Source organism: Ranitomeya imitator, chromosome 2 (assembly GCF_032444005.1).
Source record: "Ranitomeya imitator isolate aRanImi1 chromosome 2, aRanImi1.pri, whole genome shotgun sequence".
In the NCBI taxonomy this organism is placed as follows: Eukaryota; Metazoa; Chordata; class Amphibia; order Anura; family Dendrobatidae; genus Ranitomeya; species Ranitomeya imitator.
Genome location: NC_091283.1, coordinates 222,394,058 through 222,670,098, shown reverse-complemented (window position 1 = coordinate 222,670,098; position 276,041 = coordinate 222,394,058). Strand labels below are relative to the sequence as shown.

Sequence of the window (276,041 nt, the reverse complement as noted above, 5' to 3'; positions counted from 1 at the left end):
GCCATATTATCTGGGGGACGGAGAGAGAGGAAGAACAGATACGACAGTTGTGAGGACTATCCCGTGGTGCTCAGCAGGGAATGACTACAACACACAGGCGCTAGTTGGTAGGCACTGATTTCCACCTGTAAAGGGAACTTTGGATGTGTCTTCAGACCGGCCAGTCTCAGCCAGCCCTGTTAGCAGTGCTCTGGATTGCGGACCCCGAAGCCTTCAGTAAAAAGGTAAAAAGACTGCAACCCTGCGTCCTCGTTATTCCTCGCACCTTGCACCACGCACCATCACCTTTCATTGGACGCCCCTTAGCAGGCTCACGGACCGGGTCTAGCCACCGTGACAACCCCGGACCGAGTACCCCGCAGCCCTGCGTCTGGGGGCGCTCCAACTTGGCGTCACAAACAGAATGTACTTAAGCAAGAAGAATCAGGTTATGTGTGCCTTGGAACTGTGATTGAACTGTAACATAGTAACATAGTAACATAGTAACATAGTTAATAAGGCCGAAAAAAGACATTTGTCCATCCAGTTCAGCCTATATTCCATCATAATAAATCCCCAGATCTACGTCCTTCTACAGAACCTAATAATTGTATGATACAATATTGTTCTGCTCCAGGAAGACATCCAGGCCTCTCTTGAACCCCTCGACTGAGTTCGCCATCACCACCTCCTCAGGCAAGCAATTCCAGATTCTCACTGCCCTAACAGTAAAGAATCCTCTTCTATGTTGGTGGAAAAACCTTCTCTCCTCCAGACGCAAAGAATGCCCCCTTGTGCCCGTCACCTTCCTTGGTATAAACAGATCCTCAGCGAGATATTTGTATTGTCCCCTTATATACTTATACATGGTTATTAGATCGCCCCTCAGTCGTCTTTTTTCTAGACTAAATAATCCTAATTTCGCTAATCTATCTGGGTATTGTAGTTCTCCCATCCCCTTTATTAATTTTGTTGCCCTCCTTTGTACTCTCTCTAGTTCCATTATATCCTTCCTGAGCACCGGTGCCCAAAACTGGACACAGTACTCCATGTGCGGTCTAACTAGGGATTTGTACAGAGGCAGTATAATGCTCTCATCATGTGTATCCAGACCTCTTTTAATGCACCCCATGATCCTGTTTGCCTTGGCAGCTGCTGCCTGGCACTGGCTGCTCCAGGTAAGTTTATCATTAACTAGGATCCCCAAGTCCTTCTCCCTGTCAGATTTACCCAGTGGTTTCCCGTTCAGTGTGTAATGGTGATATTGATTCCCTCTTCCCATGTGTATAACCTTACATTTATCATTGTTAAACCTCATCTGCCACCTTTCAGCCCAAGTTTCCAACTTATCCAGATCCATCTGTAGCAGAATACTATCTTCTCTTGTATTAACTGCTTTACATAGTTTTGTATCATCTGCAAATATCGATATTTTACTGTGTAAACCTTCTACCAGATCATTAATGAATATGTTGAAGAGAACAGGTCCCAATACTGACCCCTGCGGTACCCCACTGGTCACAGCGACCCAGTTAGAGACTATACCATTTATAACCACCCTCTGCTTTCTATCACTAAGCCAGTTACTAACCCATTTACACACATTTTCCCCCAGACCAAGCATTCTCATTTTGTGTACCAACCTCTTGTGCGGCACGGTATCAAACGCTTTGGAAAAATCGAGATATACCACGTCCAATGACTCACCGTGGTCCAGTCTATAGCTTACCTCTTCATAAAAACTGATTAGATTGGTTTGACAGGAGCGATTTCTCATAAACCCATGCTGATATGGAGTTAAACAGTTATTCTCATTGAGATAATCCAGAATAACATCCCTCAGAAACCCTTCAAATATTTTACCAACAATAGAGGTTAGACTTACTGGCCTATAATTTCCAGGTTCACTTTTAGAGCCCTTTTTGAATATTGGCACCACATTTGCTATGCGCCAGTCCTGCGGAACAGACCCTGTCGCTATAGAGTCACTAAAAATAAGAACTGTGACTTATTGCAGAGACTGTGTATCGCTATTTGCCGCCAAAAATCCGCCATTGCCGCGCCATGTGGAGCGCGAGGGGAGGAGCCATAGCTTCATGAGTGGAGCCGGCTGGAAAAGAGCGCAGAGCGGGAAGACGTGGTGAGGTGCCGATCCCAGAAGAAGAACCCCGACCATGGCGCCGATCCCGGAAGAAGAACCCCGACCCCGGCAGGTTAGCAAGGGGGGAAGAACGGCCATGTCGGATCCCGGAGGAGCGGAGGCGGCGGCAGGGGCGGACTGGGCCGGGTGGCAGGAATGCATCTGCCCCCCGGGCCGGTGCCTGAGCAGGTGCACAGGGCCGCTGGAGGATCGGCAGCGATTTTAATACATAGCGCGCCGCGTCCCTCCAGCCGGCCCTTTAGTCAGGTCCTGTGCGCGCGCGTTGCCTGCACTGAAGTGCCGCGGCGGCCCGCACTAGTGTGCGAGCACGGCCGCGGTCCTAGTTCCTGCGCGTGCTCGCTGGCCATGTCAGAGCGGGCAAGCAGGAGAGAGGAGACCATGCGCGGCTGCGCGCACATATTTGAAAAAGCCGGCGCGCATAGCCTGACTGTGTCTGACGCTGGCCGGCCTGCACCAGCGTCAGACAGACTGCTCACCAATGCCTGGGATGATCCTTCCTCTCCACTTCACTGCCAACGCTGGCCAGGACCCGTCACCCGACCCACCTCAGCTCTTCATCCTCCCGACCTCCCCCCATCTCAGGGACCTGGGTGAGTCCCAAGATGATTTTTTAATGTATATACAGCAGTATTGCCTATATAATGTGTATAGACTGCTATATATACATTATATAGGTGATACTGCTGTATATGATCACTATACCACTATGATGCATGTATAGCAGTCTATATCTTAATAGGTGACACTGCTACTGATGCGTATATACCTTATATAGGTGACACTGCGGTGTGTGTATGTATGTATATATATATATATATACACACATATATGTACATGTATACACAGCAGTATCACCTATATAAGGTATATACACATCAGTAGCAGTGTCACCTATATAGGATATAGACTGCTATACATACATTATATTGTGGTATAGTGATTATATACAGCAGTATCGCCTATATAATGTATATATATAGCAGTCTATACACATTATATAGGCAATACTGCTACTGATGTGCATATAGGTGATACTTCTGTGTATATATGTCGTTATGTAGGTGATACTGGTGTGTGTGTGTGTGTGTGTGTATGTATATATACACACACACACGTACATATATACACAGCAGTAACACCTATATATAACATATATACACATCAGAAGCAGTATTGCCTATATAATGAATGTAGACTGCCGTATATATGATATATAGGTGATACTATCATTATATACAGCACTATCGCCTATATAACGTGTATCCAACATTTGCAGTATCACCTGTATAATGTACCGACTAATGTATATGCGTTATATAGGCGACACTGCTGTGTATAGTCGCACTATCTATCTGTGTCTAATCTATAGATTCAAGCAAAAAACAGGCAGCACTCCATTATATCTTTGTCAACTGTGCAGAGTTTAATTAGACCCACATGTCTTTACCACGACGTTTCGGCTCCAAATGAGCCTTTCTCAAGCCTTGAGATATAATGGAGTGCTGCCTGTTTTTTGCTTGAATCTATGGACTAAGGAGAGCCGGTGGACGGGCTGCCTGGAGGCTTTGCACCCAGAAGATAGGTAAAGCGTTGTGCTGTTCCGTTTTTTCTACTACTGTGTCTAATCTATATATATATATATATAATTGCCTAAGGGGTACTTCCGTCTTTCTGTCGGCAATTTCCGTAACGAAATCCCGCGTCGCTGATTGGTCTCGCCAGCTGCCTGTCATGGCTGCCGCGACCAATCAACGATGGGCACAGTCCGATTAGTCCCTCCCCTACACCCCTGCAGTCACAGTGCCCACCGCCCGCTCCATACTCGCCGCAGTCAGTGTCCCCGGCGCCCGCTCCATACTCCCCGCAATCAGTGTGCCCGGCGCCCGCTCCATACTCCCCGCAGTCCGTGTGCCCGGCGCCCGCTCCATACTCCCCGCAGTCAGTGACCGCTCCATAATCCCTTCCAGTCATCGCTCACACAGGGTTAATGCCAGCGGTAACAGACCGCGTTATGGCGCGGTTAGCGCACTCCGTTACCGCCGCTATTAACCCTTTGTGACCAAGTTTTTACTATTGATTCTGCCTATGCAACATCAATAGTAAAAAAGATGTAATGTTAAAAAAACAAAAACCTGCTATTCTCACCTTCTGTCGTCGGACGATGCGCTCCAGCCGGCCGCCATCTTCCGTTCCCAAAGATGCATTGCGTACTTACCCATAAGACTTAGCGGTCTCACGAGACCGCTAAGTCATCTGGGTAATTTTGCAATGCATCCTGGGAACAGAAGATGGCGGCCGCATCACACAGCTTCGCTCGATCCCAGGGGTGAGTATATAACTTTTTTATTTTAATTAATTTTTTTTTAACAGGGATATGGTGCACACACTGCTAAATACTGCGTGGGCAGTGTTATATACCTACCTGTCTGGGCAATATACTACGTGGCTGGGCAATATACTACGTGACTGGGCAATATACTACGTGGCTGTGCAATATACTACGTGACTGGGTAATATACTACGTGGCTGGGCAATATACTACGTGGCTGGGCAATATACTACGTGACTGGGCAATATACTACGTGGCTGGGCAATATACTACGTGGCTGGGCAAAATACTACGTGGCTGGGCAATATACTACGTGACTGGGCAATATACTACGTGACTGGGCAATATACTATGTGGACATGCATATTCTAGAATACCCGATGCGTTAGAATCGGGCCACCATCTAATATGTATTGTATATACAGTAGTTTCAATGTGATATATGTTCAGCAGTCGCAGTGTCTCCTATGTGATGTATGCATCATAATATAGTATAATGCTGTCTTAATTACCATATATTGTAGAGATGTTTATATAGTATGGCGCTATGCATATAGTGTGGAATTCACACTATATACACTGCTGCCACATCTCTACACTATATAATATATGCACCGCTCTATATTCCTTAACACGGTATATAATATGCCTCTCTGTATATAATAGATTGTAGTATACCATATATACTCGTGTATAAGCCGAGTTTTTCAGCATATTTTTTTGTGCTGAAAACACTCCCCTCGGCTTAAGGTACCTTCACACATAACAATTTCGTTAACGATATCGTTGCTTTTTGTGACGTAGCAACGATATCGTTAATGAAATCGTTATGCGTGACAGCGACCAACGATCAGGCCCCTGCTGGGAGATCGTTGGTCGCTGGGAATGGACCTTTTTTTTTTTGGTCCCTGATCACCCACTGTCATCGCTGAATCGGCGTGTGTGACGCTGATCCAGCGATGTGTTCACTGGTAACCAGGGTAAATATCGGGTTACTAAGCGCAGGGCCGCGCTTAGTAACCCGATATTTACCCTGGTTACCATTGTAAAAGTTAAAAAAAAAAAAAACATTACATACTCACATGTCACGTCCCTCAGCGTCAGCTTTCCTCACTGACTGTGTCAGCGCCGGCCGGCCGTAAAGCAGAGCACAGCGGTGATGTCACCGCTCTGCTTTACGGCAATGGCAGTGAATATTCATTTCTCTTAGAGCGTTGACAGCCACAGCCGCCGGCTTCCAGCACACATCATACTTACCTTCCCTGCGCTCCCTCGCTGCATCTCGTTTTGGCGCTAGCAGCTCTTCAGGGCGACCGATCACGTGTCTTCTGCTCATTAAGGTAATGAGTATTCACCCCTCTCCACTCCCATAGGTGTGGGTAAATATTCATTACCCTAATGAGCGGGGGACACGTGATCGCCCGACCACAGGAGCTGCTGGCACCGGAACGAGATGCTGCGAGGGCATGCAGTGAAGGTAAGCAGGATGTTTTGTTTTTTTTGTTTTTTGTTTGGAACCATGCATACATGAACAGGGATAAGAAGCCATGCACACAGACACGGGGATAAGGAGCCATGCAGACAAGGACGGGGATGAGGAACCATGCATACAGGGACAGGGGAGCCATGCATACAAGGACGGGGATGTGGGGACAATGCATACCTGGCTTATACTCGACTCAATACGTTTTCACAGTTTTTTGTGGCAAAATTAGGTGCCTCGGCATATACTTGGGTTGACTTATACTCAAGTATATACAGTATATTGTGGAGCTGTGTATACTTCTAATGTCCTGCATAAATGGTGTAATTCTCAGTATCTTTTCTATTGTATGTGTGTATCTGTCTATCTAGCACAACGATTAATTATGAGAAAAGTAGCGTACTCTTTATTGGCCCATGTGGCAACGTTTTGGATCCATAACTGAACATTTCTCTGATATGGAAGTGAAATGTTGCCACATTGACTAATAAAGAGTATTAAAAAAAAAAATCGGTTCCATTTTCTTCCACAAAAGTGGTACAATCTTCTTCTCTCTTGCTGTCCGTGTGCAGTCGTGTTTTTTTTTTTTTTTTTTCTCAGCAGATGTTGCAGTCTGATACACGGCGAGTCAGACCATTGAGGAGATGGAGAAATTAATTTCTCCGTCTCCTCCACACCTGTGCTGCGAGAGCATTGGAGCACGGACACTCTGATCACGCTCACAGCAGAGCAAGAGCCGAGTATCATTGACATATCACATCTGATGCCATATGCTAGTGTTATTCCACCCTAATGAGCACCTGTATTAAGCCCACGTTCACACGGTCAGTATTTGTTCAGTGTTTTCATCAGTATTTGTAAGCCAAAACCAGGAGTGGGACAATCCAGAGGAAATGTATAGTAGAAACATATGCACCACTTCTGTATTTATCACCCACTCCTGGTTTTGGCTACAAATACTGAGGTCAAATACTGAATGTGGCCTTATTCTGTATCTATACACTGCACAGTACCACTCCTCATTATAGAGTGGGGCTGTGTGTCTGTCACTATACAGTGGGGCTGTGTGTGTCATTAATTATACAGTGGGGCTGTGTGTGTGTGTGTGTGTCATGATACAGTAGCGTTGTGCGTGTCATTATACAGTGGGGCTGTGCCTGTCATTATATAGTGGGAATGTGTGTGTCTAAATATATATATATATATATATATATATATATATATATATATATGTGTATGTATATATATATATATATATATATATATATATATATATAATATCTCTATCTATCACATGCTTGCGGTCACCAGACCACCTGTTCGCGGCGATGGCACCAGAGAATCCTCACAGCGCACAGTGCACACGATATGAGGATTCACACATAGTGACTGTAGACATGTAGCTTAAGATCCGACAACCCCTTTAAGGATGGGCCGCTACTCATGGGCCACTGCTTGTGCTTGCCCCCCAGGCTAAAATTTGCCAGTCAGCCCCTGGGCGGCGGCCACAGCTGCAGACTCGGGAGCACTTCCAGATTCCGAAGTAGACGCAGCCACGGGTCTGGTATCACCGCCAGATGCCGCGGGGCTTGCCGCTCCCATCAACCAGCCGGATACTGCCGCAGCTACAACAGCCATAATGCCCTTCTCTGTGCAGTACCTACCAGGAGCCGCCTGGCTCCCACGATACTCTGGAGAATCCCATTAGTTAACTGACTTTAACCCTAGAACGCATATTGGGGGCCTTTTAGGCCCCCATGCTTACATTTTTGCTATTATCTGCAAAATTACTTTAGTTAGAATTTTGAAACTCCAGGTATTCCTCAAGTATGTCGTTGTTGATAATATCCAGTTGTTCATATAATTTTTTTCATAGGCATTATGGTGTAACAATGCTTGTTTGGTGAAAACTACATCTGTACGAATTGGGGGCCTTTTAGGCCCCCGCTATTTTTATCATGTTCTCAGTAGTGTTTGTTGTTGTGAATTCCGCTCTTGGGCTCCCTCCGGTGGTTGTAAGTGGCACTTTTATGAGTTCTGCTCTTGGGCTCCCTCTTGTGGTTTCTAGTGGTATGGCTGCTCCTTGGAGTTAGCTGTCATCAGCTGCCTCCACTTATCGTCTGCTATTTAAGTCTGGCTCTTTCTTCAGCCTGTGCCACTTGTCAATGTTTCCTGGCTGGATTCACATCTCTGCTTGGATTCTCCTGGTTTCCTGACCAGTTCTGCAAAGATAAGTTCTGGCTTTGCTCATTTCAGTCCACATTTTGTGGACTTATTGTTCTGTGCATTCTATATTTGTCCAGCTTGTCAGTATGGATTTTTTCTGTTAGCTGGAAGCTCTGGGAAGCAGATTTACCCTCCACACCTTTAGTCAGGTGTGGAGATTTTGTAAACTCTGTGTGGATTGTTTTGTAGTTTTTATACTGACCGCACAGTATCCTTTCCTGTCCTATCTATCAAGCTAGACTGGCCTCCTATGCTAAAATCTGATTTCATTCCTGCGTATGTTATTTTCCCCTCCTCTCACCATCAATATTTGTGGGGGGCTATCTTTCCTTTGGGGATTTTCTCTGAGGCAAGATAGGTTTCCTGTTTCCATCTTTAGGGGAAGTTAGATCTTAGGCTGTGCCGAGGGGTCTAGGGAGCGTCAGGTACCCCCACGGCTATTTTTAGTTGCGCTGCTAGGTTCAGGGTTTGCGGTCAGTACAGATACCACCTCCTTCAGAGCTTGTCTCATGTTGTTCCTAAACCACCAGATCATAACAGTACAAGTGGCCAAAAATGAATTAAATGTATCTCAAAAGAAGGAAAAGAAAGTTCTGAACCATTTTTTTTTCCGTGCTTTGGTTTGTCTTTTTTTTTCCTCTTGATATCTGGGTGGTTCAGGATATATGTTTTGGCATGGATGTTCAGGGTTTGTTTTCTCGTGTGGATCAACTTGCTGCAAGAGTACAGAGTATCCAGGACTATGTTGTCCAGACTCCGGCTTTAGAGCCCAGAATTCCTACTCCTGATTTGTTTTTTGGGGACAGATCCAAGTTTTGGAACTTTAAAAATAACTGCAAATTGTTTTTTGCTTTGAAACCCCGTTCTTCTGGTGATCCCATTCAGCAGGTGAAAATCATCATATCCTTGCTGCGTGGTGACCCTCAAGACTGGGCTTTTTCTCTTGAAACAGGGGATCCGGCATTATTGAATGTAGATGCATTTTTTCAAGCGCTCGGATTATTGTATGACAAACCTAATTCTGTGGATCATGCAGAAAATACCCTGTTGGCCTTGTGTCAAGGTCAGGAAGCGGCAGAGTTATACTGCCAGAAATTTAGAAAATGGTCTGTGCTCACTAAATGGAATGAAGAGGCTCTGGCTGCTATTTTCAGAAAAGGTCTTTCTGAAGCCCTTAAAGATGTTATGGTGGGCTTTCCTACGCCTGCCGGTTTGAGCGAATCTATGTCTCTAGCCATTCAGATTGATCGGCGTCTGCGCGAGCGCAAAGCTGTGCACCATATGGCAGTATCCTCTGAGCATAGTCCTGAACCTATGCAATGTGATAGGATTTTGACTAGAACAGAACGGCAGGAATTCAAACGTCAGAATAGGCTGTGTTTTTACTGTGGTGATTCGGCTCATGTTATCTCTGATTGCCCTAAGCGTACTAAGAGAGTCACTAGGTCTGTTACCATTAGTACTATACAGCCTAAATTTCTCTTATCTGTGACCCTGATTTGCTCATTGTCGTCCTTTTCTGTCATGGCATTTGTGGATTCAGGCGCTGCCCTGAACTTAATGGACTTAGAATTCGCCAGGCGCTGTGGTTTTTCCTTGCAGCCTTTGCAGAGCCCTATTCCTTTGAGGGGCATTGATGCTACACCCTTGGCCAAGGATAAACCTTAGTACTGGACACAGATGACTGTGTACATGGCTCCTGCACATCAGGAAGATTGCCGTTTTCTGGTGTTGCATAACCTGCATGATGTTGTTGTGCTGGGATTTCCATTGTTACAGGAACATAATCCGGTGCTGGATTGGAAAACTATGTCGGTGACTAGTTGGGGTTGTCGAGGAGTACATAGTGACATTCCTTTGATGTCAATTTCCTCTTCCCCCTCTTCTGAGGTCCCTGAGTTTATGTCGGATTTCCAGGATGTATTTGATGAGCCCAAGTCAAGTTCCCTTCCTCCACATAGGGACTGTGATTGTGCTATTAACTTGATTCCTGTTTGTAAGTTCCCTAAGGGCCAACTTTTCAATCTGTCTGTGCCAGAGCATGCCGCCATGCGGAGCTATGTTAAGGAATCTTTGGAGAAAGGGCATATTCGGCCCTCTTCGTCACCATTGGGAGCGGGTTTCTTTTTTGTTGCTAAGAAGGATGGCTCCTTGAGACCCTGTATTGATTATCGTCTTCTTAATAAGATCACGGTCAAATTCCAATACCCCTTGCCTTTGCTTACTGATTTGTTTGCTCAGATTAAGGGGGCTAGTTGGTTTACTAAGATTGACCTCCGAGGGGCATATAATCTTGTTCGTATTAAACAGGGTGACGAATGGAAAACTGCATTTAATACGCCCGAAGGCCATTTTGAATACCTTGTGATGCCATTTGGGCTCTCTAATGCTCCATCTGTGTTTCAGTCTTTCATGCATGATATTTTCCGCAATTATCTTGATAAATTCATGGTCGTATATTTGGATGATATTTTGATTTTTTCCGATGATTGGGAGTCTCATGTGAAGCAGGTCAGGATGGTGTTCCAGATCCTTCGTGATAATGCTTTATTTGTGAAGGGGTCTAAGTGCCTATTCGGAGTTCAGAAGGTCTCTTTTTTGGGTTTTATTTTTTCTCCCTCGTCTATAGAAATGGATCCTGTTAAGGTCCAAGTTATTCATGACTGGATCCAACCCACATCTGTGAAGGGTCTTCAAAAATTTTTGGGTTTTGCTAATTTCTATCGCCGTTTCATTGCCAACTTTTCCAGTGTGGTTAAGCCCCTTACTGATTTGACGAAGAAAGGCGCTGATGTGACGAATTGGTCCTCTGAGGCTGTTGAGGCCTTTCAGGAGCTTAAACGCCGATTTACTTCTGCCCCTGTGTTGCGTCAACCGGATGTTTCTCTTCCTTTTCAGGTTGAGGTCGACGCTTCTGAGATTGGGGCAGGGGCCGTTTTGTCTCAGAGGGAGTCTGATGGTTCTTTGATGAAACCGTGTGCTTTTTTTTCCAGAAAGTTTTCGCCTGCGGAACGCAATTATGATGTCGGCATCGGGAGTTGTTGGCTATGAAGTGGGCGTTTGAGGAGTGGCGACATTGGCTTGAGGGAGCTAAACACCGTGTTGTGGTCCTGACCGATCATAAGAATCTGATTTACCTCGAGTCGGCCAAGCGGCTGAATCCTAGACAGGCTCGATGGTCCCTGTTTTTCTTAAGGAGGGGGTGATTCTTTCTGCTATCTCCCCTGATTTGCGGCGGGTGCTTCACGAATTTCAGGCTGATAGGCCTGACTGCTGTCCAGTGGGGAAGCTGTTTGTTCCTGATAGATGGACAAGTAAGGTAATTTCTGAGGTTCATTGTTCAGTGTTGGCTGGATATCCTGGGATTTTTGGTACCAGAGATTTGGTTGCTAGGTCCTTTTGGTGGCCTTCCTTGTCGCGCGATGTGCGTGCTTTTGTGCAGTCCTGTGGGACTTGCGCCCGGGCCAAGCCTTGCTGTTCCCGCGCTAGTGGGTTGCTTTTGCCTTTGCCGGTCCCTGAGAGGCCCTGGATGCATATTTCCATGGATTTTATTTCGGATCTTCCTGTTTACCAGAAGATGTCTGTTATCTGGGTTGTTTGTGACCGGTTCTCGAAAATGGTCCATCTGGTACCTTTGCCTAAGTTGCCTTCCTCCTCAGATCTGGTTCCATTATTTTTTCAGCATGTGGTTCGTTTGCATGGCATTCCGGAGAATATTGTGTCTGACAGAGGTTCTCAGTTTGTCTCTATGTTTTGGCGGGCCTTTTGTGCTAGGATGGGCATTGACTTGTCTTTTTCTTCGGCGTTTCATCCTCAGACTAATGGCCAAACTGAGCGAACTAATCAGACCTTGGAGACCTATTTGAGATGCTTTGTGTCTGCTGATCAGGATGATTGGGTGTCTTTCTTTCCGTTGGCCGAGTTTGCCCTTAATAATCGGGCTAGTTCGGCTACTTTGGTTTCACCTTTCTTTTGTAATTTTGGTTTTCATCCTCGTTTTTCTTCTCGGCAGGTTGAGCCTTCTGATTGTCCTGGTGTTGATTCTGTGGTGAACAGGCTGCAGCAGATTTGGACTCATGTGGTGGACAATTTGACGTTGTCTCAGGAAAGGGCTCAACGTTTTGCCAACCGCCGTCGGTGTGTTGGTCCCCGGCTTCGTGTGGGGGATTTGGTTTGGTTGTCTTCTCGTCATGTTCCTATGAAGGTTTCTTCTCCTAAGTTTAAGCCTCAGTTTATTGGTCCTTATAAAATTTCTGAAATTATTAATCCGGTGTCTTTTCGTTTGGCTCTTCCTGCTTCTTTTGCCATTCATAATGTTTTCCATAGATCTTTGTTGCGGAGATATGTGGTGCCCGTTGTTCCCTCGGTTGACCCTCCTGCTCCGGTGTTGGTTGAGGGAGAGTTGGAATATGAGCTTGAGAAGATTTTGGATTCTCATTTTTCGAGGCGGAGGCTTCAGTATCTTGTCAAGTGGAAGGGTTATGGCCAGGAGGATAATTCTTGGGTTGTTGCCTCTGATGTCCATGCCACCGATTTGGTTCGTGCTTTTCACTTGGCTCGTCCTGATCGGCCTGGGGGCTCTGGTGAGGGTTCGGTGACCCCTCCTCGAGGGGGGGGGTACTGTTGTGAATTCCGCTCTTGGGCTCCCTCCGGTGGTTGTAAGTGGCACTTTTGTGAGTTCTGCTCTTGGGCTCCCTCTTGTGGTTTCTTGTGGTATGGCTGCTCCTTGGAGTTAGCTGTCATCAGCTGCCTCCACTTATCATCTCTTCTGCTCTGCTATTTAAGTCTGGCTCTATCTTCAGCCAGTGCCACTTGTAAATGGTTCCTGGTTGGATTCACATCTCTTTGGAGTTCCCTGTTATCCTGACCAGTTCAGCTAAGCTAAATTTTTGCTTGCCCTTTTCTGTCCATAGATTGTAGACTTATCCACTCTGTGCTTTCTATGTTTGTCCAGCTTATCAGTGTGAATTAATTCTGTCTTGCTGGAAGCTCTGGGAGGCAGATTTGCCCTCCACACCTTTAGTCAGGTGTGGAGATTTTTTGTAAACTCTGCGTGGATTTTTGTAGTGTTTTATACTGACCGCACAGTATTCCATCCTGTCCTATCTATTTAGTTAGACTGGCCTCCTGTGCTCATCCTGGTTTCATTCTGTGTATGTCTTTTCCCTCTCCACTCACAGTCATTATTTGTGGGGGGCTAATCTATCCTTTGGGGATTTTCTCTGAGGCAAGATAGCTTTCCTGCTTCTATCTTTAGGGGTAGTTAGCTCTTAGGCTGTGACGAGATGCCTAGGGAGAGTTAGGAGCATTCCACGGCTACTTCTAGTGTTGTGTTGAGCTTAGGGACTGCGGTCAGTACAGTTACCACTTCCTTCAGAGCTCGTTCCATGTTGCTCCTAGACCACCGAATCATAACAGAATGTATAATAACAAACAATTTGCAAACTGTAAGACGGTGGGAGTTATTTATTTATGCACATGTACTTGTCCATTGAACAACATCGGCAAGACCAAGAGACAGTTTAAAGTGCGTATTGGTGAGCATCTCGGCTATATACGCTATAAGAGAGACACACCGCTGGCGCGTTATGTGAACATGCATCATGGGGGAGATTTGGGGTCCATTACATTCAGGACAATCGAAGTAGTGGAACTATCAGTTCGTCAAGGAGATTGGGATAAAAAAATCTTGCAGAGAGAGACAAGGTGGATATTTTGGATGGACACTGTCCACCCGAAAGGACTTAATGAGCAGTTGACCTTCTCAAGCTTCATCTAGTAATTATGGTGAGAATATCTCCCATGCAAGGAAACAATGTAGCCAGATATATATTCATAGTGTGTTACTAATTCCAGTCGGTAGAATTACCCCTGGATTTCCACATCCGTTTAACTAGTGGGAGACTATTATATGGTTTACTGGCTATTATGCTGTTATAAATGTCTATGACTTAATGTTTACATCTGAAAAGCTTCCACTACGCTATATTTTATTTATATCCTCTCTCGACTCCAAACTGTGCTCTAATAGTGGATTGACATGTGTTTAGGCACATTGTGGTCCGTGTTGGTGGTATCTTTGCTGATTTGAGGCGCCCGATGACTATTTGAGCAGCATGTGGAGTGTATACACTGAGGATGTGAGAAGGCTTGCGCGCCTGCGCAGTAGAGAAGCAGGCGCGATGAGCAAGGAAGGCATCAGACTCCTGTGAGCAGATGGATAGTTCTGCGGCTGCGCAGGTCGCAGATCCATTGTGGAGCGCATATGTGTTCCACACAGTGCGCCTGACATCATCAGTGAGGGCAGCGTCTGTTCCGGACACAGCACAGCACGTGCATGATGGAGTCCGGCATGAAAGGACACCTGAATCTAATGAAGGTGGGTGGAGACTCTAGTATCCCACTGTATAAGAGAGTGGACATTGAAGCGTTTAGCACAGACTTTGCCAGACAGGACTATGATGTCTGTCTATAGCTCTCTGGCCTATTAAGGACAAATAATCTTACGGTCCCCTGAGGAACTCCCTTAGATGAGAGTACGGGGGAAAAACGCGTCGGGCCAGTATGAGCCGATGTATTTACATGGCTGCCTGAAGGGAATGCCTAGGAGTAATATGAGCTAAGTGATTTTTATGAGCTATGGTTTTGATATTATATGTTATGTATCCAGCACATTAAGCACTTTACTAAGGTATATTCTCCTGATAAACTGTGGAGCTGTGAATATATATTCAATTGATCTATACAACTTATTAAGGTAACTTGGATTCATTGCAGTCATATTTACAGTTACCTGTACTTGTAAATATATATTCAGCTTATCTATGTAATTCATTAAGGTAGCTTAGTGTTAGTACAGCCATATGTACATCTACCTGTACTTCTAAATACGGCAGCCTGGAGCTAGTGCAGCGAACAACAGGTTCACAATATCTGTATGAGGCAGCTTCGAAATTGGCTAGCTCCCGGTTGGATGGTCATATCTAGTTATACTCTACAGTTTAAACCATAGATATTTCAGTCTCCAAGTGACTACTGGTGGACAGAATAGTGGTAGCCACGTTTGAGGAACATATAGAGGAGTGCTTATGGTATTGATTATGGATCTATTTTGATCCATATATATGTTTTTGTCTGTGATCATTAGATTATTAGGGATCACCCAGGGACAGAAGGGACAGCCGCCGTGGAGCGGGGGCGCCACATCGCATATGTAGGGTGCCAACCTCCGCTGTCAGGAAGGATATCAGCTTCCAGGGCCTATTAGGGCTAGGAGAGGCATAGTGTATCCAGCAAGATCCTTTTCTCTCTTTTTTCAAATTTTTGATTGTTTCATTTTTGATAGTTTTTTATTATTTTTTTTGGCATTTTGTTCATTTTTTCTATATTTGTTTTTTTGGTATCATAATAATGCTTCTGTAGATGGTACTTCATATATAGGCTGTATCACATACAGTGGGGCAAAAAAGTATTTAGTCAGTCAGCAATAGTGCAAGTTCCACCACTTAAAAAGATGAGAGGCGTCTGTAATTTACATCATAGGTAGACCTCAACTATGGGAGACAAACTGAGAAAAAAAAATCCAGAAAATCACATTGTCTGTTTTTTTAACAATTTATTTGCATATTATGGTGGAAAATAAGTATTTGGTCAGAAACAAACAATCAAGATTTCTGGCTCTCACAGACCTGTAACTTCTTCTTTAAGAGTCTCCTCTTTCCTCCACTCATTACCTGTAGTAATGGCACCTGTTTAAACTTGTTATCAGTATAAAAAGACACCTGTGCACACCCTCAAACAGTCTGACTCAAAACTCCACTATGGTGAAGACCAAAGAGCTGTCAAAGGACACCAGAAACAAAATTGTAGCCCTGCACCAGGCTGGGAAGACTGAATCTGCAATAGCCAACCAGCTTGGAGTGAAGAATACAACAGTGGGAGCAATAATTAGAAAATGGAAGACATACAAGACCACTGATAATCTCCCTCGATCTGGGGCTCCACGCAAAATCCCACCCCGTGGGGTCAGAATGATCACAAGAACGGTGAGCAAAAATCCCAGAACCACGCGGGGGGACCTAATGAATGAACTGCAGAGAGCTGGGAACAATGTAACAAGGCCTACCATAAGTAACACACTACGCCACCATGGACTCAGATCCTGCAGTGCCAGACGTGTCCCACTGCTTAAGCCAGTACATGTCCGGGCCCGTCTGAAGTTTGCTAGAGAGCATTTGGATGATCCAGAGGAGTTTTGGGAGAATGTCCTATGGTCTGATGAAACCAAACTGGAACTGTTTGGTAGAAACACAACTTGTCGTGTTTGGAGGAAAAAGAATACTGAGTTGCATCCATCAAACACCATACCTACTGTAAAGCATGGTGGTGGAAACATCATGCTTTGGGGCTGTTTCTCTGCCAAGGGGCCCGGACGACTGATCCGGGTACATGAAAGAATGAATGGGGCCATGTATCGTGAGATTTTGAGTGCAAACCTCCTTCCATCAGCAAGGGCATTGAAGATGAAGCATGGCTGGGTCTTTCAACATGACAATGATCCAAAGCACACCGCCAGGGCAACGAAGGAGTGGCTTCGTAAGAAGCATTTCAAGGTCCTGGAGTGGCCTAGCCAGTCTCCAGATCTCAACCCTATAGAAAACCTTTGGAGGGAGTTGAAAGTCCGTGTTGCCAAGCGAAAAGCCAAAAACATCACTGCTCTAGAGGAGATCTGCATGGAGGAATGGGCCAACATACCAACAACAGTGTGTGGCAACCTTGTGAAGACTTACAGAAAACGTTTGACCTCTGTCATTGCCAACAAAGGATATATTACAAAGTATTGAGATGAAATTTTGTTTCTGACCAAATACTTATTTTCCACCATAATATGCAAATAAATTGTTAAAAAAACAGACAATGTGATTTTCTGGATTTTTTTTTCTCAGTTTGTCTCCCATAGTTGATGTCTACCTATGATGTAAATTACAGACGCCTCTCATCTTTTTAAGTGGTGGAACTTGCACTATTGCTGACTGACTAAATACTTTTTTGCCCCACTGTATCTCTGGTAGTTGGGTTCCTATAGGGATGTGTTTTATCTGACTTTGTGGATTTTTGGTACTATACGGGATTATTAAATAAAGATTTATGATTTTAGGGGTAGGTTTTTTGGTTCTTTTGGTCGGTTCTGGCACTGTGTCTGGCAGTATGGGGGTACTGTATCTGGCAGTATTATGGCCCACTGTGGCAGCATTATGGGGGCACTGTGTCTGGCAGTATGTGTTACCAAAAAAAAAACCATTGTCCTTACCGCAAGGTGATGAGCAGCCTTTCCTCAGCAGAGATGGCTCTTCACATGACTGTGTCCACGTAATTTAGATCAGGAGACAGAAGAGCGAGAAGGCGATCGAAAGCTTCTATCGTTAGCCTGCAGAACTGGACACTTTTCTCCTGATAACTGTAACAAAAAAAAAATAGGTTTATCGTACGGGTGAAAATTTGACATCTTATCATAGGATACCACCAAACAAAAAAACCATGCACACAGATGACAGTATAGCTTTTTTCCCTAATATATCTTGCCTCCCGAAATCATGGTAAAGGAGATGGAAGTGGCCCTTGTCTGCCCGCTCCTGAACAATCGAATGCACCCACATTCTTTTCAGTGTTCTCCTCCTCCGAGAGCACTCCTATGGGAGAATATAGTCTTTAGTACAAAATACATCCAAATATTAACCCCTTACCGGCATCGGACGTACTATACCGTCCGATGCCGGCTCCCCTGCTTTGATGCAGGGCTCCGCGGTGAGCCCGCATCAAAGCCGGGACATGTCAGCTGTTTTGAACAGCTGACATGTGCCCGTAATAGGCGCGGGCAGAATCGCGATCTGCCCGCACCTATTAACTAGTTAAATGCCGCTGTCAAACGCTGACAGCAGCATTTAGCTACCGCTTCCGGCTGGGCGGACGGAAATGACGTCATCGCCGACCCCATCACATGATCGGGGGTCGGCGATGCTTGTATATTGTAACCATAGAGGTCCCAGAGACCTCTATGGTTACTGATGACCGGTGGCTGTGAGCGCCACCCTGTGGTCGGCGCTCACAGCACACCTCCATTTCTGCTACATAGCAGCGATCAGCAGATCGCTGCTATGTAGCAGAGCCGATCGCGTTGTGCCTGCTTCTAGCCTCCCATGGAGGCTATTGAAGCATGGCAAAAGTTAAAAAAAAAAGTTAAAAAAAATGTGAAAAAAATAAAAAAAACATAAAAGTTTAAATCACCCCCCTTTCGCCCCAATCAAAATAAATCAATAAAAAAAATATCAAATCTACGCATATTTGGTATGGCCGCGCTCAGAATCGCCCGATCTATCAACTAAAAAAAAGTATTAACCTGAGCGCTAAACAGCATAGCGGGAAAAAAATTCGAAACGCCAGAATTACGTTTTATTGGTCGCCGCGACATTGCATTCAAATGCAATAACGGGCGATCAAAAGAACGTATCTGCGCAAAAATGGTATAATTAAAAACGTCATCTCGGCACGCAAAACATAAGCCCTCAACCGACCCCAGATCACGAAAAATGGAGACGCTACGAGCATCGGAAAATGGCGCAATTTTTTTTTTTTTTTTTTAGCAAAGTTTGGAATTTTTTTTCACCACTTAGATAAAAAATAACCTAGTCATGTTAGGTGTCTATGAACTCGTACTGACCTGGAGAATCATAATGGCAGGTCATTTTTAGCATTTAGTGAACCTAGCAAAAAAGCCAAACAAAAAAACAATGTGGGATTGCACTTTTTTTTGCAATTTCACCGCACTTGGAATTTTTTTCCCGTTTTCTAGTACACGACATGCTAAAACCAATGATGTCGTTCAAAAGTACAACTTGTCCCGCAAAAAATAAGCCCTCACATGGCCAAATTGACGGAAAAATAAAAAAGTTATGGCTCTGGGAAGGAGGGGAACAAAAAACGAACACGGAAAAACGAAAAATCCCCCGGTCATGAAGGGGTTAAGCACATAAAAAATCTAATGACCTTATGTTACATGCTCGCTGTGGTGGTGCAGCAGGATCAGAAGCATAAGCATCAAAATCTACGTTTTTTCTGGGCTGAGACGCCGCTGAGGCTGTACTTGTGGCATGTTGAATACAATAAGAAAACAAAATGGAAACGAGGGGTTGGACTAGGAAATGACCTCATAGGAGCCTCTTTTTTTTTTTTGCAACCCAACTTTATTTGTGCTCAAAAACGATTAAAAAACGCTAAAAAAAAACCTTAGCAAAAACAATAAAAAACACATGAAAAAAGCGTCAATAACGCGTAAAAACCGCATCATATCTGCATGCATTTTACCTAGGAAGGGTGTGCGGTTTTGATCAGGAAAAATCTGTTTGTATTCTGCAACGTGTGCACATCGCCTGAGGTTATTATTGGGTGTCTGAGGAGAAATCAATAGTGATGAGCGAGTGTACTCATTGCTCGGGTATTCCCGAGCACGCTCGGGTGGTCTATGAGTATTTGTAACTGCTCGGAGATTTCGTTTTTGTCGTGGCAGCTGCATGATTTGCGGCTGCTAGACAGCTTGATTACATGTGGGGATTCCCTAGCAACCAGGCAACCTCCACATGTACTCAGGCTGGCTAGCAGCCGTAAATCATGCAGCTGAGTCAACAAAAACTCAATCTCCGAGCAGGTACAAATACTCGGAGACCACCCGAGCGTCCTCGGGAAAACCCGAGCAATGAGTATACTCGCTCCTCACTAGCTATTTTTGGTTGTTAGAGGGCCTCATGCAGACATCCCGGCAATTACACACCTAGGCTGCTATCAATAAGGTTATTAATGGTTGTCTGAGCGCTATGTGCAGAAATCCCAGCACTTACACACCTTTGCTGATAGCAATGAGGTTATTATTGGTTGTCTGAGGAAGGTTATGCTGCTGAATGCACTTGGGAAATCATTAAAATTCATGAGATTTGGTTTCCATTTTTTTCATTATTTGCAAATCAGTAATATGTCTATCAATCTTATGATTCCCATAGTGCCACAAATTTTCCTTCTTGGTCTTGCGATTTCAATATTGAGGCATTTAGGCGCACAGCATTAAGTTAAACTAGAAAGTGCAAATATGTGCCAAACGTATCGCAGTGGCTGATGATTGATGATAAATTTTACTCATAGAAAAAAAGGAATTTGAGTCCAAAATAGTATAAAAATATAAACAACTTTTATTTGTACAATATATGAATCCATAAACTGATCTATCAGATACACTGAAGTTTATAACATGCTCAGCAAGGGAACACAACTGTGACCAGACCTGTGTGTCCTACCACATACTGCTATACATATAAAATAAAGTGCTATGTGCTAAAATATAAATACCATGGGATACAGAAACCCCTTAGGACCTGGTAATCACAGTGTCTCATATCATTTGTCCATTGTCATAAAAATAGTGAGCCCAAAGCTTGGTTCCTTACCCATGTAGCAGATGCAGGGGGATCACACAGTACAGCCCCAACGCGCGTTTCGCATCGGCTTCATCAGGGGACGGTACTGTGATGTGTATGGGGTGATCTTATAGGGTCCATAATTACCCTTAATGATCCACAGACTGTAGCGCATGTGCGCCGCTGACCGCGCCAGGAGCTGCATCGCATCTGGCGTCCACCATGACGAAGAGCTCACAGGGACGTCGCGCTGACGTCACTGGAGCGCATACGTCATTTCCGGGTCCTGTCCACAATGCCCCGGAACGCAGGCCACAGCAGACATCCGCACTGTGGCTCTATGGAGTAAGTTATTCCTATGTTGTGGGGAAGCACCGTATTGCAGCTAAAGCGATTACTATCTACCTAATTCTAGGCACTACATATGAGTGCCAAATCAGAGAAAGTGCCAAGTGCCAAAAAAAGGGCTAGTGATGATAATAAGACTTATATATACAGTATGTATATACATATAAAAAGCTGATTAAAAGCTCCATATTTAGAGCAAATATTACATAAATCAATAACAATCAATCAATAAATAAATAATCAAACAAGTGACATCACCACCCAGCTATATAATTGATCAGCAAAAAACAAATTGATACCATTTCACATACCAAATAGAAGAAAATACGTGATATAAAATATAAAAATAAGAATAGATTTATATTCATTGAAGTGCCACTGCTTATGGGCTTCAACACATGTTCTTTATGAAGGTACATCCTGGATTAATCATCCTGGGCCATATAACGTAGAGCCTCCCCTAGATATCACACCACTGTGTTATTTCGAAAAGACTTGTTGGCATCATCGCACGTAACATGCAAACATTACAAAATTAAAACAAAAGACATATAATTAGAATTAAAAACACACACTAAACAAAATATTGGAGACATTTCTTTACAAAAAGGAACTGAAACTGACTTGTTCATTTAGGCCTGCTGGAGTGGTAGTATTCAGTATAGTGATCCAGCGGCATTACCTCTGTGCCAATTTCCGTTTTAAATCCCCCCTCTAATACCTGCACTAATTCTATCAATGCCCCAGATCCTTAAATCTTTTGGGTTACAATTATGATATGCCCTGAAATGTTTGGGAATAGGTTTAAGATTAGCCTCATCTTCCACGTCACGTGATACCATTATATCCCTTACGTGTTCCCGTGTACGAACACGCAACTCACGGGATGTTAGACCAACATATATCAAATTGCATAGGCAAATTGCGTAATAAACCACGAAAGTCGTACTGCAACTGATATATTTTCTGATTTGAAATTCATTCGTGCCGCACAAGAGGTTGGTACACAAAATGAGAATGCTTGGTCTGGGGGAAAATGTGTGTAAATGGGTTAGTAACTGGCTTAGTGATAGAAAGCAGAGGGTGGTTATAAATGGTATAGTCTCTAACTGGGTCGCTGTGACCAGTGGGGTACCGCAGGGGTCGGTATTGGGACCTGTTCTCTTCAACATATTCATTAATGATCTGGTAGAAGGTTTACACAGTAAAATATCGATATTTGCAGATGATACAAAACTATGTAAAGCAGTTAATACAAGAGAAGATAGTGTTCTGCTACAGATGGATCTGGATAAGTTGGAAAGTTGGGCTGAAAGGTGGCAGATGAGGTTTAACAATGATAAATGTAAGGTTATACACATGGGAAGAAGGAATCAATATCACCATTACACACTGAACGGAAAACCACTGGGTAAATCTGACAGGGAGAAGGACTTGGGGATCTGTTATGATAAGGTAATTCAGTACCACAATGGACATAGAGGTCAGAGCATATACAGTGACCTGACAAAAACCCAAAAACATAGAACGAGCTCTGAGACGTGGGAACTCTGTTGACCGCAATCCCTAATCCTCTCCAATCACACTAGAGGCAGCCGTGGATTGCGCCTAACGCTCCCTATGCAACTCGGCACAGCCTGAGAAACTAGCTAGCCTGAAGATAGAAAATAAGCCTACCTTGCCTCAGAGAAATACCCCAAAGGAAAAGGCAGCCCCCACATATAATGACTGTGAGTTAAGATGAAAAGACAAACGTAGAGATGAAATAGATTTAGCAAAGTGAGGCCCGACTTTCTGAACAGAGCGAGGATAGGAAAGGTAACTTTGCGGTCAACACAAAACCCTACAAAAACCACGCAAAGGGGGCAAAAAGACCCTCCGTACCGAACTAACGGCACGGAGGTACACCCTCTGCATCCCAGAGCTTCCAGCAAGCAAGAAAAAACAAATAGACAAGCTGGACAGAAAAAAAAAGCAAACAAAATAGCAAAGCGGAACTTAGCTATGCAGAGCAGCAGGCCACAGGAACGATCCAGGAGGAAACAGGTCCAATACTAGAACATTGACTGGAGGCCAGGATGAAAGCACTAGGTGGAGTTAAATAGAGCAGCACCTAACGACTTCACCACATCACCTGAGGAAGGAAACTCAGAAGCCGCAGTACCACTTTCCTCCACCAACGGAAGCTCACAGAGAGAATCAGCCGAAGTACCACTTGTGACCACAGGAGGGAGCTCTGCCACAGAATTCACAACAGTACCCCCCCCTTGAGGAGGGGTCAGCGAACCCTCACCAGAGCCCCCAGGACGACCAGGATGAGCCATATGAAAGGCACGAACAAGATCGGGAGCATGGACATCAGAGGCAAAGACCCAGGAATTATCTTCCTGAGCATAACCCTTCCACTTAACCAGATACTGGAGTTTCCATCTTGAAACACGAGAATCCAAAATCTTCTCCACAATATACTCCAACTCCCCCTCCAGCAAAACCGGGGCAGGAGGATCAACAGATGGAACCATAGGTGCCACGTATCTCCGCAACAATGACCTATGGAATACGTTATGTATGGAAAAAGAATCTGGAAGGGTCAGACGAAAAGACACAGGATTAAGAACCTCAGAAATCCTATACAGACCAATGAAACGAGGTTTAAACTTAGGAGAGGAAACCTTCATAGGAATATGACGAGAAGATAACCAAACCAAATCCCCAACACGAAGTCGGGGACCCACACAGCGTCTGCGATTAGCGAAACGTTGAGCCTTCTACTGGGACAAGGTCAAATTGTCCACTACATGAGTCCAAATCTGCTGCAACCTGTCCACCACAGTATCCACACCAGGACAGTCCGAAGACTCAACCTGCCCTGAAGAGAAACGAGGATGGAACCCAGAGTTGCAGAAAAACGACGAAACCAAGGTAGCCGAGCTGGCCCGATTATTAAGGGCGAACTCAGCCAAAGGCAAAAAGGACACCCAGTCATCCTGATCAGCAGAAACAAAGCATCTCAGATATGTTTCCAAGGTCTGATTGGTTCGTTCGGTCTGGCCATTAGTCTGAGGATGGAAAGCCGAGGAAAAAGACAAGTCAATGCCCATCCTACCACAAAAGGCTCGCCAAAACCTCGAAACAAACTGGGAACCTCTGTCAGAAATAATATTCTCTGGAATGCCATGTAAACGAACCACATGCTGGAAGAACAATGGCACCAAATCAGAGGAGGAAGGTAATTTAGACAAGGGTACCAAATAGACCATCTTAGAGAAGCGATCACAGACCACCCAAATGACTAACATCTTTTGAGAGACGGGAAGATCTGAAATAAAATCCATAGAGATATGTGTCCAAGGCCTCTTCAGGACCGCCAAGGGCAAAAGCAACCCACTGGCACGAGAACAGCAGGGCTTAGCCCGAGCACAAATCCCACAGGACTGCACAAAAGTACGCACATCCCGCGACAGAGATGGCCACCAAAAGGATCTAGCCACTAACTCTCTGGTACCAAAGATTCCAGGATGACCAGCCAACACCGAACAATGAACCTCAGAGATAACTTTATTCGTCCACCTATCAGGGACAAACAGTTTCTCCGCTGGGCAACGATCAGGTTTATTAGCCTGAAATTTTTGCAGCACCCGCCGCAAATCAGGGGAGATGGCAGACACAATTACTCCCTCTTTGAGGATACCCTCCGGCTCAGATAAACCCGGAGAGTCGGGCACAAAACTCCTAGACAGAGCATCCGCCTTCACATTTTTAGAGCCCGGAAGGTACAAAATCACAAAGTCAAAACGGGCAAAAAACAGCGACCAACGAGCCTGTCTAGGATTCAACCGCTTGGCAGACTCGAGATAAGTCAAGTTCTTATGATCAGTCAAGACCACCACGCGATGCTTAGCTCCTTCAAGCCAATGACGCCACTCCTCGAATGCCCACTTCATGGCCAACAACTCTCGATTGCCCACATCATAATTTCGCTCAGCAGGCGAAAACTTCCTGGAAAAGAAGGCGCATGGTTTCATCACCGAGCAATCAGAGCTTCTCTGCGACAAAACAGCCCCTGCTCCAATCTCAGAAGCATCAACCTCGACCTGGAACGGAAGCGAAACATCTGGTTGACACAACACAGGGGCAGAACAAAAACGACGCTTCAACTCCTGAAAAGCTTCCACAGCAGCAGAAGACCAATTGACCACATCAGCACCCTTCTTGGTCAAATCGGTCAATGGTTTGGCAATGCTAGAAAAATTACAGATGAAGCGACGATAAAAATTAGCAAAGCCCAGGAACTTTTGCAGACTTTTCAGAGATGTCGGCTGAGTCCAATCATGGATGGCTTGGACCTTAACAGGGTCCATCTCGATAGTAGAAGGGGAAAAGATGAACCCCAAAAATGAAACCTTCTGAACACCAAAGAGACACTTTGATCCCTTCACAAACAAAGAATTAGCACGCAGGACCTGAAACACCGTTCTGACCTGCTTCACATGAGACTCCCAATCATCCGAGAAGATCAAAATGTCATCCAAGTACACAATCAGGAATTTATCCAGGTACTCTCGGAAGATGTCATGCATAAAGGACTGAAACACTGATGGAGCATTGGCAAGTCCGATTGGCATTACTAGATACTCAAAATGGCCCTCGGGCGTATTAAATGCAGTTTTCCATTCATCGCCTCGCTTAATACGCACAAGATTATACGCACCACGAAGATCTATCTTGGTGAACCAACTAGCCCCCTTAATCCGAGCAAACAAATCAGATAACAACGGCAAGGGGTACTGAAATTTAACCGTGATCTTATTTAGAAGGCGGTAATCTATACAAGGTCTCAGTGAACCATCCTTCTTGGCTACAAAAAAGAACCCTGCTCCTAATGGCGACGATGACGGGCGAATATGCCCCTTCTCCAGGGACTCCTTCACATAACTCCGCATAGCGGCGTGCTCAGGACCAGATAAATTAAACAGTCGACCTTTTGGGAATTTACTACCAGGAATCAAATCGATAGCACAATCACAATCCCTATGCGAAGGTAGGGTATCGGACTTGGGCTCATCAAATACATCCCGGCAATCAGACAAGAGCTCTGGAACCTCAGAAGGGGTGGATGACGAAATAGTCAGAAATGGGACATCACCATGTACCCCCTGACAACCCCAGCTGGACACAGACATGGATTTCCAATCTAATACTGGATTATGGACTTGTAGCCATGGCAACCCCAACACGACCACATCATGTAGATTATGCAACACCAGAAAGCGAATAACCTCCTGATGTGCAGGAGCCATGCACATGGTCAGCTGGGTCCAGTACTGAGGCTTATTCTTGGCCAAAGGCGTAGCATCAATTCCTCTCAATGGAATAGGACACTGCAAGGGCTCCAAGAAAAACCCACAACGCCTAGCATACTCCAAGTCCATCAAATTCAGGGCAGCGCCTGAATCCACAAATGCCATGACAGAATACGATGACAAAGAGCAGATCAAGGTAACGAACAGAAGAAATTTTGACTGTACCGTACCAATGGTGGCAGACCTAGCGAACCGCTTAGTGCGCTTAGGACAATCAGAGATAGCATGAGTGGAATCACCACAGTAGAAACACAGCCCATTCAGACGTCTGTGTTCTTGCCGTTCAACTCTGGTCAAAGTCCTATCGCACTGCATAGGCTCAGGTTTAAGCTCAGGTAATACCGCCAAATGGTGCACAGATTTACGCTCACGCAAGCGTCGACCGATCTGAATGGCCAAAGACATAGACTCATTCAGACCAGCAGGCATAGGAAATCCCACCATGACATCCTTAAGGGCTTCAGAGAGACCTTTTCTGAAAATAGCTGCGAGCGCACCTTCATTCCATTGAGTGAGTACGGACCACTTTCTAAATTTCTGACAATATACCTCTATCTCATCCTGACCCTGACACAGAGCCAGCAAATTTTTCTCTGCCTGATCCACTGAATTAGGCTCATCGTACAGCAATCCGAGCGCCAGGAAAAACGCATCAATATTACTTAATGCAGGATCTCCTGGCGCAAGGGAAAATGCCCAGTCTTGAGGGTCGCCACGCAAAAAAGAAATAATAATTCTCACTTGTTGAACTGGGTCACCAGAGGAGCGAGGTTTCAAGGCCAGAAACAGTTTGCAATTATTTTTGAAATTCACAAACTTGGCTCTATCACCATAAAACAAATCAGGAATAGGAATTCTTGGTTCTAACATAGGCTTCTGAACCACCAAATCTTGAATCTTTTGTACATTTATAACGAGATTATCCATTGAAGAGCACAGACCCTGAATGTCCATGTCCACACCTGTGTCCTGAACCATCCAAATGTCTAGGGGAAAAAAAAGGCAAAACACAGTGCAGAGAAAAAAAATGGTCTCAGAACTTCTTTTTTCCCTCTATTGAGAATCATTAGTACTTTGGGCCTCCAGTACTGTTATGATAAGGTAATTCAGTACCACAATGGACATAGAGGTCAGAGCATATACAGTGACCTGACAAAAACCCAAAAACATAGAACGAGCTCTGAGACGTGGGAACTCTGCTGACCGCAATCCCTAATCCTCTCCAATCACAATAGAGGCAGCCGTGGATTGCGCCTAACGCTCCCTATGCAACTCGGCACAGCCTGAGAAACTAGCTAGCCTGAAGATAGAAAATAAGCCTACCTTGCCTCAGAGAAATACCCCAAAGGAAAAGGCAGCCCCCACATATAATGACTGTGAGTTAAGATGAAAAGACAAACGTAGAGATGAAATAGATTTAGCAAAGTGAGGCCCGACTTTCTGAACAGAGCGAGGATAGGAAAGGTAACTTTGCGGTCAACACAAAACCCTACAAAAACCACGCAAAGGGGGCAAAAAGACCCTCCGTACCGAACTAACGGCACGGAGGTACACCCTCTGCGTCCCAGAGCTTCCAGCAAGCAAGAAAAAACAAATAGACAAGCTGGACAGAAAAAAAAAGCAAACAAAATAGCAAAGCGGAACTTAGCTATGCAGAGCAGCAGGCCACAGGAATGATCCAGGAGGAAACAGGTCCAATTCTAGAACATTGACTGGAGGCCAGGATCAAAGCACTAGGGGGAGTTAAATAGAGCAGCACCTAACGACTTCACCACATCACCTGAGGAAGGAAACTCAGAAGCCGCAGTACCACTTTCCTCCACCAACGGAAGCTCACAGAGAGAATCAGCCGAAGTACCACTTGTGACCACAGGAGGGAGCTCTGCCACAGAATTCACAACAGGGATCCTAGTTAATGATAAACTTACCTGGAGCAGCCAGTGCCAGGCAGCAGCTGCCAAGGCAAACAGGATTATGGGGTGCATTAAAAGAGGTCTGGATACACATGATGAGAGCATTATACTGCCTCTGTACAAATCCCTAGTTAGACCGCACATGGAGTACTGTGTCCAGTTTTGGGCACCGGTGCTCAGGAAGGATATAATGGAACTAGAGAGAGTACAAATTAGGGCAACAAAATTAATAAAGGGGATGGGAGAACTACAATACCCAGATAGATTAGCAAAATTAGGATTATTTAGTCTAGAAAAAAGACGACTGAGGGGCGATCTAATAACCATTTATAAGTATATAAGGGGACAATACAAATATCTCGCTGAGGATCTGTTTATACCAAAGAAGGTGACGGGCACAAGGGGGCATTCTTTGCGTCTGGAGGAGAGAAGGTTTTTCCACCAACATAGAAGAGGAATCTTTACAGTTAGGGCAGTGAGAATCTGGAATTGCTTGCCTGAGGAGGTGGTGATGGCAATCTCAGTCGAGGGGTTCAAGAGAGGCCTGGATGTCTTCCTGGAGCAGAACAATATTGTATCATACAATTATTAGGTTCTGTAGAAGGACGTAGATCTGTGGATTTATTATGATGGAATATAGGCTGAACTGGATGGACAAATGTCTTTTTTCGGCCTTACTAACTATGTTACTATGTTACTATGTTACTATGTATTTTTTCCATCCGATGACGTGAAAGATGTGGCCCTAACCAGATTTTTCATGCCAGGCAATCACCACATGGATAAAATCCATTTTTCTGCCTTCCAGCATTAAATGGATCTGGGACTTTGGCTATGTAATGATTATGTACCAGCATATCTCGGATGTTATTACTTCTTCGTGCTGTCATCAGCGGCCAATCTGGAAGGCACCTCTGTAGGATAGAGTCTGTTTTCAAAATCGGCCAATGTTTCTTTAAAATATCCCTCATCACTTCCCATCTATGATTGAAGGTGGAGATGAATCTTACTTGATTATCCCCCATTTTACTCTTCTTCTTACTAGCTCCCAACAGCTAATTCCTATTGGTCCTTTTGGCCCTTGCATATCCTCTTTTCATAGAACGCCTACTGTAGCCACATTGGCTAAAGCGTTCACTTAAATCCCTGGCTTGCTCCTCAAACATTTGATCTGAAGTGCATATTCTGTGTGCTCGAAGATCCCAAGATCCACAAGGATCCAGCCTCTCCTCCGGGGCGTCCTATTGTCTCTGGCATGGGAGGGCTATGTGATGCAATATGTAAATTCATTGAACATTACTTAAGACCACAGGTCGAAACGTTGCCCTCCTATGTCAGGGACACTACTCACGTCCTGAGGAGAGTTGATGGCCTTGTCGTGTACACTAGCATCCGGCTTACGGATAGGTTGAGAGCAACAACCTAGAATCCAGTAATTTGGAGGCTGATACAAGGGAACTGGTATTGGAGTTATTGGATTTTGTCCTTACGCATAACTTTTTTGTTTTTAAAGATCGTTTTTTTCTTCAGAGACAGGGCACCGCAATGGGGGCGGCCTGTGCGCCCTCTTAAGCAAATTGTTTTTAGGATTTTGGGAAAGGAGTATCTTGCCTGATGGTGCACAGGCCTCGCCCCAAATTTTAGGATGGTACAGATATATCGATGACGTCCTGTTCGTCTGGCAGGGCTCTGTCTCTAAATTACAGCATTTTATGGTAGGACTCAATCATAATGACTCCAATATCAGATCAACATACATGTATCATCAAAAAGAAGTCTCCTGCTGGATATTACATTTTATCAAAATATAACAAAGCCTAGGTTAGGCAGCTTTCAAAGAATGATCCATCAGAAAAGAGAAAAAAGCTAGTGGCTTAAAAATTCAACATTTTATTAAGGTTAGATTAAAATGAGTTTTTGATAAAAAAAATAACGACAAAAAATATATAGTAAAACCATGGAGATAACATATGCAAAAAATAGAATGGACCACACCAATATGGGAAGATGCCAAGGTTTACCAAGATGAATATAGCTACAAATGATGAGTGGAATAAAGTAAAAAGGAGGTATACATATATATGAAATAAATACTCATGTCAGAAAGGGTGAACAAACCCCTTTTGTGGTCTTAGTGATCTGTAAAGTGCATGAAGCCTCTGAATCATTCAACCAATGGTTAATAAACAATAGGAGCAGTAAATGTTATATCACAGATAATAGATAAAGTGTAAGTGCCAAGGTACAGAGAGCCGTTTAAAGGCTATTAATGAGAAGAAAAAATGCCATATGTAGCTATCAATCTACCCGCTAGCTTTCCTTTAAGGACTCTAGAGGATTTCTTCATATGTGCATGGACCTGAGTCTCACCCTTTTATTTTATTTTCCATATATATATATATATATATATATATATATATATATATATATATATATATATATATATATATATATATATATATATATATATATATATTTCTTAATGTATAAAAAATGTCTTTATATGTCTGTAAATTTTTAAATTTTATATATTATTATGACTACTATATGTAAAGTTTATGCTGATGCTGATGTAATTCACATATGTCACTCTCCATCACTTCTCCCTTTTTTCCTTTTTTAATCTTTTTCTAGTTACATTGATGCAACTGTATCGTACAATCTCTCCATTTCTCTTTTCTCTCTTTTTTTCTAATATCAACCCTTTTTTATACTATGAACCTCACGGGTGTCAAATTGCATTCCTCAAGGGCCGCAAACAGGTCATGTTTTCAGGATTTCCTTGTATTGCACAGGTGATAATTTAATCACCTACACACATAATGATTAAAGCACCTTGTTCAATGCTAAGGAAATCCTGAAAACATGACCTGTTTGCGGCCCTTGAGGAATGCAGTTTGACACCCCTGATGAACCTTATGTTTGCCTTATATTTTCTTTGTATTATGGTTCAATATCATGTACAAATTTTTTTGTGGACCCTCACTGCATAATCTTGTAATCGCTTATTCACATTTTTATATGTAGAGTCCACCTTATGCCCTTGCATATATTTATACACACACATGTAGCATTTACCTTATCCCTTCGCACATATTCCAATATCTTCCCTTTTTATTTTTCCCCTTTTTCCTTTCACCGCCACTTACATTTAGCACATTCCACTTCCTTTTTTACACTACCCGCATCATGCTGCACACTTCTTTTATACATTACCTATCCTTCCTTTCCAGCGGTGTGCGCTCCATCCGGATGTTCTGCACGAGCGTTGCTGGGGCAACGCGTCTTCATATGTCTGGTTCGGCCTCCCCATCCTGACGCGTCGGGCGGGGAGGAGTATCAGAATCACATGACGCCAAGACCCAGTGATGTCAGGCCGACTTTTTCCGGCGGAAGCGCCGCACAAAGCCGCTGCCACCAATGCCGGGCATACATGATATATTAGCTCCCCAGACCCTAACACATGCAGCAGCACCCCTCGATAAAGCTGTATGCGAAACGTGCGTCGGGGTTCCTGGTCCACACCTCACAGGTAATATGCCTATGCTACTAGCATTATACCTCTAATCCTGGTTATCTTTAGCTACACTTGGCATTTTTTCTTCTCATTAATAGCCTTTATATGGCTCTCTTTACCTTTTTCACTTACACCTTATCTATTATCTGTGATATAACATTTACTGCTCCTATTGTTTATTAACCATTGGTTGAATGATTCAGAGGCTTCATGCACTTTACAGGTCACTAAGACCACAAAAGGGGCTTGTTCACCCTTTCTGACATGAGCATTTATTTCATATATATGTATACCTCCTTTTTACTTTATTCCACTCATCATTTGTAGCTATATTCATCTTGGTAAACCTTGGCATCTTCCCATATTGGTGTGGTCCATTCTATTTTTTGCATATGTTATCTCCACGGTTTTACTATATATTTTTTGTTGTTATTTTTTATCAAAAACTCATTTCAATCTGACCTTAATAAAATGCTGGATATTACATTGAAGGTGCAGGAGAATGGTTATATTTAGGCTACTTTCATGCTTCTGTCTTTTGTCCTCCGTCGCAATCCGTCGGTTTGGGAAAAAAACGGATCCTGCAAATGTGCTTACAGGGTGCGTTTTTTTGCCCATAGACTTGTATTACCGACGGATCGCGACGGATGGCCACACGCCATTTTAGACCGCGTAGCGAAAACTCTGCCCCCTTCTCCCGGACTGCAGAATGGGCAGCGGATGCGTTGAAAAACTGCATCCGTTGCCCACGTCGTGCAGTAATTTCACAATGTCTGTCGGTACATCGGCCCGATGCATTGCGACGGGCCCGTACCGACGGAAATGTGAAAGTAGCCTACACAGACATGTACCGGAAGGAGACCTCTGTCAATGCCTTGTTACATGCCTCCTCCTCCCATCTACAATCCACGATATTAGCAATTCCTACTGGACAATTCCTTCGAACACGAAGAATATGCACTTCAGATCAAATGCTTGAGAAGCAAGCCAGGGACTTGAGTGAACGCTTTAGCCAGCGTGGCTACAGTAGGCGTTCTATGAAAGGAGGATATGCAAGGGCCAAAAGGACCAACAGGAATGAGCCGTTGGGAGCTAGTAAGAAGAAGAGTAAAATGGGGGATAATCAAATAAGATTAATCTCCACCTTCAATCATAGATGGGAAGTGATGAGGGATATATTAAAGAAACTTTGGCCGATTTTGAAAACAGACTCTATCCTACAGAGGTGCCTTCCAGATTGGCCTTTGATGATAGCATGAAGAAGTAGTAACATCCAAGATATGCTGGTACATAATCATTACATAGCCAAAGTCCCAGATCCATTTAATGCCGGAAGGCAGAAAAATGGATTTTATCCATGTGGTGATTACCTGGTGTAACAACTCTGCTGGCATCACGGCATGGCCTCTCATCTCTCACACTTTCTTACCCACTGCTCCAGGTCATGATGTGGTTTCTATTTCTTGCCAGCTCCATATTCTGTGCCTCTGCTCTCTGCATGCTTCCTGGCTGTGTGTATAGGGGGCGGCACCTGAACTCTCTGGTTCTTATAGGAATCAGGTGCACCTGTCTAATCTGTTCCTGACCAGTTACCAAGAGGCCTCCAGTATTTAGTGCAGCTCCACCCAGTGGACTGGGCCTGTGCAATGTGTTAGCTCAGTTAGTGTCTAGCTTCTGATTTTGCCAGGCCTTGCTCTGTGTTACTCCCTCTCTAGTGGTCTTTCGCTGTGTTCTTGCCTTGATCTTGTTGTCCACCCTCCAGGAGGCAGAATATCCTGGTCCCTGTGTCGTTGTCCTTGTGTCTTGTTCCATTTCCTTGCCTGAACTTAGACCTATCTCTGTCTCCTTGTCTGTGGCTTCCTTCCATGCTGTGTCTTTCCTTGTATTCTCAGTCTGCTTACACTCCGCACTCTTGCGGCTCTGCCTGCTCTGCACCTTTGTGGCTTTACCTCTGCTCCGCACTCCTGCGGTTCTGCTCCGTTCTACTCTGCTCTGCTCCCGTTGCTGCAGTAATCTCTTGCTGCAGCTCCTCTCTGCATTCCTTGTGGCTCTGCTCTGCTTAGCTTCTGCGGCTGCAGTAATCTTTCTGCAGCTCCTCTCCGCATTCCTTGCGGTTCTGCTCTGCTTTGCCACTGCAGAAATCTCTTGCTGCAGCTCGTCTCCATATTCTTTGTGGTTCTGCTCTGCTTAGCTTTTATTGCTATCTCTTGCTGCACTACTGCTCCTGTCCGCAGCCTTGTGGTTGACTTCCTGTGTGAACAGGTCCCAACCTGTTCCTTCATTCTCCTTTCCTTCTGGCTTGTTTCCTTTCCTGCACCTCCTGTATGAACAGGTTCCTACCTGTTCATTCATACTACATATCCATACCTGCACCTCCTGTGTGAACAGGTCCCTACCTGTCCCATCATACACCACACCAACCTACCCTGTGTTCTCTGCCATGTCTTCCTGCCCTGTGTTCTCTGCCGTGTCTCTGCCAGCCCTTTGTTCTCTGCCGTGTCTCCGCCAGCCCTGTGTTCTCTGCCCTGGCTGCCAGCCCTGTGTTCTCTGCCATGGCTGCCAGCCCTGTGTTCTCTGCCGTGCCTGCCAGCTCTGTGTTCTCTGCCGAGTCTCTGCCAGCTCTGTGTCTCAGCCGTGCCAGCCTACTCATCTGAATCTCATCCGTGCTCATCTGCTAGTCCTGCCTGATGCCTGCACCAATCCAAGTGTTCCTGTCTACCAAGTGGGATCAGCATCCACAGCCAGACACCACCCTGGAGTAGCACCTGGCAGCTGCCTGCTGCACAAACCTGACCTCACCATCAGAGGCTCCAGTGAAAACCCAGGCAGCTGTCATAGTAATGCCCCTTCCAGGGTAGTCTGGTTTGTGGCACAGTGGGGTCACAAATCCCCCGAGCTCACATCCACCAATCAGGGCGTGAGCGTGACACCTGGTATGTTAAAATCTGGTTAGGGCCACATCTTTCACGTCATCGGATGGAAAAAATTAATTTCAAATCAGAGAATATATCAGTTGCAGTACGACTTTCGTGGTTTATTATGCAATTTGTCCATGCAATTTGATATATGTTGGTCTAACATCCCGTGAGTTGCGTGTTTGTACACGGGAACACGTAAGGGATATAATGGCATCACGTGACGTGGAAGATGAGGCTAATCTTAAACTTATTTCCAAACATTTCAGGGCATATCATAATTGTAACCCAAAAGATTTAAGGATCTGGGGCATTTTTTTGGCACTTTCTCTGATTTGGCACTCATATGTAGTGCCTAGAATTAGGTAGATAGTAATCGTTTAAGCTGCAATACGGTGCTTCCCCACAACATAGGAATAACTTACTCCATAGAGCCACAGTGCCTTTTCTGGGGTGGCTGGGGGCAGATGTTTTTAGCCGGGGGGGGCAATAACCATGGTCCCTCTCTAGGCTATTAATATCTGCCCTCAGTCACTGGCTTTACCACTCTGGCAGAGAGAATTGCGCAGGAGCTCACACCAGTTTTTTTCCGCGATTTAACCCTTTATTTTAACAGCTAGAGCCACCAAATTTTGCACACAGACACTTATAACATTAGTAATGAGGAATATGCAAAAAAATAAGGGATATGAGATGGTTTACTGTATGTAAACCATGTCTCATATCATGTCGGGTTTGGGAAGGAGATAGCAAAAGCCGGCAATTGAATTACCCCATTGACTTTCATTGGTGGATTTTTTGCGCAATACGCTGACAAACGCAGCATGCTGTGATTTTCTCAGCCCGTAAATTACAGCAGGGAAATATACGGCAGATAGGAGCTGCCCCATAGAGAATCACTAGTCCGTGTGCATTGCGTAGTTTTTGCGCCTCTCATACGTCCGTAAAACTCTCTAGTGTGACGCCGGCCTTATTGCTATCGTTACATTTTCCCTTGCTGAAGCTTTGCAATTGTGCGGCTTATTTACATTTTTATTCCTTTATTGTTTGAACTTCCCCAAACTCAGAAAATATTTTATGACGACTGAATGTATAATACAAAAAATATGTTTATTTTACAAGTATTTAAATGAAATGTTTGTGTTAGCCAGAAAATACATGAATCCAGGTGATCACAAGATGCTACAATGAAATGTGGTATGTGATGGTCCCTTGTACGATGTCATCTCACAAATGGACTGAATGGAGAGCGCTGAGGTTCCTTTCTTTTTTTTCCATGATCATATGCAGAACATTCAGGACCTAAAGCACAAATGAAACACAGATGTTATGGTTATAAAGCATTTATCTCTTATAGATGATGAGCATATGACATGGCATCCCATTACCATGTGCAATATTATACACAATATCCAAAAGATATGTACTGTATGTGTGATATATTTGCTTCATAATTATTTAGTCAGAAAATGAATGTGACATTCACATTTTACAGGATTCAGAATCTTGTTTCTAACAATCCATACAAATGCCCAGAATTGTTTGCACCTGCCACATAGAAACAAAAGTTCTCATTCATGCAATCAAAGCATTCAAAGATTCATAGCATTGGCCATTAATGGACTCCGTTTACATCTGCATTGGAACCTTCATCCCAGTTTCTGATATTTTGCCAGAGGAAATTGAGCAGCATGCTACACTGTAATATTTTGGACACCACTGCAGAAAATCCAACCCGATTAGAGTCAATGGCATCATCGAATTCCAATCATGTCCAGCCTGCAAAAGGTTTGGGACTGACAAGTTTTCATATTTTTGTTCCAATAAGTGCACAAAAATATAGATAAATAGATGAAGTGAATAAAGCCTAGCTTTGGTTAACAGATTTTAAATAGTAGCAAATAGAGATGAGAGGATCCTGCTGACCATAAGAGCTTACACTCTACAGGACAGAGAGAGAGGACCCCACTGACCATAAGAGCTTACACTCTACAGGAGAGAGAGGACCCCACTGACCATAAGAGCTTACACTCTACAGGAGAGAGAGGACCCAACTGACCATAAGAGCTTACACTCTACAGGAGAGAGAGGACCCCACTGACCATAAGAGCTTACACTCTACAGGAAAGAGAGGACCCAACTGACCATAAGAGCTTACACTCTACAGGAGAGAGAGGACCCCACTGACCATAAGAGCTTACACTCTACAGGAGAGAGGACCTCACTGACCATAAGAGCTTACACTCTACAGGAGAGAGAGGACCCAACTGACCTTAAGAGCTTACACTCTACAGGAGAGAGAGGACCCCACTGACCATAAGAGCTTACACTCTACAGGAGAGAGAGGACCCAACTGACCATAAGAGCTTACACTCTACAGGAGAGAGAGGACCCCACTGACCATAAGAGCTTACACTCTACAGGAGAGAGAGGACCCAACTGACCATAAGGGCTTACACTCTACAGGAGAGAGAGGACCCAACTGACCATAAGAGCTTACACTCTACAGGAGAGAGAGGACCCCACTGACCATAAGAGCTTACACTCTACAGGAGAGAGAGGACCCAACTGACCATAAGAGCTTACACTCTACAGGAGAGAGAGGACCCCACTGACCATAAGAGCTTACACTCTACAGGAAAGAGAGGACCCAACTGACCATAAGAGCTTACACTCTACAGGAGAGAGAGAGGACCCCACTGACCATAAGAGCTTACACTCTACAGGAGAGAGAGGACCCCACTGATCATAAGAGCTTACACTCCACAGGGGAGAGAGGACCCCACTGATCATAAGAGCTTACACTCTACAGGAGAGAGAGGACCCCACTGATCATAAGAGCTTACACTCTACAGGAGAGAGAGGACCCCACTGATCATAAGAGCTTACACTCTACAGGAGAGAGAGGACCCCACTGACCATAAGAGCTTACACTCTACAGGAGAGAGAGAAGACCACACTGACCATAAGAGCTTACACTCTACAGGAGAGGACCCCACTGACCATAAGAACTTACAATCTACAGGAGAGAGAGGACCCCACTGATCATAAGAGCTTACACTCTACAGGAGAGAGAGGACCCCATTGATCATAAGAGCTTACACTCTACAGGAGAGAAAGGACCCCACTGACCATAAGAGCTTACACTCTACAGGAGAGAGAGAAGACCCCACTGACCATAAGAGCTTACACTCTACAGGAGAGGACCCCACTGACCATAAGAACTTACACTCTACAGGAGAGAGAGGACCCCACTGACCATAAGAGCTTACACTCTACAGGAGAGAGAGAGGACCCCACTGATCATAAGAGCTTACACTCTACAGGAGAGAGAGGACCCCACTGACCATAAGAGCTTACACTCTACAGGAGAGAGAGGATCCCACTGACCATAAGAGCTTACACTCTACAGGAGAGAGAGGACCCCACTGACCATAAGAGCTTACACTCTACAGAAGAGAGAGGATCCCGCTGACCATAAGAGCTTACACTCTACAGGAGAGAGAGAGGACCCCACTGACCATAAGAGCTTACACTCTACAGGAGAGAGAGGACCCCACTGATCATAAGAGCTTACACTCCACAGGGGAGAGAGGACCCCACTGATCATAAGAGCTTACACTCTACAGGAGAGAGAGGACCCCACTGATCATAAGAGCTTACACTCTAGAGGAGAGAGAGGACCCCACTGATCATAAGAGCTTACACTCTACAGGAGAGAGAGGACCCCACTGACCATAAGAGCTTACACTCTACAGGAGAGAGAGAAGACCCCACTGACCATAAGAGCTTACACTCTACAGGAGAGGACCCCACTGACCATAAGAACTTACACTCTACAGGAGAGAGTGGACCCCACTGATCATAAGAGCTTACACTCTACAGGAGAGAGAGGACCCCACTGATCATAAGAGCTTACACTCTACAGGAGAGAGAGGACCCCACTGACCATAAGAGCTTACACTCTACAGGAGAGAGAGAAGACCCCACTGACCATAAGAGCTTACACTCTACAGGAGAGGACCCCACTGACCATAAGAACTTACACTCTACAGGAGAGAGAGGACCCCACTGACCATAAGAGCTTACACTCTACAGGAGAGAGAGGATCCCACTGACCATAAGAGCTTACACTCTACAGGAGAGAGAGAGGACCCCACTGACCATAAGAGCTTACACTCTACAGGAGAGAGAGAGGACCCCACTGATCATAAGAGCTTACACTCTACAGGAGAGAGAGGACCCCACTGACCATAAGAGCTTACACTCTACAGGAGAGAGAGGATCCCACTGACCATAAGAGCTTACACTCTACAGGAGAGAGAGGACCCCACTGACCATAAGAGCTTACACTCTACAGAAGAGAGAGGATCCCGCTGACCATAAGAGCTTACACTCTACAGGAGAGAGAGGACACCACTGACCATAAGAGCTTACACTCTACAGGAGAGAGAGGACCCCACTGATTATAAGAGCTTACACTCTACAGGAGAGAGAGGACCCCACTGACCATAAGAGCTTACACTCTACAGGAGAGAGAGGACACCACTGACCATAAGAGCTTACACTCTACAGGAGAGAGAGAGGACCCCACTGATCATAAGAGCTTACACTCTACAGGGAAGAGAGGACCCCACTGACCATAAGAACTTACACTCTACAGGAGAGAGAGGACCCCACTGACCATAAGAGCTTACGCTCTACAGGAGAGAGAGAGGACCCCACTGATGATAAGAGCTTACACTCTACAGGAGAGAGAGGACCCCACTGACCATAAGAACTTACACTCTACAGGAGAGAGAGGATCCTACTGACCATAAGAGCTTACACTCTACAGGAGAGAGAGGACCCCGCTGACCATAAGAGCTTACACTCTACAGAAGAGAGAGGATCCCGCTGACCATAAGAGCTTACGCTCTACAGGAGAGAGAGGACCCCACTGACCATAAGAGCTTACACTCTACAGGAGAGAGAGAGGACCCCACTGATCATAAGAGCTTACACTCTACAGGAGAGAGAGGACTCCACTGACTATAAGAGCTTACACTCTACAGGAGAGAGAGGACTCCACTGACCATAAGAGCTTACACTCTACAGGAGAGAGAGGACCCCACTGACCATAAGAGCTTACACTCTACAGAAGAGAGAGGACCCCACTGACCATAAGAGCTTACACTCTACAGGAGAGAGAGGACTCCACTGACCATAAGAGCTTACACTCTACAGAAGAGAGAGGATCCCGCTGACCATAAGAGCTTACACTGTACAGGAGAGAGAGAAAGGACCACATTGATCCATTCATCTTTAGTGGTAAAGAAATTGCCAGTTTGTTATTGTTAAGATTCAATTAAGATACAAGTAATTCAGCCTCTTGTATAATATATAAAAGATGAGTTCTCCACTTGTATGGTGTCTGAGAAAATGTCTCACCATGAATTAAGAATGCGTTTTTAAATTTATTTTGTGCCTCATGATTACAGGAAAAGAAATGGTTTTATGTAACCACACTAATAATAAAAAAAAAAAAATCAAAGCAAAACTTGTGAAAATTGATGATTTCTTTTCAGTTGGCATCTATTGAACATTAATGCAAAAAACAAAAGTCTACCACCATAGCAATAAATAAAGTGGAAGGCAATGATTTAATCTCAAATGTTTTTAGGCTGTTGGAGAAAAACTTCTGCACAATAAGAAACTTTAAAAATTTTTTGCAAATTAACAAAATGCAAAGTAAATGAACTAAATAGAAATCTAAATAAGCTGAAAATTTTGTGTAACTGTCATTTGCCTTCAAAACATCATCACTTCGTCCAGATACAACTGCAAAAAATCGGATTATTTATGATTAAAGTCATGAGTTTAAGTTCAAATACCATTGAAACAGAAACAGCTATGTAAGGGGTTTAAAGTTGAATGAGAAAAAAGCCAAACTCTGCTACAAAGCTTCCCTCTGCCAACAAGCTTTTTGGAGATGGAAATTTCATTCTCCAGCAGGACTTGGCACCTGTCCACACTGCCAAAAGTACCAATACCTGGTTTACAAACAACAGTATCACTGTGCTTAATTGGCAGCAAACTCGCCTGATCTTAACCCTATAGATGGTATTGTCAAGAGGAAGATGAGATACACCAGACTCAACAATGCAGATAAGCTGAGGGCTGCTATCAAAGCAACCTGGGCTTCCATAACCCCTCAGCAGGGCCACAGGCTGATTGCCTCCATGCCACGCCGCATTGATGCAATAATTGATGCAAAAGGAGCCCCAACCAAATATTGAATGCATTTACTGAACATCCATTTCAGTAGGTCAATATTTTGGATTTTAAAATCATTTTTCGAGTTGGCATTATAACTTTTGGGTTTTAATTGGCTGTAAACCCTAATCATCAACATTAACAGAAATAAACATGTGAAATAGAGCACTCTGTTTGCAAATTGTCTCTTCAGAGAGGAAGAGGATTAGAACTCTAGTGCCACCTATTGGAAGTAGCAATCCTAGCAGTCAATGTCGACCCTTTAATGAGCCTTGTCACATGACTTAGTATAATAGCCAAACCAGAATCTCAATTTACAGACACTGTGTTTCGGGGTACTGCCCCTCGTCAGTGCAAAGTCACTCTCCGCAAGGTAAACTATACTTCTTGGATCCCGGTCAGACACCTCTCAATCAGCCAAACCAGATCTCCACTTTGTACTGACGAGGGGCAGTACCCCGAAACACAGTGTCTGTAAATTGAGATTCTGGTTTGGCTATTATCCTAAGTCATGTGACAAGGCTCATTAAAGGGTCGACATTGACTGTTAGGATTGCAACTTTCAATAGGTTGCACTAGAGTTCTAGTCATCTTCCTCTCTAAAGAGACAATTTGCATATTTCCCAGAGGAGCATTGTGGCTTTAAGTCTCCTCACCTCGACATGCTTATGTCACTCTCCACAAGGAAAAACGATAATTCTTGGATCCCGGTCAGACGCCTCTCAATCAGCCAAACCAGACCTCCACTTTGCACTGACGAGGGGCAGTACCCCGAAACACAGTGTCTATAAATTGAGATTCTGGTTTGGCTATTATCCTAAGTCATGTGACAAGGCTCATTAAAGAGTCGACATTGACTGTTAGATTACTACTTCCAATAGGTGGCACTAGAGTTCTAGTCCTCTTCCTTTCTGAAGAGACAATTTGCATATTTCCCAGAGGAGCATTGTGGCTTTAAGTCTCCTCACCTCGACATGCTTATCATGTCACTCTCTGCAAGGAGAAAAGATACTTCTTGGATCAATCTGTTTGTAATGACTTTATATAACATATGAGTTTCACTTTTTGTATTGAATAACTGAAATAAATTTACTTTTTGGTGATATTCTAGTTTTGTGAGAAGCACCTGTAGATACATAATAGATATATAGAAAGACAGGTAGATAGACAGATAGATAGATAGATAGATAGATAGATAGATAGATAGATAGATAGATAGATAGATAGAAGTGCTTCTCGCAAAATTAGAATATCGCTAAAAAGTGAATTTATTTCAGTTCTTCATTACAAAAAGTGAAACTCATGTATTAGATATAGTTATTACTAGAGTTGAGCAACTTTTACTTTTTTCGGATCGAGTCGGGTTTCGCGAAACCCAACTTTGTAAAAAGTCGGGTCGGGTGAAATCGGCCGATTATTGCGAAAAGTCGGGGGCCGATTGAAACACGAAACCCAATGCAAGTCAATGGGGAATCAAAGTCGGCAGTGAGTGGAGGACAGGAAAACACCTACAGTGCCCATTTTAATGACTAAAACATCAATTCTTATTACTTAAGCTTGTCAATCTTAATTTACTTTATAATAATAGTTAGGCATTGAAAACTGGGGGTCATTTGGCTAAAGTTGTGGGGGGGTAGGGCTGGCTCAAGATTTTCGTGGGCCCAGGAAACGCGGAATACGTCACGGCGGTGGAGCAGGGAGAGGTAAGTATTTCAACTTTGCAAGTGCTGTGATCCTGAGCAAGCAGTGGGGTCCACTCGTTGGCACTGGCACAGGGCCCCTCATAGTATGGCGATGTGCTTGATGGTGGGTGGCGCCTCAGCCTGGCAGAGACACTTTTGCGTACTATGAGGGGCCCTGTGCCAGTGACGTCGCCAACGAGTATGCCCCCCACCTGATGAAGGAACCTGCACTTTCATCTGCACCTTCCTCTTTGTCCCCGTGTAAGTTGGCATAGTATGCGGGAAGGGGAACCTGACTTTCAGCAGGGTCAGAATCTGGCTGTGTAGAGTGCAAGGGGAATGTAGTGGTCTGGGTCAATGTACCAGCAGACTCATCTAGCAGCGGCTGGGCAGTGGGCAGGATGAGGAGGAAACACAGATATAGGCCCAAATAATAAAGCAGGCTAAATGGAGTTCAAAATTGGTAACAGGACTAAACAGGCAGCATTGCTTTGTTCAGTGGAGGACAACTGTAATGAGTGGTGCAGACACAGTTAGTAGGCCCAAATAATAAAGTAGGCTAAATGCAGTTCAAAATTGGTAACAGGACTAAACAGGTGGCATAGCTAGGTACGGGGGTGGGCTCCTCTGCTGAGCAGCAGATAGTGGTAGTAGGCGCAAAGTATTAACTGGTCTAAATGGAGGCCAGGGTGCCTCTATATTTTAAATATCATCTATCATTTCAACAAATTTGTATTGGCAGTGCCAATGAAGGATGTAACAGCACAGACTACACAGTGGTGGAGCAGGGAGAGTTAAGTATTGCAAGTGGTAGAGCACTGTTCGAGCTGGGGGGGAACACTCTCTTGTGGGCGGCGGTACTGGCACAGGGCCCCTCATATATTGACGGTGTGTCTGACGTTGGTTGTGCACCACCACCGTCAGAGACACTTCATTGTACTATGAAGGACCCTGTGCCAGTGCCGTCGCCCAAGAGTGGGCCCACCAACCTGTCCAGGCAAACGGCACTTGCACGGGTGCCTGCGCCAGGTGGTGACCACAGCCCTGTGGGGGGAGTCAGCCCATTTAGGGAGGTATAAAAATGGCCTATGGTGGACATTCAGCAGCTGCAAATGGAGGAATTGGAGAAGTCAGTAAGAGGAGGCCAAAAGCAAGACATGTTTCCGGCAAGCTACGTGTCAGCAGGGGAAGGTGGGACAAAATAATTTGAAATCCATGATTAGTTCATTTTAATTAAGGTTAGATCATCAACATTTTGGGTAGCCAGATGTGCCTTTTTTTTGGTCAGTATTGAACCAGCAGCACTGAAGACTCTTTCTGATAGCACACTAGAAGCAGGGCAAGCGAGCTCCTGTAATGCACATTCTGCCAATTCGGGCCAGGTGTCTAGTTTAGATGCCCAGTAATCAAAGGGGAAAGACCTGTGAGGGAGAACATCGATAAGGGAGGAAAAGTAGTTTGTAACCATAATGGACAAATGCTTTCTCCTGTCACTTTGAATTGATGCAGCAGTACCTGTCGTGTCTGCGGTTATTGCGAAATCACTCCACAAGCTGGTCATAAAACCCCTCTGTCCAACGCCACTTCGGATTTGTGCACCTCTAACACCTCTGCCATGTTGCCCCCTACGGCTCGTGTGAGAACCATCACCGCCGCTGTGTGCTGGGAATGCCTGAACCAAACGGTCTACAAGAGTTACTTGTTTGGTAGCCAATATTTGCTCAAGGTTCTCAAGTGGCATGATATTTTGTAATTTTCCTTTATATGGTGGATCCAGGAGGTAGGCCAACCAGTAATCGTCATCGGTCATAATTTTGATAATGCGGGGGTCCCTTTTTAGGATACGCAAGGCATACTCTGCCATGTGGGCCAATGTTCCAGGTGTCAGTTCACTGCTTGTGCTGGGTTGAGGAGCACTTTCTTGCAAATCAACATCACTTGTGTCCTGCTAAAACCCTGTACCTGACCTTGCAACGCCACCAATTTTTATTGTCCCCTGAGAAGCATCCTCCTCCCATAAATATTCATCCCCATCCTCCTCCTCCTCCTCTTCGTCTGCCACCTCGTCCAGGAGAGTTCCCTGAGCAGACAATGACTGACTGTCATCAAGGCTTCCCTCCTCCTCCGCTGCAGATGCAAGCTCCTTAATGTGCATCAAACTTTGCATCAGCAGACGCATTAGTGGGATGCTCATGCTTATGATGGCATCATCTGCACTTACCAGCCATGTGCATTCCTCAAAACACTGAAGGACTTGACAGAGGTCTTGTAGCTTCAACCACTGCACACCAGACAACTCCATGTCTGCCATCCAAGTGCCTGCCCGTGTATGTGTATCCTCACACAAATTAATCACAGCACGCCTCTGTTCGCACAGCCTCTGAACCATGTGCAGTGCGGAGTTCCACCTTGTTGCAACGTCGATTATTAGGCGGTGCTGGGGAAGATTCAGCGATCGCTGATGGTTCAGCATACGGCTGGAGTGTACGGGCGCACCTTCGCATCTTCAGGAGCAGGGCTGGTAACTCAGGATAGGATAATTTTTGAGGAAGCACTGCACCACCAGGTTCAAGGTGTGAGCCAGGCAAGGTATGTGTTTAAGTTCTGAAAGGGCTATGGCAGCCATAAAATTCCTTCCGTTTTCACTGACTACCTTGCCTGCTTCAAGATGTACACTGCCCAGCCATGACTGAGTTTGTTGCTGCAAATACTCGGCCAGTACTTCTGCGGTGTGTCTGTTGTCGCTCAAACACTTCATTTGTAAGACAGCCTGCTGACGCTTACCACTAGCTGTTCGATAATGGGACACCTCGTGTGCAACACTGGCATGGAGTGTTCGTGTGACTGCGCTCTGTGGACGAGCTTTCGCTTCTGGAGGAGGAGGAGGAGGGGTGGCGAATGCCTACAGCCAACTGTTTCCTAGACCGTGGGCTAGGCAGAACTGTCCCATTATGGCTGTCCCCTGTGGACCCTGCATCCACCACATTAACCCAGTGCGCCGTGATGGGCATGTAACATCCCTGGCCATGCCTACTAGTCCATGCATCTGTTGTGAGGTGCACCTTTCCATTGACTGATTGCCTCAGTGCATGGACAATGCGGTCTTTGACATGCTGGTGGAGGGCTGGGATGGCTTTTCTCGCAAAGAAGTGCCGACTGGGTAGGTCATAGCGTGGTACTGCGTAGGCCATCAGGTCTTTAAAAGCTTCGCTTTCAACCAACAGGTAGGGCATCATCTCTAACGAGATTAGTATAGCAATGTGGGCGTTCAAACCCTGGGTACGTGGATGAGAGGATGAGTACTTTCTTTTCCTAACGAGAGTCTCTTGTAGGGTGAGCTGGACTGGAGAGGTGCATATGGTGGAACTAGCGGTGGTGGTGGTGGACATGGCGGATTGAGAGAGGGTTGGTGATGGTATTCTTGATGTTGGCCTACCTACAGTGTTTCCTACCAATAACCTTGTGATTCCCTGACTGCTTTGGCTTTGCGACGATACCTCCACATTTGCTGCTGGTGGTGTCCTAACCAGTGGGCTTACAGTAAGGGAAGCAATGTAGCATTGCTGACTACCTTCATTCTGAGCAGGTGCACCAACGGTACGGGACGTTTGGTAGTTAGTCCAGGCTTGCAAGTGCATACTGGTTAAATGTCTAAGTATGCACGTTTTATTTAAATTTTGTAGATTCTTCCCTCTGCTAAAGGTCTTTGAGCATTATTAATATTCAAAAAGGGGACAAAAACTGAACTCGGTAATTATAGGCCAGTAAGCTAAACCTCGACTGTGGGTAAAATCCTGGAGGGCATTCTAAGGGATGCTATACTGGAGTATCTGAATGGGAATAACCTCATGACCCAGTATCAGCATGGGTTTACTAGGGACCGTTCATGCCAGACTAATTTGATCAGTTTCTATGAAGAGGTAAGTTCCGGACTGGACCAAGGGAACCCAGTGGATGTATAGTGTATATGGACTTTTCAAAAGCTTTTGATACGGTGCCACACAAAAGGTTGATACATAAAATGAGAATAATGGGGATAGGGGAAAATATGTGTAAGTGGGTTGAGAGCTGGCTCAGGGATAGGAAACAAAGGGTGGTTATTAATGGAGCACACTCGGACTGGGTAGTGGTTAGCAGTGGGGTACCACAGGGGTCAGTATAGGGCCCTCTTCTTTTTAACATATTTATTAATGACCTTGTAGGTGGCATTCAGAGTAGAATTTCAATATTTGCAGATGACACTTAACTCTGCAGGGTAATTAATACAGAGGAGGACAATTTTATATTACAGGATGATTTATGTAAACTAGAAGCTTGGGCTGATAAATGGCAAATGAGCTTTAATGGGGATAAATGTAAGGTCATGCACTTAGGTAGAAGTAATAAGATGTATAATTATGTGCTTAATTCTAAAGCTCTGGGCAAAACCGTCAATGAAAAAGACCTGGGTGTATGGGTGGATGACAAACTCATATTCAGTGGCCAGTGTCAGGCAGCTGCTACAAAGGCAAATAAAATAATGGGATGCATTAAAAGAGGCATAGATGTTCATGAGGAGAACATAATTTTACCTCTATACAAGTCACTAGTTCGACCACACTTAGAATACTGTGCACAGTTCTGGTCTCCGTGTATAAGAAAGACATAGCTGAACTAGAGCGGGTGCAGAGAAGAACGACCAAGGTTATTAGAGGACTGGGGGGTCTGCAATACCAACATAGGTTATTACTAGTGTTGAGCGATACCGTCCGATACTTGAAAGTATCGTATCGGATAGTATCGGCCGATACCCGAAAAATATCGGATATCGCCGATACCGATATCCGATACCAATACAAGTCAATGAGACATCAAGTATCAGAAGGTATTCTCATGGTTCCCAGGGTCTGAAGGAGAGGAAACTCTCCTTCAGGCCCTGGGATCCATAGGGATGTGTAAAATAAAGAATTAAAATAAAAAATATTGATATGCTCACCTCTCCGGCGGCCCCTGGACATCACGCTGGTAACCGGCCGGCTTCTTTGTTTAGAATGAGCGCCTTTAGGACCTGCGAATGACGTCGCAGCTTCTGATTGGTCGCGTGCCGCCCATGTGACCGGCACGCGACCAATCAGAAGCCGCGACGTCATTCGCAGGTCCTTAATTCCTAGAATTAGGAGTTTTGTGAATGAGAATGACGTCGCGGCTTCTGATTGGTCGCGTGCCGGTCACATGGGCGGCACGCGACCAATCAGAAGCCGCAACGTCATTCGCAGGTCCTAAAGGCGCTCATTTTAAACAAAGAAGCCGGCCGGTTACCAGCGTGATGTCCAGGGGCCGCCGGAGAGGTGAGCATATCAATATTTTTTATTTTAATTCTTTATTTTACACATCCCTATTGATCCGATACCGATACCCGAGACCACAAAAGTATCGGATCTCGGTATCGGAATTCCGATACCGCAAGTATCGGAATGCTCAACACTAGTTATTACACTTGGGGCTATTTAGTTTGGAAAAACGAAGACTAAGGGGTGATCTTATTTTAATGTATAAATATATGAAGGGACAGTACAAAGACCTTTCTGATGATCTTTTTAATCATAGACCTGAAACAGGGACAAGGGGGCATCCTCTACGTTTGGAGGAAAAAAGGTTTAAGCATAATAACAGACGCGGATTCTTTACTGTAAGAGCAGTGAGACTATGGAACTCTCTGCCGTATGATGTTGCAATGAGTGATTCATTACTTAAATTTAAGAGGGGACTGGATACATTTCTTGAAAAGTATAATGTTACAGGGTATATACACTAGATTCCTTGATAGGGCATTGATCCAGGGAAATAGTCTGATTGCTGTATGTGGAGTCGGGAAGGAATTTTTTTTCCCCAAGGTGGAGCTTACTCTTTGCCACATGGGTTTTTTTTTTGCCTTCCTCTGGATCAACATGTTAGGGCATGTAAGGTTAGGCTATGGGTTGAACTAGATGGACTTAAAGTCTTCCTTCAACCTTAATAACTATGTAACTATGAAGTATATCCACTTTGTGAGAATTTGAATCTCCCCTTTTTTATTGGGAGACTGAACCAAAACTCAGGCCCAGTGTATATAACAACGCAATCTAAGTGGCAGAAAGTGGCTGGCTGATATACGACAAACTAACAGGACTGAAGTATATCCACTTTGTGAGAATTTGAATTTCCCTTTTTTTGGGGGGAGACTGAACCAAACCTCAGACCCAGTGTATAAAACAACACAATATATGTGGCAGAAAGTGACTGACTGATATACGACAAACTAACAGGACTGAAGTATATCCACTTTGTAAGAATTTGAATCTCACTTTTTTGGGGGGAGACTGAACCAAAAGTCAGGCCCAGTGCATAAAACAACACAATGTAAGTGGCAGAAAGTGGCTGGAAGATATATGAAAAAATACAAGGACTGTAGTGCAATTTCAATCTCCCTACAATGATCTCAGGTAAAGTATGGCAGCAATAAAAAGGACTGGTGCACACAAAAGTGTGGACAAATAAACAAGATAACTGTGTAGAAAGGAGCAACAGGATTTTTGCTTTTAAAAAAAGCAGTTGGTTTGCACAGCGGCGTGCAAACAGCAATGTAGCTATCAGGGAGCCTTATAAGGCAGCCTAATAAGCTACAGAGATGATGCACAAAAATATAAACTCCACTGTCCCTGCAAAATAATTGTGGTGTTGGACAGTGGAAATCGCTACAGCACAAGCAGTTTCGGGGGTTAATCTTCCCTCCCTAATGCTATCTCTTCATCTGGTGAAGCTGCAGCAACCTCTCCCTATGCTAAGATCGGCAGCAGTAAGATGGCGGTCGGTGTGCACGCCCCTTTATAGCCCTGTGACGACGCAGAAAGCAAGCCAATCACTGTAATGCCCTTCTCTAAGATGGTGGGGCCTGAGACCTATGTCATCACGCTGCCCACACTCTGCGTCCACCTTCATTGGCTGAAAAATGGCGCTGAAAGCGTCATATGAAATGCGACTTTTGTGCGCAGTCGCTGACCTCATGGACGATCGTACACTAGGATCGGGTCGGGTTTCATGAAACTTGACTTTGCCGAAAGTCGGCGATTTTTGAATTTGTCCGATCCGTTTCGCTCAACCCTAGTTATTACAAACAGAGCGATGTATTTCAAGTGTTTTTCTCTGATCGCCCATGACGGCACCACGGAGAGAGGGGATCCGCCCACCAAGGACAGGAAACCTACGGATAAAAAGGCGGTACCACTCTCCTGCATCAGTTGGTTTCCTGTCCTTGATGGGAGACCTACGGACTTACCAGTCAGCGTTGGAATTCCGGGGCCAACCAGTCCGATTCAGGCAGCTGGGGTCCCTCTGCCTCGGCTGGGGTGGTGACCCGAGGCACCACCGCTGGGGGCTAGTAGGCCTCAAGGGTGCGTGGAGGAGGTGACAAGGAGTTCGCGGTCACCTCCTCAGGTAAGATGCAGCAGCGGCAACATCCAGGGGGGTCCCTCTGTGGTTGCGGGAGGTGCGGCGTGGCCCTCCCCTAGCACGCGTCAGCCTGCACACTGCAACGCCATCGGGCTTGCAGAGCCGCGCAATAAGGGTCTGCATAGGACCGGGGGTGCCGGTCAGCAGCGCCATATCTGTACTCCGGGCGCCATCTTGGAAAGTCGGCGCATGCCCGGAGCTGCGCTGGTCTCGCGAGACGCCGGGGCGCCGTGGAAGCAACTGCGCAGGCGTCGGCGTTCGGCGCTCCTCGCCGTAGTCTGGACGCTCCATAGATCCCAACATGACGCTTAGGCATTTCTACAAGACGCAGGAGCGTCTGCGCAGGCGCCGGCGTTTCAGCGCTCCTCGTGCCGGCCGGGCGCTACTGCGCAGGCGCCGGAGAAGGAAAAAAAAAATATATATAAAAATAAAAAAAAAAAAAAAAAAGGGGAGCGACGGGAAAGTTTAAATGGGAGGATTTACTTCCCCCAGTGGCTCTGCAGTATATTGGCAGGAGCCTCAGGAGCAGTCGTGTCAGCGCCAGCGCAGCAAGTGTGTTTTTGCGCAGACCGGCAGCAGCAGTATGAGCGACCCGGCATCTCCCTTGCCTGAATCACCTCCACCTATAGCATCGCCGCAGCAGCAAAAAAGGCGACAGCAGAAAAGTTACCAGGACACCAGCAAAGAACGCCAAAGGTCTCAACACAGCAAGGAGTCCAGCACGGCGTCGGGGAAAAAGCCAGAGGCTGAGAATTCCCAACCGGTATTTATGGGTCCTGGAGGTGGTAAGTTGATCTTCGTGAAAGTTAGAGACAGTAAGATTATTATTTGTCTCTTTTAGGGGAGGAAAAGCGTAGGTAAAACCAAGCACAAAGTCTGTGCCATCTGTAAAGAGGATCTTCCACTCGCCTGGGAAAAGCAGCTATGTAATTCCTGCATACAGCAGACAGTATCAGAAAGCCTGCCCGGGTTTGCAACAGATCTTAAAAACCTGATTAAAGAGCAGGTGGAAGACACCTTTAAATCCCTTAAAAGGGGAAAAAAACGGAGAAGGACCAGACACAGGTCCCCGTCCCCAGTCTCTAAATCTGACAGCGATAGTGCGAGTTCGGTATCCTCCGACTCCTCCTCCGCATCTTCGTCATCCACTTCTTCTTCAGGAGGTCACAATTGTTTCCCATTAGAGGACACTGATGGCCTCATAAAGGCAGTGAGGAGTACTATGGGGTTAGTAGACTCCCACCCTAAAAAATCAGCACAAGACATTATGTTTGGGGGCTTAGAACAAAAAAAGAGAAGAGCTTTTCCGCTTAATGAAGCAATTGCAGCGTTAATCAAAAAGGAATGGAAAAAACCCATGAAAAAGACTCTCCTAACTCCCAAAAGGAAATACCCCTTTGAGGATGAATCTTGCTCCTTTTGGGAAAAACCCTCCAAATTAGATGTAGCAATAGCGAAAGCATCAAAGAAATTCGCTCTCCCGTTTGAGGATATGGGGGTCCTAAAAGACCCTATGGACAAGAAGGCGGATGCCTTCCTCAAGGGCTCTTGGGAGTCAGCGGGAGGAGGCCTGAAACCGGCAGTGGCAGCAGCATGCACATCTCGCTCCCTAATGATCTGGTTGAATCAACTAGAGGGTCAATTAAAGGGGAAAACTTCCCGAGACTTGATACTGAAGACATTACCCGTAATAAGGGGAGCTGCGGCCTTTCTGGCTGACGCCTCGGCAGACTCTATAAGATTAGCTGCCAGGTCGGCAGTATTTGCTAATGCGGCCAGGCGTGCCCTCTGGCTTAAGAATTGGCCTGACGATCTACAAACAAAAACAAAATTGTGTACTATCCCCTGCGAAGGGGAGTTTTTGTTCGGTTCCACATTAGATGATATCTTGGAAAAAGCAGGGGACAAGAAAAAGTCCTTTCCCTCTCTAGGTCTCCCCTCTTACCGGAAGCCCTTTCGGAACAAGAGGTTTTTCCGTAAGAACCCTGGGAGAGGCCAGGGAAAGTGGGAGGATAAGAGGAACAAGAACAAGGGGTTCATATTTAACAAAAACCCCAGCGATACCAAGAAGCCTTCTCAATGAAGGTTCGCCCCAGGTGGGAGGGAGATTATCTCTCTTTCTCCCAGCCTGGAAAAAGATTACCTCCAGTCAATGGATTCTAAACATCATAGAATCAGGTCTGAGGCTGACATTCAAAAAATGCCCCCGTCCCTCTTTTACGATGACATCTATAAGATCTTCGTCAGAAGAACAGCTGGCACTGGAAAACGAGGTCATCGGGCTAGTAAAAAAGGGAGTACTCCTGGAGGTTCCCCCACAAGAAAGAGGGCAAGGGTACTATTCCCCTCTATTCCTGAGGAAGAAACCAGACGGTTCCTTCAGGACCATTATAAATCTAAAAAAACTAAACGATTACTTGGAGGTTCAAGCATTCAAGATGGAAACGATAAAATCATCTATCAAAATGTTGTTTCCCCAATGCTTCATGGTGGTCCTGGACCTAAAGGACACATATTATCACGTCCCAATACACAAGGATCACCAGAGGTTCCTCAGGATGGCAGTGCACATCAGTGGAGTCCTAAATCACTTCCAATTTTCAGCTCTACCATTTGGCCTTGCCATAGCCCCGAGGGTTTTCACAAAGCTGATAGCAGAGGTAATGGCTCACCTCAGGGAAGAAAATACCCTAATCGTTCCATATCTGGACGATTTCTTGGTGATAGACTCCTCCCCGCAACATTGCGAGGATCAACTGGTAATAGTGATGCATTCTTTAAAGGAGTTGGGTTGGCTAATAAACATAGAGAAATCCAGACTAATGCCTTCCCAGGTCCGGGAGTACCTAGGTCTCACTCTAGACTCCAAAAAGATGGAGTGTCGGCTCCCAGAGAACAAGATACAAAAACTAAAAAGTTTAGTATCAAGAACCCAATCTCTCCCCTCCATAACACTCCGTCAGGCCATGTCCCTCTTAGGCTCCATGACCTCTTGCATTCCAGCGGTCCAGTGGGCCCAATTACATTCAAGAGTCCTTCAATGGCAGATATTATCGGAGCAAATCCATCTAGGAGGGCATTTAGACGGGCAGTTGACTCTATCTCCTCGCACCAATCACTCTCTAACATGGTGGAAATCGCAGGAAAATCTTTCCCAGGGAGTCCCATGGGTAATTCAGGTCTCGAAAGTCCTGACTACAGATGCAAGCCCTTCAGGGTGGGGGGCCCATCTGGGCGACCTAGTAGCCCAGGGCATTTGGTCTCCATCTCTTGTAAACAAATCCTCCAACATGAAGGAACTCCTTGCAGTAAAATTTGGCCTTCAAGAATTCTTAGGGGACCTTCACTCTCACCACGTAAGAGTAATGTCGGACAACCGGGTGGTAGTATCTTACCTAAATCACCAGAGGGGTACCCGTTCCAAAAATCTAATGGAAGTGACCGACTCAATCCTGCAAATAGCCGAGAGCAACCTCTTATCCCTAACAAGCCTACACATAAGGGGAGTAGACAATTACAAAGCAGACTTCCTCAGCCGGTCCAGCCTAAAACAGGGGGAATGGGAACTAAATCGATCAATATTCACCCAGATCACAGAAAGATGGGGTGTTCCCAAAATGGATCTCTTTGCGAGCCATCTAAACAAAAAAGTAGCCTCCTTTTGCTCCCTATCTCCTCTGGGGAACCCAGTAGCTGTGGACGCTTTCCTGATATCTTGGGGTCAACATCTTGTCTATGCCTTCCCTCCTCTTATTCTGATTCCAGCAGTGCTGAGGAAGATTCGGGAGGACGGGGCGCTGGTCATCTTAATTGCCCCGTTCTGGCCGAAGAGACCTTGGTTCTCATGGATGAGGAAGATGTCAATATCCGACCCTTGGGTATTACCAGACCTTCAGGATCTATTGTCGCAGGGCCCAGTCTGTCATCCACGAGTCAAGAACTTGCACTTGACAGCTTGGCTCTTGAAAGGAAATTATTAGAGAGCAGGGGGTTCTCTCCGGGGCTAATCTCAACTCTGTTACAAAGTAGGAAGCCGGTTACAACAAAACAATACGGCAAGGTATGGAAAAAATTTCTGTCTTCTTCAGGTGTAAGAATAGGGAAAGAAATTCCCCTTACTTCCATACTAGAATTCCTACAAAATGGGTTGGAGATGGGGTTAGCCACTAGTACCCTAAAAGTTCATGTGGCAGCTTTGGGAGCCCTATTCAATTTTGACTTAGCTTCAAACAGATGGGTTTCTAGATTTATTAGGGCAGCAGGAAGATCGAGGCCTCTTCCAGTAAAAGTTGTTCCTCAATGGGACTTAAACTTGGTCCTTAAAGCCCTGACTAGTACTCCATTTGAACCATTACGCGAAGCTTCACTGAAAAATCTATCTCTAAAAACTGCTCTGTTAGTCGCCCTCACTTCTGCCCGTAGGGTTAGCGACTTACAGGCTCTCTCAGCTAATCCTCCCTACACACAATTTCTAGAGGATAGAGTCATTTTAAAAACAGACCCAGCATATCTACCGAAAGTGGCTTCAAAATTTCACAGGTCCCAAGAGATATCTCTCCCCTCCTTCTTTCCCAACCCTAAAAATAAGGAGGAACAAACATTACATACACTAGATGTAAAAAGGTGTCTCTCACATTACCTAGAAGCCACTAGAGAGAGTAGGGAGGATCCCTCTCTGTTTGTGTGTTTCCAGGGTCCCCGGAAGGGGAAAAAAGCATCCAAAGCCACCATAGCAAGAAGGATCACGGACGCAATCAGTCTCTCATACTCGGCAAGTGGGATGTCCGTTCCCGGGGAGGTTAAGGCTCACTCAACAAGGGCAGTAGCGACTTCCTGGGCGGAGAAGGCCGGAGCTTCCATAGACCAGATATCTAGAGCTGCTACCTGGTCTTCACCATCCACATTCTATAGGCACTATAGATTGGACCTAATCTCCTCTTCAGACCTTACTTTCGGTAAAAGGGTTCTGGAGGCAGTGGTCCCTCCCTGAATGTACTAACTATGCAATTCTCTCCGTGGTGCCGTCATGGGCGATCAGAGAAAAATATAGTTCTTACCGATAACGGTATTTCTCTGAGCCCATGACGGCACCCGTACATTCCCTCCCTTCACTTATGGGTGTGCACATCAAATTAGTGCCATAGTCTATTCATAGTCTTTAAACACGCGGTATCTCGTTATAATAAACAGTTAAAATTTACAAATGTTTTAGTAGTCTCCCATCGTTCTCTATGTAAAACAACTGATGCAGGAGAGTGGTACCGCCTTTTTATCCGTAGGTTTCCTGTCCTTGGTGGGCGGATCCCCTCTCTCCGTGGTGCCGTCATGGGCTCAGAGAAATACCGTTATCGGTAAGAACTATATTTTTTTCTGTTAATGTTGATGATTATGGCTTACAGCCAATGAAAACTCAAAAGATATTATCTCAGTAAATCACAATAATTAACACAAACACCTGCAAAGGCTTCCTAAGCTCCACAATCATGAGGGATGACTTCTTACCTTGACAGATGTCCAGAAAGCAGTTATTGACTACTCCACAAGGTAGGCCACAAAAGGTCATTGCTAAAGAAGCTGGCTGTTCACAGATTGCTTTATCCAAGCATATCAATGTAAAGTTGAGTGGAAGGAAAAAGTGTGGTAGAAAAAGGTGCACATGCAACCGGGATAACCGCAGCCTTAAAGGGATTGTTAAGAAAAGGCCATTCAAAAATTTGGAGAACATTCACAAGGAGTGGACTGCTGCTGGAGTCATTGCTTCAAGAGCCACGACACACAGAACATGGGCTACGAGGGTCGCATTCCTTGTGTCAAGCCACTCATTCTAATAATAATAATAATCTTTACTTTTATATAGCGCTAACATATTCCGCAGCGCTTTACAGTTTTGCACACATTATCATCGCTATCCCCGATGGGGCTCACAATCTAAATTCCCTGTCAGTATATCTTTGTAAGAAGAAACCGGAGTGCCCGGAGGAAACCCACTCAAATACGGGAAAACATACAAACGCCTTGCAGATGTTGTCCTTGGTGGGATTTGAACCCAGGATTCCAGTGCTGCAAGCCTGCAGTGCTAACCACTGAGCCACCGTGCTACCCACTCATGAACAATAGACAACACCAGAAGCGTCTTACTTGGGCCATGGAGAAAAAGAACTGGGCTGTTGCTCACTAGTCCAAAGTGTTGTTTTCAGATGAAAGTTCATTTTGCATTTCATTTGGAAATCAAGGTCCCAGAGTTTAGAGGAAGAGTGGAAAGTCCACAATCCAAGCTGCTTGGCGTCTAGTGTGAAACTCCCACAATCAGTCATGGTTTGGGGAGCCATGTCGTCTGATGGTGTAGGTCCACTGTGTTTTATCAAGACCAAAGTCAGTGCAGCCGTCTACCTGGAAATTTTAAGGCACTTTTTGCTTCCCTCTGCCGACAAGCTTTTTGGATATGGAAATGTCATTCTCCAGCAGGACTTGGCTCCTGTCCACATGGCCAAAAGTACCAAAACCAAAACCTGGTTTATAAGCAACAGTATCACTGTGCTTGATTGGCAGTAAACTCGCCTGACATTAACCCCATAGAGAATCTATGGTGTATTGTCAAGAGAAAGATGATAGACACCAGACCCCACAATGCAGATGAGCTGAAGGCTGCTATCAAAGCAACCTGGTACAAAAAACAAAGATCGGTCACAGGAGCACTGACGGATGCTCAAACAACAAGTATAGTTTAACCACAACGTGTTTCGACGGGAATACCGTCTTCCTCAGGTGGGAGTTTATTGTTAGAAACAGGAAGGCAGTATTTAAATGATAGACAGCCAATCACAGCGCTGTTGACAATTAACAAATTTAAAAGAACAGTCACATAACAAAACAGTCACATATAAAATTGGTCACAATAGTGCGGCTAGAAAAACAAAAAACAACCCAAAACATTAAAACAATAAAATTTAATAAAAAGTCTTTTATGTATGTAAAAAAATATAAATTAAAATATTATGAGATGTCACCTATACTAAAGATCACGTCATTCAATGATTTCTGCTCCTATCTGGTTATTTTTTCAATCATTAGATTCAATCCCTCAGGGGTTAATGTGCCAAGTTTAAAGATCCAAAAACTTTCTCTATTAATGAGACTACTAAAACGATCTGCCACAGTGTCAGGTATGTGGTCATTAATAGTTAATTTTGACGTATTTAAATCCTTATGGTGCACCGTTAAGAAATGTTTAGAAAGGCTATGTAAAAGGAAGCCATTCTGAATGTTTTGGCGATGTTTGTTAAGCCTAGCATGCATTGTTTGTATGGTTCGGCCTACATATAGTAGACCGCAACCACATTCTAAGAAATAAACCACATAAGTGGATTGACAATTTACATGAAAATTGATTTTATAAGTGGTACCTGTGACATTAGATTTAAAATCAGTTACCCCATTCAAAATGGAAGTGCAGCCAAGACATTTTGGGTTCTACATCAAAAACACCCAGGGTTCAAGGATGCCAGATGAGAGGAGGAGGGTCCTGTTCCTAAGGTAATACTACCGGGTGCAATGAGATTCCGCAGTGTACGGTTTCTGCGAAATATCGTTGTGGGATGTGAGGGGATATGCCTGGATAATACTGGGTCTCCTTGAGGATAAACCAGTATTTAGAAAGGAGCCTCTTGATCACTCCACGAGACTGGTTATAGGTGGTAATCAAGCTCCATCTACCAAATGCCATCTCATGTGAGGGTGAAGCTGCGTTCTCATTAATTCTCTTAATACAATCCATTTGGGTAAGAGTTTTGGCCTTCAGAAATGCATCACAAACCAATTTGTTTGGATACCCTTTCTGCTGAAACCTCTGATCCAAGATCTTAGCCCCTTTAAGAAAATCAGAATCCTGTGTGTAGTTCATTTGTTTTCACCAATACTGCCCATATGGAACGTTCTGGATCCACCTAGGAAGGTGGCCGCTATTAAAGCTTAAATAGCTATTCACATCCACTTCCTGGAAATGTGTGGTGCTGGAGAAATGACCAGATTCATCAACGAGTACCAGGAGATCAAAAAATTGAATGGACGTATTGGAAATGTTGGCCGTGAAGCTCAAACCCCAAGAATTTTAATTGAGATCACAAATAAAATCAAGTGCCTCCCCCTCTGTGCTAGTCCATATGATGAAAAGATCATCAATGAGGCGTCGATAAAATGCTAGTTTACCAGAAGCCAGTAGGGACTGCGTGATGAAGACAGAATCAAATGCCCCCATAAATAAATTTGCATAACTAGGGGCGAATCTCGTCCCCATTGCACAGCCCCTAACCTGGCAATAGAAAACGTGTTCAAAAGAAAAAACATTATTATAAAGTACAAATTGAATAGCATTTATTATAAAATCCCTTTGGTGAGAGGGTAGTGAGGGGTCACCTACAAAAAATTGAAAGTCCATTGTAATTAGAAAACAGTTGGGGGTGGGCAGTAACTTAAGAGGGGAATCTATAAGGTGGGATGAATCCCTAAGATACAAGTCCAAACTCATAACATATTTTTGAAGAAAAAGATGTACATAATGAGAGAGATTGCTAGTGATTGAACCAATACCGGAAATAATGGGACGACCAGGGGGGTTAAGTGGATCTTTATGAATTTTGGGTATTTTGGTAAAAAATAAAAAAAATGAGTTTTGAAACCTGAAATATTAAGAAATTTGTACCCTTTTTTATTTAAAATCCCCAAAGAATGGGCTACCTTAAGCAATGCAATATATCCGGTGAATATATTAATGGACCTGTCCTGTTTCAATCTGGAATAAAATTCAGAATCACCAAGGAGTCTGAGCGCTTCCCGATTATACGATCCCTTATTCGTTATGACCACCACACCCCCCTTTTTTTTATAATAATCCCCGTATTTTCCTGTAGAGATTTAATGGCTGCTATTTCACCATTATCCAAATTCGTACTCAATTTTTTAGTAGAAGGTAAAGATGAATTTCCTTAAATATAAGTTGTTGAAACATTTCTATGTGTAATCCTTTATGGTGAATGGGGTAAAACCGACTAAAAGTGTTCTTGGGAACAACATGTAAAAAAGGATCGGGTTCAACGGGAGAAGCAATTGCTGTGGAACTGGCAACCGCTTTACCGCTCTCAATCAAAAAATGGCATTGTACCATGAGCCTTTGTATAAAATCATTTAAATCAAGGTACAGATTGAATAAGTTTATTGGTGAGTCAGGGCAAAATGACAAGCCTCGTTCAAGAAGTGATCTCTCGCCTTGTCATTTCTGTCAAAACGCGTTGTGGTTAAACTATACTTGTTGTTTGAGTCTTCTTCAGCGCTCCTGTGACCGATCTCTGTTTTCTGTACCTGCTCATGTCCTCACCTGGAGGTGTTCGGCTGGAGCTGCGGTGGTGCTCGAGACCCTCCTTGTCCTTCTGGGCTGTTTTCTCAGCGCTCCCACAAGACCTCCCATATTGACCCTGACCAAAGCAACCTGGGCTTCCATAACCCCTCAGCAGTGCCACAGGCTGATCGCCTCTATGCCACGCCACATTGATGCAGTAATTGATGCAAAAGGAGCCCGACCAAGTATTGAGTGCATTTACTGAACATACATTTCAGTAGGGAACATTTCAGATTTTAAAATATTTTTTCAAGCTGGTGTTATAAAGTATTCTAATTTACTGAGATAATGACTTTTGGGTTTTCATTGGCTGTAAGTCATAATCATCAACATTAACAGAAATAAGCACGTGAAATAGATCACTCTGTGGGTAATGACTCTATATAATATATGAGCTTCACTTTTTGTATTGAAGAACTGAAATAAATTATCGTTTTCGTTATCGTTATCGTTATCGTTTTAAATTCGTTATCGTTTTAAATTTATCGTTTTGATGATATTCTAATTTTGTGAGAAGCACCTGTACTGTAGATAGATAGATAGATAGATAGATAGATAGATAGATAGATAGATAGATAGATAGATAATAGGTAGTGATGAGCAAATAGTGAAACATTTGGATTTGGGAAAATCGGTCCAAATAATTTCTAATATCTGTGTATTCGTACTGAATAAAAAATCCAATGCAAGTCAATAGGAAAGCTGAATATTTCTGTGCTGGGCCCAACAAACAGGTCTGGGAGCCGGAGAAAAAAGAAAGCTAAAATGGATGGGAAAGAGCAAAAACTAACTGTGAATAGCATGGAGAAGATGCCGGCATGTCTTTCTGACTGACATATGGGATCTGGGAATAATGTTGTCAGACTATTGTGCCGGTTTTACGCATTTATAAGAAGACCTACCAAACCAAACCTTAACTGTTTTTTACAGGGAAAATGCTAAGAAACATTTTTTCCTTCATAATTACATGTATATAACGCAAAGTAAAAAAAAAAAAATTTACCTCCCCTTTAGCAACATGTTCAGTCATTGCGTTTTGGCTTTAGTTTTTGCTTTAACATTTGGGAGGTCCCTCCCTCATGCCAAACAGTTAGAAAGATAGTGGATTACATATTCCCCATCACTTTACAATGCAATTTCAAACATGCCCATTTGAATTTTGAGCTTCACCCACCACCACCACCATGTCCACCACCATGTCATTATGTGGCTCTCGCTTCACTTTTTCAGACGGCCACCATGTGTTGTGAAACCTGCGTTTTGTCAGCTCCACAGTTCATTTTAGCCCCTGGATCCCAATGGAGTCACTGACATAGCGGGTGAAGCCGCTGTAAGGTGAATATAATACAGGAGTTGGGGGAGCTGTATGATCAATATCAGTAAAATGGATTCTACCAGACACCAAAAGCATTAGAATTAAATTCTGAATACAGTGTTACAAGCGAGGGCCTGTATTGTGCTCAGTCTGTCAGACCTGAAACCCATGTCAGGAACATGTACAAGCCTCATTTTACTTGGAAGCAGCCTCCTCAAGGGAAAGAGACAGGAGTGCCACTGACCAATCTGCACAAGACCAAGCACTTCTCCTGTAAACTACACAACCAGGTTTTGAGCAACAATGGAGTAATTACAGGATATGTCCCAGAGAGCGACGAGGTCTGTGGAGAGTATTACTCGGGCGACAGGCAGTGCTACAGAGCTGAGGTGAAGGCCTTAGCGTGACAATGACCATGTTCCAATATGTGTAAGGCTGCGGCCTGAATAGGTCTGTGGAGCGTATTAACCCAGTCTCTTAGACCTGCTTGAAATGTACAGAAACTGACCAAAACTCCACCACCATTTTTTTTTATCAAAATGTATAAAATTGAAGGGAAGTGACTGTTTAATAGACACAAGTCTCGTTTAGGAGCCTGGAAAAGCCAGGAATCTTCTTTGTCCAGCATCGGAAAATGTAATAATAACAATAATAATTTTATTTATATAGCACCAACATATCCGTGCGAGTAACGAATAGATAGCCATAGATAACAGTGAAATATTTAATTATTATTATTATTATTATTAACCTAATAAATAAGTAAATGTATGAAAAAAATTACATGGGGTCCTCATCCCAGCCTAAAAATACCAACCCGCTGCAGCCCCAGAAGTGGCACATCACATGAGATCCTCTAATTCTGTTTTTTCGCCTGGCTCTTCCCAATGCCCTGGTGCATTGGCAATCTGGGTAATGGGGATTAGGGTTTATGTCAGCTGGGAATTGTCCAAAGACACAGCTGACATCAAGCCCTGGTGCTAATAATAGAGAGGTGTCTATCAGCACTGTGTGCTGTGAGAATTTGCTGTTCTCTGCCACAGGAATGGCAGTTGGCTATGCAATATGCATAATCCAGGGCAAAGCCTGTTTACTGGTTGTGGCCTCGCTCCATACAAGTGTATGGAGCAAGGCTATGCCCCATCTAGTGGCTTCGACCATCTTGTGAGTGTAGCCGTCACCTGGGCGTGGCCTGGCCAATACAGTGCATTGAGCCAAGTGACGTCCACTAGGCGAGTTCTACCCAGGAGTATGCATATCACATACCTGTCCGCTGTTCCCCAGAGAACGGTGAATCTTCACAGTGTACAGTGCATGCACTGGGAGGATTCAAAAGTCTACAGTCAGACAGAGTGACTGCAGACATTTCATTTTAGACCAGACAATGCCTCATTTGCTTGAGAATTATTTTTCTAGCAGGGAGCTGAGTCCATAAGTAATTGTGTGTAAGATAATATTTCAAAGAGCAGCACGACTATTTAAAAGTTTGGGGGTGAGATGGCGGATTGTTCTTACAGGTTCCATTTCATTTGTTTCAAAACCTCTTGTCCTATCTGTCAATCAAGGCAATCCACAGGTCAAGCTAGGAAAGGCAAAAAGTAGAATACAAAGGGACCAGCAACAAAGGTAAATTGGGCATATTGAGTTCCGACACTGCTGGAATGGCGCTGGCACCGGAGGTCAGTATAAGTGTTTTTATTTTATCGATTGAGAAGTGGTTGTCCTCGTAGTGGAAAACTCCTTTAACTCAAACTCAACCAGCGTCCTTGGAATGAGTGCGTTAAAAATACACCACAGCTAAAGTTACAGGCTGCTCTCTGAAGCCTGCAGCCTAGGTACACAATTCTATCATGTCTTATAGTCCAATGGTCAACCAGCATCTGCAATTTATATCACAGCACATTTCCCCCAAGGAACACCTCTCCAATGTTTTGTATCTGCAATATATAGACCATACACCATTGCTTGCCTGTTAGCACATATCGATCAAATGGCAGCAGTTATACTGTAGATGCAACTATTAACAGTTCCTGAGTGTCAATCATTCTCCATGTCAGGTTCACTCCCCAGCAAAACTCGTCATTTTACCTGTGCTTCAGGTACAGTTCCAATCTTGACAAAATCAATGATTCCTGTTTCAATCTTTGTGCAGTCCACAACGGTGAATTCATTGTCATTACTATTCTCCTCATCAAGAAGGATTCCATCAACCTGGGAAAATAATGTGCAAATGCATAAAAATGTTATAAAGATTCAGATGAAGAAACTAAGCCTCAGGAAGCCTACTCCAAAATAGTTTGTCTAGGACTAATAAGAGATGTAGAGAGTCTATAAATATAGTAAATAAAGTCAGTCCTTCACCCACAGGCCCTAGGAACTGAGTGATTATATGATGGAATTGTGAAGTGAACACAAATATTAACACTGATGCTTTGCCTGTCCACTAATTCTTTTCGTTGACTTGAAATATATCTGGAGCCAAGTGTTATAGTCTGTCACCTTCCACGTTTATAGTAGCTGAGCCTCAGTCTGAGCACAGTAGAAGACAAGCGATGATGACTCCTACTTTTCTTGATTTGTACTTTTTTTATCCTCGGATTGTATCTCATTTAGCTAAATTACAATTTTCACTTTTCGACGAAAATTCTGAAGCTTATTTTCACCTACTTGAAGTTCTGTCGAGCCATTTATACTTAGAAATAGCTCTTCATCAAACTAGACAGTTTAGTCTATCTTGAATGATCCAAAATATAATATTGTAAAAGTGTGCGTTTTGAACCTGTCTGAACATGAATGACAAAAAATGGAAATATTATGGGAAACAGTTGAACAAGTGATGATGAACAATGAACAATGTCTATCCTATTTGTATGATCGAGCTGCCTAAAAAGCTTAACCAAAATTATAATTTCAGATGTTAAAAATGAAAAGATCATTGTTCTTAAAAATGTTTAATGCATATAAAAGGCTTCTTACTGTAACATAGTAGGCACATGCGCAAGTAAATGATTAACGCTAGAACGCATAGCCATAGAAATCTACACATTCACGCACCTGGGGCCTTTTAGGCCTGTTTACAATTATCATGGAATAACTCAAATAAAAATACTTTTCAAAGTTTATTGCAAAGTAAGGATTCATGGCAGGGGTCCGCCAGGACGGGATTCCGTAATGGATCTGACCTCCTGGTGACCCCAGCTAAGGCTGGCGGACGCATACCTGGGGCCTCGCAGGCCTGCCAAGTTACTTGTTTTCTATTTTCTGTAAAATTACTTTAGTTAGAATTTTGAAACTTTAGGTATTCCTCAGGTATATAGTTGTTAGTAATTTCCAGTTGTTCATATATTTTTATGTTATAGGCATTTCGGTATAACAACCTTTTTTGGGGACTACCCCATATTCACGCACCTGGGGCCTTTTAGGCCTGTGTGCAAATAACACGGAATAACTCAAATAAAAATACTTTTCAAAATTTATTTTACAATTGCAAGGTAAGGATGCATTCCAACTAGCGCTGGGGTCCGCCAGGAGGGGATCCATAATGGATCTGACCTCCTGGTGACCCCAGCTAAGGCTGGCGGAATTAGAGTTACCAGGAGGTCAGATCCATTATGGATCCCCTTCTGGCGAACCCCAGCGCTACTGGGAACACAGCCTAAGATGTGTATATTTCAAAACATAATTATGTGCATAAAACAACAAAAAAGTAAGTAAACGGGCACGCCAAATATAGGCATTCTATATGCAATTTTGTTATGAAAACATTTTTTGGTTGTAGCAAACTTAGTGCAGGAATATTTATTTGTAACTTTACATATTCCCCCGACAATTCTCGCATATTATTTTTTCGGCTGAATGTTCCTTGCAAACATTTTGTCCGCAAGTAGAACAGAAACGCTCCAATTTTCTTTCCTTCTTTGCTGGACAAATATAGCAGCGCTTTCTTTTTTTTCTCTTTGCTCTGGATGTTCCAGAAAGCGTATTCCACATCGTATCATTGCCTCCGTAATTTGCCTTGATAAGCATATCATGCTGCTTCTCTCCATCATAGTATGCATCAAAAGTTCATAACAAAGTTCTGTCAAAAATAGACGTCTCTTGTCTTTCCTGTTGGCATGGAATTCTGGATTAGTTTGACAATAAACAATGTAGCTATTGAGGGCTGACACATCAAGGATATTGGAAATAAGGGCAACAGGCCAACGTTTAGTCTGCCTTTTGCACGAATACTCTCCAATCATTGCATCCATCTTGTCGACACCTCCTTTTGTCTTATTATAATGCAGTATGATTTCAGGTTTTTTTTTCCTGTCATTGGTGTCAATACTTCCATCATGATGCATTGTACTCAGTAATATCACGGATTTTTCTTTCTTGGCTTTATAAAACACCATTGTTGCTTGATTGCAGAAACAAAATACACTCTCGTAGATTGTTCGCTGTGCATTGTGCTTCATGATTAGAGGAATTTTGCGGCGGTTTGGCCTCATAGTACCAACAAGTGTAAGTTGCTTTTGAAGCAAAGAGTTGGCCATTTCAAAATTGGTAAAGTAATTATCGATTGTAATATTTTTTCCTGAATTGAAAGTGTTTTTAGAGTGTTTAGAGAGTTTTTAGCAAGTGTTTTAGAGTCATAAAAGTTCTTCCCAAGCAACAATACAGACAAAAAGACTGAGTATCACATGTAAACCTAGTACAGGCCTAAAAGGCCCCAGGTGTGTGAATATGGGGTAGTCCCAAAAAAAGGTTGTTATACCGAAATGTCTGTAACATAAAAATATATGAATAACTGGAAATTACTAACAACTATATACCTGAGGATTACCTAGATTTTCAAAATTCTAACAAAAGTACTTTTACAGAAAATAGAAAACAAGTAACCTGGCAGGTCTGCGAGGCCCCAGGTATGCGTTCTAGGGTTTTAAATATATAATACTAATATGGTGTAAAAAGTATAACATGGTGTTATCCAAGGTCGCCTGCCAACACCAAATTGTGCTTCCGTGGGCAGGATTTAGGCTAGCTTCTCTAATTCTCAGGTCCTATGGGATCCCTGGACTACACTCTTTAACACTTGTTCAGGGATGTGGATTTACACAGTGAGCATGGGTACACAGAGTAACTGCTAGATGGTGGAGCTGGCTGGCATGAATGGTCAAGTAACTAGGTCAAAACCAGAAGGTACAGATCATAGGAACAAAAAAGTCAGGGGCAAGAATGGTCAATAAACGAATTCTGGAATCCAGACATTTTCTAGAACCACACGAGCTGAGAACAGGTTTATGGAACAGTTAAGGCAGAACTAACACAGTGGGAGATTGAGACTCATGAGACTCATATTTGGGTACATATTTCTTTCCTTCATGTCTGTGATGAGGGAACAGCCGCCATCTTGGAACAGGCATGCTATCAGATTGGCGTGACTCCATTTTGTCTCCTGGACACAGGAGTGCTCCTGGCCCCCACCTTTGCTAATGAATAGAGTTCCTATTAGTATGCTAACGGGCTGAGCTCAGTGTAAACTGTTGACGGTAGTTCAAAGCCCCATGAGGAAACCACGCCACCAGGGGGCTTGGAAATGCTTGGGGGCTTAATTAAAACACGCATGCCAAGTGGCCACTGGATACACATCTATTATGGCAGCCCAGCCAAACCGTCTCCAACATGGAATTGTGAATTATGGACGCATCGTCCGAGGTACAGGCTCATAAAAAATATTCTCCTTACCCTAAAGAAATTGTGCATCCAACAGTGTGACTCCCGTGACGGTGGAAGGTCTGAAACCCGAGATATAGGGATCAGCCTCCCACAGGGACCGAATGGGTCCAGGTTTGATCCCAGTACGACCGGCAGAACAAACCACAGGCGCTGGTACTGCCCGTGTGCTGATCCGATCATCCTGAGAGAAGTTATCCCATTTATTAGATATTGGAATAAATCTTGCAGGGAGACAGAGGGGGTGGAGATTGCTAAGCCCACCCAGCTGCAGGCAGGGGGGCTCAGCCAGGTACAAGAAGAAGCTGAGGTCACTGGGAGGGACTCACTCCACAGAAGAAGATGATGATGATGACATCTTAAGGAACAGGGTATGCCAGCCAGAGGGGAGCAAGCACATGCTTTCTGGGGGCTGCCCGGCAACTAAGTTTTTGGACCTGCGGAATGCTATGCCCCCCGGCTTCCACAAGCGACCTTCGACCTGGTAAATTGACCTCCAGCTTTATACCTTTAAGCCTTGTATTATTGTTGTTATATTGTACTCTGACTGTAACTCTTGATATATTGTGATTGTATATTTCTTGTAATTATCTAGTGCGCCCTTAAGGCAATTAAATCATAAATTAATTTTGGGCTGATCCTTTTACTCTGATTGCGAATCTTAGAATACCCAGGGTGGGTAACAGGGCAGTCTCCCCGGCGGCCATTTGCTCTAGGTGCAGTCCCTTTACTGACCTGAGAGACAAAGGGGGCGCCGGAGAGCTGGACCTGTGTAGTGACGTCACGGATTGGTGACGTGGGAGGAAGGGGTAATCCTTCACAGTGGTGGCAGCGTACGTGGGATCAGAGTAATAGTGTGCGTGGGACCCCTACTCCCAGACACTAAAGACTACCAGTGGTAACTTTCACTGCTGGGGTCTTAAGGTCAGCCCAGCACTAGACGGTCAGAGTGTAGATATAATAAGTTGTGTGCAAGGTCAGGGGTACAGCTGTGTCAGTAACCAGAGGTTCCAAAGATGGCGGAGGGCACCAGGAGTGCAGTGAGGGCGCAGGCCAGTGCTATGGCCTATGAGGAGGTGGTGGTGGACGGTACTGTTCCAGGCGAGGGGGAGCTCAGCCCAGACTCCCCAAGGAGCCAGCCACCCGTGCTTAGTCCGGCAAGGGACTACCCACCACCTACCCGCCCCAGCCTGTCCACATCAGCGGCCCTTGTTGCAGCGGCAGTAGCACGTCTCGAGGCGGGTAATGAAGACGCCTATATGAGACTCATGGCAGCTGCAGAGAAAGCAGCGGAGGCCGAGCGTGCAGAACGCCGTGAAGCAGAGGAGCGGGAGAGGGCAGAACGCCGTGAAGCGACAGAGCGAGAGAGGGCAGAACGCCGTGAGGCAGCGGAGCGGGCAGAGAGAGCTGCTGAGCGGGCAGCGGAGCAAGCAGCGGCAGAGAGAGCAGCGGAGCGCCAGCACCGACTGGAGATGGCTCAACGCGGGCTCCCGCTGGACGCCCCAGCACCGCCAGGGTTTCCAAAGTCCGGGCCGAGGACTTCCCTCTGCTTGAGAAGGATGGAGACCTGGATTCCTTCTTGCTGGCCTTTGAAAGGACCTGCCTTCAACACCATCTGGCCCCGGATCAGTGGGCAAGATACCTGACCCCCCGTTTGAGGGGTAAGTCCCTGGAAGTTTTGGGGGACTTACCTGCCGGGGCTGAGCAGGACTACAGCAGCATCAAGCGGGCCCTGATCCAGCACTACAACCTCACCCCAGAGTCTTACCGCAAGAAGTTCCGGAGCCTGCAGCGGGGCCCAAAGGACACCTGGACCGACCACATGCGGGCGTTGCTGAGAGCTGCAGAGCACTGGACCTCGGGTCTAGCGCTCACCACCCACCAGGAGGTCCAGGAACTGTTCGTCACGGAGCAGTTCTTGTGGAACTGCCCAGAGGACCTCCAGCAGTTCCTCCGTGACCGGAAACCGAAGGGGGCTTCTGCTACAGCCGCCCTGGCAGACGAGTATGCCAATAACAGGGCACCTGAGCCGAAGAAGCCTGCCAGCAGCACCTGGAGAGGGGGTAAGCCCAATCCTGCCCCTGTTCCCCCAGCCCCCAGAGTGCAAGGGGTGTACCCCCCTGCTGCCCTCTCCAGGCCAGGCGCAGAACCCAGACGTTGTCATCACTGCAACCAGCTGGGACACTTCAAAGCTGCATGTCCCCAGCGTTTTAAGGCCCCATCCATGTCCCCGAAACCGTCCACTGTTTTATGTGTGGGAGGGGGTGGTGGGAGGTCCCTGGACAATTACCAACCTGTCACTATCAGCCACTCAGCGGTCATGGGACTGCGGGACACAGGCGCTGAACGAACCCTAGTACGTCCTGAGGTGGTGTCCCCTCAAGACTTGGTGCCAGGGAGAACCCTGTCCGTCTCCGGAATTGGAGGCGTGGAACCGGCGCTGCCTGTCGCAAAGGTGTTTTTGGACTGGGGCGCCGGGAGGGGAATGCGGGAGGTGGGAGTAACGTCGAATATTCCTGCTAATGTATTACTTGGGACCGATTTGGGGCGGCTAGTGTCTCAGTATGTGGCCACTGAACCCCCAAGTTCGGCTCCCCAAGAGTGTCATGACTCTACTGTGAATGTTGATGTGTTGAATGTGCCTCCAACAGTGGGGGAGGGAGTGAAACCTGAGGGTACTCCATACACTGACACCACACACACAGGGCTCACAGTGAGGACAGGTGAGGAGACTGTAGGGGAGAGCTCAGAGGTGGAGGGAGGGGCTGCTACGGGCAGTGTAGGGCCCCTAAGTGAATCCAGCCTGCTGAGTCTAGGACCCCTGCAGGAAGAGGAACAGGCCATGGGGGGAGGAGGCGTCCCGGGAGAGGAGCCACCAGGTGAGACCCCAGGGCAGGAGTTCCCCACACCCGGGATGTCAGGAGGGCAGGGAAGTCTGCCTGACCCGGCGACTTGGTCAGGAGCCGGGGGGAAGCAGGCGCTACCCATGGGCACAGTGGTCGAGGCCGCTGTCACCAGGAGTGGGAGCGCCGGAGCCCAAGGAGCCTTGCAGAGGTCCGACGGCTTCCCCCTCTCTGACCAAGTGGCTGCCGAGTCAGACAGCGGCCAGGAGACAGATCCCGGGGAGCTGACGGTGGATGTGGCGGTGTCGTCCATTCTTGCCACATTGAGTCCGGGATTTCAGGAAGCGTTGGAAGCTGATGCTAGCCTGAAAGCTCTTAAGGAGCAGGCGGCACAGCCTCCCGGGGAGTCAGACCGCGAGCGGGTGGTCGGGGACCAGGGACGGCTGTACCGGGTAACGGTCCAGCAGGGTTCACCGGAGGCGTGGCCCAGGGACCGACAGTTAGAGGCAGCCTCTGAGAGAGAGAGAGAAGGAGGAGGGGGCAGAGACAGCCTCAGAGAGAGAGAGGAGGGGGCAGAGACAGCCTCAGAGAAAGAAGGAGGAGGGAGCAGAGACAGCCTCAGAGAGAGGAGGAGGAGGCGGAGACAGCCTCAGCGAGAGAGAGAAGGAGGAGGGGGCAGAGACGGCCTCAGAGAGAGAAGGAGGAGGAGGCAGAGCCAGCTTCAGGGAGAGAAAGGAGGGGGCAGAGACAGCCTCAGAAAGAGAAGGAGGAGGGGGCCGAAACAGCCTCAGAGAGAGACCGGGGAGGAGGCAGAGACAGCCTCAAAAAGAGGGGAGAGGCAGAGACCGCCTCAGAGAGAAAGAGAGAGGAGGGACAGAGTCAGCCTCAGAGAGGAGGAGGCAGGGACAGTCTCAGGGAGAGAGAGGCCGAGACCATAGTAATGCTGATGGGTTGCCCCGGCAAGGAGAAGGTGCGGAAGGGCGCATGGGGGAACACAGGAATGTGATGCCCCCTAGCGCCCTCTAAAGCAGGGAGGTGTGATGAGGGAACAGCCGCCATCTTGGAACAGGCATGCTATCAGATTGGCGTGACTCCATTTTGTCTCCTGGACACAGAAGTGCTCCTGGCCCCCACCTTTGCTAATGAATAGAGTTCCTATTAGTATGCTAACGGGCTGAGCTCAGTGTAAACTGTAGACAGTAGTTCAAAGCCCCATGAGGAAACCACGCCACCAGGGGGCTTGGAAATGCTTGGGGGCTTAATTAAAACACGCATGCCAAGTGGCCACTGGATACACATCTATTATGGCAGCCCAGCCAAACCGTCTCCAACATGGAATTGTGAATTATGGACGCATCGTCCGAGGTACAGGCTCATAAAAAATATTCTCCTTACCCTAAAGAAATTGTGCATCCAACAGTGTGACTCCCATGACGGTGGAAGGTCTGAAACCCGAGATATAGGGATCAGCCTCCCACAGGGACCGAATGGGTCCAGGTTTGATCCCAGTACGACCGGCAGAACAAACCACAGGCGCTGGTACTGCCCGTGTGCTGATCCGATCATCCTGAGAGAAGTTATCCCATTTATTAGATATTGGAATAAATCTTGCAGGGAGACAGAGGGGGTGGAGATTGCTAAGCCCACCCAGCTGCAGGCAGGGGGGCTCAGCCAGGTACATGAAGAAGCTGAGGTCACTGGGAGGGACTCACTCCACAGAAGAAGATGATGATGATGACATCTTAAGGAACAGGGTATGCCAGCCAGAGGGGAGCAAGCACATGCTTTCTGGGGGCTGCCCGGCAACTAAGTTTTTGGACCTGCGGAATGCTATGCCCCCCGGCTTCCACAAGCGACCTTCGACCTGGTAAATTGACCTCCAGCTTTATACCTTTAAGCCTTGTATTATTGTTGTTATATTGTACTCTGACTGTAACTCTTGATATATTGTGATTGTATATTTCTTGTAATTATCTAGTGCGCCCTTAAGGCAATTAAATCATAAATTAATTTTGGGCTGATCCTTTTACTCTGATTGCGAATCTTAGAATACCCAGGGTGGGTAACAGGGCAGTCTCCCCGGCGGCCATTTGCTCTAGGTGCAGTCCCTTTACTGACCTGAGAGACAAAGGGGGCGCCGGAGAGCTGGACCTGTGTAGTGACGTCACGGATTGGTGACGTGGGAGGAAGGGGTAATCCTTCACAATGTCAATATAATAATACCAAATATGGTATATTTATTTGATTTTTTTATGTGTTACCAATTTTACTAAAAGAAAACACATTTTTGTCACATTTTATTTCTCCTTAGAATTGTCTGAGGGCTTAGTTTTGCAGGACAATCTATAGTTTTCACTAATACTTTTTGTATATATTAGAAATGAGTGGGTTATATTATATTATATTATAATATAATACATATTATATTAGCCAACTTTGCCGAATTTTCCACAAAAATTGGAAATGTGGTAATTATATGTATACAAATCTCAATGCCGGAAATATTATAATTGATTGGAAAATACCCGTGGGGGGGGGGGGAGGTGAGAAAAAAACCAGCTGACCAGAAGAACTTATATTTTTCAGGCAAAAGAGAGAGGACCATACTGACCATAAGAGCTTAAACTCTACAGGAAAGAGAAGACCCCACTGACCATAAGAGCTTATACTCTACAGAAGAGAGAGAGGCCCCCACTGACCATAAGAGCTTACATTCTACAGGAGAGAGAGGATCCCACTGATCATAAGAGCTTACAGTCTACAGGAGAGAGAGGACCCCACTGACCATAACAGCTTACACTCTACAGGAGAGAGAGGACCCCGCTGACCATAAGAGATTACACTCTACAGAAGAGAGAGGACCGCACTGACCATAAGAGCTTACACTCTACGGGAGAGAGAGGACCCCACTGACCATAAGAGCTTACACTCTACAGAAGAGAAAGAGGACCCCACTGACCATAAGAGATTACACTCTACAGGAGAGAGGACCCCACTGACCATAAGAGCTTACACTCTACAGGAGAGAGTGGACCCCACTGACCATAAGAGCTTACACTCTACAGGAGAGAGAGAGCCCCAGTGACCATAACAGCTTACACTCTACAGGAGAGAGAGGACCCCGCTGACCATAAGAGATTACACTCTACAGAAGAGAGAGGACCGCACTGACCATAAGAGCTTACACTCTACGGGAGAGAGAGGACCCCACTGACCATAAGAGCTTACACTCTACAGAAGAGAAAGAGGACCCCACTGACCATAAGAGATTACACTCTACAGGAGAGAGGACCCCACTGACCATAAGAGCTTACACTCTACAGGAGAGAGTGGACCCCACTGACCATAAGAGCTTACACTCTACAGGAGAGAGAGGACCACACTGACCATAAAAGCTTACACTCTACAGGAGAGAGAGGACCCCATTGACCATAAGAGCTTACACTCTACAGGAGAGAGAGGACCCCACTGATGATAAGAGCTTACACTCTACAGGAGAGAGAGAGGACCCCACTGACCATAAGAGCTTACACTCTACAGGAGAGAGAGGACCCCACTGATCATAAGAGCTTACACTCTATAGGAGAGAAAGGACCCAACTGATCATAAGAGCTTACACTCTACAGGAGAGAGGACCCCGCTGACAATAACAGCTTACATTCTACAGGAGAGAGAGGACCTCACTGACCATAAGAGCTTACACTCTACAGGAGAGAGAGGACCCCACTGACCATAAGAGCTTACACTCTACAGGAGAGAGAGGACCCCACTGATCATAAGAGCTTACACTCTACAGGAGAGAGAGGACCTCACTGACCATAAGAGCTTACACTCTACAGGAGAGAGAGGACCCCGCTGACCATAAAAGCTTACACTCTACAGGAGAGAGAGGACCCCGCTGACCATAAGAGCATACACTCTACAGGAGAGAGTGGACCCCGCTGACCATAAGAGCTTACACTCTACAAGAGAGAGAGGACCCCACTGACTATAAGAGCTTACACTCTACAGGAGAGAGAGTACCCCGCTGACCATAACAGCTTACACTCTACAAGAGAGAGGACCCCGCTGACCATAAGAGCTTACACTCTACAGGAGAGAGAGGACCCCACTGACCGTAAGAGCTTACACTCTACAGGAGAGAGAGAGGACTCCACTGACCATAAGAGCTTACACTCAACAGGAGAGAGAGAGGACCCCACTGACCATAAGAGCTTACACTCTACAGGAGAGAGAGGACCCCACTGACCATAAGAGCTTACACTCTACAGGAGAGAGAGGACCCCACTGACTATAAGAGCTTACACTCTACAGGAGAGAGAGGACCTCGCTGACCATAAGAGCTTACACTCTACAGGAGAGGGAGAACCCCGCTGACCATAAGAGCTTACACTCTACAGGAGAGAGAGGACCCCGCTGACCATAAGAGCTTACACTCTACAAGAGAGAGAGGACCCCAATGACTATAAGAGCTTACACTCTACAGGAGAGAGAGGACCTCACTGACCATAAGAGTTTACACTCTACAGGAGATTGACACAGACCCAGTGACTCTAGAGATGGAAAATTACTCTATAAACTGTTGCTGATCTCAGTTGGCTCATGTACTGCCCTCCACTTTCCAAGTCCGCTAAATGCCACAGCTGCAGAATTATTTGGCAGCCCGTACTGCCACATGACATGACGTTGCTTGCTCTCTGATACTTTATCAATGTGGGCAGTTTCTTTTCTACAACTACAAATTGAATTTTAAGATGTTTAAATTTGTGTGAAATCGTAAATTTTGTGAAAATTTTCTCGAACTTGATCATATGCAGATTGATCTGCTCATTTCTAGTAAATATGTACAAAAATTGCAATCCTGTTGCAATTACTTATGTATTTATTATTATTATTTTTTTCAGTGTTCACTATGTGAAATAAATAATGATATATTTTTATTCTGAGTGATATAGAGGCAATACCAGGCAACATACCGGATGTTTTTTTTAGGGCATTTGTTTTTTTAATTAAAATAAGGACTCTTGATTCTGAATTTTTTCCCCAATATTTATTAATTCCACCCGTTGAATTGAACATATGATCCTTTGATCACATTGATATTACCCAGCACCATGCTGGAGATATAAACATACAATATGGAGCATTATTAAAGCTGTCACTTTTATACTATTAGGGTTTGAACTATGGCAGATTTGGAGTCCAGTATTAGTCCTATGGTTGGAATAGCAACCATCGGCACCCAACTATCACGCTGTGGGGAGCTGATGGAGTTACAGAGAAAGTGATCTCTGTACTACTAATTTATAGATATACAGTATATATATATATATATATACACATATATATATATATATATATATATGTATATACATATATATATCCTTAACCATCACAACCTTCTATGTGAATTCAGCAGACTATTATTACATAACACCAACAATATGGAAGCCTTGTTATGCTATGCGCAGAATTGTAAAATATTTTCTCACGGCTAGTATGTGTTCAGTAGATTTACTACTAATATGTCTTTTTATTATTGGCCAAACCCTTTTTGTTTACACAGAGCCAATAGAAAAAGACATTTTGTGGCTGACACGGGCCCATCCCAACTTGCTGATTTGTCCCATACATCCTCTCAGCCAATAGCCCTAACCTGCTTCCAATGGGTAAAATTCTGTATTCATTCTTTTCAGTTGCTAAAAGGAGAATATTAACAGTCCCCTAACATTGTCTTGCACATAATCTCGCACACTACAATGGCTGATAAGTCTATGAACACTGCTGTCAATAGAGGGGGCGCATGTGCTTTCAGGCTACCAGAATGAAGTGGAGGTCAGTGATAGATCTTAGCTGCATTCATGGAAAGAAGGAGAAGAAAAAGATGTCCCTGTGACATTCAGGAGATCATTTGAAAATTGGAACATACGACATGTAGTATATGTAAGCAGTCCTCAAATTGCATTTAAAGCAGAAAAAAAGAGAGGTTTAAGTGAAATAGGTCACCGATAGGGATAAGGAGACCTGTAGAAGTTCGGGTTTGTCGGGTTCGACCAAACTTTAATCCACAGTTTTGGTCAGGTTCCAGAACTGTACCCAAACTAGAACCTGAACCTTAAAGAAATCAATGAGGACTTGAACGTTGGAGCTGGAAAATTCCCCTCTCTTTCTCTTCCCCTTTCTCTCTATCTCTTCCCCGATGTGTAAAATGGACTTCCAGGAGTAGTGGAAATATATGGGGTCCGGCACCATAAACTAGGTGTTTGGTACGAACCCCATACTTTACAATGTGAGTTCACTTTTCTCTAGTCATCAATATCTGGACACTGGGGGTGCGACACCGGGCACACTTAGCGATCAGCTGTGCCAGGTGCTGGCAGCGGCCGGTAGTGCCCAGTTATGTAGCTGCATAGCACAGCTCTGTAAAAAGCATAGTGGCCATGGCCAGTTATTGCACATGCATCCCCTATTGATTCGAATAGGGAGCGGTTGTGCAGTACCTATTCAATACATATGACAGAGATGTGTTGCTTCACAATTGAGCACTTCCAACTGGCCCTGGGAATAGCTGATTGCTGGTGTGCCAGGTGTCGCTTCCCCCACTGATCAGATATTGATGACCTATCCTAAGGACATGCCATCAATATAAAAGTCCTGGACAACACCTTTAAGTTAATTATATTAAGATTATGGACATTGTTGCAGGCTTCAAACAACATTTTTCTAGTTAATAATAACATTTTATTAGTCAAGACCATACACAGAATTCACAGTGTACATCACAAAATCAGGATGAGACGTATATACGCAGCACAGCTCCATTCACAGAAAAATGAAATGTTACAGGTCTCAAACATAGAGAGATCCGCAAAAAAAATTATTTATGGATTTCTATTCTTTTTTCATTAGGTAATGACAGTGGTTTGGCCCCAATGCAAATTCTCCAACAGGGTCCACAAGTATCTCATATAATACAGTAAAAATGAAGGAGTATCAAGATGGCAGCCTTGAGGATCTTCAGCACATCAATCGACAGTGCTGATGGGGGCAAGCATGCGAACCAACAGTCATTCCATCTAAATCTGTCAAACATTGACAGCAGCAAATGAATGGTTAACAATAGTGATGAGCGAGTGTGCTCATTACTCGAGTTTTCCGAGCATGCTCGGGTGTTCTACGAGTATTTCAGCGTGCTTGTAGATTATGTTTGAGTCCCTGCAGCTGCATGATTTGTGGCTGATAGACAGCCTGAATACATGTGGGGATTCCCTAACAAACAGACAATCCCTGCATGTGTTCAGGTTGTCTAACAGCCGCAAATCATGCAGCTGCAGGGACTCAAACATAATCTACTGTTGAGGAGAGCCATAAGATCAAATAATTAACCTCAAGACATAAGAGGTTGAGAGAAGTGACCCATAATGTGTATTGTTTAACCTTACTTAAGCTTTCTCAGATCAAAGTGAGACACTAAAGATGGCTGCCATTTCCTGTTTCAGCAGACCATGTGCTGATATCCAAGATAACGCCCAGCCTGATGACCTCATGGATCCACCCATAGTGACGCTAACCTTGATGACCTCATGGACCAACCCACCCTGATGACCTCATGGATCCACCCATGGACTTGCTCATTGCCCAACCCACTAACCAATGGAATGCATCCGATCACTCCTATTTTAAAGCTAACCGAGCCCCCCTTAAAGGGGATATATAAACTTGTGTCCGAACTGAATAAAGCCCCTTGGAGCTGAGCCATAGATTGATCAAGGAGAATTTACATCTGACTGTGTGTGTGTCATATATTTATTTCTTTAGTGCGCACCTGATCAATATCCATTAGGCCAGGAGTAGGCAACTAGAGAGTGAACATTTTATTAATTGTTCAACCCAACACTGCGAGCCCGCTGAAATACTCGGAGAACACCCGAGCATGCTTGGAAAACTCGAGTAACGAGCATACTCGCTCATCACTAGTTAACCGATTTGGGAATTTATCTCTGGCTACTGTTGTTAGAGACAGATGTGGGCTATGTATACAGCCAGCATCTATGGGGTGTGGGCTCCTGAGTACCCTCCTCACATGTGGACCCAAACACAGACATAGATTTACTTCCTTTTGCATGAAGGGATTAATTCTATTGGTTTCCTTGTCCTAGCAACACCCTAGGCCCCGGTGCCAAATCAAGCCCTGACCCTGGCAGAGTACACATCTGAATGCAGTGTGTCATCACTGGTTACAGAGGAGAGATAATCTCTGTGACTGCCCAAAGCGCTGCCTATCCATAAGGATGGGAGAACTGGTGTCGTAATAGGCAGCTTCCTACGTAGCGAGAGAATATCCAGGTAATCAAGAGTGTGGTGTGAGGTCACAAAATCATCACTGCACGATACAGTAAACTTACACTTTAACAAACAGAAGACACACAAAGAACCCGTAAAACAACTATTAGTTAGACATGGGCGGACACCTGGATGTTCGGGTCCAGTGGGTTCGGCCGAACAGTTACAAAAACTTCAGGTTCGGGGACCAGAACAGTACGCCGACCCGAACCTGTACCCCATTCACTTGAATGAGGGGCCCGAACATCCAGTGTTTGCTGCGCTGTAATGTGCATAATAGTGCAGCAAACACCACTTCTGATCGGTGATGATATCATCCCCGCCAGTCAGAGAGCCGTGGTTCCCACACAGTCAAATGACAGCGTGAGTACTCAGCTGTGATCGGAGGTATAAAATTTACCTCCGGTCACTGGTGTCAGCTAATGGGAGAACTGCTCCCATAATCCGACACCTGCTGCTGCTAATAACAGCGAGAGCAGGAGCGGTGTATGGAAGTATTCATCAGCCGCTCCTGACCCGTACATAAATAATTTGAAAAAACAGCGTGGGCTCCCCTATATTTTTGTTAACCGGCCAGGCAAAACTCACAGCTGGGGGCTGCAACCCTCAGCTGTCAGTTTCAGCAATGCTAGAATGCAAGAATAGAGGAGGTTTCACGCCGTATTTTTTATTTAAATAAATAATTAAAAAGAAAACGTCCCCCCCATTTTTGACAACCAACCTTGCTAAAGCGAACAGCTAGGGGCTGGTATTCTCAGGCTCATAAAGGGCCATGGATGTTGCCCCCCCAGCCTAAAAATAGCAGCTGAACAGAAAAGACGCATCTATTAGAAGCAACAGTTCTGGCACTTTGCCCAGCTCTTCCCGCTTGCCCTGTAGCGGTGGCAAGTAGGGCTCATGTTTGCGGGGTTGATGTCACCTCTGTATTGTCAGGTGACATCAAGCCCATGGCTTAGTAATGGAGAGACGTCTATGAGACACCTCTCCATTACTAACCCTATAGTTGCATTATACATAAAGACACGACCATAATAAAGTCGTTTAATTGAAAAAAATGACACAGACTACTTTAATAATCTCAATTAAACCATACTTACGACCTCGCCTATACCACCTAAGCCAATAATCTCCTTTAATACCAAAAATAATAAAATAACAAAATACCATACCTGTCCGTTGTTCTGTCCCACGCCATAATCCATGTCTGGGGAAAAACAGTTTTCAACCTGGACGGTGCCAAGATGCGACCATCCAGGCTGAAAACCACTGGTGAATGGGCTGCCGTGAGCGCAGCCTCAGTGATTGGAGGTGACGTCATCGAGGTTACCTAAGGTCACTGAGGCTCTGTTCCCAGCCAGACTGAACTACAGTGACCATGCGATATTTCAGTATTTCTATTTTTATTAAATTTGCACAAATTTCTACTTTTCTTTTTCTTTCAGTCAAGATGGGGTGCAGAGTGTACATTAATGTGAAAAAAATAACTTTTTTCAATTTGCCAATTGGCTGAAATAAAGTGTGAAAAATGTAAACGGGTCTGAATACTTTCCGTAACTACTGTATACAGACCTGTGGTGGGACCATCATACTATGTGTAATGCTGCCCCCACAGCAACATACATCATACAGGATGATTCACTCGCTACTTTACCTGCAAAAATTGCTGTAACCCCTAAGAGATGGTCGACTGTACTGAAATTTGGACTGTACATTCTTTAATTTATGAGAAGTGAGAAGGACCCCAGCATCAATGACTAGGGTTGAGCGAAACGGATCGGTCATTTTCAGAAGTTGCCGACTTTTGGCAAAGTCGGGTTTCATGAAACCCGACCCGATCCCTGTGTGGGGTCGGCCATGAGGTCGGCGATCTTCTTATCGGGTATCGGAATTCCGATACCGAGTTCCGATATTTTTGCGATATCGGGAATCGGTATTGGGATCCATATTTATGTGTAAAATAAAGAATAAAAATAAAAATATTGATATACTCACCCTCGGACGCGCCCTGGTTCTAACCGGCAGTCTCCCCTCCTAAGAATGAGCGAGTGAAGGACCTGCAGTGACGTCGCGGCTTGTGATTGGTCGCGTGACAGCTCATGTGACTGCTCACGCGACCAATCACAAGCCGCGACGTCATCGAAGGTCCTTCACTTGCTCATTCTTAGGAAGGAAGGCTGCCGGCTAGAACCAGGGCGCGTCCGAGGGTGAGTATATCCCTATTTTTTGTTTTTATTCTTTATTTTACACATTAATATGGATCCCAGGGCCTGAAGGAGAGTTTCCTCTCCTTCAGACCCTGGGAACCATTAATATCCCATTGCACTGCATTGGGTTTCGCGTTTCGGCTGACCCCGACCGCGACTTTTCTATATGATCGGCCGATTTCACTCGACCCGACTTTTGAGAAAGTCGGGTTTCGTGAAACCCGACTCGACCCTATAAAAATAATAGTCGCTCAACCCTATCAGTGACTAGAAACATTTTCGGATCGAATGGTCTTGCTGACGTGTTGCCCAGCCGATCGTCTTCCCTACAAGATAGACTTGCTGCACGCAGTTCTGCACGGCGGTAGTTTATGTGCGGTGCTTGCACTTCACTACTGACGAATTCCTTCTTCGTTTGCTAACAATGTACAGATACAGTTTGGAGGAGCAGGTTTTGTTGTAAAAACTTATTGGAAAACTGAGTCCTTAAAGATGAGCCAAAGTGAGTTTCTATAATAGTTTTAAAGGTCGAAATACACCATTCATGCCATGTATTGAAGGCTTCTTTGATGACAGAGTAATCTCCAAGAAACTGTGGCCACCAAGACCTCCTGATTTATCACCGCCAGATTTTTTTTCCTTTGGGGCCATTTTAAGGGTTGGGTGTACAGAAACAAGCGACAAACATAACAGGTAGAACGGATATTACCAATATATGGTCACTGTATGGTGGGAATATCGGAGCTTTTGGTTAATGATCAGTATGGTGGTATTATCACCATTGTATATCTGGTGATATTTGCCTGCTATATTCTAATATCATCAAATCTTAAATAGTGATATTATTGGAAATATAGGTAGTAGTATTGAATTCCTTCCGGCAGGCTATTACATAGACACCCCAATCTGGGGCAGGGAGTGAGGGCAGCATGGGCCTGTGTGTTTTCAAATGCCAGGGCTGGATTTTAGTCCCAGCCCATCCCTGCCTCCCTCTATAGACACTTAAGGGCAGCAGGAGGAGTCATTTGATCCATCTCAGAAGACAGATTTGTAGACTTTTTTGAGCAGTTTTTAAAGGTAAAATCAGTGTAAGAAGAAACTGATAACTTGGAAATAAGACTTTTTCTCTAAAAGGTTGTATTAGAGTTTCTTATCTTATCTTTTACTGTGAATTTATAAAAACAAATGAGCAGCGCAGTTATTGTATAAGAATGATGGAGAATGTTGTAAGGAATTACCGTACCTTTCTAAGCAATTTTGAAAATATTTGACTTGGATGAATATGTGTTTCTTTTGCCAATGATCGAGCAGCAATAGGCCCAACCTGTAAAAGTAAAAATCATTAAAGCTAAATGCTAAAATCTTGTTTCGATATTAATGATACAACGCTCTTACGTTTCTTAAATGGTATAAACTGTACATATATATAAAAAAGATTGGCCACTTGCTTTTAAATATATTTATATAAACATGTCTAAAGATTTTTAATATAGCTCTACTTTGAGTTCTACCGCTTTTTCTGAGGTCTCCCACTGCTCTACCACCCATAAACAATCTCCTCTTCACTGGTCATGTCTTTCTCACTGGCCATGCAATGTGACGTCCCCACATATTTATTTCTTATTGAGCACTCCCATCCTTTGGTTTTTACTGCCCCGTCTCCGTATGGTGCACGTATCTGTCTGAGCACCACCATCTTTAAAGCTTCCGTTTCACAAGTTCTAATTCTTCGGGCTGACACAGGGACAGAAGCAGGGTGCTCCTTAGTAAACGCTCTCCTTTACTGTAAAGATTCTACTGCATGTGACTATGAAATGGTCACTTGTGCTAGAGACGCTAAATGAGGCAGCACGCAGACGTGTCTACTAGTGTTCATGCACCGAATTGGCACAAGGAAGCACAGGAAGACATAGAGAAATGGATCATGAGACCTCCTTGGCTTTACCCACATGGGAAGCATTACATGACCAGTAAAGAAAGGGATGATAATGGGTCGTAGAGCATTAGAAGACCTTGGAAAGGCAGAACAGAAAAAAACGTCATGTGAATGAGGCTGAGAGTGGAAGGCTTTATTCACACTAATATTTTTCTTGTCCACATGCTTTTTGTTTAAAAAAAATTGACTGCTAACATACAAGACAATGGAGCTATTTTCACTTCAGCATAATTTCACTTACCCGTCTGCATTCAAGATTCAAAAAAACTCTATTCATGCTCTATTCTGGGTCTACTTTTATAAATGATCAGAAAAAACTGCTTAGAGAAGCCATACGCTCGCTATCTGTTTTCCCTGACCCATCTTTTGGTAAATCTCACATGATTGTGTAATATAACATTTTTCACAGCAATAATTCCATACATTAATTCTGAAAGATGATGTCACTGTTCTTAGAACACTCTGCAAAATGTTTAATTTGGCCTTCGATTGGAAAAACAGAGTTCATGTTCCCAAAGAGAGGCAAACTCTCTCCAAGCTTGAAAAAAGCCCTAGTACAATCTATGTCTCTACGCGTTTCATCCTTTTGGCTGCTGTAGTGTAGACTGACCAGAAGAAAAATTACACAGGTTGCATAAAAATTATAGGACAACCTTATGATATAATAGGCTACAAGTGATGGAACGTAAGGTGCCTATGGTGCCTCAAACTGCTTATGGCAAAAAAAAAACATATTTTTGTGACATTTTGGTCCCTCTTAGAGGGTGCTTATATTTATTTTAGTTACCGTATATACTCGAGTATAAGCCGACCCGAGTATAAGCCGACCCCCCTAATTTTGCCACAAAAAACTGGGAAAACTTATTGACTCGAGTATAAGCCTAGTGTGGAAAATGCAGCAGCTACCGGTAAATGTCAAAAGTAAAAATAGATACCAATAAAAGTAAAATTAATTGAGACATCAGTAGGTTAAGTGTTTTTGAATATCCATATTGAATCAGGAGCCCCATATAATGCCCAATACAGATCATGATGGGCCCCATAAGATGCTCCATATTAAAATATGCCCCAAATAATCCTGCATAAAGGTTAATAATGGCCCCATAAGATGCTCCATAGACACATTTGCCCAATATAATGCTGCACAAATGCTGGTTATGGCCCCATAAGATGCTCCATAAAGATATTTGCCCCAAATAGTGTGGCACAAACCTTGATTATGGCCCCATAAGATGCTCCATACAGACAATTGCCCCATATACCGTAATGCTCCACAAACGTTAATTATGGCCCCATACAGACACTTACCCTATATAGTGCTGCGCAAACATTATGGCCCCTTATAGTGCTGCACAAATGTTATGGCCCCATACAGTCATGGCCAAAAGTATTAACACCCCTGCAATTCTGTCAGATAATACTCAGTTTCTTCCTGAAAATGATTGCAATCACAAATTCTTTGATATTATTATCTTCATTTAATTTGTCTTAAATGAAAAAACACAAAAGAGAATGAAGCAAAAAGCAAAACATTGATCATTTCACACAAAACTCCAAAAATGGGCCAGACAAAAGCGAGAGAGAAAGAAGTACAATCCAGCTCAGGCAGGGGAACAATGGCCTAGTTCTGGGACAGTTTTCTCAGACCCTCCCATCGTGGCTTCACAGAGGCAAGGGGTGCTGTCACAAGAAGTGTAATGTTTGGGAAGATGGTGAGGGAGTACCTTGCAGATCGTACAAACGTTCTCTGTGATTCCTCTGTGCCTTTTAATTATTGGGTATCCAAGCTGGACACATGGCATGAACTGGCTTTCTACGCCTTGGAGGTCCTGGCCTGCCCTACTGCTAGCATTCTGTCAGAGAGGGTTTTTAGTGCCGCTGGTGGAATTATAACAGATAAGCGCATCCGCCTGTCAACTGAAAATGCTGACAAGCTGACTCTTATCAAAATAAACAAGGCCTGGATTGGGAAAGACTTCTGTACACCAGAAGTCAAAACAGCGAAACATAACCTCAAATACATTGTCTCTTTTGGGGAGGTGTATTCTCATGCACCTCTTCACAACCACACATGGGTATACGCTTCCAGATTTGGTCTGTTTGTTTGTATCCTCCTCTTATCCTCATCCAGAACCACTATATCACCAGGGTGAACATGATCTGTACGGTGCATTTTGGCCAAGAGTGCTGTGATGGCACTCTTTTATTTTTTTAAAAAGGACAACACATTCGGGAATTGGGCATGACATTACATTGGGCCGACTTCTTAACTCTGTCTCCTGCAATCTGACCTGTACCTGCCAGTAGATCACCAGGGTGAACGTGGTCTGTACTGTGCATTGTGGCCAAGGGGCCTGTGCTGGCACCCTTTCATTTTTTTTAAAAATGGACCCCACATTGGGCAATTAGGCATGACATTACTTTGGGCCTACTTCTTAACTCGGTTTCCTGCAATCTAAAATGTACCTGCCACTAGATCACCAGGGTGAACGTGCTCAGTACTGTTATAGGCCATTGAAGTTTGGACTAGGGGCATGCGATGGCACTAGTGTATTTTTAAAAAAGGGTAACCCCATTGGGGAATTGCTTGGCAGATCATCTTTCACTGCATTAAAAGTCTCAGAGACGCACACCACTACATTGGCCCTAATTCTTAACTCCTGCAACGTCTCTTTCTTATCTCCGACGACATGACCAGGTTGCACGTGCTCAGCATTGTTATAGGCCGGTGAATTTTGGGTAAGTGGGCTGTGACGGCACTATATTTTTAAGTCGAAAAAGGACAACACAGTGGGGAATTTGGCATGACTTTTCTTTGGGCCTACTTCTTAACTAGGTCTCCTGCAATCTATCCAGTACCTGCCAGTAGATTACCAGGGTGAACGTAGTCTGTACTGGTCATTTAGGTCTAGGGGGCTGTGATGGCACTATTTTAATCAGTCCAAAAAGGACCCGACATTGGGGATTTGGGCATGGCATTCCTTTGGGCCTACTTAACTCTGTCTCCTGCAATGTCTCTTGAATAACTGCCACTAGATCACCAGGGTGAACGTGCTTTGTACTGTTATAGACCGGTGAAGTTTGGTCAAGGGGGGCTGTGATGGCACTAGTCTATTTTTACAAAAGGTACCCCCTATTGGTGAAATCACATCCTTGCTGGCAAACACTTCATAACATTTATGTACCTGAAAGAGCTCACTTGAAAAGCTCCTTTTTGTGTTGCCTGGTTGCTAACATTGGACACAACACACTTCATATAAATTTGATAAAGCAATGCTGTTACTTTGCCTCAGTAGTTCATTAAAAATATAGCTTTGTACACTATATTTGTTTTTTTCTTTGCAAGCCTTAACTTTGTCTGCCTCAAATGTACAAATGGAGAATATACAATGGCGATTTGTAAACAAGATTGAAATACTGTATGCCGAATGCATTCAGACAATCACATAGCTGCATTTCTTGTAAAACATTTATAGATGTGACAGACAATGCTCATAGTGACACAATGTTGATAAATTTTTGTTTATTTACTTCACAAACTGTTCTAAGCCTCTATATGTTTGCTGTTTGTCATTGTGAAACATTAAGGTTTACTGAAACTATGCCAGTGGTGGTTTGATCTAAATCCTTGTGGCTTTTATTTTCTAGGAGTTTATGGCCCCTCGTCTGATGACTCCATGATATCTCAGTTTCATCCAGCCTTGAAAAGTGGCCACTTGAAGGTGTGGGTGAAACTAGAGTTAGAACATAGTGTTATTCACTATATAAGACCAGAGAAACATGACTAAGACAGATGCAAAATCTGGGGTACCTGTACATATACAGTTGTCTGATACCTGCATAATTGGGGACGCCCACGCAGTGTAGGTAACCTTCCAGGGTTTCTCTGTCTTGGTGTTGCTTCTCTGATATTCCAGACGGATGATGTTCAAAAGCCTCTTGGTGATTGATCTAACTATACTGTATGTAGTAAATCTTCATATAAACGTAATCACTATATTGAATCCTTATATGTACTTATTAACCTGTGTATGTAACACATACAAAAGTGTACGCACTCACACTATTCAATCATACTATTCCTTGAATTTTGTAGTTTGCAAAAAATTGCCTTGTATTGCAAGTATTTGCCTTTTTTAAAGCCATATCTGAAACTTAGTGTTAAAAACATGGCAAATAAAATTGCCAAATTCTCCTGTAAATAATTCTGCAAAGAGGGAACCATCATACCATTAAAAAATATGAGTGAATTTTCCTGGGCCCATCCAGTATGTGGGTTCCAAGGCCTAATGGGGTGCATATGACTATGCAGCATGGCTCGCCTTAAGTGGATTTTCCTGGGCCCATCCAGTATGTGGGTTCCAAGGCCTAATGGGGTGCATATGACTGACTATGCAGCAGGGATTCGCCTTGCCGCCAATGTATAAAACAAAGGAGTATGGAGCACAAAATGGATATTATGAAGTAGATTTTCCTGGGTCCATCCAGTATGTGGGTTCCAAGGCCTAATGGGGTGCATATGACTGACTATGCAGCAGGGCTGGCCTTCCTGCCAATGTATAAAACAAAGGAGTATGGAGCACAAAATGCATATTGTGAAGTGGATTTTCCTGGGCCCATCCAGTATGTGGGTTCCAAGGCCTAATGGGGTGCGTATGACTGACTATGCAGCAGGGCTTCGCCTTGCCACCAATGTGCAAAACCAAGGAGTATGGAGCACAAAATGCATATTGTGAAGTGGATTTTCCTGGGTCCATCCAGTATGTGGGTTCTAAGGTTTATTGGGGTGCATATGAGTTGGTAGCAGGGCTGGCCTTGAATTCAATGCAACACTTTTTCTGGAGTCCCCCCTGGACATCTTATGACAGGGGTATTGTCATGCGTCGTAATTCTTGGCTGCCCATCCACTCGCAGCATAGGCTACAACAGCTTAGGAGACCCACTGTTTAATAATGGTCCTTTAAGTAGATTAATGCCACCTGGTGCACCAGTAAAAATAGGCTTTGTGACATTAAGAGTCCCTCCTTCGTAAATCAAACAAGATGGGTCTGCTTATGTGTCACACACCACATGGCCAGCTAGGGGTGATAAATGTTACAATGACATTTCCCAGTGAATGCATTTGTAGTGGTTGAAAGCAATGTTAAAGTTGAAAAATGCTTCAAAAATGCTGCGTCTGAACTAAGCCTAAGTGGGGGAAGAAATTTTCATTCTGGGGTTAAATATTTGGCCTTACAGGCAAGTCATTAACCTGTAAAGGATGTACCATGACATATTTCCCAGCAAAACCCGTTTTGGTTTAGTTTTAATGTGTTTTTTGTGGCACCGGGAAAAATGGCATAAATATCGGAAAAAAATTGAGTAAACCTGTAAACTAGGAGTCAGGAATACTTCCAGGGGCGATCCCCATGAGGTCCAAGTGTCATTTGAGCAGTGTTTCCATCATTTTCAGATGTTTTTAGACATTAAAAGTACCCCCGGGGGGATTGCGGTAAAAATACTCAGGTCTACCATAGACTTACATTGGGCTCGTTATTCTGGCTAAGTACCCGAGTATTCCAATTTGCTCGACCCGAGCAACGAGCACCCGAGCATTTTAGTGCTCGCCCATCACTAGTTGATACCTCTAAACTATCAATGTGTCAGATAATTCAGACAGTCTAGGAAAATAGTGGAATTTTGGTGAGTCTCTTTGGTATCTGGAGGACTTTACCATGAGGAGATAATGCACCCGCTGCATAATCTGAATGTAGTTAAGGATCCACTGCACAGAAACGATCTCTAAGTCTAGTACATTCATTGTAGTAAAAAGTTTTAGAATTAGAGAATTATTTTGAGTAGAAGTAAATTTTACACAAATTTATCAAAATGCAGATTGTTTTTTGTAATTCACTTCTGCACAGATTCAGCAAAATGGTAACCGGATAACCACGATTTTGCTGAACCATGAAGGGTCATCCAAAAGCTACAAATAAAAAAAAAATACTTAGAAACACTTTATGGCTCACCTCTCTGGTCCCTCTGGTCTTCAACTGTTCCCTGTCCGGTCCTTGTTGCAACTTCCTATCACTGACATGAGCTGTGAAATCCTAGTGCTCTTCACGCTAAGCCTCATCAGAGCCAGAAGTCCCGACATAGCGTGAAGACACCTGGGATTTCAGAGCTTGCAATGATGATGAGAAGATGCAACAAGGGATGATGAGGAGCACAGGGGCCGGAGAGGTTAGCTGTAAGGTGAGTTGAAGGATTTTTTTCTATTACAAAGTATATTTCTTGTGCTGTTGGTTCTATTTAGACCGCAGAGCCTAGAAAGGAACATTCTATTCATAGAGAATAGCTTTACTGCAAATCACATTTCCCGGGAAAGTCCACTTAAAGGCCACCAATAGTTATCGCACTTCACTTTTACAAGTCTGTGATATGTTCACATTTGGCCATTAATAAGTGGCAATCCTGTGCAATACTCACTTGATCAATGATTTGAGTAGTAACTTCATAGTCCGATATATATATAATCACATTTCTTGAAGAACCTGATGAAGATGTTGCCAGCTGAAATCCATCTAACCAGTCTCCTAACAGACAGAAAAGAAAAATAAATACATTTGTGCACATACAGTTTAGGCAATCGGTCATTGATTACAGATATGTTTCTGGAGTAGAATGCTGGAAGCTTTGAGCTGGGGCGAAACGATTCACATTGGGTGACACCAAAGTCAAGGTGTCCTAGTGAAGTAGGGAACAACATGATCCTGATTTGCACAACAGAGGACATAATAATCACCACACTTATTGTTCATTATAACACATTACTGTTTGACTTCCATTGTCTAAAAAAATATATTCTAGGTGCTGGACGTTGGACAACCCCCTTAACTTAACCCTGTAGAATGTAAGTCCGCAGGGACAGGGTCCTCTCCCCTCTGTACCATTCTGTCATCGTAAATTTGTGTCCTGTAAACGATATCTACAACCCTGTATGTAACCCCTTTCTCATGTACACCACCATGGAATTAATGGTGCTATATAAAAAAATAAATAATAATAATAATAATAATAATAATAATAATAATAATAACTCCAGCAACAATACTTAGACAATCAGTTAAAATGGTTGTAGAGGTGAAGTGTGGTTTAACGCAAGAGTTCTGCCTCCCTGTTAGATAATTCCAACATAATCTGGTGTATTGCCAAGACACAGGCAAGTAATCAACCGATCATTCGGGAAGACCCAGCGCACTGTCCTGAACCATTGGCAGATGCTCTTAAAGAGGCCCATAACACCAAAATGTTCTCCGAAATCACTAGATTACTCTATACCTATGTGACCAAACAGTGGCTCACATAGATTCCTGGCTAAGAAATCACTGTTTGGAAAAATGGTTAGGCTGTGTGCACATGTTGCGTTTTTGCTGTTCTTTGTCAGCGCACATCTGCCACATAACCTGAAGGGTTTCCTGGTTCCAGGACAGTGAATAAAATACTGAAGTCTCAAGCACACATTGATGATTTAGGGCACATGTAAATCTGCATAATGTCAATTCTATAAGCATTTTTGCTGCATATTTCACCAATATACATGAGAGGGGAAAAATCTGCACCAAAACGCAAGTCAAAAATGCAGCAAAAGAAACTTAAAAAAATGCACATTCTTGCTACTCACCTTGTTTATTCAAAACCTCACTGAAGCGATTCCACCAAAATGTTGGAAAGCCAATGTTGTAGATATGACTCATTAAACCAGAATTAATGAGTCAGCCAGAAAGCTGAGCACGAGGTGTTTTAGTGTTAACATTTCTACCTTAAAAAGGTTTCTATGAAACGTATGTCAAGCTAGCAGGCAAACAAGGAAAATTCCGGTAACGACTAAGTGAACGAACAATGGGATTTTGCACAACTGAGGATTCTCTATGAAACTTCTTGTGACCAAAGATGGCTCCACCTCTGTAATCTACAAAGAGGAAGAAGGAAAAGATCTCCTAAAAACATTAGGAGTGGAGCCAACACCAGTTTATCATTCTCTTCCAAAACCAGACCCTTCTCATGTCACCAAAGATTGGCATGATAATCGTGGCTAAAGAAAAAGTATTCTCTTGAAGTACTTTTTTTAGACCCCCACATACAGTATTTGGAAGTCTGCTTCCATTCCTCTGCATAAAATGACTTCAAGTTGTTTCTTTATTCTCGTTTTTCCATACAAAGATTGGGACCTCATCTGCCAAATCTATCTCTAGTGTCAACTTTAAGACTACAAATTTGTGGAGAACCTACCGTCATCAAGATACCTTATTCTAATTGTGACTATTGTTACAATGGGTCCTATTAAAACCAAGCACTCTATTTGTAATATTTATTCTCCCTCAGTCACAGTCAGACCTATCGCTAGATTCCTCAAATATTGAGGCGTTAACCCCTAACTTACGTGGCTTCACATGTCTTGCACAATGTTTAAAGATTCTTAGAAGGTAAAATCATGTTCTTGTTATTCCCATCTGCACCACACATAAGTACACACATTAGAATGAAGAATGTTCCAGAAGCCAACTATTCAGCCTGTCTGCATAGTTGTATATTAGGGATGCCCCCTACAGAAAGGAACAAAGACACACAGGCCTGGGCCAGCTCCTCACACTCCTCCACCTCTTTTTCAGCACAGACGCAGCACAGACACGAAAGACGTTTCACCTTCATGAGAATGAAACTTTATATCATACAATTTTTTCAAAGCATATTCCACATATTCCTTGTGTATGAACTCCACAATCCCAATTATCCTTGTGTACTTCAGCATAGCAGACATCTCCAGCTTCTTTCATATGATCTTTCAGATCTTGCGCAATGCCTTAATGGGGGAAGCCCTGAGATGAGTACTGTGAATTGTTCGCTGGGACTGTTTCTCCCACAGGGTCCTCTATATCCACCCCCTGATCACCGATTTGACATGGGAAACTCCACACATAACAATCGAGAACTGAATTTGCTTCCTTTACATCCAAACACTGCGTCCTTTGCATCCCGTGGATCCTGGAAGCTGATGAAGGCAAACGATGTAATATCGCTTCCCCTGATATCTGCTCTTACCAATGGAACAACTTCTTCAGCTCCTTCCCACGTACATCAACTGGTAAAATGCCCACATAAATGCACCCATCTCCAGAGCACTGACCCCCAGCCAGAGAGATGGTCACTTGGCCTGGTAAATGTTCAAAGGGGACAATATCTTGGCTGACAAGGGTGATCGAAGACATAGTGTCCCAAAGTACCTGAACCTCCTCCCTGATGCAATTTTCCTCCCCCAGGTCACCTTTCTTCATGGTAACAGTCATTGTATTTTGTGCATTACTTACCACTGGTGGGATAGCCAGTCCTTGGCTTCAGGTTACAAAATTGGCCCAGTGGCACACCATTCCTGCTCCTAGGTTGTTTCCCAGCAATACATCTATCGGTAGGTACCGAACTACTCCTGCATCCACCATTCCATGAATATGATCTCAGTCTAAAGGTAGTCGGGCCCTTTGAATGTTCAGAGATTCTCCTCCAGCTACGTTGACTCTCAAATGGCTGGCGACAACAATACATTAATCTGGTACTGCATGTTCTTTGATAAATGTGAGTGAGGCTCTGGAATCATGGAACCCTGCAGCCTCCATGCCCTCTACCCAGACAGTCTGCAGATGCTGGTTTATGGTCGCTGAGGTGTTCCATCTAGTCCGGAACACTTGGTCTTGTACCGCTTATGCCTCTTCCTCTTCCGGTTGGGGTAGTGGGATCCTCTCTCCTTCAGCATTCCTGACCCATTGCAGCACATTGTTCACCATTTGGGGACGCGGTTGATCTGGGCTGGAACATTCTCAATATTCCCTGGCAAAATGTCTCATGTGCCCACATTTATTGGCAGCTTAACCCCCCCCCCCCCCCCTTATCCTGATGAAGTCGGTGCTTGGGGGCTTGGAAAACGTTCCCACCTTTGCGAAGACCCAAATCCCCCCCAGGTCCTCCTCTCTCCTCCGGTCCATGAGTCTCGCTGGCATCCCTGTAAGCCACTGTTTCCGACTCGCTGGGGCTACACTTCCACATGCACTTCCACAGTGGCTTTCTATCCATCACTCATTCTTTTAAGTCCTCTGGGAACTTGGACATAAATTGTTCTAGCCTGAGTATATATAAGACATATTCTGCTTCCCCAACCCCATGTCCGTTCTATCTACCTAGAGCATGCCCTACTTAATGTATTAGCAGACAGGGCCGCCATCAGGGCATGACAGCCATGACTGGCGTATGGGGCCCGGTGGGCAGAGGGGGCCCGCATCGGGCCCCGTCTCATCTGCTCACCGGGCCTCCCCTGCAGGCGCTGCGGCACACTATTGACGTGCGGGCCCGTGCCAGCACGTCAATAGTTAACAGTCGCCGCCAGCCAGTCGGAGGCTGGCAGCTGACTTGAGCGGCCGCAGTGCGCAGTCGCACGTCGCCGGTGTCTGACGTCATCGTCAGCCGCTGGCGAGTGCGTCCTTCACCTGCGTGGAGGAGCTTCGCCCGCCGCAGGAGCACACGGCCAGGTAAGAAGTATTTTTTTTTTTTTTTTGGTAGCGTCGATTCAGAGGAGGGGGCCGGGGCAGTATGCTGGACACGCGGGCAGAATGCTGGGCACGCTGGGGCAGAGGAGATGCTGGACACAGGGGCTGAATGCTGGACAAAGGGGCAGAAAGCTGGGCAGAGAAGATGCTGGACACAGGGGCAAAATGCTGGACAAAGGGGCAGAAAGCTGGGCAGAGGAGATGCTGGACACAGGGGCAAAATGCTGGACAAAGGGGCAGAAAGCTGGACACAGGGGCAGAGGAGATGCTGGACACGGGGCAGAATGCTGAACAAAGGGGCAGAAAGCTGGACACAGACAGGGGCATTATGCTGGACACAGGGGCAGAATGCTGGACACATGGGCATTATGCTGGACACAGGGGCAGAATGCTGGACACAGGGGCATTATGCTGGACACAGGGGCAGAATGCTGGACAAAGGGGCAGTATTCTGGACACAGGGGCATTATGCTGGACAAAGGGGCAGAAAGCTGGACACAGGGGCATTATGCTGGACACAGGGGCAGAATGCTGGAACAGGGGCATTATGCTGGACACAGGGGCAGAATGCTGGAGAAAGGGGCAGTATTCTGGACACAGGGGCAGAATGCTGGACACAGGGGCATTATGCTGGACAAAGGAGCAGTATTCTGGACACAGGGGCATTATGCTGGACAAAGGGGCAGAAAGCTGGACACAGGGGCATTATGCTGGACACAGGGGCAGAATGCTGGACACAGGGGCATTATGCTGGACACAGGGGCAGAATGCTGGACACAGGGGCAGAATGGTGGACACGGGCAGAATGCTGGACACAAGGGCAGAATGCTGGACAAAGGGGCAGTATGCTGGACAAAGGGGCAGTATGCTGGACACAGGGGCAGAATGCTGGACACAGGGGCAGAATGCTGGACACAGAGGCAGAATGCTGGACACAGAGGCAGTATGCTGGACACAGAGGCAGAATGCTGGACACAGGGGCAGTATGCTGGACACGGGCAGAATGCTGGACAAAGGGGAAGAATGCTGGACAAAGGGGCAGGATGCTGGACACAGGGGCAGAGATGCTGGACACAGGGGCAGAGATGTTGGACACAGGGGCAGAGATGCTGGACACAGGGGCAGAATGCTGGACACAGGGGCAGAATGCTGGACACGGGCAGAATGCTGGACACGGGCAGAATGCTGGACACGGGCAGAATGGAGATACGGGGTATGATGAAAGACATGGGGGCATGACTGGAGACAGATGGGGAAGTATTGGAGACAGATGGGGCAGAATGGAGACACAGGAGGCATGATTGGAGACAAGTGGCAGGATTGCAGACATGGGGGCATGATTGGAGACACTGGGGGCAGAATTGGAGACAGATCTTGCAGGGTCATGGGGCAGGATGGATATGATGGAGACAAATGGGTCAGGATGGGGAGATCATATGGGGCAGAATGGATACTCATGAGGGCAGGATGGGAGAACATATTGCTGATGCCAGGAATGAGACACACATTGGCCAGGATGGGGAATATTATTACCATAGAGACTAATTTAGGGATATTATTACTGCAGTGATGTATTTATTTTATTTTTTGAGGATACTGTTTTAAATGAGGGGGCGGTCCTGTTACTGTGTAGAGTGATACTATGTCGCCTCTTTTTCTTCATGTGGTGTAATGTAGAAGTTGGAAAAATTAAGTAATGTATTCTACAAGCAGAGCTTGAGATAACTGTGTTATTTCCTGCAGAAACGAGTCCTGGCTGGATAAAATGATGGCGGTCTGTGCTGGATGAAAGATGAAGGACTTCACCTAGAGACGTCACAGGTGAGTCAGTGTGTTACCTATACACTGACACTATACACTGTACACAGAGCTCCTGTGTATAATTTCACTAGTGATCACTGTATTATCTGTACACAGACACTGCATACTAAGTACAGATCTCCTATGTATAATGGCACTTATGGTGATAGTATGGTGCTTTTTTTATTACTGATCAGAATTGTAGTATTCAGTCACTATATGGTGGTAATATGCGGTCTGGTCATGGTGTAGCGGTATTTGTTCTTTGTATGTGATATTATTCGATCACTGTGGTGGTAATATGTCATCTGGTCATAGTGCTGTGGTATTTGTTCTTTGTATGTGATATTATTGGTCATTTAAAAAATTGAAAAATAAATTAAAATATACCTAAATTGTATTGCATATTTTAACAAATATTTAATAGGTTACAGTAGAGTAGGGCCCGGCCAAAAGTGTCTACCGTGTTATGGTGGCGGCTTAAGAAATCTTTTGGCCAAAACAAAAGCTGCCGGCTATATGTGCGATCTGGTGATGGGAACTGTTAATATGTGACAGGTGAGAAGTGTAGTTTTTCCAAGAGAGAGAGAGCGGTGGGATTGTGGACAGTTCGAGGGGTGGAGCGTGGAGGCGGGGCTGGGGTGGAGCCTGGGCGGAGTCTCAAGGGGGCCCCGAAAATTTTGCCAGTATGGGGCCCCGAAATTTCTAGTGGCAGCCCTGTTAGCAGACTCCGTGTGTGTGTGTTGTAATAATCACAATGCAGCTATTCTTATTCCTTACATCCATGGTCTTAGGTCATGATCATAGGGATGCCCCCTGCAGAGAGGAACAAAAACACACATGCCCCCACCAGGTGTAGGACAGAAACGCTAATGTAGGCCTTATGTATACATAAGATCCAAACTACACCTCTTTCTCTGTTTACGGTCACTGAATGGAAACATTTGAACACTTTCCATGTGAAATTAGTGCACTTAAACTGACCTGCAAGCAAATCTCTACTAAACACAACAATAAGATCGATGTACCTGTGTCCTGCTACTCACACCCAACAAATCGTCCGTCCAGCACACAGTACACTGTCAGGATCCAGCAAATTGCAGTCACATTGAGAAACTGCAGAAGTTTAGCTGAAGCCTGGAAAGCACCTTTGCAAGCAACTCCTATTTATATTTTGATAAATGTTGAAATTTCTCAAATCTATTACATATTGCTTAAAACTATAAAGCATATTTTCTTAAGGAGAACCCTCTCCTAGTGTTTTATCACCCATCCCCTGCAGACTGTGAGCCCTCGCGGGCAGGGTCCTCCCTCCTTATGTACCCATGTGCCTTATTTGCTCATGTTTATTGTTTTTGTCTCTATTTGCCCCGTATTCACATGTAAAGCGCCATGGAATAAATGGCGCTATAAAAATGTATAATAATAATAATAATAATAAAGGAGAAAAGAGTAAAGCCTATACCTCAAAACAACTATCCAAGTAAACTGAAAAACAATAACGTTAAAAAGATTCTAAACCCTAAATTAATAGCCAGTGAAATCATATAGTACTATGACTCCTGGTTACAGATGGAAAAGTCAGTTTGAAGCTAATAGAATTATCTAAGAATTTCACAAAAAATCTGATTCACCAGAAAACTTTTTTTTCACAATTCCATACGCTAAAATCCAGACAAATTATGACTGTTGGGCCATCATTTTGCTGGATTCTTTTTACCTTCTTCACACCTCACCTGTCCTGCTTCCGCTGCTCCCTGTTGGATGCAAATTTGTCAAGTTTGGCAAATTTCTAGAAATAAAAAATCAAATTGCAAATACTCCAATGGCCCTGAAAATATGTGTTTAACACTCTAATGTCTCCTAGAACTGTATTTAACACCTTTCAATCTCTTTAACACAAACACACTCTTAATAATGTCAAAGAGACCTAATGACTGTCAATGAGAGACTGATGGAAAGCAGCGAGCAGGAGAGCTGTGAGTGCAGCGCTCTCTTACTGCACTAGAAAATCATTAACATACAAGATCAAATATGGATTTCTCTAACACAGCAAAATTATTTCTACAAAAAAGGTAAGGATTTATTCAGCATTAAAAGACCTTGCTATAAATTCCATCAATTTGGGGATTAAAATCCGGATGACAGATTCTTTTTAAAGCACCACTCGGCTTTTTTTTTAGTATCACATCTAGAGTGGTATCAGGCTACGTTCACATTTGCGTTGCGTCGGGCGCAGGTTCGGCGACGCATAGCGACACATGCGTCATGCGCCCCTATATTTAACATGGGGGCGCATGTACATGCGTTGTCTTGCGTTTTGTGACGCATGCATCATTTTTGGCGCAAGCGTCAGGATGCAGAGGACGCTGCATGTTGCATTTTTTTGTGTCCAAAATCAAGCCAAAAATGGACGCATGTGCAGCGCCCCAGAGTCCTGGTCGTTGCAGTAATGTCGCTCTGCCACTAAAGGGAGTGATGTTATGTCTGATTGCACTAAAGGAGTTCACCTGACCAGGTATCACAGTCACACATTACACTTCACACTGGCCACCAGGGGGAGCAAAAGGCACTATGTATTAGGCCACTCCTCACACTCTGGTAAAACTGGGGGTTGGACAGGAAGTTGGGGAGAACGCAGCCTGGGAGAGCTCCAGGGAGGACCTGTCAGGGGTGGGTTCCTGGCAGTTACCTAGCAGAAAGGACAGATCATTATGGAGCCGCGCTTGCACTACCTTGTGGCGGCATCCTAAGGAAGGACACGAAGTGAAGGATATTGTGGAGAAGTGAGAAACGAGATCACAGTACAAGGAGATAAAACCAGTAGGAGTCGTGCCCCGAGATCGGCAACATCCTACTGACGCGCGTAGCAGGTGGCCGGAACGCCAAGGAAGTACCAGACTTCAAGCATTACTTCAAACAGCGGCAGGACAGTTGATTATAGGTTGGCTGTCTACCTTACATCACCTAAGCAGACATAGGGGGCAATTGTGGGAGAGGGGCGTCTCTAGGGTCCCAGAATAACTCCAGGCATTCCCGTCAAACGGGTGTGTCCTAGCCAGATAAACTTGGGGGACGGAGAGAGAGAGAACGAACGAACACGAAAGTTGTGAGGACTATCCCGAATGCTCAGCAGGGAAGGACTACAACACACAGGCGCTAGTTGGTAGGCACTGATTTCCACCTGCAAAGGGAACTCTGGATGTGCCTTCGGACCGGCTGGACTCAGTCAGCCCTGTTAGCAGTGCTCTGGATTACGGACCCCGAAGTCTTCAGTAAAAAGGTAAAGAGACTGCAACCCTGTGTCCTAGTTATTAACTGTGCCTCACATCATCGCCACCTACACTACTGGGAAGAACTGGGGATATACTTCACCTGTGGGAAGGTACACCATCTAGCTGCTACTCCATCATCCCAGCGGACCCCTGAGCAGCGTCGGTCACCCTGACCGAATACCACAGGTGGCGTCACGAACCCTTGACAAACTTTCATCACCCTTTCATTGGACGCCCCTTAGCAGGGTCACGGACCGGGTCCAGCCACCGTGACAACCCCGGCACTGAGACAGAGAGGACCGGTACCGAGTACCCCGCGGCCCTGCATCTGGGGGCGCTCCAACTGCGTCACAAAACAATGCATTTTTGCATGCGTTTTGCATGCGTTGTGCGCCGACGCAACGCCCAACAATGGAAATGTGAACGTAGCCTTTTCTAATGTATGTTCCCTGCCTGTAGTACTAGTCACCAAGTTCTGCTGTTCTCAATACCGCTTCTGTCTTCTTAAGCAGGCTGTGACCTACCACATCGCTCCAGTGTTTGCTCGGCGAGCTGTAAGTCACTTCTTAATGTAAGCCTATGAGAGTCAGAACGAGGCTCATAGACTTACATTAAGAGCTTGTGACTGTTACCTCTGACGTGTGGTGAGTCAGGAGCTGAGGTCACAAGATGGCGGCGCAAGAATAGAGCGGCACTGGGGAGAGCAGAAGACAACAGCTACTTAAGTATTGTACTACGAGCCGGAAACAGACATTAGTGATACCACTTCTGGTTATTCTCTCCATTTCCTAGAAAGATTTGATTAGTAGTTTATGTAAATCTTCTATATAGACTTGGACCCATCACTAGCTTTTACGACAATTTCTCTCCCATTCTGTGATATTTCTGTTGTCACAAAGTCACGTTTTGACCTGCATAGTCTTTGTCAACTATGGAGAGAAAAACATCGTCGATGTTTCGACTTTCAAGCTTAATAAAGACTATGAAGATTGAAGTGTTGCTTTGTGTATGAAGAAATAAAATAACTAACCCATGGTGAGTGCTGTAAAGATTTTTTCTCCGAGCAATATACTATACTAAAAGTTCACAAAGGGACTATATGGACAGATTGTCCATGTAAAATATGATTAAGCATGGTATGATCAGAAGCGCATCAGTCTCTGTCATGTTTTTCTCTCCATACTAGTCATGCCCTTGTTCTTAACGTGTTGGTGAACAAATAAAAGATTATATGTTTACACAGAACAAGGTGTTGGCATTTGTGGACTCCTGGTGGAAATCTGCTAAGAAAAGCAGCCGAGCACCGGCTATGGTGAGCTGACGAACTTTATTTCCTTTGTCAATATGATATGATTGGACGACCACTGTTGGGATCAAGTAGGAAACAACTTACCTATTTTAGGCAAAACAAAACCAACAGGATTCGGCCATAAGGCCTCAATAAAGTCCCACATCAATTTGCTGAATAAATTCTTTATAGGATGCAGTTGTGCTAAACTGGTAATAAAGAGAGACGTCTCATTGTCTATATTTTCCATGCGTATTCTGCAATAAAAATTTGTTGTTTGCAGTTAATATTTCTTGCTTATGTATTTATATTTGTGTTACTGCATAAACATTAAAACTTTATTAGTTTTTCATACATGCAAGGGCAGGGGCTTACATAGAAATCATGGGGCCCCATAGCAGATGTCCCAATTTGTCAAATGATATTTGATGGAGTCACACAAGAGCATATCTCGCAACTTTTCAGCCCCTGCAAAATAGTTTTGCTCCTATTGAAGCCTATTAGAATTTCCAGGCACTAAAATATCTCTTTAATGGCCCCCATAGAGTGTGATGCCAACAAAAGTGCCCCCCCCAAAAAACACAATATGATACCACCACAGTGAATTCCTTCACAGTGCCATCACAGTCACAGTATGATGATACTACAGTACCCTCCAAAGTATGATACCCCCACAGTGACCCCAACACACTATGATGCCCCCATAGTGACCCCAACACAGTATGATGGCCCCCACAGTTCTCCACACAATATGAAAAGCACCATACACAGTAGTAAGGTTCCTCCACACAATATAATGGCCCTGACACAGTCCTCCATACAATTTGATAGCCCTACATTCAGTATAATGGCCACCACACCCATCCACAGAGTATGCAGTATGATGGACCCCACACAACCCTCCAAACAGATTAATGGCCCCCTACATAGCCCTCCAAACAGTACAATGGCCTCCACATAGCCCTGCAGAGAGTACAATGTCCTCCACTTGCCTCTCCCCATTCCCCTGCTGTGCTGGGCTCTGCTGCATGTGTTCTGGATTTCCGCACAGCACAGTATTAATGAGATGACAGGCATACAGGGAGAATGATGAAGGAGGGGGAGTCAATTGATGCTCCCTTTTCAATCATTGCTTTCAACTGTATCTGCCTCCAGGACGCAGATACAGTTGAAAGTGTGATGCTGAGTGGGAAGGTGCCCGGCACTGCCACGTGGTCTGCTGCTATTAGTGGTACACCACTGTGCAAAGGCTTAAGATAATGGTAACAGTTAAATATGCAAATCAAAGGATATTTTATGTGATGCTCTGTTATCCAACATTGCAAAAAAAATAATCAAACTGCTCATATTTGTAGCATTCTATATAATAATCGCCAGTTGGGACTTCCGGATGCTGTCCCCGAATCCCATAAGGCACTGCGGCAGTGTCACTTGCGCAATGCACAGATAGTGGAGCAAGGCCATGAACTGCGCCTGCGCAAGTGGCATACAGGGGGTCTGGCGGTTGCTGGCCAGTGCTGCGGGTGTCTCCAGTGCCCAGCAGTGCTGCGTGGGTGTCCGGCACTGCCTGGGGCCCTGTCGACATTTTGCGACAGGCCATAGCTCCAGAACTTCCACGGTTCCATGTGCGGTGGTCTCCAGGAATATGTCCGCCGCTGGGGGGGGCGGCGCATGCACAGATGGTGATCTTGGGACCAAGATCTCAGCGCTGAAATCTCATCTCTCGAGATCTTGGTCCCGAGATCATGATCTGCGCATGTGCCGCCCCCGGCAATGGCCATATTCCTGGAGACCACCGCACATGGAACCGTGGAAGACACCCACGCAGCACCACGCAGCACCACTGGTCACCGGAGACACCCGCAGTACCGGCCAGCAACCGCCGGGCACCCGGAGAAACCCAGCAGCAGCACAAGACCCCCACAGCAGTGCGCCACTCATGGAAGCCCCCCCTCATCCCTGCCTGCGGCCTGCAGCATCACCCCACGCCTGCCTCCTCCAGCAGCAACCCTGGGACCCCACTTCAATGCAGCCACCACCCCCGGTAAGCAATAAGATGGAAGGATTATAAGAAGCACCACCATTTTATTAAAAAATATTTTTTTCTTATTTTTCTCCTCAAAATTTGGGGTGCGTTTCATAATCCGGAGCGTTTTATAATCCAAAAAATATGGTATGTTGGAAAGTACAAACGGTGTAAGACATGTCCACTAGGGTTGAGCGACCTTGACTTTTTTAGGGTCGAGCCGGGTTTCGCGAAACCCGACTATCTCAAAAGTCGAGTCGAGTGAAATCGGCCGATTATGGCGAAAAGTCGAGGAACGACCGAAACACGAAACCCAATGCAAAGCCAATGGGATTATTTTATTTAGTTTTTTTCTCTCTCTCTCTCTCTCTCTCTCTCTCTCTCTCTCTCCTCCGTCCGTCCCTGAACTGAAAAGCTGGTGTTACACAGTGCAAATCGCTACAGCGCACAAGCGACAACATGGCGATAGGCGTCCACGCCCCTAAGACCTATGTCATCACTCTGCCCACGCCCCTTCATTGGCTGAAAAAAAATGGCGCCAAGCGCGTCATATGAAATGCGACTTTGGCGCGAAAGTCGCGTACCGCATGGCCGACCCCACACAGGGATCGGGTCGGGTTTCATGAAACCCGACTTTGCCAAAAGTCGGCGACTTTTGAAAATGAACGATCCGTTTCGCTCAACCCTAATGTCCACTGCTCCTGTCAGCACCACTAAGCATACACAGATGTTAATTTCACCGCCTATTTCTAGTATGTAATAAGAAGCTGTGATATTTCCGGAGAATTCCTGCAGGAGGTGCCATTAGTGAGGAGAGACTGCCATCTGCTGGCCAGCCAAAATCAAGTGGAACCAAATTGTGCTGGAAGATTTGCAGGGGGAATGGCTTCATGTGTTTGATTGGATCAGGTGACCCACAGGAAGGACTTCCCTGATTTAAAAGCCCTGCTTGCCAGACCATGAGGAGATTTGGCGCCAGGGAAGAGAGTGAGCAGATGTTCTCCAGAGACATCGCTGAGGCCAGTGTGTCAGGCCTCAGCGTGAAGTCTGTGCCATCCTGGTGCCGGTCACCACCTGGCAAGGTCCGGATTTCCCCCCCCCCCCCCCCACAGGAGACTTCCAAGTACCGCCTACGTTGGTTAGAGCCAGGATCTGCAAACTGCACTGGTCAAGCCTCTAAAACCTGACGTCGCCTGTCAAGAGCCGAGTCCTAATCCTCTCTGCCCTGAGCATAAGACTACTGCCGACGGTCAAGCCGAGAAAATATGTGAGGAGAATGTGACGGCAAGATGCCGAGAAACAGAGCTAGTGAACAGGGCCGTCACTTCCAGCTATCATCTACAGTAGCGGGGTAAGCTGGGAATAGGATTACAGTTTGGGAGGTGGCTGGTTGGTTCTTGGGAGGCTCAATAGGTTTTGATAGACTACGTCAAAAAGAGACTTGTGGCCTAGGGGGGAAACCCAGTGACTCCCACTAGGACCAGAGCTTCGAGAGAGAACTTACGTGAAAAGAACAATAACATTAAATAGTGAAATCATTTTTTGGTTCTTCTAAACTTATTGATATTCGTTCTACTGTTGATTTGCATCGTTACTAACACTAATTGTTTAAAGTTACTGCTGTATGTAAATAGAATAATTTCAATCCTTGACTGTTTCCCGCCTTGTGATCTCTGTTTGTTGCATCCTGGCACCTTCATTACACTTCCATGCCCTTATTTAACATCTTATCACTACATAGACATCAGACTAAAGTTTGACGAGCTTCCCGTTCAGCCTCCTGGTTTCTGGCAGTGGCGTTCTCCCCATTTCCAGTTGAATACATATAAATGCTTGGCTGAGTTCAGGTCTTCTTGCATTTAAAAAAAGGGAGAAATAGTTGTAGGACGAAATCACATGTGTATAAACATTTTTAGACTTGGCCTTTTAAAGAGGCCACATCTCAATGAAGTTGTCTGGCCATAGGGTACAAATCTGCACTCACTGCCTTAGGATATGGTCACACAAGCCTTAACGAATGATTAGAGCTTGAGCAGAGTGTCAGCATAGTGTAATTTCTGGGATAACACAGGTGAGGAGAAGATGGAGAACAACATTCATCCATCATCTCCATTGTGTGAGTCATCCGAGTACAGTCTGATGTTGTACATGCACTCTTTGACCTGGATAGGTGAGTGTGATCAGATTCGCACTAATCTGCACTGCGACGCAGAATAATATTGGTCTGAGTGCTATCCAATAAAATATCGGATAGCACTCGTCTGATATACACGCTCGTGTGAGCGAGCCCTTACAGTAGAAGACAACGAACTATGAGGATTCACCGATGTTGGCACCAAGAGTAGCGGGTGCGTGACCAGAAGTATGCAAGTAAAAACCCACTAGAATAAAACATAACCTTTACTAATAATATTATAAAAAAGTGGACGAAACAATACAACATATACACAAAGTGCTCACGCCGAAAACCGTGCTCATATAAAAATTGGTTTGATCTCACCAATGATGGACGATAGGAACCCACACCGATGGACGATAGGAACCCACTATGGACATCCCTCCACCGTATAAGATGTGATATAGCGCTATATCACATCTTATACGGTGGAGGGATGTCCATAGTGGGGCCTATTTGGGCCTGTCCTTGTTAGGACAGGAGTCATTGCTGGGGCACGACAGGGGTTACATAGGACAGAAATCCCCCGTTCCTTCATTACCCCAAAACTATTGGACTCTCCCTGGGACCCTCCTACATCGGTGTGGGTTCCTATCGTCCATCATTGGTGAGATCAAACCAATTTTTATATGAGCACGGTTTTCGGCGTGAGCACTTTGTGTATATGTTGTATTGTTTCGTCCACTTTTTTATAATATTATTAGTAAAGGTTATGTTTTATTCTAGTGGGTTTTTGCTCTTCAAGCTGTTTTTCTGTCATTTACCCTAAGAGTAGTGCAACGGTTTTGGTATTTCTAGCCGCAGCTGTTTCATCAGAAGTATGCAAGTCCCATACATGCGGTCATGTGCTGTCTAAATGTGAGCAGCCTTGCTCAATGCAAATGTATATAGTGTGGTCAGACACTTCTTCTCATAAGGTTGCTGGAAGCATGCAAATCATATACTTACAGTCACAGGACCGCCCGACTCCCAGCGCCGATACCGGGGAATCCTCACAGTGGGCAGTAAGTGCACTGAGAAGATTCATAAGTCTGCAGTCACACAGACTGACGGCAGACTTGTACCCCTATGCCGGACAAGCCTTTTACATCATATATGACATATATGTTTCTCTGCTCTTACAGAAACTCATTGCTTTGCACTTCTCACATCTACTGCACTCCTTGGCTTTTGATTGCTGCACCGTAGGTGTCCTTCTTTCTTAACTGTGCTCAGTAAAGTGTCTAAAAACTAACAGAACTATAATGAGTTCACACTGTGCAGTCTATTCATATGTCAATCTTCACTGCAGCTTTTAGCTCAGAATCCCCTATAGGTGCTACAATTATGTTAAGGTACCGTCACACTCAGCAATGCTGCAGCGATATAGACAATGAGCCGATCGCTGGAGCGTCGCTGTTTAGGTCGCTGTAGTGACGTCAAAAACAGCAACTCCAGAACGATGCAGGAGCGATCCAGTGACGCAACGGTGACTCACTTTTCGTTCTCACTGGTTGTTAGCTCCATGTAAAACATTGCTGGCATCGTTGCTTTTGATGTCAAACATGACGATACACGCCGACCTGGCGACGAAATAATGTTCTGGACTTCTAGCTCCGACCAGCGATGTCACAGCAGGATCCTGATCGATGCTGCGTGTCAAAAACAATGAGATCGCTATCCAGGACGCTGCAACGTCACGGATCGTTGTCGTTCTCATTGCAAAGTTGCTGAGTGTGACGGTACTTTTAGTCTTGTACTTGCTTCGTAATAATTCTCAGATGCTCTTCACTTACATACATGTCAGAAAAGAGTTTTATCTCTTGTAGCTTTTACTGTACAGAGATCCTTCAGTCTTCACAATTATGTCTCGGGCTTTGCAGTTAAGTGAATTTAAAATCATAAAAAAACTGTACATTACCAACAAAGTTCTCCAAAGGCATCAACAAGTACAACAGATTGGGCTTATGGATGAAGTACAGGATTCTTATATAAGTGTCCGTTCACATTACATACATAAGGAGAGCTGAGGTTGGAACAGTTTATGATCCAACACTGTGAGAGGTCTTCTTCTTCCTTCTTTCTTTCCTTCTTTCTTTCTTTCTTTCTTTCTTTCTTTCTTTCTTTCTTTCTTTCTTTCTTTCTTTCTTTCTCTCTCTCTTTCTTTCTTTCTTTCTTTTTTTCTTTCCTTCTTTCTTTCTTTCTTTCTTTCTTTCTTTCTTAGATTTTAGTCAATCTATTTACGAATTTAGGTTGTGTTATTAAGTAGCTTTTTGTCTTGTCTTTCTTTTTGCTCTGGCCAATTTTGTGCCAAATTCATCATAAATCAAAGATGCATCATGTTTTTGCTTTTTGTTTCATTTTGCACTTATCCTTCCAATATTTATCTGTAACATGCTGTTTTAAAACGAAGAAATCAATAAACCACGGTGATGTGACCAGATAACACTCTGCTGGATTGACTCCTTCTCAAACTCCCAATACATGTACGCTACAAGTCAGGAGCGGGTGTGTAGAACAGGAAAGCCCAGCGCGTGTCCTATCCTGGATCTGCCCCTAACAGCCACAGATGGAGTGGTACCCCCTAAGGGGTAGGGACAGTATAAAACATAGTTTAGTGCTTAGTGGTAGATGGGAATGGGTGGATCAAGCAAAATGAGTAAGCATTCTCTAGTTCAGTCAGTCTGAGTTAGAGAAAATGTGAGTTTGTGTGAAGTTCAGGTTCAAGTTGCTGGAGGCATGTGAAGTACACATAGTTCTGGCAACATGAGCTTGTACCAGATGTCCTGCAGACATCCCTGTAACATACTGTCCCCATGGCCCGAAGAGGAAACCGGGAGGAGAAACGCGTGAGGGAATTGTAATAGAACTTGGGACTGTTGTTGTGGTGCATATGTCTGTAGCGCCACAAAATGCCTGCCTGTGTAATATAATTTATCTGTATTGCCAGCTAGGGTGAGGGCTAAGATCTATGCTGTTATAACTGCATCCATACAGATTGTGCACTTTTACTTGAACCAGGAAGTGTGCACGATCCCTCGGGGGGAGGAGATGCTTCTGAGAGGTTGCCAAGTGTAGAGAAGTGAAGATATAGGAGGTAGCAACATGGAGGTCTGCAGGCAGAGAAGAGGAGCCAGGACAAGCTGCATGAGGCAGGGTAACAGTCGCTAGAGCACAGAGACTTCAAGAGTCCGTGATAAACTGAAAGACTGATCTGTTTTCATATAACGAGTAGTAGTGTGCTTCTGCTCAGAAGCTCAGCAGTGCAGAAAAAAAGGGACACTGCTGCAAGAGAGAGTTTTTTTCCACAGGATTCGAGCTGCCTGCTCACTGGAAGGGATCATGGATCCAGCAACTGTTTACCTTGGACCCTTGGGGTCCAATGAATTGTTTACTAAAGGTACAATTAGCAGCAGGAATGTTACACTAGTGTTTCCCTTTTGCTTGTTTACTCCCTGGTTTTGACTTGGCTTGTATCCTGACCTGCTTCTGCCTTCTGTCTTTGGCTTATCAGCTCCTGACTGTTACTGACCTTTTGGCTTGTCTCTGACTCTGTGTTTTGTCTATTCAATTGGAACTGCGCTACTGACTATATCGACCCGGCTTGTTTGACTGTCCTGCTGCCCCCTACTGGTAGCCTCGCTGCTGCACAACAGGCCTGCTTTGTCTAGGTGCAGCCTTCCTTCCACTCTATAGCCATCTAGTGGAGCTTGCACCTACCTGCATTGTAGCAGTATGACACCAGGATGCTCACCAGACTTTTAGATAAATGTCTTGAGGAGTATAGTATCCAAAATATGGTCACTTGAGGGGGGTTTCCACTGTTTAGGCACATCAGCGGCTCTGCTAAAGACATACCATCTACTATGTGTTCCAGCCCTCCACCAAAATTCAAATGGTGCTCCTTTCCTTCCAAGCCCTGCCGTGAGCCATGAGTTTTTCTCCACAGGTTGGTTACTGACGTTCTCAGAAGATTTTGCTCCTCACATTTTGCTGTCCATTTTCTAATGTTACCCTTGTGAAAATAAAAAATTGAGTCTAAAGCAGCATTTTTGTGGGCAAATGTGATTTTCATTTTCACGGCTCAAAGTTATAAAATTCTGTGAAGCATCTGTGGGTTTAAGGTGCTCAACGTACATCTATATAAATTCCTTGAGGGGTACATTTTATAAAATGGGTTCACTTGTGAGTGGTTTCTATTGTTTAAGCACATCAGGGGCTTTACAAATGAAACATGGTGTCAGCTATCTATTCTAGCCATTCCAAAAGTCAAATGATGCTCCTTTCTTTCCTAGCCCTGCCATGTGACCAAACAGTAATTTTCCACCATATATGGGATATCGGTGTACTGAGGATAAATTACACAATTAATTGCATGGTCAAATTCCTTTTGTTACCCTATGTGAAAAAGCAACATTTTTGTGGGAAAAAGTAAAATTTTCATATTTTCTTCCACATTGCTTTAATTCCTGTGAAGCACCTGATGGGTTAATACATTACTTGAATGTGATTTTGAGGACATTAAGAGGTGTAGTTGGTAGAATGGTGTCAATTTTGGGAATTTTGGGAATTTTCTGTCACTTCAAATGCGAGGTGGTCCATCAAAAATTGTTTTTGTAAATTATGTTTGAAAAATGAGAAATGACTGGTCAACTTTTAACACTTGGAACTTAATACAAGAAAAATTATGTTTAAAAAATTATGCTAATGTAAAGTAGACATGTGGGACATGTTATTAACTATAGTGTATCAAGTATCCTGGTTTAAGGGCATAAAAATTAAAATCTGAAGATTAAATTTTTTTTACCAAAATTCCGATATTTTCACAAATAAATGTATAAAATATAGTCCTACCTTTACCACTAATAAAAAGCAAAATTTCTCACGAATAAACATTGTCAGAATCAGTGGGATCCGTTGAAGCGTTCCAGAGTTATTACCACATAAAGGAACACTGGTCAGAATAGTAAAATTTGACCTAGTCATGAAGGTAATAAAAAACTCAGGGGTAAAGGGGATAAAAAAAAAGCCCTGATATGATGATCTGGATGTAAAAAATAAAAAAAAGTTATGGCCCTGGGAAGGGAAGGCAAAAACAAAAACACAAAAAGTGAAATTGGCCACATGTGTAAGGGGTGGGTAAGACAACTGGATGCTCTCATGTGATTATATGAATGCTATATTTTATTCGGTTAGTACAATGCTGCATGACCATTTGGTCACTTAAAGTCTGGTGTGAAAGGAGGGATCTGCAGCTGCAATTTGTTCCTCTATGTCAAGCAGCATAAAGGAGAAGAAACCTAGCTTGGTTGGGGTGCTTGTTATTTCCATACAACTACTGAGTTCTCCTTTTTGTGACATAAGGACTTGATAGTAATCAGCTGGTGATAATAATAATAATAATGTATCTTTCTCCTTGGTTCTCGAGCAGATATAATTGTTATATCACTTTCCAAATACCAGAGGCACAACCTGAAACACCTTGAAACAGGTCCCCAAAACTGTCTTGTATCATTCATAGTGCAGGTCTCTGGGAGACTATTTAGCCCCCTAGCTCCAGGTCTCAGTGCAATCTCTCTACGTCGTACAGTAATCCAATGAATATTAGAATTACAACATACCATATGATATTGAATACCAAGTAAACCCTTGTTATCGTGTATTTCCAGGTGGAGGCAGTATAGCACCATTTATTGTTTTTGTTCTCCAAACATTATTGTACGAGCAGTCTCAGATTTCTTGTTGTTTAGGTTTGAATTCTTGTTTCAGAAACTAAATTACACTTTCTGTAAATTAAAAAATTAGTGTTAACTTTTGTGCCCGAGTCCCTTCTAGCCACCAGGGCTACTTCTACATCCCCTATTTTTCCATTAGAGATAGTAATGTTAGCCAAAGGAATAACAGGCTGACCAGATGTGACAAAATTACAATTCGCCAAATCCTGCGGAAATTCAAAGTTATTCACAACATATTCAATGTTCCTTGATGTGCTCTTGCGTGCCTACAGATCCCACTCGCATCACTGCTCACCTGTCTGTCCACCCATGCTGCTCGCAGTCCTCCACAGTTCTTCTCTGCATGTCCAGTGTCTTCACTCTAGATTGGGACTACTGGCAGCGACCGGGCCTCGAATGTCCAAGTGCACTGTGTCGACATGATGTATGACGTGGCATCACGATGCTATGATGTACGTTACAACCTTACAACGCACAACCACCGTCGAGGTCTGGTCTTGGCCGGAAGTCCCAGCATAGCGGGAGAAATCTGAAGATGCAATAGCAGAAAGAAAGGCACGGAGTACCAGGTTGCAGGCAGTCAGAAGCGTGGACGGCCAGACATCTGAGGTAATAATTTTTTATTTATTTGTTTGCCAATCTTCTACGATTTAGTGAAATTATATTGAACGAAATCTGTAGAATACGGATTTTTGAGAATTGATTTTTTTCAAGTAAAATTCAATTCCACTCAAATATATTCAAGTATCTCTAAATCAAAGGAAACAAAGCCATACGCTCTACTTACTTGGAGACCTTATGCACGGCATCTGGAAATTGACAAGCTGAAGCCATAACATATCCCTCATCTGATGGAATAACACATATGCCTCCTGCGTTCATGATTTCTGAAAAATGAGGAAAGAGTTCACTAACTGCCATTCTTCAGGGAGCATTTTCATCAACCTTGATAATACTAGGTATTTAAAGGGGAACTGTTATCAGGTGAAAAGTGGCCAGTTTTGGATCATATTTTATTCCCGTTGCTGCCCTACATATTCTGCTTTTTTTTTCTTTTTTAAATCTGTCATATGGTTCCAGAGATATGGACCTCTTTATTTGAGCTAATTTTTGTGGCCTTTATTAAGGAGGCGTGGCTTATAGAGTAATTATGCAAAGCAGACTAAGGAAACACCCACAGGAATTCCTGTGTGCCACACCCCCTCGTGAAATCTATGACTAACTAAAAAGGCCCATATCTCCAGAAAAAAAAAATACTCGGGTGATCAGCAGGAATAGAGTATGAGCAAAATCTGTCCACTCTTGACATGATGACAAGTCCTCTTTAAGTGGAATAAATATGTATTTTCCTTATACACACTCACCTACTATTTTCTCTATAGATGAGATTTTCTTAGGAGGAAGCGTGCACGGCATATGACTTTGTTGTAGCAGTGGATTTTGTAGGAAGGGTTCACCCCAAGGCAGATGGGGCGTCTCCACAGTCCCATTAAGTATGGAAGCCACAAAGCAGTAGAAGCTCACAACACCAAAGAGGACACCAAAAGCAACAGTCCATTCCCATGTTAGAAAAGCCAGCATTTTCAGTAAAATAATTATTAGAAAAACCTCAAAAGTTAAAGAGTTTATGAACCAAACTTTGTTTAGCATAATCATGCAAACTGTGATAAAGCCGTGTAACACTAAAAAGCTTATTATCCCCAGCGCTACAGAAAACGTCTTCACTGTCACATGTAAACAGAAATATCTCACCGTCCCAAACGTTATCCACCAGATTCCATAAAAGATCAAGGCACTGCTCTCCAAGGTTTTACCAGAAGAAGCCGACAGTAAGCCAGCTATGAGAACCATGATTCCAACCACGATGACCAAAATGAAGGCCGCTTGTGTTTCAATAATGATAGAAAAAGCTGCAAGGGTGTTAAATGCATGGCCAATAGCATCCACCTCCTTAAATCTATAGCCATCAGAATAGCAACAAAACAAGGTTTTCCTCTGTTTAAGATTAAGAAATCGAAGGCAGGAATTCATTATTTCAATTAGACCGTGCCTTTGGGAAGTCTGGAATTCCGCCTTTGATAAATAAAGCCTAAGAAACATGTAAAAGCCTGAAGCTATGAAGATAATTAAATTAATCACTTGTGGGGCAATATGGTCAATGCCACTTGGAAGGGTTAAAGAAGCGCAGTAAACAGCAAAAAGTAATGTATAGATGCCAAAGTAAAGGTTTTTCAGAGACATCATGCAAGCTAAAATGGCAAAAATGACTGCAAACACAACCACAAATGGGAGAGGAAGCAATGGGTCAATTGACAAGCTGGGCTGATTTAATAATGAATATCCTTCTGCAAACTTCAGAACGGACGAAAAGCTAAAGAAAGCTGCATTCCATATGTCAGAGGCACAAAATGAAGCCACAGAGACTATGAGTTGGTACATTGCTGACGTGAACATCCAATGGGCATGGCCAAGAAGTAGAATCTTAGTAGTTCCCACAAGCTTTCCACAGATGACACTCGATGACACCATATTGGCCATAATCCCTGTCGCAATCAGATGGTTTCTCAAGAAATGGTTTTTGGAATGGACACAATTCTTAACCGGCTGAACAGCTTTTTTTCTCAAGATATTCCAAAATCTTAAAGCCACGAGATACAAACTTACGACTGTCACAATCATAAAGTTACATCCAATACCTGATGGACCAAGTGTTGGTTCATGACACATAGCAAGAACATGGAGGTTTGCCATGCCTAGCGCAAAGGCCATAATAGGTATGGGTCCTTGATTGTGAAGAGTCCCGACACATCCTATGATAAGAAAAGCGCAGGAAATGGCAAGCAAACCAGGAAATACGGCTTCACAAAACTGATCCGAAGCTGAAACGATCCTGTTATCTACCAAGATCTGTAAAATGCCAGAATTGCTCCAGAGAGCCGACACCGTCATGCAGAGCGTTAAAACCAAAGGATCGGGACTGAATTTTTTCTGAATTCCTAAAAGACAAAGCGTGACAAAGAACGGTATGTTAGAGGAATTATGCTGCTCAACCAGTTCACAAAACCGCCTGCAAATACAAGATCTCTTATTGATGTTATCACCACAAGTTACTGAAATCATTTACACTTATCTCTGCGTGAAACCTTATTATGAAGATGTAACACGTAAGAGGGGTAACATGTCCGGAGAATATAAATGTAGCAGCTGTGAAGCGTTTATTGTGTTGTGTATACATATAAATATATGTATACACAATACCATATATAGATACAATAATATATAGTATATATAGATATAATAATGATGTACTGTTTGGCTATGCTCACACGTATAACTACACAAGACATTCAAGCTAAGGGCGCGTAGGTGACGGACATTGGATGTCATGTGATCAGAGACGACGCATGGCTGAAAAAAGAGTAAAATGTGAAAGAACCTTAAAGAAATTTTGCAAAATACGTTGTGATGTACGGTGGGATGTCACGGTGGCTGCGACCTGGTCCGTAGCCCTGGGCACCCAATTAAAGGGGTAGGTTTTTTAAGGCATATTGTGAATAAAGTCTATTGTTTGTGACACCATCTGTGGTTCTCGGTCAGTAGGGACTGACCCTGCTTAATGGGGTCCTCTAGGGTGATGGTATGATGGCTGAATGGTGATGCTTCTCACAGGTGAAGTGGGGCCCCCAGGGCTCCCAAGGTGTGTGGCAAGGATGTTGTAGGCCGCCAAATAAGTGGAGGACACAAGTTGTGAAGTCTTTAACTGGTTTACTGATGGCAGTAGTGCATCTCAGTCCAGAGTAGTAGGTGCAGGAGTATCTGTGGTCCGGAAAGGCTGGGAGAGAATAGAGGATCCCTTTCCCAGTTGAGGCCCATGAACCTTTCCTCCTTGTGCTGTTGTATACGGTCCCTGCTGCCTGAAGCTTACTAGTGAGTCTTCTTTCCCCTGTCCTAGAACAGGTACCTGAATGACGGGCAGCTTGAGCCGTTTTATAGGGACCCTATCATGCCCCGGGCTCTTCAAGTGGTGCTGCGTCTCAGGTGTGGTGTGGGCCAATCACATAAAGATCTTAGCCCTCCGGTTCTGCTAAGTGTCCTAGAGTCCCACTAAAGCCTCGGGCTCCCGGTGCCCGGCTGCTGCACTCTGGCTCTGAGGGTGCCCGGTCACAGTTCCCCTCTGAGCCCTTTTCCACTCCTGTGCTCCTTTCATCTGTAGCTCCACCACATACAACCCTTCAGGTTATCTCTCTTTCCATTAGCTGCAGCTCCCACGTGGCTGCTAGGCCTCTCTGTCGGTTCCAGACATCCTTCCTCTCTCTCTCCCTCCTGGAGACTAACTAGATCCTCCTCCAGGCCAGGATACATAAAGTCTAAGGAAGCTCCCTTGAATCCGGGTCCTGAGCTCTTCTGGCCTGGATTTGGAATGTGTTGAATGTGGGTGCTTTACCTGATAAAGAGAACTCCATTGCCTCCACGCATGACATCACCCTCCCCGAAAGGAAGGCAACATCACTGTAACAACCAGCCACCTGGGGTGTTACAGATGGGAGTATTCATTAGCCACTCCTGTGTTGTAAATAAGTATTTTTTATAAACGGTGTAGGTTCCCCTGTATTTTTGCTAACCGACCAGACAAAACTCACAGCTGGAGGCTACAACCCTTAGCTGTCAGCTTCAGCAAGGCTAGTTATCAAGAATAGAGGGGTATCCACGCCGTATTTTTTAATTATTTAAATAAATCATTTTTTAAAAAGACATGGGATTCCCTCATTTTTTACAACCAACCTTGCTAAAGCAGACAGCTGGGGCTGGTATTCTCAGGCTGGTAAGGGGCCATGGATATAGGCCCTCCCCAGCCTAAAAATATCAGCTTGCAACTCACAAGAAAAGGCACATCTATCAGATGCGCCAATTCTGGCGCTTTGCCCGGTTCCTACCATTTGCCTTGTAGCGGTGGCAAGTGGGGTTAATATTTGTGTTGTTGATGTCACCTTTGTATTGTCAGGTGACATCAAACCCATGGCTTAGTAATGGAGAGGTGTCTGTCTATAAGACACCAATCCATTACTAATCCCATAGTTATATGGCAAATAAAGACACAGCCAGAATAAAGTCCTTTAATTGAAAGAAAGACAGACTCCTTTAACCCCTTTCTGACCTCGGACGGGATAGTATGTCCGAGGTCAGATACCGCGCTTTGATGCAGGGCTCCGGCGGTGAGCCCACATCAAAGCCGGGACATGTCAGCTGTTTTGAACAGCTGACATGTGCCCGCAATAGCAGCGGGTGAAATCGCGATTCACCCGCCGCTATTAACTAGTTAAATACCGCTGTCAAACGCTGACAGCGGCATTTAACTGGCGCTTACGGCCATCGGGCCGGAAATGAGCGCATCGCTGACCCCATCACATGATCGGGGTCAGCAATAAATCAGAATGGTAACGATAGAGGTCCTTGAGACCTTAATGGTTACTGATCCCGGCCTGCTGTGAGCGCCACCCTGTGGTCGGCGCTCATAGCCCGAATGCAATTCAGCTACACAGCAGCAATCTGATGATCGCTGCTATGTAGCTCAGCCGATCGAGTTGTGCCAGCTTCTAGCCTTACATGGAGGCTATTGAAGCATGGCAAAAGTAAAAAAAAAAAAGTTTAAAAAAATGTGAAAAAAAGAATAAATAAACGTTTAAATCACCCCCCTTTCGCCCCATTCAAAATAAATCAATAAAAAGATCAAACCTACACATATTTGGTATCGCCGTGTTCACAATCGCCCGATTTATCAATAAAAAAAGGATTAACCTGATCACTAAACGGCATAGCGAGAAAAAATTCGAAACGCCAGAATTACTTTTTTTGGTCGCCGCGACATTGCATTAAAATGCAATAACGGGCGATCAAAAGAACGTATCTGCACCAAAATGGTATCACTAAAAACGCCAGCTCGGCACGCAAAAAAAAGCCCCCAGCTGACCCCAGATCATGAAAAATGGAGACGCTACGGGTATTGGAAAATGGCGCAATTTTTTTTTCTTTTTTAGCAAAGTTTTGAATTTTTTTTCACCACTTAGATAAAAGAGAACCTAGACATGCTTGGTGTCTATGAACTCGTAGTGACCTGGAGAAACATAATATCCAGTCATTTGTAGGATTTAGTGAACCTAGTAAAAAGGCCAAACAGAAAACAAGTGTGGGATTGCACTTTTTTTGCAATTTCACCGCACTTGGAATTTTTTCCCATTTTCTAGTACCCGACATGCTAAAAGCAATGATGTCGTTCAAAAGGACAACTTGTTTCGCAAAAAAAAGGCCCTCACATGGCCATATTGACAGAAAAATAAAAAAAGTTATGGCTCTGGGAAGGAGGGGAGCGAAAAAAGAATACGGAAAAACGGAAAATCCCAGTCATGAAGGGGTTAATAATCTTAATTAAACCATACTTACGACTTCACCTAATTCCACCGAAGCCCTCGTTCTCTTGTAATAAAACTAAATTAATAAACCAACAATATACCATAGTTGTCTGTCGTTCTGTCCCACACCGTAATCCATGTCTGAGGGATAAACAATGTTTAACCTGGACAGTACCAAGATGCGACCGTCCAGGCTTAGCACCCCTGGTGACGGAGCGCCTGTGAGCGCAGCCTCAGTGACTGGTGGTGATGTCATTGAGGTCTGGACACTGAGGCTCCGTTCCTAGCCGGGTTGAACTGCTGTGACCTCAGTGAGATCTCCGCTAGCACTGTGAGAGTTTTTCTTTTGACAGTGTGGGAACCGCGGCTCTCTGACCTGCAGGGATGATTTCACCGCCGATCAGAAGCGATGTTTGCCGCGCTATCTTGCACATTACAGTGCAAGAAACACAAAATGTTCAGGCCCCCAATTCAAGTGAATGGGGTCCAGGTACTGTGCTGGTACCCGAACCTGAACTTTTTGTAACTCTTTGGCCGAACCCTCTGGACCCGAATATCTAGGAGTCCGCCAATCTCTATTGAAAGTTACTACATCATGGAAAGAAGTAAAATAATGTAAAATGGTCTCAGTATTTACTGTTTCAATTGATATCGTCATAACATTGCTCAGCCAGGAACCTTACCTCCTGTGACTTCTTACATGGTGATCTGTCCTGCTTCCTTCGTTCTGATGGCTGACCTAGTTTCTTCAGCCAGATAAGCCTTTCTGTCTCTGACTTACTTAAGCTAATGTATTTCCCACACTTGTCAGTGAACTCTGCTGACCGGGCATTTACTTTCTCATCATAAACTCCTGTGTTTTGTAAAAAAAAAAAAGTAGAAATTGTTCCAAGTTCTGGTAAAAGTCAGATAGACCAATTTTATTTAATCAAAATTAAAAAGTCCAAGGCAGGATGGCCAAAAAGCGACACATTTCGAACATGGTTGTTCTTTGCCAAAGCTTCCAGTGTTTTGCAAGCTATTTCTGAACTCTACACCTCATGCATTAAACTCCACACTTTTACTACACATTCCTTGGTGAACTTAATTTATTAACATTATATGTAAATATAAAAATAATTTCATATCAATATTACACTAAAGTATTTTTTTATTTTATAAATTTTTTACATATTTTTATCCTTTCTTTTTTATTGTCAGTCACACACTATAGATTAATAATATATTTTATATTCTATTTATTGCACCACAGCCTACGCTGAATACATGACTCCCTCTACACCCAGCATATGTATATTTTTTCTTTTTTCTTTTGTTTCTCCGACAGTCCTTCAAATTCTTTTTTCTTCCTCTTCTTTCATTTTTTTCTATCACTTTATGAGTGGCTCACGATGTCACCCTTGGTCCTATGGTAATAATGATCACTCAGAGACCAGTTCGTATCTATTTCATTTTATTTTATCTTTACACCATTTTCAATTGAAAGTTTTAATTTCTATACATCAACAAGAAACTGGTGCTGAAGTGAGGGTCAGTATAGATATAAAGTTTGTTTAAATGTACAGAAAGTCTATGTCTCTGATCACAGGCCATCGAGGTCCGTTCACCTACGCGCCCTTAGGTTGAATGTCCTGTCTAGTTATACCTGCATTGTTTTGTTGCATTCAACACTGTGGCTTGTCTGGATGAAGAAATTTGTAACTTCGAAACGCGTTGACTAGTAACCTGCATTCCTGGATACCAGAATACTGGATTCCTCTTCTTCCATCATTGATGCCAGCAGCCCAAAATTAACCCTTTATTCCATTTCTGATGTTATCTTAGCTGTGGGTCAGCAGCAGCCTTGAGCTTTTATAGTGGCTCCGCCATTTCTTTCAGTCTCCCCATTTTTAATCGGATAAGACCCTATTGCGCTCATTGTTATTCCAGCTTTCTACCTCAATTTTCTCATTGCGCTCTATGATGAAAAAAAGCTGAAAGAATTGTCACGATGTAGTTTTCCAGCTCAGTCAGGAAAAAAAAAAAACAGTTGCGTGCATGAGATTTCTGACAAGCAGCTTTTAATTGGTAAATAATAGCCCAAGGGGAAAAAAGCAGTAAAAATGTCACTTGTGAACGTAACGTCATGGCTTCTGCCTTGACAGTTGTATATGTAGAGTGATTGGCCTCAATCAAAACTATGTAGTAGCAAGTCTGTCTGTGCTGCTAATAACAACCAATCAGAGCTTGTGCTCCATTTTTCATGAGCAGTGTCAGAAATTAAAGCTAAGCTCTGATTGGTTGATATGGGCAACAAACACAGATTACTGAAAGGTTTGATAAAATGTATTGCTGGATTGTGTATGTCACCAATCGTACTGAGCATGCCCAGAAAGCCCAGACCACCACTGAAAAAGATCTGGAATATAGGGAGAGCTACAGCATGGGCAGTTGGGAGAGATATGAGGGTATCTGAGAAGATACTACAGGACCCCCGAGAGAAAAGATTGGAGATTTACCCCTGAGAGGAAGTTGAGAAGAGAGGAGAGGGGCGATGAATTGCCCTGAATTGTACAGAGCAGGTCCAGTCAGTTATGTCTGTGTGATATTTCACTCAGAGTTGAGTCTCGGCCCTATGTAAATGCTAAACATTCATCAGACATTTCAAGTGTAAGTTATGGGTACCAGCGAATGACACAATTACAGCTTTGGGCACAATGATCTGCTCCAGTGCTGACCTTTCATCTTGAGTCTGGACACAATGCTCCTTCCCGGTCAGATTCTGTAGCGCTCAGGGCTTTCTCAACGCATAGGCCTGAGGGCCCCCCAAGCACAGGGACAGCAGCTAATCTGTGTATGTTAAAGGGTAACTAAACTTCCGGACAACGTTACGCTAAAAGAATGACCACGTTTAGCTGAGCATTGTCCATGCTGGTGACCTAGTACTAGTAGTGCGCTGCTTCCTTCACCCTTAAAACCACAAAATATAACCTGAGAAAGAAGAGATTTTCATCCCAGCTGAAAGAGGTCAAATAAGATTCCAGCTTCATCCATCCTCCATTCTTGATGATCATAGTCATCTTGTCTCATGGAGCAAAAGATCTAACAGACAATTGTGGATTTTATTATTGAGAATAAAATTCCACTGCGGTGGTAAAGTCCTACAATAATGCCTCAAATATGTCAGGATCATATACTGGATTGCAAGCACAGAGACATCAAGTTAATGAGTTTGCCATCTTTGTTCCTTGTGCTGGACATAGCCTGACCTTGGTGGGAGTAAAAGCAGCAGAGTGTTGTCTACAGACTGGAAAATTCTGTGACTTTGTTCAGCATCTGTATCCATTTTATGCTGGTTCTACTTATGGCTGGAATGCATAGAAATCATCTTTAGGAAAAGATTTTGGGGTCAAGTGTCTGACACTCGATGGTCGGCACATTTTGATACTGTTCATTAAATAAAACATGCACTGGAGTCTCTATCGCTTGACAATGAACAGCGAGGGAATACAAGGTGAGAGGTAGAAGAATTGAGCAAAAAAAATGGAAAACCTGGAAAAAATCTTTCCCACAATTCTTTGGCATGACATGCTAGAAAGAATGAACAAAACAAGCAAGCCCTACAATCAAAGAATGGGAACATCCGTATTGTCACAAATCTTCTTCAGTCTATGAAAACCTATCTTCGGGAAACTAGAGACAAATTTAATGACTATGAATTGAAAGTCAAGTATGTGTCTGGAGACCGATTAATGTGATGGGAAAAAGCTGGAATGAAACGTGTGTTTCAGTAGATATCTGTACCTGGAGTTTTGGTTGTGTCCTTGCTTTCTGAGAGCCCCTTGAACATTTGTCAAGAGTCAGGATGTATTATATATATATTTTTTTTTTTTTCTTTTAAAAAAATAAATAAATAAAATGTATTGCTTGGAACTCCGGAGACGTTGTCAGTAGTTTATAGAATAAAATAACAATTTACATTTTACTCAAAAATATATCTATAAAAAGAAAAATCAGACAAACTGAACATTTTGCAGTGGTCTCTTAATTTCTGCCAGAGCTGTATATACGCCGGGCTCTTCTGCTAGTATATATATATACAGTGGGGCAAAAAAGTATTTAGTCAGTCAGCAATAGTGCAAGTTCCACCACTTAAAAAGATGAGAGGCGTCTGTAATTTACATCATAGGTAGACCTCAACTATGGGAGACAAACTGAGAAAAAAAAATCCAGAAAATCACATTGTCTGTTTTTTTAACATTTTATTTGCATATTATGGTGGAAAATAAGTATTTGGTCAGAAACAAAATTTCATCTCAATACTTTGTAATATATCCTTTGTTGACAATGACAGAGGTCAAACGTTTTCTGTAAGTCTTCACAAGGTTGCCACACACTGTTGTTGGTATGTTGGCCCATTCCTCCATGCAGATCTCCTCTAGAGCAGTGATGTTTTTGGCTTTTCGCTTGGCAACACGGACTTTCAACTCCCTCCAAAGGTTTTCTATAGGGTTGAGATCTGGAGACTGGCTAGGCCACTCCAGGACCTTGAAATGCTTCTTACTAAGCCACTCCTTCGTTGCCCTGGCGGTGTGCTTTGGATCATTGTCATGTTGAAAGACCCAGCCACGTTTCATCTTCAATGCCCTTGCTGATGGAAGGAGGTTTGCACTCAAAATCTCACGATACATGGCCCCATTCATTCTTTCATGTACCCGGATCAGTCGTCCTGGCCCCTTTGCAGAGAAACAGCCCCAAAGCATGATGTTTCCACCACCATGCTTTACAGTAGGTATGGTGTTTGATGGATGCAACTCAGTATTCTTTTTCCTCCAAACACGACAAGTTGTGTTTCTACCAAACAGTTCCAGTTTGGTTTCATCAGACCATAGGACATTCTCCCAAAACTCATCTGGATCATCCAAATTCTCTCTAGCAAACTTCAGACGGGCCCGGACATGTACTGGCTTAAGCAGTGGGACACGTCTGGCACTGCAGGATCCATGGTGGCGTAGTGTGTTACTTATGGTAGGCCTTGTTACATTGGTCCCAGCTCTCTGCAGTTCATTCACTAGGTCCCCCCGCGTGGTTCTTGGATTTTTGCTCACCGTTCTTGTGATCATTCTGACCCCACGGGGTGGGATTTTGCGTGGAGCCCCAGATCGAGGGAGATTATCAGTGGTCTTGTATGTCTTCCATTTTCTAATTATTGCTCCCACTGTTGATTTCTTCACTCCAAGCTGGTTGGCTATTGCAGATTCAGTCTTCCCAGCCTGGTGCAGGGCTACAATTTTGTTTCTGGTGTCCTTTGACAGCTCTTTGGTCTTCACCATAGTGGAGTTTGGAGTCAGACTGTTTGAGGGTGTGCACAGGTGTCTTTTTATACTGATAACAAGTTTAAACAGGTGCCATTACTACAGGTAATGAGTGGAGGAAAGAGGAGACTCTTAAATAAGAAGTTACAGGTCTGTGAGAGCCAGAAATCTTGATTGTTTGTTTCTGACCAAATACTTATTTTCCACCATAATATGCAAATAAAATGTTAAAAAAACAGACAATGTGATTTTCTGGATTTTTTTTTCTCAGTTTGTCTCCCATAGTTGAGGTCTACCTATGATGTAAATTACAGACGCCTCTCATCTTTTTAAGTGGTGGAACTTGCACTATTGCTGACTGACTAAATACTTTTTTTCCCCACTGTATATATATATATATACTAGCAGAAGAGCCCGGCGTTGCCTGGGCAAAGTAAATATCTGTGGTTAGTTATAGCACCTCACTTCTCTTTTTTTCCCATTATGCCTCTCAGTTTCCCCCTCACATCTTTCATTTTCTCCCTCACACCTCTCATTTTCCCCCTCACTCCTCTTATTTCCCCCTCACTCCTATCATTCCCCCCTAACACTTGTCATTTCGACCTCACATCTGTCATTTTCTGATCACTCCACTATTTTCCCTCACTCCTCTCATTTTCACCTCACACCCGTCATTTTCACCTCACACCTCTCATTTTCCCCTAAGTATATACATGTTTGTCATCTCCCTTATATATAGTATACACCTGTATGTCATCTCCTGTGTATAGTATATACCTGATCTCCTGTGTATAGTATATACCTGTATGTCATCTCCTCCTGTATATAGTATATAACTGTATGTCATCCCCTCCTGTATTTAGTATATATTTGTGTGTCATCTCCTCCTGTATATAGTATACACCTGTATGTCATCTCCTGTATATAGTATATACCTGTATGTCATCTCCCCTGTATATAGTATATACCTGTATTTCATCTCCCCTGTAAATAGTATATACCTGTATGTCATCTCCTCCTATTTGAAGTATATACCTATATGTTATCTCCTCCTGTATATAGTATATACCTGTATGTCATCTCCTGTATATAGTATATACCTGTATGTCATCTCCCCTGTATATAGTATATACCTGCTGTATGTCATCTCCTCCTCTATATAACTATATGTCATCTCCTCTTTTATATAGTATATACCTGTATGTCATCTCCTCCTGTATATACTATATACGTGTGTCATCTCCTCCTTTATATAGTATGTACCTTTATGTCATCTCCTCCTATATATAGTATATACCTGTATGTCATCTCCTCCTGTGTATAGTATATACCTGTAAGTCATCTCCTCCTGTATATAGTATATACCTGTGTGTCATCTCCTCCTGTATATAGTATATATCTGTAAGTCATCTCCTCCTGTATATAGTATATACCTGTATGTCATCTCCCCTGTATATAGTATATACCTGTGTGTCATCTGATCCTGTATATAGTATATACCTGTGTGTCATCTGCTCCTGTATATAGTATATACCTTTGTGTCATCTGCTCCTGTATATAGTATATACCTGTATGTCATCTCCTCCTGTATATAGTGTATACCTGTGTGTTATCTCCTCCTGTATATAGTATACACCTGTGTGTTATCTCCTCCTGTATACAGTATATACCTGTGTCATCTTCTCCTGTATATAGTATATACCTGTATGTCATCTCCTCCTGTATATAGTATTTACCTGTTTGTCATCTCCTCCTGTATATAGTACATACCTGTGTGTCATCTCCTCCTGTATATAGTATATACCTGTGTGTCATCTTCTCCTGTATATAGTATATACCTGTGTATTATCTCCTCCTGTATATAGTATATACGTGTGTCATCTGCTCCTGTATATAGTATGTACCTGTGTGTCATCTCCCCTGTATACAGTATATACCTGTATGTCATCTCCCCTGTATATAGTATATACCTGTATGACATCTCCTCCTGTATATAGTATATACCTGTATGACATCTCCTCCTGTATATAGTATATACTGTTGTGAATTCTGTGGCAGAACTCCCTCCTGTGGTCACAAGTGGTACTTCGGCTGATTCTCTCTGTGAGCTTCCGTTGGTGGAGGAAAGTGGTACTGCGGCTTCTGAGTTTCCTTCCTCAGGTGATGTGGTGAAGTCGTTAGGTGCTGCTCTATTTAACTCCACCTAGTGCTTTGATCCTGGCCTCCAGTCAATGTTCTAGTATTGGACCTGTTTCCTCCTGGATCGTTCCTGTGGCCTGCTGCTCTGCATAGCTAAGTTCCGCTTTGCTATTTTGTTTGCTGTTTTTTTCTGTCCAGCTTGTCTATTTGTTTTTTCCTGCTTGCTGGAAGCTCTGGGACACAGAGGGTGTACCTCCGTGCCGTTAGTTCGGTACGGAGGGTCTTTTTGCCCCCTTTGCGTGGTTTTTGTAGGGTTTTGTGTTGACCGCAAAGTTACCTTTCCTATCCTCGCTCTGTTCAGAAAGTCGGGCCTCACTTTGCTAAATCTATTTCATCTCTACGTTTGTCTTTTCATCTTAACTCACAGTCATTATATGTGGGGGCTGCCTTTTCCTTTGGGGTATTTCTCTGAGGCAAGGTAGGCTTATTTTCTATCTTCAGGCTAGCTAGATCTCAGGCTGTGCCGAGTTGCATAGGGAGCGTTAGGCGCAATCCACGGCTGCCTCTAGTGTGGTTGGAGAGGATTAGGGATTGCGGTCAGCAGAATTCCCACGTCTCAGAGCTCGTTCAATGTTTTTGGGTTATTGTCAGGTCACTGTATGTGCTCTGACCTCTATGTCCATTGTGGTACTGAATTGCCTTATCATAACAATATACCTGTGTATCATCCTCTCCTGTATATAGTATATACCTGTGTATCATCTCCTCCTGTATATAGTATATACGTTTGTCATCTGCTCCTGTATATAGTATGTACCTGTATGTCATCTCCTCCTGTATATAGTATATACCTGTGTTTCATCTCCTCCTGTATATAGTATATACCTGTAAGGCATCTCCTCCTGTATATAGTATGTACCTGTGTGTCATCTCCCCTGTATATAGTATGTACCTGTGTGTCATGTCCCCTGTATATAGTATATATCTGTGTGTCATCTCCCCTGTATATAGTATATATCTGTTTGTCATCTCCTCCTGTATCAGACCTCGTTCACACGTTATTTGCTCAGTATTTTTACCTCAGTATTTGTAAGCTAAATTGGTAGCCAGATAAATCCCCAGCCAACAGGAAGCCCTCCCCCTGGCAGTATACATTAGCTCACTCATACACATAATAGACAGGTCATGTGACTGACAGCTGCCGGATTTCCTATTGTCATGATCCCGGTCGGAGTTTGCCATGTTTCTCCTGCTCCGGCCTGGTCATGGTGGGGTTAACTATTCCTGCCTCTCTTTGATTTGGGAGTGGCTATTTCTTGGTACTCTTGCTGGCAGCTTGTGTCAGTGATAGTTTTGGGCTTGCTGAGACTGCTACCTGTGAAACCCTTGTGTTCCTTTTGCCTCTGACCTCCCTTACCTGTACCTGACCTGTCTCCTGTACCCGACCTAGTTTGACTCTGGTGTGTATCCCCTCCGTTTGTGACCCGGCTAAGACTGACTTTGTCTCCTGCTTCCCGTTTTTGTTACCACACGTCTGTCTGGCTTTTTGACCTTTTGGCTTACACTGACTCTGATCTCTGTCTCACGTCTCTGGTAACTTTGCTCTTGGCTGGTTTGGACCCTCGGCTTGTATACTGACCACGAGTTCTGTTTTCCCCTTTAAACTATACCCTTACCGACTGTTACGGACTTGGCTTGTTTTAACCACTCTCTATCGCCACCTGATGGCGCAGCGCAGCTTGCACTGGGCTGCGGTGTGGCAAGTGTGACCTCTTTTTCTGTCACTCACTCTCCTTCATGGAGTCTGCACATACCTGCATTACTGCAGCACAACACCTATATGGTACATTTGTTGCTCTTGTAGTTTGTCTGCTTATTAATCAGATTTTTTTTTTTGAAGGATAATACCAGACTTGTGTGTGTTTTAAGGCGAGTTTCATGTGTCAAGTTGTGTGTGATGAGTTGCGTGTGGCGACATGCATGTAGCGACTTTTATGAGATGAGTTTTGTGTGGCGACATGCGTGCATCAACTTTTTGTGTGTCGAGTTGCATGTGACAAGTTAGTGTAGCAAGTTGTGTGCAGCAAGTTTTGCGCATGGCGAGTTTAGCGCGTGGCGAGTTTTATGTGTGGTGCGTTTTGAGTATGTGCAAGTTTTGTGTGAGCCAACTTTTGCATGTGTTGCAACTTTTGTGCATGTGGCAATTTTTCCGCGTGTGCAAATTTTGCGTGTGGCGAGTTTTCAATGAGGTGAGTTTTGCACGTGTGGCTAGTTTTGCGTGAGCCTATTTTGCATGTGGTGAATTTTGCGCGTGGCGAGTTTTAAGTGGCGACTTTTGTGTTTTGGCTTTTATGTGGCGAGGTTGGTGTATTTGTGGTGAAATGTGTGCTGAGGGTGGTATATGTGTTCAAGCACGTGGTAGTGTGTGGCGCATTTTGTGTGTGTGTTCATATCCCCGTGTGTGGTGAGTATCCCATGTCGGGGCCCCACCTTAGCAACTGTACGGTATATACTCTTTGGCGCCATTGCTCTCATTCTTTAAGTCCCCCTTATTCACATCTGGTAGCTGTCAATTTGCCTCCAACACTTTTCCTTTCACTTTTTCCCCATTATGTAGATCGGGGCAAAATTGTTTGGTGAATTGGAAAGCGCGGGGTTAAAATTTTGCCTCACAACATAGCCTATGACTAGAGATGAGCTGTGTTCGAGTCGAACTGTTTGCCAAATTTCAAATTCGAGCTGCTTTGGGCGGTGTTTGAGACGTTCGACGAACTCGAACATTTTGCTTAAAATTCGGCTGTTCGAGTTTCTGTTCAATAACTGTTTGTTCACCAAAAGCCTCGCTTGATTTGCACATTAAGGCCATGTTCACACAGTGCGTTTTTTACCGCGGAACCGCGGCGGTTTTGCCGCTGCGGTTCCGCAGCTGTTTTCCATGCAGGGTACAGTACACTGTACCCTATGGAAAACAGGACACACTGTGCACATGGTCCGGAAATTGTAAAAAAAAAGACGCGCTGAATAGCTCCCGGAAAAAAGAAGGAGCATGTCAATTCTTTTTCCGGAGCCGCAGCGGTTCTGCACCCATAGACCTCCATTGTGAGGTCCAAACCGCAGTAAAACCCGCAGATCAAAAATATATCTGCGGGTTTTACTGCGGTTTGATGTGCAGAACCGCTGCTGCAGGAAGTGCGGGGAGCGGGCGGAAGTGCGTGGGCGGAGTGTGGCTGCCCCCCCCGTGTTCCGATCCCGCCCCCCCGTGCTCCGATGCCCCCCCCAGTGCTCCGATGCCCCCCCCCAGTGCTCTGATGCCCCCCCCGTGCCCTAATCTCCCCCCCTTATACTCACCCGGCGTCCCGGTGTCCGTCCGGCCGTCTTCTCCCTGGGCGCCGCCATCTTGCAAAATGGCGGGCGCATGCGCAGTGCGCCCGCCGAATCTGCCGGCCGGCAGATTCGTTCCAAAGTGCATTTTGATCACTGAGATATAACCTATCTCAGTGATCAAAATAAAAAAATAGTAAATGACACCCCCCCCACTTTGTCACCCCCATAGGTAGGGACAATAAAAAAAATAAAGAATTTTTTTTTTTTTTTTTTCACTAAGGTTAGAATAGGGGTAGGGGTAGGGTTAGGGTTAGGGGTAGGGTTAGGGGTAGGGTTAGGGTTAGGGTTAGGGTTAGGGGTAGGGTTAGGGTTAGGGGTAGGGTTAGGGGTAGGGTTAGGGTTAGGGGTAGGGTTAGGGGTAGGGGTAGGGTTAGGGTATTTTCAGCCATTTTAACCCTAAAAAAATTCCTAGAAAACACACAGACTCTGGCTAGAAAACTGCATCAAAAAAACGCATCAAAAAACGCATCAAAAACGGACCAAAAAAGGACCAAAAAAAGGACCTGCGTTTTCTGCCAAGAGCTGCAGTTTTTTAAAAAACAGTCAGGAAAAAAAAAGGATGGAAATCCTGAACGTGTGAACATACCCTAAAACTGTTTATCATTGTTAATAGACGTTTCAGTGTAAAGTGGGCGGGGGGGCGGGGGATAGATATGTGCTGAAATAACGCCGATCTCCATTTTTTTTCTCTTTCCCACATTTACAGTGGGGCGGTGCAGTCTCGCAGCCTATCAGCAGTGCACACACACACAGCAATGTGCATGGGATGCACACAAGCAAGGGCATGTGTCATTGGCTGTGTATGTCACATGTCCTTGCCCTATAAGAACATTTGCCCCGTCGCCACCATTTCCTCACTGCTGCAGCTTAGTGTTAGATGGCACCGCTGCTACTGTGGGCACTATACAGCCTAAGAGTGTTTTTTTGGAGTGAATTTTCATATAGATAGGTTTAGGGAGTCGGGAGGAGTCGGGACTAGTTGTAATATCAGCGCTTTTCAGGGTAGGTTACAGCAGTTCATAGCACTGTTTGCCAGGCAGGTCTGTGTCAGTGCTGTGCAAGTGTTTGTCACAGCATTTGGTGTAATCTAGCTCAGCCAATCCTTTTGGGCTAGTAGCATTGTCTGATAGTCATCTGAGTAGCCCGTCTGTGAAGCTAGCTACACCGCCTGTGTATCTCAATTTTTACTGCATCTAACCCAGTTAATAGTTTTGGGCCTAGGTGCAGTGTCTGCACGTCAGCAGAGTAGCCCGCCTGTGAAACTAACTATACCGCCTGTGTATCTAAATTTTTACTGCATCTAATCTAGTTAAAGGGAACCTGTCACCCCGAAAATCGCGGGTGAGGTAAGCCCACCGGCATCAGGGGCTTATCTGCAGCATTCTGTAATGCTGTAGATAAGCCCCCGATGCTACCTAAAAGAGGAGAAAAAGAGTTTATATTATACTCACCCAGGGGCAGTCCCGCTGCTGGTCAGGTCGGATGGGCGTCTCTGGTCCGCTGCGGCGCCTCCCATCTTCTTTCCATGACGTGTCCTCTTCTGATCTTCAGCCACGGCTCTGGCGCAGCGTACTTTGCTCTGCCCTGTTGAGGGCAGACAAAGTACTGCAGTGCGCAGGCGCCGGGCCTCTGACCTTTCCGGCGCCTGCGCACTGCAGTACTATCCTCTGCCCTCAAGAGGGCAGAGCAAAGTACGCCTGCGCCGGAGCCGTGGCTGAAGATCAGAAGAGGACGTCATGGAAAGAAGATGGGAGGCGCCGCAGCGGACCGGAGACGCCCATCCGACCTGACCAGCAGCGGGACCGCCCCTGGGTGAGTATAATCTAACGTATTTTTCTCCTTTTTCAGGTAACATCGGGGGCTTATCTACAGCATTACAGAATGCTGTACATAAGCCCCTGATGCCGGTGGGCTTACCTCACCCGCGATTTTCGGGGTGACAGGTGCCCTTTAATAGTTTTGGGCCTAGGATCAGTGTCTGCACGTCAACAGAGTAGCCCGCATGTGAAACTAACTACACCGCCTGTCTATCTCTATTTTTACTGAATCTAATCCAGTTAATATTTTTAGACCTAGGAGCAGTGTCTGCTAGGAATGAGCAACTTTTAGTTTTTCAGGGTCGAGTCGGGTTTCACGAAACCCGACTTTCTCAAAAGTCGGGTTGAGTGAAATCGGCCGATCCTAATGAAAAGTCGGAGTCGGGGATCGGCCGAAATTCGAAACCCAATGTAAGTCTATTGTTTTTTTTTTTTTTTTTTTACATTTCCTTCAGGGCGATATAGCAAAAAAACCGGTAATTCAATTACCGGCTTTTCATTAATCCTGCCAAAACCCGACATGATTTGAGACATGGTTTACATACAGTAAACCATGTCATATCCCCCTTTTTTTGCATATTCCACACTACTAATGTTAGTAGTGTGTATATGCAAAATTTCAGCGCTCTAGCTCTTAAATTCAAGGGTTAAATCGCTGAAAAAATTGGCGTGGGCTCCCGCGCAATTTTCTCCGCCAGAGTAGTAAAGCCAGTGACTGAGGGCAGATATTAATAGCCTAGGGAGGGTCCACGGTTTTTGCCCCCCCCCTGACTAAAAACATCTGCCCCCAGCTACCCCAGAAAAGGCACATCACAGATAACACACCAGACCATCCATTTCACTCTGTCCATGTCGCCATCTCATCAGGAGATTATATCTCTGCTTGTTATTCCTGAGGGAATTGACGAGGTCCTGTTGGGGATGCCTTGGCTACGGTACCACTCTCCTCATATTGAGTGGTCCACAGGCAGAATTTTGGGATGGGTTGAATCTTGTGGGGGTAGATGTCAGAGGAAATGTGTTCAGGTTGCTACTACTGAGGTACCCGCATATCTATCCTCTCTCCCCAAGCAATATTGGCCCTATGCAGAAGTGTTCTCCAAAAGAGCTGTGGAGACTAGGATTGAGCAAAAGAGATCGGCACTTTTCAAAAGTCGCCGACTTTTTGCAAAGTCGGGTTTCGTGAAACCCGACCCGATCCCACTCTGGGATCGGGTCAGCGGTCGGCGATCTCTACTGAAAAGTCGGGTTTCGTTATATATATAGATGCATGTAAAGAAGCTGCGGAGACACCATCACGTGTTTCTCGACGCAAGCAGTGAATAGCCAGGCCTTTCCCCGGGAAGGAACAACCACGGGAAGGGCAGCATCCTATGAAGGAAAGCCACCTATGCCAAGCATGGTATCCATCCACAGACAGCTGTTTCGGGGTTTTTGCCCCTCATCAGTGTGGAGTAGGAATCTGGCTATTAGGAGCAGTGCCTAGTAAAAAGGCTATAAAGGCACAGATGATTGGCCTCGGGGAGACCAAAACATCCAACACCGCGGAGACACCATCACGTGTTTCTCAACGCAGTGATTCCAGAACACTGCCCCCATCCCTTATGGGAAATATGCAGATGCATGTAAAGAAGCTGCGGAGACACCATCACGTGTTTCTCGACGCAAGCAGTGAATAGCCAGGCCTTTCCCCGGGAAGGAACAACCACGGAAAGGGCAGCATCCTATGAAGGAAAGCCACCTATGCCAAGCATGGTATCCATCCACAGCTGTAGCCAAGCTGGTTGGCTATTGCAGATTCAGTCTTCCCAGCCTGGTGCAGGGCTACAATTTTGTTTCTGGTGTCCTTTGACAGCTCTTTGGTCTTCACCATAGTGGAGTTTGGAGTCAGACTGTTTGAGGGTGTGCACAGGTGTCTTTTTATACTGATAACAAGTTTAAACAGGTGCCATTACTACAGGTAATGAGTGGAGGAAAGAGGAGACTCTTAAAGAAGAAGTTACAGGTCTGTGAGAGCCAGAAATCTTGATTGTTTGTTTCTGACCAAATACTTATTTTCCACCATAATATGCAAATAAAATGTTAAAAAAACAGACAATGTGATTTTCTGGATTTTTTTTTCTCAGTTTGTCTCCCATAGTTGAGGTCTACCTATGATGTAAATTACAGACGCCTCTCATCTTTTTAAGTGGTGGAACTTGCACTATTGCTGACTGACTAAATACTTTTTTGCCCCACTGTATATATATTTATATTAACTTCAGCGCGATGTAACAGAAAAGCCGGTAATTCAATTACCGCCTTTTCATTTCTCCTGCCAAAACCCGACATGATTTGAGACATGGTTTACATACAGTAAACCATGTCATGTCCCCCTTTTTTTTGCATATTCAACACTACTAATGTTAGTAGTGTGTATGTGCAAAATTTCAGCACTCTAGCTCTTAAATTTAAGGGTTAAATCACGGAAAAAATTGGCGTGGGCTCCCGCGCAATTTTCTCAGCCAGAGTAGTAAAGCCAGTGACTGAGGGCAGATATTAATAGCCTGGAGAGGGTCCACGGTTTTTGGCCCCCCCTGGCTAAAAACACCTGCCCCCAGCCACCCCAGAAAAGGCACATCTGTAAGATGCGCCTATTCTGGCACTTGGCCACTCTCTTCCCATTCCCGTGTAGCGGTGGGATATGGGGTAATGAAGGGTTAATGTCACCTTGCTATTGTAAGGTGACATTAAGCCAGATTAATAATGGAGAGGCGTCAATTATGACACCTATCCATTATCAATCCAATTGTATGAAAGAGTTAATAAAACACACACACAATATTAAAAAGTATTTTAATGAAATAAACACACCGTTTGTTGTAATATTTATTGTACACTCAATCCACTCGCTGAAGACCCTCGCTCTGTAACAAATAAAAAACAATAAACCAACAATATACATACCTTCCGTAGATCTGTAACGTCCCACGTTGTAAATCCATCTGAAGGGGTTAAAATATTTTACAGCCAGGAACTCTGCTAATGCAGCGCTGCTCATGGCTGTAAACCCCAGCGAATGAAGGTATTGTAGGTCAATGACCTGTAGTTACCTTCATTCGCGGTGATGCGCCCCCTGCTGGATGTCCCTGGAGCGTGGGAAACGTTCCCAGGCTCAAGGTCATATGAGGACATCCAGCATAGGACGCATCACCGCGAATGAAGGTAACTATAGGTCATTGACCTACATTACCTTCATTCGCTGGGGTTTACAGTCACAAGCACAGCTGCATTAGCAGAGCTTGTGGCTGTAAAATATTTTAACCCCTTCAGATGGATTTACAACGTGGGACGTTACAGATCTATGGAAGGTATGGTGTTGTGAATTCTGTTGTCGGGCTCCCTCCTGTGGTCATGAATGGTACTTCGGCTGGTTCTGTGCATGGACTTCCTCTGGTGGGTGTTTCTGAGTTTCCTTTCACAGGTGACGAGGTTAATTCGTTAGCTGCTGCTCTATTTAACTCCACTTAGATTTTTGCTCCAGGCCACCTGTCAATGTTCCAGTATTGGTCTAGTTCACTCCTGGATCGTTCTTGTGACCTGTCTTCCATCAGAAGCTAAGTTCCAGCTTGTATTTCTTTGGTTTGCTATTTTTCTGTCCAGCTTGCTATTTAATTTGTTGTCTTGCTTGCTGGAAGCTCTGGGACGCAGAGGGAGCGCCTCCGCACCGTGAGTCGGTGCGGAGGGTCTTTTTGCGCCCTCTGCGTGGTCTTTTTGTAGGTTTTTGTGCTGACCGCAAAGTAACCTTTCCTATCCTCGGTCTGTTCAGTAAGTCGGGCTTCACTTTGCTAAATCTATTTAATCTCTGTGTTTGTATTTTCATCTTTACTCACAGTCATTATATGTGGGGGGCTGCCTTTTCCTGTGGGGAATTTCTCTGAGGCAAGGTAGGCTTTATTTTTCTATCTTCAGGGCTAGCTAGTTTCTTAGGCTGTGCCGAGTTGCATAGGGAGCGCAATCCACGGCTATTTCTAGTGTGGTTGATAGGTTTAGGGTTTGTGGTCAGCAGAGTTCCCACGTCCCAGAGCTCGTCCTTTATTATCAGTAACTATCAAGTCATTCCGTGTGCTCTTAACCACCAGGTCCATTATTGTCCTGACCACCAGGTCATAACAGTATGGATATTGTTGGTTTATTATTTTTTATTTGTTACAGAGCGAGGGTCTTCAGCGAGTGGATTGAGCGTACAATAAAATATTAAAACAACCTGTGTTTTTATTTCATTAAAATACTTTTTAATAATGTGTGTGTGTTTTTTTAACCATTTAATTCAAATGGATTAATAATGGATAGGTTCAGAATTGACGCCTCTCCATTATTAATCTGGCTTAATGTCACCTTACAATAGCAAGGTGACATTAACCCTTCATTACCCCATATCTCACCGCTACACGGGAATGGGAAGAGAGTGGCCAAGTGCCAGAATAGCCACGTCTTCCAGATGTGCCTTTTCTGGGGTGGCTGGGGGCAGATGTTTTTAGCCAAGGGGGGCCAAAATCCGTGGACCCTCTCTAGGCTATTAATATCTGCCCTCAGTCACTGGCTTTACTACTCTGGCGGAGAAAGTTGCGCGGGAGCCCACACCAATTTTTTCAGCGATTTAACCCTTAAATTGCCTTTAACCCTGAAATTTAATAGCTTTCAGCAATTTAAGGGTTAAATCGCTGAAAAAATTGGTGTGGGCTCCAGCGCAATTTTCTCCGCCAGAGTAGTATAGCCAGTGACTGAGGGCAGATATTAATAGCCTAGAGAGGGTCCATGGTTTTTGGCCCCCCTGGCTAAAAACATCTGCCCCCAGCCACCCCAGAAAAGGCACATCTGGAAGATGCGCCTATTCTGGTACTTGGCCACTCTCTTCCCATTCCCGTGTAGCGGTGGGATATGGGGTAATGAAGGGTTAATGTCACCTTGCTATTGTAAGGTGACATTAAGCCAGATTAATAATGGAGAAGCGTTAATTCTGACACCTATCCATTATTAATCCATTTGCATTAAATGGTTAAAAAAAACACAAACACATTATTAAAAAGTATTTTAATGAAATAAAAACACCGTTTGTTGTAATAATTTATTGTATGCTCAATCCACTCGCTGAAGACCCTCGCTCTGTAACAAATAAAAAATAATAAACCAACAGTATCCATACCTTCCATAGATCTGTAACGTCCCACGTTGTAAATCCATCTGAAGGGGTTAAAATATTTTACAGCCACAAGCTCTGCTAATGCAGCTGTGCTTGTGGCTGTAAACCCCAGCGAATGAAGGTAATGTAGGTCAATGACCTATAGTTACCTTCATTCGTGGTGATGCGCCCCCTGCTGGACTTTTGAAAAGTGCCGATCTGTTTCGCTCAACCCTAGTGTCTGCACGTCAGCAGAGTAGCCCGTCTGTGAAACTAACTATATCGCCTGTATATTTAAATTTTTACTGCATCTAATCCAGTTAACATTTTTGGGCCTATTAGCAGTGTCTTAAGGCTAGCGGAACGCACCGAGTAAAAATAGATGTTTATTATAAATGGTGCGTTCGCAGCCTGGGGTCCACCGTGCAGGAGGAACCTGCTGCTAGTGAATGGCGGCACTGTTTGGAGGTATAGACTAGCTCTGTTACCTCACAGAGCAGCCGCGAGAGGAAAGCACTGCGCCCTGTTAGCCTCATAGGAGCACAAGCTTACTGCCGAACTGATAGCAGTCAGTGGTTATGCACATACACAATCTCCTCACCGGAGGTGCCGGTATTCTAGGGGCTTATTTCAGCCGGGTCCCTGAATCACGTTCACACAATCTCCTCGCCGGAGGTGCCAGCATTCTAGAGGATTATTTCAGCCGGGTCCCTGAACACATACATGCATAACCACACTGGCGCAAAGCACATATTAGAATTGATACTAGTGCATGGCCATGCGGCCATGCGAGCTTTAAATAGTTGCAGCACGTTTAGGACCTTTCAAAGAAGGACCAATGGAGTTGCTGCAGTACCTGAGCATGTGACCCCAGATCTCCACTGAGAGATCTTGCCCTGGGCATGCTCAGAGTGCAAAGCAGGACTTAGTCCTAGCACCTACAAGGACCTTCCAAGAAGGACCAATGACCTAGCTGCAGTATCTGATCATGTGACCCTCGATCTCCACTGAGAGATCTTACTCTGGGCATGCTCAGAATGTGAAAAGCAGGACTTAGTCCCAGAAGCATCTGCTCGCCGCTGCCCAGCACTGACTTCAATGGCAGAAGCAGGAAATGCAGCAGTAACTCTTAGCACAGAGTCAGACTGAGCGAGACGCTGGGATCGACATCTCCGCTGAGCAGGCTCCACTGTGGCAGGAGAAGAATGGGAGACCGCAGCAGAGATGGCCCGAGATTCCCCCTGTACAGAGGAAGGAACTTGATCCCTAACAAAGTGTCTGCACGTCAGCAGAGTAGCCCGCCTGTGAAACTAACTATACCCCCTGTGTATCTCAATTTTGACTGCATCTAATCCAGTTAATAGTTTTGGGCCTAGGAGCAGTGTCTGCACGTCCGCAAAGTAGCTCGCCTGTAAAACTAACTATAGTGCCTGTGTATCTAAATTTTTACTGCATCTAATCCAGTTAATAGTTTTGGGCCTAGGAGCAGTGTCTGCACATCAGCAGAGTAGCCCGCCTGTGAAACTAACTATACCGCCTGTGTATCTAAATTTTTACTGCATCTAATCCAGTTAATATTTTTGGGCCTAGGAGCAGTGTCTGCACGTCAGCAGAGTAGCGAACCTGTAAAACTAACTACACCGCCTGTGTTTCTCAATTTTTACTGCATCTAATCCAGTTTATAGTTTGGGGCCTAGGAGCAGTGTCTGCACGTCAGCAGAGTAGCCCGCCTGTGAAACTAACTACACCGCCTGTGTATCTCAATTTTTACTGCATCTAATCCAGTTAATAGTTTTGGGCCTAGGAGCTGTGTCTGCACGTCAGCAGAGTAGCCCGCCTGTGAAACTAACTACACTGCCTGTGTATCTCTATTTTTACTGCATCTAATCCAGTTAATATTTTTGGGCCTAGGAGCAGTGTCTGCACGTCAGCAGAGTAGCTCACCGGTGAAACTACCTACAATGCCTGTGCGTCACAATTTTTACTGCATCTAACCCAGTTATTAGTTTTGGGCCTAGGAGCAGTGTCTGCACTTCAACAGAGTAGCCCGCCTGTGAAACTAACTACACCGCCTGTGTATCTCAATTTTGACTGCATCTAATCCAGTTAATAGTTTTGGGCCTAGGAGCTATGTCTGCACATCAGCAGAGTAGCCCGCCTGTGAAACTAACTACACCGCCTGTGTATCTCAATTTTTACTGCATCTAATCCAGTTAATAGTTTTGGGCCTAGGAGCAGTGTCTGCACGTCAGCAGAGTAACCCGCCTGTGAAACTAACTATACGGCCTGTGTATCTCAACTTTTACTGCATCTAATCCAGTTAATAGTTTTGGGCCTAGGAGCAGTGTCTGCACATCAGCAGAGTAGCCCGCCTGTGAAACTAACTATACCGCCTGTGTATCTAAATTTTTACTGCATCTAATCCAGTTAATATTTTTGGGCCTAGGAGCAGTGTCTGCACGTCAGCAGAGTAGCGAACCTGTGAAACTAACTACACCGCCTGTGTTTCTCAATTTTTACTGCATCTAATCCAGTTTATAGTTTGGGGCCTAGGAGCAGTGTCTGCACGTCAGCAGAGTAGCCCGCCTGTGAAACTAACTACACCGCCTGTGTATCTCAATTTTTACTGCATCTAATCCAGTTAATAGTTTTGGGCCTAGGAGCTGTGTCTGCACGTCAGCAGAGTAGCCCGCCTGTGAAACTAACTACACTGCCTGTGTTTCTCTATTTTTACTGCATCTAATCCAGTTAATATTTTTGGGCTTAGGAGCAGTGTCTGCACGTCAGCAGAGTAGCTCACCGGTGAAACTACCTACAATGCCTGTGTGTCTCAATTTTTACTGCATCTAACCCAGTTATTAGTTTTGGGCCTAGGAGCAGTGTCTGCACTTCAACAGAGTAGCCCGCCTGTGAAACTAACTACACCGCCTGTGTATCTCAATTTTTACTGCATCTAATCCAGTTAATAGTTTTGGGCCTAGGAGCTATGTCTGCACATCAGCAGAGTAGCCCGCCTGTGAAACTAACTACACCGCCTGTGTATCTCAATTTTTACTGCATCTAATCCAGTTAATAGTTTTGGGCCTAGGAGCAGTGTCTGCACGTCAGCAGAGTAACCCGCCTGTGAAACTAACTATACGGCCTGTGTATCTCAACTTTTACTGCATCTAATCCAGTTAATAGTTTTAGGCCTAGGGGCAGTGTCTGCACGTCAGCAGAGTAGCTCGCCTGTGAAACTATCTACATCGCCTGTGTATCTCTATTTTTACTGCTTCTAATCCAGTTAATGTTTTTGGGCCTAGGAGCATTGTCTGCACGTCAGCAGAGTAGCCCACCTGTGAAACTAAAGGCCCCTTCACATTAAGCGACGCTGCAGCGATACCGACAACGATCTGGATTGCTGCAGCGTCGCTGTTTGGTCGCTGGAGAGCTGTCACACAGACCGCTCTCCAGCGACCAACGATGCCGGTAACCAGGGTAAACATCGGGTAACTAAGCGCAGGGCCGTGCTTAGTAACCCGATGTTTACCCTGGTTACCATCCTAAAAGTAAAAAAAACAAACAGTACATACTTACCTAACGCTGTCTGTCCCCGGCGCTCTGCTTCTCTGCACTCCTCCTGTACTGGCTGTGTGAGCACAGCGGCCGGAAAGCAGAGCGGTGACGTCACCGCTCTGCTTTCCGGCTGACCGATGCTCACAGCCAGTGCAGGAGGAGTGCAGAGCACAGCGCCGGGGACAGACAGCGGTAGGTAAGTATGTACTGTTTGTTTTTTTACTTTTAGGATGGTAACCAGGGTAAACATCGGGTTACTAAGCGCGGCCCTGCGCTTAGTTACCCGATGTTTACCCTGGTTACCAGTGAAGACATCGCTGGATCGGTGTCACACACGCCGATCCAGCGATGTCCACGGTAGATCCAGCGACGAAATAAAGTTCTGGACTTTGTTCAGCGACCAACGATCTCCCAGCAGGGGCCTGATCGTTGGTCGCTGTCACACATAACGATTTCATTAACGATATCGTTGCTACGTCACAAAATGCAACGATATCGTTAACAATATCGTAATGTGTGAAGGTACCTTAACTATACCACCTGTGTATCTCAATTTTTACTGCATCTAACCCAGTTATTAGTTTTGGGCCTAGGAGCAGTGTCTGCACGTCAGCAAAGTAGCTCGCCTGTGAAACTAACTATAGTGCCCGTGTATCTAAATTTTTACTGCATCTAATTCAGTTAATAGTTTTGGGCCTAGGAGGAGTGTCTGCACGTCAGCAGAGTAGCCCGCCTGTGAAAATAACTACATCGCCTGTGTATCTCTATTTTTACTGCTTCTAATCCAGTTAATATTTTTGGGCCTAGGAGCAGTGTCTGCACGTCAGCAGAGTAGCCTGCCTGTGAAACTAACTATACAACCTGTGTATCTCAATTTTTACTGCATCTAACCCAGTTATTAGTTTTGGGCCTAGGAGCAGTGTCTGCACGTCAGCAAAGTAGCTCGCCTCTGAAACTAACTATAATGCCTGTGTATCTAAATTTTTACTGCATCTAATCCAGTTAATAGTTTTGGGCCTAGGAGCAGTGTCTGCACGTCAGCAGAGTAGCCCACCTGTGAAACTAACTACACTGCCTGTGTATCTCTATTTTTACTGCATCTAATCCAGTTAATATTTTTGGGCCTAGGATCAGTGTCTGCACATCAGCAGAGTAGCCCGCCTGTGAAACTAACTACACCACCTGTGTATCTCAATTTTTACTGCATCTAATCCAGTTAATAGTTTTGTACCTAGGAGCAGTACCTGAACGTCAGCAGAGTAGCCCGCCTGTGAAACTAACTACATTGCCTGTGTATCTCTTTTTTTCCTGCATCTAACCCAGTTAATAGTTTTGGGCCTAGGAGCAGTGTCTGCACGTCAGCAGAGTAGCCTGCCTGTGAAACTAACTGTATCACCCGTGTATCTCAATTTTTACTGCATCTAATCCAGTTAATATTTTTGGGCCTAGAATCAGTGTCTGCACGTCAGCAGAGTAGCCCGCCTGTGAAACTAACTACACCGCCTGTGTATCTCTATTTTTACTGCATCTAACCCAGTTAATAGTTTTGGGCCTAGGAGCTGTGTCTGCACGTCAGCAGAGTAGCCTGCCTGTGAAACTAACTACACCGCCTATCTCTATTTTTACTGCATCTAATCCAGTTAATATTTTTGGGCCTAGGAGCAGTGTCTGCACATCAGCAGAGTAGCCCGCCTGTGAAGCTAACTACACCGCCTGTGTATCTCAATTTTTACTTCATCTAATCCAGTTAATAGTTTGGGGCCTAGGAGCAGTGTCTGCACATCAGCAGAGTAGCCCGCCTGTGAAACTAACTACACCGCCTGTGTATCTCAATTTATTTTCTGCATCTAATCTAGTTAATAGTTTAGGGCCTAGTACCACAGTTTGGCCTCTCAGTTCTGCTCGATCATCTATCGGTTGTTGTGCCAAGAACTACAGATACAGAGTTGCCAATTAGTTAAGCACTAAAATGAGTGGCAAAAGGCCTGCTGCTGGTGGAAAGGGGAATAGGCATGTTGGAAAGGGAAAAAAAGGTTGTGTCCGTGGGGTAGGTGGTAAAGCAACAGTAACATCTGCAGAAGAAAGACCATCTTCCAGCCAAAGTAAGATGTCTACTTCTTTTCGTGGACAATCTGATATGATCCCTTTCTTACGACCATCGCTACAAGCATCGCCAAAAATTCCAGATGAGGCACAAAAACAGCAGGTGCTTGAACGGATATCAAGTGCTCGTTCAAGTGGGCTCTCCTCCATGTCAACTTCAACATCACAACTACTCCAGTCCTCAGAGTTGGCACCCCAATCGCACTTGCTTCCTCACAGCTCCCAAGTCTCCAGCCGCCCGTCTGAGCATGGGGTAACACACATGGTTGAGTCTGTAGAGCTGTTTATGCATACTATAGCCTGGGAATCAGAGGTCTGCTCCAGAGCTTCTGTGAATCCAGATGAGGAAATGATCTGCACTGATGCCCAGAATCTTTGTCAGGCCCAGATGAAGAAGGTTCTGAGCAAAATGTAGGCCCCCGTTCCCAAACTGTAACTCCTGTGGTGGAGACAGTGAGGAAGATGATGATGAGACTGAGATACCTGATTGGAACGAAAACTTGACTTTTCAGTCAGGGTAGGAAGAGGTTGGCTCTGAGGACGACCGGTGTGAGAACACACAGGATGATGATGACGAGGTTGTAGACCCCATTTACTGTCAACCCCAAGTCCGCCAGTCCATGAGGTCAGCAGAGGAGGTGGAGGAGGATGCTAGTGACGAGTCTGATGATGAGGTAACGTTGCGCCTTCCTTGACAGAGACTGAGTACTGGAAGCACGTGTAAGGATTTGGACTGTACATCAGTTCCTGTCTGCTGTTGCCCTCAGTTCAGTTACTTTTGCCCTTACCTAAGATGGAGTCACTGGCCTCACGGGGGCCATCTTGCTTCCTGTCAGACTTTCCTTGTTCCTGTCTGTGGTGTATATAAGGGAGCTCTGTATATTACTCATTGCTTGAGTATCTTGTTCCTGGACTTGTGATCAAGCTGGAAGAACTGCTATCTTGCTGGTTTCTTCGTTACCTTGGGATACCCCATCTGTCTCCGGATCTACATCTCTTCATCATAAGACTTGTGTCCCTGGATCTGCTCTGCACTCGTCTCTGCTGCTGGAATGTTCCCTGCTAGGAGGCCTGGCCTGGTCTCCAGGTCTCTGGATCTGACATACTTGGACTTCCACTGTCTGTACACGTGCTTACTGCTTATCCAGCTCTGTCTGCTACTAACTTGCTGTGTCATAGCTGTTTACCTGCATACCATCATAAATATTATTGAACTCTTAACTTGTTGTCTCTCGGCCTCTTTTCTGACCTATGATACTGATCTCCACTGCACTTAGCACTAAGTTTATAACAGCATGTCAACAACTGCATCCTCAAACCCAACTGTGCCTCAGATCAGAAGTCGTGGTGGCTCTTCAGGTCGCACGGGCTCTAAGCCTTGCATAGCCTGGGCATTTTTTGACATTACAAAGGATGACCCAACTCATGTTGTCTGTAAGATTTGTCAACAAAATCTCAGCAGAGGACAAAAAATGACTAGCTTGAGTACTTCATGCATGAACCGTCACATGGATATGAGGCATAAGTTGCAGTGGGAAGCTCACTATGCTACAATGCGGCCTAGTCGGCTGGGTCAACCACCATCAGCCCCATCAAGTGCATCCGCGTCCTCTTCATCCTCTGTGACTGTGGGGACAGCAGTCGCACATGGTTTTGGACGCAGACCTTACACCTTTTTACCCGCAACAGCCAGTGTGATTGGCAGGTCGTCAGGACATTTGCAAGTGGAAACACCTGCTGTTGTTGAGCGCTCTCCGACATCAACACCACATTTTGATCAAGGCAATATAACATCTCCACCTGCACCTTCCTCACAGACCAGTAGTTTGCCGGGGACACCCTACTCAACTCCGTCTAAGCACGGCAGCCAGCCCTCAGTCCCTCAGATGTGGACAAGTAAAAGACCATTTCCTCCTAGCCATGACAAAGCTAAGAGGTTGAATTTCTCCATCTGCAAGCTATTGGCTACAGAAATGCTGCCTTTCCACCTGGTGGACACAGAGGATTTTTGAGACCTTATGTCTGTCGCAGTGCCCCAGTACCAGATGCCCAGTCACCACTACTTCTCAAAGAAAGCTGTGCCTGCACTACACCAGCATGTCGCACACAACATCACCGCTTCCTTGATAAACTCTGTGTGTGACAGGGTGCATTTCACCACAGACACTTGGACGAGTAGACATGGACAGGGGCGTTACATGTCGGTGACTGGGCACTGGGTAACTACGGCAACATCAGGAGAAGGGGCTGCTGTCCAAGTCTTGCCGTCCCCACGAGTTGCTCGTCGATCTTCTGTATCTAGAAGTTCCTCCACTGCTTCTGCCTCCTCAACCTCCTCTCGGTCCTCCACCTGCACCCAAAGCCTGTCTGGTAATACCACCCGCGTTGTAACTGCGCAGAAGGAATCCTGCACACCTCCTCACTATGCTGTCACAAGGGCTCAACGGCATCAGGAAGTGTTTACATTGAAATGTCTGGGAAATGTGAGTCACACAGCTGAGGAGTTGTGGTCAGCTCTGGAGACCGAGTTCCTTCAATGGTTGTCTCCACTCAACCTGCAGCCAGGGAAAGCTGTGTGCAACAATGCTGCAAACCTGGGTGCGGCCCTTCGCCGGGGCAATGTCACACACATGCCTTGTATGGCTCACGTTTTGAACCTGGTTGTCCAGCAATTTTTATCCCACTATCCCGAACTAGATGGGCTTCTGCAGAGGGCACGGACGCTGTGTGATCACTTCTGCCGTTCGCATCCCGCAGCTCAACGACTTATATCTCTACAGAAGTCGTTGTACCCACGCGGTGGAATTCAACTCTGCACATGTTGCAGCAACTGTGGCAGCACCGACGAGCCCTGGTGCAATGCGTTATGATGTATAGCCTGGGCCAACGAGATCAAGAGGTGGGGCAAATCACGCTGCAGGAGTGGTCTCAGATCAGGGATCTATGCACCCTTCTGCACAGTTTTGATATAGCAACAAAGATGTTTAGTGCTGACGATGCCATTATCAGCATGACCATTCCGGTGATTTACATGCTGGAGCACACCTTACACAGTGTTCAGAGTCAGGTGGTGGAACAAGAGGAGGAGGAGGAGGAACAGGAGGAGTCGTATGCGGAAGGGATAATATCTCCAAGGTCAAGAAGGTTGGCAGCACCAAGGCGGCAGGCATTGGAGGCTGGGGGTGAGGGATTACCGAGGGCGCATGGTAACAGCCAAACTGTTGAGGAAGGTGCAGGAGGCAAGGAAGAAGTGGAGGACGAACTGGCGCTGGGCATGGAAGACTCATCAGATGAGGGAGACCTTGATCAAATTTCTGTTGTGCGAGGTTGGGGGGAGAGGACAGATGAAGAAAGCATGATTCTCATCTTGCCACCACAAAGACAACAAGGACTTGGTCCTCCTGGATGCGCAAGACACATGAGTGCCTTCTTGCTGCACTACCTGCAACATGACCCTCGGATTGTCAGAATCCAAAGTAATGCTGAACACTGGGTTGCCACACTCTTAGATCCCCGGTACAAAAGCAAATTTGGCGAAATAATTCCTGCCATAGAAAGGGATTCACGCATGCAGGAGTATCAGCAGAGACTGTTACAGAATCTAACATCTGCTTTTCCACAAAACACCAGTGGTGCACGTAGTCAATCTCTGAGTTCTAACTTGCCAACTGTTGGATTATCGAGTCATCACTCAAACTGTAACAGTAACATCATATCTGGTGGTAACAGCAATTTTTTCCAATAGTTTCAAGATTTTTTTAGACCATTCTTTGCAAGGCCACTGGAGACAAGAAGTCTGACGCACAGCCAACGCCTAGAGAGGATGGTACAAGAGTATCTCCAAGTTAACATCGATGCCATGACTGTGGAACTGGACCCTTGCTCATTTTGGGCTTCCAATCTTGAAAAATGGCCTGAGATCGCCACTCACGCCTTGGAGATCTTGTCGTGCCCCGCAGCCAGCGTTCTCTCTGAACGTGTGTTCAGCACTGCTGGTGGTGTGCTGACAGATTAGCGCACGCGAGTTATGTAGGCAATCCAGTGACACAGTGTGCCAGCAATCAGAGCACATACAGTGATCTGACAATAACCCAAAAACAATAGAACGAGCTCTGAGACGTGGAATCTCTGTAGACCGCAATACCTGAACCTAACCTAAACACAACTAAAGGCAGCTGTGGATTGCGCCTGACACTACCTATGCAACTCGGCACAGCCTGAGGAGCTGACTAGCCTGAAGATAGAAAAACAAGCCTGACTTGCCTCAGAGAAATACCCCAAAGGAAAAGGCAGCCCCCCACATATAATGACTGTTAGCAAGATGAAAAGACAAACGTAGGGATGAAATAGATTCAGCAAAGTGAGGCCCGATATTCTAGATAGAGCGAGGATAGCAAAGAGAACTTTGCAGTCTAAAAAAAACCCTAAAGCAAAAAACCACGCAAAGTGGGCAAAAAGACCCACCGTGCCGAACTAACGGCACGGCGGTACACCCTTTGCGTCTCAGAGCTTCCAGCAAAACGAAAAGACAAGCTGGACAGAAAAAGTAGCAACAAAAGCAAAAAGCACTTATCTAAGCAGAGCAGCAGGCCACAGGAAAGATCCAGAAGCTCAGATCCAACACTGGAACATTGACAAGGAGCAAGGAAGACAGAATCAGGTGGAGTTAAATAACAAAGCAGCCAACGAGCTCACCAGAACACCTGAGAGAGGAAGCTCAGAAGCTGCAGTACCACTTGTGACCACAGGAGTGAATTCAGCCACAGAATTCACAACAACGCGGCTGTCCAGTGACAATGTAGACAGACTAACGTTCATCAAGATGAACAAATCCCAGATCCGCAAGGACTTTTCTACCCCTGTGTCATCTTGGGGAAACTAAAAGCTTGATGATTTTTGAAAATCACCTCACCAACCATTTTAAAAAACTCTGGCGAAATTGATGGCACTTAAGTGGTGTCTGTGGCTGAATTTTTGGAAAAAATGGAGACTCTTTATTTAGTCCCCTTGCTGAGTTTTACATGATGTTGCCATCGTCAATTCCAGGTGGGTAGGGTCGTCTTCTGAGTTACTTACTCATACTATGGCCTTGGATTCAGAGGTCTGCTCCAAAGCTTCAGTGTCTGCTAGTCAGCAGAGTAGCCCAGCCACCCACCACCTGTTTTACTATTTTCAATGGCGTCTGGCCCAGGAAATCCTTTTGGGCCTAGTAAAATTTGATGCTACTCAGCAGCGAACTTCACCCATGAAGCAAGCTACACCGCCTGTTTATCTAACTACTCTTTTGTAACGGCATATAACCCAGGAAATCCTTTTAAGCCTAGTGGAATTTGGTGCTACTCAGCAGCGTACCCCACCCATGAAGCAATCTACACCGCCTGTTTACCTAGCTACTATTTTGTAATGGCATCTAGCCCAGGAAATCCTTTTGGGCCTAGTAGAATTAGGTGCTACTCAGCAGCGTACTTCACCCATGAAGCAAGCTACACCACCTGTTTACCTAACTACTATTTTGTAATGGCATCTAGCCCAGGAAATCCTTTTGGGCCTAGTAGAATTTGGTGCTACTCAGCAGCGTACCCCACCCATGAAGCAAGCTACACCGCCTGTTTACCTAACTACTATTTTGTAACGGCATCTAGCCCAGGAAATCCTTTTGGGCCTAGTAGAATTTGGGGCTACTCAGCAGCACACTTCACCCATGAGGCAAGCTACACCACCTGTTTACCTAACTACTATTTTGTAACGGCATCTAGCCCAGGAAATCCTTTTGGACCTAGTAGAATTTGGTGCTACTCAGCAGCGTACTTCACCCATGAAGCAAGCTACACCACCTGTTTACCTAACTACTATTTTGTAACGGCTTCTAGCCCAGGAAATCCTTTTGGGCCTAGTAGAATTTGGTGCTACTTAGCAGCGTACCACACCCATGAAGCAAGCTACACTGCCTGTTTACCTAACTACTATTTTGTAACGGCATCTAGCCCAGGAAATCCTTTTGGGCCCAGTAGAATTTGGTGCTACTCAGCAGCGTACTTCACCCAGGAAGCAAGCTACACCGCCTGTTTACCAAACTACTATTTTGTAACGGCATCTAGCCCAGGAAATCCTTTTGGGCCCAGTAGAATTTGGTGCTACTCAGCAGCGTACCCCAGCCATGAAGCAAGCTACACTGCCTGTTTACCTAAGTACTATTTTGTAACGGCATCTAGCCCAGGAAATCCTTTTGGGCCTAGTAGAATTTAGTGCTACTCAGCAGCGTACCCCACCCATGAAGCAATCTACACCGCTTGTTTACCTAACTACTATTTTGTAATGACATCTAGCCCAGGAAATTCTTTTGGGCCCAGTAGAATTTGGTGCTACTCAGCAGCGTACTTCACCCATAAAGCAAGCTACACCGCCTGTTTACCTAACTACTATTTTGTAACGGCATCTAGCCCAGGAAATCCTTTTGGGCCTAGTAGAATTTGGTGCTACTCAGCAGCGTACCCCACCCATGAAACAAACTACACTGCCTGTTTACCTAACTACTATTTTGTAACGGCATATAGCCCGGGAAATCCTTTTGGCCCTAGTAGAATTAAGTGCTACTCAGCAGCGTACCCCACCCATGAAGCAAGCTACACCGCCTGTTTACCTAACTAGTATATTGTAATGGCATCTAGCCCAGGAAATCCTTTTGGGCCTAGTAGAATTTGGTGCTACTCAGCAGCGTACTTCACCCATGAAGCAAGCTACACCGCTTGTTTACCTAACTACTATTTTGTAACGGCATCTGTCATGATATGATCCCAACGGCAGGGGATCACAAAAGGACAAGCACACAAAAAACAGAACAAGCTCTAGGGTGATGGAAACTGAGCTGACCGCGATCCTGAACCTAATTCACAACACTAGCAGTAGCCGGGGAACGTGCCTACGATGATTCTAGACGTCTCGCGCCAGCCGAAGGACTAGCTTCCCCTATTAGAAGAAACAAAGACCTCTCTTGCCTCCAGAGAAACACCCCACAGAAATAGCAGCCCCCCACATGTAATGACGGTGAAATGAGAGGAAAGCACATACGTAGTAATGAAAACAGATTCAGCAAAATGAGGCCCGCTAAAACTAGATAGCAGAGGATACAAAAGTGAACTGCGCGGTCAGCGAAAAACCCTACAAAAAACCATCCTGAAATTACCTGAACTCATGTGCCAACTCATGGAACATGAGGAGTAATATCAGCCCACTAGAGCAACCAGCAACAAGGAATCACATTACTGCAAGCTGGACTAAAACAAAAATAAAGCAAAACGTGGAACAGGAAAATCAAAAACTTAGCTTGTCCTGATGATTACAGAAGCGGAAAGCAGAGGTAACAAGACACACTGATAACATTGATCGCCGGCGAGGAAATGACAAGAAAGCCAGGTTAAATAGGAAACTCCCATATCCTGATAGAATAGGTGGACACCAGAGACCGCAGAGAACACAAGTCACCCAGTACCATCTGTAACCACCAGAGGGAGCCCAAAAACAGAATCCACAACAGTAACCCCCCCTTGAGGAGGGGTCACCGAACCCTCACGAGAACCACCAGGGCGACCAGGATGAGCCCTATGAAATGCATGGACCAAATCAGCAGCATGAACATCAGAGGCAACCACCCAAGAATTATCCTCCTGACCATAACCCTTCCACTTGACCAAATACTGAAATTTTCATCTGGAAACACGAGAATCCAAGATCTTCTCAACAACATACTCCAACTCTCCCTCCACCAGCACCGGAGCAGGAGGCTCAAGCGAAGGAACAACAGGTACCTCATACTTCCGCAACAACGACCGATGGAACACATTATGAATAGCAAACGATGCCGGGAGATCCAAACGAAACGACACAGGGTTAAGAATTTCCAAGATCCTATAGGGACCGATAAACCGAGGCTTGAACTTAGGAGAAGAGACCTTCATAGGAACAAAACGAGAAGACAACCACACCAAGTCCCCAACACGAAGTCGAGGACCCACGCGGCGACGGCGATTAGCAAACTGCTGAGCCCTCTCCTGGGACAACTTCAAATTGTCCACCACATGACTCCAAATCTGATGCAACCTATCCACCACCATGTCCACTCCAGGACAATCAGAAGGCTCCACCTGACCAGAGGAAAAACGAGGATGAAACCCCGAATTACAAAGGAAAGGAGAAACCAAGGTAGCAGAACTAGCCCGATTATTAAGGGCAAATTTGGCAAGCGGCAAAAAGGTAACCCAGTCATCTTGATCAGCAGAAACAAAACACCTTAAATAAGTTTCCAAGGTCTGATTAGTTCGTTCCGTCTGGCCATTCGTCTGAGGATGGAATGCAGACGAAAAGGACAAATCAATGCCCATCTTAGCACAGAACGTCCGCCAAAATCTAGACACAAACTGGGATCCCCTGTCAGAAACAATGTTCTCCGGAATCCCATGCAAACGAACCACGTTCTGAAAAAACAGAGGGACCAACTCAGAGGAGGAAGGTAACTTAGGCAAGGGGACCAGATGAACCATCTTAGAAAAGCGGTCACACACAACCCAGATGACGGACATTTTTTGAGAGACAGGGAGATCCGAAATAAAGTCCATGGAAATGTGCATCCAAGGCCTCTTCGGGATAGGCAAAGGTGACAACAATCCACTGGCCCGAGAACAGCAAGGCTTAGCCCGAGCGCAAACTTCACAAGACTGCACAAAAGAACGCACATCCCTCGACAAGGAAGGCCACCAAAAAGACCTGGCCACCAAGTCCCTAGTACCAAATATTCCAGGATGACCTGCCAACGCAGAAGAATGGACCTCGGAGATGACTCTACTGGTCCAATTATCCGGAACAAACAGTCTTTCAGGCGGACAACGATCAGGTTTATCCGCCTGAAACTCCTGCAAAGCACGTCGCAAGTCTGGGAAGACAGCCGACAAAATCACCCCATCCCTAAGGATACCAGTGGGCTCAGAATTTCCAGGGGAATCAGGCACAAAACTCCTAGAAAGAGCATCCGCCTTCACATTCTTTGAACCTGGCAGATATGAAACCACAAAATCGAAACGGGAGAAAAACAGTGACCAACGAGCCTGTCTAGGATTCAGACGCTTGGCAGACTCAAGGTAAATCAGATTTTTGTGATCAGTCAAGACCACCACACGATGTCTAGCACCCTCAAGCCAATGACGCCACTCCTCAAATGCCCACTTCATGGCCAAAAGCTCCCGATTACCAACATCATAATTCCGCTCAGTGGGCGAAAACTTTCTAGAAAAGAACGCACATGGCTTCATCACCGAGCAATCGGAGCTTCTCTGTGACAACACCGCCCCCGCTCCAATCTCAGAAGCATCAACCTCAACCTGAAAAGGAAGCGAAACATCTGGCTGACGCAACACAGGAGCAGAAGAAAACCGGTGCTTAAGTTCCTGAAAGGCCTCCACAGCCGCAGGAGACCAGTCAGCAACATCAGCACCCTTCTTAGTCAGATCCGTCAAAGGCTTAACAACACTAGAAAAATTAGTTATGAAACGACGATAAAAATTAGCAAAGCCCAAGAACTTCTGTAGACTCTTAAGAGATGTAGGCTGCGTCCAGTCACAAATAGCTTGAACCTTGACGGGATCCATCTCAATAGTAGAAGAAATCTTCTGGACTCCAAAGAGACACTTAGAACCTTTTACAAACAAAGAATTGGCCCGCAGGACCTGAAACACCTTCCTGACCTGCTGAACATGGGACTCCCAGTCATCAGAAAAAACCAAAATATCATCCAAATACACAATCATAAATTTATCCAGATATTCACGGAAAATATCGTGCATAAAGGACTGGAAGACAGAAGGAGCATTAGAAAGTCCAAAAGGCATCACCAAATACTCAAAATGGCCCTCAGGCGTATTAAATGCGGTTTTCCACTCATCACCCTGCTTAATCCGCACAAGATTATACGCACCCCGAAGATCAATCTTAGTGAACCATTTAGCCCCCTTAATGCGAGCGAACAAATCAGTCAACAATGGCAAAGGATACTGATATTTGACCGTAATCTTATTCAAAAGACGGTAATCTATACAAGGCCTCAAGGAACCATCTTTTTTGGCCACGAAAAAAAAACCTGCTCCCAAGGGAGATGAAGATGGACGGATATGTCCCTTTTCCAAGGACTCCTTAACATAATCCCGCATAGCAGTATGCTCTGGCACTGACAGATTGAACAAACGACCTTTAGGAAATTTACTGCCAGGAATCAAATCTATAGCACAATCGCAATCCCTGTGAGGAGGAAGCGAATTGAGCTTAGGCTCCTCAAAAACAACCCGATAATCAGACAAAAATACAGGAACCTCAGAAGGAGTAGATGAAGCGATAGAAATCGGAGGTGCATCATCATGAACCCCCTGACATCCCCAGCTTAACACAGACATCGTTTTCCAGTCCAAGACTGGGTTATGAGTTTGTAACCATGGCAGACCAAGCACTAAGACATCATGTAAATTATACAGTACCAGGAAGCGAATCACCTCCTGATGAACGGGAGTCATACGCATGGTCACGTGTGTCCAGTACTGAGGTTTATTCATAGCCAAAGGTGTAGAGTCAATTCCTTTCAAAGGAATAGGGACTTCCAGAGGCTCCAGACTAAACCCACAGCGGTTGGCAAATGACCAATCCATAAGACTCAGGGCAGCACCTGAATCCACATAGGCATCGACGGAAATGGCTGATAATGAACAAATCAGAGTCACAGACAGAATGAACTTAGACTGTAAACTACTAATGGCAACAGACTTATCAACCTTTTTTGTGCGTTTAGAGCATGCTGATATAACATGAGCTGAATCACCACAATAAAAACACAACCCATTTTTCCGCCTATAGTTTTGCCGTTCACTTCTGGACTGAATTCTATCACATTGCATTGTCTCAGGTGCCTGTTCAGAAGACACCGCCAAATGGTGCACAGGTTTGGGCTCCCGTAAACGCCGATCAATCTGAATAGCCATAGTCATAGACTCATTCAGACCTGTAGGCGCCGGGAACCCCACCATAACATCTTTAATGGCCTCAGAAAGGCCATCTCTGAATTTTGCAGCCAGAGCGCACTCATTCCACTGAGTAAGCACCGACCATTTCCGAAATTTCTGACAATATATTTCTGCTTCATCCTGCCCCTGAGAGAGAGCCAATAAAGCTTTTTCAGCCTGAATCTCTAGGTTAGGTTCCTCATAGAGCAAACCCAATGCCAGAAAAAACGCATCCACATTGAGCAACGCAGGATCCCCTGGTGCCATTGCAAATGCCCAATTCTGAGGGTCACCCCGCAGGAAAGATATTACAATTTTGACTTGTTGAGCAGGGTCTCCAGAGGAGCGAGATTTCAAAGAAAGAAACAACTTGCAATTGTTCCTAAAATTCAGAAAACTAGATCTATCTCCAGAAAAAAACTCTGGGATAGGAATTCTAGGTTCAGACATAGGAGCATGTACAACAAAATCTTGTATATTTTGAACCTTAGCAGCAAGATTATTCAGGCTGGAAGCCAAACTCTGGACGTCCATGATAAACAGCTGAGGTCAGAGCCATTCAAGGATTAAGAGGAGGTAAGACGCAGCCAGGCTGCAATTAAGGCTAGGCAGCAAACTCTGAGGGAAGGAAAAAAAAAAAAAAAAAAAACTTCCTCAGACTACTATTCCTCCTACTTCAGCCAATACGATTACCACTTTTCGGGCCGGCGATACTGTCATGATCCCAACGGCAGGGGATCACAAAAGGACAAGCACACAAAAAACAGAACAAGCTCTAGGGTGATGGAAACTGAGCTGACCGCGATCCTGAACCTAATTCACAACACTAGCAGTAGCCGGGGAACGTGCCTACGATGATTCTAGACGTCTCGCGCCAGCCGAAGGACTAGCTTCCCCTATTAGAAGAAACAAAGACCTCTCTTGCCTCCAGAGAAACACCCCACAGAAATAGCAGCCCCCCACATGTAATGACGGTGAAATGAGAGGAAAGCACATACGTAGTAATGAAAACAGATTCAGCAAAATGAGGCCCGCTAAAACTAGATAGCAGAGGATACAAAAGTGAACTGCGCGGTCAGCGAAAAAACCCTACAAAAAACCATCCTGAAATTACCTGAACTCATGTGCCAACTCATGGAACATGAGGAGTAATATCAGCCCACTAGAGCAACCAGCAACAAGGAATCACATTACTGCAAGCTGGACTAAAACAAAAATAAAGCAAAACGTGGAACAGGAAAATCAAAAACTTAGCTTGTCCTGATGATTACAGAAGCAGAAAGCAGAGGTAACAAGACACACTGATAACATTGATCGCCGGCGAGGAAATGACAAGAAAGCCAGGTTAAATAGGAAACTCCCATATCCTGATAGAACAGGTGGACACCAGAGACCGCAGAGAACACAAGTCACCCAGTACCATCTGTAACCACCAGAGGGAGCCCAAAAACAGAATCCACAACAGGCATCTAGCCCAGGAAATTCTTTTGGGCCCAGTAGAATTTGGTGCTACTCAGCAGCGTACTTCACCCATAAAGCAAGCTACACCGCCTGTTTACCTAACTACTATTTTGTAACGGCATCTAGCCCAGGAAATCCTTTTGGGCCTAGTAGAATTTGGTGCTACTCAGCAGCGTACCCCACCCATGAAACAAACTACACTGCCTGTTTACCTAACTACTATTTTGTAACGGCATCTAGCCCAGGAAATCCTTTTGGGCCTAGTAGAATTTAGTGCTACTCAGCAGTGTACCCCACCCATGAAGCAAGCTACACCGCCTGTTTACCTAACTACTATATTGTAATGGCATCTAGCCCAGGAAATCCTTTTGGGCCTAGTAGAATTTGGTGCTACTCAGCAGCGTACTTCACCCATGAAGCAAGCTACACCGTCTGTTTACCTAACTACTATTTTGTAACGGCATCTAGCCCAGGAAATCCTTTTGGGCCCAGTAGAATTTGGTGCTACTCAGCAGAGTACCCCACCCATGAAGCAAGCCTCACCACCTGTATACCTAACTACTATTTTGTAATGGCATCTAGCCCAGGAAATCCTTTTGGGCCTAGTAAAATTTGGTGCTACTCAGCAGTGTACCCCACCCATGAAGCAAGCTACACCGTCTGTTTACCTAACTACTATTTTGTAACGGCATCTAGCCCAGGAAATCCTTTTGGGCCTAGTAGAATTTGGTGCTACTCAGCAGCGTACCCCACCAATGAAGCAAGCTACATCGCCTGTTTACCTAACTACTATTTTGTAACGGCATCTAGCCCAGGAAATCCTTTTGGGCCCAGTAGAATTTGGTGCTACTCAGCAGCGTACTTCACCCATGAAGCAAGTTACACTGCCTGTTTACCTAACTACTATTTTGTAACGGCATCTAGCCCAGGAAATCCTTTTGGGCCTAGTAGAATTTGGTGCAACTCAGCAGCGTACCCCACCCATGAAGCAAGCTACACCGCCTGTTTACCTAAGTACTTTTTTTTAACGGCATCTGGCCCAGGAAATCCTTTTGGGCCTTGTAGCAATTTCTGCTACTCAGCAGAGTACCCCATCCATGAAGCAAGCTACACCGCCTTCTTTCTTTCTCAATCTAACCCCTCGGCTCTGGGGTGTCCACTCTCCCTCCAGCTCTCTCCTTCTCACAGGTGGACTACCGCGTGTTTTCACACTGTGGCAAATCTTTTGGGCCCAGGCATAAGAAGTCGTCGAGGTAATGGATAATATGTGCCGCCTTACAAACGTCTATGACGACACATTCGAGGAAGCAACTAAACGCCTCAAATAGTGGGCAGGATATGGAGAACCGCATGGGCAAACAGCGATCTATGTAGTATGCTCCTTCACAGAAGCAGCCCAATGGGAGGACACTATTCGGAGGCACAAGTAGTAACCGGAACGCCCCCTCAATGTCTGTTTTGGCCGTTAGGGTGCCCCTTACCAACTTCTTGACCCGACTGATTGCCTCATCAAAGGACGTACAGTACATAGTACTGTACTTGGTTCCGCGTCGATGTTGTCATTTACTGACCTGCCCCTTGGATATGACAAATGGTGGATTAGTCTAAATGTATTGGGTTCATTTTTTGGCATGACTCCCAACTGGGATACCACTACATCTTTTAAGGAAAGTGTTATGAATGGACCCACCATTCTACCTAAAGATATTTCTTTTCCAAATTTTTTTGTCAAGACTTCTGGGTGTTGGTAGAGTGATTTTAGATTTTTACTCCAGCCTTTCTTGATATTAGAAGGGCAAGACATCTGTGTCTCCTCCTTCTTTTACTCCTCCACCTCTTTTCTTTTCGTATTACTATATGTAGTTTTGACTTTTCCTTGTGTTTGTTGTGTCTTCTGAGCAGTTTGTCAGATTTTGGACACCTTTTAAGGTGTTTTCTATGTGTTTGTATGTGTTTGTGTTTGCCTGCCATTGGTTTCAATGGGTTTCGACCGTGTTCGTCGAACGTTCGACGAACATTCGTCGAACACGTCCCTGTTCGACGAACCGAACCGAACCCGAACACCAGGGAGGTGGCTCAACACTACCTATAACGCTCTCGGGGTCCAGACATGTGACTGTGCAAAATTTTGTGGCTGTAGCTGTGACGGTGCAGATGCCAATCCCGGACATACACACATTCATACACACACACACATTCAGCTTTATATATTAGATATACATATATATGGAACTGAGTGGCATAATGCCCCACACCACAGGATTAGTTCTTTGCTGATGCCGCTACACTGTTGGAATCTATACCTTGACTATTCTGCCATATTCTGGTAGTAGCAGCTGGTTAATTGGATGTGATTAACCTTAGCTCTAAATCAATATATTAGATAAGAGGCATTCATGCACTGAAATACTGCTGGATAAGCCAAGTGGCAACATGGAACAGCAGAGCTGGATAAGCAGGTGCATGGAGTAACACGGAATAGTAGAGCTTGATATGTAGGATGGCACGTGAAACAATGTGGAACAGAGAAGCTTGTAGAGTAGACTCACAGTAGAGCTGAGTCTGTACACAGCCAGATATACAGCCAGGCATCTAAATGCAGACCGCACCTTAAAACAGCAGAGCCTTGCAGACTGGTACGGCCGATATTTATACAGAAAATCTGAGTGGGTGGACAGGGATGTTCAAACAGTTGAGCTGTGTTTGTGAAATTACACTAGAAGGACAGAAGTGCAGCAAAGTAGTAGTGATATGGATGACCAACTACCTGAATACTCAGGCAGCATGCAACCACAATTGATGGAAACATGAATTCTGCCCTTTATCAAATCACTTACCAGTTCATGACCTAAGCTCAGTAGTGGTCAAAACAATGATCTAAAACATCTGAATAGCTCATGAGAAGGAAAACAAAAGTTCTGACTCAAAGTCTATTGAGATGCTGTAACAAAACCATAAATAAGAAATTGATGCTTGGAAACCCTCCAGTGTGGATAAAATCCTCCAAATAACAAAACAGAACAAACCGGCAAAGAAATTAGCTAAAAATCCACCAGAGTGATGTAAAAGGCTCATCACAAGTTATCACAAAATTTGGTTGCACTTGTTCTTGCCAAGGGTGTCACCACCCGATCTAAGGTTAAGGAGGGCAATTAGTTTTTCACATGAAAGATAAAGTTTTTTTTTAATAAATCTTTATGTTCAAGAAGTGGAAGGATCATACAAAAGCGGCACTTTGCATTTACTTGTATTGTCTTCATATTATTTTAAAATGAGCTAATTGATCTGAAGAATTTAATTGTGATACATTAGCAAAAATATAAGAAATTGGGTAACGGCAAATACTTTCTTACACCACTGTATGCGTGATGTGGAAGGGGTCATCCACCACTAGGGAATCCCAGCTTTATCAATTCAGTGAAAAGAAGTAAATTTTCACCTTCTATAGCGACGCCGTTCGAGCGATGGGAGTGAAGTTGTTCCCAAGTGACGTGACATTGGTGTGCCTCATGCAGCCGGCTGTATGCAATGAGAGCGGACGTCTACTTTGATAAAATAGTAAATGCTGCAGCTGATGAGATGCTGCTCATTGGCTGCAGCCGGCACTTGACACAACTGTTGGAAACATCGTCACCAACATTCCTGGAAGAACGGCGCTCCATAAGATGAGAATGGACTGTTTGTATTTCAGGTCAAGCCTTGAATTGATTAAGCTGGGTTATCCAGTAGTAGGCCACCCCTTTAAGAATTACCAAACAAAATTTTTAAGTAATTAGGAAGTACTAAGTAATGAAATGAAATTATTCATAATTACCTATGTGTGCTAAGACTAAGCACAGAATAATAAGTACTGTTCCCAGTGCTGATCTGGTCACAAGGGCTCTTGGGGAGTTGTAATTATATACAGCAAGTAGCATGGTGCCTAGAAAAGCAAGGCAAAAAAACGCTGTAAGCCAATTGCAATACATTCATCACTAAACAATGACTAAACCATAGTATATGTTGTAAAATAAGGTTTCCAATTCAAGGGTTATTTCCCTAAAAAGCAATTTATCCCCTATGCTTGACATACTGTAAGGCTGATCGCTGGGGGTCTGACCACTCGAACCACAAATGGATCCAAATATCCGAGTTTTAGAACTACAATAACATGGATAGTGGTGGGGTGCACATACATATTCTCCGCTTTATTCATTGTCTACAGGAGTAGCTGAATCATACTATGTGGATGGGGGTTGGCTTTGTCAGGACATCATACTGTGTGAGAAAGTTTGTGGTGAACTTATAATATGTAGGAGCTGTGTGGAGACATTATACTCTGTGGGGGGCTTTGTGGTAGCATGATATTGCATAGGAAGCTGTGAATGGACATCATAATGCATAAGGGGCTTTGTGGGGACATCATACTGTGCACAGGGCTGTGTAAGGACCCCAGTCTATTTGGAGGTCTTTATAAGGATATCATACTGTGTGTGGTGCTTTGTGAGGACATCATACTTCGTTAAGGGCTGTGTGGTGGCCACATACTGTTTGGAGGTCTTTATATGGACATCATAATCTGTGTAGTGCTTTGTGAGGACATCATACTGCGTGAAGGGCTGTGTGGTGGCCACATACTGTTTGGAGGTCTTTATATGGACATCATACTGTGTGTGGAGCTTTGTGAGGACATCATACTGGGTGAAGGGCTGTGTGGTGGCCGCATACTGTTTGGGGGTCTTTATATGGACATCATACTGTGTGTGGAGCTTTGTGAGGACATCATACTGCGTGAAGGAATGTGTGGTGGCCGCATACTGTTTGGAGGTCTTTATATGGACATCATACTGTGTGTGGTGATTTGTGAGGATATCATACTGCGTGAAGGGCTGTGTGGTGGCCGCATACTGTTTGGAGGTCTTTATATGGACATCATACTGTGAGTGTGGTGCTTTGTGAGGACATCATACTGCGTGAAGGGCTGTGTGGTGGCCACATACTGTTTGGAGGTTGTTATTTGGACATCATACTGTGTCTGTGGTTCTTTGTGAGGACATCATACTGCGTGAAGGGCTGTGTGGTGGCCACATACTGTTTGGAGGTCTTTATATGGACATCATACTGTGTGTGTGGTTCTTTGTGAGGACATCATACTGCATGAAGGGCTGTGTGATAGCAGCATACTGTTTGGAGGTCTTTATATGGACATCATACTGTGTGTGTGGTTCTTTGTGAGGACATCATACTGCGTGAAGGGCTGTGTGGTGGACGCATACTGTTTGGAGGTCTTTATATGGACATCATACTGTGTGTGGTGCTTTGTGAGGACATCATACTGCGAGAAGGACTGTGTGGTGGCCACATACTGTTTGGAGGTCTTTATATGGACATCATACTGTGTGTGTGGTTCTTTGTGAGGACATCATACTGGGTGAAGGGCTGTGTGATGGCCGCATACTGTTTGGAGGTCTTTATATGGACATAATACTGTGTGTGGTGCTTTGTGTGGGCATTATACTGCGTGAAGGGCTGTGTGGTGGCCACATACTGTTTGGAGGTCTTTATATGGTCATCATACTGTGTGTGTGGTTCTCTGTGAGGACATCATACTGCGTGAAGGGCTGTGTGGTGGTCACATACTGTTTGGAGGTCTTTATATGGACATCATACTGTGTGTGTGGTTCTTTGTGAGGACATCATACTGCGTGAAGGGCTGTGTGGTGGCCCCACGGTCTGTATGTTGACATCATACTGTGTTTGTATCTTTGTGACAACATTTTGGCAACACTGCACTGTGTGTGGGAGTTTGTGGGGATATCATACTATTTAAAGGGGCATCATACTGTTTTATACTCTGCAACAGGCATGGTCTCACAAAAGACCCTTTGAGAAAATTAGTTGAAGACCCCATCCTTATCCTATAGTTAGTTATTAACTTGTTTTTGGGGGGAATAAATCTTTAAAGGAAATGTGTCATTCTCATATCTTCTGTTGATAAAAAAAATCAATACCCTCAATAACAATAATGATATACAATTACAAAAATATTTGAAGAATGTGTTTGTAATAAATATGTTTCAGAGCCTAAAGGGATAATGAGAAAATAAGAAAACATGCAACCGCTCGAGGTTGAAGCTTCTAGACTTAACAATGAGCTCGAAACTGCACTACACTGTCAACCCATGGAGCATGATGTCAGGAAAAGAACAGTCCATGTCTTTTTCAGAACACTTGGTCAATTTTTTAAGCAGCAAAGATGTATCAATGCAACTGGGACAGGTGGTGTAGTCTCTACTGTCGGGTGCAAATTACTATGCCCTGAACACTCTGTCTGCTCTAAATTTGGGCAAAATAACTTATGTTCCCTGCATGGTGCACATCCTAAATGCAATAATGTAAAATTTCAAAATTTCAAAATGCAACATCTTGAAGAAGGCGGTCGATATGGCCTGGTGAATGTTTGGGCAGTTCAACCAAGGTTTGCAAAAACTGAATGGTGTTACTAAGTGTCTCTTGATTTGCAATGTTGAAATGTGATGTATTTCAATGCTACATGTGTTGGAGTCTTTGTATGAGTAAAGTTGTGACTGATTTGGCATGCAGCAAGCAAAACTGGAGCTTGTATTTTGAAATTGACCATTGACTGCTGATGAAGAACATAGGATCTTCAAAAAGGCTACTAAATGTGTTAGTTGAGATAACTGTGGCCTCAAGATGTCATTCCCCTTGTATTTATATTGGAAGAAAACATTTGCAAGGAAGCAACAAGGGATGAAGGAAGAACAGGAGCTTCTACAGGGTGAATACTCCACTGGGGATGTTGGGGAATCTTTTACAGTTGGATGTGGGAGGAGAAGGATAAGCAGCTGGAGATTGAGTTATCCTTGACAAGGCTGAATGTCAATGAGAAGTTGGTTATGATGACAGTGATGACCGAGCCGGCTATGGTGAGCAACTGTCACAGTGGGGTTCAGAAAAGAACCAATAGTGTCCTCTGACCTGCTGGTGATCATGACGAGCTTGATTACATGTGGAAAACCATCATTTTAAACTCCATTACAAAAAATTTTATTGATCAAAAAATAGCATAAAAGCCATCCCACCACAACAAGGTAACTCTGATCGGGGCGGTCCTACACTGTCTAATATTAAAACCTTACCATGTGTCAATGTTGACCTCTGTGTGAATAAGGGCAGACAACAGGACTGGGCTCAACCAGTAGAACACCAGCCTGGGGAAGCTTTATATACAATTTCTAATGCAGGAAAGGGTGGTCGCACCCCATCTTGCACAGAATGCAATAATACAAAGAAAAAAGCACAAAAATTGAGCTTGACTTTAGTTGGTATACATGCAGCCCATAAACGCATGTTCACATTGGCCACAAAATACGTAAAACCTACAAGAGAAAAAATGAGCAAAAACCCTGCAGTAAATATTAAATAAAAATCAAAAAGTGCATTTAAATAACACAGAGTTGTTAGTAATGTATATAAGAAAGAATTGTACTAGATAATCTTATTTTGTGGCTCAGTCCAAAATCCTAAAAAGAAAATTTAAAGAAAAAAGATACCAAAAAAATCTGATAAATGGTGCAAATCGGGACGTATCTTCTCCTATCAATTAATAGAAAAGAAAAAATTCAAAGTACATCTTTGGATTTGAGTCCTGGGAAGCGCTGCCTTTCATGGGCTGGATGTGTTCATTTTGATTTACTTGTCCTGTGTGGGCCTGTGTTTGGCTTTTTCACTTGGATCCACCTGATGCAAGCTGCAAGCCCTGTCATTTGAAAAGAATCCCAGAGGAATTTTTTGATGATACATAATCTAAAGCTTTACACTAAACGACTTACCAACGATCACGACCAGCGATACGACCTGGCCGTGATCATTGGTAAGTCGTTGTGTGGTCGTTGGGGAGCTGTCACACAGACAGCTCTCTCCAGCGACCAACGATCAGGGGAACGACTTCGGCATCGTTGAAACTGTCTTCAACGATGCCGAAGTCCCCCTGCAGCACCCGGGTAACCAGGGTAAACATCGGGTTACTAAGTGCAGGGCTGCGCTTAGTAACCCGATATTTACCCTGGTTACCATTGTAAAAGTTAAAAAAAAAAACACTACATACTCACATTCCGATGTCTGTCACGTCCCCCGCCGTCAGCTTCCCTGCACTGACTGTGTCAGCGCCGGCAGTACCAGCGGTGACGTCACCGCTGTGCTCTGCTTTATGGCCGGCGCTGACACTGTCAGTGCAGGGAAGCTGACGGCGGGGGACGTGACAGACATCAGAATGTGAGTATGTAGTGTTTTTTTTTTTTACTTTTACAATGGTAACCAGGGTAAATATCGGGTTACTAAGCGCGGCCCTGCACTTATTAACCCGATATTTACCCTGGTTGCAAGTGAACACATCGCTGGATCGGCGTCACACATGCCAATCCAGCGATGACAGCGGGTGATCAGCGACCAAAAAATGGTCCTGATCATTCCCCAGCGACCAACGATCTCCCAGCAGGGGCCTGATCGTTGGTCGCTGTCACACATAACGAGATCGTTAGCGGGATCATTGCTATGTCACAAAAAGAGTGACGTTGCAACGATATCGTTATGTGTGACTCCAGCTTTAAGCTATAACAGTTTTCCACCAGGTGAGTGCATGAAGCTGTGCACCCATCAAAGACTATTATATATTGTGTTTACGCACTTAGGGTGCCGTGTTTTGTCTGTTCTTCTCTCCCAAACAGGGTGTCTTTTGTTTATTCGTATATAGTTACTGAAAGGAATTCTTTCTAATCAGTTGAAGATTGACACCCCAGACAATGAAGCGGAGCGAGCAGCCTTGAGTGAAAATGGAGCATTATAATAACAGAATTGGGAGGAGAAAGGAACTGTTATCCTCTAATGATGAGCGAGTATACTCGTTACTTGGGTTTCCCCGTGCATGCTCGGGTGGTACTCCATTAAGAACATGACCAATACAAGGTTGGATAATTTCTTTTCTGAACCTATGATTAATATGGAGACTAAAAAGACCATCACTGGTCTTTTTTTGGAATTTAAAAAACATCTGAAGGTAGAGATAAGACATCAGATCGATGCAGAATTTTTAGGTATTTGTATTGACCAAAAAATAGTTCCAAATGGTTTTAAGATTCATTTTAATAGTACTTTTCCAGATGACAGTAATTTTACTAACAATTGGAATAATATTTTAAATGGTTGTTCTTATAGTCTTATGAGTTCACGAGCTAGCTGGTAAAGCCCCAATGATTTGTGAAAAGAAACTATTTGAACTTGAAAGGTTTAAAGGTTTACATGTTTTTGATCTAGTGAATGATGATATCACCAGGAAACTCAGAGTATTTGAAAACAATTTAGTTAATATAAAAACATTTTGAAGGGATACCGTTAAAACTAAATCAATGTCGTTGTCGGGTCACCAATCTAACCCAAGAAGAGGTGCGAAACCGGCTAAATAAGATTAAAATAGATAAATCTCCGGGTCCGGATGGCATACACCCACGAGTACTAAGAGAACTAAGTAATGTAATAGATAAACCATTATTTCTTATTTTTAGTGACTCTATAGCGACAGGGTCTGTTCCGCAGGACTGGCGCATAGCAAATGTGGTGCCAATATTCAAAAAGGGCTCTAAAAGTGAACCTGGAAATTATAGGCCAGTAAGTCTAACCTCTATTGTTGGTAAAATATTTGAAGGGTTTCTGAGGGATGTTATTCTGGATTATCTCAATGAGAATAACTGTTTAACTCCATATCAGCATGGGTTTATGAGAAATCGCTCCTGTCAAACCAATCTAATCAGTTTTTATGAAGAGGTAAGCTATAGACTGGACCACGGTGAGTCATTGGACGTGGTATATCTCGATTTTTCCAAAGCGTTTGATACCGTGCCGCACAAGAGGTTGGTACACAAAATTAGAATGCTTGGTCTGGGGGAAAATGTGTGTAAATGGGTTAGTAACTGGCTTAGTGATAGAAAGCAGAGGGTGGTTATAAATGGTATAGTCTCTAACTGGGTCGCTGTGACCAGTGGGGTACCGCAGGGGTCAGTATTGGGACCTGTTCTCTTCAACATATTCATTAATGATCTGGTAGAAGGTTTACACAGTAAAATATCGATATTTGCAGATGATACAAAACTATGTAAAGCAGTTAATACAAGAGAAGATAGTATTCTGCTACAGATGGATCTGGATAAGTTGGAAACTTGGGCTGAAAGGTGGCAGATGAGGTTTAACAATGATAAATGTAAGGTTATACACATGGGAAGAGGGAATCAATATCACCATTACACACTGAACGGGAAACCACTGGGTAAATCTGACAGGGAGAAGGACTTGGGGATCCTAGTTAATGATAAACTTACCTGGAGCAGCCAGTGCCAGGCAGCAGCTGCCAAGGCAAACAGGATCATGGGGTGCATTAAAAGAGGTCTGGATACACATGATGAGAGCATTATACTGCCTCTGTACAAATCCCTAGTTAGACCGCACATGGAGTACTGTGTCCAGTTTTGGGCACCGGTGCTCAGGAAGGATATAATGGAACTAGAGAGAGTACAAAGGAGGGCAACAAAATTAATAAAGGGGATGGGAGAACTACAATACCCAGATAGATTAGCGAAATTAGGATTATTTAGTCTAGAAAAAAGACGACTGAGGGGCGATCTAATAACCATGTATAAGTATATAAGGGGACAATACAAATATCTCGCTGAGGATCTGTTTATACCAAGGAAGGTGACTGGCACAAGGGGGCATTCTTTGCGTCTGGAGGAGAGAAGGTTTTTCCACCAACATAGAAGAGGATTCTTTACTGTTAGGGCAGTGAGAATCTGGAATTGCTTGCCTGAGGAGGTGGTGATGGCGAACTCAGTCGAGGGGTTCAAGAGAGGCCTGGATGTCTTCCTGGAGCAGAACAATATTGTATCATACAATTATTAGGTTCTGTGGAAGGACGTAGATCTGGGTATTTATTATGATGGAATATAGGCTGAACTGGATGGACAAATGTCTTTTTTCGGCCTTACTAACTATGTTACTATGTTACTAATGTCAAAGGGGCCGATTAGGAGTAAAAACCTGACAGATACTAAGAAAAACCCTGGCAAATTAACAGAAGTCGTGGCCCCTCAGGAATCAGGTGTAAAACAAACAAGGATCATAATAAACTCAAATATAAAAAGTGTACTAGGTACTGGCACAACTAACTCTCAAATTAAATTACCTTTAAGTATGTCTGCCCCTGAGAATTTTTACACTGTATCCAATAAAAACGCAAAAAAAAGAAAAAATCCTCATTTACTGAAAAAAACATTCCACTTAAAGCCCAAGATTATTGTAATGAAAAAAAATGCTTTAACATAATCTTTCCCTAATCCTGCACTTCATCCACTGGATATTCCAACAGCATCACACAGGTTGGAAACTTCTAATATTGAATTTGAAAGAAATGAACTAACCATCCATGACAGCATGGAATCCTCATCTACATTCACAACAGTACTGCAAGCACCTACACCATCTCCATCCACAGTTACAACCAACATCTCTTTAGAGATAGGTCCCACACGTCAAAGTGTTTCAGAAATCATTTTACCATCCCTGATCAGTTCTTCACAAACGGCTCAAATTTTAGGTCCGATACAAAAGGATGACATTACAAATTACTTCGCACTGGCTGTAATCTCAAGATCCAAAAAAAGCAACATAGAGGATCAAACATAGACACTTTTTTTTTCATTAGTATCCGAAGAATTCAGGAAATGGGAAAATAATAATAACAAAAATAAAATCAAAAAGCATGAAATTGGGAAAAATAAGATAAAAAGGGAGAACAATATCTCTAAAAAAGAAAAAGTGGCATTGGAGGATTTGAGACAAAATATAGACATAGTAATAAGGCAAGCTGATAAAGGTGGGAGTAGTTGTGCAAAATAGATCTGATTATATTGAGTAGGCTCTGAACATATTGTCTGATATAAAATACAAAATTTTAAAAGAAGATCCTACACAATCCTTTATTCGGGACTATCAGCATATGCTCAATGAAGCCTATGGGAGGAATATTCTCAATAAAACAGAAAAAGGGTTTTAACAAATCCTGCGCCAACCATGGCGTTATTTTATCATCTACTGCATAAGAACCCTAAAAAACCACCTGACAGACCTATCATATCAGGAATAGGGTCCTTGACTTGTCTTCTTTCTCATTATATTGACTTGTTTTTACAAGATCTAGTAATGTCTCTTCCTTCTTATTTGAGAGATTCTATACAATTAGTTGAGGAATTGAGGGATATTGAATGGAAAGACAATTATTCTTTCATCTCATTGGATGTAAATTCATTATATTCAAACATGGTTCATGAAATGGGGGAAAATGCAGTGGGTTTCTATTTAGCAAGGACAGAGATGCTTCCCGAAAAAGGGATTTTTTGTTAAGGGTTCTGAAATTAATTCTTGAATATAATGTGTTCACTTTTGAAGGAGTACCGTATTTACAGTGGCTCGACACCGCGATTGGGACTCGGGCTGCACCAAGTTTCACAAATTTATTCATGGGGCGATTTGAATCCTCATCGTCACTCTCTAAGCCTATTATCCCCCACAAAATAAGACTTTATAAGCGCTTCAGAGTGATCTGATTATCATGTGTAAGGGGAAAGAGGAGGAAGTGGCACAATTAAAAAAGGAGCTTAATAATAGCACCTGGGGCATCACCTTCACGTCAAAAATGGTGTTTCTTGATCTGGGGATCAGCCATAGTAGGAAAAAAATTATCACAAAAAAAAAAAAAAAATTTTTTTAAAAAGTGGATTCAAATGGCTTTTTAGATTTTAACCCCTTAATGACAGCCAATACATCTTTTAACTGACCTGAGATATTAGAGAATAGCCTCCCCATACAGATAACAATCCAGCATCTGTCGGTTGTGCACTATAGCTGACAACTTTCTGCATCAGCCAAGATCAGTGTTTGCACCGTCCAAATCTGTTTAACGCCTTAGATGCTGCTGTAAATAGTGACTACATCATTATATATGATTAACAAAGTGTGGAGGCTTCCTCTTTATCCCAATTGGTGCCCTCAGATCATGATTTTGTGGTCCTGATGTTTGCCGTGGCAATTCATGACCAAATAGCAGCATTAGCATCTGATGGCTGTTGTAACCTGTTCAGAAGATAGAGGCATTTAGGTGGTAATAATACACATTTTCATTTCTGTCATACCACTTTGCATTAATTCCTCTAAAGCACCTGAAGGGTTAATAAACTACCTAACAGCAGTTTTTGACATGTCAAGGGGTGCTGTTTTTAAAATGGTATCACGATTGGGGGTTTCCCAATATATGAGACCCCTAAAGTCACTTCAAATATGGATAAGTCCTAAAAAAATAAATTTTGTCAATTTCCTTGAAAAAATGAAAAATTGCTGCTACATTTTTAAACCTCCAAAAATGCTAAAAAAAAAATAAAATAACATTTTACAAATGATGCTGATGTAAAGCCGACATGTGGGAAATGTTATTTATTAATGTTTTGCTGTGGTATGACCATCTGGATTAAAGAGATAATCATTCAAATTTTGAAAATTGCTATTTTTTTAACATTTTTCTCAAATTTTTGATATTTTTTATAAACAAACACAAAACATATTGACCTAAATTTACCATTATCATAAAGTATAATGTGTCACGAAAAAATAGTATCAAAATCACTGGGATTAGTTAAAACGTTGCAGAGTTATTATCACATAAAGTGACACTGGTCAGATGTTAAAAATTTGGCTCCGTCACTAAGGGGTTAATAGTGCACATTACAAAAAGAGGAAGGTCAATAAACCCGCTGTCAATTTTTTCATCTAAGAATGAATAGTAAGAGAGAATCTGATTATGTGGCTATGTCCAAAATCCTAAAAAGAAAATTTAAAGAAAAAAAGATTCCCCAAAAATCTGATAAATGGTGGATATATGAACATATCTTCTCCTATCTACTATATAATTGTCTAAGAGTCATTTCCGTCTGTCTGTCTGTCTGTCCTTCTGTCACGGTTATTCATTCGCTAATTGGTCTCGCCAGCTGCCTGTCATGGCTGCCGGGACCAATCAGTCTGGAAGAAAATGGCCGCTCCTTACTCCCCGCAGTCAGTGCCTGTCGCCCGCATAGTCCCCTCTGGTCACCGCTAACACAGGGTTAATGCCAGCGGTAACGGACCACGTTATGCCGCGGGTAACGCACTCCGTTACCGCCGCTATTAACCCTGTGTGTCCCCAACTTTTTACTATTGACGCTGCCTATGCTGCATCAATAGTAAAAAATGTAATGTTAAAAATAATTAAAAAAAAATAAACCTGCTATACTCACCCTCTGTAGTCCGCTGAGCCGCTCCCGCCGGCCTCCATCTTCTGCTGCAGTTTCCGGTGGCAAAGATGGTATGGCAGAAGGACCTGCCATGACGTCACGGTCATGTGACCGCGACGTCGTCACAAGCCCTGCGCGTCTGCGCTAGAAAGACCTGCCGTGACATCACAGTCATGTGACCGCGACGTCATTACAGGTCCTGCGCCCATACCAACGCTGGGACCGGAAGCTGCCGTGGACTACAAGGGGCCTTCGGAAAGGTGAGTACATGTTTTTCACCTGTGACAAACCTGGCTGGGCAATATACTACGTAGCTGGGCAATATACTATGTGACTGGCCAATATACTACGTGGCTCTGTGCTGTATACTACTTTGCTGTGCAATATACTATGTGGCTCTGTGCTGTATACTACATCACTCGGCAATATACTACGTCACTGGGCAATATACTACGTTACTGGCCAATATACTACGTGGCTCTGTGCTGTATACTACGCTGCTGTGCGATATACTACGTCACTGGGCAATATACTACGTAATTGGGCAATATACTATGTGACTGGGCAATATACTACGTGGCTGCGTAATATACTACGTGACTGGGCAATATACTACGTGGCTGCGCAATATACTACGTGACTGGGCAATATACTATGTAACTGGCCAATATACTACATGGCTGGCCAATATACTACGTGACTAGGCAATATACTACGTGACTGGGGCAATATAATATGCAACTGACCAATATACTACGTGGCTGCGCAATATACTACGTCACTGGGCAATATACTACGTGGCTGGGCAATATATTATGTGGCTGGGCAATATACTATGTGGCTCTGCAATATACTAAGTGGCTGGGCAATATACTACATGGCTGGGCAATATACTATGTGGGCTGTGCAATATACTACATGGCTGGGCAATATACTTGACATGTCGGACGCGGTTCACACTAGGGCGTCCGACAGACAGCGGTAATTCCACATTTGTCCACTATACGCTCAGTGGTGCCGGCCAGATTTTATCCATCCAGGTTTTCCAGGGTTAATCTGGATGGTAATCTGGTTGGAGGCTGGGTCACGCCCATGGCCTTTAAATAGTCATTCTGGACTTTGGGTGTCGCCGATTATAGCTTGTGTCTTGTGCCTGGTGATCTCGGTCTGGAGTGGTGGTCTAGGAGTTGAAGTATCGTATCTGGTGGTGTATTATCCTTTGTCATATTTCTCCTTCCTATATTTGTGTTTATTTTTGCCCTGTGCACATTATAGTGTTTTCCTGTGTGTCTGCGGCATGGTGCGTTTTTAGTTTTCCCTGTCTGTACTTTCTGTGTAGGTTGGTGTGTGGTCTTATCACTGGGTGGCGGGTGGAGGTTCCAGCATAGGGCTGAAACAGGAGTCAGGGTCAGGCCTGGCGGCCCAGACAAGCACACCATCAGTGTAAATTCTGGGAGAGGGACAGACAGGGTTTTCCCTAGTCTGAGGGATATCGCAGGGGCCCGGGTAATCAGCTTTAGTCTACCCAATACCCCAATGACAATACTACGTGGCTGTGCACTATACTACGTGGCTGGGCAATATACTACGTGGTTGGGCAATATACTACGTGGGCTGTGCAATATACTACGTGGACATGCATATTCTAGAATACCCGATGCGTTAGAATCGGGCCGCCATCTAGTAGATTAATAAAAAAGAAAAATTCAAAATATCATCATCATGTGAGTCCTGGGAAGCGCTGCCACTCATGGCCTGGATGTGTTCGTTTTGATGAAGAGACAGAAGGATTTGTACGAGCGACATCCATAAAAGATCTGATGTTAGTTCTCCAAGATGTTTAGCTCAACATCACTGACAGGTTCCTTCAAAAACTGTGTGTATTTGGAACTAGAAGAATGGATGCTTTAGTGCTGTTTTAATGGCAATTTGTATTTCTCTTTTGTTTATTGACTTTGCATTATATTAACTGACTAGCTGAAGAGCCCGGCGTTGCCTGGGCATAGTAAATATCTGTGGTTAGTTAGAGCACCTTATTTCTCTTATTTTCCCATCATGCCTCTCATTTTCCCAATCACATCTTTCATTTTCCCCCTCACATCTCTCATTTTCTCCCTCACTCCTCTCATTCCCCTCTAACACTTGTCATTTCGACCTCACATCTGTCATTTTCCGATCACTCCACTATTTTCCCTCACTCCTCTCATTTTGCACTCACACCTTTTCATTTTCACCTCACACCTCTCATTTTCACCTCAGTATATACATGTTTGTCATCTCCCTTATATATAGTATACACCTGTATGTCATCTCCTGTATATAGTATATACCTGTATGTCATCTCCCCTGTATATAGTATGTACCTGCTGTGTGTCATCTCCCCTGTATATAGTATATACCTGTATGTCATCTCCTCCTATATATAGTATATACCTGGATGTCATCTCCTTCTATATAATGTATATACCTGTATGTCATCTCCTCCTGTATATAGTATATACCTGTGTGTCATCTCCCCTGTATATAGTATATATCTGTGTGCCATCTCCTCCTGTATATAGTATATACCTGTATGTCATCTTCTATATATAGCATATACCTGTATGTCATCTCCTCCTGTATACAGGTCCTTCTCAAAAAATTAGCATATAGTGTTAAATTTCATTATTTACCATAATGTAATGATTACAATTAAACTTTCATATATTATAGATTCATTATCCACCAACTGAAATTTGTCAGGTCTTTTATTGTTTTAATACTGATGATTTTGGCATACAACTCCTGATAACCCAAAAATCCTGTCTCAATAAATTAGCATATCTAGAAAAGGTTCTCTAAACGACCTATTACCCTAATCTTCTGAATCAACTAATTAACTCTAAACACATGCAAAAGATACCTGAGGCTTTTATAAACTCCCTGCCTGGTTCATTACTCAAAACCCCCATCATGGGTAAGACTAGCGACCTGACAGATGTCAAGAAGGCCATCATTGACACCCTCAAGCAAGAGGGTAAGACCCAGAAAGAAATTTCTCAACAAATAGGCTGTTCCCAGAGTGCTGTATCAAGGCACCTCAATGGTAAGTCTGTTGGAAGGAAACAATGTGGCAGAAAACGCTGTACAACGAGAAGAGGAGACCGGACCCTGAGGAAGATTGTGGAGAAGGAGCGATTCCAGACCTTGGGGAACCTGAGGAAGCAGTGGACTGAGTCTGGTGTGGAAACATCCAGAGCCACCGTGCACAGGCGTGTGCAGGAAATGGGCTACAGGTGCCGCATTCCCCAGGTAAAGCCACTTTTGAACCATAAACAGCGGCAGAGGCGCCTGACCTGGGCTACAGAGAAGCAGCACTGGACTGTTGCTAAGTGGTCCCAAGTACTTTTTTCTGATGAAAGCAAATTTTGCATGTCATTCGGAAATCAAGGTGCCAGAGTCTGGAGGAAGACTGGGGAGAAGGAAATGCCAAAATGCCTGGAGTCCAGTGTCAAGTACCCACAGTCAGTGATGGTGTGGGGTGCCATGTCAGCTGCTGGTGTTGGTCCACTGTGTTTCATCAAGGGCAGGGTCAATGCTTTATGGTGATGAAGATTTCATTTTTCAGCACGACCTGGCACCTGCTCACAGTGCCAAAACCACTGGTAAATGGTTTACTGACCATGGTATTACTGTGCTCAATTGGCCTGCCAACTCTCCTGACCTGAACCCCATAGAGAATCTGTGGGATATTGTGAAGAGAAAGTTGAGAGACGCAAGACCCAACACTCTGGATGAGCTTAAGGCCGCTATTGAAGCATCCTGGGCCTCCATAACATCTCAGCAGTGTCACAGGCTGATTGCCTCCATGCCACGCCGCATTGAAGCAGTCATTTCTGCCAAAGGATTCCCGACCAAGTATTGAGTGCATAACTGAACATTATTATTTGTTGGTTTTTTTGTTTGTTATTAAAAAACACTTTTATTTGATTGGATGGGTGAAATATGCTAATTTATTGAGACAGGATTTTTGGGTTATCAGGAGTTGTATGCCAAAATCATCAGTATTAAAACAATAAAAGACCTGACAAATTTCAGTTGGTGGATAATGAATCTATAATATATGAAAGTTTAATTGTAATCATTACATTATGGTAAATAATGAAATTTAACACTATATGCTAATTTTTTGAGAAGGACCTGTATAGTATATACCTGTAGGTCATCTGCTCCTGTATATAGTATGTACCTGTATGTCATCTCCTCCTCTATATAGTATATACCTGTGTGTCATCTCTCCTGTATATAGTATATATCTGTGTGTCATCTCCCCTGTACATAGTATATACCTGTGTGATCTCCTGTATTAGACCTCGTTCACACGTTATTTGCTCAGTATTTTTACCTCAGTATTTGTAAGATAAATTGGCAGCCTGATAAATCCCCAGCCAACAGGAAGCCCTCCCCCTGGTGTTATGACCTGGTGGTGAGGACAATAATGGACCTGGTGGTTAAGAACACACAGAATGACCTGATAGTTACTAACAATACAGGACAAGCTCTGAGACGTGGAAACTCTGCTGACCGCAATCCCTAATCCTATCACACACACTAGAAATAGCCGTGGAGCGCTCCTGACGCTCCCTAGGCGCCTCGTCACAGCCTAAGGAACTAGCTAGCCCTAGAGATAGAAAAATAAAGCCTACCTTGCCTCAGAGAAATTCCCAAAGGAACAGGCAGCCCCCCACATATAATGACTGTGAGTAAAGATGAAAATCACAAACACAGAGATGAAATAGATTTAGCAAAGTGAGGCCCGACTTACTGAACAGGCAGAGGATAGGAAAGGTAACTTTGCGGTCAGCACAAAAAACTACAAAAAGACCACGCAGAGGGCGCAAAAAGACCCTCCGCACTGACTCACGGTGTGGAGGAGCTCCATCTGCGTCCCAGAGCTTCCAGCAAGCAAGACAAAAATCAAAATAGCAAGCTGGACAGAAAAAATAGCAAACAGAGAAAAACAAGCAGGAACTTAGCTTCTGCTGGGAAGACAGGTCACAAGAACGATCCAGGAGCGAACTAGACCAATACTGGAACATTGACAGGTGGCATGGAGCAAAGATCTAGGTGGAGTTAAATAGAGCAGCCAGCCAACGAATTAACCTCGTCACCTGTGGAAGGAACCTCAGAAGCCGCAGCCCCACTCACAACCACCAGAGGAAGCCCATGGACAGAACCAGCCGAAGTACCATTCATGACCACAGGAGGGAGCCTAACAACAGAATTCACAACAGTACCCCCCCCTTGAGGAGGGGTCACCGAACCCTCACCAGAGCCCCCAGGCCGACCAGGACGAGCCAAATGAAAGGCACAAACCAGATCGGCAGCATGAACATCAGAGGCAAAGACCCAGGAATTATCTTCCTGACCATAACCCTTCCACTTGCCCAGGTACTGGAGTTTCCATCTCGAAATACGAGAATCCAAAATCTTCTCCACCACATACTCCAACTCCCCCTCAACCAACACCGGGGCAGGAGGATCAACGGATGGAACCACAGGCGCCACGTATCTCCGCAACAACGACCTATGGAATACATTATGGATGGCAAAAGAAGCTGGAAGGGTCAAACGAAATGACACAGGATTGAGAACCTCAGAAATCTTATACGGACCAATGAAACGAGGCTTAAACTTAGGAGAGGAAAGGTAACTTTGCGGTCAGCACAAAAAACTACAAAAAGACCACGCAGAGGGCGCAAAAAGACCCTCCGCACCGACTCACGTGCGGAGGCGCTCCCTCTGCGTCCCAGAGCTTCCAGCAAGCAAGACAAAAATCAAAATAGCAAGCTGGACAGAAAAAATAGCAAACAGAGAAAAACAAGCAGGAACTTAGCTTCTGCTGGGAAGACAGGTCACAAGAACAATCCAGGAGCGAACTAGACCATAACTGGAACATTGACAGGTGGCATGGAGCAAAGATTTAGGTGGAGTTAAATAGAGCAGCCAGCCAACGAATTAACCTCGTCACCTGTGGAAGGAACCTCAGAAGCCGCAGCCCCACTCACAACCACCAGAGGAAGCCCATGGACAGAACCAGCCGAAGTACCATTCATGACCACAGGAGGGAGCCTAACAACAGAATTCACAACACCCTGGCAGTATATATTAGCTCACACATACACATAATAGACAGGTCATGTGACTGACAGCTGTCATATTTCCTATATGGTACATTTGTTGCTCTTGTAGTTTGTCTGCTTATTAATCAGATTTTTATTTTTGAAGGATAATACCAGACTTGTGTGTGTTTTAGGGCGAGTTTCGTTTGTCAAGTTGTGTGTGTTGAGTTGTGTGTGGCGACATGCATATAGCGACTTTTGTGAGATAAGTTTTGTGTAGCAACATGCGTGCAGCAACTTTTTGTCTGTTGAGTTGCATGTGACAGGTTAGTGTAGCAAGTTGTGTGCAGCAAGTTTTGCGCATGGCGAGTTTTATGTGTGGTGCCTTTTGAGTATGTGCAAGTTTTGTGTGAGGCAACTTTTGCATGTGTTGCAAATTTTGTGCATGTGGCAATTTTTCCACGTGTGCAAATTTTGCGTGTGGCGAGTTTTCCATGAGGTGAGTTTTGCACTTGTGGCGAGTTTTGTGTGAGCCTAGTTTTTGCATGTGGCGAGTTTTGCGCGAGGCGAGTTTTGAGCGGCGACTTTTGTGTTTTGACTTTTATGTGGCGAGGTTGGTGTATGTGTGGTGAAATGTGTGCTGAGGGTGGTATATGTGGTTCAAGCACGTGGTAGTGTGTGGCGCATTTTGTGTGGTGAGTATCTCATGTCGGGGCCCCACCTTAGCAACTGTACGGTATATACTCTTTTGCGCCATCGCTCTCATTCTTTAAGTCCCCCTTGTTCACATCTGGCAGCTGTCAATTTGCCTCCAACACTTTTCCGCGGAGTTAAAATTTCACCTCACAACATAGCCTATGACGCTCTCAGGGTCCAGACGTGTGGCTGTGCAAAATTTTGTGGCTGTAGCTGCGACGCCTCCAACACTTTTCATTTCACTTTTTCCCCATTATGTAGATAGGGGCAAAATTGTTTGGTGAATTGGAAAGCACGGGGTTAAAATTTCGCCTCACAATATAGCCTATGACGCTCTCGGGGTCCAGACGTGTGACTGTGCAAAATTTTGTGGCTGTAGCTGCGACGGTGCAGATGCCAATCCCGGACATACATACATACATACACACACACAAACACACATACACACACACATTCAGCTTTATATATTAGATAAAAAATAAACTCTTAAATCTTGTATGTGTGAACACATTCTCACTTTGCAGCATGTTTTCTATAACATCCTTTCCCTTTCTCTATGTCTTCTTGGCCAATTACAAATGTATGACAAATTGCTCATACCTAGCAGAACTGAATTTCAAATGATTTGCTCATCTCTAATGTGTAACTTTGTGTTTTGCTTCATTAAATTTAGGTGTCGTAATTCTTGCGTGTGCGCAGATTGTGTTTATTTTAATTCTGTTGTTTTTGGAGTCGCCTAGAACTAAGAAGGTCTCCTCGTCATCACAGATGGCTATTGTTTATTGTGTGGAACTCTTTGCCATACAAAGATATGATGGTCGATTCATTAATCAAGGAGGACATGGAGGACTTAGATGTAAAATACAATGTACAGGTCTGGTTAGAGGTGCTAGATGCTGGAGACGGGAAGTTCATGGGGTTTTTGTCTTCCTTTGGATCGACCCGTTAGGCTATAGGTGTGATCTCAATGAACTTGTGTCTTCTTTCATCCTTAAAGTATGAAACTATGAAACATAACCGTGAAATTTATGTAAGTGTTGAATGCTTAAACTGGCTATACACACATGCTAGCCACCTTAGGGAGAGACCCAAGTTGGGCTAAATGTAGCGGGACGAAAGAGACCGAAAAGCCCTCTACTTAAAGGAAATACATAGTGGATGCTTTCCTGAAACGGAAAGTACTTGCAAGCAGCATAATACAAAGAATAGCTGGTTTACCCAGAATCCCTTGCAGTAGGCGGAGCTATGCAAATCATCTCTTTCCACCCCAGTCTAATCCACAGCGCTTGGAACCGCCAAGCGTGCAATGCTGCGGATTAGTTTCTAAATTTACACAGCCAACCAACTCCTACCTGTGGACACGTGTTTCGGGCTTTAGGCCCTCATCAGCACAGGGCTGGAATTGGTTGGCTGTATGGAGTGGGGCTCGGTGAGCAAGCGATACACACATGCTAGCCACCTTAGGGAGAGACCCAAGTTGGGCTAAATGTAGCGGGACGAAAGAGACCGAAAAGCCCTCTACTTAAAGGAAATACATAGTGGATGCTTTCCTGAAACGGAAAGTACTTGCAAGCAGCATAATACAAAGAATAGCTGGTTTACCCAGAATCCCTTGCAGTAGGCGGAGCTATGCAAATCATCTCTTTCCACCCCAGTCTAATCCACAGCGCTTGGAACCGCCAAGCGTGCAATGCTGCGGATTAGTTTCTAAATTTACACAGCCAACCAATTCCTACCTGTGGACACGTGTTTCGGGCTTTAGGCCCTCATCAGCACAGGGCTGGAATTGGTTGGCTGTATGGAGTGGGGCTCGGTGAGCAAGCGATACACACATGCTAGCCACCTTAGGGAGAGACCCAAGTTGGGCTAAATGTAGCGGGACGAAAGAGACCGAAAAGCCCTCTACTTAAAGGAAATACATAGTGGATGCTTTCCTGAAACGGAAAGTACTTGCAAGCAGCATAATACAAAGAATAGCTGGTTTACCCAGAATCCCTTGCAGTAGGCGGAGCTATGCAAATCATCTCTTTCCACCCCAGTCTAATCCACAGCGCTTGGAACCGGCTATGACATTTTGGCAACTTATGCCCTTTCATGTGATGTATATGCATGCCATTTGTGGGGTGCAGGTGTATAGAAGAGTCTCGGGAGCTGAGCCCGCTCCATACACTGTAGCTATTCATTTGACAGTTAGCTTTTATCCTTCATTTCTAAATTTTTTGTATCTACTACATAAACATCAACAAAAGAGGACCTCTTACATCCTCTGGAGGACATGAGAGGTGACAGACATTTTTAACGCAGAACACACAACATAGCTCTTAATCCCACCAAGAAGAGCTTGAACGCTCACCAAACAAGAGTGAGAAAATGGGCATTCACAGAAACCAGCTAAATAATAGGAAAAGATCCAAAACCTGCCGGCTAGCAGATGACTTACAGCTACAGAAGTGACTGTAATTGTTTCATTTTGTAATATTAGATACACTTTAACCAATTTGTTAATATACAGATATTGCAAACAGAAGAACAAACATGACAAAGGTAGCACATTAGTTAAACATTCTTCTATCGCAATGCTCTGAATCTTAGAATTACGCATTTCACCGGGAAACACTTAATGTGCTTAATTAGCTTTCAGAAAAATTACATTTTCTGGGTAAAATGTCAATATTTAAATAGCACCTGTCACCAGATCAACAGTGTCCAGTGTTTGCTCGTTTTTCTGATCCAATGAGTGTTCTATTTTTTGCCTTTTTTTTTAATTGACCATATGGGTCAAAAGATCTGGGCCTTGTTATTCAGTGCTATTTTTATTTTCTATGCTTTATTTTCTTCATCAGTGTGGCATAGCTCACAGGACTATCTGTGTCATATGTTTGTGTTGCATTATTACATATTATAAAATCAAGCTTCTTAGTAAATACTATAAAAATTAGTAGAAAGAATCCAGCTCACCGCAGTAGAATCCAGTGACCGTGCACGGAAAGAAATCCGTGTTAGCAGCAAACAAGCAGTATCAAAGAAGGACAGGTATCCAGCAGCAGATCCATCCGTGAAAAAATATTTTAAAACAAAAATCTTTAATGTATAACATGGTTAAAATTTTGGGATGAAACCATTGATTTAGAAAAACTCACGGCCATGAGTTTCCTGGGTCACTTACCTGTTTTCTAAATCAATGGTTTTATACTATAATTTTAACCATGTTATACATTAAAGATTTTTGTTTTAAAATAATTTTTCACTGATGGATTTGCTGCTGGATACCTTTCCTATTATATAAAATTTAGTTCTAGACATTAAAATTTATTTGATTTGATTTGCGTTTATTTGTGAAAAAAAATGGAAATTTGGCCAAAATTTTCAAAATTCTGCAGTTTTCAAATTTTAGTTTTTATGCCCTTAAATTAACAAAATAGTTAATAAGTAACATTTCCCACATGTCTACTTTATATCAGCACAATTTTGGAAAAATCATTTATTTGTGTTAGGAAGCTGTAAGGGTTAAAATATGACCATCGAATTCTCATTTTAACAACTACATTTGCAAAACCATTTTTTTAGAGACTACATCACATTTGAAGTGACTTTGAGGGGCCTATATGTCAGAAAATTCAAAAAAAATGACACCATTCTAAAACTGCCCCCCTCAAGGTGCTCACAAGTAAATTCAATAAGTTTAATAATCCTATTTTGTTTACTTTTGCAAGGATAACATGAGAAAGTGCACCATACATTTTGTTGTGCAATTTCCCCTGAGTATGCCAATACCCCATATGAGAGGGAAAATCTACAGTTTGGGCGCACGGCAGGGCTCGTTAGGAAAGGATTGCCATTTCACTTTTTGAATGTAAAATTTGCTGGCATAATTAATGGATGCCATGTCATGTTTGGAGAGCCCCTGATGTGCCTAAACTGTGGAAACCCCCAACAAGTGACACCATTTTGGACAGAAGACCCCTTAGGGAACTTTTCTAGATGTGTATTGAGCACATTGAACCCACAGGTGCTTCACAGAAGTTTATATTGTTAAGCCGTGAAAATAAAAAAAATCTAATTTTTCCCAGATAAATCTTTTTAGCTCCAAATTTTGTATTTTTATATGGGTAACAAGAGAAATTACTCTTCCAATTTCTTGTGCAAGAAGTGTTTCTGAGTGCACAGATACCCCATATGTGGAGGAAAACAACTGTTTGGACACACGGCAGGGCTCGGAAGGGAAGGAGCGCCATTTGACTTTTTGAATGTAAAATATGCTGGAATAATTAGAGGACGCCATATCGCGTTTGGAGAGCCCCTGATATGCCTAAACAGTGGAAACCCCCCACAAATAACCCCATTTTGGAAATTAGCCCACTTATGGAACTTATCTAGATGTGTATTGAGCACTGTGAGCCCACAGATGCTTCACAGAAATTTATAACGTAGAGCCGTGGAAGAATAAAAAAATCACATTTTTCCCAAATAAATCTTTTTTAGCTCCATATTTTGCATTTTTAAGGGTAAGGTGATAGCAAACATGTTAACATGCCAGGCTTTTGTCATGTAAAAAAAATAATATCAACTAGAATAATTACAGAGCTTTTTCCACCTTTAAGGTAATCTATTATCTGTACAATTCAGTTGAAATCTTTTCTGGAGGAAATAGTAAATATGCGCACCCTCCAGCTAATACTTTGTTGAAGTCCTCTTTAAATGTATGACAGCATTCAATCTTTTTGGGTAGGACCTTATCAGCATGGCACAACATGCTTAAAGGTGAAATTCCTCTTCATCTTCAGCTTTTTAGCTGAGGGTTTTGATGCAAAATTGACTGATATTTCGAACAGATTGTAATTCCCTCCACCTTGAATAAATAAAAAGTTCCAGGTGTCGAAAACCAGCCCCAAAGCATAATGCTGCCTCTGTTAACAGGTAAGCTGATGTAACAGCGCAGACAATGAGGACACAGTGGTACTTAACAAACAACTATTTATTTGACTGTCACAAATATGTATATCTATGTAGGCACAGAGTCAAGGGTAACCGTGAACAATGGCAGTACTATCAGGAATGGCACAATCAGAGCACAATAATAGAACAAAACAGGATATCTACGCAATTTTATAAATATATATGCACTGCATATTGACACTGTTCTTTGTATTTTACAGTTTATCAGTATAGCAGTAATGCCTAGTCCTCGTAATGCCCCAACCTATCATGCATCAATCTCACTACTGGGCCTCTCACCATCATTACTCTAGGCGGCTCAAAGCGTCAAAAAGGCCATAATGGAAGTCAACGATACTACCTGCGTCTAGCAGTCCCAGATTGTTGAGTTACTTGATACACAGTGCATTCATCACACTGACCACCTTCGTTCCTTGAATCCCGGCCCTAGCCGGCACTGTGTACCGTTCGTCTATGCTAGAAGTAACAGGTCACACAAAATATCTCTTTCTGCGGCACTGGTAATTTCTCTCAGCCCTAGCTCAGCTCACTCAGCCCGGATCCCTCAACTCTGGTCTCTGGCTCTGGTCACACAGATATGGTTACTCAGTCCCTCATTCGCATCTGGTTACTCATAATATCGGCTATAAGTCAACTCTACTGCACCGCACGTCCTGCTACAGGTCCAAGCGCAGACTCCTCTTCTTTTCTATCTAGGGTTTTTTTTATAATTATTAACTGCTCCACAGCTATCACATCTTCAGGGGATGTGTGTTCCACTATTCAGTTCCTACCATTGTTATTCTCTCTTTTGTCCCTATTCTAATCATCTTCGGTCAGCAGATGGTGAAGTTTGCTCTCAGACCCTCGGCTTAAACAACATTGTGTGTATCTCTTCACTCCTCCATCTCCTTACACCTACACCATGCTTCATCATGTGCAATGTTTTTCTTTTGATGATGTTCGGTGTTGGCTTACCGCCAAATATACCTTTTTTGAACTATGACCAAAAAGTTCAACCTTGGTCTTATCAGACTATAACACATTTTCCCACATGCTTTTGGCTGACATTGCTGGGCTTGGATATTTTTCTTTGTAAAAAAAAAGAAAGGCTTCCATCTTGTCATACTATTGTACTGGCCAGACCTATGAAGAATATGAGAAATTGTTGTCACATGCAGTACATAACTAGCACTTTCCTGAAGCTCCTTTAATGTTTTTGCATTTCTCTAGGAAGCCTTCCAGACCAACTTTCTTCTTATCTTTTCCTACATTTTTAGGGTCATCCAGTCCTAGGTAATATCACACTTGTGTCAAATTTAATCCTCTCCCTGATGACTATCATCACAGTGTTCCATGGTATATGTAATGCCTTTGACATATTTTTGAACCCTTCTACTGACTGATAACTTTAACACCTTTACCCCCAAGGGTGGCTTGCACGTTACTGACCGGGCCAATTTTTACAATTCTGACCACTATCCCTTTATGAGGTTATAACTCTGGAACGCTTCAACGAATCCCAGTGATTTTGACATTGTTTTCTTGTGACATATTGTACTTCATGATAGTTGTAAAAAATTTTTGATATTACCTGTGTTTATTTGTGAAAAAAATGGAAATTTGGCAAACATTTTGAACATTTCACAATTTTCCAACTTTGAATTTGTATGCCCTTAAATCAGAGTTATGTCACACAAAATACTTAATCAGTAACATTTCCCACATGTCTACTTTACATCAGCACAATTTTGGAACCCAAATTTTTTTTGTTAGGGAGTTAAAAGGGCAAACAAGAGTTTACCAAGGGTAACAGGAGAAATTGGACCCCGAAAGTTGTTGTACAATTTGTTCTGAGTGTGCGGATACACCATATTTGGCGGTAAACCACTGTTTGGGCGCATGGCAAAGCTCATAGGGAAGGAGCTCTGTTTGACTTTTCAATGCAAAATTGACTGGAATTGGGATGGGACACCATGTCGCGTTTGGAGAGCCCCTGATGTGCCTAAACATTAAAAACCCCCACAAGTGACACCATTTTGGAAAGTAGACCCCCTCAGAAACTTATCTAGATGTGTGGTGAGCACTTTCACCCACCAAGTGATTCACAGAAGTTTATATATAAGTTTATGCAGAGCTGTAAAAATAAAAAATCATATTTTTCACAAAAATGATATTTTTCCCCCACAATTTTTATTTTCCCAAGGATACCAGAAGAAATGTGTTTGGGTGCATGGCAGAGCTCGGAAGGGTAGGAGTGCCGTTTAGAATGCAGACTTAGATGGAATGGTCTGCAGGTGTCACATTGCGTTTACAGAGCCCCTGATGTACCTAAACAGTAGAAACTCCCCACAAGTGACCACATATTGGAAACTAGACCCCCCAAGGAACTTATCTAGATATGTTGTGAGAACTTTGAACCCCCAAGTGTTTCACTGTAGTTTAAAACACAGAGCGGTGAAAATAAAAAATCTTTTTTTCCCACAAAAATGATTTTTGAGCCCCCCAAATTTTTATTTTCCCAAGGGTAACCAGAGAAACTGGACCCCAAAAGTTGTTGTCCAATTTGTCCTGAGTATTCTGATACCCCATAGGTTGGGGTAATCTCCTGTTTTGGCGCACGGAGGAGCTCGGAAGGCAAGGAGCACTGTTTTACTTTTTCAACGCAGAATTGGCTGGAATTAAGATCAGATGCCATGTCACGTATGAAGAGCCCCTGATGTGCCTAAACAGTGGAAACCCCCAAATTCTAAATGATACCCTAACCAAAACACACCCCTAACCCTAATCCCAACCCTAACCATAATCCTAACTACACCCCTAACCCAAACATGTGCCTAACCCTAATCCAAACCACATCCCTAACCTAAACACACCCCAAACCATAATCACAACCCTAACCACACCCCTAACCCTGACACACCTCTAACCTTAATCCCAACCCTAATCCCAACCGTAAATGTAATCCAAACCCTAACCCTAACTTTAGCCCCAACCCTAACTTTAGCCCCAACCCTTACCCTAACTTTAGCCCCAACCTTAACCCTAACTTTAGCCCCCACCCTGACCCTAACTGTAGCCCCAACCCTAACTGTAGCCCTAGCCCTAACTTTAGCCCTAAGCCTAACTTTAGCCCCAAACCTAACCCTAACTTTAGCTCCAATCCAACCCTAACTGTAGCCCCAACCCTAAGCCTAACTGTAGCCCCAACCCTAACCCTAACTTTAGCCCCACCCTAACCTTAACTGTAGCCCAAATCCTAACCCTAACTTTAGCCCCAACCTTAACTTTAGCCTCAACCCTAACCCTAATTTTAGTCCCAACCCTAACTCTGACTGTAGCCCCAACCCTAACTTTAGCCCCAACCCTAACCCTAACTTTAGCCCCAACCCTAACCCTAACTTAAGCCCCATCCCTAACCCTAACTTTAGCCCCAACCCTCATCCTAACTGTAGCCCCAACCCTAACTGTAGCCCCAACCCTAACTGTAGCCCTAACCCCAACTTTAGTCCCAACCCTAACCCTAACTTTAGCCCCAACCCTAACCCTAATGGGAAAATGGAAATAAATGTATTTTTTAAATTTTATTATATTTCCCTAACTAAGGGGGTGATGAAAGGGGGTTTGATTTACTTTCATAGGGGTTTTTTTGATGGGCAGCTGTCACACACTAAAAGACATTTTCTATTGGAAAAAATAGTTTTTGCGTCTCCACATTTTGAGAGCTATAATTTTTCCGTATTTTGGTCCACAGAGTCATGTGAGGTCTTGTTTTTTGCAGGACGAGTGGTTGTTTTCATTGGTACCATTTTCGGGAATGTGACATTTTTATGATCGCTTTTTATTCCAATTTTTTGAGGCAGAATGAACAAAAACCAGCAATTCGTTAATTTCTTTTTGGTGAGGCGTTTATACCATTCCACGCTTGATAAAATTGATAAAGCAGTTTTATTCATCGGGTCACTACGATTACAGCGATGCCTCATTTACATAATTTTTTTATGTTTTGGTGCTTTTATACGATAACATCTATTTTATGTAAAAAATAATTATTTTTGCATCGCTTTATTCTGAGGACTATAACTTTTATTTTTTTGCTGATGATGCTGTATGGCAGCTCGTTTTTTGCAGGACAAGATGACGTTTTCAACAGTACCAAGTTTTTTTATATCCCTCTTTTTGATTGTGTGTTAATCCACTTTTTGTTTGGCGGTATGATAATAAAGCGTTTTTTGCCTCGTTTTTTTTTACGGTGATCACTGAAGGGGTTAACTAGTGGGACAGTTTTATAGGTCAGGTCGTTACAGACGAGGCTATACTAAATATGTGTACTTTGATAGTTTTTTTTATTTAGGCAAAGAAATGTATTTATTGGAACAATATTTTTTTCTTTATTTAGGATTTTTTTTTTAACACGTGTAAATATTTTTTTTTTTACTAGTTTACACTGCCCCAGGGGGGGACAAGACTGTATAGTGTCAGATCGCTGATCTGACACTTTGCAGTACACTGTGTCAGATCGGCGATCTGACAGGCACTGCAGGGAGGCTTGCCAGCACCTGCTCTGAGCAGGCGCTTGCAAACCACCTCCCTGCAGGACCCGGAAGGTACCCCACGGCCATTTTGGATCCGGGCCTGCAGGGAGGAGGAGGTAGGAGACCCTTGGAGCAACACGATCACATCGCTTTGCTCCGAGGGTTTCAGGGAAGCATGCAAGGTGCCCCCTCCCTGCGCGATGCTTCCCTATACCACCAGAACGCTGCGATCATGTTTTATCGCAGTGTTCTGGGGGTTAATGTGCCAGGAGCGGTCCTGAGTCCCATGAGCCTATGGTAGTGTCACGAGCGGGATCTAAGTCCCGGACCGCTCGTGCACTCCAGGTTTGTCATGTTTGCCAGCAGTCAGGACATCTTGCCACCAGATGTTCCCAGCGGTCGAGGAAACGTCAGCATCTAGTGGTAGTAGGTGGAGGTACACTAGACATGGCAATGTTTGCCTCCAAATTGTCCTATAAGGGGACAATTACTGTAGGCTCATTTTCCCACTCGGTGGAGCTCTGCGTGGATTCTGGGGCGGAGGGCAATTTTATGTCATCTGCCTTCGCCCAACGTCACGTAATTCCCCTGGTAATGTTAGCTCAACCAGTGACCGTACGAGTGGTAAATGGGTCGACACTGCCCTCACAGATAAAACACCAGACCATCCCTTTCACTCTGTCCATGTCGCCATCTCATCAGGAGATTATATCTCTGCTTGTTATTCCTGAGGGAATTGACGAGGTCCTGTTGGGGATGCCTTGGCTACGGTACCACTTTCCTCATATTGAGTGGTCCACAGGCAGAATTTTGGGATGGGTTGAATCTTGTGGAGGTAGATGTGTTCAGGTTGCTACTTCTGAGGTACCCGCATATCTATCCTCTCTCCCCAAGCAATATTGGCCCTATGCAGAAGTGTTCTGCAAAAGAGCTGCGGAGACTAGGGTTGAGCGAAACAGATCGGCACTTTTCAAAAGTCGTTCAGACACATATATAAATATATATTTATATTAACTTCAGCGCAATATAGCAGAAAAGCCGGTAATTCAATTACCGGCTTTTCATTTCTCCTGCCAAAACCCAACATGATTTGAGACATGGTTTACATACTGTAAACCATGTCATATCCCCCTTTCTTTGCATATTCCACACTAGGGTTGAGCGAAACGGGTCGGCCATTTTCAGAAGTCGCCGACTTTTGGCAAAGTCAGGTTTCATGAAACCCGACCCGACCCCTGTGTGGGGTCGCCATGAAGTCGGCGATCTTCTGAATCTGGTATCGGAATTCTGATCCCGAGTTCCGATATGTTTGCAATATCGGAATCCATATTTAAGTGTTAAATAAAGAATTAAAATAAAAAATATCGCTATACTCACCCTCTGACGCGCCATGGTACTAACCGGCAGCCTTTCTTCCTTCGAATCAGCTCTTGCAGGACCTTGCGGTGACGTCGCGGCTTGTGATTGGTCACGCGACCGCCCATGTGACCGCTCGCGCGACCAATCACAAGCCGCGGCGTCACCGCAAGGTCCTGGAAGCGCTGATTCTTAGGAAGGAAGGCTGCCGGAAAGAAGCAGGGCGCGTCCGAGGGTGAATATATACCTAATAGGAATATACTCACCCTCGGACGCGCCCTGCTTCTTTCCGGCAGCCTTCCTTCCTAAGAATCAGCGCTTCCAGGACCTTGCGGTGACGTAACGGCTTGTGATTGGTCGCGTGAGCGGTCACATGGGCGGTCGCGCGACCAATCACAAGCCGCGACGTCACCGCGAGGTCCTGCAAGCGCTGATTCAAAGGAAGGAAGGTTCCCGGTTAGTACCAGGGCGCGTCCGAGGGTGAGTATAGCGATATTTTTTATTTTAATTCTTTATTTTACACTTAAATATGGATCGCAGGGCCTGAAGGAGAGTTTCCTCTCCTTCAGAGCCTGGGAACCATTGGAAACCCAATGCACTGCATTGGGTTTCGAGTTTCGGCCGACCCCGACCCCGACTTTTTTATAGGATCGGCCGATTTCACTCGACCCGACTTTTGAAAAAGTCGGGTTTGGTGAAATCCGACCCGATCCTATAAAAGTAAAAGTCGCTCAACCCTATTCCACACTACTAATGTTAGTAGTGTGTATGTGCAAAATTTCAGCGCTCTAGCTCTTAAATTTAAGGGTTAAATCGCAAAAAAAAATTGGCGTGGGCTCCCGCGCAATTTTCTCCGCCAGAGTAGTAAAGCCAGTGACTGAGGGCAGATATTAATAGCCTGGAGAGGGTCCACAGTTTTTGCCCCCCACCTGGCTAAAAACACCTGCCCCCAGCCACCCCAGAAAAGGCACATCTGTAAGATGCGCCTATTCTGGCACTTGGCCACTCTCTTCCCATTCCCGTGTAGCAGTGGGATATGGGGTAATGAAGGGTTAATGCCACCTTGCTATTGTAAGGTGACATTAAGCCAGATTAATAATGGAGAGGCGTCAATTATGACACCTATCCATTATTAATCCAATAGTCTGAAATAGTTAAAAAAAACACAAACACATTATTAAAAAGTCTTTTAATGAAATTAAAACATATGTTGTTTTAATATTTTATTGTACGCTCAATCCACTCGCTGAAGACCCTCGCTCTGTAACAAATAAAAAATAATAAACCAACAATATACATACATTCCGTAGATCTGTAACGTCCCACGTTGTAAATCCATCTGAAGGGGTTAAAATATTTTACAGCCAGGAGCTCTGCTAATGCAGCGCTGCTCGTGGCTGTAAACCCCAGCGAATGAAGGTAATGTAGGTCAACGACCTGTTGTTACCTTCATTCGCAGTGATGCGCCTTCTGCTCGATGTCCCTGGTGCGTGGGAAAAGTTCCCAGGCTCGAGGTCATATGAGGACATCCAGCAGGGGGCGCATCACCACGAATGAAGGTAACTATAGGTCATTGACCTACATTACCTTCATTCGCTGGGGTTTACAGCCACAAGCACAGCTGCATTAGCAGAGCTTGTGGCTGTAAAATATTTTAACCCCTTCAGATGGATTTACAACGTGGGACGTTACAGATCTACGGAAGGTATGGATATTGTTAGTTCATTATTTTTTATTTGTTACAGAGTGAGGGTCTTCAGCCAGTGGATTTAGCGTGCAATAAAATATTAAAACAACCTGTGTTTTTATTTTATTAAAATACTTTTTAATAATGTGTGTGTGGTTTTTTAACCATTTAATGCAAATGTATTAATAATGGATCAATAGCAAGGTGACACTTCATTACCCCATATCCTACCACTACACGGGGATGGGAAGAGAGTGGCCAAGTGCCAGAATAGGCGCATCTTCCAGATGTGCCTTTTCTGGGGTGGCTGGGGGCAGATGATTTTAGCCAGGGAGGGCCAAAAACCGTGGACCCTCTCTAGGCTACTAATATCTGCCCTCAGTCACTGGCTTTACTACTCTGGCGGAGAAAATTGCGCGGGAGCCCACGCCAATTTTTTCAGCGATTTAACCCTTAAATTGCCTTTAACTCTAAAATTTAATAGCTTTCAGCAATTTAAGGGCAATTTTCTCCGCCAGAGTAGTAAAGCCAGTGACTGAGGGCAGATATTTGTAGCCTAGAGAGGGTCCACGGTTTTTGGCCCCCCTGCCTAAAAACATCTGCCCCCAGCCACCCAAGAAAAGGCACATCTGGAAGATGCGCCTATTCTGGCACTTGGCCACTCTCTTCCCATTCCCGTGTAGCGGTGGGATATGGGGTAATGAAGGTTAATGTCACCTTGCTATTGTAAGGTGACATTAAGCCAGATTAATAATGGAGAGGAGTCAGTTCTGACTCCTATCCATTATTAATCCATTTGCATTAAATGGTTAACAAAAACACACACACATTATTAAAAAGTATTTTAATGAAATAAAAACACAGGTTTTTTTAATATTTTATTGTATGCTCAATCCACTGGCTGAAGACCCTCGCTCTGTAACAAATAAAAAATAATAAACCAACAATATCCATACCTTCCGTAGATCTGTAACGTCCCATGTTGTAAATCCATCTGAAGGGGTTAAAATATTTTACAGCCACAAGCTCTGCTGATGCAGCTGTGCTTGTGGCTGTAAACCCCAGCGAATGAAGGTAATGTAGGTCAATGACCTATAGTTACCTTCATTCGCGGTGATGCGCCCCCTGCTGGATGTCCTCTTATGACCTCAAGCCTGGGAACTTTTCCCACGCTCCAGGGACATCCAGCAGGGGGCGCATCACCGCAAATGAAGGTAACTACAGGTCATTGACCTACATTACCTTCATTCGCTGGGGTTTACAGCCACGAGCAGCGCTGCATTAGCAGAGCTCCTGGCTGTAAAATATTTTAACCCCTTCAGATGGATTTACAACGTGGGACGTTACAGATCTACGGAAGGTATGTATATTGTTGGTTTATTATTTTTTATTTGTTACAGAGCGAGGGTCTTCAGCGAGTGGATTGAGCGTACAATAAAATATTAAAACAACATGTGTTTTAATTTCATTAAAAGACTTTTTAATAATGTGTTTGTGTTTTTGTAAACATTTCAGACTATTGGATTAATAATGGATAGGTGTCATAATTGACGCCTCTCCATTATTAATCTGGCTTAATGTCACCTTACAATAGAAAGGTGGCTTTACCCTTCATTACCCCATATCCCACCGCTACACGGGAATGGGAAGAGAGTGGCCAAGTGCCAGAATAGGCGCATCTTACAGATGTGCCTTTTCTGGGGTGGCTGGGGGCAGGTGTTTTTAACCAGGGGGGGGGCCAAAAACCGTGGATCCTCTCCAGGCTATTAATATCTGCCCTCAGTCACAGGCTTTACTACTCTGGTGGAGAAAATTGCGCGGGAGCCCACGCCAATTTTTTCCGCGATTTAACCCTTAAATTTAAGAGCTAAAGCGCCGAAATTTTGCATATACACACTACTAACATTAGTAGTGTGGAATAAGCAAAAAAAAGGGGGATATGACATGGTTTACTGTATGTAAACCATGTCTCATATCATGTCGGGTTTAGGCAGGAGAAATGAAAAGTCGGTAATTGAATTACCGGCTTTTCTGCTATATCGCCCTGAAGGAAATGTATAAAAAAAAAAAGCCCCATAGACTTACATTGGGTTTCGAGTTTCGGCCGATCCCCGACCCCGACTTTTCAATAGGATCGGCCGATTTCACTCGACCCGACTTTTGAGAAAGTCGGGTTTCGTGAAACCCGACTCGACCCTGAAAAACTAAAAGTCGCTCAACCCTAACGGAGACCCTTCCGCCTCACCGCCCCTATGACTGTCCTATTGACCTCTTGCCTGGTGCTAAGCCTCCCCGGGGTCAATTCTATCCATTATCTCTCCCGGAGACGGAGGCAATGTCACAGTACATCAAGGTAAAATTTGGCAAGAGGATTCATTAGGAAGTCAGTGTCACCTGCAGGGGCTGAGTTCTTCTTCGTGCAGAAGAAGAATGGGGAACTACGTCCATGCATAGATTACAGGAGTCTTAACGCCATCACCGTTAAGAATAAGTATCCTTTGCCCCTGATATCTGAGCTCTTTGATAGGCTTTGGGGAGCAAGGGTATTTACAAAATTAGATCTGCGGGGTGCTTACAACCTGATTCGCATTCGTGAGGGGGAGAAAATGGAAGACGGCTTTTAACACCAGGGATGGGCACTATGAATATCTGGTGATGCCCTTCGGGCTCTGTAATGCCCCAGCTGTTTTCCAAGACTTTGTGAACGGCATCTTCCGGGATATGCTCTCCACCTCGGTCGTAGTCTATCTGGATGATATTCTCATCTACTCTCCAGATATTGACTCCCACCGAAGAAATGTTTGCAAAGTCTTCGACCTCCTACGGGCAAACTCCCTCTATGCCAAGTTGGAGAAGTGTGTGTTCGAGCAGGAGTCCCTACCTTTCCTAGGCTATATCATCTCCGCCCAGGGATTGGCTATGGATCCTGCCAAACTACAGGCTGTGATGGACTGGCAGGAACCCGATTCTCTTAAAGTGGTGCAGCGCTTTATGGGATTCATTAATTACTATCGCCAGTTCATTCCACACTTAACAACTTTGGTAGCTCCCTTGGTTGCCCTCACCAAGAAGGGAGCAAATCCCAAATTGTGGTCTGAGGAGGTCTCCAAGGCCTTTATCTCCATTAAGTCTCACTTCGCTAGCGCTCCCATCCTACATCGCCCCGATGTAGATAAGCCATTTATAATGGAGGTGGATGCCTCATCTGTTGGTGCTGGAGCAGTCCTTTTCCAAAAGGATGCTCAAGGTCGGAAGCATCCTTGCTTCTTCTTTTCTAAGACCTTCTCACCAGCAGAGAGGAATTATTCCATCGGGGATAGGGAGTTGCTAGCCATGAAGTTGGCCTTCTCGGAGTGGAGACATCTCTTGGAGTGAGCTCGTTTTCCCTTCCAAGTCTTCACAGATCTCAAAAATTTGGTGTACCTGCAGACAGCCCAGTGGTTAAATTCTAGCCAGGCCAGATGGTCCTTGTTCTTCTCCCGGTTTAATTTCACCCTTCATTTTCTTTCCGGGGAGAAGAACATTCGTGCCGATGCTCTCTTTAGCTCCATTGTATCATCTGTGGAGGAGGAAGAGGAGCCTCGGCTTATTGTCCCCACCGAGAGCCTGAGAACTGTGGCCCCGGTTTTGCTAGAGTCTGTGCCTCCGGGCAAGACTTTTGTACCATCCAGTTTGCGTCCGGAGGTTCTCTCTTGGGCTCATTCGTCCAGAGTGGGTGGACATTTTGGGTCCAAAAGGACATCTGAGTTACTGGTGAGGACATACTGGCGGCCGCATATAGCTCGTGATGTCGCAGACTATGTTCGGGCGTGTGTCTCTTGTGCCAAGTACAAGTCTCCTTGGCAACGGCCAGCTGGGTTGCTTTACCCCCTGCCGGCGGCGGACAGGCCCTGGGAGATTGTCGGGATGGACTTTGTGGTGGGCTTACCCAAGTCTCGTAGCTGCACCATTATCTGGGTGGTCACCGACCATTTTTCCAAAATGGTTCATTTGGTGCCTCTTCCACGGCTACCTTCTGCATGGATTCTGGCAGCATTGTTCATCAGGCATATCTTTTGCCTACACGGTATGCCGGACAAAATTGTGAGTGACCGGGGTCCCCAGTTTGCGTCTCGATTCTGGAGAGAGCTTTGTCGTCTACTCAGTATTGAGTTGAATCTCTCTTCGGCATATCATCCCGAGACAAATGGGTTGGTTGAGAGGGCCAACCAGACCCTGGTCACATATTTACGACATTTTGTTTCTGCCAGGTAGGATGACTGGGTATCCTTGCTACTGTGGGCAGAGTTTGCGCTTAACAACGCCGTAGCCAACTCCACCGGTCAGACTCCATTCCTCCTAAGTTACGCCAGCATCCGCGTGTCCCTGTGCCCATGCCTGTGTCTTCCGCTGACTCCAGGGTGGCAGACTGGGCTGTGGAGGCACGGGACATTTGGTACTGCACTCAGAATGCCATTCGGGCCTCCAAGGAGAGAATGAGGACCTCCGCCGATGCACATCGGTGCCCTGCTCCAACTTTTGCTCCTGGCGACTTAGTGTGGCTCTCCGCCCGTAACATCAGGCTGCGCGTTGAGTCCACTAAGTTTGCACCTCGCTACTTGGGTTCCTTCAAGGTCCTCGAACAGGTCAATCCTGTGGTCTACCGTTTGGCCCTTCCTCCACGACTGGGTATCACCGACACCTTTCATGTGTCCCTCTTGAAAGCCGTATACATGTCCCGGTTTTCCGAGTCATCTGCCGGGACATCGGGTTCGTCTACGGACGATTATGAGTTGAATGCTATTTTTGGGTGCAAGGTGGTATGTGGCAAAAAATTATATTTGGTGGATTGGAAGGGTTATGGCTCAGAGGACGGGTCCTGGGAGCCTGCTGAACATATTCAAGCTCCACAGCTCATTGCGGCCCTTGAGCGTAGCGAGGTCCAAGGAGGGGGGGCAATGTTAGGTGTCGAGTTCCTGCTTCTGCACAGGGGGAATCTCAAACCATCTCCGCTGCGGTCTCCCATTCTTCTCCAGTGGAGTCTGCTCAGCGGAGACGTCGGTCCCAGCGTCTAGCTCAGGCTAATACTGGACGACTGGTTACTACTGCCCTTCCAGGCTCTGTTCTTGTAGCCAGCAATGTTCAGCAGCAAGCAGGTCTTTCTGGGACTAAGTCCAGATTTTCCCTTTCTGAGCATGCCCACGGGATGACCTCCCATTGGAGGTCGGGGGTCACATGCTCAGATACTGCAGCAGATCCCATTGGTCCTTTATTGGAAGGTCCTGAAGGTGCTAAACTTCTGTGGCAGCTTCCCATTGGTCCTTTATTTGAAGGTCCTGAACGTGCTGCAGCTATATAAGCTTCGCATGACCGCACGGTCATGCGCTAGTATACAATTGTTATCGTGTGTGTGTTGATGAGTGCAAGTCGTTCCTTAAAAACCCATCCCTTGTGTATGACTGTTCGTGTAAGGTGTATGGCTGCAATCTAGCGCCCGGCTGAACTCACAGCTTTAACGCACGAAACAGCGTCTAACTGCTGTGACCGCCAGTGCAGCGCCGTGCGCTATTAGAGCGCTTACCTTACCCAAATCTGGGTGGTTTGTGGCGTCCGTTAGTGTGGCACAGCATGCACTTCTGTGCATATCAGTTAATCTGATACCCCAATTGTGGTGTCGATCGCAAGAGGTCTACACTAACTCTAATCCTGTGTCCTGGGATAGAGTTCTGTGGTTCCTTGCTTGCACTCTCTGTGCGGTACCGCGACCCTGTGACTTAACAGGGATCGTTTTCTTCATACAGGGTGAAGTTAACCCATGAGTTTATCCTCATTGTACCGCCATATAGTCCGTCATTACTTAGCAGCAGGTTCCATCTCTGCACGGTGGACCCCGGGCTGCGAACGCACCTTATTATATCTATTTAATTATTTGGTGCGTTCCGCTAGCCCTAACACCGATCATATTAATTCTTTTTATATATTTATAGATTAGGCGATTCTGAAAGCAATAATACTAAACATCTGTATTTTTTTTCTTTATTGTTTTATTTTGAATGGGGAGAATGGGAAGTGATTTCAACTTTTATATTTTTTATAATTTTTTTATATTTTTAAAAACTTTTTTTTAACTTTTTACTTGCTTCAATCGTCTCATTGGGAGAATAGAAGATGTGATCATCCAATCACCTATGCTACACACAGCAGGGCTTCAGTCGCCGCGTTCACAATAAGGGCTTTAGTCGCCGCGTTCAGAATCAGGGCTTCAGTCGCCCGATCTAACAATAAAAAAAGGATTATTGGGTATCGAGTACCAGAAAATGGTGACTTTTTTTTAAAGAAACTTTGGATTTTTTTTTCACCACTTAAATAAAAAATAACCTAGACATGTTTAGTATCGACAAACTCGTAATGACCTGGAGAATCACAATGGCAGCTCAATTAGTTAACATGCTAAAATAGCAAAGCAAAAAACAATTGTGGAATTGCAGTTTTTTTGCAATTTCACAAAACTTTTATTTTTTTGCCCGGTTTCCAATGGTGTTGTTCAAAAGTACCACTCTTTTCGCAAAAAAAATGGCCATATTGATGGAAAAATAAAACGTCATGACTCTGGGAAGAAGGGGAGCAAAAAACGGTAACTCAAAAATGAAAAAAAACCAAGGCGGTGAAGGGGTTAATGAAGATGAATATTCACTGCTCTACATGTCCAGTGTCCTAGACTTGGGGACCAGTGGGTATTCCGGCAGCTGTCCTTTGCTTGTAAGCAGTGCATGACATCTCTGCCATGCGCTGCTTACAAGCTGAAATCAGCTGCTGGCATCCCAACAAGAAGCTTTGAGGGAGCACAGGGAAGGTAGGTAGAATGGTTTATGATTTTTTTATGTTTTTTTCTGATGGGTGCTGTCACGAATCACAGGGAGATATTTTTATCATCCCACTGCTGCCAGCCTGCCACCAATATGTCACGAATCACAGGGGGATATTTTTTATCATCCCCACCACTCACACCAATATTTTATGAATCTAGGGTGTTTGGTTGGCCCTGGTTCTTTTCAGAAAGGGATTTATCGATATATCACTTCCCAGTTCTGGTTTGGAACTTGCAGCTCTCTGACCCCCCCTTACCCTCAGATCAGTCAGCGTACTGCACCTAGGATAATTAGTCACCAGAAGGGCTGCCTTACTTTTTACTGGCTAATGGGCACACTGCAGCGAGGGCGATATAACTACTCCCACTCAGACGGGAGCAATAATTATCCTTGCTGTCCGTCGCTGCCAGTTTCCCCAAAAGCACAGGCCAATTTCCGCTGACACCAGCTCCGATTTCTTAATTAATAATGGGTCCGGAGCCAACCCAATTAGTAGCGACAGTATGTTATACAGCAAGGAGGAACAAAGCTAGAAATTTTATATATTTTACTCCAAAAGAAGGCAGTGTTTTACAAAAGTATAAAAAGATATTATAAAATGAGACAAGTATACATGTACAGATCGATTACAAATAAACAGGGATTAATGGAAGAAAATAGACTTACAGTTCTTTCATATCATAGCTGACCATGTGGCTGGAGGGGGAGGGGCGATACATCAAGATGCATTAGACATGTGACTCTCAGGTAGATTATAGACAAAGACGGCAGCAAAATGATGTTTCACTATCTTACACTTGTGCCCAAAACCAAAGCACTACCCCTATGGTGACCTCACTGTGAGGCTGAATACTCCCCTTTTCCAAAGTTATGAAAAACCATCTCTAGACATATCTCGCTGTATGAACCTCGTAGAAGAACAACACAATTATCATTATGCTCACCACAACATGGGGGTTCATTTAAGTATAAACACGAGGTAGATATATGACCCGCTTAAGCAGCAATCCATCGCTCCGTCCCTGCTTGGCACTGCACCTAGAAAATGCGCTGGCATGTAGCCCTATTGTCGCACATTCCAAATATATAACTTTCATTATCTCTATCACCACCTGAGGTTGAGTTATTCATCATGGATAATTCTCACACAACTTAGAAGGCGCACGGCTGCAAACAAAAGCATTCCTGAGGGAGGGGGCAAAAGAGTGGCTTAGAATTTCACTGTGCTGACAGGCAGAGTGAAAATGGGGGATCAGAGGGTCCACAGCATGTGTCTGCCATAGCTTTGTTTTTGTATCAGTGAATGCAGTGGAGAAAAGGATGGGTCGAATCTGCAGCATGTGTGTGTGCTATGGAACCTTCTAGAACTAAACTCATAATATTGCATATTTATATTGTCGTGACACCTCCCCCTTTTGGACTGTGCTACGGAGGCAGGACCTCTCGGTACTCCTCCATATGCATTTTGGCAGGTTCGCACCGGCGGGACAATCCGTCAGCATTGCCATACTCTGGCCTCATGGAGCTCCCACCTACTTGGTGCCCCAGGTAGTGTACCTCGCTCATGCCCATCTAGAACTTTCCCGACTTGACGGTCAGGCCTGCTTGGTGAATTCACCTGAGTACCTACTGTAGATGCTGCAGGTGTTCCTCCCAGGAGGAGCTGAAGATGGAAATGTCATCCAAGCATGCTACCATGTACTTCTCCAGTCCCTGAAGCAGGTGGTTGTCCATTTGCTGGAAAGTGGCAGGGGCATTCTTCATACCGAAGGGCATGACCGTGGACTCGTAAAGTCCGGAGGGGGGATAAAGGAAGACTTCTCCTGCACTTTGGGGCTCAGGAGAATCTGCCAGTATCCCCGACTCAAATCCATTATGGACAGATAACCGCTCAAGCAGCTCCTTGTTGCACGGTATTGGGTGCGCGTCAGAAGCTGTGATGGTGTTGAGCCCCCTGTAGTCCAGGCAGAACTGGGTGGTTCGATCCTTCTTTTGCACAAGGACTACAGGTGAGGCCAATTTTGGACCATTGAATCACCCCCAGCTGTAACATCTCATCGATCTCCTGGTGCATAACCTGCTGCACCTCGTCAGAGATCCAATAGGGTGTTTGCCGTATTGGGGCATGATTCACGGTGTCCACCTTGTGGACCGCTAACTCAGTTCTCCCAGGTCTATTGTAAAACATGGCCTGGAAGGGTTCCAACCTGGTTCGCAGCTATGACCGCTGGTGTTCGGTTAAAAAGGCGCTTACCTCCACATCCTCGATGGACCCACCAGCCTTGGCTTGGGCCAGCATGTCCAGGAGGGGGTCTTCCTCCCCGTCTTCAGGCAGGCTGAAGACCGGTAATACGTAGGCTTCACGTTCCTGATGAGCGTTCATCATATTGAAGTGAAAGGCCTTTCGCCTACCCAGAGCATGGTCAAGAGTGACCATGTAGGTGACTGGGTTGAGCTGTGGCTGGACGACATACGGGCCTTCCCTGGCTGCCTGAACTTATCTTTGGTACGGGGACCAGCACCCACACGTTTTGACCTACCTGGTAGGTCCGATCCCTGGTGTTCTGGTCATACCAGTGCTTCTGCTCATCCTGAGCCTGCATCATGTTGTCACGCACCAACTGCATCAAGGTCTGCATTTTGTCATGGAAGCGCATGACATACTCCACTATGGACAATTCAGAAGGGTTCGGCTCCTCTTCCCTGGATTCCCTTACCAACCCAAGGGGTCCCCGGACTTGCCTGCTGCGCAGGAGCTCGAAGGGGGTGTACCGTGTCGAGACCCGCGGAACCTCTCAGTAAGCGAATAGCAGGTGTGGGAGGTAAGAATCTCCTTGGGAAATCCTACCCGTGAAAAGATGGCCAACAGTGCATCCGCCACCTTGTCTGAGCTATTTGAGGACAGAGCCACTGCCTCTGGGTACCGGGTAGCGTAATCTACCATAATGAGTACATATTGCTTTCCACAGCTACTGGAGACAGCCAATGGGCCCACAATGTCCACCGCGATTCTCTGGAAAGGCTCCTCTATCACTGGCAAAGGGATCAGGGGAGCCTTAAGAGCAGGCCCCTCCTTCCCCACTCTTTGGCAGGTGATACAGGAGTGGCAGTAGTTTGTCACTTTAGTCCCATTCTTGGGCCAATAGAAGTGTTGAGACAGCGGGGCCTTACTTTTGCTGATTACCAAATGTCCAGTGAGTGGAATCTCATGGGCAATCTGCAGCAACTCACCCCTGATTTGGTACTGGATGACCCGCTGTCTTTCCCTCAACCACTCCTTTTGGGATTGACCGGGAACTGTCTCCTGGTTAACCTCCCTCGTTCCCAGAACACCCTCTCTTTATCAGTCACAGAGGTGGGTGTCTCGGCAAGGTGTTTCAAATTCTCCAGGCTCGCATCTGCGCGCAGAGCAGCCTGGAACTTCTGGCAAGGAGCACCCAGAAGAGACGTCAAGGTTCCTTCCCCACAGAAACCCTCTGGAACCTGCTCTGGGTCTATCTCTGGTCCAGTCACCCCTGAGACTGAGGAGGGTCCAGAAAGGAGAACGTTATGTGCATTCCTTGCACTCTGACTGCGGGTGACAGCAGCTATGTAGGCTGTCTCCCCGGGGATTTCCACAGACCCATCAGCCAGTGCTACTATGAGTATTACCTCCCCATCCACCCCCCACATCTCAGGAGCAGTGCTACTTATGGGGCAGATACCTTCCTCTGTGGCACTTATCAGTTGCACGGCATCACCTTCCTCACGGTTCCCATGCATCTCACCTTTTCCCATAGCATCGTCGCTCGCTCCTGTTAGGGGTTCCTCAGCCATTTCACCCCGCAGAGTGACGTGGCTGAGCACTTCTGCACCTGTAGACACATTATCATTAGGAGATAAATGGTTAGCAGGTAAAACATACACATTTTCATCATCAGCATCATCAGTATTACCCTTGGCATTTTCAGAAAAATGGTTATCAGTCAAGTCATTAAACGGTAAAGCATTGTCGGGTAACACATGAAATTTCCCATCGCTATCATCAGCATTAGATTAGGGAGGGGGGTCAGGGACGTAATATGCAACCATCCTCCCCAAATCAGTCCCCAATTGTTGTGAATTCTGCTCTTGGGCTCCCTCCGGTGGTTCTGAGTGGTAGTGCTGCGGTAGTTGGATCACAGCATTTATCAGGTGTATCTATTTTTTGCAATTTGGGCTGGGCTATATAGCCTTGCTTGATCCTTTAGTCAGTGCCAGTTGTCCATTGTTTATGGAGGATTCACATCCCTTCTGGTCTCTCCTGTTCGCTGTGCTTTTCTTCAAAGATAAGTCCTGGCTTGGTTTTTGCTGTCCACCTGCTGTGGACCTTATAGTTCTGTGCATTTTTCATGTTTTGTCTTGTCCAGCTTTGTTGTAAAGGATTTTTTGCAGCCTAGCTATTTCTCTGGAGATGCAGATATATCCTCCATGTCTTTAGTCAGATGTGGTGTTTTGTATTTTTCTGTGGTGGATATTTTCTAGTGTTTTAATACTGACCGCATAGTACTCTGTCCTATCCTTTCTTTTTAGCTAGTATGGCCTCCTATGCTAAATCCTGATTTCATGTCTGCGTATGTTATTTCCCTCTCCTCTCACAGTCAATATTTGTGGGGGGCTCTCTACCCTTTGGGGATTTTCTCTGAGGCAAGATAGGTTTCCTGTTTCTGTCTTTAGGGGTAGTTAATTCTTAGGCTGTGTCGAGGGGTCTAGGGAGCGTTAGGTACCCCCCACGGCTGCCTCTAGTTGCGCTGCTAGTTCAGGGTTTGCGGTCAGTACAGGTGCCACCTTCTCCAGAGTACATCTCATGCTGCTCCAAGGCCACCAGATCATAACAGTACAACTGGCCGACAATGAGTTAATTGCATCTCAGAAGAAGGGAGGGAAGATTTTGTGCCATTTTTTTTCCCCAGCCTGTTTGGTCTGTTCCTCCCTCTTTATCTCTGGGTGGCTGCGGAACCTAGTAATAACATGAGTGTTCAGGAGTTAGTTTCTCGTGTGGATCAGCTTGCTGCTAGGGTACAGGGTATTTCAGAATATATTGTTCAGACTCCTGCCTTAGAACCTAGGATTCCCACTCCTGATTTATTCTTTGGTGACAGATCCAAATTTTTGAGTTTCAAAAATAACTGTAAACTGTTTTTTGCATTGAGACCCCGGTCTTCTGGTTATCCCATTCAGCGGGTTAAAATCATCATATCCCTGCTGCGTGGTGACCCACAGGATTGGGCATTTTCCCTGGAAACTGGCAATCCTGCTTTGCTTAATGTTGATTCTTTCTTTCAAGCATTGGGGTTATTGTATGATGAGCCTAATTCTGTGGATCAAGCTGAGAAAATCTTGCTGGACCTGTGTCAAGGTCAAGAAGCGGCAGAATCGTATTGCCCGAAATTTAAAAAATGGTCTGTACTGACTAAATGGAATGAGGATGCCTTGGCGGCAATTTTCAGAAAGGGTCTTTCTGAATCCGTTAAGGATGTTATGGTGGGGTTCCCCACGCCTGCTGGTCTGAGTGATTCTATGTCTCTGGCCATTCAGATTGATCGGCGCTTGCGCAAGCGCAGAGTTGTGCACACTGTGGCGTTGTCCTCTGAGCGGAGCCCTGAGCATATGCAGTGTGATAGGATTTTGTCTAAAGCTGAACGACAAGGATTCAGACGTCAGAATAGGTTGTGTTTTTACTGCGGCGATTCTGCTCATATTATTTCTGATTGCCCTAAGCGTACAAAGAGAATCGCTAGTTCTGTTACTATCAGTACTATACAACCTAAATTTCTGTTGTCTGTGACCTTGATCTGCTCATTATCATCATTTTCTGTTATGGCATTTGTGGATTCAGGCGCCACTCTGAACTTAATGGACTTAGAGTTTGCCATATGTTGTAGTTTCCCCTTGCAGCCTTTGCAGAACCCTATTCCTTTAAGGGGCATTGATGCTACACCGTTGGCTAAAAATAAACCCCAGTTTTTGACACAGCTGACCATGCGCATGGCGCCAGCCCATCAGGAAGATTGTCGTTTTCTGGTGTTGCATAATTTGCATGATGATATTGTGCTGGGTTTTCCATGGTTACAGCTACATAATCCGGTGTTGGATTGGAAATCTATGTCCGTGACTAGTTGAGGTTGTCAGGGGGTTCATGGTCACGTTCCTTTGATGTCAATTTCCTCTTCCCCCTCTTCTGAAATTCCTGAGTTTTTGTCAGATTTCCAGGATGTATTTGATGAGCCCAAATCCAGTTCCCTTCCACCACATAGGGACTGTGATTGTGCTATTGACTTGATTCCAGGTTGTAAGTTCCCTAAGGGCCGACTTTTCAACCTGTCTGTGCCAGAACATGCCGCCATGCGGAGCTATATTAAGGAGTCTTTGGAGAAGGGGCATATTCGGCCATCTTCTTCACCATTGGGAGCAGGGTTTTTTTTGTTGCCAAGAAGGATGGCTCTTTGAGACCCTGTATTGATTATCGCCTCTTGAATAAGATCACGGTCAAATTTCAATACTCATTGCCTTTGCTTACTGATTTGTTTGCTAGGATTAAGGGGGCTAGCTGGTTTACTAAGATTGACCTTCGAGGGGCATATAATCTTATTCGTATTAAGCAGGGTGACGAATGGAAAACTGCGTTTAATACGCCCGAAGGCTATTTTGAATACCTTGTGATGCCATTCGGACTCTCTAATGCTCCATCTGTGTTCCAGTCCTTCATGCATGATATCTTTCGGAGTTATCTTGATAAATTCATGGTTGTATATTTGGATGATATTTTGATTTTTTCCGATGATTGGGAGTCTCATGTGAAACAGGTCAGGATGGTATTTCAGATCCTCCGTAATAATGCTTTATTTGTGAAGGGGTCAAAATGCCTCTTTGGAGAGCAGAAGGTTTCTTTTTTGGGCTTCATTTTTTCTCCCTTGTCTATAGAAATGGATCCGTTTAAGGTTCAGGCCATTCATGATTGGATTCAGCCCACATCTGTGAAGAGCCTTCAGAAATTCTTGGGCTTTGCTAATTTTTATCGTCGTTTCATTGCCAACTTCTCCAGTGTGGTTAAACCTCTGACCGATTTGACGAAGAAAGGCGCTGATGTGACGAATTGGTCCTCTGCGGCTGTTTCTGCCTTTCAGGAGCTTAAACGCCGATTTACTTCTGCCCCTGTGTTGCGTCAGCCGGATGTTTCTCTTCCATTTCAGGTTGAGGTTGACACGTCTGAGATTGGGGCAGGGGCCGTTTTGTCTCAGAGGAATTCTGATGGTTCCTTGATGAAACCGTGTGCCTTCTTTTCTCGGAAGTTTTCGCCTGCGGAACGCAATTATGATGTCGGCCATCGGGAGTTGTTGGCTATGAAGCGGGTATTTGAGGAGTGGCGACATTGGCTTGAGGGGGCCAAGCACCGTATTGTGGTCCTAACAGATCATAAGAATCTGATTTACCTCGAGTCTGCCAAACGACTGAATCCTAGACAGGCTCGATGGCCCCTGTTTTTCTCCCGTTTTGATTTTGTGGTCTCGTACATTCCTGGTACTAAGAATGTTAAGGCGGATGCCCTCTCTAGGAGTTTTTTTCCTGATTCCCCTGGGGTTCTTGAGCTGGTCGGCATTCTGAAGGAAGGGGTGATTCTTTCTGCCATCTCCCCTGATTTACGACGGGTTCTTCAGGAGTTTCAGGCTGATAAACCTGACCGCTGTCCTGTGGGGAAGCTGTTTGTTCCTGATAGATGGACTAGTAAAGTGATTTCTGAGGTTCATTGTTCTGTGTTGGCTGGCCATCCTGGGATTTTTGGTACCAGAGATTTGGTTGGTAGGTCCTTTTGGTGGCCTTCTTTGTCGCGGGATGTGCGTTCTTTTGTGCAGTCCTGTGGGATTTGTGCGCGGGCTAAGCCTTGCTGTTCCCGCGCTAGTGGGTTGCTTTTGCCTTTGCCGGTCCCTGGGAGACCTTGGACGCATATTTCTATGGATATTATTTCAGATCTTCCGGTTTCCCAGAGCATGTCGGTTATCTGGGTGGTTTGTGACCGGTTTTCTAAGATGGTTCATTTGGTACCTTTGCCTAAATTGCCTTCCTCCTCTGATTTGGTTCTGTTGTTTTTTCAGTATGTGGTTCGTTTGCATGGCATTCCGGAGAATATTGTTTCCGATAGAGGTTCCCAGTTTGTTTCTAGGTTTTGGCGGGCCTTTTGTGCTAGGCTGGGCATTGATTTGTCTTTTTCTTCTACATTTCATCCTCAGATAAATGGCCAGACCGAGCGAACTAATCAGACTTTGGAAACTTATTTGAGATGCTTTGTGTCTGCTGATCAGGATGATTGGGTGGCTTTCTTGCCATTGGCCGAGTTTGCCCTTAATAATCGGGCTAGTTCTGCTACCTTGGTTTCGCCTTTTTTTTGTAATTTTGGTTTTCATCCTCGCTTTTCTTCAGGGCAGGTTGAGCCTTCTGATTGTCCTGGTGTGGATTCTGTGGTTGACAGGCTGCAGCAGATTTGGGCTCATGTGGTGGACAATTTGGTGTTGTCTCAGGAGGAGGCTCAGCGTTTTGCTAACCGTCGTTGGTGTGTTGGTTCCCGGCTTCAGGTTGGGGATTTGGTCTGGTTGTCTTCCCGTCATGTTCCTATGAAGGTTTCTTCCCCTAAGTTCAAGCCTCGGTTTATTGGTCCTTATAGTATTTCTGAGATTATCAATCCAGTGTCTTTTCGTTTGGCCCTTCCAGTCTTTTTTTCCATCCATAATGTGTTCCATAGATCTTTGTTGCGGAAGTATGTAGTGCCCGTTGTTCCCTCTGTTGATCCTCCGGCCCCGGTGTTGATTGATGGGGAGTTGGAGTATGTGGTTGAGAAGATTTTGGATTCTCGTTTTTCGAGGCGGAGGCTTCAGTATCTGGTCTAATGGAAGGGTTATGGCCAGGAGGATAATTCTTGGGTTGTTGCCTCCGATGTTCATGCTGACAAATTCGTTCGTGCCTTTCATTTGGCTTGTCCTGATCGGCCTGGGTGCTCTGGTGAGGGTTCGGTGACCCCTCCTCAAGGGGGTGGTACTGTTGTGAATTCTGCTCTTGGGCTCCCTCCGGTGGTTATGAGTGGTAGTGCTGCGGTAGTTGGATCACAGCATTTATCAGGTGTATCTATTTTTTGCAATTTGGGCTGGGCTATATAGCCTTGCTTGATCCTTTAGTCAGTGCCAGTTGTCCATTGTTTATGGAGGATTCACATCCCTTCTGGTTTCCTGTTTCTGTCTTTAGGGGTAGTTAATTCTTAGGCTGTGTCGAGGGGTCTAGGGAGCGTTAGATACCCCCCACGGCTGCTTCTAGTTGCGCTGCTAGTTCAGGGTTTGCGGTCAGTACAGGTGCCACCTTCTCCAGAGTACATCTCATGCTGCTCCAAGGCCACAAGATCATAACACCAATAAAATGTTGGTGTGCAAGTTTTCGGTCACCCCTCCTTCACCCCGCTTCCGGCACCCCAATCTATAAACACCCATGCCATTGACAGGGGACAGCAGATGCCCCCAATCCTGGTGACAGTCAGGGTTTTCCCCAGAATAATCTTTTCAGGGGCCGCCAGTTTGGGTCGGATGAGGGTTCGTTCAGCCCATCAAGTCTCGCAGCTGTGCCACTGGTCAAAGTGGGTCACGAGTCCATGTGCCACATCGCTGTAACTGTTGTGTGGGCCACGTTGGAGGTTCCGAACTTTCTACAGTAAACCTCAGGTGTAAGCTGGTACTTTGTTATCAGAGCCTGCTTGATAGCCTCATAGTCTTCATCTTAGTCTGGCGGGAGAACAGCAAATGCCTCCAAAGCTTTGCCTCTTAGCCCTGGGGTCACGTATCAGGCCCAGTGAAGGAGACATAGGGGTTCATTTATGTATAAACACGAGGTAGATATATGACCTGCTTAGGCAGCAATCCATCTCTCCGTCCCTGCTAGTCGCTGCACCTAGAAAACGCTCTGGCGTGTAGCCCTATTATTGCACATCCCTAATATATAACTTTCATATCTCTGTCACCACCTGAGGTTGAGTTACTCATCATAGATAATTCTCACACAACTTAAAAGATGCATGGCTGCAAACAAAAGCATTCCTGAGGGAGGGGGGAAAAGAGTGGCTTAGAATTTCACTGTGCTGACAGGCACAGGTCAGAGAGCCCACAGTGTGTGTCTGCCATAGGACTTTGTTTTTGTATCAGTGAATGCAGTGGGGGAGAAAAGGGGGGTCGAATCTGCAGCGTGTATGTGCCATGGAACCATCTAGAACTAAACTCATAATGTTGCATATTTATATTATTATGACAGGTGCCATATAAACCAGGATAGGGATGAGGGGGGCATGTATACCAAGATAGGGATGAGGTGGCCATGAATACCAGGAGAGGGATGAGGGTGCCATGCCTTCCAGGAAAGGGATGAGGGGGCCATGCATACCAGAATAGGGATGAGGGGTCCATGCATACCTGGATAGGGATGAGGGGGGTCATGCACACCAGGATAGGTATGACTGGGGCATGCATACCAGGATAGGGATGATGGGAACATGCATACCAGAATAAAGATGAGGGCATCATGCCTACCAGGAAAGGGATGAGGGGTCCATGCATACCAGGATGGAGATGAGGGGGTCATGACTACCAGGATATGGATGATGGGGCCATGCCCATCAGGATGGGGATGAGGGGGAAATGCTTACTAGGATGAAGATGAGGGGTCCATGCATACCAGGATAGGGATGAGGTGACTATACATACCCGGATTGGAATGAGGAGGCCATGCATACCAGAATAGGGATGAGGGTGCCATGCCCACCAGGATGGGGATGAGGGGGCCATGCATACTAGGATGGGGATAAGGGGGCCATGCCTACCAGGATAGGGATGAGGGGTCCATGCATACCATAATAGGGATGAGGGGGCTATGCCTATCAGGATAGGGATGAGGGGGCCATGCATACAAGGATGGGGATGAGGCAACCTTGCATACCAGAATAGGGATAAGGAGGCAATGCATTCCAGGATAGGGATGATGGGGTCATACATATCAGGATAGGGATGAGGGGGCCATGTATACCAGGATGGGGATGAGGGGCCCATGCATACCAGGATAGGGAAGAGACAACTGTGCACACCAGGATAGGGATGAGGGGGCCATGCCTACTAGGATACAGATGAGGGGTCCATGAATACCAGGATAGGGATGAGGTGGCCATGTACACCAGGATGGGGATGAGGGGACCATGCATACCAGAATAGGGATGAGGGGACCATACATAATGGAATGGGTATGAGGGGGCCATGCATACGAGGATGAGGATGAAGGGACCATGCATACCAGGATAGGGATGAGGAGGCCATGTGTACCTGGATTGAGGACATATATATACCAGGATGGGGGATATGAGTACAGAATTGACCACAGGTGTGTCTTATAGTCTTTATATTTTAATAAGGCCTTACCACTGCAATTTAGAAGTGCTGAAGTGTATAGTATCTGAGATCAAGCAATGATAGTACTAAGTCTAGCTTCACCCGCACAGAGATGGGAACAGGTGTCTTTTTTACAGTTATTTTTTATTTTTACATGTCTTGGCTAGACGCAGAGGTAGAAATGGAGCACTGTATCTTTACGAACCATACTACAATCTGGGAAAAATAAACACGGCCCTCTGGGCAAAACAGCAATCAAAAAAACAGTACTTCCCAATTTGACTTCTCACATGAATGTGACACCACACAGGTCCTGTCAGCAGGGCCGACGTTTTGGGAAGGCAGGAAAGGCAGCCGCCTGGGGCCCCAACCACAAAGGGGGCCCCCTGCGTCTGCAGCCCCTTTAAGAAGTGCCCAGAGGGTGTACAGAATTTGAATAATGCTCTGCATCCTCTGCAGTCCTTGATCATCTCTCCCAAACCCCCTCCAACCCCCCTCTCTCTCTCTGGTAGTGTCAGATTAAGTTGAGAGTGAGGGGGAGGCGCCATCTCACAGTACAGCAGATGAGAGAATCAGGCAGGAAGATGTCTGCAGCCCTGTGTGTCAGTGTCCCTTTCTGTCCACTTAGGAAGCAACACTGACTGACAATCAACTTTACATGCTGTTGTGCAAATGGAATAGAAAACAGATGTAAATTATTGCCAATTATCTAAACACCCTCAATAAAGGAGTGGTTCTGCAGGTGGGGACAACAGACCACATCTCAGTACCAATGCTTTCTTGCTGATGTTTTGGTCACTTTTGAATGTTGATTGTGCTTTCACACTCGTGATAGCATGAGATGGACTCTACAACCCACACAAATGGCTCAGGCAGTGTAGCTCATCCAGGATGACACATCAATGCGAGCTGAGTTAGAAGGTTTGCTGTGTTTGTCAGCGTAGTTTCCAGAGGCTGAAAGCACTACCAGGAGACAGGCCAGTACACCAGGAGACGTGGAGGGGGCTTTAGGTGGGCAACAACCCAGCAGCAGGACCGCTACCTCAGCCTTTGTGCAAGGAGGAACAGGAGGAGCACTGCCAGAGCCCTGCAAAATGACCTCCAGCAGACCACAAATGTATATGTGTCTGCACAAACAGTTAGAAACCGACTCCATGAGGATGTCTGCAGATGGGGGTTGTGCTCACAGCCCAACACCGTGCAGGACGCTTGGCATTTGCCACAAAACACGAGGATTGGCAATTTCACCTCTGGCACCTTGTGCTCGTCAAAGATGGAAACAAATTCACACTGATCATATGTGACAGACGTGGCAGAGTCTGGAGACGCCAAGGAGAGCGATCTGCTGGCTGCAACATCCTTCAGCATGAACATTTTGGCCGTGGATCAGTAATGATGTGGGGTGGCATTTCTTTGGAGGGCCGCACAGCCCTCAATGTGCTCGCCAGATTTGCTTGACTGCCATTAGGTACCGAGAAGAGATCCTCAGACCCCTTGTGAAATGAAGGCATTGAAGCTATGGACTGGCTCGCCCGCTCCCCAGACCTGAATCCGATTGAACACATCTGGGACATCATGTCCCACATCATCCACCAACGTCATGTTGCACCACAGACTGTCCAGGAGTTGGCGAATGCTTTAGTCCAGGTCTGGGAGGAGATCCCTCAGGAGACCATCCGCCACCTCATCAGGAGCATACCCAGGCATTGTAGGGAGATCATACAGGCACGTGGAGGCCACACACAATACTGAGCATCATTTCCTTGTCTTGAGGCATTTCCACTGAAGTTGGATCAGCCTGTAATTCATTTTCCACTTTGATTTTGAGTATCATTCCAACTCCAGACCTCCGTGGGATATTAGTTGTGATTTACGTTGATAATTTTTAGGTTTTATTGTTCTCAACACATTCCACTATGTAATGAATAAAGATTTACAACTGGAATATTTCATTCAGTGATATCTAGGATGTGGGATTTTAGTGTTCCCTTTATTTTTTTGAGCAGTGTATAGATAATAAATATAATCAATTTATAATATAAATATGTATAAATATTATTTAAAACGCATAACATATTACATACAGTATGTTTTAATGTTATTAATTAAACAAGAAGTTTTAAGAATCTGTGAGATTCCTGTTGTTGGAGTTACTACATTTTTTCTTCTGTAAATTGCATTGATACTCTGCATACCTGTGTGCGCAAAACCCTTTTTCCAGGGTAAGATAACCCTGCTTCATTTTTTAATAGTAGTAAATAAAGTTTTTTAATGTCCATGTTTGACAATATTTTTCCTGCTTACATCAGTTAGTGCTCACTTTTTATGCTTATAGGTATTGTAGATTTTCTACATCGCTCTTTCAAGTCTACTATGTAGAATTGTTTTAAAAGATTATACAGGTTACATTAGGAGTGTGTAGTCATTAGGTATTAAGAGGGCACAGATAAAATCAATATCATTATATCATACTGTGGCACCCCAGAGTCTCCCACTGAAGGGTGATGTCATGCCTGGAAGCAGGACGAGGTCCCCATGCCAGATAATACACACCATGCATCACAGTTTCGGCTCTAGGCCAGAAGGGGGAGCTCTAGACCCAACTTTAGGGGAGCTGTTCTTTCTGGTCGGGAAGAGGAGTAAGTTTTAGGCTGTTAAGAAGTTAGTAGGAAAGAGAGGAGCGGAGACAAGGGCTCTGGAGAATGGCAGCTGAATGAGAGCTGACCCCGGAGCAGAGCGCTGACAAGAAGGGCGCCAGAGTCCTTGGCTGTGGTGGGTGCAGTACAGCCTGACAGTCAAATCTGGAGGGCAGGGGATTGCAAGCTCCCTGGCCATACCGAACACCCAGAGGCGCTGCAGCGGACCACGAGCCTGGGGCTGCTAGTGAACAGGCATTGCCCGTGATAGGCTCGTGCTGTCTGCCATTTAGGTCGAAGCTAACACGCAAGAAAGGGCCGCAGCTAGCTACAGGCAGCAGGGACCCAAACATAGAGTGCAGCAGGAAAGATTCCAACCCCACCTGGCAAGGTGGACCCCTGAATGCTTCCTGTCTAGCCAGACTCTTGCTGTCATCTGTAACTGGTACCCCAGATTGCATGTTCATCTACCAAGAAGTAGTTGGCCTTCATGGTTGTGTTTGGTTAGTGGGGCCTCCTGTTAATGGTGTTTCAGCCTCTGTGGCTTTTCAGAAAAGGCAAAGTATATATACTGACAGATATGAGACAGCGGGACGTCCGGTCAGTAAGCATGGAACTTAAAAAGGGAATTATTTGCACTGTAAATTTGTAGGGGCTTCAAAGCAAAAGGGGTGAATACATATGCACATGCCATTTTTTTGTTATTTGATCCCATAAATTAAATTTCTACCTATATTTTTCTCACTTCATCAACTTAGACTATTTAGTGCTGATGCATCACACACAAATAGGATTGCAAAAATATTTAAACATGGGTTGCAATGTAATAAAATAGGTAAAATCCAAGGGGGTGAATACTTTAGCAAGCTACTCTAAGTCTACGAGAGCCAGAACGAGGCCGGAACGAGACTCTCATAGATTTACATTGAGAGGTTGTGACTGTTACCTCTGATTTTCGTACATTCTGAAATTACAGTCACAAGATGGCTGGACTAGAACGACATTGGGAAGAACAGAATATGGTGGCTGGTCAGTATATTACTAGGGGCAGGGAACTTACATCGGTGCCATCAATCCAGTGATGAAATAAAATACACTGGAGTAGAACTTTAAGAAGGGCCTAAATAAATGTATCTAAATATTCTGGTTATGAGGAAATTATATTTGCCAATAAACACGGTTTTACATTTTTAATTCTTAGATTTTGAGAAAGTAAATTAAAGATTAGTCCTTTCCTGCTCCATGGCAAACTATGGCTTTTATAGCGATCTGAAAAGCTGAGACCACTCCATACATGGCAGATGTCGGCTATACCATATTACCGTCATCTGCTTCTACCAGCGGCATTCAACTGCTGTGGGCTTGGACATTAGCTTTTTTGGCCATCAACCCTCTGTGACCCTATAATAAATGAGCCAATAGGCTGCCCTTACATCCAGGGGCCAGCTGAATGTCCCCATGCCTTTCATGTGATCTCTTGTGATTTCCATATGTGGTATCACTGCATACAGAAAAGTTTGACCTAGCAAAATATAATTAAGTTGAGCACACTGTAAACACTGTAAAGATAAAAATATCAAAACTCCAGAACAAAACGCTGTAATCTATATATATAATTGTCTAAGGTCCACTTTCGTCTCTTTGTCTGTCTGTTTTCCACTTCCGTCTGTTTGTCTGTATGTCTGGGCGCGACCAATCAGCGACAGGCACAGTCCGGCCGCGAATTGGCCCCTCCCTACTCCCCTCCAGTCAGCGCCCACATAGCGTTTCAGAAGTCCGTTAAACGGACTGCGTTACACCGCAGCATAACGCGGTTTAAGGCAGTCCGTTAACGGTGCCATTAACCTTGTAAGTGTGACCAACGTTTTACTATTGATGCTGCCTATGCAGCATCAATAGTAAAAATACAGTTAGGGCCAGAAATATTTGGACAGTGACACAATTTTCGCGAGTTGGGCTCTGCATGCCACCACATTGGATTTGAAATGAAACCTCTACAACAGAATTCAAGTGCAGATTGTAACGTTTAATTTGAAGGGTTGAACAAAAATATCTGATAGAAAATGTAGGAATTGTACACATTTCTTTACAAACACTCCACATTTTAGGAGGTCAAAAGTAATTGGACAAATAAACATAACCCAAACAAAATATTTTTATTTTCAATATTTTGTTGCAAATCCTTTGGAGGCAATCACTGCCTTAAGTCTGGAACCCATGGACATCACTAAACGCTGGGTTTCCTCCTTCTTAATGCTTTGCCAGGCCTTTACAGCCGCAGCCTTCAGGTCTTGCTTGTTTGTGGGTCTTTCCGTCTTAAGTCTGGATTTGAGCAAGTGAAATGCATGCTCAATTGGGTTTAGATCTGGAGATTGACTTGGCCATTGCAGAATGTTCCACTTTTTGGCACTCATGAACTCCTGGGTAGCTTTGGATGTATGCTTGGGGTCATTGTCCATCTGTACTATGAAGCGCCGTCCAATCAATTTTGCAGCATTTGGCTGAATCTGGGCTGAAAGTATATCCCGGTACACTTCAGAATTCATCCGGCTACTCTTGTCTGCTCTTATGTTATCAATAAACACAAGTGACCCAGTGCCATTGAAAGCCATGCATGCCCATGCCATCACGTTGCCTCCACCATGTTTTACAGAGGATGTGGTGTGCCTTGGATCATGTGTCGTTCCCTTTCTTCTCCAAACTTTTTTCTTCCCATCATTCTGGTACAGGTTGATCTTTGTCTCATCTGTCCATAGAATACTTTTCCAGAACTGAGCTGGCTTCTTGAGGTGTTTCTGCAAATTTAACTCTGGCCTGTCTATTTTTGCTATTGATGAATGGTTTGCATCTAGATGTGAACCCTTTGTATTTACTGTCATGGAGTCTTCTCTTTACTGTTGACTTAGAGACAGATACACCTACTTCACTGAGAGTGTTCTGGACTTCAGTTGATGTTGTGAACGGGTTCTTCTTCACCAAATTAAGTATGCGGCGATCATCCACCACTGTTGTCATCCGTGGACGCCCAGGCCTTTTTGAGTTCCCAAGCTCACCAGTCAATTCCTTTTTTCTCAGAATGTACCCAACTGTTGATTTTGCTACTCCAAGCATGTCTGCTATCTCTCTGATGGATTTTTTCTTTTTTTTCAGCCTCAGGATGTTCTGCTTCACCTCAATTGAGAGTTCCTTTGACCGCATGTTGTCTGCTCACAGCAACAGCTTCCAAATGCAAAAACCACACACCTGGAATCCACCCCTGACCTTTTAACTACTTCATTGATTACAGGTTAACGAGGGAGACGCCTTCAGAGTTAATTGCAGCCCTTAGAGTCCATTGTCCAATTACTTTTGGTCCCTTGAAAAAGAGGACGCTATGCAATACAGAGCTATGATTCCTAAATCCTTTCTCCGATTTGGATGTGGAAACTATCATATTGCAGCTGGGAGTGTGCACTTTCAGCCCATATTATATATATAATTGTATTTCTGAACATGTTTTTGTAAACAGCTAAAATAACAAAACTTGTGTCACTGTCCAAATATTTCTGGCCCTAACTGTATATAATGTTAAAAATAAAAAATAAATCATTATATTCTCACCTTCCGGCATCCGCAGCAGCCTTTCCCGCTCCTCGCGATGCTCAGGTCTCAAGAATGCATTGTGGCAACGACCCGTGATGATGTAGCGGTCTCGCAAGACCGCTACATCATCACGGGTTATTGCCGCAAGGCATTACTGGGAATGGAGCGTCACGACGAGCATCGCTAAAGGCCTGGGCTGGATCCGGGCGCCGCCGGGAAGTGAGTATATAACTAATTTTTATTTTAATTCTTTTTTTAACAGGGATATGGTGCCCACATTGCTATATACTACGTGGGCTGTGTTATATACTATGTGGGCTGTGTTATATACTGCATGGGCTGTGTTATATACTGCGTGGGCTGTGTTATATACTACCTCGCTGTGCTATACAGTATACTACATGGGCTGTGCTATATCCTACGTGGCTGTGCAATATACTATGTGGCTGTGCTATATACTACGTGGCTGTGTTATATACTGTGTAGTCTGTGCTATATACTACGTGGGCTGTGCTCTATACTATGTGGGCTGTGTAATATACTGCGTGAGCTGTGTTATGTACTGCATGGGCTGTGCTATATACTACGTGGGCTGTGCTCTATACTATGTGGGCTGTGTAATATTCTGCATGGGCTGTGCTATATACTACGTGGCTGTGCTATATACTACATGGACGGCCGCAAACAATCAGCGACAGGCGCAGTCCGGCCGCGAATTGCCGCAGGATTTGAACCACGCTTCGCTAATTGGTCGCGCCCGGCCGGCTGGCCAAATCCTGTGTATTTATTGCATTATTCTGAAATCTTCATAAATAAACTACATACATATTCTAGAATACCCGATGCATTAGAATCGGGCCACCATCTAGTAGCATAATAAAATGCTAGAAGTGATCAAAACATAGTATGTTCCCAAAATTCTATGAGTAAAACACCTGCTTACCAGGATGCCATCGATTAGACAACAGTGAAATAATCCACATATTTTTTTACAGCATTCAGAACTTTTTTAAGGCAATAAAACAATGAAATCAATACTTATCTCTGTAATTGTAAAGGCATGGAGAACCATGTGTCCAAGTTATTATTACTGCACAGTTTACACCGTAAAAATAAAAACCCCCCAAAAATGGCAAATCTGATTTTTTTTTTCACTATATCACCGCACTTTGATTTTTTTTTTTTTTTTTTACCATTTTCCCTTATTCTATATGGTAAAATGAATACTGTCATTCAAAACAACAACATGTCCTGCAGAAAAAAAAGCACTCATACGCCTATGTCAGTGCAAAACTAAAAAGAATATATGGGTGTTTAAAAAAAAGAGGAAAAAATATAAAATGAAAAAAAAAATTGTCTGTGGAAGGAAGGGATTAATACTGTAGGGGAGTGGGATCATTTTTGCCACTCTTCATTCAATTTTCATTACAGGTCTGTTGAAAAAAGTGTAACCTAAGTGATAGTTGAACGACGTGGAAACACATAAACTTTTTATAGCCTTAGGTCCTTCCATCTTTTGTTTTAGTTCAATATTTCTAGATTTGCTTGTTTCTTTCTTTCTATTGATTGTAGGACGGCTGCCCTTATGGTAATTGCACAAGTTTACGCTTAGAATGGAGCAGAACAGGTTTACTAGTGGGCTCAAAGTTTATTTTAACTTTTTCATCACTATGTCTAGAGATACAATCGGTAGATAGAAAACATAATAAGGCGCATACAAAGCAGACTGAGCATTATATACACACATGACATGCAGACATGTGTACTTAATGCAAAATATGACTCATTTTCATTCATTTTTATTTATTTGTATTATTTATGGGAAATATATTTTTCAATTGAACTTACCAGAAATCCTGGCTAATGAAATAGTCAGAAACTCAATAATCTCTCCTTCCGGCATGTCTTCGAACTTTGTAGTTACTCCAATGTAGAAATAGAATAGAAAATGCTTCTTTGCACAGATATTGTGCTTAATCCACTTCCAGCTGCTGTCTCGCTCACACGTTAATTATCTGTCCTGCTCTTCTATTATTTCTTTGCCGAGTTTTGCAACAGGCAAAACCTGTCTTAGCTGTCAAACTGTAGAACTGATTGCTACTTACAGAGCTGGCGATTAAGAGGAGGTTATCTTAAACCCGCCCCAAAGTAGTTTCTGCATGCATTTTCATGCTCTATTTTATGATGACATTACATATCTACCTTTACTATCACCAATGTCCATGCATATTCAACAGACGTTTAGAAACATCCAATGGTTAAATAAGTAAAAAATCCATGACCTCTAAGAGATTTTCTCAGTGACTTAAAACTCATAAAAAAGATGACAATGTAAGATAATTACATCTTCCAGTACAGTACATGATACAATACTGCATTGATGTTCATGCTCAACATTAAATAAGTTCTGCTTGGTAAGCAAAAGTTCTTGGCTTCAAGTTGGTACAACGACAACTCACTGCAATCTCCTAATTGTCAACCACAACTATGTATCCTAATTAGTGATGAGTGAACGTGCTCGGATAGGGATTGCCTAACAAGCCAGCAGCCCATGCATGTGTTGCCGCTGTCGAACAGCCACGAGAAATGCAGCCGTGGGGACTCGAAGGTATTTTCCAATTTGTTATCACGCAAAATGAAGGAAAGGCTAAGTGCAACATAAAGGGATAAGGGAAAGGTAAACAAACACTAGGGAAGCGGCAGTGGAGACCCCTAGACAGATCTAACACCACCCTGTCTGCTTTATCTATATATATAATTGTCTAAGGGTCACTTCCGTCTGTCTGTCTGTCCTTCTGTCACGGTTATTCGTTCGCTGATTGGTCTCGGCAGCTGCCTGTCATGGCTGCCGCGACTAATCAGCGACGGGCACAGTCCGATTAGTCCCTCCCCTACTCCCCTGCACTCACTGCCCGGCGCCCGCTCCATAATTCCCTCCACTCACCGCTCACACAGGGTTAATGGCAGCGGTAACGGCCCGCGGTGTAACGCACTCCGTTACCGCTGCTATTAACCCTGTGTGTCCCCAACTGTTTACTATTGATGCTGCCTATGCAGCATCGATAGTAAAAATATGTCATGTTAAAAATAATTAAAAAGAAAAAAACCTGCTATACTCACCCTCCGCCGCCTTTGCCGCTCCTCGCCACGCTCCCGGGACCGCTCCATTGCAAGCCGCAGCTTCCGGTCCCAGGGCTGGTGTGCGACAAGGACCTGCCATGATGTCACGGTCATGTGACCGCGACGTCATCATAGGTCCTGCTCACACCAGCTCTGGGACCGGAAGCTGCCGCTTGCAATGGAGCGGTCACGGGAGCGTGGCGAGGAGCGGGAAAGACGGCGGATGGTGAGTATAGCAGGACTTCAACGGGCCTTCGGAAGGTGAGTATATGTTTATTTTTTTTTTATGTCTCTATACTACGTGGCTCTGTGCTGGGCAATATACTACGTGCCTGGGCAATATACTACCTGGCTCTGCTATATACTATGTGGCTGGACAATATACTCCATCGCTGGGCAATATACTACGTGGCTCTGCTATATACTATGTGGCTGGGCAATATACTACGTGACTGGGCAATATACCGTACTACGTGACTCTGCTACATACTACGTGACTGGGCAATATACTATGTGACTCGGCAATATACTATGTGGCTAGGCAACATACTACGTGACTGGGCAATATACTACGTGGCTGGGCAATATACTACGTGGCTGGGCAATATACTACGTGGCTGGCCAATATACTACGTGGCTGGGCCATATACTACGTGACTGGGCAATATACTACGTGGCTGGGCCATATACTACGTGACTGGGCAATGTACTACGTCGCTGGGCAATATACTACGTCGCTGGGCAATATACTACGTGACTGGGCAATATACTATGTCGCTGGGCAATATACTACGTGTACATGCATATTCTAGAATACTCAATGCGTTAGAATCAGGCCACCATCTAGTCATCTCTATATACTGTAAGTTCCACACCTATCGCCGAGCAGGATACCTAATAGTCAATCCCCACTACCTCTAAAGACAACTGGGATAGACAAACAAAACAAGGGAAACACTTAGCTTGAGAAGACTTAGAGACAAACACCAACATCCTCCAAACTCCAAAGAGGACGCTAGCCAACTGCTACAGATTCAAGTCCCCTTGATAAAGCTGTAACACCAACAGGCGAAACGTGCGTTGGGGCGCTCTTGGATACGATCCGGTGCCTCTTCCCCCATTAATTCTATACTGGTAAGCGCTGCTCCTGACATGTTTTTGTAGATGTAGACCACTTGGTCATAACAAGCATACATTGTATTTGGAGCATGCCTCTACTTTTTTCAGATGTTTTGTGTACTATTGGGGGACAGGTGGCGCTGATGATCGGGCACATCATCCTTTTTTAATCAAATTTTCTGTAGTATATTTATGTCACTTGATGTGTTTATAATAAAGTATATATTTTTTAACCCTAAACACTCACTTTTCCTCCGATTTTCTAGATTCAAGTCTCAACAGGGAAATGCAAATGAAACTATCACCCACATCTCCCAACAGCAAGTGGGGAGTTATAAACCCCCAGATCCAGGTGAGACCATTACAGCTGTGTGAGGTTGCCACTAGGACTTAGCTTCAGAAGGTCCAGGCAGAAGTCTGCAAAGCAAACTGCTGAGACCTTCTTCAGACTGATGCAATACAACTGTCTGCAGCCTCTGACACATCCATGACACACGTTCGGATGACACCATATTGGAGCACGTTCACTCATCACTAGTCCTAAGCATGACTGGGACAATCAAAAGAAAGAATGACAGTCATCTAGGACACAATAGGTAGGTACCAAAATCTGACTTGCAGAGGTAGTATACATTGCAATGTAAGTATCCCTGACTAATGGGTCCGATACATTTGCATAGTAATCAAGAGAATGGGGCCTTCAGCCAAAATATATATTGAAAGATAGGGAAGATGACTGGCAAGGAACATGTGGGAAGCAACAGGAAATTTGAAGCACAACTATATGAATGTGAATACCAGACAAACACACAAGAGGAAGTGTAATATCCCAGGGTCCTGGTTGATACAGTGGCATTGCTTTCCTCACGGGGAGAGTGATGTCACGCTAGGAGGCATGGGAAGATCTCTTCTATCAGGTAAACACAAACATGCAACATGTTTGCACTCCAGGCCAGGGAGAGCTCTGAACCTGGTTTTCAGGGGAACTTCCTTGATATATATATTCTGGCTGGAGGGGAAGTCAGTGAGTAGTCGGTCAGGAGGACATAGAAGTGAGCAGTCAGACCGTGAGTGTCGGAAGTACTGAAGGGGCTGTGCAACCAGAGTCGCTGCAGCTCCCGGGGAAAGAGAATTAAGAAAGAAGAACAGTTTATAGAGAGCGTGCAGGAGAGCAAAGCACAGGAGAGTGACATCTGGGAAGGATAGCTGTGACTGGGCTACCTCCCTGGCCGAGCGCAGACACCGGTAGCCGGAAGACCGGGGTTGTGTCAGACTTTAAGAGGCACAGCAGAAACCGTCAGGACAGCTAGATTACAAATCTCCTGTCTGTCTTAATACCCAAGATAAAGTAAAAATGGACCGGTCATATGGAGCGTAAGCGACACAGTTCAGCTGGTATTAAAAAGTCTTCATTTAATATTTCCACAGTGGAAATATTAAATGAAGACTTTTTAATACCAGCTGAACTGTGTCGCTTGCGCTCCATATGACCGGTCCATTTTTACTTCATTCAGTCTTATCCTCTTCTGAGGCATCCGGCTGGAGCTGCAGCGTGCTATCTGCGCTAAAAAAACTCCCATCACCATCTTGGCACTCCTGTTAAGCCGCCTATTCTGTCTCTGTTAATACCCAGGAGGCACAGTGGCACATAGAGCCCGGGTCGTGATAGAGACCCTGTAAAAAGGCTCAAGCGACCTGTCATACGGGTTTGTGTCCCACATTTATGGAGGACAGAGAGGAACTGTGAGGACCTTGCTAGAAGCCATAGGCAGCAAGGGACTACAATACTACCACGCTATGAGGAAGGCTTTCATCGCCACCTGGTAGAGGGGACTCTGAACTTGTTTCCAAGATGCCCGGACCCTGCCTATACATGTGATCTGGTGCCCTGGAATGTGGATACCTGAAGTCTCCAGTAAACCAGGTAAGCAGACTGCAAACCTGTGTCCTCGTTTTTTATTGCACCATTCACCATCTTCACCTACACACCGGGAGCCCTGGGGATGCACTTCACCTGTGGGAAGTTATACCATCTAGCTGCCATAACATCACCCCAGCAGACCCCTTTTAGCAGCGTCGGTCCCCACTCATCGAATACCACAGGTGGCGTCACGAACACTGTGACATCCCCTTTAAGTACCAGACCCGGTACCGAGTACCCCACGGCCCTGGCGGGTGACTCAGAAGCGGAATGGAAAGAAGATGCTGGAAGAGATAGTAGATCCCAACCGCTTGTCATGAAGATCTCTAGTTATCTTAGAATATGTAAGATCAGACATTTTTTTTCCAAGGCTTTAAGGCTAAATTAGAAAAATGAGCATTTGGTGAGTTTTGAAGTTGTACATTTTTTGCGCTATTTCTGCACCTGTTATGTAAATTAGGTTACTTGTATTTTTTCCATGAGTTTTAATCACTTTTTGAAACTGCATTTTTTCTCTCTTTTTGGCATATGATGTTTTCAATAAAGCTGCTGTGTTTTTGATACTTATTGGTATTGGCTTTGAATCAACTATTGATAAAGTCATGGCAGATTACATGGGGGTTTTGTTGCACATTTTCCTCATCTCATACAAGTCTATGGGGAAAAATCTGCACTTAAAACTCAGCATACCCGCAAGAGAAATTGACATGTTGTGGATTTCAAACGTGCAGGTTACTTTATGCAGCATTACAAAAAAGCACTATGGATACATTTCTTTAAATCCCCTTCACTTTGCTTTATTTTTAAGACACTGCGTTTTTTGTGCAGCAAAACACACAGCATCAAAAATTCACCAAAAACTCATAGCGGTAGCTTTCATAAACTCAATTATTTATGCCCATTTTCAAATCAGACAGAACTTAGTTGACTACTTGAAGTGAATTAATGATTACATTTCTCCACTTACATATTGCTTATGTGGAGAACATGATTTACTACAGGATAACAAATATAAATCATTACCGTGCAGTGGTACATATATAATGGTATGGCTCTGTGACTTGCCAAGCGAGGGTTGTTTGAATTGCACAATAATAATGGCAGGCAAAAAATCAGAAGCAAAAATGACAGCAACAAAAAAACTATAGAGTACAAAGAGATAACATTTTTTTCTTCGCATGATGCAAATAGCCTCTTCAGAGAAAAAATGGACTTGATCTCTAGTGACACATATTGAATTTATACAATCCTAAATGTCAATATCGACCCTTTAGCTAACCCTGCCACATGACTTAGGGCAGGATGCCAAACTAGGCACTTCATTTGCAGACACATATTGCAAAAGTAATGTCTGGTTTGGCTTCTCATCCTATCTTATGTGGCAAGGATTGCTAAAGGATCAATATTGAATTTTAGGATTGTTAAATCCAATAGGTGTCACTAGAGATCAAGTCCTCTTCCTCGCTGAAAGGGCTATTTGCATATTTAAATTATCAGAGAAGCATTCCAGGGCTTATAGGTCTCCATATGCCAGTTTGGCAGGTTCCACAACTTTACCTCTTAGAACCCATGTAACATGACATTCAAAATTGGCTACATAGATACAAGTGTGTTTTAAGTGACGTATGTCTCAGTAAAGCATGTGAGAAGAAGAAGGACTTCAGAGGATTACAGCAGGAGCTGTGGTCACTTCAGGACCTTCTTCACTGTGGCTGGGACAAGAGGGAGGAGACCAAGAAGAACCTGAAAAAGGCACTTTTTGGAGAATTCCAAGTAAGGCTACTTTCACACTGGCGTTTTTTTTAATACGTCGCAATGCGTCGTTAAGGGGAAAAACGCATCCTGCAAAGTTGTTTGCAGGATGCGTTTTTGCCCCATAGAGTTACATTACCGACGCATTGCGACGTATTGACACACCTTGCAACCGTCTTGCGACGGTTGCACCGTGTTGTGGCGGACCGCCGGGAGCAAAAAACGTTAAATGTAACGTTTTTTGCAGCCGACGGACGGCTTTTTCCGACCGCGCATTTGCAGCCGGAACTCCGCCCCCACCTCCCCGCACCTCACAATGGGGCAGCGGATGCGCCGGAGAAATGCATCCGCTGCACCCGTTGTGGGGCACAACAAACGCTAGCATCGGAATCTCAGCCCGATGCAATGCGATGGGCCGAATCCGACGCTAGTGTGAAAGTAGCCTAACGGGCAGCACGGTGGCGCAGTGGTTAGCACTGCAGCCTTGCAGCCCTGGAGTCCTGGGTTCTAATCCCACCTTGGACAACATCTGCAAGGAGTTTGTATGTTCTCCCCGTGTTTGCGTGGGTTTCCTCCGGTTTCTGCCCACATTCTAAATGCATACTGATAGGGAATATAGTTTGTGAGCCACATCGGGGACAGTGATGATAATGTGTGCAAACTGTAAAGCGCTGCGGAATATGTTAGCACTATATAAAAAGTAAAGATTATTATTATTAATAAATCGTATTCCTTTCCAAAGTGAAGAAACCTGGATAAGTGTGAGAAATGTAATTCGATCTTTTCAGGAAGCTCCACACCGTTCATACGCCCCTGAATGATTTTCAAGATGAGCTTGATGTGGGAAGGAGGATATGGTGATGAAGGTCGTCAGTGACTTTGACTGCAGCCTTTATTCCCACAACCCACAAGCTTACCGAGCCTGAAGCTGCTGATAAGGTTCTGTCAGATATCACCAACCATCTTGATCTTGCAGGTGCAGCGCCCATGGACGTCCCTCTGTGTTATGATTAGGTAATTCAGTACCACAATGGACATAGAAGTCAGAGCACATACAGTGACCTGACAATAACTCAAAAACATAGAACGAGCTCTGAGACGTGGGAACTCGGCTGATCGCAATTCCTAATCCTCTCCAACCACACTAGAGGCAGCCGTGGATTGCGCCTAACGCTCCCTATGCAACTCGGCACAGCCTGAGAAATTAGCTAGCCTGAAGATAGAAAATAAGCCTACCTTGCCTCAGAGAAATACCCCAAAGGAAAAGGCAGCCCCCACATATAATGACTGAGAGTTAAGATGAAAAGACAAAAGTAGAGATGAAATAAATTTAGCAAAGTGAGGCCCGACTTTCTGAACAGAGCGAGGATAGGAAAGGTAACTTTGCGGTCAACACAAAACCCTACAAACAACCACGCAAAGGGGGCAAAAAGACCCTCCGTACCGACTAACGGCACGGAGGTACACCCTCTGCGTCCCAGAGCTTCCAGCAAGCAAGAAAAACCAAATAAGCCAGCTGGACAGAAAAAAACAGCAAACAAAAATTACAAAAGCGCAACTTAGCTATGCAGAGCAGCAGGAGGAAGCAAGTCCAATACTAGAACATTGACTGGAGGCCAGGATCAAAGCACTAGGTGGAGTTAAATAGAGCAGCACTTAACGACTTCACCACACCACCTGAGGAAGGAAACTCAGAAGCCGCAGTACCACTCTCCTCCACCAACGGAAGCTCATAGAGAGAATCAGCCGAAGTACCACTTGTGACCACAGGAGGGAGCTCTGCCACAGAATTCACAACAGTACCCCCCCCCCCTTGAGGAGGGGTCACCGAACCCTCACCAGAGCCCCCAGGACGACCAGGATGAGCCATATGAAAGGCACGAACAAGATCGGGAGCATGGACATCAGAGGCAAAGACCCAGGAATTATCTTCCTGAGTATAACCCTTCCACTTAACCAGATACTGGAGTTTCCGTCTTGAAACACGAGAATCCAAAATCTTCTCCACAATATACTCCAACTCCCCCTCCACCAAAACCGGGGCAGGAGGATCAACAGATGGAACCATAGGTGCCACGTATCTCCGCAACAATGACCTATGGAATACGTTATGGATGGAAAAAGAATCTGGAAGGGTCAAACGAAAAGACACAGGATTAAGAACCTCAGAAATCCTATACGGACCAATGAAACGAGGTTTAAATTTAGGAGAGGAAACCTTCATAGGAATATGATGAGAAGACAACCAAACCAAATCCCCAACACGAAGTCGGGGACCCACACAGCATCTGCGATTAGCGAAACGTTGAGCCTTCTCCTGGGACAAGGTCAAATTGTCCACTACATGAGTCCAAATCTGCTGCAACCTGTCCACCACAGTATCCACACCAGGACAGTCCGAAGACTCAACCTGCCCTGAAGAGAAACGAGGATGGAACCCAGAGTTGCAGAAAAACGGCGAAACCAAGGTAGCCGAGCTGGCCCGATTATTAAGGGCGAACTCAGCCAAAGGCAAAAAGGACACCCAGTCATCCTGATCAGCAGAAACAAAGCATCTCAGATATGTTTCCAAGGTCTGATTGGTTCGTTCGGTCTGGCCATTAGTCTGAGGATGGAAAGCCGAGGAAAAAGACAAGTCAATGCCCATCCTAGCACAAAAGGCTCGCCAAAACCTCGAAACAAACTGGGAACCTCTGTCAGAAACGATATTCTCTGGAATGCCACATAAACGAACCACATGCTGGAAGAACAATGGCACCAAATCAGAGGAGGAAGGTAATTTAGACAAGGGTACCAAATGGACCATCTTAGAGAAGCGATCACAAACCACCCAAATGACTGACATTTTTTGAGAGACGGGAAGATCTGAAATAAAATCCATAGAGATATGTGTCCAAGGCCTCTTCGGGACCAGCAAGGGCAAAAGCAACCCACTGGCACGAGAACAGCAGGGCTTAGCCCGAGCACAAATCCCAGAGGACTGCACAAAAGAACGCACATCCCGCGACAGAGATGGCCACCAAAAGGATCTAGCCACTAACTCTCTGGTACCAAAGATTCCAGGATGACCAGCCAACACCGAACAATGAACCTCAGAGATAACTTTATTCCTCCACCTATCAGGGACAAACAGTTTCTCCGCTGGGCAACGATCAGGTTTATTAGCCTGAAATTTTTGCAGCACCCGCCGCAAATCAGGGGAGATGGCAGACACAATTACTCCCTCTTTGAGAATACCCGCCGGCTCAGATAAACCCGGAGAGTCGGGCACAAAACTCCTAGACAGGGCATCCGCCTTCACATTTTTAGAGCCCGGAAGGTACGAAACCACAAAGTCAAAACGGGCAAAAAACAGCGACCAACGAGCCTGTCTAGGATTCAACCGCTTGGCAGACTCAAGATAAGTCAAGTTCTTATGATCAGTCAAGACCACCACGCGATGCTTAGCTCCTTCAAGCCAATGACGCCACTCCTCGAATGCCCACTTCATGGCTAGCAACTCTCGATTGCCAACATCATAATTTCGCTCAGCAGGCGAAAACTTCCTGGAAAAGAAGGCGCATGGTTTCATCACCGAGCAATCAGAACTTCTCTGCGACAAAACAGCCCCTGCTCCAATCTCAGAAGCATCAACCTCGACCTGGAATGGAAGCGAAACATCTGGTTGACACAACACAGGGGCAGAAGAAAAACGACGCTTCAACTCTTGAAAAGCTTCCACAGCAGCAGAAGACCAATTGACCACATCAGCACCCTTCTTGGTCAAATCGGTCAATGGTTTAGCAATACTAGAAAAATTGCAGATGAAGCAACGATAAAAATTAGCAAAGCCCAGGAACTTTTGCAGACTTTTCAGAGATGTCGGCTGAGTCCAATAATGGATGGCTTGGACCTTAACAGGGTCCATCTCGATAGTAGAAGGGGAAAAAATGAACCCCAAAAATGAAACCTTCTGAACACCAAAGAGACACTTTGATCCCTTCACAAACAAAGAATTAGCACGCAGGACCTGAAACACCGTTCTGACCTGCTTCACATGAGACTCCCAATCATCCGAGAAGATCAAAATATCATCCAAGTATACAATCAGGAATTTATCCAGGTACTCTCGGAAGATGTCATGCATAAAGGACTGAAACACTGATGGTGCATTGGCAAGTCCGAATGGCATTACTAGGTACTCAAAATGGCCCTCAGGCGTATTAAATGCAGTTTTCCATTCATCGCCTCGCTTAATAAGCACAAGATTATACGCACCATGAAGATCTATCTTGGTGAACCAACTAGCCCCCTTAATCCGAGCAAACAAATCAGATAACAGCGGCAAGGGGTACTGAAATTTAACCGTGATCTTATTTAGAAGGCGGTAATCTATACAAGGTCTCAGCGAACCATCCTTCTTGGCCACAAAAAAGAACCCCGCTCCTAATGGTGACGATGACGGGCGAATATGCCCCTTCTCCAAGGACTCCTTCACGTAACTCCGCATAGCGGCGTGCTCAGGCACAGATAAATTAAACAGTCGACCTTTTGGGAATTTACTACCAGGAATCAAATCGATAGCACAATCACAATCCCTATGCGGAGGTAGGGTATCGGACTTGGGCTCATCAAATACATCCCGGTAATCAGACAAGAACTCTGGGACCTCAGAAGGGGTGGATGACGAAATAGACAGAAATGGGACATCACCATGTACCCCCTGACAACCCCAGCTGGACACAGACATGGATTTCCAATCTAACACTGGATTATGGACTTGTAGCCATGGCAACCCCAACACGACCACATCATGCAGATTATGCAACACCAGAAAGCGAATAACCTCCTGATGTGCAGGGGCCATGCACATGGTCAGCTGGGTCCAGTACTGAGGCTTATTCTTGGCCAAAGGCGTAGCATCAATTCCTCTCAATGGAATAGGACACTGCAAGGGCTCCAAGAAAAACCCACAACGCCTAGCATACTCCAAGTCCATCAAATTCAGGGCAGCGCCTGAATCCACAAATGCCATGACAGAATAAGATGACAAAGAGCAGATCAAGGTAACGGACAAAAGAAATTTTGACTGTACCGTACCAATGGTGGCAGACCTAGCGAACCGCTTAGTGCGCTTAGGACAATCGGAGATAGCATGAGTGGAATCACCACAGTAGAAACAATGCCCATTCTGACGTCTGTGTTCTTGCCGTTCAACTCTGGTCAAAGTCCTATCGCACTGCATAGGCTCAGGTTTATGCTCAGATAATACCGCCAAATGGTGCACAGATTTACGCTCACGCAAGCGTCGACCGATCTGAATGGCCAAAGTCATAGACTCATTCAGACCAGCAGGCATAGGAAATCCCACCATGACATCCTTAAGGGCTTCAGAGAGACCCTTTCAAAAAATAGCTGCGAGCGCACCTTCATTCCATTGAGTGAGTACGGACCACTTTCTAAATTTCTGACAATATACCTCTATCTCATCCTGACCCTGACACAGAGCCAGCAAATTTTTCTCTGCCTGATCCACTGAATTATGTTCATCGTACAGCAATCCGAGCGCCAGGAAAAACGCATCAATATTACTTAATGCAGGATCTCCTGGCGCAAGAGAAAATGCCCAGTCCTGAGGGTCGCCACGTAAAAAAGAAATAATGATCCTAACTTGTTGAACTCGGTCACCAGAGGAGCGAGGTTTCAAAGCCAGAAATAGTTTACAATTATTTTTGAAACTCAGAAATTTAGTTCTATCTCCAAAAAACAAATCAGGAATAGGAATTCTTGGTTCTAACAGAATTCTGAACCACAAAGTCTTGAATATGTTGTACTCTTGCCGTGAGCTGATCCAGACATGAAGACAGACCTTTAATGTCCATCGGTACACCTGTGTCCTGAACCACCCAAATGTCTAGGGGAAAAAAAAGGCAAAACACAGTGCAGAGAAAAAAAAATGGTCTCAGAACTTCTTTTTTCCCTCTATTGAGAATCATTAGTACTTTGGGCCTCCAGTACTGTTATGATTAGGTAATTCAGTACCACAATGGACATAGAAGTCAGAGCACATACAGTGAAGATCCAAGACAAAAAGAAAAAAAAGGGGTCGAGCTGCACAGCCTTATCTTTCAGCAGATCAGCGGCGATGATTCACAGCAATCAGCCTTCAGTGCAGGGGTGGTCGCATGGAAGACAACTGTGTACATATGACTAAGAGCAGAAAAATGCGGCAGCACTCACCCTGTAGTGGTCCAATGCTTTTATTCAAGACATGAGGATTTACAGCTTCATGGTCCGAGGGAGTGCAGGTGAACGGGAGGTGAGCAGGGAATTCCCTGCTCACCTCCCGTTCACCTGCACTCCCTCGGACCATGAAGCTGTAAATCCTCATGTCTTGAATAAAAGCATTGGACCACTACAGGGTGAGTGCTGCCGCATTTTTCTGCTCTTAGTCAGAGCACATACAGTGACCTGACAATAACCCAAAAACATAGAACGAGCTCTGAGACGTGGAACTCTGCTGACCGCAATTCCTAATCCTCTCCAACCACACTAGAGGCAGCCGTGGATTGCGCCTAACGCTCCCTATGCAACTCGGCACAGCCTGAGAAACTAGCTAGCCTGAAGATAGAAAATAAGCCTACCTTGCCTCAGAGAAATACCCCAAAGGAAAAGGCAGCCCCCACATATAATGACTGAGAGTTAAGATGAAAAGACAAACGTAGAGATGAAATAGATTTAGCAAAGTGAGGCCCGACTTTCTGAACAGAGCGAGGATAGGAAAGGTAACTTTGCGGTCAACACAAAACCCTACAAACAACCACGCAAAGGGGGCAAAAAGACCCTCCGTACCGACTAACGGCACGGAGGTACACCCTCTGCGTCCCAGAGCTTCCAGCAAGCAAGAAAAACCAAATAAGCCAGCTGGAAAGAAAAAAACAGCAAACAAAAATAACAAAAGCGGAACTTAGCTATGCAGAGCAGCAAGCCACAGGAACGATCCAGGAGGAAGCAAGTCCAATACTAGAACATTGACTGGAGGCCAGGATCAAAGCACTAGGTGGAGTTAAATAGAGCAGCACTTAATGACTTCACCACACCACCTGAGGAAGGAAACTCAGAAGCCGCAGTACCACTCTCCTCCACCAACGGAAGCTCATAGAGAGAATCAGCCGAAGTACCACTTGTGACCACAGGAGGGAGCTCTGCCACAGAATTCACAACACCTCTGATGATGAGAGAATTGCTCCCAGCCGCTAAATCCTTTAGGATCAAAAAGACATCAGGCAGTGTTGGTCTTCCAGGGGAGCTCTATGCAGTGGTGGGAAAGCTTGGCTGTCCAGACCTGTTGTAACTGTACGAGGACATTGTGGTGTAGGGAAGAATGCCTCTGTCCCTTAAAGAAGGAATTGGCCTGATCCTGTACAAGCACAAGGGTGAGAGGTTCGTCCCATCACTATTCTGAACTTGGACTACAAGATACTGGCCAAGTGATGGTGACAAGATTGAAAACAGTCATAGGACGGATCATCCACCTGGACAAGACCTACCGCATCACCAGACGTTACATTTCAGATAGCTTCTACATATGCAAGTACATCAAGGCCCACCATGCACATGAAGCCCTTGTCAGTTTGGATTAGGAAAAGGCCTTTGACTGGGTTTCATCTTAAATTGATGGACAAGACACTGCACAGGTTAAATTTGGGTAACATGTATTTTTCTTATGTCCGACAATTGTAATTTGACATCCGCAGTATGGTGGTAGTAAATGGCTAGAAGACTGACCCTTTCCAGGTTCTATCTGGGATCAGATGAAGCTACAGTCTACCACCTCTTCATTTTATGTTGTAGAACTCTTCACAAAGGCTTTCCGGTTAAATGGAGTGATCAGAGGGATCACCACACCGAGGCCAAAACTCTTCAAGGTTAAGTGCTCACTCTACATGGATGAAGTAACCCTCTGAGTGGATCAAAGCTCAGTCAATGCCCTCATCCAGACATGTGAGACATTCAGTCAGGCTTAAGGGGCTAAAGTCAGAAGAGTGGCAGGAGGCTTCATGCACTCTGTTCAACATCCAGCTGGATTTCATGGAAGTTCTTTTGTCTAGTCGGGGAAGGAAGGAGCGGCCCTCAAGTCTTGGGAGGAACTCTTGGCCAAATTGAACCAAAATATTGACCTTTGGAGCCTCACATGCCTCACTGTTGAGGGCAAAGCACTGGTCTTGCATAATGAGGTACTGCCTGTGCTGCAGTACAGAGCCCTGGTCTAGTCTCCCCGTGTTTCCATGTGCAGGGTAATTGTCCTGGTGGACAGTGTTTGACTTTGTTTTGGGTTTCAAGCTAGACAGAGTGAAGCGGACCATCATGTGCAATGAGCCATGCAAGGATGGGAAGGGCTCGTAGATGTTCCCACTCTTCTGCCTACCTCCTTTATTTATGACTGCATTCGCCAGACTCTGTGAGTCAAAAGAGGCTCTACCGGGGGTGCATGTCTCACTTCTTCTGCTTCTTTTTTGGAGGAGGTCCAACTGGCACAAGTAGGACAGCTCCTACCCCTACAACTGGACAAAGTCCTGGTTCTACGAAGGTTTGTAGTGAAATATCAATTGGAAGGACTGAAACCTGATTTGTGGAAACCAAAGACTATCAACAAATTTATCAGAGCCAAGGATGAAGAGGAGAACATTCCAGGACTCCATTCCGAAATGTTGAACACCATGTGGACTACTGTGTCGTCAAACAAGTTGACCAACAGATACAAAGACATGTTGTGGATGGCAATACAGGGTGGGCTGCCTGTCTGATCATTCATGCGCACCCTTATGCTTTGCAAGATTCGGTACTGTCCAAGTGCCCCTTCCTGAAGGAAATATCTCTGCACGTCTTTTGGGATTACTGTTTTGCAAAGTGCCAGGCTGTTTCCCTGGAGGATGTCTTGAGAAGTTCTGTCCCCAGAGCAAGCCTGTTATACTATCCAGTACTTTACAAACATTCCCCTGGGGATCATTTCTTCAGAGCCATCCAGGAGGCTTGGCTACTTATGAACTGTTTAAACATGCCATTTGGGTTGCCAGGAAACGGGTGATCTTGAGGAGGGAGAGCAAATCCATCCACAGCCTGCTCAGAGACTATTCTACCTTGGATAGTCCAGATGAAGAGGACAAGGATTAAACGCCTTATCCTCCCTGTCTCCCCTCCATGTGTGTTGTCTTTCATTAAATCTTCAGGCATGTGATTTCATGCTTCCTGTCCCCTCCTTCCGATTACCCTTCCCCTTTCGCTGTTCATGATAGTTTATTGATTGACTTGTTTTTTGTTTCAGCTTGTTTTGTGTAGTGTTGGAGTCTAATGTGTAGTGTAGGTGTGTCTGCGCGGTAAGGTAGATTTTTATACATTGTAGGAATGATGTAGAATAATGTGTTTACTGAGCTGCAGCACATTACACTGCTACTATTTTGATGAGTGTTTGACATATAAATTTATATTAAATCAAAAATATGTCTCAGTAATCTCAGTGGGATAACCCATCTTGCAGGAGTTTTATTGGTGCTTTCTTGGGGTAACTTCAGTTTGAGGTTCCATGCCTAGGATATTCCATCCACCCATTGTAAAGTGACTGTAGGAGATAGCAAGAGCCAGAACCAACACTCTCAAATGACTTGAAGCCAATAAACCTTGCTGGTTCTATGTTGTACGTCAGTTGTCTCTTTACAATCATGGCAGTATGGGAAAAGAGACTTCTTTTCCTTTCACATGTTTAGCATCAATCCAATTTGTGTCCTCTTTGTCCATCTCATCACTTTTACAGGATCCCCATCACCAGTAATTTTTGGTTGTCCATCTGGTAGGCCACAAGTTACCCTTCAATTCACTTGCTGCAATCCAGGTGGGGAGACATCATCTCGATTGTACAGTCTCTGCTCTATTTTCTTTTACTGCAGTTCTTCTGGATATTCTGTGAAACTTCAAAATTCCTTTGCTAGTATCTCTTCTCCTGCTGCTCTGTGCTTTTTCTGGCATCCACCTTTTTCCGGTTGGATATGTGCTTTCCATGTATTTTCCATAATTTAGTCATCATCACAGTGTACAGTGGTGGCACCATCTTTTAGTATTTGACTCTAGCACCAATCAGAGCTGTGCAGGATGCTCTTCTACCCAGTGTCAAACAGTCCTACTGGAGGACCACCTTAAAGTATGTATGGATTTCAATGGAATTTGCACCACAAGTATGCTGAAACCATTGAACATAATGTTGAAGGAGAAAGTTGATGGCTCTCTTCTCCACAATTCAGCCTGTGCATCTGAAACTGGATACAGCAAGCAAAATGACATCAGTAGATCAAGACTGCTGTGCTGAGCCTCAGATCACAAGCTGCAGAGATCGGATTCGCACACCGACGCAATCTGATGAAGTTAGTAGGTTTTTTTCATTATTTTATCAGTCATTACCTGTGTGGGCCCCATACTGTTTATAGGTGAGCTAAAGGGCCCCCATTCTGTATAGGTGAGCTTTTAGGGCCCTGTTCTGTATATAAGGGAGTTGGGAATCATGCTGTATATGGGAGCCTCTTTGTCCATCATACTTTAAATAGGGAAATGTGAGGCCCTCACACTTTATGTAGTAAGCTGTGGGGCATCTTGCTGAATATAGGAAGCTGTGTGGGCCTCATACTGTTTACAGAGAGCTGAAGGGGCTCATATTGTGTAAATAGGATCTGTAGGGCCCACATATTGTATAAATGGGAGCTTTGGGATATTATACTGTATATAGCGACTTGCTGGGCCATCATACTTTTATAGGAATATATGGGGGAACCAAACTGTAAATAGTTTGCTGAGCGGAGACATTATATATTGTGGGAGCCCTGTACTGTATTTATGGAACTATGAGGGCTCCAAAATGTGTGTCGAATTGTGAATAAAGAACTGTGGGGGCCTTATATTTTGTAAAGTGTGAGGCAGGGACTGGTGTTACCTGTAGGGATAGCTGTATGTTCCCCCTATGATGCATATGGAGGCCATGGTAGTGCATTGCATTCACAGGCATAGCTGTAATTGCAATACGGAATAAAAGTAAGTGGTAGTCTTGGGCAAACTATTCGTCTAAGGCAGATTTAAGAAAATCTGCTCTGGGCGTTTGTGTTTTGAAATGGACTGTAGAATGATAGTGGTGCAGTCCATTACATTCCTGGCCGGGTTTTCCATGTGGCTGAAAGCCACAGGTTGCTTGAAAAAAAACCTGAAGCAGAGGGCTGTGTGTGTCAGGTTCAGTGTCAGTGTAAGTCTGGTGTTTGCAGAAGTACAAAGCAGGAGGCTGTGCAGAGCTCCACCTGTGTGAGGCAATACAGGCAAGCGGAGCCAAAAAGCCAAGCGAGCTGAAGGGCCAGGCACCCACAGCGTACACAGCGGTGCAGTCGTCCACGGGAACTGGTCTCGGAGGTGCACTGACGTGTTTATCGGTTGAAAACGAGAGGATAAGGTTACCGGATGTGATCTGGAGGATATAGTGTACTGTGTATTGCTGTGAGTTGAGCAATAAAGAGACTTTTGTTTTGAACTTTGCTGGGTCACAACCTCATCACTGCACGGTGTGGGTACCGTTGCACTACAACAGAGAGAAATTTGGTCATCATACTGTATACAGTGGGGGAAAAAAGTATTTAGTCAGCCACCAATTGTGCAAGTTCTCACACTTAAAAAGATGAGAAAGGCATGTAATTGACATCATAGGTAGACCACAACTATGAGAGTCAAAAAGAGAAAACAAATCCAGAAAATCATCTTGTCTAGATTTATTTAGCAAATTATGGTAGATAAGTATTTGGTCACCTAAAAACATGCAAGATTTCTAGCTCACACAGATCTGTATCTTCTTCTTTAAGAGGCTCCTCTGTCCTACACTCATTACCTGTGGTAATGGCACCTGTTTGAACTTACTATCAGTATAAAAGACACCTGTCAAAAACTGAAAAGTGGGGCGTGCAATATTATTCGGCCCCTTTACTTTCAGTGCAGCAAACTCACTCCAGAAGTTCATTGTGGATCTCTGAATGATCCAATATTGTCCTAAATGCCTAATGATGATAAATATAATCCACCTGTGTGTAATCAAGTCTCCGTATAAATGCTCCTGCTCTGTGATAGTCTCAGGGTTCTGTTTGAAGCACAGAGAGCATCATGAAGACCAAGGAACACAACAGGCCGGTCCGTGATACTGTTGTGGAGAAGTTTAAAGCCAGATTTGAATACAAAATGATTTCCAAAACTTTAAACATCCCAAGGAGCACTGTGCAAGCGATCATATTGAAATGGAAGGAGTATCATACCACTGCAAATCTACCAAGACCCGGCCGTCCCTCTAAACTTTCATCTCAAACAAGGAGAAGACTGATCAGAGATGCAGCCAAGAGCAGAGATCTACAGCTGAGGTGGGACAGTCTGTCCATAGGACAACAATCAGTCGTACACTGCACAAATCTGGCCTTAATGGAAGAGTGGCAAGAAGAAAGCCATTTCTCAAAGATATCCATAAAATGTGTTGTTTAAAGTTTGCAACAAGCCACCTGGGAGACACACCAAACATGTGGAAGAAGGTGCTCTGGTCAGATGAAACCAAAATCAAACTTTTTGGCAACAGTGCCAAACGATATGTTTGGTGTAAAGGCAACACAGCTCATCACCCTGAACACACCATCCCCACTGTCAAACATGGTGGTGGCAGCATCATGGTTTGGGCCTGCTTTTCTTCAGCAGGGACAGGGAAGATGGATAAAATTGATGGGAAGATGGATGAAGCCAAATACAGGACCATTCTTGAAGAAAACCTGTTGGAGTCTGCAAAAGACCTGAGACTGGGACGGAGATTTATCTTCCAACAAGACAATGATCCCAAATATAAAGCAAAATCTACAATGGAATGGTTCACAAATAAACGTATCCAGGTGTTAGAATGGCCAAGTCAAAGTCCAGACCTCAATCCAATCGCGAATCTGTGGAAAGAGCTGAAAACTGCTGTTCACAAACGATCTCCATCAAACCTCACTGAGCTTGAGCTGTTTGCCAAGGAAGAATGGGCAAGAATTTCAGTCTCTCGATGTACGAAACTGATAGAGACATACCCCAAGCGACTTGCAACTGTAATCGCAGCAAAATATGGTGCAACAAAGTATTAAGTTAAAGGGGTTGAATAATATTGCACGCCCCACTTTTCAGTTTTTGAATTTCCGCAAAAATTAAAAATAACCAATACATTTCGTTCAACTTCACAACTGTGTTCCACTTGTTGTTGATTTTTCATCAAAATTTACATTTGGTATCTTTATGTTTGAAGCATGATATGTAGGAAAAGGTTGAAAAGTTCCAGTGAGCTGAATACTTTCGCAAGGCACTGTAAATTACAGGAGGGGCTTGGGGAACATAGACATCACAGGAGATGCAGAAACATATTCATCACCGTGGAGGCTGGGGGGAATAGACAACACTGAGGGGCTTTATGCATCACTAGGAAGCACAGACAGCACTGGGGGCATATATGTCCCAGGGGGAAATATACATCACTGGTGGGTTCACATACATCATTGGGGGCTACATACATCACAGGTGGGAGGGTATACAGCACTGGGGGGGATATACAATACTCAGGTGATATACAGCACTTCTGGAGCAAATGCAGCACTGGGGAATATACATATCACTTGGAGGAACATACACCCCTGGGGGGGATAAGCAGCACTGAGGGAGCACTGGAGGAGGGGGATATACAGCACTGGGGGAGGGGGATATACAGCACTGGGGGGACAGGCATCGCTGGGCAAGCATATAGATCTCCAGGGGGTGGCATGAAGATCAATGGGGGCACAGAGATCACAGAGGGGCTCATAACCTGGGGCACATAGCTGGAGGGGACAGAGATCACGGGGGCACAGAGAGAACATTGGAGCACAAATATTGCAGGGGTACATAGCAGGGGAGCACAGGGATCACAGGGGGCACATAGATCACAGGTGGGTACAATGCTGTGATCCAGAGATATCACGGGGTGCACATAGCTGGGGGGCACAGAGATCACAGGGGGGCATATACCTGGAGGGTACAGAGATCACAGGGGGCATATAGCTGGAGGTTACATAAATCACAGGGAGCACATAGCTGGGGGGCACAGGGATCACAGGGAGATATATAGCTATGATGCACAAAGATCACAGGGTGGACACAGAGATCACATGGGGGCACAAAGGTGGGAGACACATCACAGGAGGCCATATATTTTGGGGGAGGCACAGAGATCATATTGGGGCACATAGCTGGGGGGCACAGAGATCACAGGGGGCACATAGCTGAGAGGCAGAGATCACCAGCAGAAAGGTACAGAACTGTGGACACAGAAATCACCACTCACCAGCACACAGGCACAGAGCTGCCGGCACAGATATTGCTCTGGACTCTCTGGCAGCAGTTCCTCTTCCAGGACAGGTGGACAGGAGCGCATTGGGCACTAACCCCGCCTACCCTGATGACATCATCATTCATGTGCAGGCAGCGAACTGTAATGAACGCTGCGTGCACTTGGGGGTTAAAGGGCCGGCAGCTGGCAGGTAGGGTTGCCGCCCGAGCATTGCGGACTCCTGGGCCCTGCCCGCGGGCCACAGGTTCCCCACCCCTGTAGTAGAGTATTAGCAGTGGTTAGTTTCCGATAGACATCAGTGGTAAAAAGGCCATCTTGAGTTACCTGGATATCAACATCCAAAAAATTAAATTTGCTGCCATAAGTAGAGTATATCTTGATTTGATATTAAAGATCATTTGTAATTAATTCACTCATCAGATTATTCAGTTGTTCTACGGAACCCTCCAATATAAAGTAAATGTCATCTATATAGTGTATCCAGTTATGTATTTTGTCACTTTGCTTAATAGGATAACACAAGAAGATATCCCATTCCCAGGCCCCAAGGAACAGATGGGTGTAAGATGGGGCACAGGTAGCCCTCCTTGGCAGTTCCTTGGAGCTGAAGGTAAATTTGATTATTAAAGATAAAACAACTGGGTTTCAGTATGAATTCAAACAGGCTGAGAATGAAGTCAGTCAAAGGTTTATCAAGATTATTAGATTGGAAGAATCAGGTAGCAGCACTTAAACCATCATTGTGTCTGATGGAAGTGTAGAGACTCTCAACATCCGCTATCACCATAAGCGTGTTTTCCTGTAAAGGTAGTCCATCAAAATGATTAAAAGCAGACGTGGCGTCCCTTACATAAAAGGGTAATGTGACAAGGGGCTTACAATAGTGATTAACTATTTGGCAAGCTACTTCACAGGAATCTGAGGGGATCTGTGGAATTCTTATGGGGATGAGATAGAAAGTGGGCATGGGTGGTTTAGGTGAAACAACTGTTTCCATCATTTTCTTTTGGATTACGTCATTCTCAAATGCTTTTATCATAATAGCAGACAGCTCTTTTTCAAACTTATCTGTTGAGTTATAGGTACGTTTTGTAGTGCAGCGGAGTTGGTGCAGTGCGATAGATAGGCAGGGACCACAGAAAGCTCAACATAAACAGTGTCTTTATTTTCCAGACTCACATACAAGAGTGATATCCTCCAGTTCACAGCCGGGTTTCCACCAATAAAGTCCATGTTCAAAATGGCACCTCCGTGTCTCTTGTTTGAGTCAGCCGCCTTGAAGTCCCTGGTTCTGTGTTAGCTCCACACATACCAAGGTTGCACAGATCCTCGTACTTTGCAGCTTGTAAACTCTAAACTGACACCCCCAAGACAAAACTGACAGATTTTAAAAACCCAGAGTGGAGAGAGGAATTCACCCCACTACCAAACCTGCAAATACCTCTAAAAATAAATGGCTTTGATGGATTTTCTTAAAAATCTGACTAGGCCACTACTTTGACCCAATCCACTCTTTCTTTTATTTTGCCTTGTGATTCACAGGTATTCTGCTGTGAACACAAGGCTCTCCAGCGGGTTTAATAAGACTCCATCCATATCCTGGGGGACATATATCGACCCTCACATATGCTCCCCATCACTGCCTAACATATCCCCCGCCTCTATTCAAACTAGTGGGGTTGAACACTTGTCACCATACAGGGTGCCCGTGACAGGGCATCCACATTTCCTTGCGCCTTTCTTGGACGATGTTCCATGGTGAAATTAAAATTTTGCAGTGACAGGAACCATCTGGTGACCCAAGCATTCCTCTCCTTGGCATTTCTCATCCAGACCAAAGGTGAATGATCTGTCACCAAGCGAAAGAGTCGACCGAGCAAATAATAGCGCTCACAGTCTAAGGCCCACTTACTATGCTATAATTTTTCTCGGGGATGGTGAGTTTCCTACTCAGGAAGGTGACCGGATGTTCCTCTCGGTTCACCTCAAGTGACAGGACCAATCCTAGGCCGACGATATATGCATCCGTCTGCACGACAAAGACTTTCTTGAAATTGGGGCTAATGAGGACAGGCTGTCTGCACAGTGCCAACTTCATAGACTGGTACTCTTCCTCCATCTGGGGGTGCTGCTCTCCCCGAGAAGTTAGGTCTGAACCTTCGGTAGTACCCAATGATGCCGAGGACTGACTGAGGTCAAAGTAGGCCTTCTGGGCATTTCCCATCAGGAAGGGGCCACCACTTCCACCCTCTGGGAAAACGGCAAGCTCTCCCACTCTGCTGTGTGCTCAAACTCGGTGAGAAAGGCTTCCATATTGTCCTCAGGACTCATCTTCCTCAGCGAACTTTGTACAGGGCCTCAGAACAGATGGGGGTCGCTGTTGAGGACGTCTCTCACAGGGCTTCAATCTGTTGCAGAATCAAATTGTTGGTCTGCTGCTGCTGGTACAACTCCTGCTACTGCCATTGACTAGGGACCAATTGCTTCAGCAACTCCTCCATTTTGTCAGCCAGTTTGGGATGCAGCACTGCAGGCCTAATAATAACCGACATGCAGCTGGATTTGGTTATGCCTTAGTTCTCACTGCCCACATTCTCCAACCATATCTAGTGTAGCGGGGTTAGTGCAGTGCAATAGATAGAAAGGGACCACATACAGGAGTGATATCCTCCGGTTCACAGCTGGGTTTCCACCAATACAGTCTGTGTTCAAAACTCGTTGCTGTGAGCAATGGCACCGCCGTGTCTCTTGGGTGCATCAGCTGTCTTGATGTCCCTGGTTCTGTGTTAGCTCCACACAGACCTAGGTTGCACAGAGCCTCCTGCTCTGAAACTTGCAAACTCCAAAATGACACCCCCAAGACAAAATTGACAGACTTTAACCCCTTAATGACTGCCAATATGTCTTTTTACTCACCTGAGATATAAGAGAATAGCATCCTAATACAGATGACAATCCAACAGCTATCAGCTGTCGACTATAGCTGACAACTTGCTGCATTAGCCACTATCAGTGTTGGCACCGTCCATATCTGTTTTAACCCATTAGATGCTGCTGCCAATAGTGACTATATTAGATAAATGGTTTAAAGAGTGTGGAGGCTTTTCCGTTTACCCCATCGGCACCCTGAGATCATGATTGTGTGGTCCTGATGTTTGCCTTGGCAATTCACGGCCAAGTAACGGCCTTAGAATCTGCTGGTTATAGTAACCTGTTCAGAAGTTAATGACATTTAGGTGGAAAAATACAATTTTTAATTCCTGTCATGTCACTATGAATTTATTCCTGAACAGCACCTGAAGGGTTAATAAACTACCTGACAGAGGTTTTCAATATGTCGAGGGGTGCTGTTTTTTAAATGGTATCACTTTTGGAGGTTTTCCAATAGGTAGGACCCCCGAAGTCACTTCAAACCTGAATAGGTCCTTCAAAAATATAATTTTTTGTCAATTTCCTTGAAAAAATGAAAAATTACTGCTACAATTTTAAACCTCCTAAAATGCTAACAAAATTTAAAAAAAAAAAACATTTTAGAAATGGTGCTGATGTAAAGCTGACATGAGGGAAATGTTATTTATTAATGTTTTCTGTGGTATAACTATCTGGATTAAAGCGATAATCATTCAAAGTTTGAAAATTGCTTTTTTTCCCATTTTTGTAAAATATCTGATTTTTGTTTACAAATAAACACAAAACATATCAACCTATGGTTAATCATTATCATACATTACAATGTGCTATGAAAAAATTATCTCAAAATCACTGGGATATGATGAAGCATTGCAGAGTTATTACCACATAAAGGCTTGGTCACTAAGAATCGTGGCCATAGAGCCACTTCCAAAACCTGGAGCGGAGAGAGAGCTTCGCCCCACTACCAACCTACAAATCCCTCTAAAAATTAAAGCCTTTGCTGGGTTTTCCTAAAAATCTGACTGTGACAGAATGATGGAGAAGGTGAGGGATATTGTTGATTTTTTTGTTTTATTACAGAAGACAAGAGATTCAGTGGAATGGGCGTTAGGTTAGTATAACTACGTTAGTTATTTGTAAATTAATTTAGTAATACTGTGTTTTATTTCTAATAAAGGACTTTATTCTGGCTGTGTCTTTATTTACAATACTAGATGGCAGCCCGATTCTAAAGAATCGGGAGTCTAGAATCCATATATACTTTATTTATTCAAATGTAAGAATAATACAATTAATAAATAATAGTAAGAAAGAACAAAAAATGGCTGCACTCACCAGCTCTTGACAATTCTTGTTATTTAAGGTACAGTTACACAGGATCCATGAACATGCTTATGAGGGGAGGGATGAAAGACATCAGACGACAATTTTCTGCATCATTACCATACTTTATATCAGACCTGATCTTACGTGCGCCATCAGCAGCTTTGGGCTCTGTGTCATTAGTATACTTAACAGTATCCAGGCACTTGCATCTATCCTCTGTACTCTTGTTAACACGCTGTTTGCGCTTACGTCCAGCATCGGCGGCTTTTCGCTCTGCATCATTACCATACTTTATATCAGACCTGATCTTACGTGCGCCATCATAAGCTTTGGATTCTGTGTCATTAGTATACTTAACAGTGTCCATGCGCTTGCATCTATCCTCTGTACTCTTGTTAGCACGCTGTTTGCGCTTACGTGCGGCTCTGCATTATTAGTATACTTTCTATCAGACCTAATCTTACGTGCGCCATCAGCAGCTTTGGGCTCTGTGTCATTAGTATCCTTACTATTAGAGCTCATGTTGGCTAAGCTAAACAGCTTTAAGTGTGGTGGTGGCAAACAACAGGTTAATAAGAGGCAGTGTCAGGTAGTAGGAAAATAGCCAGTTAATAATAGGCAATAGTTCTTTGCAGGAATGCAGATATTAATAAATAGGCAGTTTATATTGCAGAGAAATTGCTGGGCAATAATGGACAATGTCCTTATGTGGCAAATAATAGAGCAATATACCCAATGTGGCAAAGAAGAGGTTAATAAACGGCAGTCTCTCAGTATAACAGTCAGTGAATAATAGGCAGTATATGGAGAAAACACCAAACAAAAGTTCAAAATTGGTGTGAAAATGTCACTGAACCACTTCACAACTAAATATATATAGTTTTGGTAAATGGTATTATCATTTTTTTGACGAAATTCGGCAGGAGCTTGAAGAGCAACGTCACTGGGCCCGCCTCCACGCAGTAGAAACTTGCTGTGAGGTAAAAATTCAAAAATCACACCAAAATGGCGGGCGGAGTGTGTCACAGTACGGCACGTTTCTGATTGGTCGCTCGCAGCAGGCGGCAACCAATCAGACACTGGACACTGTTGACGTCACTTATCTCCGGACATTAGCTCCGGACATTAGCTCCGGACATTAGCTCCGGACATTAGCTCCGGACATTATCTCCGCACATTAGCTCCGGACATTAGCTCCGGACAAAGCCACGGAAGTTGGCACAAATTGCAGGAAGTAGTATTCTAGGCAATTAATCTCCGGACATTAGCTCCGGACATTAGCTCCGAACATTAGCTTCGGACATTAGCTCCGGACAAAGCCACGGAAGTTGGCACAAATTGCAGGAAGTAGTATTCTAGGCAATTATATATTAGATAACTACAGGATTAGTAAAGGAAAGATTCTTTTAGACACCTCTCCATTACTAACCTGTGGGCTTGATGTCATCAGACAATACAAAGGTGACATCTCAAGTGATGACCAATCGAACTGGAAAGCAGAGTAAAATCCTGACATTGTGGATCTTATGGCAATCCCGTAAAATGGAATGCCTGACCAAAATTAGCCTGAAAAGCCCCTATAATGATAACGCATTTGTTTAGAATGGATGAAAGATGAGTCCTGAAAATTAACTCTGTGGTGTGACCAATGCTCCCCAGTCTGACGTTGCTTCCACCCCTTAAAGCTCTTCACCAACTAAACAGAGGAAACAGATGAGTGGAGATTATTTATTGGAAACTGGTGGCTTCTAATGGGGGGGTTATGTTAGTAGTTATTTGCATTTATAGGTATTATTTTTCCTAAATATTACCTCTGACTTCAGAGTTGGTTGTAATTTATCCAACATTAGGTTTTCTTCACTTTGAGTTTGTTTTGTACAGAGCCCTGACCTAAACCCAACGGAGCATCTTTGGAGAGACCTGGAAATGGCCGTCCACCAACGTTCACCATCCAACCTGACGGAACTGGAGAGGATCTGCAAGGAAGAATGGCCGAGGATCCCCAAATCCAGGGGGGAAAAACTTGTTGCATCATTACCAAGAAGACTCATGGCTGTACTAGCTCAAAAGGTGCTTCTCCTCAATACTGAGCAAAGGGGCTGAAGACTTATGACCTTGGGATATTTCAGATTTTATTTTTTATTAAATTTGTAAACATTTCTATATTACTGTTTTTTTCAGTCAAGATGGGGTGCAGAGTGTACATTAATGAGAAAAAATGAACTTTTTTGAATTTCCAAATGGCTGCAATGAAACAAAGAGTTCAAAATTTTAAGGGGTCTTAATACTTTCTGTACCCACTGTAAGTCAATGGGGACCCAAACTTCAGTACTGTAAAATAGCTGTAAAATGGTCAGAGTAAGTGTTAGGAGACTGGAAAAGGAAGCAAAAAGTGGATAAGAGTGGGACAATTGCCCTGCAAACAAATTTGGATAGGAAAATTACTTAAAGGAGTTTTGTTACCATAGCAATTATGGTAAAATAGGAAGTAAATGAATTACATCAAAATTTTACACTGCCCCCACAGAAACTGAGGCTCGCTACCGGCAGTCTTGTTAAAAATTTCACTCACTGACCATGGGGCAGAGTACCCCCACAACAGCAGCTTACATTCTTTACAGACAGAGCATGGGGCACACTACCTCCACAGAAGCTCATTAAAATTTAACCCGCAGATGGCCTCCTTAGTTGCTCCCACTATTCATTAGGACACTCTTAGTAGCATCTGCTCTGTATCATGGCCCTCTTTGTAGCCTCCACACTGTATGATGGTCCTTTTAGTTGCCCTCATGCTGTATCATGGCCTTCTTAGTAGACCCCACTCTGTTTGAGGGCCTCCTTAGTAGCTCCCACTATGTATGAGTGCCCCATTAGTAGCACTTACTATGTATGCGGGTCCCTTTAGTAGTCCATAATCTGTGTAAGGGCACCTTTAGTAACCTCCACTCTGCATGAGGGCCGACTTAGTATTCCCCATACTGCATCATGCCTCACCTTATGTAACGACTGCGACATAGAATGTGGCCCAGCCGACGCCTCCACATCGCCAGACCATGACGATGTGGGGCGAGCGTCCCAGGTGGGGACAGAATGTGGACCCACTGGACCACATAGGATAACCTGGACCTACCCAGATTAGGGAAGGGCAGCGAGCAGGGTCTGTGGCAGCTGAGCATGTGGACAAGATGGCGACAGAACTAGATTAAACTGCACAACTTCAGGTATGAAGAAACATAAAGTTTACTTAAACAAAATCACAGTACATAAACAGAACATAATGATGTCAGGCTCTCGATTCCGCACATCAAGGAAGGGTACATGTCTCAGGATAAAAGACGAAGGCAGGAGGACATGACGGGTTGATGCAGTCCAGGGTTATCTGGCATGGGCATACTAGGACGGCCTCTTTCAGGCCTCAGGCATAGCACAGGTTCAGCAGGAGAACATCAGACACCAACCTCAGACAGACTTCAAACGTTGGCAGGAGTCATCAGGGGTTGATGTAGTCCAGGGTTATCTGGCACAGGCATACTAGGATGGCCTCTCTCAGGCCTCAGGTGTAGCACAGGCTCAGCAGGAGAACATCAGACACCAACCTTGGACAGGCGTCAGACGATGGCAGGGGTCATCACGGGTTGATTCAGTCCAGGGTCATCTGGCACGGGCATACTAGGACAACCTCAGGCCTCAGGCGTAGCACAGGCTCAGCAGGAGAACATCAGACACCGACCAAGGACAGATGTCATCACAGTGTGGACCCCGAGGAACAAGTGGAACATCAGGACACAGGCAGAACATCAAGAATCAGGCAGGAAACAAGCTGGACATCAGGACACAGGCTGGACATCAGGACACAGGCTGGACATCAGGACACAGGCTGGACATCAGGACATCAAGACACAGGCTGGATATCAGGACATCAGGACACAAGCTAGACATCAGGACACAGGCTGGACATCAGGACACAGGAAAGACATCTTGGACACAGGCGTGGCAGCCCAGGTCATCGGTTACATCAGGACATCAGGGACAATGGAAAGACATCTGGGACACAGGTGTGGCAGCTCAGGCAGTGGTGGTCAGGCTCTAGGCACCAGGCAGCGGCAGCCAGGCTCCAAACCATGGTCATCAGCCTCCGGGTATCAGACCCAGAAAGGAACTGAAGCAGGATGGTGCAAGCACCGCCAGGTTGAACCGGGACCAAACGAAGTTAGCACAGCATAACAGGCTGAGCACTGCATAGTAACCACTCAGCAAAAATACCGGACTCCATCTTTAAAAGACGAACCAAGGTAGTTCACAGTCACTGGGTACAGGGTTCCAGACACAGAGGGACTTCAGGAACATAACACAGAGGACACAGTTCAGACAGGATCAGGTACAGGAACGGATGCAGGATCAAGGGTTCAGGCCTGAGAATGCAGCCCTCAGGGAGGCAGGAACACAAAACACAACAGAAACGGGCCTGGATATGCAGCCTCCAGGAAGGTTGGGTCTGGGTACTCAGCCCCCAGAGCAGGTGGAAGAACATGCATCAGCTTTCCTAGAGCTGAACATAGGCAGAACAGGAGCTGAACACCAAACACACATGGCAAGACTCAGAAACTTAATGTGAAGCTCTGTCAACACCCAACAGGAAAGAAGGAGTTTATATAGGAGCTGCCCCACAGCTATAGGCTGGGGAAAACAACTCAGATGCACATATAAACCCTAATAAAAGCAGGGAAGGTGTGGCAACACGCACCAGAAGCACAAACAGAAACCATTACAGCACAGTCAGCACAGGAACCGAAACTTAGGGCACCTGGCAGCGGCTGTAAGCCTGGACACATGTGGAAAGCCATGCCCAAGCTGCAGAGGACCTTGCAACCTGCGGAAAGCTTCCACAGTGGCAGCAATGGACCGCACATGCGGATGGTCATGCAGCGGATCAAAGACATTACAACACATGTATAACTATGTGCTTAATTCTAAAACTTTGGGCAAAACCGTCAATGAAAAAGACCTGGGAGAATGGGTGGATGACAAAATCACATTTAGTGGCCAGTGTCAGGCAGCTGCTACAAAGGTAAATAAAATAATGGGATGCATTTAAAGAGGCATAGATGCTCATGAGGAGAACATAATTTTACCTCTATACATGTCACTAGTTCGACCACACTTAGAATACTGTGCACAGTTCTGGTCTCCGGTGTATAAGAAAGACATAGCTGAACTGGAGCGGGTGCAGAGAAGAGCGACCAAGGTTATTAGAGGACTGGGGGGTCTTCAATACCTAGATAGATTATTACACTTGGGGCTATTTAGTTTGGAAAAATGAAGGCTAACGGATGATCTTATTTTAATGTATAAATATATGAGGGGACAGTACAAAGACCTTTCTGATGATCTTTTTAATCATAGACCTGAGATAGAGACTGTCACGCCGTTAAAGGCGATAAAGGGGCAGGACAGCATACTGGGACCCGCACCTGTCCCTGTCACTATAATGGGGCCCTGGCTTTCTCTTATCTCAGGGGTAACTATAATGGTTAGGATGCCTGAGACGCCAGCGCTTCCCTGTCTCCTGTGCAGGCCCTATCAGTGGCCCCCTCTCCCCCCAAGGGAGGTGAACTGCACCAGTGTATAAATACGACAATTAAACAAGGTATACAGACAAGGTAACTAAAAGTCTCAAACTCACCAAATGCTCACACAACCACAGAGGAAACACAGAGAGGGAAAAAACTAGGAATGGAAAACAGGTTTAACATGCAACCAAAACAGCAGACATCAATCTCTGTATGTTAGGGGTCGAGTTCCTGCCTCTGCACAGGGGGAATCTCGGGCCATCTCCGCTGCAGTCTCCCATTCTTCTCCTGACGCAGTGGGGCCTGCTCAGCGGAGACGTCTATCCCAGATTCTTGCTCAGTCTGACTCTGTGCTAAGAGTTACTGCTGCATTTCCTGCTTCTGCCATTGAAGTCAGTGCTGGGCAGCGGCGAGCAGACGCTTCTGGGACTAAGTCCTGCTTTTCACGTTCTGAGCATGCCCAGAGTAAGATCTCTCAGTGGAGATCGAGGGTCACATGATCAGATACTGCAGCTAAGGTCCTTGTAGGTGCTAGGACTAAATCCTGCTTTGCACTCTGAGCATGCCCAGGGCAAGATCTCTCAGTGGAGATCTAGGGTCACATGCTCAGGTACTGCAGCAATTCCATTGGTCCTTCTTTGAAAGGTTCTAAACGTGCTGCAACTATTTAAGGCCCGCATGGCCGCACGGCCATGCGATAGTATTGACTATTGTTATCGTGTGTGTGTTGATGAGTGCAAGTCGTTCCTTAAAAAACCCATGCCTTGTGTATGACTGTTCGCGTAAGGTGTATGGCTGCAATCTAGCGCCCGGCTGAACTCACAGCTTTAACACACGAAGCAGCGTCTAACTGCTGTGACCGCCAGTGCAGCGCCGTGCGCTATTAGAGCGCTTACCTTACCCAAGTCTGGGTGGTTAGTGGTGTCCGCTAGTGTGGCACAGCATGCACTTCGGTGCATAATAGTTACCTCTGATACCTCAATTGTGGTGTCAATCGCAAAAGGTCTACACTAACTCTAATCCTGTGTCCTGGGATAGAGTTCTGTGGTTCCTTGCTTGCGCTCTCTGTGCGGTACCGCGACCCTGTGACTTAAGAGGGATCGCTTCCTTCACACAGGGTGAAGTTAACCCGTGTGTGTAATCACATTGTACCGCCATATAGTACCGACATTCACTTAGCAGCAGGTTCTTTCCTGCACGGTGGATCCCGGGTGGCGAACGCACCAATCTTTCTTAATAAATATATTCGGTGCGTTCCGCCAACCCTAACAGAATACTAGCGCCAGGGTCTGGCTAGTAAATGGCGGACATTCAGCAATCTTTGCGGTATATCCAACAGCTGGAGGGTAGGTTGGCGGCTCTCGAGAGCTCAACCTCAGCTGTGGATGTTACCGCAGTTGCTGTACAGGCTGCTAGCGTGGCTGCAGCAACCTTGTCCACTGCCACCCCTGTTCCGACATTATCTCGCCTTCCGCTGCCAGAAAAATTTTCTGGAGATAGCAAATCTTGTAGGGCAGGGGTCCCCAACTCCAGTCCTCAAGGCCCACCAACATGTCCTGTTTTCAGGATTTCCTTAGTCTTGCCCAGGTAATAATTGCATTACCTGTGCAATGCAAAGGAAATCCTGAAAACATGACCTGTTGGTGGGCCTGGAGTTGGGGACCCCTGTTGTAGGGGATTCGTGAGTCAGTGCTCTATTCAACTCGAGCTTCTGGCTGCACGTTTTCCTACAGAGTGGGCTAAGGTGGGATTTATTGTGTCTCTCTTGTCGGACAGGGCGTTGGAGTGGGCTATGCCACTGTGGGAGCGTGGTGATCATGTGGTGCATAGTGCTCCGCTGTTCCTGAGCACTCTGAAAAAGGTCTTTTTAGGACCTCAAGTCACCCATGACACAGCGCTCCAACTGGCATTAACTCAGGGTGAGTCCTTGGTCAGCCATTTTTCCGTCTGCTTCCGTTTTTTAGCTTCCGAGCTGGAGTGGTCGGATAAAGCCCTTATCCCCATATTTTGGAGGGGCCTGGCTGACCACGTTAAGGACACTCTGGCCACTACGGAGATTCCTGCCACACTGGAGGAGTTAATAACTGTCTCCACTCGAATTGACCTCCGTTTTAACGAGCGGAGGTTAAAGCGAGCCCAGTGTAGGCGAAGGTTTTGGCTGGCTCCCACCTTCGCCAAACCTCTGGAATCTCCGGTCCAGGTTCCTGAGTCACATGAGGCCTTGGAAGTGTCACGAGCGGGATCTAAGTCCCGGACCGCTTGTGCACTCAAGGTCTGTCATGTTTGCCAGCAGTCAGGACATCTTGCCACCAGATGTCCCCAGCGGTCGAGGAAACGTCAGCGTCTAGTGGTAGTAGGTGGAGGTACACTAGACACGGCGACGTTTGCCTCCAAATTGTCCTTTAAAGGGACAATTACTATAGGCTCATCCTCCCACTCGGTAGAGCTCTGCGTGGATTCTGGGGCGGAGGGCAATTTTATGTCTTCAGCCTTCGCCCAACGGCACGCAATACCCCTGGTCATGCTAGCTCCACCAGTAAGTGTATGTGCATACGTCAGGATTTCTTGCAGAAATTTTCCAGACAAAAACCGGACATTTCTGCCAGAAATCCGCATGCGTTTTTACCGCGATTTTACCACGTTTTTCATGCGTTTTTGTGCGGTTTTTGTGCGTTTTTTCCCAAATGCATAGAATTGGGGGTAAAACGCAGAAAATCCGCAAAAATAATGAACATGCTAATTTTTTTTACCGCGTTGCGTTTTTTTCATGGAAAAAAACGCATTCATGTGCACAAAACATGCAGAATGCATTCTAAATGATAGAATGCATAATGTATGCGTTTATAATGAGTTTTTATAGCGTTTTTAGCGCAAAAAAATGCAAAAAAAACACGAAAAAACCTGAACGTGTGCAAATAGCCTAACAGTACGAGTGGTGAATGGGTTGACACTGCCCTCACAGATAACACACCAGACCATCCCTTTTACTCTGTCCATGTCGCCATCCCATCAGGAGATTATATCTCTACTCATCATTCCTGAGGGAATTTATGAGGTCCTTTTGGGGATACCTTGGCTACAGTACCACTCTCCTCATATCGAGTGGTCCTCAGGCAGAATTCTGGGATGGGGTGAATCTTGTGGGGGTAGGTGCCAGAGGGAGTGCTTTCAGGTTGCTACTACAGAGGTACCCACAGATCTATCCTCTCTCCCCAAGCAATATTGGTCTTATGCAGACGTGTTCTCCAAAAAGGCGGGGAGACCCTTCCGCCCCATCGCCCTTATGACTGTCCTATTGATCTCTTGCCTGGTGCTGAGACTCCCCGGGGTCGAGTTTATCCGTTATCTCTCCCGGAGACGGAGGCAATGTCTCAGTACATTCAAGAGAATCTGGCAAGAGGGTTCATCAGGAAGTCAGCGTCACCTGCAGGGGCTGGGTTCTTCTTCGTGCAGAAGAAGAATGGAGAACTGCGTCCATGTATAGACTACAGCGGTCTTGACGCCATCACCGTTAAGAATAAGTATCCTTTGCCCCTGATATCTGAGCTCTTCAATACGCTTTGGGGAGCAAGGGTGTTTACTAAACTAGATCTGCGGGGTGCATACAACCTGATTCGCATCCGTGAGGGGGACGAATGGAAGACGGCTTTTAACACTAGGGATGGGCACTATGAATATCTGGTGATGCCCTTCGGGCTCTGTAATGCCCCAGCCGTTTTCCAAGACTTTGTGAACAACATCTTCCGGGATATGCTTTCCACCTCGGTCGTAGTCTATCTGGATGATATTCTCATCTACTCTCCAGATATTGACTCCCACCGGAGAGATGTTTGCAAAGTCTTCGACCTCCTACGGGCAAACTCCCTCTATGCCAAGTTGGAGAAGTGTATGTTTGAGCAGGAGTCCTTACCTTTCCTCGGCTATATCATCTCCGCCCAGGGATTGGCTATGGATCCTGCCAAACTGCAGGTGGTGATAGACTGGCAAGAACCCCATTCTCTTAAAGCGGGGCAGCACTTTATGGGGTTCATAAATTATTATTGCCAGTTCATTCCGCACTTCTCAACTTTGGTAGCTCCCTTGGTTGCTCTCACCAAGAAGGGGGCAAATCCCAAATTGTGGTCTGAGGAGGTCTCCAAGGCCTTCGTCTCCATAAAGTCACACTTCGCTAGCGCTCCCATCCTACATTGCCCCGACGTAGATAAGCCATTTATCATGGAGGTGGATGCCTCTTCTGTTGATGCTGGAGCAGTCCTCTTCCAAAAGGATGCTCAAGGTCGGAAGCATCCTTGCTTCTTCTTTTCTAAGACCTTTTCACCAGCAGAGAGGAATTATTTCATCGGGGACAGGGAGTTGCTAGCCATGAAGTTGGCTTTTTCGGGGTGGAGACATCTCTTGGAGGGCGCTCGTTTTCCCTTCCAGGTCTTCACAGATCATAAAAATTTGGTGTACCTGCAGACAGCCCAGCAGTTAAATTCTCGCCAGGCCAGATGGTCCTTGTTCTTCTCCCGGTTTCATGCTGATGCTCTCTCTCGCTCCATTCTGTCATCTGTGGAGGAGGAAGAGGAGCCTCGACTTATTGTCCCCACTGAGAGCCTGAGAACTGTGGCCCCGGTTTCCTTAGGCTATGTTCACACCTTGCGGCGTCCCTCTGCGGGTTTTCCCGCAGCGGATTTGATAAATCTGCAGGGCAAAACAACTGCGGTTCTCCCTGCAGATTTATCGCGGTTTGTTCCGCGTTTTCCGCTGCGGGTTTCCTCCTATACTATTGATGCTGCATATGCAGCAATATGCAGCATCAATAGTAATGTTAAAAATAATAAAAATTGGTTATACTCACCCTCTGACGTCCCGATCCCTCGGCGCTGCACCCGGCGGTCCGGTTCCAGAGATGCTGTGCGAGAAGGACCCTTCGTGACGTCACCGTCATGTGACCGCGACGTCACCGCAGGTCCTGGTCGCACAGCAACTCTGACCGGACAGCCGCGTGCAGCGCCCAGGAGCTCCGGACATCAGAGGGTGAGTATAACCAGATTTTTTATTTTTTAACCCCAAATATGGTTCCCAGGGCCTGGAGGAGAGTCTCCTCTCCTCCACCCCGGGTACCACCCGCACATTATCCGCTTACTTCCCGCAACGTGGGCACAGCCCCATGCGGGAAGTAAGCGGTTCAATGTATTCCTATGGGTGCAGAATCGCAGCGATTCTGCACAAAGAAGTGACATGCTGCGGGTTGTAAACCGCTGCGTTCCCGCGCGGTTTTTCCCGCAGCATGTGCAGAGCGGTTTGCGGTTTCCATAGGGTTTACATGTTACTGTAAACGCTATGGAAACTGCTGCGGACCCGCAGCATCAAAATCGCGGCGGTTCCGCGGTAAAAACCGCTAAGTGTGAATATAGCCTTAGAGTCTGTGCCTCCGGGCAAGACTTTTGTACCACCCAGTTTGCAACCGGAGGTTCTCTCTTGGGCACACTCATCCAGGGTGGGTGGACATTTTGGTTCCAAAAGGACATCTGAGTTACTGGCGAGAACATACTGGTGGCCGCATATGGCTCGTGATGTCGCAGACTATGTTCAGGCGTGTGTCTCTTGCACCAAGAACAAGTCCCCTCGGCAACGGCCAGCTGGTTTGCTTTATCCTCTGCCGATGGCGGACAGGCCCTGGGAGATGGTCGGGATGGACTTTGTGGTGGGCTTACCCAAGTCTCGTAGTTGCACCATTATCTGGGTGATCACTGACCATTTTTCCAAAATGGTTCATTTGGTGCCTCTTCCACGGCTACCATCTGCACGGGCTCTGGCAGCCTTGTTCATCAAACACATCTTTCGCTTACATGGTATGCCGGACAAGATTGTCAGTGACTGGGGTCCCCAGTTTGCGTCTCGATTCTGGAGGGAGCTTTGTCATCTACTCAGTATTGAGTTAAATCTCTCTTCAGCTTATCATCCCGAGACGAATGGGTTGGTTGAGAGAGCCAACCAGACTCTGGTCACTTATTTGCAACATTTTGTTTCTGCTAGGCAGGATGACTGGGTATCCTTGTTACCGTGGGCAGAGTTTGCCCTTAACAACGCTGTAGCCGACTCCACCGGCCAGACTCCTTTCCTCCTTAACTACGGCCAGCATCCGCGGGTTCCTGTACCTATGCCCGTGTCCTCTGCTGACTCCAGGGTGGCAGACTAGGCAGTGGAGGCACGAGACATTTGGGACCGCACTCAGGATGCCATCCGGGCCTCCAAGGAGAGAATGAGGTCCTCCGCCGATGCACATCAGCGCCCTGCCCAGACCTTTGCTCCTGGCGACTTAGTGTGGCTCTCCGCTCGTAACATTAGGCTGCGTGTTGAGTCCATTTAGTTTGCTCCTTGTTACTTGGGTCCCTTCAAGGTCCTCAAACAGGTTAATCCTGTGGTCTACCGTCTAGCCCTTCCTCCACGACTAGGTATCACCGACACCTTTCATGTGTCCCTCCTTAAGCTCGTATACATGTCCAGGTTTTCTGAGTCATCTGCCGGGACATCGGGTTTGTCTACGGATGATTACGAGGTGAACGCTATTTTGGGGTGTAAGGTGGTTCGTGGCAAAAAATTTTATTTGGTGGACTGGAGGGGTTACGGTCCTGAGGATAGATCCTGGGAGCCTGCTGAGCACATTCAGGCTCCGCAGCTCATTGCTGCCTTCGAACATAGCGAGGCCCAAGGAGGGGGGGCTCTAGGAGGGGGGGTAATGTTAGGGGTCGAGTTCCTGCCTCTGCACAGGGGGAATCTCGGGCCATCTCCGCTGCGGTCTCCCATTCTTCTCCTGACGCAGTGGAGCCTGCTCAGCGGAGACGTCGATCCCAGCGTCTCGCTCAGTCTGACTCTGTACTAAGAGTTACTGCTGCATTACCTGCTTCTGCCATTGAAGTCAGTGCTGGGCAGCGGCGAGCAGACGCTTCTGGGACTAAGTCCTGCTTTTCACGTTCTGAGCATGCCCAGAGTAAGATCTCTCAGTGGAGATCGAGGGTCACATGATCAGATACTGCAGCTAAGATCCTTGTAGGTGCTAGGACTAAATCCTGCTTTGCACTCTGAGCATGCCCAGGGCAAGATCTCTCAGTGGAGATCTAGGGTCACATGCTCAGGTACTGCAGCAATTCCATTGGTCCTTCTTTGAAAGGTCCTAAACGTGCTGCAACTATTTAAGGCCCGCATGGCTGCACGGCCATGCGCTAGTATTGACTATTGTTATCGTGTGTGTGTTGATGAGTACAAGTCGTTCCTTAGCCCCTTAGCGACCGCCGATACGCCTTTTAACGGCGGCCGCTAAGGGTACTTAAACCACAGCGCCATTAATTAACGGCGCTGTGGAAAAAGTCCATAGCGCCCCCCAGAGGCCGATTTTCTCCAGGGTCTCGGCTGCCGAGGGTAGCCGAGACCCCAGAGAACATGATTCGGGGGGTTTTTAACCCACCCCGCATTTGCGATCGCCGGTAATTAACCGTTTACCGGCGATCGCAAAAAAAAAAGTTTCCTCTCCTTCAGACCCTGGGAACCATGAGAATACCTTCCGATACTTGATGTCCCATTGACTTGTATTGGTATCGGATATCGGTATCGGCGATATCCGATATTTTTCGGGTATCGGCCGATACTATCCGATACCGATACTTTCAAGTATCGGACGGTATCGCTCAACACTAGTCACGATCCGTCGGCAATACAAGTCTATGAGCAAAATACGCATCCTGCGGGCACATTTGCAGGATCCGTTTCTTGTCCAAAAGACGGATTGCGACGGAATGCCAAACGACGCAAGTGTGAAAGTAGCCTTAGGGCTAGGGTTAGGGTTGGGGCTAAAGTTAGGGCTAGGGTTGGGGCTAAAGTTAGGGTTAGAGCTGGGATTAGGGTTAGGGTTTGGATTAGGGTTGGTATTAGGGTTAGGGTTGGCATTAGGGTTACGCTTGGGATTAGGGTTAGGTTTGGGATTAGGGTTAAGTTAGGGTTGTGATTAGGGGTGTATTGGGATTAGGGTTAGGTTTGAGGTTAGGGTTGAGATTAGGATTAGGGGTGTGTTGGATTTAGGGTTTTGATTAGGGTTATGGTTAGGCTTGACATTAGGGTTGTTTTGGTGTAAGGGTTGTGATTATGGTTAGGGTTAGTGATTAGGATTATGGATCAGGTTGGGATTAGGGTTAGGGGTGTGTTGGGGTTAGGGTTGGAGCTAGAATTGGGGGGTTTCCACTGTTTAGGTACATCAGGGGGTCTCCAAACACGACAGCCAATTTTGCGCTCAAAAAGTCAAATGGTGCTCCCTCCCTTCTGAGCTCTGCCGTGCGCCCAAACAGTGGGTTACCCCCACATATGGGGCATCAGCGTACTCGGGATAAATTGGACAACAACTTCTGGGGTCCAATTTCTCTTGTTACCCTTGTGAAAATAAAAACTTGGGGGCTACAAAATCTTTTTTGTGAAAAAAAAAAAATTTTTTTATTTTCACGACTCTGCATTCTAAACTTCTGTGAAGCACTTGGGCATTCAAAGTTCTCACCACACATCTAGATAAGTTCCTTGGGGGGTCTAGTTTCCAAAATGGGGTCACTTTTGGGGGGTTACTACAGTTTAGGTACATCAGGGGCTCTGCAATCGCAACATAATGCCCACAGACCATTCTATCAAAGTCTGCATTCCAAAACGGCGCTCCTTCCTTCCGAGCTCTGCCGTGCGCCCAAACAGTGGTTTACCCCCACATATGGGGTACCAGCATACTCAGGACAAATTGGACAACAACTTTTGGGGTCCAATTTCTCTTGTTACCCTTGTGAAAATAAAAACTTGGGGGCTAAAAAATCTTTTTTGTGGAAAAAAAAATATTTTTTATTTTCACGGCTCTGCATTATAAACTTCTGTGAAGCACTTGGGCATTCAAGGTTCTCACCACACATCTAGATAAGTTCCATGGGGGGTCTAGTTTCCAAAATGGTGTCACTTGTGGGGGGTTTCCACTGTTTAGGCACATCAGGGGCTCTCCAAACGCGACATGGCGTCCAATCTCAATTCCAGCCAATTCTACATTGAAAAAGTAAAACGGCACTCCTTCTCTTCCAAGCTCTGCGGTGCGCCCTAACAGTTGTTTACCCCCACATATTGGGTATCAGCATACTCAGGAGAAATAGCACAACAACTTTTGTGGCCTAATTTCTCCTGTTACCCTTGTGAAAATAAAAATTTGTGGGCAAAAAGATCATTTTTGTAGAAGAAATGCGATTTTTTTTTTCACGGCTCTACGTTATAAACTTCTGTGAAGCACATGGGGGTTCAAAGTGCTCGCCACACATCTAGATAAGTTCCTTAAGGGGTCTAGTTCCCAAAATGGGGTCACTTGTGGGGGGTTTCCACTGTTTAGGCACATCAGGGGCTCTCCAAACGCGACATGGCGTCCAATCTCAATTACAGCCAATTCAACATTGAAAAAGTAAAACGGCGCTCCTTCACTTCCAAGCTTTGCGGTGCGCCCAAACAGTGGTTTACCCTCACATATGGGGTATCGACATATTCAGGAGAAATCGCACAACAACTTTTGTCGTCTAATTTCTCCTGTTACCCTTGTGAAAATAAGAATTTGTGGGCGAAAAGATCATTTTTGTATAAACAAAAGCGATTTTTTATTTTCACGGCTCTACGTTATAAACTTCTGTGAAGCACTTGGGGGTTCAAAGTGCTCACCACACATCTAGATAAGTTCCTTAAGGGGTCTAGTTTCCAAAATGGTGTCACTTGTGGGGAGTTTCCACTGTTTAGGCACATCAGGGGCTCTCCAAACGTGACATGGCGTCCGATCTCAATTCCAGCCAATTCTGCATTGAAAAAGTCAAATGGCGCTCCTTCACTTCTAAGTTCTGCGGTGCGCCCTAACAGTGGTTTACCCCCACATATGGGGTATTGGCGTATTCAGGAGAAATTGCATAACAAAATTTATGGTTACATTTCTGTTTTTACACTTGTGAAAATAAAAAAAATGGTTCTGAATTAAGATGTTTGCAAAAAAAAGTTAAATGTTCATTTTTTCCTTCCACATTGTTTCAGTTCCTGTAAAGCACATAAAGGGTTAATAAACTTCTTGAATGTGGTTTTGAGAACCTTGAGGGGTGTAGTTTTTAGAATGGTGTCACACTTCATTATTTTCTATCATATAGACCCCTCAAAATGACTTCAAATGTGATGTGGTCCCTAAAAAAAAATGGTGTTGTAAAAATGAGAAATTGCTGGTCAACTTTTAACCCTTATAACTCCCTAACAAAAAAAAATTTTGTTTCCAAAATTGTGCTGATGTAAAGTAGACATGTGGGAAATGTTATTTATTAACTATTTTTCGTGACATATCTCTCTGATTTAAGGGCATAAAAATACAAAGTTTGAAAATTGCAAAATTTTAAAAATTTTCGCCATATTTCCGTTTTTTTCATAAATAATCGCAAGTAATATCGAAGAAATGTTACCACTAACATGAAGTACAATATGTCACGAAAAAACAATCTCAGAATCAGCGGGATCCGTTGAAGCGTTCCAGAGTTATAACCTCATAAAGTGACAGTGGTCAGAATTGCAAAAATTGGCCTGGTCATTAAGTACCAAATTGGCTCTGTCACTAAGGGGTTAAAAAACCCATCCCTTGTGTATGACTGTTCACGTAAGGTGTATGGCTGCAATCTAGCGCCCGGCTGAACTCACAGCTTTAACACACGAAGCAGCGTCTAACTGCTGTGACCGCCAGTGCAGCGCCATGCGCTATTAGAGCGCTTACCTTACCCAAGTCTGGGTGGTTAGTGGTGTCCGCTAGTGTGGCACAGCATGCACTTCGGTGCAAAATAGTTACCTCTGATACCCAAATTGTGGTGTCTATCGCAAAAGGTCTACACTAACTCTAATCCTGTGTCCTGGGATAGAGTTCTGTGGTTCCTTGCTTGCGCTCTCTGCGGTACCGCGACCATGTGACTTAACAGGGATCGCTTCCTTCACACAGGGTGAAGTTAACCTGTGTGTGTAATCACATTGTACCACCATATAGTACCAACATTCACTTAGCAGCAGGTTCTTTCCTGCACGGTGGATCCCAGGTGGCGAACGCACCAATCTTTCTTAATAAATATATTCGGTGCTCTCCGCCAACCCTAACACTGTAAATAAACCTCAAAGCTCCTAATACCACGCTCCTTCTCACTCCAAGCCAGGCAGCAGAACTGATCACTGACAACAGTTGTAGACAAAGCTGAGTCTATATAGGAGCGGAGATTACCAAAACCAAATCAGCTGAGACATATAGCTCTCAGTAACTTCAGTAACAAGGTTTAACTCCTGCCCTGCTGGCACAAGACAGCCAGGTCAGAATTCAGGAGAACAGCTTCTGTTCATCGTGTGTGAACGAGGCCCAGAGCACTGCGGTTCTCTGGAACCTCTCTGTCGCGGTAGCTCCATAACAGGGACAAAGGGGCATCCTCTGCGTCTGGAGGAAAGAAGGTTTAATCATAATAACAGATGCAGATTCTTTACTGTAAGAGCAGTGAGACTATGGAACTCTCTGCCGTATGATGTTGTAATGAGTGATTCATTACTTAAATTTAAGAGGCGACTGGATGCCTTTCTTGAAAAGTATAATGTTACAGGGTATATATACTAGATTCCTTGATAGGCCTTTGATCCAGGGAACTAGTCTGATTGCCGTATGTGTAGTCGAGTAGGAATTTTTTTCCCCAAATGTGGAGCTTACTATTTGCCACATGGTTTTTTTTTTGCCTTCCTCTGGATCAACATGTTAGGGCATGTTAGGTTAGGCTATGGGTTGAACTAGAAGGACTTAAAGTGTTTCTTCAACCTTAATAACTATGTTACTATGTTACATGTACAGTTACGCAGCGGAGCAGGGAAATGAGCAGCATCCATACAGGTAACAGACAGCAGTATCCCTGCTAGTTAGGGGGAGAGGAGCAAAGAGTTAAAGCAGAGACATGCAGAGTAACACCAGAGAAACAAGGTACAAACCCACCGGTGTTACACTTAAGTAGCATGCACACTGTATTATAGCCCTTTAAGAAGCCCCCACTATGTATGAGGGCCACTTAGCAGCCCCCACTTTGTTTTAAGACACCCTTAGTAGCCCCCTCTATGTATGAGGTCACCCTTAGTTGCCCCCACACTGTATCATGACCCTAACAGGATTAAAATACAAAATAAACATATTTTCACCAAGCCCCGGTGAGTCCACTGATAGACAGTGGCGGGTCCAGGCGGACTGATGTGGTATATCATCATGTCAGAACACGCACAGGACATTTGAGTCAAGTCTCTCTGCCCGGGTCCTAGTGTTCTGCAGGCCACAGGCCTAAAGTTACCTGCAGAATGGAAAGCACTAGTGCAGGGAGACCATGCTTTACAGCAGACGTTAACTGTATCAGCATGGTGATAACTCCTGGTGGAGATCGGGGCGACCAACCACTCTGCACCCCTGCTGGTTACACTACTGCTTTAATGTCTTGATTTAAGGGATAACTATTTGAATTCCCTGCTCCTGTATTCAGATTAGTCTATTCATGTAATAATCCAGTTTAATTGCAGCTCACTGTAGATATTGATTTGCAATTACACAGGAATGTGATCCAGAGATGTGAATGCATGAAGTACTTCGTGAAGTCCAGACCTTTATTATTTATTATGTGGTTATCATAATCTCGGTAGTGTGATTTACAGCAATGCTATGTAGAAAAACATTCGGCCTTTCCATTTATGCACGTATGTGATTGGTAAGAATAATACTTCCTTCACCATCTATCAGATATGATTTATTTAATTAAACAATTTACAGAGCAAAATATGTGGGATGTACCATGCAAAACTAACAGATTGATTAAGCAGAGACAGTGGTATCCAAACCGGTTTGCTTTCCCATCACTCATAACAGTAAAGCAAATAAGAAAATGGAAATCCACTATATAATTGTCTAAGGGACACTTCCGTCTTTCTGTCTGTCAATAGAGATGGCGTGCACTCTTAAATCAATAGAGACAGGTGCAGGCTGAACCTGGATGCTATCCAGTTGACCAATAGATTCATAGAAAAACAGCCGCACACAAATATACCCTACAGGGTATAAAGGTATACTTTTGCAACCGGGTATAGCTTTATACCATGTAGGGACTTTTTATGTTCAGCCTACACTGTTATGTTGTTATAGAACTTTTTCCCCCTTTGTTCTCCACAAGCTAATATATTGTATTTTTTATTTTTTATTGTTTTCCCAGTGAGGTTTGACAAAGGCCCGCCTTGGGGCCGAAACGTTACCTCAACGCTAGGGTTGAGCGAAACGGATCGTTCATTTTCAAAAGTCGCCGACTTTTGGCAAAGTCGGGTTTCATGAAACCCGACCCGATCCCTGTGTGAGGTCGGCCATGCGGTACGCGACTTTCGCGCCAAAGTCGCGTTTCGTATGACGCGCTTGGCGCCATTTTTTTCAGCCAATGAAGGGGCGTGGGCAGAGTGATGACATAGGTCTTAGGGGCGTGGACGCCTATCGCCATGTTGTCGCTGGTGCGCTGTAGCGATTTGCACTGTGTAACACCAGCTTTTCAGTTCAGGGACGGACGGAGGGGGAGAGAGAGAGAGAGAGAGAGAGAGAGAGAGAGAGAGAGAGAGAGAGAGAAAGAGAGAGAGAGAGAGAGAGAGAGAGAGAGAGAGAGAGAGAGAGAAAAAAAAAAAAAAAAATCCCATTGCCTTTGCATTGGGTTTCGTGTTTCGGTCGATCCTCGACTTTTCGCCATAATCGGCCGATTTCACTCGACTCGACTTTTGAGATAGTCGGGTTTCGCGAGACCCGGCTCGACCCTAAAAAAGTCAAGGTCGCTCAACCCTACTCAACGCTACTATACTTCTGTGGTGAATTCAATAAACTACTCTCCTTCTTTGCATTTTAAAAAACTCCAAATATTTGTGTGCGGCTGTTTTTCTATGATGTCTTTCCGTCTGTCACGGATATTCATTGGTCGCGGCCTCTGTCTGTCATGGAATCCAAGTCGCTGATTGGTCTCGCCAGCTGTCTGTCATGGCTGCCGCGACCAATCAGCGATGGCCACAGTCCGATTAGTCCCTCCCATGCAGTCAGCGCCCGACGCCCACTCCATACTCCCTGCAGTCACCGTTCACACAGGGTTAATGCCAGCGGTAACGGACCGCGTTATGCCGCGGGTAACTCACTCCGTTACCGCCGCTATGAACCCTCTGTGACCAAGTTTTTACTATTGATGCAGCGTCAATAGTAAAAACATCTAATGTTAAAAATGATTAAAAAAAATGAAAAATCATTATATACTCACCTCTCGCGACGCTCCGGCAGGTTCCGGTGCCAAGGATGGTATGGGAGAAGGACCTGCCATGACGTCACGGTCATGTGACCGCGACATCATCACAGGCCTTGTGCACCTGCGCGAGAAGTTTATTTTTTATTTTTTAACCTGTGACATATGTGGCTGGGCAATATACTACGTGACTGGCCATTATACTACGTGGCTGGGCAATATACTACGTGGCTCTGTGCTGTATACTACGTCGCTGTGCAATATACTATATGGCTCTGTGCTGTATACTACGTCACTGGGCAATATACTACGTCACTGGGCAATAAACTACGTGACTGGGCAATATACTACGTGCCTGGGCAATATACTACATCACTGGGCAATATACTACATCACTGGGCAATATACTACGTGACTGGGCAATATACTACGTCACTGGGCAATATACTATGTGACTGGACAATATACTACGTGCCTGGGCAATATACTACGTCACTGGGCAATATACTATGTAACTTGGCAATATACTACATGCATGGGCAATATACTATGTGCCTGGGCAATATACTACGTCACTGGGCAATATACTACGTCACTGGGCAATATACTACGTGGTTGGGCAATATACTACATGGCTGGGCAATATACTACGTGACTGGGCAATATACTACGTGACTGGGCAATATACTACGTGGTTGGGCAATATACTACGTGGCTGTTCAATATACTACGTGGCTGGGCAATATACTACGTGGGCTGTGCAATATACTACGTGGCTGGGCAATATACTATGTGGCTGGGCAATATACTACGTGACTGGGCAATACACTACGTGGCTGGGCAATATACTACGTGGCTGGGCAATATACTACGTAGACTGTGCAATATACTACGTGGACATGCATATTCTAGAACACCTGATGCGTTAGAATCAGGTCACCATCTAGTCTACTATATAATTGTCTAAGGGTCACTTCCATCTGTCTGTCTGTCTGTCCTTCTGTCTTTCTTTCTCTCATGGATATTCATTGATCGCGGCCTCTGTCTGTCATGGAATCCATGTCGCTGATTGGTCGTGGCAAAACGCCCACGACCATTGCCACGGCCACAGTCTGGCGGCAATATGGCCGCTCTTTCCTCCCCGCAGTGAGTGCCGCTCCATACTCCCCTCCAGTCATCCAGTCAGCACTCACACAGATGCTATGCGAGAAGGACCTTCCATGATGTCACAGTCATGTGACCGCGTCGTCATCACAGGTTCTGCACTCATAGCAACCCTGGGACCAGAAGCTGCTGCGTACACCGGACACAGGCGACAGGACTACAAGGGGCCTTGGGCAGTGTACAGCAGCCCGGCTGAAGGTAGCTGTTCTTGCCTTTGGCCACTGGGTATGCTGAGTCCGGTTGGGACATTGTCTTTGCAGGTGGCCCAGCTGACGGCAGGTGTGACATCGCGCCCCAGGGGGACTCTGGTAGGCCGGGTTTCTAGCTGGTCTCCCTACAATCTTCGGTGGTTTGGGGCCCTCCAGGTCCATGGGCGGGCCCCTAGTGACCATCTTTGATCCGTAAAACTGCGACCTCCTGGCATCATGATGTTTATCGGCCATACGAGCGGCCTCCTCAAGAGTCGTTGGCCACCTGTCACGAAGCCATTCCTGTGTCTCGGAGGTTAGTCCTTTAAAAAATCATTCTAACAAGAAGAGCTGGAGGACGTCCTCCTTAGTGGTTGCTTAGCTCCCTTGTACCCACTGTAGCAGTGACTGCCGTAATTTACAGGCCCATTCAGCGTGGGTATCGGTTACGCATTTTATAAGTCCGCTGAACTTTTGGCGGTATGCCTCTGGTGTCAGCGCATACCGGGCCAAGATCACTTCTTTGATCCACTCATAGTCCATACAGTCCTCATCAAGTACCGCTGCCCGGCCTGTCTGCTTGCTGGCCAGAATCTGAACCTGTTCCTCCAGCTTCACTTGATGAAGGGCACACTGCCGCTCCAGCAGAAAGTCCAGCAGAAAGCCATCAATGTCATCCTCTGCCTCCCCCAACTGTCGGAAGGCATTATACTGGATCTTTTTGTGGCTTACTGTTGAAGGTACCTGGTCGAAGGCCAGAGCTCCCCCTGCTCGCTGACGCTCCTCTCTCCACTCTGCCATCTCCATCTTGGCCAGCTCCGCTTTGGTCCGCTCTGCCATCTCCATCTTGGCTAGCTCTATCCTGGTCCGCTTGGCCATCTTTTCCTTCAAATCAGTACGCACATCAGCCATCACCTCTCGTATGATCTCTACTGCAGGGTTTGGGCCATAGAACTCCAGTCTGTTCTTTACCTCCCTCTGGAATTCAGTCTCCTCCACGTTCACATTGGGGGGTGCTGCACTGTCGTGTTCCATGATGGCTGCTATCAAATACGCTTTTGTTTTGTTGCTGGCGATCAACCCTCGAGCATCCACCAGATACTGAATTTTAATGTAGTCCTCTTTAACTTCTGGTAGTTGTTTTCCATTCATTCCTTTACTGCTGTAGGTGTATCATATCCCGCTGTCTGCCACCAGTGTAACGGGGTCTACCAAGCTGGGGTACCTCTTTCAGTACCACCCCGTGTTTTCGGAGGTCCACTCTGCTTTGGCTGGAGTCTGAATGAAGGACGCTTGCTGGAATTCCTTGATTACATGGGCGCATATAAAAGATCACTGCTTCTCCACGTATTTCCAGTCTGACAAAACTTACCCACAGGACACAGAATATATCACACAGATACAGAGGGCAGGCCAATAGAAAAGCGGCAGGCCAGACATACATTACAATAGCCGCAGGTGGCCGGAGCCTGACGATATTTACTGTGGGAATTACAAAGGTGGGGGAGGACAAAAGGGGAATATCGTGTCCCATCTGCCCAGGGGCGCAGCCTGTTGGCTGATGCATTAGGGACATGCCTCTCACATGGAACTTATTATACATACATATAACTGCACAACATATTCTGGGTGCTGAGTGGTTCCGTAACACGTAACACTCACAACATCCTTTTCCCATTATATTGTTTAACCCTTTACCTCCCTGCGTGGAGTGTTCCTCTGTTATTAAACTTGTTAACCCTTGCTCTGCCTGCTGTCCGTCACTGCATCCCGCAACCTGCTTACAGATGTGCAGTCCATGGTGCGACTCGGTTCTCCACAAGGTTCTTGCATGGCAGCATAGTCACAGGACATGTCATCCATTGTCACGAAAATGCAATCCCACAAGAGAGCCTGGAGACATGGATATCACCCCACCATCACCAATCTGTGACGAAGCTTAGAAAGTTTCAGCTCACTTGCGCCTACCTTATCCTCAGGTCAGCAAGGGAACTGCACCTAGGATAAATAGTCTCCGGAGAGGCTGCCCTGTCACGTACTGGTTATCGGGGTACTCTGCAGTGAGAGCGGTATATATACAGTATGTCGCCAGTCCCAGGCCAGGGATATACATATAAACCTCCATCCATCACTGCCAGGATCCCCAATAAAACCAGAACGGTATGGTGCCACCAGTTCCTCATTAGATATAAGCCTTGTCCGTTACCACCCTATATTGAGTCAGAAACCAAACCCAGGTAGCATAAATTTGCATGGAGTACATGTCGGTTCGATCATAGAGCAAAAGCAAGAAGCTAGCAAATTTATAAGTTTACTCCAGAAAAAATCGGCAGTGTTTACCAAAATACAGAAGATATTACAAAAGAAACAAATTACAAATATGTACAAAGTTATAAAATAAAAGGGATAAAGGTAAAAAGCTTTCTAAATCTCAGTTATAGGTATGACGTGTCGATAAAGGGGAGGAAAGTTCCCAAAGAAATTATTCAGCACTCCAGCATGGTGTCAAGCTGCTGTCTCTCTGGCTCTGAATTCCTCCCAAAATGGACGTTCCTGTTTTATGGTTTGGCCATAAACTTAGGGACTCCCACCTTGCTGAACTCTCATGTGGGCTGTTTTCTGGGAGATACACCTATTTTGGAAAGTTATGAAAAACTCTCTTTTTCTATATCTTTGGCCTGGAAGCTCACAGGCCAACTATATTGGCATTATTTTTTACCCTGTGACTTTACCATTTTTTAAAGTCCAAACATGGTATGTCTGTGATTTTCTGGTTTGCAGAAATTAATTTCCCAGGTATCCAATGGCCCTAAATGCCACAAAACATTGCCATGCATTGCCCCAATTGCCCAGATCCTGGATATCTAATTTTCATGTTTCTAGGATTACTGTTTATTATTAAAGTTGACTTTGAGTATTCTGGTCCTAAGACAAAGGGATCTTTGGTGGGAAAACACATAGCTGGCAGGCCATAAAAACTCACATTCCAATGACCATTTGCCTGAAGGGAGGGGGTGTTTAAATTCAAAGAGGAGGGAGAAGCTGCTTGTGAGACATGGTTCTACAGAAACCATTGTGAGAAGAGTAGCAGGCCAGCACTGTCTGTGTAACTGGAACAGTGGAAAATAATTCATATTTTCCTGACACCCATTGAGCATGTTTAGTATGCTCTGGATCGGTGTATGCAACAGTGTGTTCTAGTTCCCGCCACTATCCAGCAACTTCACACAGCCAATGAAAAGGAGTGGACTGTCATGAATCACAGGGGGGACATTTTTGATTATCCCACTGCTGCCACCAATATGTCATGAACCAGGGGTGTTTGGTTGCCCCAGTTCTTTCTTCAGGGATGTATTTATATCCCAATTCCCAGTTCTGGTTTGGAACGTGCAGCTCTCTTGCGCTCTCTTTACCCTCAGGTCAGTCAGGAAACTGAACCTAGGATAGTTGGTCACCAGAAAGGCTGCCAAGTTGTGTACTGGCTTTTGGGCACACTGCCATGAGGGTGATATAATTATTCCCAGCTGCAGCAATACACTTATAAACCCCATTCTGTCACTGCCAGTGTTACCCAAAAAGCTCAGTACGCTCTGCTGCCACCAGCTCCTATTCCTATGATAATAGCGGGTCAGGAGCCAACCCAGTCAGTACCATAATTTACTTCAGAGGATGTTGGATGTACATGTTATAGAAAGGAACACGAAGCTAATAAATCTTATAACTTTTACTCCAAAAAGATTTGGCAGTGTTTACAAAAGGAATAAAAAATAATTTTACAAGATGAGACAATCTAGTATGTACAGAACAATTACAAAATAAAATGGATTAAAGATGCAAATAAATTTACATTTGTCTTATATCATGGCTGGCCATGCGGCTGGGGGAAGGAGGAGCATATGTCCCAATGCATCAGTTTGCAGAGTTTCTGCTAGCTGTCCTCCTAGGCAAAAGCTGCTCCTAAAATGAGGCTGAATTTTTTATACCATCTGCTAGTGACATCACTGAGGGGCTGGATACGCCCCCTTTGGAAAGGTATGGAAAACCATCTGTTAAACATATCTTGGGGTATGAACCTCGTAGAAGAACAACAAACCAGGGGCGTAACTACAAGTGCAGGGGTTTCAATCGCATCCGGGCCCTGGAGCCTAGGGGGGCCCTAAAAGTCCCATTGGCCTATAGAAAAAGACTATTGCTATTAAAGATTTAAAATATTTGGGGGCCACGTTGGATCTTTTGCATCGAAGCCCTTGAGTTTCAAGTTACGCCACTGCAATGAACATATTATATGACTTCTCACAAAATTAGCTTACATATAAGTCTAAACATGACTTGGCTATGTGACCCAATTAAGTAGAAATCCATTTCTTTTATCCTGATGGTGTTGGAGCTTAGAAAAGGCACTGGTGTGTAGCTCTATTGTTGCACATTTAACTTTCACACCTATATCACTACTTGTGGTCAAGTTATTTCATCTTGAATAACTGTATCCTACAACAAAGAGCACGTTTTCAGAACTGCTTTCAGCCAGTTTCACAGCTGCACAGGAGGGAGGGGTAATGAGTGGTTTAGAATTACAGAGGCAGACTGAGGGGGCTATGCATCTGTGCATTTGGACCAGCAAGCCTAAAAGATGTAGCAGAGCTCTGTATGAGTCATGGCACAATGAGGCTTATGTCTTATTTCATGATGACCAACAATCCACAACCTGATCAACTCTATGCGAAGGAGATGTGTTGTGAAGATGCTTGAGGCAAATTGTACTCGCACCAAAGACTGACTGGTTTTCTGACCAACCCCCCCCCCCCCCCGCCTGGACCTCCCCAATACTGTAAAACTGCAAACTTTAGAGAGGCTTTTTATTGCGGCAGCCTGAGGCACACCTGTGCAATAATCAGGTGTCTAATCAGCATCTGGATATGCCACACCTGTGAGGTGGAAGGTTTATCTTGGCAAAGGAGAACATCTTTAACACAAATCTAGACTCATTTGTGAACGATATTTGAGAGAAAAAGGCATGGTGCCTCCAAGAAATACATATACAAGTCTAAATAAAATTCAAATAAATAAAAGACTGCCACTAATATTAAATGTAAATGAAACTTAGCCCTGAGGAAGACATTTATACTGTTGAAAGGTGTTGTATGTGCTTTTTCTTGAGAAATAATAAAAAAACTTTTTGGGATAATAAGAAACCTTGGATCCTATACCCACAGGAGCGCAAATAGCCTGGTATAAAGTTTATTGGATAACAGTCCTATGGTTACTTGGTCTGAGTGATGTACTGGCTACAAGGGATTTGCAGCATTCCGACCACAGAAGAAATCCACCTTTGAACACCTAATGGTCCCAAGTGACCTATATGCAAGATATCAAGATTTAAAAAAGATGAGTGCCACCTATATTCACCTACGACCTTATTATACATTTACATTTATATTGGTGCAATTTTTTTCCTGTCCTCCCTTTTACTGAAGAATTTAGATGCAATTTATCCCTGACATGGACAGCGTACTCTTTTATCTCACCAGTACCCAGCTGCTCTTCTGTTACATGAGCGCACATTACAAGAGCCTACATGGCAACACAAAACCCATTCAGACATATTCGACCGAAAGAATACACCAGGACACCAATGTTGGATAGAGAAAAGGCCATGATGTTTATTAAAAGTAACATATTAAATCTGTAATAAATAACCATACATAAATAAATGACCATCATTATATCATAACCATAAGACCAAATCCACCAAGCCAGTCAGGGCTATTTTCCACATGTCACATCTCACAGAGATGTGGCCCCCAAAAGCAAAAAAGCCAATTCTCTATCATTGTCGGAAAATTTAGGTTAACCCTAGAACGCATGACGTTAAAAATATACATAGTAACGTATTGGGGGCCTATTAGGCCCCCATGCACATAATGTAGAAAAACACACTTAAATAACTTTCACAAGTTTATTTCAAAATTGCTCAATAAAATATGAATAGTGGACAAAATTTTAATTATAATTTTTCACAGAAAACACCAAAAATCCTTTTTTTCCCAAATTTCACACAAAGACATGAAAACACACAAAAACGCATAGAAATCTATAGCAAACTAGCTGCAGCTACATTTTTATTCTAACTTTATTTTCTATTATATTAGTCTTCCAAACAATTCTGACATGTTATTTTTTCAGAAGTTTTGTGCAATTTTTGATAAATATGTTCCAGATATAACTGATAGGGGCTAATTTGTCTGTTTCAAACCTCGCTGCACGAATTCGCTTATCATCAAAGCGAATTATTCTTCTAATTTCCTCATATCTGCCCACTGACATTGTCGCCTTATAGTGTGGATCAGAAAGTGGGTCCAGAAATAATTCTCGTATTGGGACATCATACGATTTTTAACTCCCTGCCAGCAGTAAAAGTCCAATATATGCATAAAGTTCCTCTTTTGAGATATTTTTCCAGGACTTATTTTTTGCAGAAGCGATACGTCTTCATTCTAGGTTTGAACATAATAGGACCTTTTCTGCAATATTGTCAGAAAAATAAATATAGAATACATCTTTAGGGGTAAAGTAACTGGGACTTCCCACAGCTTCTTGAGCCTGTCTCACAATATTGTGTGTTGGAGTACGTCCGACTAATGTAGGATTACTGTCCTAAAAAACATTCGTTTTGGATGTTCTGCTTATCACTTCTTGAGGATCCACTAGATTCACTTCTTCATCATCAGAAGAATCACTGGATGAGGATGTTTGATTAGCTGGTGGCAGATATTCTTCATCAGACAAAGATAGTTCACTTTCATCATCGCTTTGAAACATAATCGCTTCAATCTCTTGGTCAGTCAGACACTTGGAGGAAGAGTGTGTCATTGCTGACTAGATGTTAGCAAACTAAAAGAAAAAACAATGAACAGAATCAGGGTTGTCCACTCTTTGCTTGTGTGTGACACACTGTAAGTGTAATGTCCCCCCTTCTTCCTCTCACCCTCAGCAGCTCTTACCTTTTATACTTTTAGGTGGTGTACAATTCTCTGGATTTTTGTGGCTCACAAGCTCTTGCCTTTGCAAGCTTCTTAGAAACAGAAACTGAAAATGAATCAGATTTCCTCTCAACAGCTTATCTTATCACAGGTCCTTCAGCAATTAGCTCACAGTGTATACTGTCCTCAGTACTCTATACACAGCTCATTACTGTAACATAGTAACATAGTTAGTAAGGCCGAAAAAAGACATTTGTCCATCCAGTTCAGCCTATATTCCATCATAATAAATACCCAGATCTACGTCCTTCTACAGAACCTAATTGTATGATACAATATTGTTCTGCTCCAGGAAGACATCCAGGCCTCTCTTGAACCCCTCGACTGAGTTCGCCATCACCACCTCCTCAGGCAAGCAATTCCAGATTCTCACTGCCCTAACAGTAAAGAATCCTCACAGCCAACCAATTCCTACCTGTGGACACGTGTTTCGGGCTTTAGGCCCTCATCAGCACAGGGCTGGAATTGGTGTTCTGAAGGACCTGAGGTGATGTCATGGCTTTATCACTCCCTCCAAAAATCACATGACATCCTCACATGTTATTATTATCCACACGCTGGCCCCTCCACCAGCATTACTGAGTACAAATAAAGTAACTTGAGACCAGTAGCGTAGCTACCAGGGGGGCAGAGGGTGCGGTCACCCCAGGCCCGGAGCTCAGAGGGGGACCACCTGGAGCTACGCTACCTTTAACTAGATTAGCCTGCTGTGCACGCCAATATAGTTGAGCTCTGCGGTAGAGCAGGGACAGAATCTCCCTGCACTGCTGCGGTCTGTTCTGTAGAGGAGCATGTGTCCGGGGACGCTGGGTGCCGGCACTGTACCTGCTGCCTCCAGCAGAGCACACTGCAGACACATACATTGCCGACTGTGTGGTGTCTGCTAAAGAGACTTCAGGACGCTGCTTCTTCCCTCCCTGAGCCCTGCATTCAGGAGCAGCCGGACAGGAGATGGGACGACGTAGGAGCTCCGGCTGCAGGGAGCTGGAGGTGACTGCACTGTGCAGTAAGGAGGAGGCACAACAAGGTTCCCCTCCTGACAAGTCCCTGAGGTTTCTTGCATCCGTTTTGCTCTGTCGCTGTCAGTCTTTCTCAGTCTCACTCTCTGTCTCGCTCTGTCTCTCTCGCTCTCTGTCTCACTCTGTCTGTCTCACTCTCTCTCAGTCTCTGTCTTGCTCTCTTTCTCGATCTCTGTCTCGCTCTCTCAGTCTGTCACTCTGTCTTGCTCACTCTCTCTCAGTCTCTCTCTGAGTCTCTGTCTCTCAGGGTCAGTCTCTCTCTGTCTCTTTCAGTCTCTGTCTCGCTCTCTCTCTGCCTCGCTCTATGTCTGTCTCGCTCGCTCTCTGTCTCACTCGCTCACTCTCTGTCTTGCTCACTCTCTGTCTCGCTCACTCTCTGTCTCGCTCACTCAGTCTCTCTCTGAGTCTCTGTCTCTCTCAGGGTCAGTCTCTCTCTGTGTCTCCCTGTCAGTCTCTGTCTCTCGCAGTCTTTCTGTCTCAGTCCTTGTCTCGCTCTCTCTCTGTTTGTCTCTCTGTCAGTCTCTGTCTCTAAGTCTCTGTCAGTTTCTCTCTGTTACTCTCTGGCAGTCTCGCTCTCTCTCTGTCTCGCTCTCTCTCTGTCTAGCTCTCTCTCTGTCTCGCTCTCAGTCTCTGTCAGTCTCTCTGTCTCTGTCTGTCTCTTCAGTCTATGTCTCTTTGTCTGTCTCTCTCAGTCTCTGTCTGTCTCTCTGAGTTAAGGTCTCGCTCTCTGTCTCTCAGTCTCGCTCTCTGTGTCTTTCTCTCTGTCTCAGTCTCTCTCTGAGTCTCTGTCTCTTTGTCAGCCTCAGTCTGTCTCTCTCAGTCTCTGGCAGTCTCTCTCTGTCTCTCTTAGTCTCTGTCTCACTCTCTCTCGGTTTGTCTCAGTCTCGCTCTCTCTGTCTTGCTCTCTCTGTCTCGATCTCAGTTTCTGTGTCAGTCTCTCTTTCTTGCTCTCTCTGTCTCGCTCTCAGTCTCTCTGTCAGTCTCTCTCTCTCTGTCTCTGTAGTCTCTCTCTCTGTCTCAGTCTCTCTGTCTATCTCTCAGTCTCTCTCTGTCTCTCTCTCAGCATCTCTCTCTATCTCTTGTAATGTGGTCCTGTAGCCGGGGTCAGGGTCCTATCAGTCCAATGTGTCTCATCTCATATCAGTAAATACAAGGTAACAAACATGAAAATGCCATTTATATAAACAATAAAAATCCCCATAAAGTTGAGGATAAATATATATGACTAGATGGTGGCCCGATTCTAACGCATCGGGTATTCTAGAATATGCATGTCCACGTAGTATATTGCCCAGTCACGTAGTATATTGCCCAGCCACGTAGAATATTGGCCAGCCACGTAGTATATTGCCCAGTCACGTAGTATATTGCCCAGCCATGTTGTATATTGCCCAACCCACATAGTATATTGCCCAGCCCACGTAGTATATTGCCCAGCCACGTAGTATATTGCCCAGCCATGTAGTATATTGCCCAGCCCACGTAGTATATTGCCCAGCGACGTAGTATATTGACCAGCTTATGTAGTATATTGCCCAGTGACGTAGTATATTGCCCAGCGACGTAGTATATTGCCCAGCCACGTAGTATATTGCCCAGCCACGTAGTATATTACCCAGCCACGTAGTATATTGCCCAGCCACGTAGTATATTGCCCAGCCACGTAGTATATTGCCCAGCCACGTAGTATATTGCCCAGCCACGTAGTATATTGCCCAGCCCACGTAGTATATTGCCCAGCCCACGTAGTATATATCCCAACGATGTAGTATATTGCCCAGTGATGTAGTATATTGCCAAGCCACGTAGTATATTGCCCAGCAACGTAGTATATTGCCCAGCCACATAGTATATAGCAGAGCCACGTAGTATATTGCCCAGCCACGTAGTATATTGCCCAGCCACGTAGTATATTGCCCAGCCACGTAGTATATTACCCAGTCACGTAGTATATTGCCCAGCCACGTAGTATATTGCCCAGCCACGTAGTATATTGCCCAGCCACGTAGTATATTGCCCAGCCACGTAGTATATTACCCAGCCACGTAGTATATTGCCCAGCCACGTAGTATATTGCCCAGCCCACGTAGTATATTGCCCAGCCCACGTAGTATATATCCCAACGATGTAGTATATTGCCCAGTAACGTAGTATATTGCCAAGCCACGTAGTATATTGCCCAGCAACGTAGTATATTGCCCAGCCACATAGTATATAGCAGAGCCACATAGTATATTGCCCAGCCACGTAGTATATTGCCCAGCCACGTAGTATATTGCCCTGTCACGTAGCATATTGCCCAGTCATGTAGTATATCGCCCAGCCACGTAGTATATTGACCAGCCACGTAGTATATTGCCCAGGCACATAGTATATTGCCCAGTCACGTAGTATATTGCCCAGCCACGTAGTATATTGCCCAGTGACGTAGTATATTGCCCAGCCACATAGTATATAGCAGAGCCACGTACTATATTGCCCAGCCACGTAGTATATTGCCCAGCCATGTAGTATATTGCCTAGTCACGTAGTATATTGCCAAGCCACGTAGTATATTGCCCAGTTACGTAGTATATTGCCCAGTCACGTAGTATATTGCCTAGCCATGTAGTATATTGCCCAGTCACATAGTATATTGCCCAGCCATGTAGTATATTGCCCAGCCACGTAGTATATTGCTCAGTCACGTAGTATATTGCCCAGCCACGTAGTATATTGCCCAGCCATGTAGTATATTGCCCAGCAACGTAGTATATTGCCCAGCCACGTAGTATATTGCCCAGTCACATAGTATATTGCACAGGCACGTAGTATATTGCGACAGAGTACAGCACAGAGCCACGTAGTATAGAGACTTACAAAAAATAAATAAACATATACTCACCTTCCGAAGGCCCGTTGAAGTTCTGCTATACTTACCATCCGCCGCCTTTCCCGCTCCTCGGGACGCTCCCGGGACCGCTCCATTGCAAGCGGCAGCTTCCGGTCCCAGGGCTGGTATGAGCTGTCGCTTGCAATGGAGCGGTCCCGGGAGCGTCCCGGGAGTGTCCCGAGGAGCGGGAAAGGCGGCAGAGGGTGAGTATAGCAGGTTTTTTTTTTAATTATTTTTATTTTTAATGACATATTTTTACTATTGATGCTGCATAGGCAGCATCAATAGTAAATAGTTGGGGACACACAGGGTTAATAGCAGCTGTAACGGAGTTTGTTACACCGCGGGCCGTTACCGCTGCCATTAACCCTGTGTGAGCGGTGAGTGGAGGGAATTATGGAGCGGGCGCCGGGCAGTGAGTGCAGGGGAGTAGGGGAGGGACTAATCGGACTGTGCCCGCCGCTGATTGGTTGCGGCAGCCATGACAGTCAGCTGCCGAGACCAATCAGCAAATGAATAACGGTGACAGGACAGACAGACAGACGGAAATGACCCTTAGACAATTATATAGTAGATGAAGAGCCAAATAGAATAAAAATGAGAACAGCCAGTAGGTGAGTATAGATAATCACAATCACATATAGTTGCATATGTACGTATACTCAGTCTGAGTAACATGGCCCACAAATGGGGAGAAGGGAAAAAAAGAAGAGATGACATACAGGGGGGGCGCACTTTCTTCTTTCATTGTGTAATATTTTACCCCCCCCCCCTTTCTTCTACTTTCCTCATTCTTTCCATTCACCTCTTTAGGGTCTTGTCCAGACAAGAGTATTCTTTTTAGGGTTACCTGGATTCATTCAGGGACCTATTCCTATATGGTGGACTCTATACGAATTTACTGGTTGTTTTTATCTGCAATTTGCAGCCTACAGAAAGGGACAGAGACCAGAATCCAAGGGAGATACAACGTGTGGGCTAATGCGGGGGCCATTATACATTTTCAATTACAGCAGGATCATCTGCTGAGGTTCCCCCTATACCCATGATTAAAGTGTGCCACCATAGTTATAATCAAGGTTTAGGGGCCCACTCAAATGGTTCGCCCCCCTGAGCTGAACCCTTAGCTACGCCTCTACTTGAGACACAAACACTACTGAGAACATGATAAAAATAGCGGGGGCCTAAAAGGCCCCCAATTCGTACAGATGTAGTTTTCACCAAACAAGCATTGTTACACCATAATGCCTATGAAAAAAATTATATGAACAACTGGATATTATCAATAATGACATACTTGAGGAATACCTGGAGTTTCAAAATTCTAACTAAAGTAATTTTGCAGATAATAGCAAAAATGTAAGCATGGGGGCCGTTTAGGCCCCCAATATGCGTTTTTGGGTTAACAATATCAAGAACAATATCTGATAAGTGGACACAGTCCCTTCTATATAGTCGTGGTGTAAAACCCTCCAGGTCGAGACCCCTAAACAAAAAACCTTGTAATGAATTTTGACATTTCTTTATTAATTCTACTCCTTAACCAATCCATGAACAAAAGACTCGGATTAGACCAGATCATCCTGGAGATGATTTCAGAGAATACATAATAGCTGGAATGAAAATGACATTTCAACCATGAGAAGTCTTTTTTCCTTAATGCCAACAAATCTAAAGTACGCGCTTTACCTAAATCATTACCACCTAGATGAGCTATAAGAAGGTCAGGTACCGGCCAAATGACCGATAATTTCTCCATTTCTTTTATGGCCTCTTTCACACTTCCGTCTTTGTAGCCCCGTCGAGATACGTCACTTTTTGAGAAAACAAGATCCTGCAAGAAAATTTGCAAGATCCTGCATTTTCTCATAGACTTGTATTAGCGACGTATCGCGATGGATGGTCATACGTTTCGTCCGTCGTGCACTGGATCCAGCGGAATTTGACGGACCGTCATTTGGAAAAAACGTTCAAAGGAACGTTTTTTTTCTCCAGTGGAAAAACGTTCCCCGACACCTCCTGCGGCATACGTCGTTGCACAGAATGGGAGCTATGGACACTGGATCCTGCGCACACTGAAACGCAGTAATCCAGTGACGGATGCAGTTTTTACATTTGAGCATGCCCGGAAGCATATTCCAACCCGGGGAAAGTCTCTCTCTCTCTCTCTCTCGCTCTCTCTCTCCTCCCCGGACATTTATAGTGATACATCGGATCCGGTCTAACGTTGAGCATAAAGCGTTTAGAATCCCATCTGCCAATCTTCTTTACCTTACTGTCACGCAAACCGATCCGAGCTGCTTCTATTGCTGCGCCAGTCCTAAAGGAATCTGAAGAGGTTTGTAAATCTGATTTACCAAGCATAGATAAACATTTTTTGAGAACAGAGCTGAACTGATATTTTGTAGCAGGTTCACCATTTAAATGAAGAAAAAGAGGGTCTGTTATAACTGGTCTAATAGGTATCTGAGTCACCCGTCAGGGCCGTGGGATACTCGGTACCGGGTCCAGTCTCAATTAAAGGGGTGGTCACGGTGGCAGCGACCCGGTTCATGGCCCTGGATGCCCAAGTAAAAGGGATGGTTTTAAAGGGGTTGTGTAAATAATGAAAGTTCGTGACGCCACCTGTGGTTCTCGGTCAGAGGTGACCGACGCTGCTTAAAGGTGTCCTCTGGAGGCGATGGTGCTGTAGCAAAGATGATGTTGTTTCCCACAGGTGATACGGTGTCCCCAGGGCTCCCGGGTGTGTTTGGTATGGATGGTGAATGCCGGCAAATAAATGGAGGACCCAGGGTTACAGTCTTTACTTGGTTTACTCTTGTTAAACAGCCTCAGTCGAGGGTACCGGCAACAGGTAAAGATGGAGTCCAGGCAGCCCGAAGTCAGGTGGAAATCCCCTTGACAGGTCAGTTTGGGAGCCTTCCACTATGCGCTGGTCTGTGGTCCCTTGCTGCCTGTAGCTCTCTACCAAGGCCCTCCTTCTTCACTGTCCAAGGACAGTACCTGCACGGTAGGCAACTTGAGCCGTCTCTTTGGGGTCTCTGTCCACGATGACTCTGGACTCTGATTGCTGCTTTACCTCAGGTATTATGTGGGCAAGTCTCTTTTAGTTTCCTGCCCTCCAGTTCTGCCGTGAGACCTGTAGTTCCTCATGACCTCATGCTCCCGATGCCCGGTTTCTGCGTTCAGCTTAGAGAGGCCCAGTAGCAGTCCTCGTCTAGCTCCTAAGACCTGAGTAATGACATGCAGTCTTCTAATAAGGTAATCAATTTATCTGATATTGTTCTCACAGTTCCACAGATGGAAGTCCTTAATTTGGGGCTCAACTTTTCACCGACTGCCAAATTCGATCCCTTTTTAGCAATAAAAGACCTGCACTTGTTTGCACGAAAGCTATTACTCAAGAAACTTCATCACAAAAATTCAAATGACGTCGTTGAAATCACCATGGAAACGGATGAAGAAATGGAGGCTCTGGACGCCCTAAATGAACTTCTACAGGAACAGTCTTCCACTTCCTCAAGTAAGTTTCCCAGAAGTTTGGTCCCCAGGTCCAGAAAGTTTCCACCTCTCACACTGAGTGCGAACATTGATCTTTTTGTTAAACTTGTGAGTGAAGACCTGAAGAGGGTACCTACTACTGTGAAGGGCCACAATTGTACTTTGGAACATAAAAAGGCTATTGAAGAACTATCTTCTAGGACAGACATAGTCATTAAACCATCTGATAAAGGTGGTAACATCGTTGTTTGGCCTTGTCACATGTATGAGAAGGAAGTGTACAGACTGTTAAAAGATGTGAAGTACTACAGAAGATTGACCTTTAATCCTCTGTCGTCCTTCCGTGTACAACTTAGGGACATTCTTTTGAAAGCAGTGGAGGCTTCTATCATTAGTAAAAAACAGATGGATTATCTATCTGTAGAATACCCCACTATTGCCACACTATATGTACTTCCGAAAGTACACAAAAATGCGTCCTGCCCACCAGGTCGTCCAATTGTGGCAGGGAATAATAGTTTCATTGAGCCAATATGCAAATTAATTGATTTTGTTCTTCACCCCATGGTAGAAACTTTACCGTCCTATCTTAAGGACACGAATGATGTGCTTCGGAAAATGGATGGACTACAGTTGGAGGATAATATGCTCTTGGTCACCTGTGACATTGAATCCTTATATACGTCCATCATACATGAGGATGGCGTTACAGCTGTTAAACAATTCTTAAGGATGTCCAGTGAGGATGGTGAGTTTTCTTCTTTTATCGTGGACCTTCTCCAGTTTGCACTCACCCATAATTTTTTTATTTTTAATGAGAAATTTTTCCTACAGCTCCAGGGAACAGCAATGGGGGCGGCATTTGCGCCCTCATATGCTAATTTGTTCCTGGGGCTGTGGGAGAGGAAGATTTTTATCACCGAACCTCTCCCCTTGGTTGATAGAGTGCAATACTGGGGAAGGTACATTGATGATATTGTGTTCATTTGGCAGGGTTCTTCTGATGAACTACAGATCTTAATGGGCCATTTGAATGACAACAACTTGAACTTACGTCTGACTTATAAAGAGGGAAGATCTAATATGGAGTTTTTGGACATCCTGATGACAGTTGATGAACTTGGATTTATACACACAGACGTGTTCCGGAAACCGACTTCTACCAATAGTCTTCTTCATTTTTCTTCATCACATCAACAAAGCCTTATTAAAGGCATACCAGTGGGACAGTTTCTACGAATGCGACGCATTTGTTCAGATGAACTTTCTTTTGAAAAACAGAGTAAAGACTTAAGTGCAAGATTTGCTGAGAGAGGATACTCGTCACAATGCATTAAACGGCCATATTGGCGAGCAAAATGTACTGATCGTTCTCAAGCATTGAATAAGCAGAGATTGGAAAATGAGATTGATGACAAGGTATGGTACATCCAGACTTTGAATTGTAGATGGTATGAGGTGAGGGATATATTATTTAAACATTGGAGGGTTTTACAGTTGGATCCTACCCTTGCACAATATCTCCCATCTAAACCATCCGTCACTTATAGAAGGTCATCAAATATAAAGGATGCGCTAGTACATAGCCATTATGTGAAAAAGAATGACAATCCTTTTGGTTCACGAGGCCCCAAATGGGGCTGTCGCCCTTGTGGCTCTTGTGTAGCATGCCCTAATGTGGAAAGATGTACGGTATTCTCCAGTGCTGATGGGAATAAGATATACAACATCCTTTATCCCATCACGTGTACTACCAATGCGGTTATTTACTGCGCAAGCTGTCCCTGTGAACTCAAGTACATTGGTCTAACCTCCAGGGAATTTAGAAGAAGAGTCAGGGAGCATGTTTTAGACATCAAAGCAGCTCAAACGGCTATTGATATTGAATCTCTTAAAACTTTGCCTAAGCATTTTAGGCTGCATCATCAGTGTGATGGTTCTTTATTGAAGGTGAGAGGTATTGACCATATTGTCTTGAATACGAGAGGGGGTGACATTAAGAAAAGGTTGGCTCAAATCGAAGCCAAGTGGATTTACAGGTTGAATACCCTAGCACCTCATGGCCTCAACGAACAAATGTCTTTTAGTGCTTATTTGTAGTTTTTAATTGTTTTCTCTCTTTTGTTTTTTATCTTTTTTTCGGTATCTATATCGGGCTGGGACATTGGATGGAATCATTTTGCTATTCTTGTTTTACATCTAAATAAACATGACCTTTTTTCTCTTTTTTTCTTATTCTTTATTCACTCGTCCGCACGCGTGTTGCACTGCACTATTTATTTATAATTTATATTTCTTATTTTTTCTGTAGGGGGGTAATTATTATATTATATTATATTAGGTTTGATACCACTTTGTTTGACGGTTCACTAGCGGTCTTATCGTTCCGCTGGTATGCCTGATCAAACTTGAATGTAGGATTTATATTGGCTGTGTTTTGCTGGACCAATTGGTTCTTTGCCCTTTCACTTATACTAATATATTTTTAATTAGGGGTTATTGCCCTTTTCACTTATCTCATATTAGTACTATTAATTAGTGCACATTACTGTGGGAGGGTCTATAGCGCTCGTTAGCCTTGGGGGGCGTGTCTTAATTACGGTGCACGCTCCTCCTTAGGTTGCCGGGTTACTATATTATGCATTGTATTACTGCGCCACATATTTATGTGTGCGCTCCTCCTTTTTAGGTTATTAGGTCACTACATTATTTCTTATGTGTTTGTGTGTCAGCTTCATTGTGTTTATGTCATCTTTTGGGGGCGGGTCGTACTTATGGTATGCGCTCCCCTTTGGGTTGCTAGGTCACCGCATTATGCCTTATGTGATTACGCCAGCCTCGCTGTGTTTTTGTGCACAGCGGAACGTCATTTCCGGTTCTGGTTGCTAGGTTACCGTATGATGCCTCATGTGATCGCGCCAGCCCCGCTGTGTCTATGTGCACAGCGGAACGTCATTTCCGGTTTGGCGGAGGCTACTCGGGGACTTTATCTTACTTACGTATTCAAGGCGCTGCGCCCCTTTATTGGATTGGTTGTATTGGTTTGGCGCTGCGCCCCTTTATTGGATCGGCAGTATTTTGTTCTATGATCTATTTTGCCTAGCATTGTTTATATATGCCTAGCACTGTTTATATATGGTAATTTGACATGTCACTTCCGGTTTTCGCTATATTATGCGCTTTAGTGTTATGTTATTTTATTTACAGCGCTGTATTGTTTTTGTTAACGGTTTTTGATTATATATTTGTTTTTATAAGTAAAGTATGTGGTCAGATGTTTATTTATGTTAATTTCCATCAAGATATGTCACTTCCGGTTTCGCCGTATATTGTGCCTTGTTTTTATCTCATTTTATAATGTACTATGTGTATATTGTTCTGGGATACACACGAATGAGTGAAACATTATATTCCATATGGTTTTAGTAAAGATTTTTTATTTTTTCAATCTATATTGCTCACATGATCCCCTTTACTCCATTTGATTGGTGGGGGCTATGTATAAAACACACTCCTTTTCCACTTCCTCTTCACTACTTGAAAAAGCCACTTAGGCGAAACGTACGTTGGAGTCGGTGTCCTTGAGGGTCACAGATCATCTTCACACTGGTACTAGTATTGCTCCAGAGGTTTTATGCACTTTTTGTCTTTATTAGACTATTTACTATGAAAGCATATGCACTTTAATGAGATGGATTGTCCATTTCTTTTTTCATCCATTTTTTGCACCTTGGAGAGTTATATATTATTTTTTTAGTATATTTTATATGGATCTGGTCTCCTCATTCAGTATATCCTTTATATGTAGTATTACTGGTTGATTTCTTTCTTTTTTGTACTTTGTTTTTGTTTGTTATTCATTTTTGTAATAAAAATTATATTTTTATACTTTATTGTGATTATTGCCTTATGTTCATTTTGATATTGGTTTATATTTGATGGTGGACATTAATTCACTCCTGTGAATTTTGTTGTTTTGGTTTACTGGTGTTAAACAGCCTCAGTCCAGGGTACCGGCAACAGGTAAAGATGGAGTCCAGGCAGCCCGAAGTCAGGTGGAAATCCCCTTGACAGGTCAGTTTGGGAGCCTTCCACTATGCGCTGGTCTGTGGTCCCTTGCTGCCTGTAGCTCTCTACCAAGGCCCTCCTTCTTCACTGTCCAAGGACAGTACCTGCACGGTAGGCAACTTGAGCCGTCTCTTTGGGGTCTCTGTCCACGATGACTCTGGACTCTGATTGCTGCTTTACCTCAGGTATTATGTGGGCAAGTCTCTTTTAGTTTCCTGCCCTCCAGTTCTGCCGTGAGACCTGTAGTTCCTCATGACCTCGTGCTCCCGATGCCCGGTTTCTGCGTTCAGCTTAGAGAGGCCCAGTAGCAGTCCTCGTCTAGCTCCTAAGTCCTTCTGTGCTCCTTCACTATCTGCTACCAACTGTCTAACTCTTCCTAACTGCCTAGCAACTGCCTAACAACTAACTCATCCTCCCGACCAGAGAGAGCAGCTCCCCTGAAGTAGGGTGTAGAGCTCCCCCTTCTGGCCAGGAGCCAGAATGGCTTTGCATGTGCTAATTACCTGTTAAGAGGAATCTTCCATCACTTCCAAGCGT

At 44.7% G+C, this 276,041-nt stretch overlaps 1 protein-coding gene across 4 annotated transcripts; it reads right to left on the bottom strand.

Moving 5' to 3' along the window:
* Nucleotides 1–35,786: 35,786 nt before the first annotated feature.
* Nucleotides 35,787–211,322, bottom strand: LOC138662744 (uncharacterized). Of its 4 annotated transcripts, XM_069748638.1 has the most exons (9): nt 211,073–211,316; nt 154,871–154,978; nt 110,064–111,695; nt 109,487–109,586; nt 98,889–99,040; nt 88,315–88,421; nt 81,154–81,234; nt 62,894–63,016; nt 35,787–35,997 (listed from the first exon to the last, which is right to left on the bottom strand). In XM_069748638.1, the coding sequence occupies exons 1-9, from the start codon at nt 211,125–211,127 to the stop codon at nt 35,923–35,925; spliced, it is 2,433 nt and encodes an 810-aa protein (XP_069604739.1). In that variant the 5' UTR covers nt 211,128–211,316; the 3' UTR covers nt 35,787–35,922. The 4 variants fall into 4 exon arrangements, with proteins under 4 accessions (XP_069604739.1, XP_069604742.1, XP_069604741.1 ...); XM_069748641.1 differs by lacking the exon at nt 154,871–154,978 and having other exon boundaries at nt 211,073–211,322; XM_069748640.1 differs by lacking the exon at nt 81,154–81,234 and having other exon boundaries at nt 211,073–211,295.
* Between the last annotated feature and the right edge of the window lie 64,719 nt (nt 211,323–276,041).

What these genes read in the sequence shown, in the direction of transcription:
- LOC138662744 (XM_069748638.1), bottom strand. Translation starts at nt 211,127, where the DNA reads ATGCCGGAAGGAGAGATTATTGAGTTTCTGACTATTTCATTAGCCAGG. An exon ending in TTCATTAGCCAGGATTTCTG is followed by an intron (nt 154,979 to 211,072) that starts GTAAGTTCAATT and finishes TTGCTTTTCTAG; the next exon opens with GCACCATGCTACTTGCTGTA. An exon ending in ATCTATAGAGAAAATAGTAG is followed by an intron (nt 109,587 to 110,063) that starts GTGAGTGTGTAT and finishes CTCATTTTTCAG; the next exon opens with AAATCATGAACGCAGGAGGC.